General features: G+C 37.9%; 1 pseudogene across 1 annotated transcript; it reads left to right on the top strand.

Annotated features, from left to right (window-relative positions):
• Positions 1 to 70,969: 70,969 nt before the first annotated feature.
• LOC308244064 (phosphoglycerate kinase 1-like) lies at positions 70,970 to 222,656 on the top strand (annotated as a pseudogene). The gene is made up of 2 exons: positions 70,970 to 71,059; positions 221,454 to 222,656. The product of its transcript is annotated as a phosphoglycerate kinase 1-like (transcript).
• The last annotated feature ends 65,702 nt before the right edge of the window (positions 222,657 to 288,358 follow it).

Raw genomic sequence — 288,358 nt, 5'->3', positions numbered from 1 at the left:
TTGAAATAGCCGAAATAGCCAACATCCTGTTGACAATGGTCATGATGCATGGTAATTCCTTTCATCTTCTATACACCACTTGAGAACAGAAACCCCCTATTAGAGCTGTATATGGGACAGCCTGCCCAGATACAGGTACATTCATTTTCTCCAAAGTCCATGACATCTCTCAGGTAGTATTGACAGGCAGTCTAAAAGCACCCCATCCTTTTCACTTTTCTCCTCTCTCTCCTACTCAGTCAGGAGAGTTATTTTATGGTAATGAGGGTAGTGGTGTCACATCCACACACTGCTTCTGCCAAAGACTTTTGTCATATACCCTGAATCATTTTCTTTAACCTATTCTACAATAAAACATTAGACTTATCTGAAAGTTCAGGCATTTAAAATGGAAAGCGAGAAGATATTAAGACTCTTTTTTAATTTCTTTTTCACTCTTTCCTTTCAAGGGCAAAGAAAACTGTTGATAATTGAACAGGAAAAAAGGAAAAATTAAATGAGTAATCAAAATAATATTCTGCTGGAGCTGACCATCAGCCCCTGAACGACGGATGAACAGATTAGTCAGACACAGTTTGACTGTGAAAGAGAGGGCTAAGGGGTCCCCGGCTCTAGTGACCAGAGCAGCCTCAATTGCCTACCTCGTTAGGCGTTTATTGGAATTTTTATCTTTAGAAACAATCAGTAGGGTGAACAATCTTGGGAGGACACACATGTTTACATTGTCCTCTAGACAAGGGCATCCAGGGATTAAGCATAGGGATTCCAGTAAACACCCAGGGGTCTGCACATACACAGACTTGTTTGGAAAGGTCAAGGATTAATCAGGGGCACCACCTTCGACACTCCCTAAGTCAGAATTCCTATATACAGGGCTGGCGGCCTTCCACACACTTCCCTTTTACCAGAATGTCCTCCTTACAACTTTCCAACCAAGCCTCCTGTTCCTCAACAATATTCGATAAGCGTATCAAAATATTACATCGACATGCCATAAATTGTCTGCATTTCTCACTAACTCAAAACTCAGTGAAAGCAGGAACCACACATACTGATTTGTTTTATAATCTATTGGTGCCAATGTCAGAGGTATTTGGCATGAACACATTTATGGCTAATATAAATGAATACATGTTATAGAACACCCTTATCTGTCTTCTTCATATGCAGACACTGTTCCCATGAGTTGTAGCAAAATTGCTTATCCCTATAGCCAAATAGAAAACAGAATTCAGATTAAAAATGAAGAAGAGCATTACTCTGATTCAGATCTCTTTATGAAGAATATCAAATCCCTTGGAGTTATTTAAAAATAACAGTATTATTCAGAGTTCAGAGTTATATCCAAATGAGAATTTTTAGGAAACTAACAATCAAAAACCAAGTAGGCAGCTCTCTTATTATCCTTTGGAAGCCTTTGACTTGTTTTATTACAGATTTAATCTTTTGGATGTGTTATCGGTCATGAATCAAAGCCAAACATGTTTTGCTAGTAAAGCTTTGCAGTTATTTCTGAATTGCTCAATGGAATGTGTTATTACAGTAAGAAAATGATGTTTAAATATGTTACAGCTAGCACATTTTTCTTATAAATCATATATGTATTTACAATTATAAATCACAGTATTTAGTTGAATAAAGAAATTAGGTTGCTAGATCTAGCTAGTTAAAACATCAGTTCATAGGATTTTATATTTTCATTTGTTTCATGGGTCAGTTCATAATTAAAAAACACTTGAAAGCTAAATTCTTTGATTTATATTTTTGGTGGATAGTACACTGAAATGCTTCCATTGAAAATTTTACTGATTTGCCAAAACCGGTTTGGCTCAGTGGATAGAGCGTCGGCCTGCGGACTGAAGGGTCCCGGGTTCAATTCCGGTCAAGGACATGTACATTAGTTGCGGGTACATCCCCAGTGGGAGGTGTGCAGGAGGCAGCTGATTGATGTTTCTCTCTCATCGATGTTTCTAGCTCTCTATCCCTCTTCCTTCCTCTCTGTAAAATATCAATAAAATATATTTTTTAAAAAAGAAAATTTTACTGATTTATTTATAATTTTAACTACTAATTATATACTCCTAAGACTGATATTATGTCTTTTAGTGATATGTGATGGGCTTCAATAAATAGCTATCAAATGTGGAGTCTGTGTTATGAATCTTTGGATAAAAAAAAAATTACTGCACCTGCTTGTAATATCTATGGAGTTATTAACTAGCCTGTCTCCCATTTGTTTTCTTACATGTGAAAGGCTAAACTAATTAAAATAAGCTGATACTGGCTGAGACTTTTTTTCTTGGCTTGCTCTCTGCAGGAAACTGAATAGGAATAATGCAAGACTGGACATACTACAGCCTATAAACAAAGTATAGCCTTCACCTGTATTTTTTAAAGTAATTTTATTTTTTTTTATTTTTTGAAATATAATTTATATGTAATACTGTAAGGTTGACATGTTCAGCATTTATATATTGATACATTTATATATTGTAATATGATTACTATAGAAGCATTAGCTAACCCCTTTATTGTGCCACATAATTACATTTCTTTGTTGTGTTGAGAAGAGTTAAGATCTAGTCTCTTAGCAGCTTTGAAGATTATGATATAGTAGTAGAGGCCCAGTGCACGAAATTCATGCACTGGGGTGGGAAAGTCTCTCTCCCTGCAACCAAGGTACATTCCCTTGACCAGAATCAAACCTGGACCCTGCGGTCGGCAGGCCGAGGCTCTACCCACTGAGCAAACCGGCTAGGGCAGGATATGACATTTCTTAGCCCCTCCAGCAGTGGACCTTCATTTTTTTCTCTAGGAGTGAGATGGAAAAACCCTACATCACCTTCTTGGATTCTTATTACCCAAGTTATCAAGAACACTGTGAGTGGTGTACCAGGAGCTTAGCCAATGAGTGGTCAGAAAAGGTGTTTCCTCTGCAGCTTGCACGCAGAGGTGGGCCTGCTGGGGCCTGGCTTCGTTGGCGGTTTGGGCACACCCCCCTGCCTCCACTCCTGGGCTGCACCATCTGTGGCTTGCCTCAGTGCAAGCAGTCCCATCCCGTCCATCTGTGCACACAACCTCCTCCTGAGCTAGTCGTGACTGTTGCAGCATCTTGGCTAATTTGCATATTACCTCTTTATATATATAGATTGTTGACTGTAATCACTATGTTGCTCTTTAGATCCCCAGAACTGATTTATCTACTAGTGGCAAGTTTACATCCTTAAATTACATCTCCCCAATTTCCCCACCACCTAGCCCTGGCTAACTGTCATTATACTCTGCTTTTGCAAGATTCCATTTAAGAGATATCATACAGCATTTGTCTTTCTATGTGTGACTTATCTCACTCAGCATAATGCCCTCAAGGTTCATCTATATTGTTGCAAATGGCAGGATGTTCTTTTTCATGGCTGAATAATATTCATATATATATATGCACTATATATATATGTATATATATATCCTACCTAATAAAGAGGGGATATATTAATTGACCCTCACACTGTCACAAAGATGGTGGCACCCACAGCCAATAAAGAGGGAATATGCTAATTGACTGCCAAGCCCTCAATGGTGGCAGCGCCCATAACCAATAAGGAGGGAATATGCTAATTGACTGTCATTCCCACAAGATGGCGGCGCCCAGCCCCCTCAGCCCTGCCTGGGCAGCAGGCGCACCGAGTCCCTCAAGGCTGGCCGGAGCTGCAGGCAAGCCTCAGATGGCGGCTGCCCAGCCGCCCAGGGCTGGCCGAGGCTCAGGTAACCAGGGCTGGCTGAGGCTTGCACTGCCAGCAGTGGCAGCAGCAGAGGTGTGATGGGGCATCGCCTTCCCCTGATCACTGGGTCGCGTCCCGCCCCTGAGGGATCCCAGACTGTGAGTGGGGGCAGGCCAGACTGAGGGACCCACCCCGCTCCAGTGCATGAATTTTCATGCACCAGGCCTCTAGTATCTATATATATTCCTGTAAATACACATATGTGTATTTTCTCCATGTATTCATTTATGCATTGATGATCCCTCAGGTTGTTTCCATATCTTGCTTATTGTGAATAATGCTGCAATACACATAGATGTGCAGATATATCTTAGAGATATTGATATCAATTCCTTCAGATATATACCAAGTGGAATTGCTGAATCATACAGCACTTCCATTCTTAATTTGTATTGGAATAAAGCCAATCCTCCTTTTTTATGTGTTGCCTATGAAAGTTTTTGTGTAACAATTGTAGAATTGAATAGTTGTGAAAAATATGATATAGCTCTTGAGCATAAAATCTTCACTAAGTAGACTTCGCAATGTTTGCCAATCTCTGCTCTCATAGAATAATTAATTTTAAAATGTAAATCCATATGTTCCTGTGTAACTGAAAAGTACAGGGGGGAAAAGTGGACTATTATATGTTAGGGTCAGATTGTGTGGCTGCGAGTTGCTTGTTTCAAACATGCTTCTATTTGAGTGTAAAATTGGATGGTTGTTTGAGTGAAATTTTGTAGCTGGCTCTAAGTATTTTTTAAAGTAATTGCAAACCTGTTTTTGTTTCATTTTCACAGCAATTTTTCTGTCATAATAAATGCTATTTTGAAACCACTTTGTTCATCACTTCAGCAAGGAGAAAGCAAGGATAGCGTCATAACCTTGTGGTTACATGTTGACACTGTTAAATCATAAAATCAGGATAAAAAAAACTTCAACAACAACAACAAATTTTCAAGCACTGTATCAGTTACAACACTCAAATAGACACTAAAAAAAGTCTTCACATGAATGCCCTGCTGTTTCCAGATGGAAACATGATAAATATCTTCCACGTTCCTACACTTTAATTTGTGATTTGAAATATGCATCTAACAACACTACACTTGACATTTACAAACATGCCTCACTTGCTGCTACTGGTTATAAAAATGATAATAATAATAGAGTGACTAGGAACACTCCAACCAAATGTTGACCTCCAGGCTCACAAAAATGAAGCTACGGAGATTCTCAATATTAAATCACCACAATGAATTTTCTGGTACATACTTTCAGAAAACAAACCTACACACCTGGTTTCAAGAGAAAAATACACTAAAATTTGAAGCAGTTTAAAAGTTCTATGAAATTCTTTTAATTTATCTATTTCCAGATATTCTGTGTATCTCATCTTTTCATTATTTATTCCAATTTCATTCTTTTCTTGTGAATTGGAAATTATTTTTGTTTTAATAAAGTTTTTAAACTTTCTATAAGAGTTTATTTGAGCTAAACTGAGGACATACTAGTATGTGGGGAGCAAGATCTCAAATGCTCTGGAGAGTAGCAGTGTTGCAGCTTTTTTAATGCATTTGAAATTAAGGAGGGAATTTACAGATTACATGGAGGTGAGAGAAACCTGACAGAGATTGAATTATAGGATAGATAACAAGATTATGTGCTCCCTTAAGGGTGATTACTTCAAAGGTGTTTTAGCTCAGAAGTACAGAAACAATGGATAGGGCTTGCTTAAGGCAAAGATAAAGCTTTTACTAAAAGGTTATATGCCTAGGGCAAGACTACACCCCCCACTGCCCTATTAGGAATTAATGATGAGATCACTCTGTGATGTTACTTTCCACAGAACTTCTTTGTTCATCCATGGTTTCCCCTTTTGGTTATAAATAAGTTGAAAGAATGCATTGAAGACCAACCTTTGGTTCGGATAATATGGTCTCATAATGCTAGGAAGGCTCATTCTTAGGATAAAGTATTGAGGACAGCTTTGTGTCCATTGGGGATGGGTAATACTGTAACCATGGCATCTGAGTTGAGGCCAAAATTTTTCCCAAAAAGGAAAGTGTTGTAGGCAGTGGGAACAGCACCAGGTGTCAGACCGGATATGGGTTCAGCAACCTTGGTACTTGAGTTCTGGCTAGGAAAGAATTCAGAGCCAAGACTCAAACTATAAGAGAACATTTTTTAGAAAATCACAAAGGTAGAAGAAGTAATTTGTAGAAGAAATGGGCTTAGGAAACAAGTTAAAGAGGTAAAGGAAGGGCCCTTGGAGCTTGGGAGTGAGGAAGGTAATGGTAACCAGCAGGGGATGGGAGGAATGGGAAGGGAAAGGCGCAGGCATGTTCCCTAAGAGTTTTAAGGGAGGTCCTAGGGCAGTGGTCGGTAAACTCAATAGTCAACAGAGCCAAATATCAACAGTACAACGATTGAAATTTCTTTTGAGAGCCAAATTTTTTAAACTTAAACTTCTTCTAACGCCACTTCTTCAAAATAGACTCGCCCAGGCCATGGTATTTTGTGGAAGAGCCACACTCAAGGGGCCAAAGAGCCGCATGTGGCTCGCGAGCCGCAGTTTGCTGACCATGGTAGGGGAAGATCTCTATTGAATATTCAGCAGTTTTCCAGGTGTGTCCTTGTAGGATTGTGGTCTCCATTGATTGATTGGCAGGTATCAGGGCAGTGGGTCATTATTCAATGCAGCTGGTCCTGAGGTCAGCTGTGTCTGGTTTTGTTGCTTTTCTGAGCCTGGAGCTGAAATACAATAGAGGCCTAGATGTTATCTCTAGGGAGGAAAGGTCAGAGAGCCAAACCTCATAATCAGCCATATTAGGGGAGAAAAAGTCACCCTGGGGTGGGATTCCACCCTACAATTGTCCTTTGCTAGGCACCCTGGGCTTTCAACCCTGGTGACCTTTTGTACCTGGCCCATCATCCTCGCTCTGTTCATGTCTGCTAACTGCCTACCAAAGAAGGGCAGATAAATGAAAGGCAATCATGTCTCATGGCTTTTGTTGCAAAATAAAAAACAATAGTGATTAGGGTTGTTTTATTGAGCAGGGTACAAAGGTGATTTCTTTCCCAGGTTCTTGTCCAGAAGGATTCGAAGAATGAAGCCACAGGCAAAAGGTGGTAGGTGAGAAGTACAGAAGCTTTATTGCAAGCAGATACTATCTCTAAAACTATAATCCTAAATTCCTAAAACTCTGTCCCTCCTGGCAAGGAAGGACAGAGGGGTCCCTTAGGAAGGGTGGCACACCTTTCTTTGTCTTGAGGCATTATAAAGGCTGTAGCTCTTTGTCTGAACATGACCCTTTCTAATTGGACTCTTCCCCAATTTAGGATACCCGAGCTTTCCTCATTGGTTTCTCTGCAAAGACCAACCTCCTTCTTTCTCCTTATTTGGCAATATTCCTCTATCCTCTGTGAAAATATGTTTTTTTCCTACCATATCCTGTGTCTTTTCTTTGTCCTTCACATATCCATCTTATCTTGTCAAGTTGGAGTTATTTGATCTACCTTATGGTACCTGGCAACCTTATCCTGCCAAGGCTGAACCCACTGGCTTCTCTGCTCAAAAGATGAAAGTGGCTCTGTTTTTTTCTTTTTTCTCTTGGCCAGAGATTTATTACATTTATTATCTCTTGGCCAGAGATTTATGGCTTTCCCATCAGCTCAGGCCAGAGATATCTCTATCCTTGGTTTATGGCTGTTTTAATTGCTCAGACCAAGATGCCTCCATCCTCTCTGGACCCCCTCCCTTCCTGACTTAAGCTAGCTAGTTAACCCTTTTCAATAATAAAAACAAACAAAAAGCACTCTAGACCATTGCTATGCTGTGAACTATCATGATTTGAGTTTTGCCTTCTGTCTAATTTTTTTTTTATTTGGTATCTAGTAAAATATAAGCCATAAAATAGTTCTAATAGTCTTCATAAATATACTTCATTATAGAGGTCTATCTACCTTCTCTACACATTAAAGTAATATACTGCCATAAAAATTATAAAACAAAAAATAGTTTTAAAATATTTTTAAGAGAAAATACTTTAAAAATAAATATTTCATTTTTCACAAAATTTATCAAATTTTTAGGTTAACCATAATTTCCATCATCCTATATGTCTTAATGTAATATAATGTAAAAACCACTGGTAGAAATACATTCTAATATACAAAAGTATTTTGCTTATTGTTAATAACAGTGAATAATTTTGTCCCTTTGCTTTTTATCAGAAAAAAAAATATATTTACAACAAGTTCTCTTGATCATATTGCAGTCAGAACAAAAAGTATGATATTATTTAAAATTTCTGAATGAATAAATAAATTCATCCACTTATCTTTACCTTAATGCTTTTGGTTAATATATAGAAATAATCAAATGTCACTGGCCATGGATTTCAGCTATGGTTTTTCTCGCTCCATTTGCTCTGTATAATATGTGGTTGCATGTGAGTGTGATGCAAGTGGTTTTTGTTTTGTCTCATAAAAAAGGTAGCATACTCCTAAAACAAGGCAAAATTCCACAGCTGATATAGAAAATTCTGTCTTAATACATGAAAACCATACCTCATATCTGTTCAAGTTACAGCATTCATCTTCATGCATGGGTGCATTTAAGAGTAAATGAATATAAAGGTGAAATTCTTATTAAAGAAATATCACTGTGTGACCAGAGTGTATTAGGAAGGAATTAGAGTTCTAGAAGCATTTCAATAGTATCTGTGCTACATGAATATTCATTACACCATATACTTTACAAGCCATTGACTTTGTAACTATTGCAGCAATAATGAGATTATATAGGACTATTACTACAGCTGGATGTTAAAAGTTTTGGTATTGGAAACTTTCTCCTGTTATTGTGCATCTCAATATAAAATAACTATTAGGGTGCTAGAAATTCACAGGTGATCTTTGAATCAAGTTTCAATGATTTAAACTTAGTTAATAAGTTTTGTTTATTCACAAGTGGTTTTAAGGTGGGCTACACATTTTATTTTTTCACTAGAGGCTTGGTGCACAGATTCCTGCACCAGTGGGCTCCCTCTGCCTGGCCTGCGGGGATTGTGCCAAAACCAGCTATCCAAAATCCCAAGGGGTCCCAGGTTGTGAGAAGGCGCAGGCCAAGCCAAGGGACCCCACCAGTTTATGATTGAGCCCAGGGAGAAACTGTGGGAGGGCTCCAGGGCGTGTCCGACCCATCTCACCCAGTCCCAATCTGCCGGACCCCAGCAGCAAGCTAACCTACTGGTCAGAGCATCTGCCCCCTGGTGGTCAGTGCACATCAGAACAACTGGTCGAAAGGTCAAACAAATGGTTGGACACTTAGCATATTAAGTTTTTATTATATAGGATATTGTACAATTTGTAAATCATGTATACAATATGCACTATGTAGATACTCTGGATACAAAATAACATGGTAAACTTAACTTTTTTCATAATATTTACAGTTTTGGAGAGGACAAGAGCAAGTTAAAAAATCAGTTGAGTGTACTAAATCTTATGTTGTGGGAATTACGTAATTAGTTGAAAGAAAGGAACACTGAAAATAGGCTGTTATAGAGTTACTAAATATAGCATACTGCCACTTGCCCCTCAAGTATTCTTGCCAGGCATTGCTAATTGATTATAGCATTCTGCTAAGATCTCAGGCATGACCCTGTGACTTTCAGCATAGTAATCTATGTAATACTTGTCAATCAAAAAGAGTTCACTGGCATGTCTTCACACTCTGGCCAAATATTTTCACCCAGTGTCCAAATGTGATATTATGCTATTATTATTCTTTTAAATTAAGAGAAAAAAAAAAAAGAAAGAAAGAGTTCAATGGTCTCCCCTTTATGTTTCAGGCATATATATGTCCCGCTCTGTAATTTGACTCCAATTTGTAGGCATACTAATTTTAAGTGGTTACAATTATGTTAGTTTGATTTAATATTTTAACCTGTTTTATTTATAATATGCAGATAAGAATAGCCCCCACCTGACAGGGTTGCTGTGAAGAATAAATGAAATAAAGTATGTATTAAGAGCTCAAAGTCTGGCTCATAGTAATTGCATTCTATCAGATGCTCTTTTTAAAAATAGAAAATAACTCAAGTTTTGCTTAATATATATTTATAGCTGGATAGATAAAAAATAATTATAGCAATATGAATATAATATAAATGTGTTAGTATGCATTAAATATTACCTAGTGCTGCCCTCTGGAAGGTCTAGAAGAAATGACACCTCAAGAACATTGAGCACATTCAGTAGATGGACTTGGTTTCTAAATATAATTTTCTTATAAGAGGAACAAGATATGTTAGAGAAATAGCTTATTGTAGACCTTGAGCAAGAAAAATATAAGATAAGCCTGCAATATCAGGTAGTTCCAGGAAGTAACTTACAGGTGAAAGGAGTTTAGAGACAGGAAAGACTGTGTTAGGGAAATGGGGTCCATGGGAGAGAAAGACATGCATAATGGGTGGAGATAGCACCAAGCTGCCAGATTGCTCATTTTTCATTCACAGAGGACAGAGGAATGTTACAAGATAAGGGGAAGAGGAAGAGGGGGGCACTGGGTGAGCTTTCAAACTTAGAAACTGATATTATGCAGGAATAAGGGGTAAAGTAACCAATTAGGAAAGCACGGGGGACATAAATTAAGGAAAGGTCCAAGTATCATGTTCAGACAAAGAAGCTATCAGCATATAGAAACCCATAGACTCACAGAGCTGATTGTTCCCATTAGAGAGAGAGAGAGAGCATGTTTTTCCCTATTTGTTTATTGTATATGCTTACAATAAACTTCTACATTTTTGCCTAAAATCTTCTAATTCATGAATTTTATTCTTCAAACTTCATAGGACAAGAACCCACAATGTGAGTCCAAGAGCTTGCCTTTCCAAGTAACACAGGCATTCAAAGAAGAGACCACCTATAGGCTTGGGATTTTAGAGTAAAATAGATTGAGTTGGACCACTCTATGCTGGAGAGGAGCTGAAAATTATTGAGTGATCAGAATGGTTTGTATGAAGTAATAAAATGTAGAAAGTGACTGGATATAACAAATATATTTCTGAATATGGAACCTTATTTATATAAGGAAAACGTGGAAAATATACTGAGAAAAACAGCTCTTTCTCTTCTTATTACTATTTTTAATTAGCTTTATGTAGTATTACTTTAGAATACACAACTTAATTTTGTGAATATTGTTTTTTCAAAGTTGAAAAAGTATGTAAGAAAATGATTTAGAGTAATTATTTTAGAAATAAATACTATACACAAAAATAACTTTTAATAAATTGGGCAAAGAAATATAATTTATAGAAGTTTTAGGTGAGATTCAGGCTCAAGTCTTCAGTGTCATGATTTACATTAAGAGAATATCTGATAAAGTTTAGGTTAGAAAAAGATTTGAACAGAGAATTTTGTTGTTTTCCTATGGGAAGTTAGATTTTATTCATCTGTATTATATGGTTGTATTTGGAGAGAAATCTGGAATATGGAATTTCAAAAGTCAGTCAGTTCAAGCTCTTCTCTGTCTATTAATAAAATCTCAGAAATAAGTTCTAGATAAGCATAGGTGGTAGAAAAGAAATAAAAAAGTTGTTAGAATATTGAGTATAATTAATTAGAGGAAAATAATTTTGATTTAAAGAAAAGATCAAAGGTTTTACAAAGCTTGAATGTTTTGGAGAATTGTGACATTAACAGAAATAGATTTGTCAAATATCTTAGAATTACGCAGCCATAATTTTGGAATTTTGCATGAGAGCAACAGGTGCTTCTTAGTAGCCACAATTATTTTCCATAGGGCATATTAGGACACATTTGGGATGAGTCCAGATATGGAGGACCATTTAAAATAAAATCCTAGTGGGGGAGGCTAGATGGCGACCGGCAGGAAGGTAGGGAGGGAGAGTGTGTGAGAGAGTGAGAGAGAGCAATAGAGGTGTGTGTGGATGTGTGTGTGTGTGTGTGTGTGTGTGAGTGAAATATGGACAGTTAGAACCTGCAGTTCTTCCAGGGGGTTGCCAATCCAGGCAGTCTTAGACGGCAAAACCCCGCTGCTGCCTCAAACACTCCAGGGAGGACACCGGAGGCACAGAGACCACGCCATCTTGAAAAACAGAACTGCTTGAGACTAGGATCCTAGTCTTGCCACCACCCAGTCTGGTCTCAGAAGCAAACCAGGACCCTACAGCTGCTCTGGTAGAAGACCTGCCACCACAGCTGCAGACCCAGGGACACCAAGACTCCAGGCATCTGGCCACAGATTTCTGTGAGTCACAAAGCCAATCCCCCTCCCCCACTGCCCCTGTGGCAGTGACATAGAAACTACCAGACCCCAGCCGCACAATAAGGCTTTCTGCACAAAGCAGTGGCGACTCTGCCTGACTTTGAGCCTTGGTGTCGGACATGGGAAGTTTGTTTCCACGACTAGTCTCCTCGCCCAGGCAGGGAGACTGAGTGGAATTCGAGCCTAGCTGCTCATCCCTAGGGTGGTAGTTTCTGCGACCAGATCCCATGCCCACGCAGGGCAGGGAGACAGTGCTGAACCTGAGCCCGGACTTGTGAACTCGGGGAATTTGTTTCCCTTGACTCGTCTCTGCGCCCAGGCAGGGAGACCAAGCAGAATTTGAGCCTAGCTGCTCATCCCTAGAAAGGTAGTTTCTGCAACCAGATCACGCGCCCACGCAGAGCAGAGAGACAGCGCTGAACTTGAGCCCAGACTTGTGAACTTGGGTAATTTGTTTCCCGTGACTCATCTCCATGGCCAGGCAGGGAGGCAGTCCTGAATTTGAGCATAGGTGCATGACCTTGGGGAGATTGTTTTCTGTGACCAGATCCTACTCCCACGCAGGGAGACAGCTCTGAATTTGAGCCTAGGGGTGCAAACCCGGGGAGTTTGTTTCCCATAACCAGACCCTGCACCTTAGCAGAGAAGCTGTGGTGAATTTGGACCTGGATGTGCGGTCTTGGGGAGTTTGTTCCCCACGACCAGACCCTGTGCCCACACAGGAAGGAAGCGCTGAATTTGAGCCTGGGTACATGGACATGGGGAGTTTGTTTTCCACAGTGCACACCCATGTGACCAGACCCCACACCCACACTAAGGGGCAGAGCCACCTGACTTTGATTCAGGGCAAGTGCACACAGAAGGCTGTTTACCGCAGGGCAGAAGTGGACCTCCTGCCAAACCAGTGCTACTGAGCAACTCAGTCTCCCAGGCAGTTCGGGGACCCTGAATCTCCACACAAGAGGCAGCATTGGCCACCAGTGACTAGACTCCGTTCCTCATTACGTGCGCCTGAGATCCCTGATTCCCAGTACATTCACACTAAGAACCAGCGACTCCAATTCTTGGTGCATGTGCACACAGGGATCTGATTCTCAGTGCGAGGTAGCACCAAGAAACAGAGACTCTGATACTCGATTCTCAGCATAGACACAGGGAGCCTCTGACTCCTGACACGCAATAGGGGCCTTTGGTTTTTGGAACACACCAGTGGGTTCTCTGTTTCAACGTGGCGCAGGCAGGATCCCTGATTCTAGGTGCACACACGAGGCCACACTAAGCGCCTGTTACTCTGACTCAGGGCAAGCGTGGCTCCCACCAACCCACAGCAACCGCATGTCTTTGTATCAGAGCTCTTCAGTGACACTTGGGGGGTGCAAAACTCCCACTGCACATGGTCCAGGCCCCCACAACTAGACATCTGAACCTTCTGGTGATAGTCAGAATGGGGAGACAACAAAGAAATCCCCAGAGGAAAGAAAAGGAGGAATTGCCAAGTAAGGAAATAAGTGAAACAGAAGCATGCAACTTGACAGAAAAAGAATTCAGAGTAATGGTCATACAGTTCATACACCGGATGGACAAGAAAATTAACAACCTATGCAAAAATCAGGAAGAAATGAAAAATGATATAACTACAATCAAAAACACCATGGAAGGCTTCAACAGTAGACTAGAAGAAGCAGAGGACCGAATTGGCGAGTTAGAAGATCAGGTACAGAAACAAGCCCAATCTGAACAGCAACTAGAGAAAAAAATTAAAAAGCAGAAGGAGAGCCAAAGGGAGCTCTAGGACAATGCAAAATGAAATAACTTACGTATAATAGGGCTGCCAGAAGGACAAGAAGAGCAGCAAGGATTAGAAAATTTATTTGAAGCAATAATGGCAGAAAACTTCCCTGATATGGGGAAGAAAAAAGTTACTCAAGGACAAAGAGTCCCAAATAAGATGAATCCCAAAAAACTCACACCAAGACACACCATAATTACAATGGCAAATGCTATTGACAAAGAGAGAATCTTAAAAGCTGCAAGAGAGAGACAGAGAGTACAAAGGATCCCCCATCAGATTATCAAATGATTTCTCAACAGAAACACATCAAGCTAGAAGGAAATGGAAGGAGATATACAAAGTGATGCAAAGCAAGGGACTCAATCCAAGAATACTCTATCCAGCAAGACTATCAATCAAAATTGAAGGGGAAATCAGGAGCTTCACAGACAAAAAAAGGCTAAGGGAGTTTATAACTACCAAACCAGCAATGCAAGAAATGCTAAAGGGAATGCTGTAAAAAGAAGAAACAAAAAGGTAAGAAGGAACACAGCCTCAAAAAATAAAAATGGCTACAAACAAGTACCTTTCAATAATAACTTTAAATGTAAATGGACTAAATGCTCCAATCAAAAGACATCGAGTGGCTGAATGGATAAAAAAAACAACAACAACATGACCCATATATATGCTGTCAACAAGAGACCCACCTCAGGACAAGGGACTCACACAGACTGAAAGTGAAGGGACGGAAAAATATCTTGCCAGCAAAGGGAAATGAAAAAAAAAAAAAAAAAAAAAAAAAAAAAAAGCTGGGGCAGCAATACTTTTATGTGACAAAATAGACCTCAAAGTGAAGGCCATAACAAGAGATAAGAAAGGCCACTTCATAATACTAAAGGGATTGATGCAATAAGAGGATAACCTTGGTAAACATATATGCATCCAATGCAGGAGCACTCAAATACATAAAAAATCTCCTGGAAGATATCAAGAGAGAGATAGACAACAATACAATCATAGTAGGGGACTTTAATATACCACTGGCATCACTGGATAAATTCTCTAGACAAAAAAATCAGCAAGGAAACAACAACCCTAAATGACTACTAGATCAGATGGAGTTAATTGACATCTTCAGAACATTTCACCCCAAAGCTGCAGAATATACATTCTTCTCAAGTGCACATGGGACATTTTCAAAAATAAACCACATACTGGGTCACAAGCAAAGTCTCCCAAAATTAAAGAAGATTGAATTCATACCAAGCATCTTTTCAGACCACAATGGCATAATATTAGAAATAAACTATAATAAAAACAATCCAAAACACTCAAACACTTGGAAGCTGAATAGCATGTTATTAAATATTGATTGGGTTACCAATGAGATTAAAGAAGAAATTAAAAACATTCTGGAAACTAATGACAATAAAAACACAACAATCCAAAACCTATGGGACACAATGAAAGCAGTCCTGAGAGGGAAGTTTATAGCTCTACAGGCCTAGCTCAAAAAACAAGAAAAAATGGTAGTAAATCATCTAATGCTACAACTCAAAGAATTAGAAAGAGAGCAACAAGAAAAGCTCAGAGTGAGCAGAAGGAAGGAGATAATAAAGATTAGAGCAGAAATAAATGACATAGAGACCAAAAAATCAATACAAAAGATCAATGAAACCAAGAGCTGGTTCTTTGAAAGGATAAAGAAGATTGATGAACCACTAGCCAGGCTTACCAAGAAGCAAAGAGAGAGGACTCAAATAAACAAAATCAGAAATGAAAGAGGAGAAATAACAAGACCCCACAGAAATACAAAGGATTGTTAAAAAATATTATGAACAACTCTATTCCAACAAACTAGACAACCTGGAGGAAATGGACATATCCCTAGAAAAATACAACCTTCCAAAACTAAACCAGGAAGATTCTAAAAATTTCAATAGGCCAATAACTATAGAAGAAATTGAAGCAGTCATCAAAAAGCTTCCAGCAAACAAAAGCCCAGGCCCAAACGGCTTCACAGGAGAGTTATACCAAACATTCAAGGAAGAACTAAAACATATCCTCCTCAGACTATTCCAAAAAATTCAAGAGGAAGGAACACTTCCAAGCTCATTCTATGAAACCGGCATCATCCTAATACCAAAACCAGATAAAGACAATGCAATGAAAGAGAAATACAGGCCAATATCCCTCATGAACATAGATGCCAAAATCCTCAACAAAATCCTAGCAAATCGGATCCAGCAGTACATCAGAAAAATCATACACCATGACCAAGTAGGGTTTATCCCAGGAATGCAGGATGGTACAATATCCGAAAATCAATAAATGTGATACATCACATAAACAAATTGAAAGATAAAAATCACATAGTCATATCAATTGATGCAGAAAAAGCATTTGACAAAATCCAACACCCTTTCTTGATAAAAACTCTCAACAAGGTGAGAATAGAAGGATCATACCTCAACATAATAAAAACTATATATGATAAACCCACAGCTAACATCATACTCAATGGGCAAAAACTAAAACCATTTCCCCTAAGAACAGGAACAAGACAAGGATGCCCACTCTCACCACTCCTGTTTGACATAGTACTGGAAGTATTAGCCATTGCAATTAGACAAGAAAAAGAAATAAAAGGCATCCAAATTGGAAAAGAAGAAGTAAAGCTGTCCTTATTTGCAGATGACATGATATTGTACATAAAAAACCCGAAAGACTCCATCAAAAAACTAACAGACTTAATAAATGAATTTGGCAATGTAGCAGGATACAAAATTAATGCCAAGAAATCTATGGCATTTCTATACACCAACAGTGAACTTATGGAAAGAGAGACTAAAAAAGCAATCCCATTTTCCATCGCACCAAAAAAATTGAGATACTTAGGAATAAACCTAACCAAGGAGGTGAAAGACCTATATGCGAAAACTACAGGACACTGAATAAAGAGATAGAGGAAGATGTAAACAGATGGAAGAACATACCATGTTTATGGATTGGTAGAATCAACATCATCAAAATGTCCATACTACCCAAAGCAATCTATAGATTCAATGCACTCCCCATTAAAATACCAACAGCATATTTCACAGACCTAGAAAGAACTCTCCAAAAATTCATCTGGAATAAAAAAAGACTCCGAATAGCCACAGCAATCCTGAGAAAGAAGAATAAAGTAGGAGGGATCTCAATACCAGATTTCAACCTGTATTACAAAGCCACTGTCCTCAAAACAGCCTGGTACTGGCACAAGAACAGACATATAGATCAATGGAATAGAATAGAGAATCCAGATATCGACCCTAACCAATATGCACAATTAATATTTGACAAAGGAGGCATGAGCATACAATGGAGTCAAGACAGTCTCTTCAATAAATGGTGTTGGGAAAATTGGACAGATACATGCAAAAAAATGAAACTAGATCACCAACTTACACCATACACAAAAATAAACTCAAAATGGATACAGGACTTAAATATAAGACGGCAAACCATAAAAATACTAGAGGAATCCACAGGCAGCAAAATCTCAGACATATGCCAAAAGAACTTTTTCAGTGATACTGCCCCTAGGGCAATGGAAGCCAAAGAGAAAATAAACAAATGGGACTACATCAAAATAAAAAGCTTTTGCACAGCAAAAGAAACCATCAACAAAACAACAAGAAACCCCACTGTATGGGAGAACATATTTGCAAATGGTATCACTGATAAAGGTTTAATTTCCAACATCTACAGTCAGCTTATACAACTTAATAAAAGGAAGATAAATGATCCAATAAAAAAATGGGCAACAGACCTAAATAGAATCTTTTTGAAAGAAGACAGAAGGAAGGCAAAGAGACACATGAAAACATGCTCAAAGTCACTAATTATCCGAGAGATGCAAATCAAAACGACAATGTGATACCATCTCACACCTGTCAGAATGGCTATCATCAACAAATCAACAAACAAGAAGTGTTGGTGAGGATGCGAAGAAAAAGGAACTCTCGTGCACTGCTAGTGGGAATGCAGACTGGTGCAGCCACTGTGGAGAACAGTATGGAGTTTCCTCAAAAAACTGAAAATGGAACTCCCATTTGACCCAGTAATCCCACTCCTAGGAATATATCCTAAGAAACCAGAAACACCAATCAGAAAGGATATATGCACCCCTATGTTCATAGCAGCACAATTTACAATAGCTAAGATTTGGAAACAGCCTAGGTGCCCGTCAGCAGATGACTGGATTAGAAAACTATGGTACATGTACACAATGGAATACTATGCTGACATAAAAAAGAAGGAATTACTACCATTTGTAGGCACCTGGATGGAATTAGAGAACATTATGCTAAGTGAAATAAGCCAGTCAATGAAAGAAAAATACCACATGATCTCACTCATTTGGGGATAATGAAAAACATTATAAACTGATGAACCAAAAGATAGTTACAGAGGCAGTAAAGCATCAAACAGACTGTCTAATTACAGCGGTAAGGTTAGGGAGAGGTGGGGGAAATAAGAGATCAATTGAAGGACTTGTATGCATGCATATAAGAGTAACCAATGGATGCAAAACATTGGGGGGTGAGGGCATGTATGGGAGTGGGTGGGGGGCAATGGTAAGATATGTACACATATAATACCTTAATAAAAATTTGAAATAAAAAAAATATTCTGGATAATATTAATGACAAAGCAGAAATTGAAGAAAAACATGATGACCTTTAAAACATAGCAATTAAATAATCTATATATATAAAAGCCCAGCAACCAAAACAACCAGAATGATGGGAACAACCAGTGACTATGACGCGCACTGCGGCAGCCAAGCAGCCTGATCTGGGCCCCGATCTCCCCCCACCTAGCCAGCCTGGCCCCTGATCGGCTCCCAACACCCCAATTGGGGGCAGAACCAGCTGGCCAAACTCCTGCAGCCCCTCCCCACCACTGGCCCAGCCCAATGGGGCAGGCCAGTCGGACCCCACTGATGCATGAATATGTGCACTGGGTCTCTAGTATAAAATAAAACAAGGAAAATGACACTAGTTGACACAAAGAAATAATAATAATAAAAAACAAATTGTAACTATGTAGGTTAAACTTAAAAACAATATTATTTTTATTATGTATATATAGAACATTTAAAAGATCAATGATGGATAGAAAAACAAAAAGACTGTAATACAAGTGTTTTTTATCATATATGTAACATAAATGTATGACAATAATAACATTAAGACTGGGAAGGGAGAAATATAGGTATAGTATTGCAAGATTTTTATAGTAAATGTGAAGTGGTATCTCATTTGAAGTTAGTCTCAGAAGTATATGATAAATCCCAAAGTAACCACCATATTAACAAAATAGTAATAGCTATCAACCCAACAAAAATACAAATTGTTGCTATAAAAATTATTGAATTCAACTAATAAAAGAGGAAATTGGAACAAAGATAAAGCAAATAGAAAATGCACAGCTCAATTATAGTCTGAAAGCTCACTATACCGCAATTACATTAAAAGTAACTGTTCTGACCCTAACTGGTTTGGCTCAATGTATAGAGCGTCGGCCTGTGGACTCAAGGGTCCCAGGTTCAATTCCAGTCAAGGGCATGTACCTTGGTTGCGGGCACAACCCCAGTAGGGGGTATGCAGGAGGCAGCTGATTGATGTTTCTCTCTCATCAATGTTTCTATCTCTCTCTCTCTCCTCCTTCCTCTCTGTAAAAAGTCAATTATATATATATATATATATATATATATATATATATATATATATATATAAAAGTAACTGTTCTGTACAGCCATAATTAAAAGTAGAGATTATCAGATTGTATAAAAAATCAGATGCAATTATATTTTGTTTACAAAAACTATAGTTTAAATTTAAACACAAATATTAGTTGATAGGAAGAGGATGAAAATATATATAAAATTCTGAGATTAATCAAAATAAAGTTGAGATGGATGTATTAATACCAGAGAAAGTATATCTCAGAGCAAAATATATCATTGTGATAAAGAGCATATATGAAAAACCTACAGCTAACATCATATTTTTGAAAAGCTAAATGTGTTTTCTCTAAGATTTGGAACAAAATGAGGATGTCCTCTCTTACCACTTTTAATCAACATTGTACTAGAGATCCTAATCTGTTCAATAAAACAAACAAACGAAAGGCATATGTGTTGGAATGGAAGAAATAAAGCAGTTTTCTCTTACACAATAATCGATCACCTATGTATAAACAAAGAAGTTACATGGTCTTTATTTTTAGTCATAATTGCTTATTAGAACAAAATTTGTGGTATCTATTAAAAATACACTGAGTGGCCAGATTATTATGATCTCTGGATGCATAATAATATAACCACTCAGTGTATATCCTATATAATAAAAGGCTAATATGCAAATTGTCCCTTTGACCAGGAGTTCGACCAGCAGGCAGGCTGGCCAACTGCCCATGTCCCCTCCCCCTGGCCAGATTGGCCGGACCCCACCCATGCACTAATTCATGCACTGGGCCTCTAATATATATATATATATATATATATATATATATATATATATACACACACACACACACACACACACACACACACATATATACTGAGTAACCAGATTATTATATATTCAGTGATCATAATAATCTGGCCACTCAGTGTGTAATGAGTCTTTTTAGCAGGATATGGAAAAATCATACAAAACCAGTTATATTTTTATATGTTATCAAGGAACAAATTGAAATAATACATTTCATAGTAATATCAGTAAGGTATGAAATGCCTAATAATAACCATGACAAAATATGTGAAAGACCCATACTCTGAAAAAAAATAAAATAATGCTGATAGAAATCAAAGACATAAGTAATGGAAAGATATACTATGTTCATGGATCAAAAGACTTACTATTATTAAGATATCTATTCTTCCACAATTGATCTATAAATTATACACATCATCCAAGAAAAATCTTTTCTTTTTTTTTAATTAAAAATTGACAGGATTACCCTGGCTGGGTTGTTCAGCTGGTTGATGCATCATCCTGTTCACCAAAGGGTTTTGAGTGGGATTCCTGGTCAGGGCACTAACTAGATTGTGGGTTCAGTTCAGGTCAAGGCGTGTATGGGAGGCAACCAATTGATATTTCTCTCTCTTTCTCTATTGACAATTCTTCTCTCTCTATTGACAATTATTCTAAAAATTCCTTGAAAATTTTAATGGATCTAAACTAAACAAAACAACTTTGAAACAATGAACAAATTTTGAAATAACACTGCTTGACTTTATGACTTATTTTGAAGCTCTATTAATTATGATAGTGTGTTATCAGCATCACAATATATACGTAGAGTACATACATACTTTTTATAATAGCCATATAATTATATATATATATATATATATACTATAAAAATAAAACAAACTAGCCTTCCAACACTGTGATTAAATGAAAAAATGGTGTGATGAGCCAAAGAAACTCACTGTATGATATATTTCTCCTTAACATTTATCTATCTAAGTCAGATGAACTTGTCCATTCTATTGATTATTTAATACTTTGAATAGACATTTGATGCTAACTTGTCTTGAATCACATATTGAAGTCAAACATCTCTTTAGTTTGATATATAACATTTGCCTTCTAGAACTTAATAGTAAAATATTCACATGGAGTCTTTTACTGCCTTTCTTTTCTCAAAAGATAAGAGAAACAAACACACATACAAACAAGGAAGACAATTGTTTCACAGAAAGATTTAAAAGAAGACTGAATAATTTTACAGTAAGGATTTCTATAAAGAAAGCTCAAAAGTCTTATCACTTTAACCATGAGACAGTGGGAATCATCTCCATTGCCAATACTAGAGAAGAAGCAATATGACTCATGAGTTTTACCTTAATGACACAGAAAGGAATGAGCTACTATGCTGTCTTCTTCTCTTTTTTTTTTCACTTGCATTTTACAAATAACTTGGAAGCACCACTAACCATATTGCCCCCACAGGAAAGAAAGCTCTATCTATCTTATTGTCCTAACAGATGTAAAATATTTGCATATAATAATTCTCCCTAAACAACAGCTTGTGACTTGTAAATAGATTTCTTATCAGAAGAATATGCTTTCAATTGTATAGCGACATTGTATTATTATAGAGTTTCTCAAAGGACAGACCTTAAAATCTTTTCTGAATGTAAGTTTACTTTTTATTTTCCTAAATTGACAATCTAAGTTGAAGACTCACTTGTATCTGTTCTTTTTCATATATTATCTCTTATTATTTTATTTGTCTCATACTAAATTTTCATCTACATATAGTAAAAATTGAAATTCTTATTCATCAGTAAACTCCAGAAAAAATAATTACAGAAACTGAAAATATGTATTATGTCAGTAATGGAATATAACTAGTCTTAGAATAAAAATACTGCTAGCTTATGCATTTCTCTAAGTTAATATTGTTTGCCTTATTTTAACATATTGGCATCCAAGGTTGCATGCAACAATGTAAAGAAAACTAGAATCAGCATCAGAAAACCTAAGCTTTTGGGTAAACTCTACCTGTATAGGAAAATGTTACCATTGTTGTTTAAATTACTCTTTACCTCATTTTCTCATTGGAAGATGATGTGAGAGGGCAAGAAATACATTATAGCTAAGAATTCAGGCCTTGCCACTGCAAAAGAAGACTGTGGATCTTTTCCTGTAGTTGGATTAGCTTGACTCTCAGAATAGCAACATGAATTAGACTGCACTTCTACTTAAGATATGAATTGAGCTCTATTTCAAACCCTTAAGGTTTACTCTGAGCCAAATGTACCCCTTGTAAAAATTATTCCTTCACTCAGTGATAACTATTTTAAATCAGTTACTTTTTCTCCAGACAATATGACAGTTTCCCGAGATAAAAAGAGGTATAGAAACCTCCCTTTCTTCACAGAATAAAAAAATAGTAATAAAATTTAACAAATGAGTAACTATCAAAATTTAACTTGTGTTATACAAATTATGTACATATTAAAAGGGATTTTTAAAGGTACAAAAAAGAAAGGATCCTGATAAAGACCAGCATTAGTATATTCAGTTTCTAATTAGAAAAAAAAAAAAAAAAAAGCAAGTAAATTAGCATGAGTATGCCAGGATAAAATATCAGGTTTTTTGACTGGGGCTATAGATCATAGTCAGACAACCAGTCCTTTTAGATCATTTTAAAGACTGGATTTACTTATGGTGGTGGGAAAACAATGAATCTAGCAGTCAGGAGTCCTCAAACTTTTTAAACAGGGGGCCATTTCACTGTCCCTCAGACCGTTGGAGGGCTGGACTATAGTTTAAAAAAAAACTATGAACAAATTCCTATGCGCACTGCGGGCCTGGGACCAGTCGGCTGCTAAGCAGGACAGGCAGCGGCACCCGGCGGGCCGGATAAATGTCCTCAGCAGGCCTCATGTGGCCCGCGGGCCGTAGTTTGAGGATGCCTGAAGCTGATGAGATTAAAACACTAGATTTATTTTTCCTCTTAAAGTATGTAAGTTGGACTACAGAAAAGAGGGGTACAACTGAAAATAGAAAGACATGTTAAAAGGCTAAAACAACAGTCCTAGTGAGGAACTATTACTAAGAAAAGAGACAGAAGGAAAGAAAAAATTTGGAAAATAAAATGCCCCAACTGCCAATTAATTGAATGTTTAATGTAAAAGAGGTGGACAGGTAAGAAGAGTCCTAAAAATTTCGATGAGCAAATTGATGGATATTTTGTTGTTGTTGTTCTATAACAGGGGTGGGCAAACTTTTTGACTCGAGGGCAACAATGGGTTCTTAAACTGGACCGGAGGGCCGGAACAAAAGCATGGATGGAGTGTTTGTGTGAACTAATATAAATTCAAAGTAAACATTACATAAAAGGGCACGGTCTTTTTTTTATTATTTCAATAGTTTTATTCATTTCAAACATTTTAACAAGAAGAATGTAAACACTAATTATTATAATTTGAAACTTCAAAAAATGGAGGAATCATAGCACAATAACATACCTTATATTGAAGATGGCAAAGGCAAAATAAAATTGCCTAACAAAGGAAAGGTACAAAAGCCTTTCAAATTAAACTTAAATATAATAAAATAATTTAAAACTAAAACAAATAGGAAAGAACAAAATGTGTAAACAGTAAATTAAACATTTTCTTTAGTGCAACTTCCAAATTATGCCCGGGATGTAGATGTAGATGGCAATGTAGACTGGGTTGAAAGGTTTTTGGTCTTTAAAACATCAACTTCAGTGGGAACAGTGTTGTTGGTCTCCTTTTTTAGCTAATGCATCAAAGTCTGGAGTTAGTTTTGTGGTGGCTATTCTCAGGATAGATCTGAGGTGTTCGTCAGCTAAGCTGGATCTGTGAGGGGCTTTGCTGATGTTCATGACGCTAAATGTCTGCTCACAAACATAGGTTGACCCAAACAGCACCAGTATCTTCTGTGCCATCCTCCGGATGTTTGGAAAAGTAGCTTCATTAAGTGAAGCATAAAAGTCTCTTAGTTCAAGAGACCTGAATTTCTCCTTTAGGACAAAGTCAGACTGAAGATCGATGAGTTCCAGTTGCACCTCTTCTGGTGCTGTTTCAGGGTTTTGTGACAAAGGACAGGCCACCAGTTGAAGTGACTGGTCAATTTTTTCAACATCAGAAAACCGACAACAGAATTCTGCATGCAGGTCATCCAGTGATTTGCTGTATTTCTTCACGTTTTGGATGGTCTCCTTCTGTGTGGCTAGTGTGGCAAAATGAGTGAAGACTTTGTCTGGAAAAAAAAATCAGCTTCGATTTAAAGGCTTTCACATTAGTGTACATGCCATGTACATACTGATCTTTTCCCTGTAGCTTCACATCTAGCTCATTCAAATGTGAAAATATATCTACATCAAATGCAAAGGCACACAGCCAATTCTTGTCACTCAGCTCAGTAAATTCGTCAGACTTCCCCTTTAATTTCAAAAATGCACCAATCTCTTCTTTGAGCTCCCACACTCGTTGGGAAACTTTGCCCAAACTCAACCAGCAGACACGAGAGTGGTAAAGTAAGTTGTGGTGATCCGCATCAGTTTCCTCCAGAAACTTAATAAACTGACGGTGCTGAAGTCCCTTTGATTGAATGAAATAAACAAGCTTTACGACTGGATTAACAACATGATTAAGTTGTAATATAGACTTGCATAATGATTCATGGTGAATAATACAGTGAAGAAAAATAACATCTTGGTTAGGGTTCTCCTCTTTCACTTTATCCTGAATTCTTTTTAGCAGTCCAACATTTTTTCCAGTTAAATTTGGAGATCCATCTGTCGTGACATTAGCAAGTTTACTCCATGGTAGCTTCATTTTCTCGATGACAGTAGACACCCGCTCATACAAGTCCTCTCCCTGTGTTTTTCCTTTCAGTGGCTCCATGGCTAAAAACTCCTCCATAATTTCAAAATTGTCACTAATCCCTCGGATAAAAATTAAGAGCTGAGCAGTGTCCTTTACGTCATTACTTTCATCCAATGCTAGTGAATAAAACTTAAAGAACTCTGCCTTACTATTTAACTTGCTGGCCAAGTCTTCATCAATCAGTTCCACTCAACGAGTCACTGTCCTGCGCAATAAGCTGAGTTTTTCAAACTTGCCTTTGCTCTCTGGACACAAGAGACCTGCTGCCTCTATCATACATTCTTTCAAAAACTTGCCTTCAGAGAGAGGTTTGCTAGCTTTTGCTAATTTGAATGATAGCATAAAACTTGCTTTGGTAGTTGTCTCTTGAATTGCAGTTTGTCTGTGAAAGACATTTTGCTGAGCCTGTAATTTAGCCATCAACCTCTGTGCAGTAGCCTCCCGTTCTTGAGGTGACTGCTTGCTAGCATAGTTGCCATGCTTTGTGGCAAAGTGACGGCTGAGATTGTACTCTTTGAAGACTGCAAGTGTTTCCTGGCATATCAGACATACCGGCATTGATCGGACTTCGGTGAAAAAATATTTTGTTGTCCACTTCCTCTTAAACACTCGGCATTCACTGTCCACTTTCCTTTTCTTTGGTCCACTCATGTTTAATATTGGGCTAAAACCAACAGTACCATTCTCTTATTAAATTCTTTACTAAAATAAGACAGTAAAGTATAAAAACAAGTGATTAAATTTGCTCTACTATAACATTTTTGGTCTTCTAAAAATTTATATATATAACAAAATCATCTGAAAGAGTTCAGACATGGGACAGAGGCACACCCTGACCGTAGAGAGCAACCCCTTTCCTCCATAGGAAACCTGTGTATCTTTCACACAGGACCTTTGTTTATGGTAACACACATAGCTGCACATTGCTGTGTCTTCCAGACACACTTGTATGGGAGGTGCTAGGGCAGTGCAAAACATGGATAACCAGTAGTTACCACTAGCACTTCCGTTACTGGCAAAAAACAGCCGCAGTGCACATAGTGTGAAAGAGCCCATTATCAATGTCAGATTGCATCCACTGGACTCTATAAAAACAACCAAGTGCCACTTTTAAATGCCCATTGCAACAGTTTTTCTTATTAAAAGCTGGAAATGGCAGGATATTTATATATATACCCCTACTGTGACAGCCTGGCAGAGCATTACAAAGGAGAAAACCCAGCATCTGGTGATGTCCATAAGTACAAGACTTCAGGCTGTCATTACCAGGAAAGGGTTTCATCCAAGTATTAGATATGAACATTTGATTTTCAGTTTTTAATTGTCCAATTACTTCTGAAACCCTGAAATTAAGTGATTTTGTAATAAAATCTTTAGTTCATCACATTTCTATACAATCTTTTTGTTCAACCCACTGGATTAGGGTTCGTTCACACTAGCCGTGCTGCCGTTGCAGTGTGGTGCAGTACTGCAATGCAGCGCAGCTAGGGTTAATGCAGGGTACACAGATTTCCATCATGTTTGCGTTGATGCTAATGTGCAGTGGTGCATGTTAACACAAATGCCCTGTAGCATGCATTTTTACAGGCACAAGGGGGAGAAGCAAACGCAGCGCAAAATGCGTTTGTTTTGCCGCTAACACATGTGGTTAGTGGCCATGGTAGCGTTATTGATACCACATCCGTATCAGCAAAAAAATGCAACCGCAGCATGGCTAGTGTGACATGTCCTCTGTGTGTCTTTTTCCCTGCTGCATGCGTCCGCAGTGGGAAAAAAAACTGCAGTGGATACAAGCCCTAAAACTGAAAGTCTTTGTTGTTTTTATTAACAAGTCATTGTGATGTACAGAATGTGGGAACAGGAAAAAATTGTGTTTGAGTAGAGCTCTTAATCTTACCTCAGAAAGGCTCTGATACTGTGCTCTCCAGGGGCGTGTCTCCCTACATCACCATGATAACATGTCTACGCATTCCCAGGGCGATGTCGGGAGACACGTCCGCGGGCATTACAGGGAGACTCTGGAAGATTGAGAGGTTGTTCCTTCTACTGAATGGGCAGATATAAATCCACCCACTCAGAAGAAGGAGCTGTGGCCGTGTTTCCCATTGTTGCCATGTTAACACTGCTGCTGGTGAAGGAGCGGAGGGGAGAGCAAGAGAACCCTCCGCTCTTTCAGCTCCGCTGGCCTGATAGAACAGCCTAACGGGCCGGATCCAGCCCGTGGGCCATAGTTTGCCCACAGCTGTCCTAGGGTGAGCCCTGCCAGGTGCAGGTGTGCACCTGTGGGACTTTGGCGGGTCCTGCACACTGTTCTTACAGAGGAGGGGCTTTCTCCTTCTCCTTGGGGACCTGTTGGGGCCTCTGCTGCCTCACTTTCTCCCTAGGGCTGGTCTCCACCAGACCAGAAACCTGCCAGTCTGATGGCGACAGTGCTCTCTCCCTAGTGTTGACAGTGCGTGTGTCCTCATAGGAATATTCAGACAACTCTGGCATATCCTGGCCTATGAAAAATCTTTTGAGATTTTTCTCCAGCACAGGGATGTTAAACCTTTTCCTTGGTTTGTGAGGAGTGCTTTCCAGCTTGTGGTTTCTTTTAAGATTTCTGCATTTTTCTCCTTGTTGCTTTGGGCACTGGAAGAGCCAGGCAGTGCCTGACTGGCTTCTGGCCCTGGGGTCACATTTAGCACAGAGGTCTCAACCCTGAAATCATAGATCATGCACAAACTTACTAAAAGGGCTTATTTTATTTTATTTTTTACATTTGATCTCTGGTATTTTCCTTTTCAATAACAAAAATGCTATTTCAGATAAAAAAACAAAAATATTTGAGCAATCACAAAACAGTATCTATTGTAAGATTCCTAGGAAATGTCTGGAGTAGGAAAAGGGGCAGAGACAGAAAGTAGATCAGGGGCTGCCAGGGGCAGGATGTGTGGGAGTGAGTACTGTTAGTGCAGGGTTTCCTTTTGGGGTGATGGAACATCCTACAACTAGACAGTGGTGGTGTTTGCACAGTATCATAAATGCATTTCACACTCAGAAATGACACAATATAAAATACAAAAAATAACATTTATTTATTACTTAACATGGATTTCACAATGGAAAAATGACTAAAAAGAGAGAAAAGAAAATAATAATAGCAAAAACTGCCCTAAACCCCCAAATAACAAAAATCAAAAGATAAAAAATGGAATCATACCATGGAGAACATAAAAACAAAATAAAAAGAGAAATTAAAAGGAAAAGATCAATGAGTGGGGGTAAAACAAGGTTGTCCCTTGGGACAGGGTGAGCACGTTCAACCAGCGGCCCTTGATCTGGCCCCTCCATAGGCAGCTCCTCCTCTGAGGCAGGAACCAGCATGGGCTCCAGGGAGGGTTCTTCATCCGTCGCTGCTGGGGCCTCAGTTTCCTCTGGGGCCGGCCCTGGCTCCACAGCTGCAGCTGGAGAGGCTGTTGGAGGTGGCAGGAGCTCTGGAGGTGGACATGCCTCCAGCTCTACCTCAGGATGGACTTCAGGTTTTATAGGAGGGGCCGCTTCCACCTCCTGGGCTGGTGCTGGAGTTGGGAGAGGAGAAAAGATCACACAGGTGCCTGTATTTCCATCTGTCCCCAAAGACAGAACACAGCTAGCGCCTAGGACCCACCACAGGATGAATTCCCTGCCCCGCAGTCCAGTAGATGGGTGGTCTGAGGCTGATCTTTGCTCCTGGCCAGGCTCTGAGGTGCTCCCTGTGTGTCTGGCAACAATTCCTCACCCAGAACTCACATGGACCTCCCCTACCCATTCTGCCCCACAACCCCACTTTCTCACTCTTAGGCTCTACGTCCTTCGGCTCTGCCTCCTTGGACTCTGCCTCCGTGGGCTCCAGGTCCTCTAGCCTGGTGAGATTAATACAGGCATAGCGCTCCAAAACAGAGTTGAAAATTGCCTTCCGCCTCTTGGAACTGCGCGGCTTCAAGTTTGTAGACTTTTGAGGTCTGGTTGGCTTTGGTGGAGGAGTCCCATGTCCATCCACAGGACCTGGTTCCCCCGACCCCCAGGTGACCACACTCACTTCAGGCCTGCCCTGGCCCTTAGTGGTGTGGCTCACCGGCCCCTCACTGGGACGGGGGTCTTCCTCCACCTGCTGGTGCTCCTCCTTGACCCGGGTTGAGTTCTGCAATACAGTGATGGCAGCCAGTCAGGAGGACTCAAGCCTGGCCCTAGTTACTGCTGCTTCTGCCCCCTGGACCTTCTGCCCCCGGATCAGGCCCAGCCCTGTGTCTGCACAGACCTCCACCCAGCCAACCTTGACCTGGGGTGCAAACATGACTGGTCCTGACCCCCCAACCCAATCTGTTCCTGTTCCAGGCAGGCTCTCCCACCTGAACACCCCCATCACACACACACACACACACACACACACGCACACGCACACGCACATGCACACATACACACGGTGAGGGACACAGGGCTGCTCAGGTGGGATCAGAGTGGCGGCCTGCCCAGAATAAACCGCTCTGGGCCTCCCTGTGTTACCTCCGCGTCCCGCCGAGCAAAGGGCAACAGGCGTCGTCTGGACTGAGTCCGGATCCAGCGGCGGGCACGTCGGAATACACTCTCATCGCTGCCTCTCTTGAGGCCTCGGCCTCGGCACACGGGGAGACAACACGAAAACATGGTGTCCTCTCCAATGCCTCTATCCGAGTGAGATGGGAAGGGCAGTTATAGAATGGGGCTGCCTGGTTACCGGGGTTCCAGGTTCTGTTGGGCTCCATCGTCAGGAAGTGAGGTCACTGCTCTTGTCTGAGGAGGTGCTGGGGGTAGGGGACCCAGGGGTGACCTCACTTCCTGACGATGGAGCCTAACAGAACCTGGAACCCCGGTAACCATTTTACCCCCACTCCTTGATCTTTTCCTTTTAATATCTTTTTATTTTGTTTTTATGTTCTCCCTGGTGTGATTTGGTTTTTATCTTTTGATTTTTATTGTTTAAGGGTTTTTTTTTTGGGGGGGTTGCTTTTATTATTTTCTTTTTTATATTCTTAGCCTTCATTTTTCCATTGTATAATCTATGTTAAGTAATAAAGAAATGCTGTTGTTGGTATTTTGTATGGTGTCATTCCTGAGCATGAAGTACACTCATGATGTTGTGTAGGCAACACCACTGTCTAGTTGTAGGATGTCCCATCACTCCAATAGGAAACCCTTCACCAACAGTACTCACTCCCCACATATCCTGCCCCTGACAGCCCCTGATCTGCTTTCTGTCTCTGCCCCTTTTCCTGCTGCAGACATTTTCTAGAAATGGAATCTTACAATAGTTGCCATTTTGTGTTTGCTCAAATATTTTTTTTATCTGAAATAGCATGTTAGTTATTTGATAGGGATAGAGATCACACGTAAAAATGTTAAAAAATAAAATAAAATAAGCCCTGTAAGTGTTGGCATGATTTTTGATCTCTGGGTTGAGACCTCTGTGGTAAATGTAACCCCACGGTCAGAAGCCAGTCAGGCACTGACTGGCTCTTCCAGTGCCCAAAACAAGAAGAAAAATGCAGAAATCTTAAAGAAACTACAAGTTGGAAAGCATTCCTCAAGAATGCTTTTAAACACAAGAGAGAGGTTTAACATCCCTGTGGTGGAGGAAGATCTCAAAAGTCAGTGTTTTCTAAAGGGACAAAGAGCAAAGACAAGCACTTCCAATGAGAGGCAGTTCATAGGCCAGGATACCCCACAATTGCCTGACTATCCTGATGGGGACACACGCACTGTCAACACTGGGAGAGAGCACTGTCACCAACAGACTGGCAGGCTTCTGGTCTGGTGGGTTCCAGCCCTGGGGACAAAGTGAGGCAGCAGAGGCCCCAACAGGTCCCCTGGGGAGGAGGGGGAAAGGCCTCTCCTCTGTAAGAACAGTGTGCAGGACCTGCCAAAGTCCCACAGGGGCACACCTGCAGCTGGCAGTGCTTATCCTAGGAGGTTACCCCATAGAAATTCTTGCACAGTTTTTCAAAGATGTATTTTCCAGACTACCCATCAGAGCACTGACGAAATAGCTAGGAATTAGATAAAATACTAATGTCCATAGAAAGGGGTTGGGATCTACCAATCCTGGTCCACATGGATGAGGGAAGCTGAGCAGCTGCTAAAGTGGGTGCAGGAATCTCTACATGCTGACAGTAAAGGCCTTAGGGGTCCTCTCATGTGAGACAGGTGGAAAAACTATCTACATCCAGGATCCCATCAGTTAGACGACATAAATGTGATGTCAAGAGGCAGACATGCATATGTGTGAATGAGTCTGCCTGTGACAGACAGACAAACAGAATGACAGGCAGAGCATAAGAGATCCCCACCAAGCCACTTATGACATTCACCGCTGGGGTGGGACTTGCAAATTTCTTACCTTCTCTTTGAATTGATGTCTATACTTTTTAAATGCATGTATGACTTTGATAGTTCTAAAAATATTGAATTTATTTTTTCAATCTTATCCATTTATAATTCATCTATGGAGTAACATAATTATTTAGTTTTTATTATGAAAGGATTTAGGGCAAAAAAATAAATGTTTATTATAGTGCAATGATGAATTCTAAAGCAATTCTGAATCGAGTAAAGAACAAAATCCTTCCAGGGAGGAGAGCCCTGACAGGGTGCTCACCGTTCCAGTCCTTTCCCTGTGTGTGCACATTGTGTCGGCATGTGTACATGTGTGTATCTATGTTCCAATACTCATGTGTGCATGTATGGGTATACACCATGACCAAGCATGATTTATACCAGGTATGCAAGGATGGTACAATATCCACAAATCAATAAACATGATACATCACATAAACAAATTGAGGTAGAAAAATCACATAGTCATATCAATTGATGCAGAAAAAGCATTTGACAAAATCCAACACCATTTCTTGATAAAAACTCTCAGCAATGTGGGAATAGAAGTATCATACCTCAACATCATAAAAGCCATATATGATAAACCCACTGCCAGCATCACACTCAATGGACAAAAACTAAAACCATTTCCCCTAAGAACAGGAACAAGAAAGGGATGTCCTCTCTCACCACTCCTGTTCGACATAGTACTGGAATTACTAGCCATTGCTATCAGACAAGAAGAAGAAATAAAAGGCATCCAAATTGGAAAAGAAGTAAAACTGTCCTTATTCGCAGACGACATGATACTGTACATAGAAAACCCTAAAGACTCCATCAAAAAATTATTAGACTTAATAAATGAATTCGGCAAGGTAGCCGGATACAAAATTAATTCCAAGAAATCTATGGTATTTCTATACTCCAATAGTGAACTTACAGAAAGAGAGACAAAGAAAGCAATTCCATTTACCATCGTACCAAAAAAATTAAGATACCTAGGAATAAACTTAACTAAAGAGGTAAAAGACCTATATGCAAAAAACTACAGGACACTGAAAAAAGAGATAGAGGAAGATACAAACAGATGGAAGAACATACCGTGTTCATGGATTGGTAGAATCAACATCATCAAAATGTCCATACCCAAAGCAATCTATAGATTCAATGCAATCCCCATTAAAATACCAACGGCATATTTCACCGACCTAGAACGAACTCTCCAAAAATTCATCTGCAATAAAAAAAGACCCTGAATAGCTGCAGCAATCCTGAGAAAGAAGAACAAAGTAGTTGGGATCTCAATACCAGATATCAAGAGTGGTTATAAAACCACTCTTCTCAAAACTGCCTGGTACTGGCACAAGAACAGACATATAGACCAATGGAATAGAATAGAGAATCCAGATATCAACCCAAACCACTATGCTCAATTAATATTTGACAAAGGAGGCATGAACATACAATGGAGTCAAGACAGTCTCTTCAATAAATGGTGTTGGGAAAATTGAACAGATACATGCAAAAAAATGAAACTAGATCACCAACTTGCACCACACACAACAATAAACTCAAAATGGATAAAGGACTTAAACGTAAGACGGGAAACCATAAAAATACTAGAGGAATCAACAGGCAGCAAAATCTCTGACATGTGCCAAAGGAACTTCTTTACTGATACTGCTCCTAGGACAATGGAAACTATAGAGAAAATAAACAAATGGGACTACATCAAAATAAAAAGCTTTTGCACAGCAAAGGAAACCATCAACAAAACAACAAGAAAGCCCACTGCATGGGAGAACATATTTGCTAATCTTATCACTGATAAGGGTATAATCTCCAACATTTACTGGGAACTCATACAACTTAAAAAAAAGTAAGATAAACAATCCAATCAAAAAATGGGCAACAGACTTAAATAGAAACTTTTCGAAAGAAGACAGAAGGAAGGCCAAGAGACATTTGAAAACATGCTCAAAGTCACTAATTATCCAAGAGATGAAAATCAAAACAATGCAGTACCATCTCACACCTGTCAGAATGGCTATCATCAACAAATCAATAAATGACAAATGTTGGCAAGGATGCAGATGGAAAGGAACCCTGGTGCACTGCTGGTGGGAATGCAGATTGGTGCAGCCACTGTGGAGAACAGTATGGAGTTTCCTCAAAAAACTAAAAATGGAACTCCTATTTGACCCAGTGATCCCACTTCTAGGAATATATCCCAAGAAGCTAGAAACATCAGTCAGAAAGGATATATGCACCCCTATGATCATAGTAGCACAATTCACCATAACTAAGATTTGGAAACAGCCTAAGTGCCCATCAGCAGATGAGTGGATTAAAATACTGTGGTACATCTACACAATGGAATACTACGCTGCACTAAAAAAAGAAATAATTCTTACCATTTGCAAGAGCATGGATGGAACTGGAGAGCATTATGCTAAGTGAAATAAGCCAGTCAGAGAAAGATAAGTATCACATGATCTCACTCATTTGTGAACTATAATGAACAACATAAACCGATGAACAAAAACAGTTCCAGAGACAGAGAAACATCGATCAGACCATCAAACCTCAGAGGGAAGGTAGGGAAGGGTGGGGGTAAAGGGGAGAGATCAACCAAAGGACTTGTATGCATGCATATAAGCCTAACCAATGGACACAGACACCAGGGGGTGAGGGCATGAGTGGGGGGGATGGCGGGGTAATGGGGGAATAAGGACACATATGTAACACTTTAATCAATAAATAAATTTAAAAAAATAAATAAAAACATGTAAAAATAAATAAATAAATAAATAAATATCGTAATAGAGCATTTTATATGAATTTTAGAAAGTTAAATATGTTTGACAAAGCAGCAGCTGTACTGTGCTCTAGGTTAGAAAAGGAAAAAAAGTGCAGACTAGACAGGAAAAAAGCACAATGAGGACACACTGAAGCAAAATTTCAGGTATAAGATGTCATAGTGGACACCTGAGCATCTGGTTCTTAAGAAACTTATTTTGCTTAGTATGCATTTTGTTATTTTTATGGTCAAAGGTCAAGAACCTTATGTATGCAATGAAAAGTTTCTGCCACCAAGAGACATTCATTTTAAAATTGATATATTTTAAACACTAGAGGGGAAAAATGGGGGTTATGTTAGCAGCATTAAAGATTAAACATGAAATAACAAAATCTATGGTTTATGATTTTATGTAAATTTTGCTTCTAATGTTCATTACACATCTGTAGATATAGGGGTTGATATAGAAAAAATTTACTTTGAATTCCAATTTGAACCTGAGAATTAATATGTAATCTACTATACAATTTAGTTATGTTTTTGGTTAGTTTTATTGTTGTTAATTCTCACCTGAGGATACTTTTTCCATTGATTTTTAGGGGGAGTGGAAGAGAGAGGGAAAGACAGCGAGAAAGTTCAATGTGAGAGAAACACATCAATTGGTTGCCTCCTGCATGAGCCCTGGGGAGAAGCCTGCAACCAAGGTATGTGCTCTTGACCAGAATCGAACCCAGCATCCTTTGGTCCGCAGGCTGATGCTCTATCCACTGAGCCAAACTGGCTACGGCCAACTTAGTTATTTTAAAAAAGACTTCATTTGTTATAGAGAATTATTAATCAAGTCAGAAAACATGTTAACCTTTGTTTTAATTAGCTGCACTATAACAAAGCCATTTTTAATAGAGAATCACGACACCACCATCTATCTGGTGGCTGCTTATTAAAGATACAAGCATGAGAGAACCCCAAACAGCCTCTAGAGCCCTGGTGTTGCAAACCCACATCGACAAACAGATAACTCAATTGCAACCAGAACAAATTGTATTATCATTATTAATGAATCTGAATGTATCTTTAAACAAAGTGAAGAGGCATCAGGATTCAATTATATGTATAAACAATGCACATATGATGCGGAAAAACAGTGTTTATGCAATACTGTGTAACAAATATATATTAAGCATAGTTCCTCACACAAAACAGGATAAACTACTGAATGCACACATAAAATGTGATACAAATATGATCCATGCCAAGACAGAGCACAAATAAAGTGCCATAAGAGTGAGGGACAAAGTTCTATGCTAGGGCAGTGTTTCTCAGTTGCACACAAATACACTACCCTACACGATGAACATTTGGCAATGTCTGGAGACATTTTTAGTTTTCACAGCGGGACTATATTATGACATATAAAAGGTAGAAGCTAAGGATGCTGGTAAGTGTGCAAGACAGTCCTCATGACAAAGAATCATCTGGCTCACAATAGAAATACTTGCAAGCTTGAGAAATCCTGTTGTAGGAAACTGAAAGGCTTCCTCAAAGAGGCCACATGTAAGTTTACCATTGAAAAATAGGTACAGTTTCAAAAGGCAGAATCAGGATGCAAATATAATAAAAAGTGAGTTGTCAGTGGGGGAGAAAATCCATTGTTTGTAAAGTAAAGGTTATATCCAAGGAATGAAGGATGAGTATTTGATTAATGGCTGGAATGTAATGGAAATCCCAGACACAGGGTTTTAGACAAAAGAGAGAAGGTTGAAAAATGGAGTTGAAGGACAATAAATGACAGGCCAAGACTTTGTATATGCGCCAGTTTAACTTGGGATACATTTTGAGAATTGCATTCTTAGGTAATTACTTGAAAATGCATCCTTAGGCAAAATCACATCCCTGTGCGAATATCATGGAGTGCACTTAGACAAACCTAGATGGTTAGCCTATTACTGTGATTGTGTTTGCTATACTTTTATACCCCTGGCAGCTGCAGGTTTGTTACACCAACATCATCACAAACACAATTAGCTTTTCTTATTGTAATGCAAGTGCCTAACTTAAGCTCTGGTTGCCCAGACATCTACTTCAAACAGGCATTTCAAAGAAGCATCCAGGTTCAACTACTGCTAATTCATATTGCCAGGCACAGGACTAGATAAAGGCCACCTCCCCGAACTGAGGCTCCTTTGTTTTAGATCTTGGTTGATTTCAGTAACTGACCATTTTGGCTACTTGTTTTCTTTTATTCTCTTCCCTTGCTTTAAATTCCAACCTTATGTTTTTAAATTAACCAATAAAGATTGAGTTCATGAAACCCCAGGCACCCACCCTCAACCCTAAGACCAGATACCCAGGCCTCAGTGTTTCTCTCTCTCTCTCTCTCTCTCTCTCTCTCTCTCTCTCTCTCTCTCTCTCTCTCTCTCTCTCTATTTCTCTATCTCTATCTCTATCTCTTTCTCTATCTCTATCTCTCCCTCTCTCATTTATCTATCTATTTCTCTATCTATACCTCTCTTTCCCTGTACCTTGACCTCACTGTGTGTCCCCTTATAAGCTCCAGGGCCTGTAAGTAATAAACTTTTTTATCTTCATAATTTCCTAATGGTTATTGCTGAAGGGCATCTTGCAATTGTAATAAGAACCACGAGGTTTGGTCCAGTTGTACATTGGTGTAGAAAGGGGAGATGTCTGTGAAAAGCTCACTGAAGCCCAGGGGAGTGCCCGCAACATGTTTAGCCAATAGTATTACTATCCAGAGACTGAGACAGCATGAACGAGTAATGTCTTGGGCTATGATGTTACAATGGCTGACATCTAGGAGTCACTAGAGGATAAGAATTTTCCCAACATTCTAATCTGATAGTATCATCATGACATATGCAATTTGTTCTTGACCAAAAAGTCACTGGGCAGTGCATGACTGTTAAAAAGTCATTGGGCAGTGAATTACTGTTTGTATAAAGTAACTCAAAAATAATGTTTCATCTACACTAATAAAAGAGAAAGATGCAAATTGACCATCACTCCACTATGCTACCAGCCAATAGGAGTGAGTATGCAAATTACCCAACAAAGATGGCGACACCCATAGCAGTCAGGGAGCTGGCACCCAGCAGCCCCAAGCCTGGGACCGGGGACACAAATCCACAGGGAGGCCAGCACCCTGCAGCCCAAAGCCCCGCCATGGCGGCACTGGGGCTGAGGGGGGCCGGATCAGGGACACAAACCCACAGGGAGGCCGGCACCCAGAAGCCCCAAGCCCCTCCATGGCAGCGCTGGGGCTGCATGGGGCCAGATGGGGGACACAAACCTGCAGGGAGGCTGGGACCCAGCAGCCCCAAGGCCAGCAGCCGAGGTGCTGGGGCTGCTGGGGAGGTGTGGCGGGGGGGCAGTGGAGACACAAACCTGCAAGAAACCTGTGGAAAGGGAGACAAACTATCATAACTTTATCTCCCTTTCCACAAGATGAGAAAACTGCCCCTGGATTATTTAGTGATGTGCCCCACACATTGATACAGCACAGGGTATGTTATGAACACTCCCAGGAAGGTCTGATCAGAATACTGTCTCCAGGGAATAATGCTACTGTGGCAAATCATCTAAGAGAGGAAACATGCTTTTGTTGGGTTTATTCTGAAGGTCAGAGAACATGCCACCCCAACATATGCTGTGTTGTTATATTGATCATCTTGAGCTGCAGATGCTTGAAAAACAGCAAATGCATGCAGAGGCTTTCAATGAATTCTCCTGATCTGCCTAAAATCGGACCCCCCAAAAGGAGCTTAAATGTCATAGGTCCCCTTGACGGGAGACATGTCATCAAGCAGAGAAGACTGACTCCTGTCACAGGACAGGAGAGTAGAAGTTGACATCACACCCAAACTTTGTTACAAACTATTTCCCCCAACCCCCATTCATCTTTCCTAAAAATCATTTACTGTCCTCTAAGAGGCCTATATCTCCTGTCCCCTTTCCCTAGGAAGAAGGTATTTAAATCTGCATTCTAAGCCACCTTGAGGAGTTACTCATTTTTCCCTGGGATCTCCCACAGATACACGAGGTACACATGTTAATGAACTTTTGTTTTTCTCTTGGTGATCTGTCTTTCATTACAAGGGCCTCCACTAAGAACTCAGAAAGGTAGAGGAAAACTATTTTTCCTCCTCCATAATTCTATCTCAGGAAATCAAGTCCTCAGCTGAACAATGAGGTTGGCTCAAGTACCAAACAGTCCTGGCTGATGGGAGGGAAGCTTCTAGGGAGAAATCAATGATATTGGCATCAAAGTGGGACGGAGGGCACACGCATGGTTGTTGGTGGGAGTTTAAAGTGGTTCAACATTTTTGGAGGATGATTTGGCAAATTTGAGAGAAATGTTCAAGATATATCCAAGAACCTTCTATTAGGAATCGCATCTGCTGAGATAAAGCACAAGTGCATAAGCCCTGGTCAGAACCCAGGATGCTACTGCGGGCTCCCCTTCCATGATAGGAAAACCTGGGAACAACCTGCATTTTTAGGACAAGGTGGCATCTATACTAATAAAAGGGTAATATGCTAATTAGACTGAACATCTTCTGAACGACCTTCCAGATGTCCTTCAGGATGTCCTTCCTGACAAAGCCATGTTGGCAGGGCCAAGGCAGAGGAGGTTAGAGGCAATCAGGCAGGCAGGGGAGAGCAGTTAGGGGGATCAGGCCAGCAGGGGAGAGCAGTTAGGGTGAACAGGCTGTCACGGGAGAGCAATTAGGGGGATCAGGCCAGCAAGGGAGAGCAGTTAGGGGGATCAAGCTGGCAGGCAGGTGAGCAGTTAGGAGACAGTGGTCCTGAGGGGTCCCAGATTGGAGAGAGTTCAGGCCGAGCTGAGGGGAACCCCTGCCCATGCATGAATTTCGTGCACCAGGCCTCTAGTTTTATAATAAATGGGATGAATCTATACTTCTATATAGTAATGAGTTCTTCTAATCATTGTTATTTTGTTTTACTTATCTGGCATTTTCATATCAGTCTGCCAGTTTTTCTCAGAATGAGTGAATTTATTCCACTTTATAGGTGTATCAGAAATTATACAACCAGTCCACCATCAATGGGAATTTACACTTCTTTACAATATTCTAACAACAATACAATTGCTATCTCTGTTCATATTTTCATATGTTTCCAATGATATATATTCTAAAGCGCTTTAATAGCAATACAATATTTTATAGAATATATTTCAAAGTTATTTTTGCAAAGCTGAAGCAGGTTACAAGAATTATAAATAGGAAAGAGGCAGTAGTAATGTAAATAAGTAGGCCTATTTAATAATTATTCTACAGACAGATTTGATATATTTGGTGAGTGTGTGAAATTTGAAAGATAATCCAAATTTTCTAGGATGAGTGCTTTACAGTGATATAGTAGCATGATGATGAATATTTTGTGTCAGCTTGACTGGGCCAGGGAGTTCCCAGACCTTGATTGATCAAACATTATCCCCGATGTGTCTGTGAGAAAGCTCTGTACGAGGCTAAGATATAAATTGGTAGATTGAGTAAAGCAGATTGCTTTCCCGATTCTGAGTGAGCCCCATCCAAAAAGATGAAGGCCTGAATAAAGCAAAAGGCTGATTTTCCTCTGAGTAAGAAGACATTTCTCCTGCCTGACTGACTACCTTTCTGCTGGGACATCAGATTCTTCCTGCCTTTGGACATGATCTGAAACATCAGCTTCTCCTCTAGGTTTTAAGCCTATGGGCCTTTGGACTGAAACTACATCATTAGTTCTCCTGGATCTTCAGTTTGCCAGCAGATCTCAGAACTGTGCAGCCTCCATAAATATGTGAGACAATGCCTTATAATAAGTCTTTTAAAAGAAAGACATACATATATAAAATTAATAATATTAATTAATTAATGTTAATCTACATTAATAATATATATAATAAAAGCGTAATATGCTAATTAGACTAGACGTCCTTCCAGATGACCTTGTGGACGAAGCTGGGGCTGTGAGGGAAGCCTGGGTCCCAGGTGTCAGAGGGAAGCCGGTGCTGGCAGCAAGGCCTACTCTTGCATGAATTACATGCATGTGGGTGTGTGTATCTCTAGTATGTATGCGGGTGTGTGTCCCTCAGCCCAGCCTGCACCCTCTCCAATCTGGGACCCCTAGAGGGATGTCCAACTGCCCATTTGGGCCTAAATGGGCAGTCGGACATCCTTCTCACAATCCAGGACTGCTGGCTCCCAACTGCTTGCCTGTCTGCCTTCCTGATTACCCCTAACCACTTCTGCCTGCCAACCTGATCATCCCCTAACCACTCCCCTGCCAGCCTGATTGATGCCTAACTGCTCCCCTGCCAGCCTATTTGCCCCTAACTGCCTTCCCCTGCAGGCCTGGTCGTCCCCAACTTCCCTCCCTTGCAGGCCTGGTCCCTCCCAACTGCCCTCCCCTGCTGGCCATCTTGTGGCAGCCATCTTGTGTCCACATAGGGGCAGCCAATTTGTGTGTTGGAGTGACAGTCAATTTGCATATTACTCTTTTATTAGATAGGATAGGGGCCTGGTGCTCGAGTGGGGGCTGGCTGGTTTGCCCTGAAGGGTGTCCCAGATCAGGGTGGGGGTTCCCTTGGGGCATGGGGCAGCCTTGGCGAGGGGCCTATGGTGGTTTTCAGGCGAGCCAAGCCCCCCGGTGACCCAAGCGGAGGCCCTGATATCTGGGATTTATTTATCTTCTATAGTTGAAACTTTGTAGTCTTGAACGGAGGCCAGGGCAGGCAAGGGCAGCAGGAAACTTGGCTTCCTCCATTGCCAGGGGCAACCCAAGCCTCCTGCTTGCTCCAGCTCCGTGGCCACCGCCATCTTGGTTGGGTTAATTTGCATACTCACTCCTGATTGGCTGGTGACCATGGCTTGTGGGTGTAGCAGATATACGGTCAATTTGCATGTTTCTCTTTTATTAGATAGGATGTTCTCCTATTTGGTTCTATTTCTCTGGATAAGCCTGATTCATGCAGGTAGTAATTGTGATAAATTTCTCTTAACATACTGCTTTTACTTTCCTTTGTTTGATGTTGTTTATCTTAAAAAATGAGTTTGGGACACTGACTCAATTCAAGATAACTAAAAGCTAGCTCATGTTAACCTGGTTGTCATGGCTCAGTGGTTGAACATGGACCTATGAACCAGGAGGTCATGGTTTGATTCCCAGTCAGGGCACACGCCTGTGTTGCAGGCTCAATCCCCAGTGTGGGGCGTGCAGGAGACAGCTTATCAATAATTCTCTCTCATCATTGATGTTTCTATCTTGTTCTCCCTTTCTTTCTGAAATCAATAAAAAATAAAAAGCTAGCTCATGTTATATTATTACCTTAGCATAGAGGGTGGGGCAAAAGTAGGTTTATAATTATGAGTACAGAGTTTATTCTTGTATTACAGCATTATTTACTAATAATTATATTATTTTCCATATGAACAATTGCAAACCTACTTTTGCTCCACCCTGTATATAGAAAACAATTGATTTGATCAAAGCTTTGAATGACTCTCTGGTACAGTGGTAATTTCCATCTTTACTCTGCCCTTGAAATCTCTTGAAAATTAATAAATCCCTTTTTTTCTGATGAATTCTCAACTCCTGTTCTCACTGTTGGATCTACCTTCTGTTCTTTTTGTGAAATATAAATAATCAGTGGTGTCAAAAATGCTACTATGAACATGCCAATTCTACCAGTTTTCCCTGCTTATATATTTTTCTTTTTCTAAATATATTTTTATTGATTTCAGAGAGGATGGGAGAGAGATAGAAACATCAATAATGAAAGACAATCTCTCCCTACTGGGTATCAAATCTGTAACCTGGGCATGTGCCCTGACCAGGAATTGAATGTGACTTCTTGGTTCACAGGTCCACGCTCAACCACTGAGCCACACTCAACCACTGAGCCACACTCAACCACTGAGCCACTGGGCACCCAGCTTTAGCTTCTGATCACCTGCCCTATCTCTGTTTATCTCTCTCTCTTTCAACAGTGGCCTTTGTCTCAGAGGATAACTTCCATCAGAGTTCAAACTCCACCTGTAGAATCGCAAGCAACTCTCTGTGTTCGGACCAGGAAGCACTGCTTGAGAAGCTGCTTGGACTGCTCACCACCCAGCCTGCCGAGGCCCAAGGATCACTTCAACGGTGCCTACCTCACTTTCTTCAGCCTGGGCATTGGCGGCCTTCTGCCATGGAACTTCTTTGTCACTGCTAAGAACTACTGGATATTCAAACTCAGCAACTGCTCCGCCCAGCCCCAGGGGAGAAACCTGAGGACTCAGACATCCTGGTCAGTGCATGTTCCTCCTGGGAGGTGGGGGTGCACTCTGCCTGGATGAGGTGAAGATCAGCTTTCCTTGGTGCACCATGCCAGGGAGGTTTGTGGCCTGCTGAGGATATACGAATTAGGAAGTCATGTGGAGTATAGTACAAAGAATTCAATTCAGTCTTCAGACATGCTTTGTGTTGTGTATGAGGTCTCCTGCTTCATGGGACAGGAGAAGATGGAAATGGTTAAGACACAGTCCCAGTCTTCATATTTCTTACTATTTAATTTGGGAAGAGGATGCAAATGATGATTCTCTGTAGTATAGTGTGGTAAATCCAAGAATCCAGAGTCCATACCTCCAGAGCTTTGGAAGGGTGGATCTAGTAGCATTAAGTTCAGCTGTGAGTTATAGAAAATTCCAGAAGTGCAGTGGTTAAACAAGATGGAAGATAATTTTTCTTTCATGTTCAAGTCCGGAGGGGCCAGCTCAACCCTCGTATGATATCCCATGTTGTCAGAAACCTAGTTGTTTCACCATTTGTAGCTTCTGTGTTCAATATCACTTCACAGTCCGGGATGGCTGTTGTAATTCAACATTACATCAAATAGGAAGAGGAGAAGGAGAGGCATAAGGAAACTCCTGCAAGGAACACACTTGCTTTTGCTCACATTGAACTCATTGGTCAGATCTTGGTCATGTGACCACATGAGCTGCAAAGGAGGCTGGGAGAAATATTTTTTTCTGTATTGTGTTATTGGAACTATGCAGAACCTTGAACTCTTTTTCTCAGTGATAGCATTTATTTTTTATTTAAATTCAGTTTTATAGATTTACAACCAGAAAATTTATTTATTTTTTATTTTTTTAATATATTTTTTTTATTGATTTTCACAGAGATAAAGTGAGAGGGATAAAGAGCTAGAAACATCGATCAGCTGCCTCCTGCACACCCCCCACTGGGGATGTGCCCACAACCAAGGTACATGCCCTTGACGGGAATCGAACCTGGGACCCCTCAGTCCACAGGCCGACGCTCTATCCACTGAGCCAAACCGGTCAGGGTGGAAAATTTATATTTTCACAAGATCAAATATTTATTTAAAAAAAATATCAAAGAAAATACCATCACTGATTTTTGGCTGTTAAAATATTAACATCACAGACACTTTGGACAAAAAGTAATAAAGCTTTTAATTTTATTTCTTACAATTGTAATAATGCTGGGAAAATTTCTATATTTATTTACATAGCTCATGAATATAAGATCAGTTTCTAAAACTCCAAAAGCAAGAGCGACTTGAGATAGGATCACTATTTCTATTTATACGTAAACACGATTTCTGCTTACTCAGTGGTGTTTCTTTCACTGCGGATTCAATCATGAGTGATGTTGGATTCCAGCTGCCCTCACTTACCAAAGACATGCAGAGAAGCGCCTCCTGATCTGTTTGTGATGGGTTGGTGCGCATCCTTTGTGTGACTCAGCCTCACCTCTACATCCATCTCAAAGATCACAAAATCTTTTTGAAATTAAAGGGAAAAAAAGTTTGAGTTTAAACTCTGTCTACAACTTTCTACCTTTTTTTTTTTTTCTGGGAATGATACTTAAACTCTATAAAACTCAATTGTCCCATTTTAAATTGTAATTAAAAATAATTACTCCATGGGATTTGGCAAAGCTTTTAAGAGCTGATGTCAGTGAAGCAGTCTCAGTACCATGTTCTCCCTTAAACATAGATGGAAAGGAATCACTATCCAACCAAGTCCTTTCTCATGACTTCCTGGTTTTCTCAACCAGGATAAAGAGAATATGAATCTCCAGGGCATTTCTGTGAAGCCCTTTCGTGTTTATTATCTCCCCTCACTGCTTCCTTTCTTCTCAGAGCTCCAAGATCCACTCAAGATTCCACACTTTCTATCAGCCCATTCAGGTCCTGGAGGACTTTCATTGTTGGTCTCACTGACAAACAGCGAGAGAAATTTTTCAGATCTGTTTCTACTAAAATACTTAATATGGCAGATCTTCAAATAATGTCCTTTCATTGTGACCTTGATGAGAAAATTAAATCTATCCTCAGGTGAAGGTTCTGTCTGTGTGGAGTTTGTACGTTCTCCCCACATCTGTGTGAGTTTTCTCCCTGTATGCCACTTTCCTCCCACATCCCAAATAAGTGCACAGCTAGGGGAATTGGTGTGTATAACGTGTCCCAGTCTGAATGAGTGTGGGTCTGTGTGGAAGTGCACTCTGTAGTGGAACCGTGTCCTGTCCAGGGCTGGTTTTCATCTTGAGCCCTGAACTGCCAGGTGAGGCTCTAGCTACCCAAGACCCTGAACTGAAATAAGTGAGTTGGAAAATAAGGATCTTACTTGCTTTTATTAAACATACTAGAGGCCCGGTGCATGAAATTCAGGGGGTGTCCCTCAGCCCAGCCTGCACCCTCTCTAATCTGGGACATCCTTCTCACAATCCGGTACTGCTGGCTCCTAACCTCTTGCCTGCCTGCCAGCCTGATCCCCCTAACTGCTCTCCCCTACCTGCCTGATCCCCCTAACTGCCTCTACCTTGGCCCTGCCACCATGATTTTGTCAGGAAGGCCGTCTGGTCTAATTAGCATATTACTCTTTTATTAGTATAGATTTCTTAAATGTCTGTATAGCTCACGTTAATTTCAATGTTTAATATTAGAAATGTTTTGGGTCTTTAATTAAAATTGTGTTGATAGTTTTGTGACCAAAAATATGCGGTAAGAACTTAACTCTTCCTTATATCAACATCCTTTGGGTAAAATTGGTTGCATTGTATGTCATTTGCTTAAAGTTGTGTTTTCCAAGAATCTATTCATATTGATAAGAGAAGACTTATGTATAATAAAATCTTTATTAAAAAGGCAAATGATCTAGTTTTCTTAAAGCATATAAAATATGCTATGGGTAATTTCATTTCAAGTCTCACCCCCACCATTAACCCTACTTACATGTGTCTCAGAGTTCTTGAGAAATTCTTCTCTTTGCCAAATGAACAATAACAAGAATATTGTTAGGTGTAGCCAATTATTATATAATACCACCATTTGCCATTTATACTGCAAAGGACATAGATGAATGTGGAGATGTGTCATCCCTGCCCACAGTTGGCTTACCTAACTAACATCCATAGCATTTTTGAGGGCCCTTATAATGTATTAGTCCAAGGTCATAAAGGATAAAGTTGGCCAAGAAGTGCATCAATTACCCTTCATGTACTTTTTTTTTTTTTTTGCATATGATTATATGCACTCCCTAGAATGGACCTCTCTTATTCCTGTAGATCCTACATCTCTACACCTGCAGCCAGAGGGTTAGTAAGAAAGGTTAGAAAGATTAAAGTAAAACCTGGATGATTAACCATCCTACCTCTAAAGAAGAGCACAGTATGTGGTAATTGTAGTCCCATGGCATGTTTCTCTTTGTGAAAGCTGATGTTGATTGTAATGGTCCATACTGATTTAAAATTTATCTTCTTTCTTTTGTGTGTCTGTTACTATGACAAAGGTTTAATAATGCCCTCCCATGCCATTTAACTAAATAGACTAGAAGGCAATTCTTTAAAGGAGTAATGTTAACAAGCACTACTGCACTGTTAGAATGACTCAGGATTTTCTCTCCTACACTCTGCAGTCACCTTTAATAGATGTTTCATAAAGAGAAGTGGCAGACCATAATCTTAAGGTGTTTTTTTGTTTTGATTAGTTTTCACTTTTCAGAATTTTCTCACCAGGAGATATTTGAAATAAAGTAGAGCTAACACTGGTGGGTAGTGAAAAAAGCCTTTGACTCAATGTTCAGAAGCCGTTTCTTTCCTCAAGATATATTCTGTATTCCATTCAAAGCAGATAGCTGGAGTTTCATGCAGTGAGGAAAATACTTCGAAGACCTCTATCCCAGCATGCCAGATGTGAAGTTTGAGATTGTTTAAAATAGTGAAAAAAAATTTAAATTATATTTCATTGACCTACTGAATTTTGCTGATTGGTAATAAACACCTGAGATTTTGAGTTTTATCTACCAACTGAAGCCAATATATAATATTTTCAGCTTTATTTTCCCACCTATCACACTGGAATAATGTTCTTTATCCTCTCAGTGATATGCTAGTGGCATCATGGGAAACATTATAAAGGAGATAAAAGTACTATGTCTCAGGTACCATGGCTGTGGCAAGAGTTAATTGTAGAGAAAGGCCATGATAAAATGTTCGAATTCAGGCCCAGATAAAGGTGGAAATTAATAGGAAGAGGAAAAAAAATTTCCCAAATGAAATTATCTATATATAGATTATTAAAAATAGTGTTGTCTACTGGGGAGAGTTAGTTGCTGCAAAGTGCCCTGGTTTTGCACTCCATTTACTCTTGGTGACTCAGGTAAGTATTGTGAGAGCACTGTGGAATGCACTGCAAAATGTCACCAGCATTGCTACAAAGACCAATGTTTTCTGAAGCCAGACATACACATTCTTTTGTTACTGTCTTCTTCCTCTGTTGAATAGTTGCTTACTGCATACAGCTAAAATGAATGCTAAGAAGAGTCAACAGTTCCATTCAAACCATAGAAACAGAGTTTTGATGTTATATAGGTCTACTAGAAATGACATTTTGCTCTTTAAAGATGAAAGGTGAAGACTGTTAGGAAGATCTTGATATAAGATTTAAGCAAGCAATAGAAAGCATACAGAGCAAAGCAATGTCTGAGACAAAACTTACAAGCTTTTAACTAGAAAGACAAGTGTAATATGATTTCACTCACCTATGAAATTTAATGAAAATATTGAAGTACCAAGCAAAATAGAAACAGACTCATGGAGACCAGGCAGGCAGCTCTGGTTGTGTGGGAGGGGTGGTGGAGGAGGGATTGAATAAAAAGGGGAAAAAAAGGAGAACTCAGGGACATGGACAACAGTATGGTGATTGCTGGGGTAGGGGTGGAGGGTGTGGGTGGAAGTGGAAGAGGGGATAGAAGGCATAAATGGTGATAGGAAAAATCCAATATTTTTAAGTTTACTGACCAGTAAAATTAGCAAACAGTTATTTCCAAGACACCTGAATCAGTATATATATATTCATATGTATATGAGAGAGAGCAAGAAAGAGAGAGAGAGAAGAATGTAATCTTTATTTTCCCTTTCTGGACAGGGCTACACAGTACACATTAACTTTGTTTATATTTTTATTTAAAACTAGTAGCCCTGCGCATGAATCTGTGCACCAGTAGCTCACTGTCACCCTCCAGTAGCTCTCTGCCCGCTGCCCCGCCCTCCTGTAGCTCCCCCCACCCCCCTTCCTCCTGTGCAACCCCCATAGCTTGCTGCTCTGCCTCCTCCTATAGCTCTCCACTGCCCGCTTGTAGCCAGCAGCTCGCTGCCACCCTCCTGTAGCTCTTGGCCCACTGTCCGCTTGTAGCCAGCAGCTCGCTGCCACCCTCCTGTAGCTCTTGGCCCACTGCCTCACCCTCCTGTAGCTCCCTCCACCCTCCCTACCCCCCCGCATAGCTTGCTGCCCTGCCCCCTCCTGCAGCTCTCTGCCACCCACTTGTAGCTTGCTGGGTCACCCTCCTATGAGCCGTGACCCAGTCATTACGAGGTCAGTCGTTATGCTTCACTGTGTAACAACCATTTGCATATTACATCTTTATTAATAAGATGCTGAATCTGCCCTGGCTAGTGTCGCTCAGTTGATTGAATGTTCTCTCATGAAGGTCTCTAGTTCAATTTCCAGTCAGGGAACATGTCCAGGTTAGGTAGCTGATGAATGTTTATCTCTCCCTTTCTCTCTAAAAATCAATAAAAACACATTCTAAAAAAATAAAAATACTGAATCTGCTTACTTATCTATGTAAAACATTTTGAAAGTTTGACTTTACCTATCTTGATTATAAAAATCTGTCTTCAAATATATAAATTTAATGAAAATATTTTAATTTCAATATCCTATAGAAAGTATTTTATATAAATTTAATGTACAGCTATATCCTATTCACTTGTATAGTTATAATGCATGCAGATATCCAAGGTAATTTTTATTAATGACAATAGTTGCTTGTACATTCTTTCCATTGCGATGATATCAAGGTCTGCAATGTGTTTTTATGTATATTTTGTTTTATAATTATTTAGAAATTAGTACTACATTAGATTTCTCTCAATATCATAATAGTAAATTATATATTCATTTTCAGGTACTACATATTTTTTGAAATATATATTACTATTGACCGATTTTACATAGTTTAAGCCAGGAGATAGTATGCTAGGAAGCTGTTAATCAGTCCAGAGAACAATAGGAACAGAAAATGAACATATTCTCCAAGGACAAAGTATTTATTAAAAGACTAGATTCATTTATCTGTAAAATCACAACTGATAAAATTCCTGGTAAGGAATAATACTCTATACATAGCACTCAAATTGATGTGTCATATGAATTATTTAACTAACATCATTTGTATTAATAATTAATATTTTACTATAATTTTGATAGAAGATAATGAGAGATTAAATTACTTGCTATGTAATTTATAGTTTATTTTGGTATTTTGAGAAAGGTTTTAAATATTAATAATATTTATTTTATTATATTAGACAAGTGAAAAAATAAAAATCTTCAGAAAAAGATGACAGAAGTCCCATTAAGTATTCTGCTACATATAATAATAATAATAATAATAATAATAATAAACACATGCATGACCTTTATAATCAGTTAAAATGCATTAATAAAACAATCCTTTTTTCAAGTTGCTTATTATCCTTCCATACACATAATTGGTGATTTTATATAAAATGATATTTAACAAGATACATATTTTATAAAACTATACCACTCAAATATAATACAAAATAATACATATTTTTTAAAATATATTTTTATTGATTTCAGAGAGGAAGAGAGAGAGAGAGAGGATAGAAACATCAATGCTGAGAGAGAATCATTGATTGGCTGCCTCCTGCACATCCCACTGGGGATCAAGCCTACAACCCAGGTGTGTGCCCTTGACCAGAATTGAACCCAGGACCTTTCAGTTCTCAGACCAACGTTCTATCCACTGAGCCAAACCGGCTAGGGCAATAATACATATTTTAAAAAAATCATTTGCCTAGGCAGTTTTTAAGTCATTGTTTCTTAGAACAAAATTCAGTTAACTAAATATAGTTAATTTTAGTAAAATTTACTTTTCAACTCAGATATGTTTATTTAAACAAAAATGATTATGCTTCCAAATTCTGGTAGTACTAATGAAGTGAATTGCTATTATAATGTGTTGTATTGCTCAATGAGAAGAATTGCTTAAATACTAAGATAATAAACAAATCCATAATTCTCTCCCCTGGTTTTGAATGTGCTGTTATTTGAAAATTCTTAGTTTTAAGTTATCAATTCTCCCCTTAAGATCCAAATACATAGGGTTCTTAAGTACTGGCTAGATATTTTATTCTTCTTTGCTTCCTATATCCTGTGTATCCTGGGCTTAGGATACACAGTATCTCATAAGAAAGGTAATTAAAAATCAATTAATGAATGGCACCAGTTAGAAGTGGCCATGATTTGGGGGGAATGTAGGCTACTGCGACAGGGTAAATTTAGTCGGTCCATTCTATCTAGTGTATTCTGGTTTGCCAATATTTTGGTGGAGGGGAAACAAAAATCTAAAATATACCCTCAGGAGAGTTATATGCCATCATACATCAATAAGATATATGTGAGGTTTTCACTGTATGTAAGAAAATTAGAGGATGGATGGAAATTAAGGTGTACTGGCTTAAAGCAAACAATAAATCACTGTATAGTCTCAATACTACAAACATTCTATGAAGGGGACATATTTAAAAAAAATAATCAAAAGTACCCTTGAAAAATAACAAGAGACAATACCATCCTATTATAGGGAAAGCCTTTTGGCATGAGAGCATACACTGGGGTGTCTATATGCCTATGGACCTTCTGTCCATGACACAGTGCAATTTTTAAAACGAGATGGTCATAATCCTTTTAATTCCTAGTTAATTTTTATGAATAGCTTATATGTAAAATTAGTTGAAGAATCCCCATAAAGTAAGAGTTAGTGGTTTGCTATACACTTAAGGCCATGGTACTTAAACTTCTTTTTTTTAGAAAGTTTGTATTTTTAACAAGCTCCCAGGTTGTTTCCAATATACTTCAAGTGTAAAAGATCACTGCTCTTGGGGAAACTTTGAATACCGCTGCCTGACTATAAACATCCATACAGTAGGAGATAAATAGGAACTACATCTTATATATAAAACAGAAAATAAATTTTATATGAAAAATGGTGTGTTATGTGGATATGACTTCTATAGCTTCATTTAGTATTAGATTGTGTTTTCAAAGGTTTTTATCAAAGTATTTCATCTTCATTATCTCAGTGAGAAGTCTTCTCCCTTTCCAACTGAAGTTAATTTTTTTTTAAATCTGGGCATTGGCTAATGTTTCCTTTTTCTTTAATGAAAATTTTGTATTCATAATTATTTCCTAAATTTTCTTATATTAAAACCCTAGATTTTTCCTCTTAATATATAGAAATCATTTACAATCAGTCTGACCCTCTGTCTCATGACACTTTCTTCATCATTCAAGTTTTAATAAATTATCTTCCATTTAGTTAATACTGTATCTAGTGAGTTTAAAAAATATTGGATTATTCTATCTGGATTATTTCCTAGCACAGTTATAAAAAAAAGTCATCAAGCCCATTTTAGCTATGAAAATGAAGAATCCCTTGCAGACCTAATGAAATATTATTATTTACTCAAACTCTGCATGCTTTTTCTCATTGTCAGGACTTACTTGGACTATTCATGGTACCCAAAACCTATAACTAAATCTCATCACTGTTTCTTCTTCAAATCTTTTTTTTTTCTTTCCTGCCTATTTATTTAACTAAAACACATTTACTTTTTAGTTATCCACATAAATATTATTTTCTCTAAAAAGTCTTCCCTCTCCCAGCAGACTTGGTTAGCTGATCCTCCAGCACCATGTACTTAGCTTGGCAAAGTATTTATACCTCTTTGGAAATTGTTTGCTTGTTATCTTTCCTACCAGGTTGCCAGCTCCCATAGAGTAGGTTCCAGATCTTTCTGGATAGGAGGTAGTCAGTAAATATTGTTTGAAAGAATGAAATGCTTTCCCTAATGTTTGCCTTTAATGGCAAGCTTTTTCTTAAAATAATGCCCACACTTTTCATTTCCACTATTGTCATTCTTCCTTTTAGGGGATCCTAAGCATTGTTTGAATGCCCTGATTCTATCGTGCCAATTTTCTATCATCTGCAGCCTGTCATTCCAGTGTAGAGGATATAGATTTGACTCTCTTTCACAAGGACATGGCTTTTGTGACCTAGGCTTCACCAATTAGGTGTGTTTGAACATGATTTAGATTCAGCACCGGCAGTGTGATAAAATGGGCACCACGTAAAATCCAGTTTGTAGGTAAGGTTTTGTGAGCAACAATGACGAGATTCTAGCATCTAATTCCCAATGCAAGCAGTGTCCACTGGAATGTTTGTGCCTAGCTGTGACAGGGGAGTTTGTAGAGGAGGATCATTATGGTATGTTGTATCATTCATGACTTGACTCTGAGCTTAACTCTCTGACCTTCCCAGAGAACCATTGAGCTACTGATAGCATTAAATAAGCTCCATTCCTGCCTAAGCAAGTTAAAGTGTATGTATTTTTTGTTCAACTATGTGCTCTGATAGTTATCTCCTGTTATTTTGAGTTGTTCCTTTTCAGTCAACTTTGTAGATTCTTCTTCTTATGCTTAGACCTTTATTGTGTTTATTTAGTCATGCAGGAAATATCAGTTATGTACTTATAGGTGTCAGGTATTGCTATAGATAGCTGAAATTCTACAGAGAACAGAACAAAATATTTCCTGCTCCGTGTTGCTCATATTCTGGGCTGAGAAAAAATATAATTTTTCCTCAGTAATAATTTTATTGAAAAATGAAGTAACATAAATAATTAATGACTGATGGCATATGCAATTTATTTAAGATATAATACGCAGGGATGTCTAATGAGAAACCTAAGGCTCCAAATCAGCCTTTGGCTTTCTGGAGAAAGCATATTCTAGGCAGAGCAAACAGTAAGTAATCAGGCCCTGGAGTGAAAGTGTGAATCATGTGCTTGGGGGAAAAAAAAAGTTCAATATGGCTGAAGACAGTGAGTGAGGGAAAGATAATGAAGATGCGACTAGAAAGTTAGCTGAAGGAAAAGCAGGAAGAACTTCATAGGACATTGTAAAAACTTGAATTTTACTATGAATGAGTTGGAAGCCATTGGAGATTTTTAAACAGAAGAATGATATCATCTGGCTTTTCATTTAAAATATCTCTCCATGGGAAACAGACTGAGAGAGCATGGATTCTGGTAGAAATAGAGAGAACAAAGAGCTTCACTAGAGGTCAGAGCACTGAGCCTTCAGCTTTTCAGTCCCAGTAAGAGGAGGGAGATCTACCAAATTGACTGAACTGTGATAAAAGGGGAAAAAGAAAGTGTGCCACAAAAGTGATTTGAAGAAAAAATTCCAAGGAAGGGGATGGGAACGATTTCAACTGATAAGTTGACAAGATAAGGACTGAGTTTGGCAATATGGATGTTATGGATAGTATTAGAATTCTTTCATTTTTATTACTGACTTTATTATTTTCATCACCCAGATCCTTCCAACCCAGATTGTTTTAATGAATTTCAGACAACTTTTCTAAATTCTATTGGATATTTCCACTTGAATCTCAATACATTCCACTTAATAAATTGTCCCCTTTATTTTCACCTAGATTTTTACTTAAAGTCTTCTTTTCAGTGTGGGAGATAATTTAGATTCAATGAAGTTGTATGATTTACAAGTTATCTTTAGTGTGTGTGTGTGTATGTATATATATATATATATATATATATATATATATATATATATATATATATATGGCTAATATGCTAAGTGTCCCTCCAACTGTCTGACCAGTTGCTATGACATGTACTGACCACCAGAGGGCAGACGCTCAACGCAGGAGCTGCCATGACATGCACTGGCCATTTACAAAGAAACAGTACCATGGACCTGGCACCAACAAAGCAACAGTCAGCTTTCCCCAAGGGGGACACAGGCTCTGCCACCACCCCAGAGCGACAGCCCACTAAATTGCAGCCAACACTGCCAAGACCCCATGGTGCAAAATGTAACCAACAGCCCAGCCCAGCCTGAAAATGGTCACTTTGGGCCCCAGGTAATGATGTCACATAGCAACTCCCTGCTTCCTCTCCCTAGCGACTAGCCTCCTTGCAGTTTCTCCAGCCCAGGAACATTTAGAGCCAGGTGCAAACATTTTACACGTTAACCAAATGTTTGTGAAGCGTTTTTCCATGCCTCATCTCATTTGATCCTCACTGAAGTCCTGGAGTAGGTAGATAGGAGATTCAGTATAATCCTATTTTCTGTTCATTAGCTAGAAAATGGAGATTTAGAAAGTTTAGAAACTTGACCTGACTGAAAAGAAGTAAGAAATGGTGGACTTTGAAAATGATTTCAGGTTTTCTCACTGCACAGAATATAGTCAAACACTGCTGCAGTTAAATATTTTACCCTTTGTTCTCCCTGCGTGATTTATAATAATAATCTTCTTCATGTTGATATTTACTGCTGTGTTGCTGACAATTACCTGAAAGAGAAGGTGAGGTGCTTCACTGGGCTGGAAAAAGTTTAGCTAAATCAGAAAGCAGGTCTAATTAAGCAAGTTTATTCTCTATATATAAAAGGCTAAGTTGACTCATGCATGTGCGATAAATAAAAAGCTCTCACTGGCGCCAATCACACGCATGTGTTTCATTCTGTCATTGTCGATCATGAATTTGAATGACACTTTTATTATAGAGAAAGGGCGAATAGCAATATTAAAATATTTCTTCTAATTAATTTCTCTTCAATGTGCATGAATCCATGTACCAGGCCACTAGTTTCTTAAATATCTGTCAAAAAAGTTCCTCCCATTTATCCCATTGCCACCCCATAGTTTATACCCATATCATCTCTTGCTTGGATTACTGCTATATCCTCCTTGTCAGCATTTTATTTATTTTTATGTTTTAAAATATATTTTACTGATTTCAGAGAGGAAGGAGAGGGAAAGAGAGATAGAAACATCAATGATGAGAGAGAATCATTGATCAGCTCCTCCTGCACATCCCCCACTGGGGATCTAGCCCACAACCTGGGCATGTGCCCTGACCAGGAATTGAACCATGACATCCTGGTTCATAGGTCGATGCTCAAGCAATGAGCCCCACCCACCTAGCTTCCTTGTCAGCACTTTAGTCTTATTTCTCTTGTGATAATTTCCAAACTCCTGCCATACTAATTATTCTACATGTCAAGTGTGATAGTGGGATATTCCTGCTCACAGTCATTCAGTGATTTCCATTACATTGGGATGAAAATCTGCATGGTACTCCTGATCTGCTTTTGTGTACTACCTAAGTTAACTCATCTGATTGTATTTCTGGACCTTTGTGTTCTAGGAATTCCCAGCTATTTTTCTTTCCCTGAAATTAGCATGAAAATTCTCTCATTTTCAATACTTTTTTTCATCCAATTTTCTCTCACTGGAATCTTTATTTATTAGTCCAAAAGGCGCCGAGGCACTGTATTGGCACTCTTAATGAATTTGAAAGTATTGTAGAAACAATAACTTAACTCATTTATAAAACATTAGATTGAAAATTGGCAGGTTATTGGAATCTAACAGTGTTTCTAACATGTAGGCCCTTGAAAGTGCCTTTCCCTGCATGAATGAGAGCTGAACAAAGAGTATTTATATGGTCTTTCTGCAGTTCCCAGAAAAGACTTAATTGATTTTAGCTCACTGTAGGAAACATAATTTGACTTACTAAATCTTTCATTCTGGAATCGGAAAAGAGAATGTCAGATGGATTTATATATGCAGAATAAATTTTATTCTTTCAAATGCATGGCCATAAATAAATACATATGCCTTTATATATGTTACTGCAGTATATCCTTCAGGACCTTAATAGTATGTTAAAGAAAGAACACATACAAAGTAAATTCCTTTACTAGGAAAAGCACTGTTTAAACAGTATTTGTGATAAACATTTATTATCATTGAGTAGCAGAGTATAACAGATTTTTTTAGAGTGCCTTATACTCCTGAGAATATGAGCATTCAGCAACAGAAATTATTTTACATAATTGAGGAATAAAGAGATTCAGACCATGAATTATGAATTCTTGATGGTTTACTTTTTAGAATCAATCAAAGTTAATTATTATTTTAAGTAGTAATCATACCTCCCTAATGACATCCCAAATACTTATGATATAAAAAATATGAATCAAGCAATATTGCAGGTTCTGTGAGCAAACATTCTGGTAAAAGCGCTATGCTCTAACATGAAAGTAAACACTAACACCTGGGAAAACATAGCATACAAGGTCATGGAGACTTACCTTTTGTTTCTAACCGCATCATGTTAAAAAAAAAGTATCAGTTGTTTATTCAGGAAAGTGAGTTTGCAAAATCATTTTTAATATAAAATAATTAAATCATTTTAGAAAGTACATAACAGTTTTCTCTATATAATAAAGCTCTAAAATAAATTTAGATTGATTTTAATCTAGTCACTTCATATCATACTTATTAATGTCAATACTTTTTGTAAAATTTGGGTTGGTTTTATCAAAACCCCATTTAAGGTTTTTAGAAACATCTTTGGAATTATTTATAAAATAATTGTATATGTAAAACTGTATATTAAATAAGTGAAATATTATCTCAAATTATTTTTTAAAATGCTATACATATTAACTAATTTAATCATTTTTATGTGGAAGCCATTGTGTTCAGCTTGGAATTATGGATTAACTGTTTTCATCTCTTGGTGAATAAGAAATTTATTTTATTTTTAAAATATATTTTTATTTATTTCATAGAGGAAGGGAGAGTGAGAGAGAGATAGAAACATCAATGATGAGAGTGAATCATCGATTGGCTGCCTCCAGCATGTCCCCTACTGGGGATGGACCCTGCAACCCTGTCATGTGCCCTGACTGGGAATAAAACTATGACCTGGTTCATAGGTTGACGCTCAACCACTGAGCAACACTGGCCAGGCAAGAAATTAATTTTTTATGTTTTGAAAAACTACAGTTTCTTCAAGCATGATAAAGGAGTGATAGTTATAACTTCAGAATTATGTTGTCCATTAACAAATGTAACAAGTTTATTGTGATATAATTCAAATTCATTAATTCACTCATTAATGTGTATAATTCATTGTTTTTTATTATACAAAATGAACATTATATTTTTACTTTATTTTTATTGTTAAAATCATTACAATTGTTCTCATTTTCTGACCCTGAACCCACCTCCACCCAGTCCCTGTTACCCCTTCCTCATGCCATCACCACACTGTGTCTATGGGTTATGCATATATGTTCTTCGTATCTAATCCCTTCACCTGATTTTATCCAGCCACCTCCCCAGCCCAGCCTGCCTCCCCACTGAGAACTGTCAGTCTGTTCCATGTATCCATGCCTCTGGTTCTATTTTGTTCATCAGTTTATTCAGTTCATTAGCTTCTACATATAAGTGAGATCATGTGAAACTTGTCTTTTGATGACTGGCTCATTTTGCCTAGCATAATAATCTCCAAGTTCATCCATTTCTTTTTTTATAGCTGCATATTATTCCATTGTGTAAATAGCTTTTGCATCTACTCATCTCCTGATGGGCACTTGGGCTGTTTCTTGATCTTGGCTGCGTAAATAACACTGCTATAAATATAGGGGTGCATAATATTATTTTGAGTTGAGTTGTATACTAATCACTGCAATCTAATTTTAAAACATTATCATTATCCCAAAAGACTGTTAGCATTCATTCATCATCCTTCTCTCACTCCTCACAGTCTAGGCCTAGGCAGAAACCAGTATACTTTTATTTCTACCGATTTTTCTATTCTGGACATTTCAAATAAGTGTATTCATATAATATGTGGCTTTTTGTATCTAAATTCTTTCATATGGCATAATGTTTTAAAGGTTTCTCTATGTTTTAAAATGTGTCAGTACTTTATTCATTTTTATGATTAAACAATTTATTGTATAAGTGTATATTTAGCTTTTCCATTTATCAATTGATGGACATTGAGTTATTTCCACTTTTTGCCCATTTTATTTCTTTTTTTGTTTTGTTTTCTTGCTTAATTGTCTTGGCTAGAACTGCCAGTAAAATGTTGAATAGAAATGAAAAGAATGAAAATCTTTGTCTTGATCTTAGAACAAATTCAGCTTTTCACCATTAAGTACGATGTTAGCTGTGAGTGAAAAAATATGTACAACAAATTAGATAATTTATATGAAATGTTCAAATTCCTAAAATAAAACAAATGACAAAAACTGCCTTAAGAAGTAAAAAGCAAACAAACAAAAATATATAAATAGACTTATAAATACTAAAGGGATTGCGCCCCGGCTGAGTGGCTAAGTTATTGTAGTGTCGTCCCATACACCAAAAGGTTGTGGGTATGATGCTAGTCAGGGCACCTACCTGGTTATGGATTCGATACAAAGTCAGGACGCATATAAGAGGCAGTCAATTGATGTTTCTCTCTCCTGCTCTTCTTCTCTCTCTAAAGACCAATAACAACATGTCCTTGGGTGAGGATTAAATAATATAATAATTAATAAATTAAAGAGATTGAACTGTTAATTAAAATTTTTCAAAAAATTAAAGCACAAACCTAGGTAAGTTCATTAATGAATTCTATCAAACATGGGAAGAATGATTCATATGAGTTGGTTTAACATTTTGATAATTCATTAATGTATTATACCATATTAATGGAATAAAATAGAAAACATATAAACATTTTGATTGATAAGAAAAACACTCGAAAAAATACAGTGTGCTTTTATGATAAAAATACTTAAAAATTAAATAATAAAGAAATCTTTAATATGTTAAAAGACATCAAAAACTCCACAGCTACCATCATACCACAGTTTTATGCAAAAACTGAATTTGTCCATCTAGAGTCAGAAACAAGACATGGTGTCCAGTGAATTGTGTGCACTTAAATTATGTTAATGAAATCAAGGTTATGATAATTAGATTATTTTTACCATTTAAATAAATAACAAATTAAAATAAATACTTCATTGTCTATTAGACTATGATCTTTAATGGGTAATATTATGAAAGAAAAAAGTCCATGAATAAAATTATTGAATTAATTTATCTGTAGAAAGTTTGTTTCTCCAAGAGGGCTTTCAAACATATCAACAGTTTAGTTTTTATACCAATTTATTTTGTCAAGCAAAATTTGAAGTTTATGGTTCATTGCTTTGTTTTATTTAAGACTGAATCATTCTTCTCTGAGAAAATAAGAGTAATCATTTGAGTTTCATGTTCAATGGTTTTAAGTTTTCAGAACATGTTTACAGAGGTAGATTTATTATGTTGTTATTAGATACCTTGCCAATAAGTATCCACCTTTAGGCATTTATACTAGTTATTAGAGGCCTGGTGCATGAATTTCATTCACGGGGGGTGGGGGTGTCCCTCAGCCCTGCCTGCACCCTCTCCAATCTGGGACCCCTCGAGGGATATCCGACTGCCTGTTTAGGCCCGATTCTGGTAGGATCGGGCCTAAATGGGCAATCGGACATCCCTCTCACAATCCAGGACTGCTGGTTCCCAACTACTCGCCTGCCTGCCTTCCTGATTGCCCCTAACCGCTTCTGCCTGCCAGCCTGATCACCCCCTAACCACTCCCCTGCCAGCCTATTTGCCCCTAACTGCCCTCCCATGCAGGCCTGGTCACCCTTAACTGCCCTCCCCTGCAGGCCTGGTCCCCCCCAACTGCTCTCCCCAGCAGGCCTGGGTCCCCCATAACTGCCCTTCCTTGCAGGCCTGGTCGCCCCCAACTTCCCTCCTCTGCAGACCTGGTCACCCCTAACTGCCCTCCCCTGCAGGCTTGATCACTCCCAATTGCCCTCCCTTGCAGGCCTGGTCCTTCCCAACTGCCCTCCCCTGTTGGGTATGATCTTGTGGCAGCCATCTTGTGTCCACATGGGGGCAGCCATCTTGTGTGTTGCAGTGATGGTCAATTTGCATATTACTCTTTTATTAGATAGGATAGAGGCCTGGCAGCCATCTTGTGTCCACATGGGGGCAGCCATCTTGTGTGCTGCAGTGATGGTCAATTTGCATATTACTCTTTTATTAGATAGGATAGAGGCCTGGTGCATGGGTGGGGGCCAGCTGGTTTGCCCTGAAGGGTGTCCCAGATGAGGGTGGGGGGATAGGGGGTCCCTTGGGGCATGGGGTGACCTGGGTGAGGGGCCTGTGGTGGTTTGCAGGCTGGCCATGTCCCCTGGTGACCCAAGTGGAGGCCCTGGTATCTGGGATTTATTTATCTTCTATAATTGAAACTTTGTATCCTTGAGCAGAGCCAAGCCTCCTGCTTACTCCATGGCCAGAGCCATTTTTGTTGGGATTCATTTATCTTCTATAATTGAAACTTTGTAGCTTTGAGTGGAGGCCTGGGCCTGACAGGGTATGTGGAAAGCTTGGCTTCCTCCATTGCTGGGGAAACCCAAGCCTCCTGCTCACTCCGTGGCTGCAGCCATCTTGGTTGGGTTAATTTGCATACTTGCTCCTGATTGGCTGGTGGGCATGGCTTATGGGTGTAGCAGAGTGATGGTTAATTTGCATATTACTCTTTTATTAGGTAGGATGAGATCAGAGAAACTTAATTTTAATTAAGTCACATTGTCTTTGCCAAATTTATTTCATGCAAATAAAGAATGCAAAATAATATTTATAAAGCTCACCCATGTACCATTTTGTATTAATCAGTTCCATGTCTAATAGAATAGATTACTTAAACTTCACATTGAAATGCTTTCACACAATGTTTAAGCAGGTTACTTTTATGAACAATACCTCACGATCTTCTAAGTGACTCATATGCAAAATATATACCAATTAGTCTCTTTGACACTGTCATCATAAAAATCCAAAATGAAAATGAAAAAAGGAGAGTTCAGTTTTTACAAAGCAATAAAGAACTGAACTTAGACCAATTTATTTATTTATTTATTTATGTATGTATGTATTTAATATATTTTATTGATTTTTTTTTTTTTCAGAGAGGAAGGGAGAGGGATAGAGAGTGAGAAACATTGATCAGCTGCCTCCTGCACACCCCCTTCTGGGGATGTGCTCACAACCAAGGTATATGCCCTTGACTGGAATGGAACCTGGGACCTTCAGTCCGCAGGCCAATGCTCTATCCACTGAGCCAAACCGGTTAGGGTTAGACCCATTTATTTGCAACTGTCTGTGTAAGGAAATCAAGGACCAAGAGGCAAAAGGCTATTATACTTTGTGCCATATCTCAAGCCTTTTTTTTTTGTGATTTAGGGCCACAGTACTGTTTATAAAATCTTTGACATAAAAATAGGCACAAGAAATTTGTTTTAATAAAATTTCTGTAATGTCTAAGTCATATCACTAATTGTGTCTTACAATAGATTTCCAAATTAGTCCAATATTTTTAATCCATTTTTAGACATTTAAAAATATTTTAAATCTTCTGTTTCCACTCTCTGACTTCTTGGCCAGAAGAAGAAAACATATTAATACACTAAGACACTCATGGAAGGACAAATACTATATGATTCCTCTAATGTGAGGTATCTAAGTAGTCAAACCCATAGAAGCAGAAAGTAGAATGGTAGTTGCCAGGGCTGAGGGGAGTGGAAAATGGAGAATTGCTGATCAATGCATATAAAAGTTTCAGTTGAGCAAGGTAAAAATTTTCTAGAGATCTGTTGTACAACATTGTACTTCTAGTTAGCAATATTATACAAAACACATCAAATTTTAAGAAGATAGTTCTCATATTATATTTTTCCTTTTTGAAGGAAGGAAGGAAGGAAGGAAGGAAGGAAGGAAGGAAGGAAGGAAGGAAGGAAGGAAGGAAGGAAAGAAGGAAGGAAGGAAGGAAGGGAGTTTTCCCAAAGTATATCCAACAGAAATGTGTTAAAGCAATCATACCATTACTAATGAAAGGTTTCTTAACTCAACAATTGTGAGAAAATAAACAAAACTTATTCTAAGTTAGAATCAGCATCCTTAAGATTCTTATATATCATGGACCATTGGTTTATTTTGTATTGCTATTGGCAGATTCAAATTTTTATATAGTGAAATACAAACTTCCAATTATAAAAGGCCTTCTGAATTCTGTATAATTATATGTTTTTTAAAAACAGACACCATCGGAAGAGCTAGAGAGAGACCATGCAGGCTTTGAGACATATTTCTTTACAACAAAATGCAGGATATGAGGATGTGAAGGGTGTGTAAATGCAAGATTAAACATATTTTCCCTATGTTCCTAAATAATTGTTTTTCTTAAAATGAAATCTGTAAGCATCAGATTAAATTCTGTGGACCCATAAAACACATATCAATATGTCATTTGAAGTCTTTGCACATTAGACTGTTACACTTCCTGTTGAGAATAATCAATAACTTGTCATACTAGTAATTATGTCAGGTACATTTGAAAAATGCAAGTGGACTGTATCCAAAATTTCTCATTACCAAAAGAATTTGCAAAGTCAATATAATGTGACTCAATAGCATGCAAATTTCATAGCCTAAAGCTAGATATGCTCAATTATTTAGTCATTAACCAATCAAACAAGTCACTTAACCTCATATTCCACAATTTTTATATGATAATAATGTCTGACTCAAATCAAATGACAAATGAGAGACAATTAAAACTGTAAAATGAATATACAAATATAGTTATTAACATACTTATACATAAGTGAATTATAGGTAAATCAGAAAATACTGAAGCTGTAATCAATCATGAACTGCATCTTATGTTTGTATGCTATCTTGCTGGTGTTATGGCAGGCTGTAAAGAAAAAAAAGGTAGAAATATCCAGACAGATTGAAAATTTTAATTTTTTGTCCATAATAAATTGCCACTGAGAAACTACTCCTAGAAGTCTAGGCTTCTTGTTGTTTTCTATATTTGGAACTTTGTAGGAGAGAAAGTAATTCTCCTATTTTAGTGTTGCTTCTGTTGTCATAACAGTCTTCTCAGAGCTCCGCCCTATTTCAGCTGCAGAAGGAGAAGTCAGAAATGAATTCCCCAGTAGTCTATTTCCACTGTTACCTTTTCCAGGCAACATCAACGAAATATAAACAGCAACAGGTAGAAGGGGGTTAATATGAAGATCAATGGGGGCAAAATGTAATGAGTAAATTCTGTTAAAACAAGATTCAAAAAGAACTATTCAGTTATGCTCAATATGGTGACTATGTCTTTAGGGAACAGATAGCAGACTGCCGTTTTGAAAAATGAATCAGAATAATACAAGTGCACTCAAAAGCTTCTAGGCATTCTGGTTAATTTCTTTTAGGCTATCTCTCATTTCTTTTCAAGCATTAGATGCATGACCACATAGCTGAGTCCTGGGGTATACTGAGTTGTTAATTGGAATGCTTGGGATGTGAAGGGTTAGTGGTAACTCACTGAAGAACTTCAATATTGTGGAGTTGCCAGAGGCTTACAGAAGCAGACTGTCGATTACCCAGATATGAATGATTTTAATAATAAAGATTGTGAAGTACAAAATGCTAACTAAGTTCCCAGAACACTGCACTGAGAAATGGAGATAGAGGAACATTTGGTCATTAAGTCCCCCATAGCAAAAAAAAAAAAAAAAAAGGCTTTGAAAGAATTAGGTATTTTAAAAACTACAGATGATAAATCTATCACATGAAAGTCAGGCTCTAAGAATACTTGGTTATGAAATACTCAATGTGATAGCTCCATTGTAGATCCAACAGAAATGTATTAAAGCAATCATACCATTACTAATGAAAGGTTTCTTAACTCAACAATTGTGAGAAAATAAACAAAACTTATTCTAAGTTAGAATCAGCATCCTTAAGATTCTTATATATCATGGACCATTAGTTTATTTGGTATTGCTATTGGCAGATTCAAATTTAAAAAATATATTTAAATGTTGAGTAGACCCTGAAACAGTGTCCAGAAAACATCCTAATATATAAAAACCCAGGGTCCGTAACGTCCAAAACAACCGAAGATTTGACTGACCGGGAGTCAGTCCTGCAGTCAGTGTTGGGTTGCCTTGGTGACCCAGCACTGACTGCCACCGGTGTGGGTGCAGCAACCCAGCAATGACTGCTGAGGGGGATGCGGATCAGGCCTGGAGAGAAGCCCGAAGAGAGAGGCAGGGTCTGATCCACAGCCTCCATGGCAGCTGTTGATCAGCCGTTGCCTCTCTCTTTCTCTCTGGGCTTCGCCAGCAACCACACCTCTGTTTCTCTCTGGGCCTCCACAGGGGCTGCTGCTCAGCCCCTCCTCTCTGATCAGGCCCAGAGATGGCCCAGAGACGCACACTGGCATAGAAACCGACCAATCAGAACCAAATCTGGGTGAACTGTGAGGAGCCAATGGCTGCCTAGGAGGCAGAGTTTTGATGCTGACTGGCATAGAAACCAACCAATCAGAACCAAATTGGCCGGCAGGGAAGGGCAGTTGGGGGTGAGATCAGGCTGGTAGGAGAGGGCAGTTAGGGGCGATCAGGCAGGCAGAGGCAGTTAGGGGTGATCACGCCGGCAGGGGAGGACCATTGGGGGCAAGATCAGGCCAGCAGGGGAGGGCAGTTGGGGGCAAGATCACGCCAGCAATGGAAGGGTAGTTATGGGTGATCAGGCAGCCAGGCAGAGAGGTTAGGGGTGATCAGGCAGGCAGGCAGAGTGGTTAGGGGCAATTGTGAGAGGGATTGTGAGAGGGATGTCCCCCAAGGGGTCCCTGATTGGAGAGGGTGCAGGCTGGGCTGAGGGAACCCCCCCTCCATACATGAATTCTGTGCACCAGGCCACTAGTGTATAAAATAATTGATTAGTTCTAAATGTGGGAAGGGGGCCCACTGGAAAGAGAAGTCATATTATATTTTTCAATTTGCAAGAATAAAATATAAGAATACATAAAAATAACCTAAGAACTTAGCTTTTTAATGGTAATAACATGTTAGTATGCTGCTGTTTATTTATGAAATATTAATGATCAATAATCTTGTTGATAATTATTAAAACTACTTATACAACCCCAATTGTAACTGAGGTTATTCATTTGAAGTCTAAAAAATATTGGTCTTTCTAAATGCAATATAGAGCACAATATATATTGCTTATTTTAAAAATATTTCTATCCTTTCTGAAAAAAAATGTACTTTGATCTTTGAATAAAAGATATCTGAATATATTTATGATGAATATAACTTCAAAAACTTTTAAAAAATCATAACATAGTACATACAACATAACTCTAACAATAATGCCTGATATTGGGGGGCTGCTCAAAATTATGTGATCATTTCCTTATGGACAGTTGTCATGGATCTAATTTGTGAAAACAATGTTTAGAAAACCATTAAGTAGTAATTAGTTCTTTAGATCATATGTAAAATCAGGTGAATTACTGTGGTAATCTTTGGAAAAGCCACCTGCCATTTCAAGTGAAACAGAATCTAAAACTAAAGTTAGTCACATTGTGTAAGCCAGTTATGTTTGTGTGCTTTGATTAACTTTCACAAGAATCAGATTATTTTCCCCAAAATAACTTTAATTGTACCTTTATTAATTTGAATTTTAAATGTCTATGGATGATTTCCATGGTGTTCTTCCTGACAAAATTGATGGTTTCTCTTTATAATACTAAAAGACAAAATGTCTACTTTTTTAAGTCAACACTTAAATAAAAATTAATTACAAATAACTCACTAACTTACTTATACATGTTGAGCTGAGAAATGATGTATTGGGTTAAAATCATAAGAAAATATAGTATTTTTGTTTGATACCAAAGCATTTATTCCTTATGTGCACTCTAAATATAAAACCATCACCAGCAGTAATTATGAATAAAGAATTAAATTGCAGGGTGCCATATGTAGTGACTTTTATAAATGCATTCATATTGATTACATGTAATTTCTAGAGCAGACCTCTTTTAATTTTGTAGAAGAATATGGCAATTAGATGCCTTTACTTTTCTATATAATGCATTATCTAATAGAAGTGCTGTTGCAAAGCTGCCTGAATTTGAATGTCTATTTGCACTACATTTAAAAAGATTTTACTTAGTATTTTGAGGATTGTAGACTAGATAGTTTAATACTGTTATTAGTTTTTATGATTATCCCTTTTTCTGTGAAAAAAAGTGCAACGTGATTAAATGGCAAAATTTAAGGTATGAAATTAAGAAATTTCTACCAAATATCTACTTATATTATGATTACTAATCTTTTTAAATTTTAAATATAATATCTATATTAATGAAGATTAGCATTAACAGCTTTTCAATAAAATATGATTTTTTGTGTGTATCTCTATCAATCACTTTTATGTCATTTTGTTAAATCTTACTCTTGCTATTTTATAATATAAAAATGATAGGTATTATAAATCTCCCAATTGAAAGATACTCAATTTTTAACCCAAAATGTGTGTCTATAAGATCCTTATACTGCCACCATAATATCCATGTACTTACTAGTGTGATACTAATCAATTTCCTAAAATGTTAGGGGAAGAAAAAGAAATATGTAAGGTTTTTTTTAAAAGCAATTTACAGTTTTCTAAGATAATCTTTATAATTTGTTTAGAATGTAAATTTTCTTTATGGGTAAACTTAGAGTCATTTTTTCCTATGCAACTTTTTTCTTTTCTTTCTGGATCATCAAGTTTATTACAAAATTTGGGAAAAAAAACAAGTACTTTAATAAGAAGCACCAGAAACATGGGAGCAAATGAGAGCAGGGAAGGGAAGGGTCCAAAAAAAAGTTCAGTCTCTAAAGTTTCTTTCAGGTGGGGCCCAGGGGTGGCCCTGCAGTGAGGGCACCCTCTCCTCTTGACCCCTAGGGGGGTCCAGGTCGTCCTCCAAGCTCAGCAGGTATTTTGGATTAGTTGTTTCTGAAGATCATGGAGCTGCTGGATACCCTCCTGATGTGAATCCCATGCAGAGAACGAACGCCGCTACAGTTTGCAGACCTCCATGGTCCACTGGAACAAGTCTTCTCACCTTGCACACAGCATGTATTTCTGGCACTGTTCTCACCTGCAGCTGTTTGCATTCAGCCTCTGGCTTATTTCCTGTACCAACTGGCTGGCCTTCTTGGAGCTCAGCATCTTCAAGTTGACTGTGGCCCTGCCTTGGCTGTCTACAAGTTAAAAGATTATATTGGCTTGACTTTTGTCCTTTTGAGATGCTTCTGGTTAGTGAACAACCTATAACATGTGAATCTTAAGAAAAACCTGAAGACCCTCCTAGCCACCCCCTGCCAGTCCTGGCTGGGGCCAGAGGGGATCTGGGTTTCCACCATCAGGCTGCCCAGATTAGAGGCAGTTTTCTTTGTGATTGCTTCTGGGGCTCTACCTCCACTGATAATGCTACTGCTGCTGTGGGTGGTAAGGGAGCCCCCAGGGTCATGCTGAAGGTCTGGGTTAGGGTGGTGGTCCGAAATTCAGGGTCCAATAGGGGAGTGGTGGTCATGGATTCCAGGCTGAGTAGATAATGGTCACTTTCAATTACAGGCACCTTGGGGGAATGTCAAGCTCTTTGGTCTTCTCACCAGATCACTGAACCTCTAGGTTTGAGGAAACACTGATTGCTATTGGTGTCAGGGGAGGGGCAGGGCCTTACCCCAATGGTGCAGCCTTTCATCTTGGTTTTCATCATTCTTAGGATCAGGTATGTTCCTATCACCCTGTTTACAGTATGTTGTGTGTGTTACTGACTCTTGGTTCTTGTGCTGTTTAAATCTGATGTTCTTCACTATTTCTGTACCTGGGGATCTATGTCACCCCAGGGTAGCTCACTATATGGCCTCATTTCTCATCCTGGCCCATGTTGAGCCAGGGGTCCTTCATTATATCTCCCAGCATTGGTCTTTGGCCAGGGTCAAGGGTCATTACTTTTTTTTAAAGTTTTTGACCTTTCATTGACATAAATTATGGTATGTGGAACTGTCCGCACAGTATCTACTTCTTCAATTCCAAAAATTGTCCCCAAAATGGCACAACCCCCATCACCATCCTGTACAAAAGTAACCTCCAACCTCCATATGTCAACCATGAGGCTGTCGTAGGTTTGATGCTGTAAGATCTCTGGGGCCATAGAGGAGATGGTGCCATAGAAGGTGCTTAGTTTATGGTCATTAAATTCCCTACTGAAGCCAAAGTCCACTACTTTAATATTCATTTCACTGTCGATAAGTGTGTTGTTTTGCCTCCTGGCCCTGTGGACGCTGCCCTCTGGTGACAGTGTTGTACCACTGATATCATCTGCTGGAACGTGGTTCAGGCATCCTCCCGGTCATGGGGCCATGGGGCCATAGTTCTCAAAGTAATCAATTAAGTCCCCTCCACTCACATGCTCCAGGAAGAAATGCAGTTTGTTCTGAATGGCAATCACTTCAAATAACTTTGTGATATTGAGGTGATTTAAGCCCTTAAAGCAATAGACTTCTTGAAAAAAATATAGAGAAGCCCCAATGTCTAATGGCTTTGACAACCACCTCTGTTTCAGTCAGCATGTGCCAGGCCAACCACACCTCAGCAAAGGATCCCTTGCCAATGGTGTTCAGGAGTAAGTAATCGCCAATAAGACATCCCTCATTGGCAAAGATTGTTGCAAGGTCATTAGACATGGTGACTTCAAAGTAAGAACAACAATGAAAAGAGATTTTTAAAAATAAAAATGAATAGCAAAACAAAAAAAAAAAGATAAGACAAATAAAAATTTTTAAAAGGAAAAATAATAAAGAAAAATGAGGGGAAAAAAGTAAAAATCAGAGGAAAGAAATCCCACAAAACCCAAAATGGAAATAAAGTGACAAATACAAGCTAACTAGTCCAAGTCCAAGAGGTCACCACAAATCAGCTTCCTGGATGATAAGGGACAAAAACCTCTGCCCAGCCAGGGCCTTTTATGGGAGTGGCACCTTATGTGGTCAAAGGAGGAAATTGGCCAATCATGGCTGGGACAAACCACAGTAGTTTTGTCACTTTTTGGTCTCATGACCCTTATACTCTGGGGAAAACAAAAAGATGGCCAAGAGCTTGTTGTTTATGTGGAATATAAAAGAATAATATTTACTGTGTTAGAAATGAAAATCTATAAGATAAAATAAAATTAAAATGCTATACAACATTTTTGAAAGAGCATTTTTTACTGTGCTTTCTATTTTCCCCCAATGTTTTTCTCTCAACAAATTTACATTTTGTTCTGTAAAGTTTTCAAACTAATTAATATATACATTCTCATTATAGATGGCTATTTTATTTTATTATGCATAAAAACAAAATATGTTGTTCCTGATCAATAACATTTATTATCTACATAAATATTTCCATTCTGTTATATTTGAAAATTAACATTTTAATTTTCTTATTTATGCTCCATTTGCTAGCACACGCTCCAGAGATATTATGGTACCAACTTGAAGAGATGATTGAAAAGCCTTTCAAATCTACATGTCTAAATCCCCATATTACAATGGTTCAACATTCAAAATACTTCAATTGTCCTTCAGTCACTGCATAATAACATTTCCATGGTATTTCTTTAATATAAAAGCAATTTATTCTAAACTCAATTTATTTCCAGAGCCAAACACTTGCTATAAGAGAGATCTTTTTTTAAAATGTCTATATAAGAAAGTCACTCTAAAGAGAATTAAATAAACCATACCACCAGCAGCTATAGAACAATGTATAGTTAACGGGGCCCCATAAGGATAAAGCTTCTGATGTTGGCCACAGTAGCACATAGACAAAGAACAAAAATTCCCTCAGATGCTTGAACTCAGGATATGCCCATGGTGAGCTCTGCTTTTTGCCTTCCCCACTAAAGCAGCACAAGTCTGGTGTTTTGTTTTTTTCACAGATTCAGTAGAAAATGCTAGTATGTGATATAGATTTGGCACTTTTATTCTTAAGCTCCTAAAAGTAGAAAGTTGCTTCACATGGCTACCACAGATGAACATACAAACTAGCAACACATGGCATATTAGGAAAGACTGTGACTGTGGAATACTAGAAAGAATAAATTGCTTGGATATCTGTCTTATTTCCAATTCTGCTACCATCTGGCTATATATTGGTGGCCTTTGATTGTTTTCTAAAATAACAGTGTTGAACTGCATAATCATTAATATTCCTTCTTGATGATTTTACTCTCATATAAATTATATATTAATTTCTATCCACTTTAATTGTATAAAAATAATTCCTATATGTACACAATCATCAAATATAAGTAATTTGTGAATAAGTATTACAAATATAAAATGTTTATATGGGATAACATATAAATACATTAATATGTTTATAGGTTGTTAGTAATCACAACTAAACATTTTAATATTGTTTAGTAAATAAAGGGGATAATAATATTTATACCATCCAAGTTCCTGTGAGACTGAAATGAACTAATGTAAGTAATCCATGTTGTAACAACTTAAATCACAATTTGATAATTTGATAAGATAAGGATGATCACTTCTTATTAAATCTAGCGGCATCTGAAAAATAAAGGGTTAGCAAAACCTTGGGTCTACCCTAGTTTCTATTTTATAATATCAGTAATGAAGCACACAAAAGCAGCAGCAGCAACAACAAAATATTATGTATCGGAATCACTCCAGGAAAAGGTTAGGGGTAAGTTATTATTGGAATTTCTTTCTCCACATTAATGTATTCACTCAAAAAATGTTTGTTGAATACCCACACTGTTATAGTTCAGGTGGAACAGTGTGAACAAGACAGAGAATCCACTTCATTCTTGGAGTTTACAGGCCAGTTAAGATCAGCCATTGGATAAAGAATCATAACCCGATGTTTCTAAGCCTCCACTAATAGCTACTTTTAGAACAATAGGAAAGAAAACTGCTTCCCAATAAAAACTTAGTGTAATGTTTGAGTGCTGGCAGTCATTGAGGGAGCCAGATAAGGTCAGAAATATTAGTTGACTGTAGAGGTTAGTTGTGGATCTGTACGGAAAGACACAGATCAAGATAGGTGACTGTTTTGTTTGGATAATAAAAGTCACAATGACTAAAGGAGTCATTGCAGGACAGATTTATGAGAGTTTGCTCCAGAGAAGCCTGGAGGCAGAGATATTTTGGCAGAACCCCAGAAAGGCAAGTTGTTCTAAGAAATCTGAGGCATATCTGCTTGATGGAATTCAATGGTAGTTAAATAATACAACATATACATACCCCTAGGGATGAGAAGATAATTCTTATAACTGGCCAAAGAACTGAAAGATTTCATTCAGGTGGAAAGATCATGTTTAATTTCCTGACATAGAAACTCCTTCGGTGATTTCTCTATTCTCAAAGAATATAAAACATTCACCATGTGGATGGAAGGTGGAATTACCCTCTTTCTCATTGACTTACTACTTTTACATAATGCAAGTGTATTTTAGGCCAAGATAGGGAATTGAAATGTTGCTGAAATATTGATATATTTTAACTATAACTCTAAAGAGGTTGTTAGGCATTCAATACCCATTCATGATTTAGAACTAAAATGGATAGAAGTTTAGATATATTATGCTATATTCTCTCATTTAACAAGTGACAAAAAATTTAAAATACCAATTAAGTCATTTTTTGCCCAAGGTCACACAGCTACCTCATCAGTCAAGAACAGATATTTGAACTCAATTTGGGACTATTATTTCATGATACTAAATCTTATTAACATCTTTCTGAGAATCTGCTTCTCAGGATTAATTTCCGAACATTAATTTATGAAGCATCTGTGGAAATTTTCACTTAAACAAGGAAATACGTGACAAAAATTATAAAATTATTAAAATATTTTAATTTGTCTGACATAAATTATAACATTAAATAAAACAATTAATAGAAAATTTCTTGTATTGTAAATTTAATAGTGAAATTACACTTAACATAATAATGATGTCTTAATAGCATTTTATCTAATAAAATACCTCTCAAATACCTAAGTATACATTCCTAATTATAAAGGTAGAAATATGTGCAGATCTATAGAGTAACAACAATATATTTTTCTCTCTTAGAAAACCTACCTGTTTCAAAATGGCAAAAAAAACCCCACATTATTTATATAAATAATTTATATAATTAATTTATAAAATAATTAATATTTATATAAATATTTTATATAAAATATTCCAAGTACCTTTGCAGTTTTATATATGTACTAGAGGCCCGATGCATGAAATTCCTGCAAGAGTAGGCCTTTCTTCCCCTAGCTGCTGGTACTGGCTTCACTCTGGCACTCGGGACCCAGGCTTCCCTCCAGCACCCAGGACCTGGGCTTCCCTTGCAGCCCTGGCTTCGTCTGAAAGGTAATCCAGAAGGACATCCATTCTAATTAGCATATCACACTTTTATTATTATAGATTAGTAGCCCTGCTCATGAATCCGTGCACCAGTAGCTCTCTGCGGGGCCTGGCCGCTCCGTGCCCACTGCCCAGAGGCTCTCCGCGGCCCAGAGGCCCATCTGCACTGGGCATGGAATGCTTGCTTCATCGCTGTGGTGACGAAGCAAGCATTCTGCCAGGCCGCTTACACTGCCCGCTCTCAGCGGCCACTCCCCCCACTGGACTGGGGCACTCCCGCAGGGCTGAGAGGACTGGGTGCTGCCATCTTGTGTCTATGGGCACTACCATCTTTGTAACAAAGATTATTACCCTTTTATTAGATAGGATACCTGAGTCCTTCTGATGGTCACCTGAATTTACCTGCACTCTGAGTATAAGAACTCTGCATAAGAGCTTGGTTGATGATTTACACATTTTCATATGATCTGCTACATAACAGAATAACAGAAACTAACATTTATTCTAGGCCTGATTAAAAATATGTTAATATGTTATTGATTTTATATGATACTAATATCAGTTTTATGCTATTTATTAAAATGTATTTTTTCAAAGCAAATAATTAAAATTTCTGAACTGTACACTATCACAACTTTTTTGATATAAATTTTAAAAATATTTAGGGCTTTATAAAGTTCTATAACAAAACTCTTTTCCATTTCTACCTACTGTGAATTATTTTCAGGCCTGTTTGTCTTAAGGTTAAATTGAAAATACAGTTTTATGTTTTGGTACTTTACTTTGTCTAAATGACTGTTTTATTATGCAGATATTACAGCAGCATGAAAACTGTGATTAGAATGCATCCAATTATTTGCTGTAAAATCACACTTGCACACAATTTCCAATAAGACACGTGAGCAAGTAAGTAACTATCTAAGGCAGAATAAAATCCATCTAAGAAGGAATCATACTCTGGTCATACTAGATTGTTAGTAAAAATTAAAATAGCATCTGAAATGTTATTTTCCTGTATCATCAAGCTTCTAAATTTCAGTGCTATCAAATAATGCATTATCTCAATGATATTTTGTCATGAATATTTGTGGGATGTTAAAAATAGCTTCCATCTGATTGATTTTTAAAATTCATCAGTGAAGCAAATAATCACTCCCAGTTACTAGAAGATGGTGTCTACATAAATGAACATTTTCTCGCCCTACTGAATCCCTATGAGCTAGTGCTCACTAGTACAGCTGGCATGCTTTTCATAGCTCATGTCTATTCTGAGTGATTAGTGTGCCCATTCTCAATGCTCCCTGTTTTACAGTACTGTTTTTAAAATATGTTTGATATAATACCTAAATATATGATATAAAATTGTTACATTTAATATAATTAAATATTTGTAATCATGACCACTGAAATATTTTAAGGAAAATATAGAATTCCTCAATAAAGTTTTGAATATCTATTTGAATCCAACTTCTATATGGTCACCCTGCTTCAAGGCAATATTTTCATCAATTATGTGTCTTCCCCAAAGAGTAGTTTGTAAAATTGTCAATAATATCCTTACTCCAAGTAAGCTAGTTCCTTGGCACAAAGAGAGAGGTGAATACTAAAACTTAAGAAGAAAGCCCCTTGGATTTTTAAGATGAATTCTGATGATGTATTGAATTTATACAGCTGGTTTCTTCTGAAACCCTAGAAAGTATGCAGCTTGGCCTAATTCTACTGTTTTGTGCTCTGTTGATAGTAGTTTTAATTAAACACTGCATAAGAGAAACTTAATGCTTTTGTCCCTGCCTTTGTCAATTAGCCAGCCAGAATAGTCTATATAGTTTATACTTATATAAAAATTCACTAGGAACCAAGATGGTCTAGAAATGGGGGTTGGATATTGTTAGGAGATGATTCTACATAGGTTTTTTTCACTATTCTGTCTTGTGAATAAGGAATGGACTGTCCTTTCCTAAGGAGTGTCATTTTATGAATGTTTTTAGACAACAATGTTGGAAATCAGAGGTATCATCCTATCTAATAAAAGAGTAATATACAAATTGACTGTACCTCCGCTACACCCACAAGCCACGCCCACCAGCCATTCAGGAGCGAGATGCAAATTAACCGAACCAAGATGGATGAGGCCACGGAACTGCAGCAAGCAGGAGGCTTGGGTTTCCCCAGCAATGGAGGAAGCCAAGCTTCCCTGCCGCCCTGGCCAGCCCAGGCCTACACTCAAGGCTACAAAGATTCAATTATAGAAGATAAATAAATCCCAACAGAAATGGTGGCAGCCATGGAGCTGGAGAGAGCAGGAGGCTTGAGTTGCCCCCAGTGATGGAGGAAGCCAAGCTCCTGCAGCCCTGGCCTGCCTTGGCCTCCACTACAAAATTTCAATTATAGAAGATAAATAAATCCCAGCAAAAATGGCTGTGGCCACAGAGTGAGCAGGAGGCTTGGCTCCGTTGAAGGCTACAAAGTCTCAATTATAGAAGATAAATAAACCCCAGATACCAGGGCCTCTGCTTGGGTTGCCCAGGGGTGAGGCCAGCCTGCAAACCACCACAGGCCCCTCACCCAGGCCGCCCCATGCCCCAAGGGAGCCCCACCCTGATCTGGGACACCCTTCAGGGCAAACCAGCTGGCCCCCACCCATGCACCAGGCCTCTATCCTATCTAATAAAAGAGTAATATGCAAATTGACCATCACTCCAACACACAAGATGGCTGCCCCCATGTGGTCAAAGATCCTGCCCCCATGTGGACACAAGATGGCCGTGAGAAGATGGCCAATAGGGGATAGCAATTGGGAGGGACCAGATCTGCATGGGAGGGCAGTTGTTAGCAATCAGGCCAGCAGGGGAGGTCAGTTGGGAAGGACCAGGCCTGCAAGGGAGGGAGGTTGGGGGCAATCAAGCCTGCAGGGGAGGGCACTTAGGGGTGACCAGGCCAGCAGAGGAGAGAACTTGGGGGCCACCGGGCCTGCAGGGAAGGGCACTTGGGGGGTACCAGGCCTGCAGGGGAAAGCAGTTAGGGGTGACCAGGCCTTCAGGGGAGGGCAGTTAGGGGCAAACAGGCTAGCAGGGGAGCACTTAGGCATCAATCAGGCTGGCAGGGGAGTGGTTAGGGGGTGATCAGGCTGACAGGCAGAAGGGGTTAGGGGCAATCAGGCAGGCAAACAGGCAAGCAGTTGGGAGCCAGCAGTCCTGGATTGTGAGAGGGATGTCCGACTGCCTGTTTAGGCCCGATCCCTAAACGGGCAGTCAGACATTCCTCGAGGGGTCCCAGATTGGAGAGGGTGCAGGCTGGGCTGAGGGACCCACACCCCTGTGCACGAATTTCGTGCACCGGGCCTCTAGTATATTTTAATAAAGCAACAAGCAGATTCACTTATACCCTTGGGAGTTAGATTAGGACAGGTTTATTTATTGTCATTATAAAATACAGTTTCCTTAAGTCCAAGTTTCTTCTTCTTTACACAATCCAGTGTGTGTCAAATGTCATCTGGTCCTTTTTGCATCCACCAGTGAAAACTGAAATCCAGAGAACCAGAACAAAAAATATTGATTGGCTATTACAAAAGGTGTGAGTAATAATATGTCATTTTATCTTTGACACATGAGTCTCAAGTCTTCAACCACCATCCATGAAAGTGAGCCAAGCTAAATGGTGAGTTCTCAACTCAGTTAAAATGTCAGACCTTTCACAGACTTGATAGTAGATCTTTACCATAGAAATATTCTATTACTAAAGGGAAGTGTTTTGTTCCTGTTGAAATAAACACTCTCAATTTGAATATAATTTCCATGTGTTCAATGCTTTGGCCAAATCTGCCATTTTTTGATTAAAATTTTATCTTATTTACCATTATGCCATGATGGAATTTCTTTGCTAGTTTCTCACTAAATTATGTAAACTTTTTTTTTTTATCAGTCTCATATGTAAGAGCACACACAGAGACTTGCTTACTAGCTTATTCTCCAACTGGTACATTACCCAACATCTACCATTTATTTTCTTCTTACTGAGTTTCTTCAGACATCAATCAGGCTGTAATATGTCTATAAAGAAAGAGTTCTCTTATGCCAGGATCCGTAGGAGAAACCTTAAAAAAAATTAAAGAATTAAAAGAAAACCATTCCTCTTTGACTATAATTGGAGTAGGGCTGGACATATGACTCAGTTCTCATTAATCACATATAGGAAGTCTTTTGAGAGATTACTGAGTAATATAATTTTCCATAATACAAATGGGAAGAAAGAAGAGAAAAAATTCTGTCTTTTCTCAAGACTTTTAATGACATTCTGAGAGCATATGATGCCTCCAGCTCTGCAGCCTTCTTGTGATGATGAGGAAATAAGACTGAGCACAAAACAAATATGGCAGAGATGGCTACATAGAAGAAGTGAGAGGCTATGTTTTCATGCTATTTTTGAGTGCTATACTATTTCTCCTGGAAGTCTGGTCAAGTACATATAAAAATATTCCAATTTTGCTTGTTGAGTCACATTTAGTTAAACATCCTATTACTTAGAGGATTAAAATATCTCCAATGAACAATATAAAGAAAAGAGGTATTATTATTATTAGTGGTACCAATTTACTTATTATATTATTTTGCAAATATCCAATTTGAGATACCAACATTTTACTTCTGTTCATATAAATGTGGTATGTGTGTCACTGTATATGTGTGTACCTGAACGTATAATGGATTGTGGCATTGCATCAGTTTATCCATTCATGTTTCTCTATCTCATTCAATATAAAATATTGCATCAATATCATATCAATATTATGATGCTTAAAACTTAACAACTTTAGTTACAATTAAGCCTTGTTATAAAATGTATTCCTCTGAACACGGGGCTTCAAATAATACATAATTAAATATCAGCATGAATATTATTAGAACCTAGTTTGTATTTATGTTGACTGTAACCTAATTCTATGCCCTAACTAAAATTTTAGACAACTTATGTGAGAATATTCTAAATTATTACATGATTAAAAGTAATTTAGTGAGGTATGCTCTCACAGCAAAGAAGTGTTTTATCATGAGCAGAGTGCCACTATAGCAAAAGTGTATGTGACAAACATGTTTAAAAGTAATGTTAAATTTCTTGATTAATCTGTTTATTTTCACATATAAATTTAATGCTCACATTAAAAGACAAAATTTATTTTTATTTTACACACCATAATTTATTTTAATTTCACTTGTTCAGGTCTTTAGATGACATCATAATATTAGCCATAGTTAAATTATTTATCCCTTGCAGTATGGTAATTTGTGTTTAGACTGAATTTCCTATAGCTGAATATAAATTGCAAACTTTATTTGCCTTCATGGCTTATTTAGTGATGTTCTTAAAGCACTGCACTGTTACTTGATGTTTTAGATTGCATAGCCAATGTTTATTCATAATTTTAGTGTTGTGAGCCAAAATATTCTTGATTTTATGACTAAGCCACATTAATTAATTGATTAAATATTAATGATAGAAAAGTCATTTCAATAAACAACAAGCTTTGCTGAGCCTGCCACCTGCCACCATTCCTGCTCCCAAGTCATGCAGAAATATAAAAGTCCCATGAAGAATTATCTCCCAACACCATTCTTTGTGTTAAGAAAATAAATCAAGAAAGTATATCTTAATATTTTCCACTTAAAATAGTCTCCTTTGGATGATTCATTCTTAGATGGACAAGTGCAAAGTGCTTAGACTTTAAGATTTTGTGCACTTTAATCTAATTCTCTGTATATTGGGTTCTCTGTATATTGGAGTTGCAAATGGCTTAAATAAAATTGTTGGAATAGGATTCTTCTGATTCCAATAGTTGCATCACTCTGAGGTTTAATCTCCAGTTGCTTTGATGTTATCTAGTGTAGAAATGTGTGGCTAATCCATTTGTGCCTTGTTCTTTTCCCTTGGAAAGGGCTTGGGCATCTCTTTTGCTGGATTGATTTGACATTGGCTCATATGGGTCCTGTAGATAACCCTACATGTCAAGTTGTTTCTTTGGTTCTTCAATGCAATAGTGCAGCAACTATAACAGAGCATCCTTCTGCCTCTTCTTTGAGGATCCCTTTAGCCACCTTACCGGCTACATGATTGATTATCTCCTGAATTCTCAATGTGTTTCCTAAATTCCTTCTGTTAAAAAGAAAAAAAGAAAAAAAGGAAGCTGTGAGAGGATTAAGTGCTATCTGGGGATCTTTGTTATAACACCCAGTTGCCAGTTTTATTCCCCTGAATCCATTCCTAGTAGTACTGGATAATGCCTCTCAGTTCTTTCACTCAACAAACTGCAAATCCACTAAAATTCCTAAAACTCTTTCATACAACTTCTTTTTCTTATATTCTCCATAGGTGAGAAGAGGCAGGCTTTTCTATCTCCCTGCCTGAACAATTTTTGCATCTATTTCTCCTGCTTAGAGAATATAGCTTTATTGCCTAGTTATTATGGTTAAAATATGTATCATTTTCCAGAAAAAAAAAGGAAAAAAAGGCAAAACGTTGCTTTGTGTTATCAAGTCTTGGCTCTTAATCTGGGAATTATGTGAAAGCTATAAAAATAGGAACAAAATATGATATTAATATTATGTAAATAGTATAGCTATTACCCAATATTTAGTTGGTAAATATTGGGTAATAGCTATATTACCACCTCAGGTGGTTAAGGTTTGAGAAACAATAATTAATGTGTGAAGTATAAATAAAACAAGACTATTGACTTTTATGTCAAGGATGTGGAGGATAAACAAAAGAAAAAACACACAATAAAAGAGCCATAAAGTCAGGATAAGAGTTTATCAGAAATGTAAATAAATTAATGTAAAGAAAGTGAAAAATCAAAACAACAATTACTGAACTAGTGAGCAATGAGTCCATAAGAAATTGATATATGCAAACTTTTATAATTATTGTTGTTTATGAGGAAGAAGTAAGGTATAGTAAAATATGTTATTTAAAAATATTTATTGTAACGAACTATATGTGAGTCATTTATATGAATATCAATAAAAATGTTCTCATTTAGGTATTTCAGTTGTCTCAAAATATGTTCTATCATTTATTCATTCAAAAATGATTTATTTAATACATACTGAATGGAATTTTAAAATCCAAAATCAGAAGTTAAAATGAAGTTTTTTGAGGAAGGAAAGTAAAAGTGGGCTTAAAATAGCTAAAGATAGGTAAAGGTATTAGATTGACTTCCATTATTTTTTTTTGTTTTTTTTTTTTATGTTTTGTTTTCCTTTAGAGAGAGAAAGGGAGAGGGAGAGAGAGAAACATTGATGTGAGAGCAGAATATCAATTGGCTACTTTCTGCATGCCACTTACCAGGGATCAGGGGTTGAGCCCACAAACTGGGCATGTGCCCCATACAGGAATCTAACTGGCAATCTTTTGGTGCCCAACCAACTGAGCCACACTAGCCAGGGCTTGAATTCTGTTCTTAGGCAAGTCTCCTGACACTTGACAATACACAAATGTACTGCTCTGCTCCATCTTCAACCACATAGTAGCAGTACAGATTTCTTACACATCGCAATGCTCATCACCAGTGTTCATTGGAATAATAACACTCTAAGAAACTTGCAACTTAGTAAAGTAGTGCAGTTTCTTTTGAATAGTAACAAAACTGACTTTAGTGGGATTTTTTTGTTTGTTTTGTTTTCTCTTAAAAATCTGTAGACACAATGAAAAGTAATCATATGCTTGTATTTCAGATTCAGTGAAAAGAAAAATATTTTCCATGAAACATTTATTTTCAATTGGAGGCCATAAAGTATCCATTTGTTTTATTGTGCTATAGAACTAATACCATGTGAAGTTTCATAGCAGATAAAGATAGATGAGTGAAGCTGCAAGCTCACTAATAAAGTTATGCTGACAGATTGATACACAAGTATTATATATTGTAGTTGACAAATGTGTCCTGTAACAGTAGTTTTTATAGAGTAAGCGTGATATCTCATCTACCCATTTTCCAAATGGGATTGTAAATGGCCCTACTCAATCTTCCTAGATAGTGTGTATGAAAGAGTGTACTGAAAGTAAAATCATAAGAGAAGTGCTATGTTTAGTCTCCATATAACTCTATGTGATTGACATCGTTAGTTAAATGCATGTTACTCTACAATCTCCCCATCCATCTGTTTCTTTGGAGGAAATTAGGACATATGCAAATGTATTTATATCTCCTTCAACAGTGGGAACTTTAATTTCAGTAAATATGAATTGTCAGTCAACTTTTGGAATAGGAACTGGGTTAAGAGTAGAAATAGAAAATAAGGCATAAGGCTGAAAAAGAGAAGAAATGTTTCCTACTTAAGTTTAGGAAAACAAAGGAGAGATTAGGAATAAAGTCCATATAGAAAATAATATCAATATTCATAGTATTCAATAAAAATATATACAATATATTGAACATGGTGGAAAATTGAGACAACATGGAACACAATAGTTTTAGCTACAACACCTTTAAAAAATGTTAGTTAAATAAAAATCACACTGCAAGTGCAGGTTGTATTTCAGCCAAACAATAGTATCCACTATATTTAATGAACATTGTATATATAAATGATGTAAGATTTAAAGAGATGCTTATATTTAAGGTATACATTCTTTGTAAGTTTAAGTAATAATGTGATCAAAGTAATATTACTAATTACTTAATATCCATCAATTAGTTATGTTTGAGAAGCAGACTTAATCATAGTGACTAGAACATAGCAAAAATGTAAGCTCTGGTCCAAAATATTGCCAATGAAACATGTGGTTGTATAAAATTGCATGACATTTAAGAAAAACAACTTAAAATTAAAATTGCTTTTCAATGTCAAATAATATTAGCTATAAGTAAAAGTGTCTTTTATAACCTATAATTGAATATAAGTTCTCTAAAACTAAAGAATAAGAGAGTCATGTTATATTTATTTTTACAGCTCAATTTTGTACTGAAAGATGACAATATACAAAAATCCACAAATATTTACTCATCTTTATCAGTTATACTATTCAGGTCAATAGATGTATTAATATCAGTGTTTTCCATGCAAGACATACATCATTAAAAGGAAGTTTTCTAGGGAGAAGAAAGTTTGGAAACCTAATTACAGAGGGCTCTGCCAGACTTCAAAATGAAGGGGAGATTCTGCTTATTCCAAATATCCTATTGCACTTTTAAAGAGAGCTTAACCAGGAAACTGAGACTAACAATTAGGAGTCAGAGGGAAGCAGGGAGAACTTATTAAGAAACTACGTTTTTGGTGAAGTGAAGTGGTGTGAGTGCTGCTGATTGGTTCAAACACAGCTTAGACGCCCCCTACTCAGGCTCCATTGGAGAACTTTCTATACAAACAAGTAACTTGAACTAAATATTCCTTAAGAACTTCTAAAGTTCTACATACTGAATCTCTCTATGGGGATGTGAGCTTCAGATCAAATAGCAAGAGAAATAATAGTATAGTGAATTAAGTTAACTGACAGCAAAATGTCATAGTGCTGTTGAGTGAACTAAGGATAGACTACTTGTCTTATTGTAGGTTGGTACTATTTTTTGACCCTTATATATGCTCTTAATGATTTAATATCAAACTTAACCCTGTTTTGATATTATTGGCATTTAAAACTTAATTCTATAGCTCCTGTAAATTAATATTTTAAAAGCCTTTGTTAAAGCATGTCATTACTTGCCATGAATTCTGCATCTTTTCTAAGACACTTTTTCAACTCAACTGCATCCTTTATACACTTTATCATTCATGTGTCCTTTATACACTATATCATTATTTTGTAACTAAAGGCCCAGTGTACAAAATTCATGCACAGGTAGGGTCCCTAGGCCTGGCCAGCAATCGGGGCCTTCCAGCTGCCGGCTAGGGCCTTCCTTCATTCCACACCGCCCCCTACTGGTCAGTGCACATCATAGAGAGCAATCGAACTCTTGGTCTCACGGTTGAACTCCCGAGGGGACATTTTGCATATTAGCTTTTTATATAGAGAGATTTATACTCCAATTGTTTTTCTCATGTATCTGCTTTTGTTTTGGACTTTTCTTGTTCTATTTACTATGACTATCTTACATTTTATTTCATTTGGAAAATCACCTCTGACATTTTTTTCTTATTCATTAATGTTTAATTTTATTTATTACTAGAGGCCCAGTGCATGAAATTCACGCACAAGTAGGGTCACTAGGCCTGGCCGGCAATCAGGGCCGAACTGTGGGGCAACTGGTGGGGTGATTGGGGGGCCCCTGCTAGCAACCCCCTTGGCTGACCTGGGGCCTATGGGCTGGGGGCAGCTCCTGCATTGAGCATCTGCCCCTGGTGGTCAGTGAGCATCATAGAGACCAGTCATTCCATCGTTCAGTCAATTTGCATATTAGGCTTTTATTATATAGGCTACTTGAAATATCCAGTAATGTGAGAAAAGGTAAATGGGATACTACACATACATAAAAATGATGACATTTAAGTAACAAAATAAATATCAATCACAATAGAAATAAAATATCATAATAAATATTTGTGTTTGAGCTATGATTACACTAGGTAAACTAACGTAGCCAATTGAGTGCTGTCAACTCCACATCTCTCCATTCACACTCTCTTGTAGAAAGAAATCTAAAACACCTTTTGTTCTCTGTGAGCAGCTGTGGACAGTCAGCTGGGATCACCTATGGCAGCTTCCAGGGAGGGTTACTAGATTTCACAAGTAAAAGTACACAACAAGCAGGTAAATTTGAATTTCAGACAAAAATGAATACTTTTTCTAAAATATATTTTTGTTGATTTCATAGAGGAAGGGGGAGAGAGAGAGAGAGAGAGAGAGAGAGAAAGAGAGAAACATCAATGATGAGAGAGAATAATTGGTTGGCTGCCTCCAGTATGTCCCCTACTAGGGATTGAGCCTGCAACCCGGGCATGTGCCCTGACCAGGAATTAAACCATGACCTCCTGGTTCATGGGTAGATGCTTAACCACTGAGCCATGCTGGTTGGGCATTAATTTTTATTTTGGATATGTTCTATGCAATATTTGGGACGTAATTATTCTTTTAAAAAGTTGTATATTTGAAATTCAAGTTTAACTTGGCATACTGTAGTTTATCTGGCATACTACTGGGGGCTCTGCATGTACTCCTGAAATAATTCATTTTGGTTCCCAGAGGAAGGTGGCATCATGGTGGCTGCTTCCTTCAATCCTAGATCCCAGAACTCTCCCATTTCCTCAAAACAGTCTTCCTCAATGCCTTTCAGTTTATCTGTGATAAACTAGCAAATGTCTTTCTTTTTAAAGTAGTCCAATAATTTCTGTTTCTTAACCAAATGAAGATAAATATATATAAGAAAATATATGGATTTAGGTATTGTTTATGGATCATTTATTTTTCAAAATTGTCTAGTTTTTTTTGTTTCTATATTACTAAAGCATACCAAAACCTCCTTAAATATGTGGCTTGAAGATACTAACCTCATGTCATTTACAGAACTTCCTCTCTGTAGAAAAAAAAATGTTTGACTCAGATAGCCTGCAAGATCTCATCTTTCCTTTGTTTCAGCTTCCAATTCTGTTGTACGAAGTAAACCTATAAAGATTTTATAGAAAGAAGCAATCATAGGATAAAAGATCTTGGTAGCACATTGAACTTTTATAGATCCCCTACTGACAGTTAAAGTCCACCAAAGAGAAATTCCCAATAAACTTGGTAGTTTGATTAAAATGAGTGGATCACAATAGGAAATATAATTATGGGTTGATATATAAAGCTAATGCTTAATGAAATTAATCCCTCTCTTCATATGCTATTGGGCTTTTTTTCTTATAAAATATTTCAAATAAAACACAATATATGATGTGTGCATTGTTCTTATAACTACCTTGGAACAATAATCCAAATAACTTAATAAATCACTTTTCTCAAGCAATTGACAGTTTTGGATATAATATTTTAAGTAACATGATAGCTATAACACAAATAGTGTAGTGCATATGTTTTTAAGCTGACATTTTGGGAGCCATTTTGCCATTCTTGGTTCTACACTTACTAGCTGAATGATGTTGAAAACTATTATCTGTATCTCATTTTTTTTCTCTGTAAAATAAATACACTAGTACCTATATATCTCAGTGTTATTGTGAACTGTAAATGAGATTATACACATATATATGTACAAGTAGGTACATAGTCTCTAAAGCAAAGAATTGTGTTTTTTTTAAAATAACTGATAGTTTGTTGTAGCAGTTGACATTATATATTTTTACTATAGTCAGTTATAGGTGGGAAAACCTATTCACCTATTAGCCTAACTAGTTTTACATGCAGTAACAATCAGCATCTAACTTTGTTCAAAAATAGCTACTTTATCTCTGACTGTTCTGTCCACTTTCCCAGCATTCCATAGCATCCTACATTCAAAAGTACTTCAAGGTATTTTTAAAGATCAATATACTGTTATTGTTGTTCTACAAGTAATACATTAGTATTAAAAAATTAAAGGGAAATTTTACTTATAATCATATTATGTTCAATAAAATCAATATGCATTCATTCCCCACATAATTCTTCTTTATAACACTATATCATTTTATTAGTAATATTTAAATTTTATTACATGCTCCCATCATCTAACACATTATTCATATTTTCTGACTTCCAAGAAGTCAGTGCTATAGTGAAAAGGACACAAACGCTGGCTCCCAACCCACAAACATGGGTTCAAGTATGAGTTATAATTCTTATTAGACTTTTGATTTGAAGTAAACAACTCAATCTCTCTCAAGTTCAGTTTTGTTCTTTATAAAACATGGACTCTAACAATAACAACCTTAAAGGATTAAAATGAAGGTTAAATGTCAAACGCTTTTACATGTTTTAATATTTTGAGCCCTCACTACAACTCAGCTATGTCTTCTTTTGCATGGTTTACCATTTTTAAAAGTAAATAAATAACTAATGGCAATGATCCAAAATGACTTCTAACATTATAAAAAAAAAAAACAGATGGTCCCAGATATTATGTTAATTCTCATGAAAATATAGAGGATAATTTATGTAGTTATGTTGAAAAAAAATGAGCCTGAAACTTTCTATAAAAGGAACTACTAATGTACATAAGTACAGAGGACAGTAAGTTCAATGATATCACAGGGGTGCAATCATCACAATCCACAGAGTGAGGCACCACAGTACTAAAAGCCAAATTCCCTTACCACACATAGCAAGTACGCAAAGTGAGAGATAAGGAGAGGTAGAGAGCATATTAGTTTTCTAGCATTTGCATAACAAAATACCACATTCTGGGTAGCATAAACCGTGGAAATCAATTTCCTTACAGAGGCAGACATACTGAATGAGGGCACTCCCATATTATCTCATTTTATTTTAACTACCTCTGTAAAGACCCTGTCTCAATATATTTACCCTCTGAGGTGCTGGGGGTTAGAGTTTCAGCTTACAAAAAAAGAAAAATACTGCATGGTATGTCTTATATGTGGAATATTTTCTGGAGGTGGGAAGGGGGGAGTCAATTTCATTGACACAGAGAATAGAATAGTGGTTAGCAGGGCTAGAAGGAGGAAAGTGGGGAGATATAGGTTAAAGAATACAATTTTCAGTTACAAGAAAGTAAGTTCTGAGGGATCCAATATGGCAGCGTAGTAGGTAGATGTTACACACATTTCATGCCAGGATCAAACTGGAATTACAACTAAAATATAAACAATCAACCTGAATAACCAACTGAAGACTAGTTGAACAGGAGTCTTATAACCAAGGCTTTACAGAAGAAGCCATATCAAGACTGGTAGGAAAGGTGTAGATGCAAAAAGGGCTAGCCCTGCCTCAAAGGGAGAAGACTGGGATTCTGGAGGGATGTCTCAGATGCAAAGGTTCCCATGGGTCTCAACCCCATGCTGGTCTCTCTAGCCCAGAGCACCAGAGCAGGGAAGAGGTGCCCATATAACATATGGCTGTGAAAATCAGTAGGGATTCTGTCCACCAGGAAGAGACAAGAGTCTGCTAGAGATACAGGCATCCTCATAAAGGGCCAATGCACTAAATCCCATTCTCAGCCACTCACCTTGAGCTCTGCTAGAAGGAGGGCAGAAGGAACTAGATACTTGTGAGGAGAGACTAGGGTTTGTGGCTCTGGGGAGAAAGCTACAGGGTCAGCTCTCTGTGCTGAGTTCCTCTCACATACTGCAGACACCATCTTTTTGGGGTGGAGCACTCCCTTCCATATGGCATCAGCCATATGGGGAAATGCAGTAGCCCACCCTCTGGACTCCCTCTCTCCCCACCATGTGAAGCTCACCCCCTGCTGAGGAGTCATATGCCTGGACCAGTGTGCAGAGGTACCAGCAGACTCAGGGGTTATCAGTTGCAGAGTTGTGTGGCTTTAGGGTGGGGGCCATCCCTCCGACATTCCTGTGAACCTCATATATGCCTCCCCCTCATGGGATATCCAGTGGCCCCACACTCCAGGCTCCAAGTGTCCCCACCCACTCTCCCAATTTGAGGTGATACCACCCTGCAGAGCTCAAGCTCTTGGCAGAATCTGAAACAGACTGAGTTGTGTGGCTCTTGGAAGGGATAATTTTTCCCTTACAAGCCTGACCAGTGCAGAGCTCTCCTTTCACGGGGCCAAATCTTGGCTGGTTTGGGCCTGATATACTTTACTGGCCTCACCCAGAGGACTCCCTGAGATCCCTCCCACCAAAAAGTTCTTTTCAGCTACTTATGTGTAAGGTGCCAAATTTCTTTATATAGTTTCAGTATAACAACAAATAGCAACATATTGGATGCAAAACAAATATGAGAACCTAGCAGTCTTCTGTTAAGCAACTCCCTCTGCTCACTTTTAAAGAGGAAATCATTTATTTTGCATTAAAGATGTGAAATTTTTGTTAAAATGGCATTGATTTTTGTTATTTTTAAGTAAGTGAATGACAAAATTAAAATGTAACTTTAATTTATAATAATAAAAATAAATATTAATAGATATCATTCCTTAAGGCAAAAGTTGTTTGGAGATTTCAATAATCTTTAAGAGTATAAAGATTTCCTATGGCTAAGTTATCTAAGAACTACTGTGGTATACAACCAAAGATATGAAAAAACTGACTGGATATTGATCCATTATTGAAAAGTTTTTGTGAAATATTTTAGGGGAAAAATGTTATGAGTTTTAAGTTTGGAGACCCAATCATTTAAACATATATATTAAGATATTCAGATAAAATAATTTGATATCTGAATTTGAGTAAAAATAATCTGGGGGAGTAATGAGTGGTACAGTGGATGGCATATAGATGAAATAAGATTGTATGTAAGTTTTTAAATATTGAAGTTGTGTGATGTATACTTGACACTTAATACAACACTCCTTGCTTTTTATAATAAAACTAGAGGCCCAGTGCATGAAATTCGTGCACAGGGGTGTGTCTCTCAGCCCAGCTTGCACCCTCTCCAATCTGGGATCCCTCTCACAATCCAGGACTGCTGACTCCCAACTGCTTGCCTGCCTGCCTTCCTGATTGCCCCTAACTGCTTCTGCCTGCCAGCCTGATCACCCCCTAACCACTCCCCTGCCAGCCTAATTGATGCCTAACTGCTCCCCTGCTGGCCTGATCACCCCCAACTGCCCTCCCCTGCAGGCCTGGGTCCCCCCCAACTGCCCTCCCCTGCCAGCCATCTTCTGACCACATGGGGGCGGCCATCTTGTGTGAGGTTGTGATGGTCAATTTGCATATCACCTCTTTATTATATAGTATGTTGCATATTTTATTTTATTTTTATTTTTTTGATTTTGCTGTCCTTCCTTGGACTACTGGAAGTTGGTATTTTATTTATTTATTTATTTATTTATTTATTTATTTATTTATTTATTTTTATTTTTAAAGTATTACAAATACTGGTACATATGTCTCCTTTTTTCTCCATTGACCTCCTCCTGGCCTCCCCTACCCCAAGGCACATGCCCTCCCCCCCGACAGTGTCTATGTCCATTGGTTATGCTTATATGCATGCATACGAGTCCTTTGGTTGATCTCTTACCCACCGAGCCCTCCCCTGCCTTCACACTGTAGTTTGACAGTCTGTTCAATGCTTCTTAGTCTCTGTATCTATTTTTGCTCATCAGTTTATGATGTTCTTTATATTCCACAAATGAGTGAGATCATGTTATATTTATCTTTCTCTGACTGGCTTACTTTGCTTAGCATAATGCTCTCCAGTTCCACCCATGCTGTTGCAAATGGTAAGAATTTCTTCTTTTTTACATCAGCATAGTATTCCATTGTGTAGATATACCAGTTTTCTAATCCACTCATCTGCTGATGGGCATTTAGGCTGTTTCCAAATCTTAGCTATTGTAAATTATGCTGCTATGAACAACGGGTGCATATATCCTTTCTGATTGGTGTTTTTGTTTTCTTGGGATATATACCTAGAAGTGGTATTACAGGGTCAAATGGAAGTTCGATATTTATTTTTTGAGGAAACACCATACTGTTTCCACAATAGTGACACTGATTACCTCTGCTTTTTATTGCCTTGTGACTTCTCTGACGTAGGGCTTGTGTTAATTGACTTTTTTCTTGTTGATGTCTACTCCCTAGCACAGTTCTCAACCTATTCTTAAGAAATGTCTGCTGAATGTGAAATAAATTAATATCTCTTCCAGACTGTAAGCAGTATGTGTATCTCTCTGCCTCACTGCTTGCCCTCACTCCTTATCCATGTCTTGTGTATAAAATCTCTGAGAAGAAAAATCTTGGTTTCCTAATTACAACTCAGTAAACAGTTTACCTAATGGAAATTTATTTCATTTGTAACTATGTCAGACAATTCAAGTTGTTTTCTAATAAGTTGCCCAAGCAGATCCAACCAGCTATGGGCCGTGGTGACAGAATGACCCAAACACCAAAAATATCTCCAGAGTAAACTGTTAAATGACAGAAATACTGAGCTTTCTTCAATGATGTGCTATGTAATCTGGCAGAACCTTTGCTTATTAGTAAACTAGATTTAAACTTTTTGTTTAGAAAGGCAAAGGTGGGCTTATATGTCTTCAGAATCCATAAGAAGGACTTCCCAACTCCAAAACCTGATGTCTCAGTTTATTTTATCAAGAATTTTCCATTCTGCAATTAAAGATACGGCTTACCATCTAAACATCCCTTGGAGCAGTTAAATAGGAGTTTATATTAAAGAATAAATACGTATTTGACTCTATTCTGGAGGAAGATCTGACCAAGGAAAAGAGTAGTAAAAAGGTATTAGATAATTGTAACTATGAGACAATGGAAATAATTTTAAAAGACAAGAAGTACAAGAACACCTTCACCTTTGACTCAGCATAAAGTTTGCTCCTAAAAACAAAGGTGATAGAAATCTATAAATATTACATTTAATAAAATATCTCTGAGAAAGATGTTTATAACATTTTGGCATTCTATTGTTGTTGTTTTTTCTGATAACACTTAGATTTATTTCTATAAAATATCTCAGAAAAAAGAAATATTCTGATATCACTGACTGTGGGCCCCATCATTCAAAGATCCCATGGACACAGCCGTATCATCATTTATCAAGAGCTGTGCTAGCTCATAGACTTCATCTTTAGCAGTGTCAACAGCACAGAGTACATCATCAATCTTTCTTTTTTATATTACTTTTTTTTTTGTAAAGCTGGTTCTGTACCATTTTTGAATGGAAAGAATTACTTTCTTATTTAGTTGTGATGAAGAGTAAAAGAACATTTTTGGGGGTAGCTCAGACACGAGCATTGTGGAATGAATGTTATGCTATTAGATTTTGCTTTTGTTTTTTCATGAATTCATGTATTCATTAAATCTATATTGTGAATTAATTATTTTGTAACATAATGCTTGTATTAGTTTCCAGAACTGTCAGAACAGAGTACCACTGACTAGGTGCCTTAACTCACAGGTATTCACCTTCTCACCATTTTGGGGACTAGAAGTCCAAGATCAAGGTGTTGGCAAGTTTGGTTTCTTCTGAGGCATCTCTTCCTGGCTTGCAGATGGCTGCCTTCTTGCTGTGTGCTCACGAAGTCTTTTCTGTGCATGTGCATCCCTGGTGTCTCCCTTTGTATCCAAAATTTCTTCTTTTAATAAGGACATCAGCCATACTATCAACTTTTTTTGTAATTTAATCACTTTTTTAAAGGCCCTGTCTTTAAATATAGTCACATTCTGAGATACTGGGACTTTGGGTTTCAACATATACATTTGGGGAAGGACACAATTCATCTTACAGGGATGATCATCTCTAGGGATACAACTTGGAGTAAAACAATTATGGTACCAGTTCACAGTGTGTTTATACTTAAACTAGGGGCTCAGTGCATGAATTCGTGTACCTTGAAAGGAACTGTGTGCCACAAGACTGCAGTGAGCACAAGGGTGGGTCTCTGCCCATCCTCTGTGCCCCCGCCCAGCCCCTCCCACAGCAGCCCCACAGACCCCTGCCTGCTGGCAGCCCTGCTCCTGCCACTGCTCTCACCAGCACCGCTTGCACAAGCTGAAGGCATGGAGCAATTAGGGATTGGGGCTGGCTCCAGCAGCGATTGCAAGTGGGGCTGGCACTGTCAGTGAGTGCTAGTGGCTGCTGCCTGATCGCCCCTCAAGAGCAGGAGGAGGTGGAGAAGCCCTCAGGGGCAATCGGGGCTGGCAGCTGCTGCTTGCACCCACTGAAGATGCCAAGTGATCAGGGCTGGCACTGGGCACCAGCAGCAGGTGTGAGCAGCGGCTCTGGCATCAGTAGTAGTGGGTGTGAGCACAGGGCAGGACCACAGTGCACCACAGCGCACGGGAGCAAAGAATTTTCAGTAACCACCAGAGGTTTGCCCTGATGACAGCAACCAAAGCCATGCCTTGGTCTGGCACCCCCGCTCACCTGCTCCACCATCTCGCCATAACTGACGCCCACCAAGTTCCACATGCACCCCCTGGTGGTCAGTGCACATCATAGCAACCGGTTGTTCAGTTCGGTTGTTCTGCCGTTCCATCTTTTATTATATAGGATTATATAGGGTGGGGATAGGGTTTAATATGTGGATTAACATATAAAAAGATTACTCTTTATGATAAAAATTAATTTTTTAAAAAATAATAAGAACAAGAAGCTGTATGCTCCACTGTGTGTTTAGTTCATGCCTCTTCAAGGAGATGAGCCCTTGGAGATGAGCTAGGATGAGTCTTCCTGCTGAGGGGACCTGAGAAATTCTTGCTGTCAGGTGTAATAGTTCATTTGATAAGGCTCTTGGAAGGAAAAAAGTATGTGTATTCAAGGCCATTGTCATAGGCTGATGGTGCTGGAATATAGAAAACAAAGATTGATGTTGTTAGAATATAGTAAACAAAAAGAAGAGAGCTATTAGGTAATTTGGAAAGACTGGCAGAAGCCAAATGGCACAGGACCTCGTAAGCCATAGCAAGTGGAAGTGTTAACAATAAAAAAAAAAATCATCAAAGAGGTTAACAAAAGGAAAACATAAGTGATTTATGTTTTTTTTAATCTTTATTGTTGAAAGTATTACATATGTCCCCTTTTTTTCCCCATTCACCTATTCTAGACTGTCCCCTCCCCCCATCCCAGGCTTCATCAGCCTATTGTCTGTGTCTATGGGTTATGCATATAGGCATACAAGTTCTTTGGTTGATCACTTTTTTTTTAATTGCTCTATTGAGTATAAGTGAGTAGCATAAAAGGATAAATAAATAAAGGTTTTTATAGTAATTCAGAAATGACATGGTGATTTGGAATAGGAAGCAGTAGCAGAAAGGAAAGCAGTGAATAGAATTAAAACATATTTTGGAAGAAGATAGTGGGCTTACAGTTTGTCATCAGTTCCTGTAAAAAACTGTGAAGGATCTAAGATTCATATTTCTACCTTCAATCTAAAAGGCTAGCTTGTCACAGTTTCACTGATGCTGGCAGAAAATATGTGGCTCCTTGATCCACTCTAAGAAGTTAGCCTCTTACAGCTAATGGGTACTGGCAGAAGACACAGGGGTCCTAGGTCAGAGAAAAAGAGCATTAGGACTCCTAACATAAGCAGTAATCAGAGTATCAGCATTTTCTGAACCTGCTTACTGACCTTGGATTCCTGCAGGTTAATGTGAAGAGGGCCAGGAGACACTTGGGCAGGTAATGAGAGTTAGCAAAGGATTACTGAGATTAGGGAACTCAAAACATTTATAATGATCAGTAAGCAAGCATGCCTTTGTCTCTGGAGGAAAACACTATGTATGTTGTCAAAGACTAGAAGCAAATTTATCCTTTGTTCTCTTGGAGATGTTATCTCTGTTTTCTAAGACTGTACATATTATAAACATCCTTGCAAAGGTACCTTAGAAAACAAGGGCAGTCAGTGCCACTGCTCACAAAATGTGCAGAAACATGACACACGTACAAAAAATTATTTGCCAACAATATCTAACCTTTATTTCTACTCTGTCTCAGCTTCTGGCAAAAATTCCCAGGAGTACACTGTTCCATCAGCCACTATGATTGATCTGACAGGTTGGGAACAAATCTGTTCAATTTATCTTGTACAGCATTTAATTAGGGCTACTATCAATAGGACTCCAAAGAGCAGGATGAGACCAACTTGCAGTACTCACTTCACCCACATCCCTCAGGGCCCAGACGCAAAAAACTGAAAAATAAAATAAGCCATTACATTATTCTTTAGAAAACCAAGTTGCTTTCTACTTAAATGTCTGTCTGCGGTGCCATTGTGTCCTTGCCTGAGGCATTAATCGAGGTGGAACAGGATCTAATAGCACTTGCTCAGACTTCTTACCATGGCTTGCAAGGAGGGACTCTATGGCATATCTATCATCCATAATGATGCTGGCCAGTGAATTGAGGCTGACCTGAATGCCTTCTAGGTGCTGAAGTGGTATCATTGATCATTTCAGCTAAAGTCAGGGACAAATTTTGTATCACCCTCTCTAATTGCATCAAGTATATTGTAGGGATAACAGTCCTCGGGTGGCATAAGTGTGTAAAGTTTCTCTCCAGGAAACTCCCAAGAGTAAGCAAGTTGATGACACTTTAGAGAGGTCTCCATAGTTGTGTTAGAGTTCATTGACCTTTTGGAGGCATTTTCTTAAACACATGAAGGTCTCTAATGTACACCTCTAATGTGCAAGCACCATGAAAGAGTCAATGTAATGCCTGAACTTCTACACAGAAGTTCAACCAAGAGAGTGCACGTGGCAGCCCTATAACATGGTTAACATTGTTGAAGGTCCCCAAGTGGGATCTGCATGAGCCAGGGCCTCCAACATAACCTCCCAACTGGTAGATATGTCTAAGAATTTCCAATGCATTTCAAATTGTTTTTGTTTTTGGAGAAATTACTGAGAAAAATCAGTCCAAACTATTTTCTTTGTCCATGCCTTCCAACCCATGGGCTGACTGAGTGATGGGTAGAGGAATGGCAGTGGGGAAGATCCAGAAGTGATGGCAGGTGTTTTTGAGAGACATTTTGGAAGTGAGGGCATACTCGGCTATATCTGATACAATTCTCCAAAAAATTAAGGGGAATGACAAGGAAATGATAATCAAAGCCATCTCAGAGGTGATGGCCAGCCCAACAGTTACATAAATTTAAAGCAACAGCAAGATTTTTTGAAAACCTGCCCCAAAACATTTTCTTTATGAGACACACTCCAGAGATGACTTTTAAATAAAAAGATTTTAATGTCCTACTTCCAAGAATCTAAGATATACCTTTCAGAGGTGTTGGAGTTTTTACTCATATTCCACCACAAAAAAATCAGTACATCCCATGCCAATATCTATAATTTCCCCTACTTCTCAGTCATCTCTTACTCATATCCAAACTTAGTTCGAAGTGGCTATATGCCTGAAGAAAACAGTATTTTTATAAATTTACATAGAATCGTATATTCCTACTTTGGCCTGTGAGAGTTACTGTGGGAGGTTTGGGCAAGCAGTGGGTCAACCAAGTGGTCATTTTACTTATGACTAGGACCACATCAATCCAGCAAGATAATCCAGGTTGTTGAAGTAGAATTATGTTTGAATCTCCTGGGTTCCCTTTGGGAAGACTGCCCCCTGGAGAATGTAATAACTGGAGTGACATAGAGAAAGAGAGAAAGCTATTAAGAGAAAGAAAGAAGCATCATGTATAGCAGGGTTGAATCCTAATTTTTTTAATTAGCCCTCTATCAATTTCATACTGACCATGACTTAGAAAGTGGCCACGAGTAGATGATCCCTTACTCAGAACAGCTACATTCAGTATGTTTCTTTTTATTTATTTATTTAATTGTGTGTGTGTGTGTGTGTGTGTGTGTGTGTGTGTTTCTTTTCTTGATGACTTCCATAGCAATGAATGAGATGGCCTCAGTGGGAGATTATTTTATAAGAGAAGCATGAAGTCAATGCAATGGTCATTTGTAAGTCAGGGGCTGATTCCATTTGAAAACATAGTATTTGATCTACTCCTGTGAAGGGTCAGAGCACCTCAGGGAAGGATTTTGAAAGATCCCATAACATTTTCAAGTCTTCTGGAAATAGGTCATTTACAGAGGAGTCATTGAGGAATGGGCCATGGGGATAATCTGTGCTAGCATATAAAATGTAAATCTACATCTAGCAGATGAATAAATAATCTGGTTGTGAATCTGGTTGTGAATAAGGCAGTAGGATGTGGAAACCCTGCCTTCAAACAATATAACAATATATCTCATGTACAGCTACAATTTAATAAATATTTATTATTATTATTTTTAAATATTTTTATTGATTTCAAAGAGGAAGGGAGAGGGAGAGAGAGATAGAAACATCAATGATGAGAGAGCATCATTGTTTTGCTGTCTCCTGCACACCCCCCACTGGGTTCGAGCCCACAACCCCAACATGTGCCCTTGACTAGAATCGAAACTCAGACCCTTCAGTCCACAGTCCGACACTCTATCCACTGACCCAAACCAGCTAGGGCTATTTATTAATTTTTAAAGAAACATTTAATATGTATGTGGAGATTCAAGGACAAATACTGTTACACCGTTGATTATTTATGGATGAAAATCTGATTTCCAAGTAGGATAAGTACTGAATACTCTATGTAGTATTAGATAAGGTAAATTATAATATTAAGTAGTAGTGCCATGTTTAAGAGAGAAAAATCATTGACATTTCATTAATATGTTTGTAGTATTAAGTAATCAATTAACAAAAATTTACTATGGTTGGTTTTATTTGTGTGTAAAAAACTGAAACTGTCCAGGGATATAGAAAACACGATAACATGTATATGACAGGATTCTTGGAGAATTGTTAGGCCAGCTTTTGTGAGTTGTGTTCTGTACTAGTATATTGACACACAATGTGCTAGTGGAAGCGTAGTGGATGGGTAAGACAAATATGTTTTCACCTCTTTGGTTCTCACTAAACCAGAAATAATAAGCACTTAATTACTAGAGTGGCAACTCCCAACTGAGATGTGATGTTTTAAAATACACTTTAGTGATTTCACAAAATTGGGCACAATAATATAATATGTTTATCTCCAAACACAATAATTTTATAGAGTTAAAAATCTAGATAAATTAATTCACAAGGCCAGCTCTAATCAAAGGAAAACAAAACACATGTGGACCCAAAGGTGTCAATCAAAGAGACAGAGGGAAAGGAAAGGGAAATGAGATAAGAAATGAGACATTGAAATAGAAGAGCGTCTGTGTGGGTTTAGGGAAAGGAAAGGGAGGTTGTCTGTAAAATTTGTTAGACATGGTGAACAAAGAGGAAAATATATACCTGCGGACTATGCAATATCCTGAGAGATTAGTAACAGGCAATGGAGGTACTTAAAGGATCTCTGAGGGGATTGGCAAAAAGTAGCACTTAGTCCCTGGAGAGTTAAATAAAAGGAAAAGGTAAACTTTAAGGTAATTATTTTGCCAGATAATTATTTTCCTATGAAACAAATATGATCCTTTATATCTTTATACATAATGTTTTGTTTGTTTTTCTTATAAAGAACATCTCCACTTGAAAATCAATTTCATGGAAAAGTCTTTGAACTATTTCAATCATGGTTCATTCTTTTTTAGTCCTCTTAGTAATGTCTAAATGAGGAGCACTAACCACCTGGTACTGTTAAGAGACAGTGTATGGAACAATATAACGTAACATTATTGGGCATTCTGAAATTGCACTGTGATATAACTAGAGGTAGAGAAGGAGATCACTCTATCTCTTAACCCAGTCTACTTACTAATTATACTGTCATTGCAGTAGGAGTACTTGGTTTACACATAAACATAATTGTTAATCAGAGCCAGTGGCTGGGTTTGGGGTTCCCCCTGCTGGACTTGTCCTTTCATCCCAGATATCAAGAAACCTCAGCCACCCAATTGAATCTTGCAGGTACATAGGGCTCTCCAGTTCGTGAATCAATATTCCTAATTTGCTGATTGTTAAGAATTGTTCAATATGTTACTATTGATTATGTCCCACACTTGGAAATGTAGAAATTGTATAGATGGACATTATTGGGAGTATAAAATATTTAATAACAACTTTGAGTGAAAATGACTTACCGGATTTCTTGTTTTGACAGAAATTTGCACTGCACCTGTGAACCTCAGTAGGTCTATTGACAAATGTATTCTATTCTCCTCTTTTTGAGCGTGTGGGTGTAGGAATGGACTTTCTTGTTTCTATGAAGTTACACATGGCTGTTTTACTTACTTTAGTAAATGAAATGGAGGGTACTGGTCATTTCGGGTTGGGCACCTTTGAATTCCAGTGTATGATTTGCTATCTTCTCTCCCTTTACTCTGTTGAGGCCAAGGAATGTTCCTTATGAAAGCTAAGTCAGTCTGGATCACAGAATGAGAATTATGCCTCCAAACCCCCTACATATCAACCTGAAATGGATATAAATTGTGAGCAAAAAATAAACCTATCTATCTATCTATCTATCTATCTATCTATCTATCTATCATCTATCTATCTCCTATCTAATAAAAGAGTAATATGCAGATTGACCATCACTCCAACACACAAGATTGCTGCCCCCATTGGTCAAAGATCCTGCCCCCATGTGAACGCAAGATGGCCACCACAAGATGGCCAGCAGGGGAGGGCAGTTGGGAGGGACCAGGCCTGCAAGGGAGGGCAGTTGGGGGTGATCAGGCCTGCAGGGGAGGGAAGTTGGGAGGGACCAGGCCTGCAAGGGAGGGCAGTTGGGGACGATCAATCCTGCAGGGGAGGGCAGTTAGGGGTGACCAGGCCTGCAGGGAAGGGCAGTTAGGGGAAAACAGGTTGTCAGGGGAGCAATTAGGCATCAATCAGGCTGGCAGGGGAGTGGTTAGGGGGTGATCAGGCTGGCAGGCAGAAGCGGTTAGAGGCAATCAGGAAGGCAGGCAGGCGAGCAGTTGGGAGCCAGCAGTCCTGGATTGTGAGAGGGATGTCCGACTGCCAGTTTAAGCCCGGTCCCAGTGGGATCGGGCCTAAATGGGCAGTAGGACATCCTTCGAGGGGTCCTAGATTGGATAGGGTGCAGGCTGGGCTGAGGGACACACACCCCAATGCACAAATTTCGTGCACCGGGCCTCTAGTATATATATATATATATAAAAGCCTAAACGACCGTCGCAACCGAAACAACCGGATGACTGAATAGGCTGCATGGGGCTGTCACGCCAGTAGTGGGTTTAGTGAGGGACCAAACGACTGAGCAGCAAGCTGCATGAGCTGCATGGGATGACCAGGCCAGCAGGGGCGTTAGTGAGGACCAACCAAATGACTGAGCAGTGGACTGCGTGGGGCAATCAGGCGGGTGGGGGGGGCAGTGAGGGGTGACCAAACGACCAAAGAGCAGGCTGCATGGGGTGACCAGGCTGGCAGGGGGCGAAGTTGTGGGTGATCAGGCCAGCGGGGGGGGGCAGTGAGGGGCGACCAGACTGGCGGGGGGCAGTTGGGGCAACCAGGCTGTCAGGGGGGTGCAGTAAGAGGTGACCATGCTGGTGGGGGAGGCAGTTAGGGGTGACCAGGCAGGCAGGCAGGTGAGCAGTTAGGAGCCAGTGGTCCTGGATTGTGTGGGGCCAGGCCTAAACTGTCAGTTAGACATACCCCAAGGGGTCCCAGATTGGAGATGGTGCAGGCTGGGCTGAGGGAAATCCTCCCCCCCCCCACCATGTACAAATTCTGTGCACCGGGCCTCTAGTATTGTATAAAGTCCTGAGTGGTGTTTTTTGTTTTTGTTTTTGTTTTTTTTTTTTTTGAGGGGGGTGTTGTTTGTTTTTTATCTTTGCAACTCAACCTAGGTTATCTCAACCTGCACAGTACCAAATATGAAAATGAAAATAACTGCTTTATCGGCATTAAATTCCACTCATTTATTGCAATGACATAATATTATGAAGAGTAAATGAGGTTACTAGTCCCAAGAAATTTGAGTGCTATTAGTTTTCATTCCCTCTGACTTTGTCAAATAATGACTAAACATTATGTCCACCAAGGGAAAAATAATTGGATCTGCACTAATAAAAAATATTAGTTTATAACACCTTCAGGGGAGAATTAAATGAATTTAGAAGCATATTTTGCTTATATCTATTATTCAAATGACCCCCTCAAGCATCCTGATGAATTTAGGTAGAAACTGTGCATGTGTAAAATGACATTGTTTGCACTGTCCCAATGTTCTTTCTATTTATTGTTTCCTAAACCTGCTGCCAGGAGTTCTTGTCCCAAATTTTCAAGATGTTTGTTTTACTTGATTTTGCTGATGATGTCAGGTGAAAAACAAACAATAATCAAATGAAATAAAATAATAAGGATTTCTGAATATAACACAATTTGAGCAACTACTAGTACCTAAGGAAACTGTCAAAAATAAACAGCACAATGGTCAGTCAGAGGAGAAATGTAAGAATGATAAAAATGAGGGTCACATTGTAAATAGAAAATATTCCACCACTGGTGATTGCAAAGAAAGAAAGCAATGTTGTGGTAAGCAATGATTTTTTCTGATTATCCATAACCAGTAAGGTTACAGTTTATTGCTATTCTCTGCTTCCAAAAAGCACTACTATCTTGTGATGCCAAGCTAAATGGTACCCGTGTGTTCCCTAGAAGTACAGGTCCTAAGAAAGAGAGCCATGGCTAGCCAACATCTGATGAGAGAAAAAAGTAATATTCCCAAAATTCATGTCTATTGCCAAAATAACCTTTCATTTATGATATGGTTATTTAAAATGTCCTTATCTTTCCAAGATTCATTTTAGTAACCTTACAGAAAAGTGATATGCTGATGAGGAAAGAGAAACACATTATCCTTTTTGGCCTTTCTATTTTTGTTACAAAACAATCCTATGGTAAACCATATTTTAATGGTTAATTGTCATTTTGCCCACAACACATTCCATTACATTCAAGCACAGGAAGCTGAATTCACTACTTAACGGATTCACCAGTGTAACACACAAACATACACACACACACACACACACACACACACACACGTCTGTTTAGGAAAATATCTATATATATAAAAGCATAAGTGACTGTCTGACCATCCGAACAGTAGCTATGATGTGCAAGACCATCAGGGGGCAGATGTTCAATGCAGGAGCTGCCTAGCTGTGGTGACTTGGCAGCTGTGGTTCTTGGGTGACACACCCAGAACCAGAGAGGAAGGATTCCAATTCCAGGGTGAGACACCCGAAAACCACCCTCTCACAATCTGGAACCCCTCAGGGGATGTCGGAGAGCCAGTTTCAGCCCAATCCCCTCAGGCCAGGCCGAGGTACCCCACCAGTGCACGAATCCGTGCACCGGGCCTCTAGTATAAATACAAAGGGTTCTTGACTCAGCTTCACTCTTAAATGTTCGAATATACATATATATTGGTAAATGGAGAGTTAAATGTAACCTTTTCATCCATTCATATGTTCCACCCATACATTTACAGAGAAGCAGAGTGGTTTCTAGAGGAATATTAATATGACATCTTTTAACATGACAATTATTCATTGGATTGAGGTGGTCTTGCCCAAAGATAGAATTTGAGGCTAAGCTAATATAGAACTCACAATGAGCAGTGTAGGAGACAGGAACCCTGGCCTCTGCCTTATTATGCCAACAGCACAGGTCATTGATTCTGGCTCAGTAAAGCAGTTGGTGCTCCAATTTGTCCCACATCTGGCACCTGAAGGAAGGCTCATTCTTTAAGTAATTTGGCTGTAAGAGATGTAGCCAGAAATGTAATGCTTGGTGTCTAGGTCATTAGCTTATAAGATTTTAAAAATACTTTCTTATACTCTCTGAGGATCTATGAAGATCAGATGTTAGCAAAAAATCTGCTAACAAATTATTGGAAAACATTTAGGAAGATAAAAAATTTGCAGACCTTAAAATGTATTTTACCTAGAATCTAATCTGATTATAATTTTAAAAAGACAGGCTTCCAACGCCTTGAATCATGGATCACACTAAGAAATGAGACCTACAACCACACAGACACATTTTTTTTTTTCAGTTCTACAATGCACTTTTGTCTTTGAGTGATTTATTTGATCAAATCTTCAGTGTCCTATTATAAAGGATATATACACCATCTCTATCTCAACATGAGCTCCTGGATTTATTTAATAATTAATTTACAGTATATATTTTCATATTACAATGATTAATTATATATAGGATAATCATAATTATTCTAACTGTTAATAATAATAAGCAGTTCAGGCATTTAAAAGTAGTGACTGCAGTATAGTAGGTCTATTGATGTAAACCTTTGCATCTGGCTTGAGTAATAGGTAATCTTTCCTTGTTTCCATTATTGTGTTAAATTTAAGTATGGAATTCCTGAACATTATATAAATACAAAAGAGCATTACTAATCCATACTAACTCCTTGTACACAAAAAGATGAGGTAACCTTCAAATTATCTTCTAAGTAAGTTATGTGTTTTTCATGTGCATGTCAGTCACACTAATATCTAATTAATGTATTTTTCATATACCCGATCTGTAATGTATGCTGTGCTTTGTGCAAAGACAGCAGGAAGGAATATTTACCATCAAGTTAATAGAGTTAATTTAGCTGGCCATGATACAGAGGTGTTTTCCATTTGTTATCAACACACACTGGAACGCATCAGGTGTGAAATCCATAATTTAAAGCTCAAGAGTAATTTCAGATAGACATCCATCACACACATTTAATTGTCAGTTTAATATTACATTTCCATAAAAATGAATTATTAATATTCAGTAAAAAAACAAATTGCAGTCACCATCAAAATGACCTCATATTAGTGAAAAAACAAATTAATGTTGATCTCTCAATATTTCAATGATAAACAATAATGCAGTTATTAAATACATTAATTAACAATAATACTAAACATATGCAATAGAATTTTGTAGTTTTTATATGTAGAATATCTGTATTTTAAGTGATGATTTAGGATTTTTAAAATAAACTTTTTTTGTTGTTTTGAAAGTTTTTGATTTACATAAAACTTACATATCACATACCTAGCGTCCTGATTATTAACATTTTACACTGGTAATTGGTATGGTAATTGTCACAATGAATGAATCAATATTGATAATTACTACCAACTGAAGTCCACAGTTTATTCATATTTCTTTAATTTTTACCTGACATCTTTTTTATGTTGGGCGATCCTATCCAGGATACCATACTCCATTTATTCATCATGACTTTTTTCTCTAGGCTATGACAGCTTCTCAGGATTCCCTTGTTTTTGGTAACCTTGGTAGTTTTGAGGACTACTGGTCATGTATTTTATAAAATATCCCTAGATTGAAATTTCTCTTGTTTTTCTCATCACTAGACTATGTCAATGAGTTCTGAGGAGGAAGATCATAGAGACAAAATGCTATCATCATCACCTGAAATCAAGTGTACACACTATTAACATGACTCCCACTGTTTGATCATCTGTCTGAAGGAGTGTTCATCAGGTTTCTCTATTGTAAAGTTATTCCCTGCCCCCTTCATAATGTGCCTTTGGAAAGAAGTGTATAACCTACACTTAAAGAGGGAAGAATTATGCTCCATATCCTGGAGGACACAGTATTTAGAATTCTGTACGTGAGATGTATATTTTTCTCTAGTTCTTTCTTTATTTAATCATTTATTTATATGACTATGGACTCAGAGATTTTATTGAATACTTGGACTTATCCCATTTTAATTTGCTTAATTGATTGTTTAAATTGTCCCAGCTTTGGACATTCATCCTGTTGGCTCCTTTGTCTCTTTAACGTACCTCAATCATTATGATTTTTTTTTAACAGTTTCTACTTTCTAATACTGTAAGAGGCTCATCTGGACTATCTCCTGCCCCAGCTGAATTGAGACATTTTTACAAAAGCCAGTGTTTCCTGTGATGGAGAATAGTATTAGAAACCAAGATCTGGATTCTGGGTGTGCTTATCAATACTAGGGTGTCATTGCCTCTAGGACCTCTCAATTGACATTATGAGGAAATATATGTGTATACTAATCTGTTTATATACACATAACTGTAAATATGTCAACTGTAAATATGTCAATGTGTAACTATATCCTATCTAATAAAGAGGAGATATGCAAATTGACCATCACACCCTCACAAAGATGGTGGCACCCACAGCCAATAAAGAGGAAATATGCTAATTGACTGCCACACCCTCAAAGATGGTGGCATCCACAGCTACAAGATGGTGGCTCCCAGTCCCCTCAGCCCCGCCAGGGCGGCACGGGAGCAGCATGACCAGGCCCGCCCCCAGGCGGGTCCGACCACTCCGTGCGCCTGCCTCTGGAGTCCCCCAGTCCCCTTAGCTCCATAGCCGCCCAGAGCCTGCCTGAGGCGCAGGCAAGTATTGGATGTCAGCTGCCTGGCCGATGCCTGAGGCACAGGCAAGCCTCGGATGTCTGCTGCCCAGCAACCCAGGGCCGGCCCCAGGGACAACCAAACAACTGAACAAGTAGGCTGCGTGGGGTGACCAGGCTGCTGGGGGGGCCGTGAAGGGTGACAAGTCTGGCATGGGGGGCAATTGGGGGTACCAGGCTGGCAGGGGACGCAGTTAGGAGCAACCAGGCTGGCAGGGAGTGTAAGTTGTGGGAGATTAGGCCAGCATGCAGAGGCAGTGAGGGGCGATCAGGCCAACAGGAGGGGCAGTTAGGGATGACCAGGCAGGCAGGCAGGTCAGTGATTAAGAGTCAGCTGTCCAGGATTGTGAGAGGGATGTATGAATGCCAGTCTAGACCAGCAGTTGGACATCCTCCAAGGGGTCCCAGATTGGAGAGGGTGAAGGCTGGGCTGAGGGGACCCCCCATGCATGAATTTTGTGCACCAGGCCTCTAGTACATCTATATTAATTATGAGTTCTTACTAATGTCTCCTCTATTTCTAATTCATTTCACATGTATTATTCTAGCTTCTTCCCCTTTCGTGTCTATGAGTTCCCTAGAAATAATGACAAACCTGTTTCCCACCACTCATCATCTATGGCATAATTGTTCAATTTCATTATAATGTATAGTGGAATTAGAATTATTAACCTGTACCCTAGTGGGAAACAAATTTGCCTACTAGAGTACAAGTGCTCATGCACAGATAAGTCGCCTTTAGTATAAAATATTTTATTCATTTACCCAGGCACGTAGGTCAGCACCCATCCCCCATTTGCTGTAGTGAGATTATTTCATTCACTTGTCATATACAGGGTGTAGCAAAAGTAGGTTCACAGTTGATCATATATAAAATCTATATATATATAAAAGCCTAAGCGACCGAACAACCGAATGACCAAACAACCAGTCAATCGGTCACTATGATGCGCACTGACCACCAGGGGGCAGATGCTCAATGCAGGAGCTTCCCTTTTGGTCAGTGCTGACTAACAGGCACCAGAGGCAGGGCTTATGGCTGGCGAGCACTGCTGTGGCAGCATGAGCCTCTCCCTATCAGGAATGACTGGGCGCGAGCTGGTGGCAGGCACAGTGTGGCCGGGATGAGTGGAGTGGCAGGCAGGAGCAGCAGGTGGCATTGAACTGTCAGTTTTGGCACAATCCCCACAAGCCTCCAGTAATATAATAATTATTCTATATAATAAAGAGCTAATATGCTAATTAGACCGAACAGCAGAACGACCATCTAGACGACTGTCTGGACAACCATCCAGACAACCTTCTGAATGAAGGTGAGGCTGCAAAAGCTGAGACCCTTGTACGAATTTTGTGCATTGGGCCTCTAGTAAATAATAATACAAGAATCAATTCTGTTTCCTGTACTCACAAATGTAAACCTACTTTTGCCCCACCCTGTAGTTTGTTTCTTGTCTTGATCTGCATTCCTTCCAAAGATCACCAAATTTCTAAATTATTTTTAAATGTATACATTAAAACTTAATTTTTGTGTTTTAACATTCTATTGGTTTAGAAAAATTAGTAGAATAATGTATCTACTTTTACAGTATTATACATTATTTCAATGCCCTAAATAATCCTCTGCACTTGATTTATATAGTTCTTTTGCCTCCTCTAAACCCATAGAAATTGCTGATTAGTTTATCATCTCTCTATTTTGCATTTTACAGAACCTCACATAATTGGAATTATATGATCTATAATCTTTTTGAAATAAGCTTTTTCCCTTGCCAACATGCATATAAGCTTCCTTTGTCTCTTTATTTGGCTTGATAGCTAATTTTTGAATTATCCAATTGGTTGGTTAATATTCCACCATACCAACATTTTTTTATTCATTTACCTATTGAAAAACATTTTTGTTCTTTCCAGTTTGGCTGATTATTAATTAAGCTGCTATAAATACTTATTTGCAGGTATTTGTGAATACATACATCTGCAAATCAGTAGGAATCATCAAAGAGTACAATTGCTGGATTGTATATGTCTAGCTTTGTAAGAACTGTTATGCTGTCTTCCAAAATGGTTGTAACATTTTGCATCAGTAATGAATGAGAATTCCTGTTGCTCTGCAACAAACCCAATAATTGGTATTGTAATTTTTTGAGACTTGAGCCAGTCTAAAATGGGCATATGTTCATATACTTACTTGGTATCTATATACTGAAGTGTCTATTTTGAACACTTGCTTATTTTTATTATTTTATTTTATTTTTTAAATTTTAAGTTTTTTTAAAAAAAATTTGGTACAGTACTTTATCAAATGTGTTTTGCAAATGATTTCACCCAGTCTTTTCATTGTACTTTGTTCTTTTAACAGTATACTAGATAATGCAGAAATATTTAATTTTAATGAATTTCAATTTACCATTTGTTTTTCTAATCACAGGTCTGAAATGTATCTCAAACTCATCAACAAATTTAATCTCACATACATTTTCTCCTAGAAGTTCTGTAGATTTGTATTTTATATTTAAGTCTATAATCCATTTTGAGTAAAATTTTTGTGAAATGCTTACATCTTGTGTCTAGGTCAGTTAATTGCATATACAAATCCAACTATACCAGTACTATTTGTTGAAAAGACTACCCTTTATCCATGGAATATTTTTTGCTCTTTTGTCAAAGATCTGTTCATTATGTTTCTAAACACTCTACTCTAGTCCATTAATCTATGTGTCTATTCTTTCAACATTACATTCACTTATGTCTATTGTTGTCTTGAAATTAGAATGTATGAGTTCTCTAAATTCATTCTTATTTTAAAATACCGTGTTGCCCATTATAGGTCTTTTGCTATTCCATATAAACTTTAGAATTTTTGTCCACAAAGTAGCTTCCTGTGATTTTGATTGGCACTGTGTTTACTCTATAAAGTTGGGAAGAATGACAATATTGTTTCTTGCAATTCATTAACATGGATATTTCCCCATTTATAGAAAACTTTGATTTCTTTCATCAGTAGTTAGTAGTCTTCCACATATAGATCCTTTATATTATTTTGCTAAATATATTTTACTAGATTTTAACTTAATTATTGCATATTTTGGTACACTGTAAATGGATTTTTTATTTCAAGTTCTAATTATTCATTACTTGTATATAGAAAAAAATACCAATTGATTGGTGTATTTTTTAAGAAACTGTTTTTATCTATTTTTTTTTTTTTTTAGAAAAATAGGAAGGGAGAGGGAGAAGGATCGAGAGAGATATACATCAGCTGCCTCCTGCACGCTTCCTACTGGGACCAAGCTTGCAACCCTAGCATGTTCCAGAGTGGAAATTGAACCCAGGACCTCTTGGTTCATGGGACAAGGTTCAACCAACTGAACCACACTGGCCAGGGCAACTTTTGTATTTTAACTTTGCATCCTGCCATCTTGCTGTACTAGCTTACTAGTTTCTAGAGGAATTTTTGTTGTTGTTGTTAATTCTTGATATTTTCTATGTAATAATGTAATCTGTAAATAAGGCAGCTTTATTTATTCCTTTTCAATTTGTATACATTTTTATTTTAGTTTATTATTTTATTTCACTAATCATGGCTTCTAGCAAAATGATGAATAGGTGTTATGAGAAAAGATATCCTTGCCTTTTCCTGATCTTAAGGAATCAACCAGTTTCTCATTATTACATATGCTATTAGCTGTAATTTATTATAGATGTTATTTATCAAGTTTCAAATAGAGGGAGTCAGCCTCCATTCCTGATTTACTATTACTTGGCTTCTTTTAACTATGAATATGAAATGTGTTGGATTTTGTCAAATAATTTTCTGCATCAATTGGTGTGATTATATGAATGTGTTCTTTAGTCTGCTAATGTGGTAGAATACACTGATTTATTTTTGAATATCAAACCAGCATTGCATTTCTAAACTAAATCCCACTTGGTTTGGGAGTATAATTGTTTTTATATATTAGTAGATTTAATTTGCTATTATTTTGTTGAGGTGTTTTGCATCTATGTTCTTGAGAAAATTTTTCTGTAGTTTGCCTCTCTTGGAATGTTTTATATGATTTTAATATTAAAGTAATGCAATCCTCATAGAATTTTTATGTGTTATGAAGTGATACTTCTGTTTATATTTTCAGGAAGAGATTTAGTAGAATTGTTAATATTTCTTCCTTAAATGTGTGGTGAAATTTATCAGTAAAACCATCTTCAGCTTGGTACTTTCTCTTTAGGAGGTAATTAATTACTGTCTTAATTTCTATTAATAAATATAGGCCTACTTAGATGACTATTTCTCCTATGTACATTGTCATTGTTTGTTGTTGTTTTTTTGTCCTTCAAAGAATTAATTCATTCATCAAAGGTATCAATTTGCAGGCATAGAGTTCATAGTATTCTTGATTATACTCTTAATATCGATAGCATCAACAGTGATGACTCCTTTATTTTTGGGATTGGCAATTTACATATTCTCTCTATTTTCTTGGTTAACCTCATTAGGGGTTTATCAAATTTATTGATCTTATAAAGCCAGATGTTAGTTTTATTAATTCTCTCCTTTGTATTAGTGTTTTCAATTTCATTAATTTCTGCTCTCATTTTTTTTCCTGCTTGCTTTAGGATTAAAGTTGTATTTTGTTTTGTTTTTATAGCTCCCTGAGATAAAAGTTTAGGTTATTGATTTTAGATATATCTTCTTTACTATTATTTATGTAAAAGGTCATATGTTATATAGTATGTACCAAAAATATATATACACTTTGGCTGCCATTATGAATTCCAATGGGTGAAATCTGAAAAGAAAGAAACTTCAATTGAGCTATCAGCTGTTAAAATGTGTATGCATTTTTTGGGGGAACACTTGTATATTTCAGATTTTATTGCCACAACTCTTTGCTGTATTAACTCTGATATTGTAGCACAAAAGCAATCATAGATGAAACATAAATGAATGAGTGTTTTGTGTTCCAATAAAATTTTATTTATGGACACTTGAAATACATATGATTTTTATGTGTCATAAAATGTTATTCTTATTTTAACTTCTGTCTAAACATGTAAAAATGCAAAAACCATTTTTAACTCCTGAGACATATAAAAACAGGCAGTAAACCAAATTTGACAACATTTATTATTGAGGATCACAAAAATATCAGTTAAGGTAGTTTATACAAAATTCTGATTCAGTTTTTCCTGATTTATGTGATATCAGTATTGGTACACATTGGTATAAATCCTCAAATATTGTGTTGTTATTTTACAGGCTTTTAAAAAGAGATTTACCTATAATTTCACTCTATTTTCTTATTGAGATAACTCTGATAATTTCTTTCTGGGAACACTTTCCTTTTTAATTTCCCTTTAGGGAGGATCTGGTGCTTAAAAAAAACACCTGTTAGTTTTAATTAAACTGAAAATCTTGACCATTTTTCTTAAAGATTTTTCTGTACACACACACAAAAAATTGATAGTTTCGTGTTCACAGGACTTTGAAGAAATTATTACCCTGTCTTCTGGTTAAAGTAAGTTTTGACATTTACATAGAATCCTATATAATAAAACCCTAAGATGAAAATTGACTGAACAGCGGAACGACTGGTTGCTATGATGCACACTGACCACCAGGGGCAGATACTCAATGCAGGAGTTGCCCCCCGGTGGTCAGTGTGCTCCCACAGGGGCCTCTAATATAAAATAAGCACCTTCTTCTGCCACCCTCCTTGGACATATATCACATTAATTCAAAAGCTGTGGTCATATGAGATCATGCAAGAGTCTTCTAAGCAGCCAAGTGTGGAAAGGGGTTCTGTTGTCTGGCAAAATGGTGTGTGGTATGAGATCTTAGAAGATAAACATAATGTTTTAGAAATCCTTAAGCTATAGGGTGTTTAGTGCTAATTATTAACAAGTATAGGTTTCCTAAGGCCTTTTTAGAATCTTCTTAAAAACGTAGTTTTAAACAAAATATAAAATTCTGCAGGTTTTCTCTTGGTAATAATATGAGAATAATTATTTCCCATGTAAGTAAGTGGTAACAACAAAAAACATTTGATTCTTAGAATCAGAAAGAAATCCTCTGGGAGTTTGCACTGGATTTGTACAAAGCCTGGATGTCATTATCCCTTGACTCATCCTGCTGCACTGGAGAAAACATCCTATCTAATAAAAGAATAATATGCAAATCGACCATCACTCCAACACACAAAGATGGCTGCCCCCATGTGGACACAAGATGGCTGCCACAGGATGGCCAGCAGGGAAGGGCAGTTGGGAGGGACCAAGCCTGCAAGGGAGGGCAGTTGTGGGTGATCAGGCCAGCAGGGGAGAGCAGTTAGGGGCAAATAGGCTGGCAGGGGAGCATTTAGGCATCAATCAGGCTGGCAGGCAGAAGCGGTTAGAGGCAATCAGGAAGGCAGGCAGGCGAGCATTTGGGAGCCAGCAGTCCTGGATTGTGAGAGGGATGTCTGACTGCCCGATCCTTCCGGGATCAGGCCTAAACGGGCAGTCAGACATCCCTCTAGGGGTCCCAGATTGGAGAGGGTGCAGGCTGGGCTGAGGGACACCCCCCCCCCATGCACGAATTTTGTGCACCGGGCCTCTAATTTTGAAATAAAAGAGTATGTCTTGTTAAGGAGTAAAACTAGCTATTGTGTTTTATGGTCTCATAATCCTGTCTGCTTGTAGTGAGGATTTGTATATGAGACATTCAAATATTAAAATGTTCCATAAATTTGAGAACAATGTTCATCAGAATACAGGCACGTAGGAGGACAAGTCTATTCATGTTGGTCATTAAAAGGCAAATCTCTGAAGTGTGTGCCACATACACATATCCTAATGCCACTCAAGGGTTAGAGAAAATAAATAATCAGCTTAACAATGAAAGATGCTTACTATATGGAATCTGCATTTTAATTACCAACTTGCTCTCGAGAGATGAATAAATGTTATTTCAAAAAAATCACTTTATGCTACTTGATAAAAATATTCTTTTGAAACAAATTATTTCTTCATTTTTATCATATTATTTGTACTCATTTTCTTACTTTTCCAAATTCATACATATTTAAATTCAGTTGTTAAATATTCATATTTTAACTGATATTTTAATCTACTATTTCCATTTATTTATTTTTTGTCTTTATTTTTGAAAATATTACAGATGTCCTGTTTTACCTCCTCCCCCTTGTCCCCTTCTAGCCTGCATGCACCCTACCCCCAACCCAAGCCTTCACCACACTATTGTCTGTGTACATGGGTTATGCATATATGTATACAACTTCTTTGGTTCATCTCTTCCCACCCACCTACCCCCACCCCCACCAGCCCCGCCACTTTCCCTCTGAGAGTCAATTGATCTACCATTTCCACCTGGAAACTTTACTGCTACAATTTTACTTCTAAGACCTGGCAAAGATAATATGACAATATAGTAAACAATTTGTGAATGGGCTATCGAGGCTTCCAGGTGGTGACATTTTCTAGACTTGCCCACCCCCATTTCTCATTGTAATACCTTGAAAGTCTACAAAACCAGCCTAGTTAACAACAATACAGGAACTTAAAATATTATTATATCAGCTCAATACTAGAAGGGAATACCATTGTGGAATAAATAAATAAATGTGAGAAATAATCAATGCCCAGTCTAAGTTAATGAAACAAACAAAAAAATTATTAACATAAAGGAGATAAGAAATGTCTTCTAAGCCATTCCCCACCTATCTTGCTGCCCTTATGACTTTGTACCTACCCTTTTATCATAAACTTTTGTTCTTTCCACTGTCCAAAAAACCTGACAGCTGTTCTCCTGAACTGGAATACAAATTTCTCAGTCTCAGAGTAATAACTTCAACTCAGAACTTCATCAGGACCTAGAATTCAACAGATTCTGTTTTAGAAAGTAAAGTCTGTTTGTTTTTTAGTCTGTTCTTGAACTGTTCTGATTGCTCTATATTATGTAGGTGTAAAGATGAGTTTAAAATTGGATAAAATTGTTTATTTTTGTTTCATTAAATTTTAATAATGGTCTAAGGCAGAGTTCCTCAAACTACAGCCCATGGGCCACATGCAGCCCGCCGAGGACATTTATCCGGCCCGCCAGGTGCCGCTGCCTGTCCTGCTTAGCAGCCGACTCGTCCCGGGCCCGCAGTGTGCATAGGAATTTGTTCATAGTTTTTTTTTTTTTAAACTATAGTCCAGCCCTCCAACGGTCTGAGGGACAGTGAACTGGCCCTCTGTTTAAAAAGATTGAGGACCCCTGATCTAAGGAGAAACCAAGATGGCGTCACAGGTAAATACCTGAACTTGCTGCCTCGCACAACCACTTCAAAACTACAACTAAAAGACAAAACGGACATTACTCAGAACCACAGGAAGGCTGGCTAAGTGGAAATTCTACAACTAGAAGAGAAGACAAAAGCACACTGAGACTTAGAGGAGCTGCGGAAGTAAAGTGCAGAGGCACGCGTGGAAAGGGCTGGCAACTGAGTATGCGGCTATCTTTTTCAATCTGCAGCAAGACACAAGCTCCTGACTGCACTGAACTCTAGTTCCAGGCAAGACTCTGGGGATCCAGACTCATACTGGGAGAAACTGGACTGTCTGGCAGCAGGCGGAACTCTAGGGCAGCTTTCTCTCAGAGGTCCTTGCAGCCATTACCGAGGGACACTGAGACCCGGGGCCTCTTAGGGCAGGGCTGACGGGAAGCCATTGCTGTTTGCTCCGCCCTGAGACTCCACCCCACCCCAGCTGTGCGCAGAGGCTTTTCCATATGAATGGCCTGGTTCTTTGAAATCTAAACTTACCTAACAAACTGCAGCTAAGTCAGAGAAACCCAGAACATCCAAAAGAAGGCCCAAGGCCCCACAGCAGCTTGCATTGCTTCACACTGGGCCTCATCTGGGCACCTCCAAAACCCAAACAAAGAAGAGGAATCTTAAGATCTCTCTGTAGCTCCTGCTGGGTGGCCTCAGACAGAGGCTAAATTAGCACCTCCTTGGAGATCCAAGAGCCAGTGTACCCAGGGGTTAGAGTAGGACCATCCAGATTACAACTCCTCAGATCCATAAGGGACACGCTCAGGGGGCAGACTCAGTGAGCACCAAAGACCCACTGAAGCAAGTCTTGCCTCATAAGGGTGTCTCCAGCACAGAAGTTCTTCCACCATGACACAGCTGATCCTCACAGCCAATTGGCCTGGAGGTCAATTCCTCCCAGTGATACCAACAACAATCAAGGCTTAACTATAACAAGACTGTGCACACAGCCCACAAAGGGGTGCACCAAGAGTGTCCACCTCAGGTAACTGGGGAGGCTGAGCCACTGGGCCCTATAGGACACCTAGCACACAAAGCTACTCTATCAACACAGGGAAGCAGCCAAAATGCAGAGACAAAGAAACAGGTCACAAATGAAAGAAATGGAGGAAAACAAACTACTGGATATAGAGTTCAAAACCACGGTTATAAGGTTTTTCAAGAATTTTCTAGGAAAGGCCGATAAATTTAGCAATACTCTTGAGGATATGAAAAAGGACCAACTAGAAAATAAGCATACATTGACTAAAATAAAGAATAATATACAGAGATCCAACAGCAGACTAGAGGATCACAAGAATCAAGTCAAAGATTTGAAATACAAAGAAGCAAAAAACACCCAACCGGAAAAGCAAAAAGCAAAAAGAATCCAAAAATATGAAGATAGTGTAAGGAGCCTCTGGGACAACTTCAAGCGTACCAACATCCGAATTATGGGGGTGCCAGAAGAAGAGAGAGAGCAAGATACTGAAAACCTATTTGAAGAAATAATGACAGAAAACTTCCCCCACCTGGTGAAAGAAATAGACTTATAAGTCCAGGAAGTGTAGAGAACCCCAAACAAAAGGAATCCAAAGAGGACCACACCAAGACACATCATAATGAAAATGCCAAGAACAAAGACAAAGAGAAAATATTAAAAGCAGCAAGAGAAAAACAGTTAGTTAACTACAAGGGAGTACCCATACGACTGTCAGCTGATTTCTCAACAGAAACTATGCAGGCCAGACGGGAGTGGCAAGAAATATTCAAAGTGATGAATAGTAAGAACCTACAACCAAGATTACTCTACCCAGCAAAGCTATCATTCAGAATTGAAGGTCAGATAAAGAGCTTCATAGTTAAGAAAAAGCTAAAGGAGTTCAACACCACCAAACCAGTATTATATGAAATGCTGAAAGGTATTCTTTAAGAAGGGGAAGAAGAAGAAAAGGTAAAGATAAAAATTATGAACAACAAATACATGTCTATCAACAAGTGAATCTAAAAATCAAGTGAATAAAAAATCTGATGAACAGAATAATCTGGTGAATGTAATAGAATCAGGGGCATAGAAAGGGAGTGGACTGACAATTCTTGGGGGGAAAGGGGTGTTGGGGGTGTGGAAAAAGACTGGACAAAAATCATACACCTATGGATGTGGACAGTGTGGGGGAGGGTAAGGGCATGGGGTGGGGAGGGAACTGGGTGGAGGGGAGCTATGGGGGAAAAAAGAGGAACAACTTTAATAATCTGAACAATAAAGATTTAACAAAATACAAAAATATAAAAAATAAAAATAAAATAAGTGTTGATGTAGAAGAAAATAGTTATTTTAAATTTCCCATGCTCCAGTTTTCAGTTGTAGCTGAAAAAAAGAAACACTGATTATTTTGGTTAATTGTGGTAATTAATATAAATTGTTAATTATACTAAGTGTATTAATTTCAGAAAAAAATCTAAAAATAATAAATTTACATATTTCATGTCTGTTTATTAAAACTGCCATTATAGATTATTCAGATGGAAATTTTAATATAAAATGTACATGGTTTTGTTTAGTATACTAAGTTAATTATATTTTAAAGTTTTATTTTGAAAGCTTTACATTATTACAATTTGTATAGCTATGTATCTGACTGAGTCTGCCTAAACCTACACATAAAGTCATAATAATAAATTCTTCATGGAAAATTGTTACATGAATAATGTACTAAGGAATTAGATTAGACTCTGTGGTCTTTTTTCTCTGTAAAATTACTAGGTTATTTTATTCTCAGATTTGTAGAGCATTCTTTTGTCACCAAATTATTGGTAACTCTTAATTTTTTCTAATATACTTTTAAAAAATTTAAAAATATTTCTTGCATTATAAAGGGTAAATTTTCTAATAACCATTGTTTTCACATGCTGTTTATTTTTATTGTAATCTGTAATTATTTATGTCTCCAGACACTTCTGAATTATATTTTATTTTCTCTAATACCTATACTTTATTTTGACTTTCCCACATTCCAAATAATAAAACTGTAATGGTATTTTATGCCAGATTTATCTTTGGTTTTCTTAAAATGGTCATTAAGTAACACAAAGATTTACTTTATCATTACATTAAAATAAAAGACATTATAAATAATTATCTAAATTAAGTGCAAAAGTGTTGTAAAAATGTTTACCTACCAAACTTGTCATAAAGAACAAAAAAGAATTTATTTTTCTAGATTAATGATTAGTATAGTATAATATCCTAATGTAAACATCTTTCAACAATTTGCATACTTTTAATGTACCCACATACTCATGTATGAGTACAAAGAATATTATAGTATCTGTCTAATAAATGTTATTTTTCCAACATTTGAAATTAAGACATCATAGAAACAAAGGCCAAATCAAGGACATGACACTTAGGTCTTTAAAAACAAAACAAAAAAAAAAGCACTGATATGAATAAAGGGATCCTAATTCATCTTTTCAGTTAAATAAAATGGTCCAAGTCAAATAATTAAGTTCATCCCAATGAAAGGCTGATAAATTCAGAGTATCTCTACTAAGTTGAGAAAGATAGAGCTGCAAATGAATTATATATGGCTATTTGCATATGATGGACTAAAATAAACACCAATGCGTTTTAAAAGGCTCTTTCATTAAAAATGCCTTTGCTTTGGGTTAAAATAGACTTTGAGTCAATGAGATGTAAAATGACCCTAGAGACCTCAAACATCTTGGCAGCAAGCAGGCAGAAGCAGCAACACAGCTGCCAAGGTAGGTCTATTCCCCAGCTCCCCTTTCACATGGTCAGAGAGGAGAATGGAAAAGATTTAGATGTGGAGCCAAAAACCGTGAAGAATAAAGGACAGAATACCTAACCTCAGGGAGCAGAACCAAGGACCAATCAAAAACTATATTCTAACCGAAGAATACAACGACCTTGCAAAATTTGTCCTCCTGGCTGGATGTCAAAATTTTTATGGGCCAGACACTCTCTATGTGTTTCCTATTATGCACCTTTTTTAATGTAATAATGTTTGTAGTCATCCTGTCTCTCTTCTTCATTGTCGAGTGTTGCATGTGTGTGTATGAATCAGATGATCTGTTTTTGTTTTAGTTCATGATTTTCTGAATCAAGAGATACCAGTTTCAGAAATTAGTGTGATCCAGACTTAATTTTAGACCAAACCTTAATTTTAAGCTTGGTACTGTGATTGGGTAAGAACGTGGTGGGGTGTTTTGAAATGGGCTAAGTATATTTTGTTTGCAGGAGGAAGGTAAATATTTGAGACCAGCAGACTATGGTGGATTTTAAAATTTGCTTATAATTTTCATTTCCTTCCTTTTCTTGCCATGCTTCTCTTACTCGCCACACTGTGCTGGGACATCTGGCCTGCTTAGAATGTAAGCTTAAGTGAACCTGAGGGTTCTAAGCAGAAGCTGTGAGAGACATCCTGTGTATATATGTGTGAGCCACTCCTTCCCTGCTCCTTCTCTTCACGGTAAGTTCAGTGGCTACCGGTAACTTTTTAGTGTGTGAGTGTATACATATTCCTAAAGGAAACACAATGTTCCTGGAATAAGGATCCATTATTTATACTTAACAGCAATAACTACTACGGCTCTTCACACTCAATTCCTCTCTGTTCTGGGGCAATGTGATAAGAGCCAGGCTAGCATGTATACATGGGTTTCTTGAACCACAGGTGTGAAATACTAAAATTATGAATATAGCAGTTTACACAGTAGTAAGACAGCTGTCCCCTCTCCCCTTCTGATAGAGGGAGACAAACCTTGGCTCCCTAGACATTTATAATCCTTTGGAATATAAACAACTGGCCTCATGACTCTGGCCAGAAATTACGGAGATTTCTCTTCCTGTTTTTATATCTCCCTCTCTCTCCCTATATATCACATCTAGGATGGTGTGGGATGAGGAATTTGGTCAGATATTGAGAGTGATAAGATATTGAGAGTGGGAAATTTTGGCTGAAACAACTTAACAGGATTCTTGCTGAAACTGGGCAATGTGAAGACTGACAAGGAAATCCGAAAGTCAAGGCCTAGTGTGGAAGAATATTCAGAGGAGACAGACTAAAGTTTGGTCAAAGAGAGACTTTATCAATTGCAGAGATAGTTCCATGAATAGAGTCTCTTTCCTCTAGTATTGATTTAGGAAAATTTAGTGCTTGAAGCAGATTGCATCAAAAGTTATGTCAAAATATCTAATTTCACTGAGTGAACAAACATTTAACTGAGTCCAAAATTAGGCTATAACCAAGCTTTAGATAGAAATGTTAATAAAAGGTAAGCATTTTTCATTTTACTGTCAAAAACAGTCTTTTTAATTCTTAAAAATTTTTAATATTCTTGCTTAAGACCTTAAAACAAAGACTGCTGTTTAGGAAGTAAAAAATAACTGATGAGGGAAAGGTAAGAGTTCTCTGTATATTTTCTGCTTGACAGTCCCCTCCCACATGATGAATCCATTTCATTTTTTCCTACAGAAAGATCTGCTGTCTCTTGAGATAATATTTCCTGGGAAAGATCAGTCAGGAAGAGGACACCTTGAAGTCTCCTGGCCTTATAGTGTGAGTGGGTGGATGATGAAAATACTTAATTTAAGCTTTAAAATAAGAAAAAAAAAACAAATTAGAAAAGATTGTTCTGATCAAAATAGGAGTAAAAGGGAGGGGATTAGTTAATCTCCCATCCACCTATAATGAGAAACATTAGGAACAAAAACTACAAAAACCTGGAGAGTATTATGCTAAGTGAAATAAGCCAGTCAGAGAAAGATAAAAATCACATGATCTCACTCATATGTGGAATGTAATGAATAAAATAAACTGATGAACAAAATAGATCTAGAGACCTAGAAGCATGAACAGACTGTTGAACCTCAGAGGGAAGGCAGGGGAAGGTGGGTGGGTGGGAAGTGATCAACCAAAGAACTTGTATGCATATATACACTGAGTGGCCAGATTATTATGATCTCTGGCCACATAATAATCTGGCCACTCATTGTATATCCTATATAATAAAAGGCTAATATGAAAATTGTCCCCTTGACCAAGAGTTTGACCAGCAGGCAGGCCAGCCAACTGCCCATGTCCCCTCCCCCTGGCCAGGCTGGCTGGACCCCACCCATGCACGGATTCATGCACCGGGGCCTCTAATATATATATATACACACACACACACACACACACACACACACACACACACACTGAGTGGCCAGATTATTATGCATTCAGAGATCATAATAATCTGGCCACTCAGCGTATATAACCCATGTTCACTGACAATAGGGTGGTGAAGGTCTTGGGTCGGGGGTTCAGGTGGGCCAGAAGAGTTCAATGGGGAGAAAAAAAGGGACATATGTAATACTTTCAACAATAAAGATTTGAAAAATAACAATAATAATCTCAATTGTTCACAGTCACAATTTATGAGTTCAAATGATCACTTACTGCTATTGCGCTAAAAATTATGTACCTATTCTAAACAATTCTGTATTTCTAAAAATGGGGGTGATAATTATTTTTTATGATTTTTTTGAAATTATATGAGACTATCCATTTGAAAATGTCTTGCATAAGGTGCCAAATAAGTATTTGCTTTTATATTTTATTGGCCAATTATCACTTTCAACATTTTCTAATGTGTTTCCTCAGCCAATGGTAATTTAGTTCAAATTGTGCCTTATTACCTAAAGTCATGTAGTTTTGTATCAACTGGAAGAACAGTATGTAATGGAGTGATGTTCCATGGAGTGACCAGATTTCTAGGCCCAATGTTAGCATTTTCCTTGTATATTTTTGAGTCATTCAGTCAAATTATCCAAAGTTTAGTTTCCTTAAACCATAGGATATTGAAGTGCCAGGAAACAATCTCACAAAATAATGAGCACTAATATGGGTACAGTATAAACAAAGTAGGAAAATAATAACCTAAATAACCAAAAATTGCAAAACTTTAAAATCGAGAGAAAAGTTGATATAATAACAATTTAGAAAAGCGGATGGGAAAAAAAATAAACACTGTTATTTGTAAAATACAATATAAAATTTTCAGTTAATTCTGAATACAATATATTCCAAACTCAGATAAAAATCCTAATGGGTTCTGGTTAAGGTGGCAGCCTGAGTAAATGCCATCCTGGAATCCTCTGACAACTACATCAAAACTGCAACTAAATTAAAGAACAACCCTCCCTGAGAACAGCCTGAAGACTAGCTAAACAGAAGTCCTCTATAATTAAGGGTATTCAGAAGAAGTAACATCAATACTGATAGGAAGGTTGGAGATGCAGAAGGTGCAGGCACCACACTCAAAGTGCTGCTGCTAAGAAATGGTGTGTGTGTGGGGCAGGGTGGGTATCCAGGCTGAGGAGGTCCGCTCTCTATGAGTGAAGAGTCTCAGACTCACTTGAGCTCCTCAGCTCAGGGTCCAAGTGCCAGAAAGAGAATCCCCATAATTCCTGGCTGTGAAAACGGTGAAAGAGAGGGCTGCTTGCTAATGTCCCAGGTTCCCCTTCAGGGGCAGGTACTCGGATTTCTTCACTGACAGACTCATTTGCTTTGAGCTCTAGCATTGGGATAGGAGCTTGAAAGCACCAGGGATATACAGGTAGGAACTGCACTGTCTAACTTCAGAGCAAGGGTGAAGGGGAAGTTTACTCCCAGACAGAAGTGAGACAGAAGCCACTGTTTTTTCATTGTCCCTCTCCCTACCCAGCTTTCATACCTTCAATAATTCATTTAAATGTAAATGGTTTAAATGCTCCAATCAAAAGGTTAGTTTCCACTGATATACAGATAAAGAAAAACTGTTATATGTGTCCATATTACCCTGCCATAAAAAAAAAAAGAACAAAATTGTGACATTTGCGACATCACTAGGAAGTAACCGAATACATGCAGGTCCAAAAGGTATTTAACATTTGGAATACAGAAGTAATATTAAGTTAATTTCCTATTTTCATAGCACCTAGTCTGAGAGCTGGCTCCAGTCTATAGTCTACATTGTGCCACATGGTTAAAAATTCAATAAGAACTCCACAGTGTTTCTTCTCTGAAGAACGAGAGCTATAGGAAGTCACTCAAGGCTATATAAAAATCTGTCCAAATCCAAAACCTGAGTGACCTCTGAGCAGTCTACTGATGGATCCAAGAACTGAACTAAGATTTGGCAGTCAGTCTTACCAGTAAATCTGATCGCCTGCTAAAACAAAAAAGGAGAGAGAGGGTGGAGGGTGTGGGGGAGAAGGAGAAATAAAGGAAGGAAAGGTTCTGTGAAAGTCTACTAACAGAATTCGGAGTCTCCAAATATAATCTCACAATGTCCAGGATATAATTCAAAATTACTCAACATCTGAAGAAAAAGAAAAATGTGACAGATTCTCAAGAAAAAAGACAATCTATAAAAACTAATCTTGTAATTACCTCATGTTGGATTTTATAGCTATTATCCTTATACTTAAGGAAAAAGGAAAATAAGATATAGTAAAAGAAAAGATAATAAATACCAGCAGAGAAATAGAAACTCTTGAAATAGAGAAATCTGGGGGAGCAGGGTTGGAGGGCTGGGTGAAAAGAGTGAAGGGATTAAGAAAAAAAAAAAAAAAACAGCCCTAATTGGTTTGGCTCAGTGGATAGAGCATTGGCCTGCGGACTCAAGGGTCCAAGGTTCGATTCTGGTCAAGGGCATGTACCTTGGTTGCGGGCACATACCCAGTAGGGAGTGTGCAGGAGGCAGCTGACCTATGTTTCTCTCTCATCGATGTTTCTAATTCTCTATCCCTCTCCCTTTCTCTCTGTAAAAAAATTAATAAAATATATTTTAAAAAAAGAAAAGAAACACCCTCATAGACACAGACAACAGTATGGCAATAACCAGAGGGAAGAGGGTAGGGGAAGGAAAAAGAAGGTAAAGGGGAATAAATGGTGATGGAAAGAGATCAACTTTAGGTGGTGAACACAAAATACAATATATACATGATATATTATAGAATTTTACACTTAAAACCTATATAATTTTATTAATCAGTGTCACCCCAATAAATTTAATAAAATAAAAAATATTTTTAAAATGTAAATCTAGAAGGAAAACTCCAATTTCTGTTATAGTACAGCAGAATAAAGATGGGAGTAAAGGGAAAAACTAATAAACGTAGTTATATTAATAAAGTAATGAAAAATGTAAGGAGCCTCAGGAACTTATGAAAACTATCAAAGGTATATATGTATATAGACAGCTGAGAGGGATGTTGAGGGAAATACTTTTTTTAAATATAGGTGAGAACTTTGCAACATATTAGAGACATAAATTAGCAGATTTTTGAAGGTTAGTGAATCCTAGATGAATAATACAAAGAAAACCACTCTTAGGCTCATCATGCTCAAACTGTTGAAAAACAAAGATTAAAAGAAAATGTTGAAATGAGCCAGAGAAAACCCAATTACATGCAAGACAATAATACACATACCCAACTATTGTTGACAATTTCAGAAATGTGAAGGACATAAGACAGTGGAACAACTTAAGGGACTGAAAGGAAAAAAGAAAAACACTCTGCCAATCCAGTATTTTTATTCAGGAAAAAAATATTTTAGAATGACTATAAAATAAAAAAAAATTCAAGTAAAATAAGGCAAAGAAAATTTACCTCTCGCTATCAGACTTTCAGCAGAGAAATGACTGAAAGACGTTCTCCAAACTGTGGTGTCATTCAGGTGAGTTATTTCAATGGCTCTTTGTCCAGCATTTATCACATTATATTAAAGGTATGACCACTCTCTTTCTCACTGGTATTTAAAGCTACCTGAAAGAAACAACTATTTTAAATATAATTCTGTGTTTCCCAGCATGTTTCACACTTTCTGGTACATAGCTTGCATTTAATAAATGCTTATTAAATTTTTGACATTTCAGTCTCTAATATTTTAACACAAACTCTCTCATTTTGTTATTACAGTAATTAATCCAGATCTGTATTACTTCCCATATTTTAGAGATTAATAAATCAAGACCCATAAAAAGTGTCATACACAAACTCACTCCATATAAATGCATAAAATGCTTGAATCTGAATTAGTCTAGTGATTGTTTCAATCTCCCTGTGATAAAGAGGTGAGAAAATACATATTTTGGATGCATTTCTTGTTCTAAAAATCAGTGCACAGCTAAAGCATTAATTATGACTATTTGAACTAACAGATTTAGATTTTCAATAATTTTAAATGAAATTTAATTTAATAATTAATGGCTTTGCATAATATATTTTACTGAAGTAACTACCATAATTTTATAGTAGTGATTATGCATCATGGCTAAAAAAATTTTGACTACTTTCAATTTGGTCTGCTTCCCCAAAATATATAAAAAATGACCCTCACCATTTTGTACCCTCATGCTTTTCTTTATGTTGTTTTCATTCAATAGTTAAATATATAATAAATGCAATTAAATTGCTTTTAATAATACTTTTCTTCATATATTAATCCAGATTTATTATTAATAGGGAAGAAAATATTATTTTTTTATATTTGCGGTCTCATTTTAAAATTAAATATCTTAGTTTAAAGAGGTTCTAGGTAACATGCACAGTTCACCATAATGATTAGTTTGGTGTCACTATGTTTTTGTCTATTTAGTGGAATTATGGCTGTAGTTATCCTTTCACTCAAAATCTGGTTCAAGTAGGTAATATGAAAAAAAGTAGAGGCCCAGTGCACGAATTCGTGTGCGGGTGGGGTCTGGCCAGGTCCATCCCGATCAGGTCAAGCCGGCCAGGGGGAGGGGCCATGGGTGGTTGGCCAGCTGGCCCCGCCCCCTGGTCAAACTCCTGGTCAAACTCCTAGTTGAGGGGACAGTTTGCATATTAGCCTTTTATTATATAGGATAAGAAAACTAAAAGAATTGACCGGTAAAACTTCTTTATTTAGAGCATGGATTACCAGCCTTTATCATCATTTAATACCCTATCACACAGGTTAAAACCCAGTTGTTAATAATTAATGGGGATCCAAGAAGTCTCTAATATTTCCTGTGCTAATTGCTAGCTGGGAGCCATTTTTCTCATGTCACCTGACATTCTTCAATATCCATTTGCATATTCCAGAAGACTATCCTCACTTAATGGGATGCTTGCCATCTATTTTGAAGCTAAATTTCATGATCACAAAACAATCCCAAATCAAGAAATTTCTATACATGAAAGCAGAATAGTTTTACTTTCAATGACCTGAGTGACAGTTTATAATTATATTGTCTAATCCTATTTAATCTGAAGTGAAACGTCAATGTGTCTTTCTCTGCAGTGAATGTGTTTGCTCATCAAGAAAGGAGAAATGCACTGGTGGTAACCTCAAGAGATAAATGACTTTGCTGTCATCTGGGTTGCCTTGCTTATCAACTAAAAAACTAGACAGATAATAATGTATTAAAGATGAACCCCCAGGCAGAAGTTTAGTCTGATTGTTCATTCTCTCTGATATCTTTTTAAAGGATTTGTAAAATGTTTTTAAAGAGAAGAAAACTGAAGCCTTTTAGGCAAACCATAAAAAAAACTATACAAACTTAGTATATCAAATAATGCTTTTATATCAGTTGGCATATTGTAGACAGCAGTAATGTCCTTAGAAAATATGTGAAAGTATTGTAATGGTTATATTTCCACCTGGATCCCACTACACATGTGTGAGAAAGTGTAAATAAAGTCAATTTGTATCTTTCCTCTGAACCCTTCAAAGTCATGCAGTTAGTATTTTTATGCAGGGGCAATAAAGTATTTTATGTATGAAATAATGTATAGTAATAATAGTTAAATATCAACTGTGACATTCTGCATTACTATTTCTGGAAAAAATTGACAGCACATAGCTACTATAAATATATGGTTTTAAAATAAACTGCATGCTGGTTGCCAGATCTATGTGATTTTAGCATGCATATCCTGAACTAATCAATGTGCCTTTGACTCATACACAATATATATTATGTATTTTACAACTTCATAACAGAAAAAGTATGCACATTTGCATCTTTTATATAATGAACAGAAAATATTTTGAAGAATTATAGCAGTGTATCTAGCAGTTAAAAGTGAGAAGTCGCTTTTTTTTCATATTTCATATCAGTTTACTTTGACAGCTGTGGTAACAGAGTCAAAGGTTTGATCACAGCTGTCTGGGTTGCATCCTCATCAAATCCACAGTTTCTACTTCCCAGTGGATTTAGTGTCATTTCAATCAGAAAAGTGCCCCTAGACAGATGCAGTCATAAGTTGGTGATATCATTTTCAGCTTTTTCTTCTGCCAGGATGAGCCTGAAAAAGCTGGAAAGAACATAGAAATCAGAATAAAATGTGAGTCATTAGATCAGCTAACTAGTGCATAACTTATGATGTGGCTGAAAGGAGAAATTTCCTGGAAATAAGTAGATGTAATTAGGAAACAGCAGGACTTTTAATACTAGAAGCCTTTCATGGGCTATACATGAGAGAAGATATAAATAAAAGATAATTTAACATTTTGATCTATTTAATATGCTATAGCCAATATACACAGATTTCAAATCTAAAATGGATTCAATTGTCTATGTATTATTAAAGGAAATAATCATAAATCTACTATTTCCATAGAAGCTTGTCATCTTAAATTGGCATTACATTCTTAGTAGATGGTACGTGGTATGTCAGGTAGCAAGAGATTCTCAGGAGTGCTGGGTACCAATGATGCAAAGGAATGGATGAGATAGCCTCTGGTTTTGTTTATGACATGAAGCATAAAATTGCATAAAAGGTTATTGATTCCTTACTCTTTGCAAATTTTATGACAGTCTTGTAAAAGTCACCACCCCACCCCCACCACCCCGAACACACACACCTAGTGTTTCTCAAGCTCAGCACTATTGGCATCCTGCTCTGTGCAGGGTAATGCTTTGTTATGCGTGGTTGCATTACGCGATGTAAGCAGCATCTGGTAGGTCACTGGCCTCTGGCTGGAAATCAGCAGCGCACCTCCCCTTCAGTGTGACAACCAAAAAATAAATCCAGATATTACCAAATGTCCTCTGGGAGGCAATATCATCCCTGACTGAGAACCATTGACATGGCTATACTCCTCATATATACACCTACTTATATACACAATGGTATACTTACTTCCATACACCCCCCAATACCCACAAACACATGTCTACACCACCACGTTCATATTCACACAAACACACACACACACGTGAGAACACCTATACTCACATCCCCACACATACACCCCCTACTCATATATATACATTATATTCCACATTTATACAGCCTCACTCATAAACACATATCTGCATGCACATAATATACATTAAAAAGTTGTGCATTAGTATATTTATAGTTACTAAGAAATACTGTCTCATGCTTCGAATAATTTATTGCCATAAACACAGGTTTCACTTTTTGTTTTCTCTTGTGATTTGGGTATGCAGTTTCTTAAACAACAAGAGTAGCTTCAATACATATTTGTTGAAAAATTATGGACTATTTTTCCTGATGTTGACATAAGCTAGAGCTTATTTTTTATATCTCCTAGTCTTTTATTACTGAAGGCACACATAGGGCATTTTAGAGTTTTATTTTCACCATGACTTGGATGCTATTCTTCTATTTGTCTTTAAATGAATACAGTACTAGGATGTTGATTGAACCAATATGTACAAAGATGATGCTTCAAAAGACATTACTATCAATTTAAATTTGAACAGAGGTGAATAATACATGGTGTCCTTATTGAAATAAATTGCATATATGTTCAGCATTTATTTTGTTATGACTATAAAAGATTCAAAAACTTGTATTGTTAAGGACACATTATTGAAATTGAATTGCTGGTATGATAGAATTTTAAAAGGGTATATTTTCTTTTCCTCAGGCTTAGAAATTTATTGAACAACTTTTTACTCCAACAAAGACATTCTCTTCATTTTTATTCTGTGGAGATTTGTCAACTTTGGAACTCAGAAAAGTTGACAATTTTTTTTTTTTTTTTTACAAATTTTTAAGACATTTGATTTTTATGAAAAAAATCTAAGTTAATTTTATGATTTAAAATCACTTTTTCAATTCATTAGACATTGACTGTTGCTTTGGTAAAAATACCATGCAATCTCGATATTTATGTCCTGGGGAGCTTACAATTTACATTGCATTGAGAGAACATGTGGCACTATAAGATATAAGGCATATGCTGAGTATATACAAATGTAATTTGCTACAAAATAACAATGATTAAGTTAATAAATTATATAGAATAACATTTTTGGAATAATATTATGGTTTACAAAAATATTCTGTGGAAGATATTAAATGTATTATGAATTGGTTGAAGATGTCATACAGGAGAAAAAGATTATGAAGGCCTGTTCTTCCCTGTCTTTATTTTGAACTTGAGATTTTTACCCTCTAATTATGCTAATATTGTAACTTTGAATATACATTTTTCAAATAAGATTGTTCTTTATATTATAACTTCTTTATCACATTAATACTTCACCAATTTAAATGTTGGAATGCAGACTAATCAATCACTTGGGTGAGAATTTTGACAAAGGAATTAAATCTATTTATGTAGACATTCAATACTCTCAGTCATTAAATAATTAAATCACTACGCACTTCCTTTGGAGGATATGCATTTATATTACTTCTGAAGCTTGTATTTTATTGTGTCTATGTCTCATATTTCTAATCATTACATTTATATTTCCCTCATGCATGAATATGTACCATACTGGCATATTACTGAATAGGATTTTTATAATTATTTTAGTTGCTAATTTTATACATGTTTGATAATGACTTTCTAACAGCAAATTTAAAGGCTATACACTAAAAAAATAACTATGACTATTTTTTCATGTGATCATCTATTTGCTTATTTTGCATAATGGCCATCAAAATATAAAATAAATGTATTTTATTCTCATTCTTTTTAATATATTGTTTATTACTGTGTTAATTTGTGCTTATTAAAATGTTGTAAATAATATAAATATTTAGAGAAGTAAAATAAAAATCTCCTTTAAAAGAAAAAACACACACGTAGAGGGTAAATAATAACTTTCATTTGCATTCAAATGCCCTTTGGTATATCTAAGTACTTTCTTAATGATCTTTAGAGATATTTAAAGCTAATAAGTCAGAAACTAGTTAAGTTTGAAACATTTTTCTAAATTATGCCTAATATTTCATCATAGGCTAAATAATGGCCCCTGATATGTCCAGCTACTAACATCCAGAATTCCAGAATGTTTCCTTGTATGACAAAAAGGAAGTTGCAGATGTGATTGAGTTAAGAATCTTGAGATGGACAATTATCCTGGATGATCTAGGTGGTCCAGTTGTAATCACAAGGATTTTTATAAATAAAAGCCAATTTGAAGACAGAAGCAGAGAGGAATTTGAAGATGCTGTGCTATTGGTTTTGAAGATGCAGGAAGAGGGCATAAGCTAAGGAACACAAGGAATACAGCTCTAGAAGCTGGAAAAGCAAGAAAATAAATTGTCTCCTATTTCTTTTAAAGGAGCATGGCCTTGCTGACACCTTGGCTCTAACTTGGGATAACTCATTTGGACTTCTTCCAAAACTGCAATATAATGAGTGTGTATTGTCTTAAGAAACTATGTGCTAATTTCCTACAGTGGCAACAGAAAATGAATACACACTATTTCACATTACTTAAAATCAAATACATAGAATTTATTTCTTTTGAATGCTTTCTTAAAAAGTAAGCCTAAACAACACTTCCTATAATGTGGATTTTTATAATAGGCAACTTTACTTGCTTCATTTTACAGTTTTGCCGTCTTATATAATAAAGAGGTAATATGCAAATTAGCCCTCACAAGATGGCTGCCTACAACCAGGCTAGCAGGGGGGTTAGTGAGGGAAGACCAAGTGACTGAACAGCAGGCTGCATGGGGCGACCAGGCTGGCAGGGGGTCTGTGAGGGGTGACCAGGCCGTCAGGTGGGTAGTTGGGGGCAACCATGCCAGCAAGAGGGGGCAGTTAGGGGTGATCAGGCTGGCTGGGGGGGCAGTAAGAGGTGACTAGGCCGGCAAGGGAGGGCAGTTAGGAATGAACAGGCCAGCAGAAGGGGGCAGTTGAGGGTAAACAGGCCAGCAGGGGGAGCAGTAAGAGGTGACCAGGCTGTCAGGGGGGAAAGTTAGGAGTGGCCAGGCTGGCAGGGAGGGGGCATTTGGGGGCAACATGGCTTGCAGCGGGGGGCAGTGAGGGGCAACTAGGCCAGTGGGGAGGGGCAGTTAGGGGTGACCAAGCAGGCAGGCAGGTGAGCGATTAGGAGCCAGCGGTCCAGGATTGTGAGAGGGATGTCTGACTACTGGTTTAGGCCGGGATCTGGCATAAACCAGCAGTCAATCATCCCCCAAGGGGTCCCGAGTTGGAGAGAGTGCAGGCTGGGCTGAGGGAACCACCCCCCCCCACCCCATGGATGAATTTTGTGCACCAGGCCTCTAGTTATAGATAAAATGGTTGCGTTTCTTTTAATAATTTAAGAAGAACAAAAGTAAACATTTTAATTGAACAGAATTTTCCTTTATACACTTTTGTGTGTTTTTTTAATGAGGCTATTGCCACTTAGTGATATTCTCTCTCTCAGGTCCACACTTTCATCTGAGACATGTCTGTATCCAGAGCTTGTGGCATGGGTTTTCACTAGCCTGTCAATTTGAAATACTGCACTCTACTTCCATGGCCATCACCTTTTAAAACTGAATGAGTTTCCAGTTTTATTAGCCTCAGTTCTTTCTTGGGTCACATGAATCCATTGAACTCTAGACAGTTGATGAATATATATGAAAAAGTACTACAATTTTCAGTTTACAAAAAAATTGAGGTTATAAATTATGGATTATTTTATAGGGGAAATAAGTTTAATTTAATAGGACAATGGGAGCTTTCGATTTGTTACATATATGCATATCTTTCATTTAATATGCATATGTATGCATATATTTATAGGCACACACTTTTTTTTCTTCCTTTATAAAATTTTTGGGTATACATATGTGTTCAATGGCCTCTTATTTTCTGAAAATAATGCAAAATCATTTTTACTTTATATATCCTCCAAATAATATTCTGTGGTTGTAGATAAATTTCTCAACAGTTTTCTAGATGATTTCCTATTAATAATTATTTATCTCTGAAATAATATATACTAACAATTTTTAAAGCTAACTAATCTATTACCCATAATTTTTAAACATTGTATGATTGTATGTCAATTTTTCATTTGTTTTAGTTGGTCAATTTCAGTTAAAAACCTTCAGGCACAAACTGAAATATTATTCTTCTCTTAAGCCCAACTTCTAAGATGAGGATTAAAGTTATTATAATAATGTACCACACTCTAATTTAATGTTAAATAAGATATATGCAGAATCAACTAATAAAAGAAAATTTTAAATTCCAGCCTTTCTTGATTTCCATTACATTGTATCAGGAATACAAAAATATGTGTCTGGCTGAAACCAGTTTGGCTCAGTGGATAGAGCGTCGGCCTGCGGACTGAAGGGTCTCGGGTTCGATTCCGGTCAAGGGCATGTACCTTGGTTGGGGGCACATCCCCAGTGGGAGGTGTGCAGGAGGCAGCTGATCTCTCATCGATGTTTCTAGCTCTCTATCCCTCTCCCTTCCTCTCTGTAAAATACCAATAAAATATATTAAAAAAATATATGTGTCTGCATGTGTGTGTTTGTGTATAAAATGGAATAATAGATTTAAATTAATTGTAAATGTGGCCACTAATTGATGGCCTAACTACTAGCTATTGGTGACACTAAATACTACGTACTGATAGTAAAGGACTTAAAATAGTCACTAATCACTTACAATTTTTTTTTCTTGTGCTGAACAGTATTAGGAATACATACTTTCCTAAAGTCAGACCAGACATGGTGGCAGGGGGAGAGGGTGTGTTATAGGTGCTGGCCCCATATAGTTGAAAACCTACGTATACATTTTCACTCCCCCAAAACAGTTCTCCCTAGAAATCTGCAGGGGATTGGTTCCAGGATCCCAGGTGAGTATCCATATTCTCTGGTGCTTAAGCTCCTTATATAATATTACATAGATCAATGCATACCATCTACTCTCCACATCCATAGACTTTCAACCACAGATGGAAAATAGTAAAGGTATTTATTAAAGAAAATCTGCAACAACAACAAAAAATGGACCTATGCAACTCAGCTTTATGTTGTTGAAGGTTCAACTACTTAATTCTCTGAACTTGTTTCTATAGAAATAAAATGGACATATTAACAGAACCTAACTCATAAGTTTGTTGCAAAAATTGAGTTATTATATGTGATGCATCTAGAACAATGACCAGTAATTAATAAGAAAAAAACCTTACCACTATTTTCTATTACTATGAAAGGCAGGCATCAATAAAGCTTCAATGACCTTATGTGTTTACATGTATTATTTGAATATAGAGTCTGAATACTAAATGTTTAATTCACTACATGATTTAGATGTCAAAAGTAAAATCAATTTGTTATATTACATTTTAATGCTCATCTAAAGCAACTCTTTACTTATATAAGATATTTTAAAATCTCTTCTAGGGGATTATTTTTTTATTTTTTATCCCTGAGAAGAAACCAGGAGGAAACATCTAGTAATAGAAGCTGAAAATTTAAAGATATTTTAAAATGAATTATATTTGAAGGATCTTAAATGTTTAAAGTATGTCATCAATATGCAACTCAATATATTAGAATATTGTTTTAAATATATCTCCATATTATACAGTGCCAGGCTTACAAAATTATCCAGAAAAACAGAAAGTACTTATATCAGTGGTCAAATACATCAGAGATTCCCTTTACAGATTATGTCTATAAAGATGATAACATATTTATTGTCTTTAGAATTGACACATTGTTGTTTCCAGTTTTATTAGGATACTAGTGGCCTAGTACACAAAATTCATGCACTGGGGTGGGAGGGATGGGTTCTTCAGCCAAGCCTGCACCCTCTCCAATCGGGGACTGTTGGGGGATGTCCAACTGCCAGTTTCAGTCCAATGGTATCAGGCCTAAACTGGCAGTTGGACATCCCTCCTACAATCTGGGACTGTTGGCTCCTAACCGCTCACCTGCCTGACTGCCTGATTGCCCCTAACTACCCTCCCCTGCTGGCCTGATCTCGCCCATAACTGCTCACCCCTGCTAGCCTGATCACCCCTAACTGCCTCGGCCTGATTGCCCCCAACTGCCCTCCCTTGCTGGCCTGATTACCCCTAACTGTCTCTGCCTAAGCCGCCACCACCATGGCTTTGTCAAGAAGGAAGTTGACATCTGGAAGATGGCCAGTTAACCTGGTCTAATTAGCATATTACCCTTTTATTAGTATAGACTAAAGGCCTGGTGCACGAAATTCGTGCATGGGGGGAGGGATGTCCCTCAGCCCAGCCTGCACCCTCTCCAATCTGGGACCCCTCGAGGAATGTCCGGCTGCCCATTTAGGCCCGATCCCACTGGGCCTCACAATCCAGGACTGCTGGGTCCCAACTGCTCGCCTGCTTGCCTTCCTGATTGCCCCTAACCACTTCTGCCTGCCAGCCTAATCACCCCCTAACCACTCCCCTGCAAGCCTGATTGATGCCTAACTGCTCCCCTGCCAGCCTGTTTTCCCCTAACTTCCCTCCCCTACAGGTCTGGTCACCCATAACTGACTTCCCCTGCAGGTCTGGTAACCCCTAACTGCCCTCCACTGCAGGCCTGGGTCCCTCCCAACAGCCCTACCCTGCTGGCCTGATCACCCACAACTGCCCTCCCTTGAAGGCCTGGTCCCTTCCAACTGCCCTCCCTTGCTGGCCATCTTGTGGTGGCCATCTTGTGTCCACATGGGGGCAGGATCTTTGACCACATGGGGGCAGCCATCTTGTGTGTTGGAGTGATGGTCAATCTGCATATAACTCTTTTATTAGATAGGAAAGAGGCCTGGTGCACGGGTGGGGGCCAGCTGGTTTGCCCTGAAGGATGTCCAGGATCAGGGTGGGGGTTCCCTTGGGGCATGGGGCGGCCTGGGCGAGGGGCCTGTGGTGGTTTGCAGGCCAGCCATGCCCCCCAGCAACCCAAGTGGAGGCCCTGGTATCTGGGGTTTATTTATCTTCTACAATTGAAACTTTGTAGCCTGGAGCAGAGCCAAGCCTTCTGCTTGCTCCGTGGTGGCAGCCATTTCTACTGGAATTCATGTATCTTCTATAATTGAAACCTTGTAGCCTTAAGTGGAGGCCTGGGCTGGCCAGGGTGTGTGGAAAGCTTGGCTTCCTCCATCACCGCTGGCAACCCTAGCCTCCTGCTCTTTCCAGCTCCATGGCTGCCGCCATTTCTGTTTGGGTTTATGTATCTTCTGTCATTGAAACTTTGTAGCATTGAGTGGAGGCCTAGGCCGGCAAGGGCAGGCGGAAAGCTTGGCTTCCTCCATTGCTGGGGAAACCCAAGCCTCCCTCCTGCTCTCTGTGGCCGTAGCCATCTTGGTTGGGTTTATTTGCATATTCGCTCCTGATTGGAAGGTGGGCGTGGCTTGTGGGCATGGCCTGTGGGTGTAGCAGAGTGATGGTTAATTTGCATATTACTCTTTTATTAGATAGGATACACACACACACAAACACACACACAGACACACCCACACACACACACACACACACACACACACACACATATATATATATATATATATATATATATATATATATATATATATACTAGAGGCCCGGTGCACAAAATTTGTGCACTGGGGGGGCATCCCTCAGCCAAGCCTGCCCTCTCTCAAAGACTTGGAGCCCTCAGGAGATGTCCTACTGATGGGGAGTGGGCCTAAGCCGCAGTCTGGCCTTCCTCTGCAGGAGGTGACTGGGCTAATCAGGAGAAGGTGCAAGCCCCATCACCCTGCTGCTGCTGCCACTATCGCAGCCAAGGTGTTTTCATCAACACAGACTCCAGTCCCTGCATTATGAAAAAATGACAACTTTCTTTAGGCATTTTCAAGATGTGTCTTTCATAGGATATGAGATTTCTTTTTTTTCTTTCTTTTTTATCCTCACCGGAGGATATGTTTCCATTGATTTTTAGAGAGCTTGGAAGAGAGAGGGAAAGACAGAGAGAAACATCAATGTGAGAGAGACATTTCGATTGGTTGCCTCCTGCATGAGCCCTGACCTGGGCCCTGGCCAGGTACATGCCCTTGATCAGAAGTGAACCTGGACCCTGTGGTTGGGAGGCTGAGGCTCTATCCACTGAGCCAAACTGGCTAGGGCAGGATATGACATTTCTTAGCCCCTCCAGCAGCAGATTTTTGTTATTTCCTCCAGGAATGTGGTGGAAAAACCCTAGATCACCTTCTGGGAATCTTATTACCCAAGTTACCAAGAACACTGTGAGAGGCAGCTTACAGGCAGCTTAGCCAATGAGCCTTCAGAAAAGGTGTTTCCCCTGCAGCTCATGCACAGAGGACCCCCTGCATTGTGTCCATAGGGCTTCTGTCCAGTGGGCTGCGGGCATGCCCCAAGCCACACTGCGGGGGCCGCTGGGGACACGCCCCCAGCCCAGCGGCCCCGCATTCTGTCTGCTGGGCTTCTGTCCCCTTGGCTTGGGGCGTGTCCCAAGCTGTGTAGCTGCAGCTCAGAGCACGCCCCCAGCCCAGCACCTGCTTTTTGTCAGCTGAGCTTCTGTCCACTGGGCCAGGGGCGTGCCCTAAGCCTCACGGCGGTGGCTCTGAGCTCACCCCCGGCCCAGTGGCCCCACGTTCTGTCTGCTGGGCTTCTGTCCCCTTGGCTTGGGGCGTATCCCAAGCTGCGCAGCGCCATTTTGGAGCTCGCCCCTGGCCCAGCTCCCGCTTTGTGTCAGCTGGGCTTCTGTCCACTGGGCCGGGGGCATGCCCTGAGCTGCGCGGCAGCTCGGGGCATGCCCCCATCCCAGTGGCCCAGTGTTCTGTCGGCAGCCCTTCCTCCCTCTGCAGCCTGGGCGTGGGATGCTAATGTCATCACCAGGGCGACGACACCAGTATCCCGCCCTGGCACTATGGGTGCCGCCATTTTTGTCATGGAGTGATGGTTAATTTGCATATTACTCTTTTATTAGATAGGATGTGTATATATATATTTGACATATAAAATTGTATTAGTTTAAGGTATACAACATAGGATTTGATATATGTATATATTGTAAAGTGATTACTATAGTAAGTTTAGTTAACATCCAACATCTCTCATAGTTTTATATGTGTTTTTTTCTTTTTTATTGTTTTTTATATATTTTTCTTGATGAAAATTTTTAAGATCCACTCTCTTAGCAACTTTCAGATATACAATATAGTATTGTTCACTAGAGTCATTATACTGTACATTTTATGCCCAGAACTTATCTAAAACTTGTACCTTTTAATCACCTTCACCCATTTTGCCCAACTCTTGCCTCTGGCAACCACCAATCTGTTTTCTGTATATATGAATTTGAATTTGTAGGGATTTTTGTTATGTTTTATTTTCTCTGTTTTGTTTTTAAGATTTCATATGAAAGTGAAGTTATAATTGGTCTTTCTCTATTTTATTTTACTTAGCATAATGCCCTCAAAGTCCATCCATATTGCACAAAAGGCAGGATTTTCTCCCTTTTTATGGATGAATAATATTCTATTGTAAATATATATACCATATTTTGTTTATTCATTCACTTGTCAATGGACACTGGTTGTTTCCATGTCTTAGTTATTGTAAATAATGCTGAAATAAACATGTGGATATATATAGCTATTCCAGATAGTGATTTATTTTTTGGGGGGTGAATCATATGGTGGTTCTATATTCTGAGAAAGCTTCATATTGTTTTCTATAGTGACTGCACTATTATATTCCCACCAACAGTGCATGAGGGTTTACTTTCCTTCATATTCTCACCAACATTCTCTCTTATCTTTTCAATGACAGCCATTCTCATAATATTTTCCAACTTTTAAAAATCAACTCTATTCATTCAGTAAAGTAACACAGGGGAAAAAAAGCTGGGAGTCATTATTCACTTTGAACTTGCTCTTATGTTTCACATCCTGTCCATCAACAAAACCTGTGGATTTTAAAATGTACCCAGAAGCAGTAAAATTTGCTCTACCTAGCTTCAACTCTGTGTCTTAAGTCTGAGTAAATGTCTATACCACATGACTTTCCTCATGAAGTTTAAATGGAGAATGGATACCAAACTCACTCCTTACTCATCCCCCCCCCCCCCGCCCCATTTTCTCTTTCTCTATCCCCTCCCAGTCCTGGCTGTGAATGAATGTTTAGAATGGTAGCAGTAAAAGTTGTGATTAAAATAAACCATCAAACTGATGTTTTGAATTTTGTTCACTCCCCTCTGGATGGGAAAATGAAGAGAAGTTATCATGACAATGGGACAGCAATCCCTACTCCCCAGCTGACAGGCAGTATGTCTGTGGCTAATGAGGAGCTCTCTACAGAAGTAGTTGAAAGCAAGAAGCAACAGAGGTGGGAGCAAATGAACCTGTAGTTTCTGAGTGCTGGCAGAAACCCCCAGAGGAAGCAGTGCTATTTCTGAAGCAAGAACCCAAAAGAAGATAAAAACCTCCCTGAGTATTCCTCACAGGCTAGATAGACTCACCTGCCTTCCTGGTTGTTTTGCACTCCTCTTAAGAGGAGGGACAGACTTCGTTGTCTGTGGTACTGTAGAAGAAAACACACACAGGCATAAGCATGCAGAAGCATGAGCACACACACACACACACACACAAATTGAACGCATACAGAAATTCAACTCATATGGCTTACAAATCAAAAGTGATTCATCGGTGCCAAATTGATGTACTACTGTTGATGTGAAAATGTATAATTGACACTCAGGTGTTGTTTTTTTTTAGTTTTTACTTGTTTGTTTTTATACACGTATGCTTTAAGTGCTCATAAAGTGTCAAAGGAGAATCTCCATTTAAGGACTGCTGCAGGTCTCCACTGCACCCCAGGGAGAGGTGATTCTGTCCCCCGCCCACCTGCCCATATGCTCCAACAGAAACTACTTAGAATTCCCAGAGATGAAGGAAAATCTCAGCCCCGAATAAGGAAGTAAAGGCAGCAGAAATGATGAAAGATGCACTATCGCAATACAGCTGCCTCTCATGGCCAGCTGAAAGGCTAACTAGAGCAGGAGACAGAGTGGAATACTAGTACCGTCAACTGATTCACTGTTGGCACATGTAGCTCCAGCTGTTCCGAACAATGTGACTACAACCATATCTATTCCTGCGATGGATGACACATGATATGCTGTTGTAAACATGAGCACATTTTTCTATTTCCCTGGTACTTAAGGACTAAGACTACAGCACATTTATTTGAACAGGCCCCCAATATACATCCGCAGTGCTCCCACCGGGATATCTAATCTTCCCTGCCTTTCACCACTGCCAGGGTTCGTGACATGGCACAGAAGTCTTTTCCCTCTGAGTCCACAGCTTTTAAAACCTAGATCAGGTCCAATTGGTTGCCAAGTCCACAGCCTCAGTCTGAGATCAGAACGCAGTGTTATCACAACTCCAACAAAAGGGCTACCTGAGAAACCCTGACGAAAGTCAGGACCAAGTACAGATTTTTGGGAATATGTTACAATTCTTCTATTATGTCATTGGACATCCACTACCAAAAAAAGAAGAAAGAAAAGCATCATTAAAAAATCTTTGACTATTGAAGACAGTGTGTGCCTCACTTAGGAGTTTTACTTGGTCTTTTCTATTTTCTACATGGAAATCTGCATTTTTTATTTGGGGCCTGGATCAACAGACTGTGAAGGAACCTGACCTTCACACTGTGACTCTTTTGACCTTTGGGGCCTCACGTTCTTGGTGTTCTCTTTGACTGATGCTGCTGATTGGAGCCTCTGGCAAAAGTAGGCCACTCCCTCCCAGAGGCATGCCTTGGGGTTTGTACACATTGCTTCCCCAACAGGGCTACCAGGCAAAGAAATGCCTTTTACAAAGCAGCTGTTGGCCTGCTACTGGTCTCGCTGAAACTGAACATCTGACCCATGAAGACCTTGTGACTCACCTGATATTACATTTTTTGAGATGTGCCAACTCTGACTTAAAGATAAGATTTGAAAGATCCAGCAAACTTCTCTTGTCAGATGAAAATTCAAGAGTATACATGACCTGTCCTGCTGACATCTTAATTTTGCAGGATGGCGTGGCAGCTATCCCTTCGCAGGGAACCTTATGTAGCATTCCACCACCTGAAGCAAAGGCTTTGGCTTTCTGTGGGCCTTTGCTGGCAGATTTCCCTAAATCCCTGGCCCTGATTCACTTTCTGTTTGGCTAAGTTAAAAATTGGGAGTGGCTATTGTGATTCTATTATTGTTCAATCTCAGTGTCAACTATGTAAAACTAAAATGAAATATGGTCATTCTGATCACTAGTCAGAAGTAAAGGACCTTTTCATAGGTCTTAATAAATTTTCTTATATTTTTACCCATTCTTAACTTATTGACAATGGCCTAGCTGACTGTTCTGCCACTTAAAGAATTATAGACTGGCAGATTAAAGGCACCACAGTAGAGGCCACAAACTGTTAAAAACATTGAGTCTACAGGTTGTATAGTCATATAAAGAACCATCCTCTGGGTAAGGGCTCATCATCTGATGAGAACAAATAGAATCAAGCTGAGACTTTGTATACTCTTGGGGAAAATTCACTTCAATCATATTTTTCTTGATACAATCATTCCTTGAAATCAGAAGACTGATGTCTGTCTCCTTGTTGTCAGTGGAAGCATCTCTCAGCTCCTAGATGCCACCTGTATTTCTTGATTCATGCCCCCCTCCAACTTCAAGCCAACAAGGACATGTAAAATCCTTTTCAGACTTAGAATTTCCAGCTTCCTTTTCTGCACCATCCAGGGAAATCTCTGCTTTTAAAGGCATCATGCGATTAGCTTGGACTTACTGGGATAATATTTCTATTTCAAATTGAATTTGGCCACACAACATAACATAACCTTGAGAGTAAAACCCATCCAGTTACAGTGCCAGGAATTAGGCAGAAGGGGGAGAGTAAAACCCATCCAGTTACAGTGCCAGGAATTAGAATTTTGCCTAGCACAGCTATTACTAATCTAGTTCAATCAGTTTATTCTTGAAACACCATTATGGCCCCTGAGATTAATTTGTGTTATGTATTCATCTTTATTGACCATTAACAGACTGACACTAAAGGTTATTTTGCTGCAAATACTAGAAAACATTTTACTAGTAATCAAGATATTTGATGGTTATTCCATAATGCCTACCTTCCGTAGGCATCTGTTATTTTTCACTTGATATGAACTTTTCAAAAACTAACTTGAATTCACAGAACTAGAAAGTAAAATAGTGGTTGCCAGGAACTGGGTGGAGGGAGTAATGGGACATTATTGTTTAATGGGTACAGTTTTAGTCTAAGATGATGAAAATGTTCTGGTCATGAATATTGGTGATAGTTTCATAAAATGTGAATGCACTTAATTCCAGGGAATTGAATTATACACTTAAAATTGATAAAATGATAAATTGTATGTTATATATATTTTATAGCAATAAAATAATCAACTCAAAAATATTCTTACTCTGCTTCTCCCACTTCTTCCCAGACTATAACTGGGTAAGGCAGTTCAATTAATAAATGTGGCCATCCCACAAAGAAATCATCTCCTCTTGGCCACCCCCTGGGAAATGGGTCGTATGGGAAAAATGGCAGGTTGAATGAAATAGAATAAATCATGATCAATTGGTTGAGTACAGAAATCGGAAAGAACATACTTTGAATTTTAGGATTAAATATAAGAAAATATACATATGTTCATATGCAAATATTCCACTCAATAATTATAATTTACCTAGGTTTATTGTGATCCTCAAAATAAATAAGTAAATTTTTTAATCCTGGAATATTATCAATTAGAGAATATTTGGAAAAAGTGGTTTTTGAATCATTCATTACATAATTGCAAGCAAATCATGAGTTTTAGTTGCAAATATGAATGTATCATAGCAAGTATTAATCATAAGGAAATTTATATTTTTCTTTCTGAATGCACATTTAGAATAAATATATTGTTTTTAAATAACTCACATGCAAAGAGTCTAATAACTTAGGTTCTTACAGATTACTAGAGGCCCGGCGCATGAAATTCGTGCGTGGATACAGTCCCTAGGCCTGGCCTGTGATCAGGGCCATCTTCCCCCACTACCCACAGCTGGCCCGGCCCCCCACTGCCACCCACCCCCAGTTCCCCATTCGTCATTGTGTGATCAGAGCCTGATGGCTGGGGGAAGGGACCAAAAGGTTGGCCATTCCCACCCGATGCACCCGCCCTTGCCAAGGGTTGCCTTCTGTGTGTGGGGTGAGTGGCTGGGCAGGGGCCTTGGCCTGGTGCCTGCCACCCACATGCCCTGCCACCCACCCTCGGTTCCCCGTTCGCCATCGGGCAATTAGACCCTGCCAGCTGGGGAAAGGGACCGAGAGGTGGTCAGTGCGCCTCATAGTGACTGGTCGAGCAGTCGTTCTGCTGTTAGTGTCAATTTGCATATTACCCTTTTATTATATAGGATAGAGGCCCAGTGCATGGGTGGAGGCCAGCTGGTCTGCCCTGATGGGGGCCCCGGATCAGGGTGGGGGTTGCCTCTGGGGGTTGGGGCCAGCCTGGGCGAGGGGCCACAGTGGTTTTCAGGCTGGCCACTCTCCCAATAGGGGTGCGGGTCCCCGCTGGGGGGCAGGGCCAACCTGGGAGAGGGGCTGCAGTGGTTTGCAGGCTGACCATGCCCCTGATCAGGGTGGGGGTTCCTGCTGGGGGCGGAGCCAGCCGGGGACAGGGGCTGCAATCTTTCTGGTCTCTGGTCGTTCTGGTTGTTCCAGTATTTTGGTCACTGGGCTTTTATTATATAGGATTTTTTATTTCCAATGAGGTACTTGGACAGGTGATTTATGTATCTTTTAGAATATTAGCTTTATGTATACCTTAATCATATATACTTAAAATTAGTTTTCTAGCCCTGGCCAGTGTTGCAAAGTGGTTAGAGTATTTAATTCTAAAGAGAAAAACACAGGATATTTCCTCAGTGGTTCAGTGCATTAATAGGACATGGCTTTTCAGGGGATAGATGATTGGTATGAAAAACATATGTTTTATTGAATTTATTGGGGTAACATTGGTTAATATAATTATATCGGTTTCAGGTATACAGTTCTATAACACATCATCTGTATAGTGTATTGTGTGTTCACTACCCCCAAATAATCTCTAAATGCAATGCACCAATTAAGAACCCTGTCTTCCAGTCTAAAATAATACTTTGATGTTATTTCTTTGCTTGATCTTTTACAACCCACCATCAAAAATGTGCTTAGCCCTCAAAACAATCTCAATAATACCATTTTGCACTCTTCAACATTGTTCCACAAGTAATATGGCCTTTTAGTCAATAGCAAAACTTCTTACCTCCTTGAACCCTTTCATTCTTATACTGTGTGTTAGGGAGAATAGTGCTCCTTTCCCAAAGATGTCTATGCCCTTATTTCTGGAACTTGTGAATAATCATCGTAGGGCAAAAGGGATCTTCTGAGAATTTGAGATAGAAAGGTTATCCTACATTATCCAGGTGGGTTCAATGTAATCTCAAGGTTCTCAAAGATAAAATAGGGAGGCAGGAAAACCAGAGTGTGTGGCAGAGAAGATGTGATAACTGAACCAGAGGAAGGAATGTTTCAGTTGCTGGAAGGGGGGCAACAGCCAAGAAATATGGTCAACCTGGAGAAGCCAGAAAAGGCAGAGTATTGAATTCCTTCCTAGAGTCTCTAGAAGAAACACAGCCATGTGGACACCTTAATCTTCCACCCCATTTCAGACTTCTGACATCCAGAACTACAATACATTTACACTTTTTAAAAATATATGTTTTTATTGATTTTAGAGAGAGGAAGGGAGAAGAAGAGAGAGATAGAAACATCGATGGGAGAGAAACATCAATCAGCTGCCTCCTGAATGCCCCCCACCGGGGATGGAGCCCACAACCCTGTTATGTGCCCTGACCTGTGCAGTGACCTCCCGGTGCATGGGCCGACACTCAACCATTAAGCTACACCAGCTGGGCCATTTACATTGTTTTTAGCCACTAAGGTTGTGGTAATTTGTTACAGCAGAATTAGGAAACTAATACACACTGCGTACAAACATTTAAATATGTATTAATTCATTTAAAACAGCAATAGATATTATCCATTAATAGAAATAAGATATTTTAATGAAAAGTGTCTATATTTCCATAAAATAGTTAGAAGACTGGCCTTGTCTTTTGTTTTGGAAAACCTTCCAATATCAGGCTTAGTAGAAGACAGATGAATTTTCATATCTGCTTACATTCACTCCATTATGATATGTAATTTGGGTTGGAATGCATAAAGAAAAAATCAATTTTATATATAATTTGGAAATGGGAACATCCCAGGTAGTAGAGGCAAACATAGAGTGAAAGATATTTATTGCAAGAGATGTTTTTAAAAGATGAAGAGGGAAGGGAGCAATATTATTCAGGGAAAGCTTTCTAACTGGAATACTGGTCTGACAATCAAACAAGGAAGAAGGAGAAAGGGAACAAAGAAATATCTGGGAGGAAGATCTCAGCTGTCAGCCTTTAAAGAATCTTGGCTATCAAGATATGGAAGCAACCCAAGTGCCCACCAATAGAAAGTGGATAAAACAGTGGATAATATATACAATAGAATATTACTTCACCATAAAAAGAATGAAATCTTACCATTTACTTCAGCATGGATGGACCTAGAGGCCATTATGTTAGGTGAGATAAGTCAGTCAGAGAAGACAATACTATATGATTTCATTTATATGTGGAATCTAAATAACAAAAAACAAAATGTTGAAACAGACTCATAGATACAGAGAGAACAGACTGATGGTTGTCAGGTGGGAGGGGGTTTGGGGAATGGTGAAAAGGGAAAGGTATTAAGTACAAATAGTTGGTTACAAAATAGTCACAAGGATGTAACAGATAACATAAGTCAATAATATTGCCAATAATATAGTCAATAATATTGTAATGACTATGTATGATGTCAGGTGGGTACTGGATATATCAAGGAAGCACTTTGTAAAGTATATGATTGTCTAGCCACTATGCTGTACACCTGAAACTAATACAAAATAACATTGAATGTAAACCATAATTGAAAATATATTTTAAAAAATCTTGGCTAAACCCAATAGCAAAACACTAAAGATGGACAATTAGTGGAGTTCCACCTCAGACAGAATGGCCAGCTCCAGAACCCACACTGGTAATCACCACTGGCAGGGAGCAGCTGGCAGAGAGCAAGGCCCACGCCTGTTTGCCACAGTGGAGCTCGCTGTTACCACATCTGAAGGCTCCTCAAATTCCCACACTCTTCACTGCAGGTGTTCTTCTTGAAGATAGATCTGAGTGATGCATCTCTATGACCTTCCCACTTTTCTCAGATGACTGAGGATACTGTTCTCTGATACTCTGCTAAAACTCAACGAGCGGTAGTTTCTTAAAGTTAATTTGTAATGTGGTATATGAAACCCTACATTTTTTCTTATACTCTGCTCCATTAAAATCCATTGGTCTATCTTGTACTTGGAATGGAAGTTTTACTCATGCATGATTTTGTAACATCAGGCATTTGGTCATTTGGAAAATATTGGTTCACTGAATTATGCATATCTGACCAAGGTTGACACATTTTACTATAAAATATATATAAAGAAGGTCATAAATATTAATATCACCATCAATCTCATCAGAAAACTCTTAAGTATTGAAAGGCTGCCAAAGTCACAATGCTGAATATAAGCTTTCTAAAGTTCTACTTTTATAGAAAGACAATGAACTGATGGCATCTAGCTATACAGATTAACTATGAAGATCATGATAAAAAATGATTGTCACTAACATCAAATCGTTTAATTTTTTTCTCTCCTTAAAGTGAAAGGTTTACTTCATTTCTTTTTGAAAAACTGTGTGCCAGATGTCCAGGTTTGAATAATCATAGCTTGTCTCAATTGTTTTTTTTAAGAAAAAATGATGTTTTCTGCAAAAAAACAAAGAAAGAAAAAAACAAGTGAGATTGCAACTCAAACAATAGTACAAGCATGCTTCCTAGAAAAAGTCATGGTACTGACATGTATATGACAAACTGTAATATGCAGACTTCTGATTGTGGCACACAGAATATTAAAACAATGGCATTTGGGTCAATGTTTAATAAAATTAATGACTTTTACTGATGCTTTATAAGAACTATCTTACATAAAAGGTTTGTTTTAGTTTTTTGTTTGTTTGATTGATTGATTTTTTTTTTACCTTGACGATAAAAAATCCAACATGGCTATGAGTATGATTTGGTGCCACATTTTGATTCTTGCTATGGCACATTGTTTTACCCACCTTTGCTCTTGTTCCATGAGTTAAAATGTCAATACAGTAAAAAAGCAAATAACGTCTTAATATTTTTCTTGAAATAAACCTTGCAGATTCCCTAAAAAAAAAAAAACACCTCTCAGGGACCTCTAGGTGTCTGTGGACTATATTTTGAAAGCCAATGACCTCAGACCCATTTTTATCACATCCAAGTCTACATTTCATGCCTCCAAGACATACCCCAGAGCTGGGTTCCATTGAATAAAATCCCTCACTCTCTCTGAATCTTCTTTCCTTTCTTTTGGAACTCCCATTATTACATGTTCTCCTTTCCTTGTAATTTATGAGTTTCATTAAAACTCTACCTGAATTGGCCAGCTTCCCTCTGGATGTGTAAAGTATTTGAGATTATAAATTCAATTTTCTCTAGCCAGAGCCTGACTTTCATAATCATTATATTCTGTATGCTTGAAATTTTTATTTTTCATGTCCAAAGCTGAGAATTTATTTTATCTTTTGCTTTTAATTCCTATCATAAGAATCTGAGCTTCCCTAAAGCAAAAAGTTGGCTCTGCCAGACTGGGAAGAGATTACATAAGGGTACACCCAAATAGATAAGCCCAATGTTATATCTGTGAATAATTGAACGCCTGGCTTATAGCCTTTGGACCACACAAGCAAATCCCATAACAGAGTACAGGAAAAGGCAAGAAACTCTTCTCTTAGTCCTTAAACCATTTCTCATGCTAAATAAACAGCTGCTTTCCACTCTTGCTTTCAGATAACATTTTCATGTTGTGTCTTAACAATCCTGATCATTTTTTAACTCAAACGTGTGTTTTTTTCCCCAAAAAAAAGATTTCTGTGGCATTATTATAAGTCTTTTTCCTCTATGTTAACTTTTCTGTCCCTATTAAACTTGCTGTAAAGTTTTCTTTACAATTCCCCAATCTAGGACAGCATTTTAAACAGACTGTGGAATCTCAGAGAGAAGGCAGGGACAGGTGGGTGTGTGGAAAGAGATTAACCAAAGAATTTATATGCCTATATCCATAACCTGTGCACACAGAAATAGTGTGATGAAGGCCTGGGGCAGGGGGTGGGTCAGGCTAGAAGGGGTCAATGGGGGAAAAAATGGAACATCTGTAATACTTTCAATAACAAAGATTTTTTTAAAAGTGAGATAGGGGTATGGAGTATTTTTTCAGAATATTTTGAGGATGATTTTTTTAAAATTGATTTCAGAGAGGAAGGGAGAGGGAGAGAGAAACATCAATGATGAGAGAGACCATTGATTGGCTGACTCCTACACATCCTCCACTGGGGATCGAACCCACAACCTGAGCATGTGCCCTTGACCAGAAAAGAACCAGGGATGCTTCAGTCCACAGGCCGATGCTCTATCCACTGAGCCAAACAGCTAGGGCCTGAGGATCATTTTTAAAATATGTATTCCAAGTAATATTCTCCCTCACTAGTCCTTTTACTCTCAGGGATAACTTTTAAGACTCCTAAATTTAGATATCAAAATATGATTAAAGATTAAAAAAATTCTGCAGCTATATTCTTAAAGAGATAAACTCAAAGTATAGGCCATGTTCAATTTTTCTTTCAAAAGGTAAAGTGCCAATCACTCAAACAGCATTTATATTAGAGCTGTCAGAAAAGTGCACTAAGTATAGTGCCAAATTCCTTTGAAAACTCAGATATCTTACACCATCATTTCCCAATGAAATTCAGTGGGGTATAGACACACAGCTTAATGATGTATTTATGCTGCACTTTCAACTTCTGGACATTTTCATCCGGAATAATAAAAATGCAGTTGAAGAAACTTTTATTGATTTTTCATTGGCTTTTGATTCTGTGGGTAGAAACTGGTTACTACCTAATCTATACTAACTTAGTTTAAAATGCTGGGTAATAAAGCATGCCTCAGTCCTGAATTTTAATAATTCTTTGCAATTCAGGGGTGTTGAAACAACTGATCCTCCTTGGGGCAAAGAGAGATATGCCTGACTCCTACCAATCTATTCATCTCCTGTCTATATCATTTAGAATCCCTTTTGATTCCATAACTAATGTAAGTTCTTAAATTATGAAATGCAAATACCCTCAACATAAAATGCATGGCAACTGCAGGTGGTAATGCAGAAGGAATTATAGTACTATATCCTATAACTTAAAAAATGAAATTATCCTTAATAATATACTTCAAAATATGATTCAAGTCTGATTACCCCATATAGTGAGATTTTTTTTCTTTTTTAGTTATTTGACACTAATTTTCAAAAAATACATATTAGAATCAGTAGAATTGGCTAGAAAGTTCTTTCTCAGAACTTTACCTTTAAATATTAACTTATTAATAAGTAAATAGCTAGAGAGCTAATGCCAGCTAGAATAAAGGAAGGCAAACTAAAATTATCTTGGCTCTAGGCTCTCATGTAAAGTTGGGGACATTATATAACGATTTTCATTTTTTGTTGATGTGAATCATGACTTTTCTTCTTGAATAAAAATGCTGCTTTATTCACATTTATATGGGTATAAGGAGTTACTTCTGGGATTGTATAGAGATAAGGAAGTTAATAACCTGATCAAAATTTCTTGGTTGATACCTTTTACTTGGAAAAACATTCATAGGCACTCAAACTGATACAAATTTGCATTATAAGTTTTCTAAAGTATAGTTATCCACAATCACTGAGTAACGAAGAATCCCAGTATTTGGAACTCTTATTAGAGAATCAGTCTTAAATTGTCTGCTAAATAGTTGTTGTCTAAAAACTCCTGAGAAAAAAATGATACTTAAGATAGCTAGAAAAAGGTATGTAAATCATTCAGAAGAAGAGAGGATGAACTATACTGGCATGTATTAATTTAAATACTTGTGCTGCATTTACACATTGTTACTTTAACCTTTATGAAAAGAAACTTTGGGAATCACCACGTGAAAAATTAGTGCCATAAATTAACCCCCCAAACCCATAAGAAATTAAAACAAAAATATAAAAAATATTTGGTAACTTCAAGTTTTTACACATTTATTTATAATAATGAGAAATTATAATAATAATATATCAAAGTTAATAAATACTACATATATTTTACACATTATATATAAATTTAGACATTTAATAATTCTTACAATAATTCTGTGGGTTAGGAAAAGATAATTTTATAAATTGTTTAAAATATTAAAGTTATTTCCACTTTTATTATGAGAGAGAGTTGTGCTATATTTAAACTCAATTATAGCAACCATTGTTGCTTTGTTCCTGCATATCTATAATAATAAAAGCATAATATACTAATTAGACTGGACGTCCTTCTGGATGTCCTTCTGGACGACCTTCCAGATGAAGCCAGGGCTGCAAGGGAAGCACAGGTCCTGGGTGCCAGAGGGAAGCCGGTACCGGCAGCCAGGGGAAGGAAGGCTTACTCTTGCACATATTTCATGCATCTGGCCTCTTGTTTTATAATAATAAGCATGCTGCTTTTATTATATGATAGGTGTTGTTCTAAGCTCTTTGCATAGATTAACTTATTTAATCCTCACTACAAGCTCTAAATGAGGAAATAGCTGTCAAACTTGCCAAGTCACAAAAATATCCAGCTATAGAATTGGAATTCAATCCCAAGCTATCAGTCTTGAGTCTTTGCTCTTAATCATTAGCAATACTGTTTTTTTGTTATTTATAGTTTTTATTTGTAGTTTTCTTTATTTTTTCTTCATGTGGTATTCTAATTTATATTTTCCCAGGTCAAATTCCTTATTTGCTTATTATTTACACTAGAGGCCTGGTGCACAAATTTGTGCACTGGTGGGGTCCCTCTGGGTGGCCTGCAGGGATCAGGCCAAAACCTGCAGTCCAACACTGCCAGAAGCTCCTACCTACCTCTCCCACTCATCCTGGCCCCACTGTGCCTGCCACAGGCTTGAGCCAATCAGTCCTGATTGGAAGAGGCTTGCGCTGCCACAGCAGTGCTTGTCAGCCATGAGCCCTAAGTCTGGAGCCCTCCCAAGGGGAGTGGCCTGCAGGATCGGGGTGAAACTGGCTCTCCAACATCCCCCAAGAGGTCCTGGATTGTGAAAGGGCACAGGCCAGGCTGAGGGACCCCACCAGTCCTCAGGAAGGGACCACGGGAGGGCTCCAGGGCATGTCCAGCCCATCTCACTCAGTCCTGATCGACCAGATATCAGCAGCAAGCTAACCTACTGGTCGGAGCATCTGCCCCCTGGTGGTTAGTGCATGTCATACTGACTGGTTGACCAGTTGACTTTCTGCCCCATGGTGGTCAATGCATGTCATAGTGAGCGGTTGAGCAGCCTTAGCATATCATTAGCATATTATGCTTTGATTGGTTGTTAGGTTGTTCTGTCGTTCGGTCTATTTGCATATTACCCTTTTATTATATAGGATTTTCTTGTGTATTTTGCCCTTGGAATCCACTTCATATCTACATCTATATATATAAAAGCCTAGTGACCTGAACAACGGAATGACCAGTCGCTATGATGCATATTGTGGTGGCCAACTGGCCTGATTGGGGCCCCGATCAGCCCCCCTAACCTCCTGCAGCCCCCCTGCAAGCCCCTCCCCCAATCAGCCCCCATTGGGGCAGGCCAGCTGGACCCCACCCTTGCACAAATTAGTGCATGGGGCCTCTAGTTGAATTATAAATACTATGTTAAATCTAGATTAATAATTGATAAATTGTTAAACAGGTGGATGAATTTAAATCTGTATATTTTATAATATAACATGATGTCATTAAGCCCTCATAACACTCCAAATATTTATAATTTACATATACATTTTACATATCCTCCAAGAATATAAACTTTGTATAGTTAGAGGACAAATCATTTTTGTTGTTGTGTTCCTCATAATATATATTAGATGATTCACTACATTTATCTAATAAGTGGGTAATGGATAAATTAGACATATGTGTGCAAACTACTCTGCTCCTATTCTTTTTTATAAGAAGCTCAACATTGCAATACTTAAGGAAACCATTCTACCAACTAGCATAGCTTTTGCCACTGACAGCTTTCAGAAGATATTATAGTGTTGATGTAAAATTTGGGAGTGGATGGATGTTATCCAAATCTGTCACTGTGTCATATTACTTTATTGATTACAGTTCATGAAGCAGAAGTTTGAAGAGAAAAACAAGGAAATGATTTTTCTAATTCTCTTCCAAAGCACTCACTTGAAAAACCTGAAGAAAACTAAAATCCATCTAACAGTGCAGTCATTTTTAAAATTAGGTGACTCATTCTAGCTGATGTTAAAAGATTTAAAAGTACCAGGTAACCCTATCCTGTATAATAAAAGCCTGATATGCTAAGTGTCTGGTCGTCTGGTTGGCTGTTCAACCAATCAAAGCGTAATATGCTAATGATATGCTAAGGCCACTCAACCGCTTGCTATGATGTGCACTGACCACCAGGGGGAAGATGCTCTGACCAGTAGGTGAGCTTGCTGCTGGGGTCCGGCTGATCGGGACTGAGCGAGATGTGCAGCCAGTGGGGTCCCTCGGCCTGGCCTGCACCCTCTCACAATCCAGGACCCCTCAGGGGATGTCAGAGAGCCGGTTTCCACCTGATCCTGCAGGCCAGGCTGAGGGACCCCACTGGTGCACGTCTCTAGTTATAGATAAAGAAATTTTCTGCTGAAGAGGGTTAGCTGTCCCTCTGCCCAACCAAGGAATTAAATTGCAGGCCTTGGTCAGTTTAATTCTCTATTTAACCATTTTTATAATGGACAACTCATTGGACCATTCATCTACACCCACACAATTCAAGTTTCCTAACTATCAAATTTATCTGACTTTAAACAATACTGCCTATTCTGAGAAAATGTCTTTGATAAGGACTGATTGCAATAAAGGTGAACATAGAAGGGCAAGAACTTAGATCTTTGGATTTGCTCTATTAATAATACCTAGTTGTTAAAACATGTATGTCTGCCTTTTATTTTTACACAGCATATATAAAATGTATGTGTGATCTAGGTTATAGCACTCGAGAGAAATAGAGAAGGATAACTGCTTATTCTCTGAATTCAGTTCTTCATAACCTCATTGTTCTGCCACTAAAACATTTAAATTTCTCAAATTTGATATTTACCTAGGTAAGTTTCAGAGATCACATCAAAATCACATACCTAAGCAACTAATTTTCATTCTTTCAACCCAAAATATCTGAAAAGTCTAAAATGACATAGTTCTTAAAGAGAAGTATAAAATGCAAAGATTCTTATGTGGTACTTGATTAATTTCTAATTATTTCCACTCATTTTTAAATTTTCAATACGGACAGGTCAAGTACAAATCTGTTTGAGTTCCACAAACTAGGATATAACTTTAGCAGTGCATTAGTAATAAAAAAAATTATCATGTTTCTGTGGACCTTGTAGTAATGGTATTTTAGGTTTATTGCTTGAACTATAAAAACTAGAGCATCACTTGAGAAATGGGGTCAATTATATTCTTCTATGCCAACTAAAAATGAAATGTTGGTAGAAATAAAAATACTTGCAGTGCTAAAATTTTTTTTATTAATCAATGACCATGTTGTGTGTTGATCCTGACAGCTATTCACATGAATACTTGGCTCCTGCTCATGATCTCACCCTTATAACAAACTATTTCATTACCAGTACTTGCACAATATCCTCTACAAGCTTTATTCAGATGATTTGTTACATTTTATTTCTTTACTTAGATCTCCCCATGGCTAGGAATAAAGCCCCAGGATAGAGACCATGAATAAATAATCTAGTAGATGGCCTGGCATATGATAGTTGCAAAAGTTACCAGTTAAATGTATAAATTAGTTAATCATGTAAATGCATTATCATGTTTTTATAGTATACTAGAGGCCCAGTGCATGACGTTCATGCACTCGGTGGGGAGGGAGGGGTCCCACCCCAGCCAAGGGAGGGGTCCCTCCCCAGCCAGCCTGTGCCCTTTCACAGTCCGGGAGCCCTCAGGGATGTCTGACTAATGGCTTAGGATGTCCACAGTCGGACACCTTTAGCGCTGCTGCAGAAGCAGGCTGCTGTGCTCACCAGCCTTCAGCCCAGCTTGTGGCTGAGCGACGCTCCCCCTGTGGGAGTGCACTGACCACCAGGGGGCAACTCCTGCATTGAGCGTCTGTCCCTTGGTGGTCAGTGCGCATCATGAAGACCGGTTGTTCCACCATTCGGTCGATATGCATATTACGCTTTTATTATATAGGTGTGAGAATTAAATGTGTTAAGTAAAGCAGCAGGTTATTTGACATGCAGGAGGAATTTAAAGAGAGTTGTTCAATATTCAAAAATATTGAAATGTTTTTTCATCTTGAAAGAATGTATAAAATACTTTTACTTTGGGAATACACAAAAGGAAGTTAATTTTTTAGAGTACATATCACAGGACAGATACTATCCTCAACAATTTTACATATTAAACTTATGTGAGCAAGTTAATAAATAGAATAAAATAAATGGTGATAAAACCTTCTGATTGGCAAATTAGGCATATATATGGCCAGTGGTAATAGGAGAGAAATGGTTTGCAGGTGATTTATGCTAGATGATAAATTGAGTGTACTAAAGGCTTTTCTAACTTTACATTAATTTATATAAAGCAAATATTCCAATGTATTATTTATTTTTAAATATTAATTTCATATAGACAGATTTTCTTTTTATTACATTTATTGGGGTAACATTGTTTAGTAAAGTTATATAGGTTTCAAGTAGACAATTCTATGATACATCATATGTGCATTGCATTGTGTGTCTACCACCCAGAGTCAAATCATTTTCTGCCACCATATACTTGACCCCCTTTATCCTTTACTATCCCCATCCGCCTTCCCTCTGGTAACCACCATACTGTTGTCTGTGTCTGTGAATTTTTGTTTCTTATCTATTAATTTTTTGCTTTCATCTTTTACAATGACATATTTTCAAAAGAAAACACTTTTCACACTCCTCAATTTTCAGCAAAATAAGAAATAGCATGAGTAAAAGGACAGATACAAATGGACTAAAATTACACAAAAAATATCAGCTATATAATAATTAGGAAAATGTATGTTGTTAGTTACCAAAACAAGTATAGTTTTGTGTGCGAAGGTTTTTCTAAATCTTGTCTTGAATTAGGTTGACATATTTTTAAGATTCTGAACAAAAACAGGATGGAAAAAATCTGTGTTGTGTGTTTTTGCAAAACTGCTAAAAACTATCCCTAGTTAGAAAGTCTGCTCACTCAGCCATTAAGTAGTGGTGTGACAATCAATAGGAGGTATTACAGAACCAACATGGTGAATAGTGCCACATAACATGCCGAGGGCATAGGAAATTAGAAAATGCAAAGTGGGGTCTGGTCAGTTCTAGATTAAATAAAAGGACTGGAGCAAACACTTGGAGCCAAAAAAAAAAAAAAAAAAGTGAAGAGCCGAGTATGGGGAGGTGGCAGCAAAGAAGGGAACTGGTAATTACCAAAGTTTATTTCCCAATAAATCTATAATATCTTTGCCTTTCCTCTGAGTCTCTGCCAAGCTCTTAATTTAAAATATCAATCAATATGTGTGTTTTTTTAGAAAACATCTTTAAAACGCTCAGTGAGATGTCAGAATTATGTCAAAGTGGTGTAATGGGATCACACCAGATTTGGCCAGGATAGGCCCAGGAGGCCCTGGATAGTATTCCCATTTACCAACTACTACCATGCAATTTCCAGAAATCAAAGAACCTCTTTAAAGTGTGTGTGTGTGTGTAAAATAATGACATTCATCCCTTTGTCACAGGATTCTATAATGTATACCAGCTCAAGAAATATTTGTTTCTGAACAACGATGTAAATTACTAAAGAATATGCTAAATTCACTATTTCACTTCTGCTTCTGAAACATGAAGAAGTCAGTTCTTAACCTTAAAAACAGTGCTTAAAAAAGTTTGTTTTATCAAAAAAGTAAGCATGCTTCTTAAAATAAATACCAGAGTGCTTGTATTTAAATTCAATTGTATTTCTCAAATCACAGATTCAAGAGGAGAGAAATTTGCATTAATCATATTTAACTGTTTTGAATTTAAATACAGGCTTATGCAAAGTCATGAGCTGAAGGTTGGTTAAAATAACTAATTTGATGTTATTAATGTTTACTTCCTAGACATTTTGTGACACTTCTGTTCCAAGAACACATATACCTTAAAATTTATTTGTGCATATTTTTAACTCTAGTTTATTGAAGTGACTATGCTAAATTATGTTATTTGCATCCTAAGTGTTGCTCTGTGAAATGAATATGATGCATAATTATGGAAATTATACTGATAATTAGCTCAGAGCAGCAGCCGAGTCTGCATAAGTTAATTTTTAATATATGACATGATTCAATTCAAAGAATGCTTTCAGCAACACTTTGATATGTATTTCCTATTTATTATATTACTTAAGTAGACAAAATATACCTTATAATCACTACATTTAAGATTAACTTAGTGATCCTAAAAATAGATAAGCAAAGTAAAAATTTATCTTAAAAATCTTTATAAGCAACACTTTTTGAAATGTTACAACTTTAAAAACATTACTCAAAGCCTACTTGTGTATAATTGGTTTTACTACGTAGTACATTTTTGTTGGGTGATAAACTCAACCCAAATCAGATAAAACTAAATGTGGAAAGATGATATCAAAATATCTTAATCTAATAATTTATTTTTTTTCCATTGGGGAAACTATATTTTCTTTAATAAGGTTTTAATGTACTTTTGCTCTTTCCTATCTTGTTCTTTAAATCTGTCACAGTGGAATTTATTTGCTAATTAGAATGAATGCAGACTCAATAGTATTATCTAATATTTCTTTGTGAAGAGTATTATTTTGTGTTGGGCTAACCATTAGTCTGGATTAATTAATACAAAGATAATAAAAGAAAAGCCACTTCATATTTAGAATTCACATATTTGAATTACAACTACATAGCATACACTTTTTTCCAGCAAGTAAATAAGGGTGTCCAAGTAGAGTTCTTAGATCTTATTACCTTTTTATATTTCTCTTCAAAAATAATTAAGTAACAAAAACAATATTAAAAAAACTACTTTATTGAAAAATCACATACTAAAATTGGCACAGTAGTTGTTGCAAATTGTTTTAAAATGACAGTATCTTCTGCAAATATTTAGTGACTAGGGGCCAGTGCATGAATTCGTGCACCTTGAAAGGAACTGTGGGCTACAAGGCTACTGTAGGCACAGGGGTGGGTGTTGGCCCATCCTCTATGCCCCCACCTGGCCCCACTCCCACCACCACAGCTCCCACGTGCTGACGGCGCCTGCCTCCCTCGCACCCACTGAAGGCACCGAGCGATTGGGGCCAATGCCAGCAGCCAGTACCAGCAGGGCTGGCACTGTCAGTGACTGCAAGCAGCAGCTGCTGTCCTGATGGCCCCTCAGGAGCAGGGGGAGGTGGAGAAGCCCTCAGAAGCAATCAGGGCCAGAAGCCCCTGTGCGCACCTGCTGATGGCGCCGAGTGATTGGGACTGGCACTGGGCACCAGCAGCGTGTGCGAGCAGTGGCTCTGGGGCTGGCTTTGGGTGCAAGCGGGTTCAGCGCTGGCAGTAAGTGTGAGTGGCAGCTCCGGCACCAGCAGCGGGTGAGAGCAGGGCCATCACCAGCAGCAGGTGCGACAGGTGGCTGCCAGCCCCGATCTCCCCTCAGGAGCAGGGGGAGGTGAAGAAGCCCTGAGGAGCAATTGGGGTCGGGAGCCACCACTCACACCCACTGATGGCACCCAGAAATCAGGGCCAGTGCCGGGTGCTGGTAGAGGGTGTGAGTGGCAGCTCCGGTGCCGGCAGCAGGTGCAAGCGCCAAGCGGGATCGAGGCACACGGGAGCAAGGAATTTTCAGTAACCACCAAAGGCTCACCCCAATGGCAGGAACTGGCACCCTGCCTTGGTCTGGTGCCCCCGCTCACCTGCTCCACCATCCCACTGCGGCCGGCGCCCGCCATGTTTCGTGCACACTTCCTGGTGGTAGTGCACATCATAGTGACCAGTTGTTCGGTTGTTCTGGTTGTTCTGCCGTTTGTTCTATTTGCATATTAGCCTTTTATTATATAGGGTTGGGTTACAGCTTCTCGGGAAGTCTTATTAATGCATTTGATTGGTTCAGTTTTTTGTTTAATGTATATATAAGTCCCATAATTAGTGCAGGTATACAGGTTGGCTTTAGGGAGTCCATGGAATTCCTTAATATTTTTCCAAAATTTTGTTGTAATGTGCACATATGGATTTTTTAGGAAAAAGATTTCATAGTTTTTTGGGGTGGTTTATGACCTATGAAAGGAAAGATCTTTGAAATATACAGGCTGCTTCTAAATCTAAATAACTGTAACTATCTTAGTTTTTGCTTTAGGTACATAACATATTTTACTCTCCTATTTTTATTTTAGAATAGCAATACATTCAAATTAAAGATATCAACACATTCCTGAATGGAAATAACATCCAAGGGACAAATTCACAAAAATTTCTCATTTTGTCATTTTTATAGGATATAAATTGATGCGAGTTTTCCATCTTGCAATTGTCATAGAAGATAAAATGAGCTGCAGAAAATATATTACAAAAATATTCATTTTCATTAACATTGTGATATTTCCATATTAGTTAATACTAGTAGCAACAAAAGTTGTATTTGAGCTAAATCCATAAACTTTCTCACGTCTCTCTCAAATTTGTCTTTTCTTCTTCCTTATGAGAGTTGAATCATATAAGGGAGTAATATACACATCAATGTCAAGGCTTCTACTATTGATCATCAAGATAAACCAATATCATTTAAATCTCTGTCAATCATTAGGAATCCAAAAATTATTTCTTATATTATACCTATATTTTTTAGTAGCCTTAAAGCTTTAGGGATCTTAAGTGTAGTTACCCTAAATACTAGATTTCCTACTACAATTATATTTTATGTAACTTTATTTTATTCTTTACTAAAGTGGTCATTTTATATTTATATTTTTTTAATGTAGATGCATTTACAAATAAGAAAAATATTCTTTAACCCTGTGTATAAAAAGTAGTAGCACACGTGGTCCCTATATTTTACTACACACAAACCAAATATTTATTTATGTAGATTATATACACTTGTAAAAATAAATGAAAAAGAGTTTTAAAAATAACTTATATTGCTAATCATATCATTGACTTATTAGACAACTATTAGACTGTTCTCAGGTATAACATCATTCTGTAATATTACTACCTAGATTGAGCTGTCACATTATGTTTCACTTCAAAGATTATAGCAAGCACAAATCAGCATAGAATAAATTATAAAAGAATCACTATCCAGCACACACATTCACATTCATTCATTAATCAAAGACTACTTACTTCAGGGTTCTTTGTTAAGTATAGGTACTTAACATAAAATTAATCTAATATATATATATATATATATATATATATAAATTAATCTAATATATATATATATATATATATATATATATATATATATATATATAACACACTGAGAGCAATTCGTAGCATATAGATTAAAATATCATTAGACAATAAATTATGTGTTTTATTTTCAGTCAATCTGATGTCATCCTTTACAATACGGTCCTAATAAACTTTTTTTTGGAAATGTAAATGGGGGTTATTATTATTTCAAACACTAACGTTGTGATTTTCCTGATCAAGAAAAAAGCTTGCATCAGTAGAAATATAAGTAGATTCTAGGTTCCAAGGTCATTTCAGAAATATCAGTTGAGACCAAAGAGTAAGGTTCTTGTATTTTACCCTGGTCAATGACGTGATTGGAAAAATGGCCATAAGGTGTTTCCATTCCTCCCCCCAAAATAAGGATAAAGGGGAGTTTAAGTCCTCACCCTTGACTGGCCATGTGACTTGTTTTGAGCATTAGAATGTGGTGAAAGTAACTTTAAGAAAGTTCCCAACCTAAGCCTGCAGAGTCTTACAGATTCCTCTACTGCTGTTTTTGGATCCCATTTACCATATAAAATTCTTGAACTGGTCAGGGTAATGAGCATAAGGGTAACACTGTTGTCATCTCCCCAGCCAACTTCCTCACCTGTAAGTGAGACCATCTGGAAATAGGCACTCCCAGCTGATCTGACAACCATCAGCAGACACCAGTCAGTTCAGATCAGGGAACTTCGTCCAGACACTGTATCACAGTAATAGCAGGATTATGATCTCAATAAATGACCATTGTTTTAAGCTATTCAGATTTGGGATGGTTGATGATTGGTTCCTAGAAGTGGGATGCTGCCAAAAAAATAAAATTAAACATGTGTCCTTGCCTTTGGGAGAAGGCGGCAGGCTCCCCATTTTCCATTCCATACTACTAACTTCACTGCTTTTTCAGCCTCTGCTAGACATTGGCTTGCTATCAGCCTTTGCTAATGGTCCTCTGCATGCTTTTCCACTCTCTGCCTACCCATGCTATGTTGTAGTGAAAATATAAATGGCTAAACTCTTGTGTGTGGTAACCAGAAAAATAAGTATATCCAATGAGTGTTTGAATATGGCCAAGAAGATCATCAGACCAAATATTGCAAATAACAATTTGGTTTTATTAACCCAATGTGAATGATAAATAGCTGCAAGAAAGAGATGAGATAAGGAAAGGATCCTTCAGTTTTGCCAGCAGATTTGAGAGGCAACATAGAGGAGAGGAGACAGGACTAGGTTGGAAAAATGAAACTGTCTCCCATCACCAGTCTTCTCAGGTTGTCAAGTATTCTCAATGTGACTGAGGCCTGCGGACAAGGATCAAATCAAGAGTGTGCATATGCATCCCTATGTTCATAGCACCACAATTCACCATAGCTAAGATTTGGAAACAGCCTAAATGCACATCAGAAGATGAGTGGATTAGAAAACTGTGGTACATCTACACAATGGAATACTATGCTTCTATAAAAAAGAAGGAATTCTTACCATTTACAACAGCATGGATGGAACTAGAGAGCATTATGTTAAGTGAAATAAGCCAGTCAGTGAAAAAAAAATGCCTCATGATCTCACTCATTTATGGATAATAAAGATCATTATAACCTGATGAACAAAAATAGATACAGAAGCAGAGAAGCATCGAACAGACTGTCAAACTGCAGCAGGAATGCTGGGAGGGTTGGGGAAGGAGGTAAGAGATCAACTGAAGGACTTGTATGCATGCATATAAGCATAACCAATGGATACCAGACACTGGGTGGGGGTGGGTGAGGGCATGTGCCAGCGGGTAAAGGAGGCTGGGGGAAGGTCAATGGGGAAAAAAGGAGACATATGTACTACTATTTGTAATACTTTAAACAATAAAATAAAAAAGAATATGATAAAAATCACAGAAGTCAAATTGTAAGCCAAATTATCATCTATGAGACTAAATATATAATGATGTTTTTAAAAGCAAAAAAAAAAAAAAAAAAAAAAGAGTATGATTGTAAAACCCTTAAGAACTCTGAAAGGCTTAAGCAGGATTTAGGAGATGAGGACCTAAACACAAAGCAAAAAGCCTAGGTAAAAGTGACTCAAACAATAGTTTGGGGGTTGTTTTCCATTTAAAAGTGAGCAAAGTCTGCCTGGCAAAGAATTATGGGTGTGGCTTTTGTCACATGAAGTGATAAAACTTCTGATACATATACATTCCAAAAAAATTGTATGAAATTTATACCAACAAGGAAGACACCAGCTTTGTCTAAGATAAGTTGTGATTGCTCAAATTTCTAAAAGGCCTCTGAGTTCCTAATTTTCTACAGGCTAAGCAAGGTACATAACTGTGGCAAATATGAGCCATTTATATATATACTAGAGGCCTGGTGCACGAGATTAATGCACTCTGGGGGTGTTTCTCAGCCCTGCCTGCACCCTCGCACAGTCCCGGAGCCCTGTGATGTCCGACTGCTGGCTACAGGGAGTGGGCCTAAGCCAGTAGTCGGACATCCTTAGCACTGGCTGAGTGGTGCTCCCCCTGTGGGAGCACACTAACCACCAGGGGCCGCTCCTACATTGAGCATCTGCCCCCTGTTGGTTAGTATGCGTCACAGCGACCGGTCATTCCACCGTTTGGTCGATTTGCATATTAGCCTTTTATTATGTATATGAGGCCTGATGCAAGAAAATTCATGCAAGAGCAGGCCTTCCTCCTTCCCCTGGCTGCTGGCACTGGCTTCCCTCCACCCCGGCATCGTCAGGGCTAATCAGAATATTATTTTATTATTATAGATATTTTTAAAAAATTCTCACAAGAGGTTATGTTTTTATTGCTTTGTAGAGAGAGGAAGGGAGGGAGAGCGAGAGAAACATCAATCAGTTGCCTCCCATATGCAACCTGACCTGCGATCAAGCCTGCAGTTCAGGTATGTGCCCTGGCCAGGAATTGAACGTGCAACCTGTTTTTTGGTGTATAGGACAGTACTCCAACAAACTGAGCCACCTGGCCAGGGCTGGGCCTTTTCTTATAGAAAAGAAAAGGATGTTTCAGAGAGTAGACCAAGCTTTGAGGGAACTGAGCCCATATTAAGAGAGAACAATGTAATGGGTAAGGACTCTCAGGAAGCATTCCTCCCTAGCAAGGTCACATTTCCTTTCTCAAAGTGGACCTGGAAGCATTTGCTTTGCTGCACCAGTAGCTGTGATGAGCCTACCATTGTGTTTGAGTCCAAGAGCACAGGGTTGACATGCATCTAGTAGCTCCAGAGTGATATCCAGAAATGTCTTTGGTGCTTACCTTTGGCCTAAGATGGAGTTGAGATCTACAAGAGAATGCCTTATTATAAGGTGCTGTTGGAAGTCTAAAAATTTCCTGTCTTAGAGGCAAGGCTTGCCAACTTTATAATTGAAAATTTACTATTAACACCCGGCTTAGCTGGTTATAGAGCTGGAATTTGGCTGTCTTATCAGTAGGTTATAAAATATTCTTCAGTACCTCTGAGCTTTGGCTTCCAGGACTAATGTATCTCAGATGTACCCTGGCAGTTCATTAACCAAAGACAAAGCACATTTATACAACCAACAAAGAGCTCTAGGAACTGGGCTGGGGCCATGGGACCTTTCTGTGTTTCCCTGAAATGCCTTTCTCCTGCTACCATATTATTTTCCTTTATTAGAACCATATGTAAATATACACTGTAAAATTTCAGGTGTCATTGGAATTGTGTCTGGTGTAATTGCTCCAATGTTTTATATACAGATTACCCTATCATTGTCTTACCACCATATTTGGGGGTGGGGACGCATAACTTGTCCTTTTTAGTTTATAGGTCTCTAGATAAAGAGGAGCCACATCGAAAAGCTCAACCACTCCCAGATTCATCATTCAAATGTAAGGCCTTAATGAACATCAATAAGAGCCTCTTCTTAGGATAGTATCTGAATGCTTCCTGCCTTCTCCACACTTAGAAAGGAATAAGTCAGGATCTCAACATCCTCAGAAGATAACTGCACCAGATAAAGGGAACATCTGTAGAAAGGATTGTGCTCTGTTGCAATTTAAAGGCATTAACTTATTTCTATTTTTTCTTAAAATAATACAATTTCCATGTGTTTGGTCTGTATAATAGGTGCATTCCTGAAATGCTGGGACAGAATAAAATGTTTAATGCTTTTTAAAAATACAATAAAACTATTTAAAAGGATTATTTGTTATTTAGTTTGTACCTAATGTTTGGCCACATTGATTAGTACTATTTGAAAACACTGGCATTTATTAAGATGTTACTGTATTAAGAAACTTCTGACTTTGTCTTCCTGGGTAGTAAACTAAATCTAAAGATTATTTCTGGCTTAAAAACTATAAGTATAAAAAGACTAATAAATTTGCTATTTTAGAGCCAGAATCAAGCCAATCCACATCAGCTGAACGGTAGGTTAGACAGAAGTCATCAGCTGAACGGTAGGTTAGACAGAAGTTAACGCAGGGACTCCTGGCCAAATCGACCCGCTGAGAGAAGCTGTTTCTGAGTGCCAGATAAGACTTTGGGAGTGCATTGCCACATATACCTTTAATCCAACACTTTACTGCTGTCAGTCAGGGCGGAAGACAACAAGATGAACCACTCAGCAACCAGAGGTTGAATACTGGAGGATAGTAAAGGTATTTTTTTGAAGGTTAAAAAATCTGTAGCACCCAATGCAGAATCTGGATTAAAATGTAGAACCATGTTATAATGGCAAATATGAAACTAAGGAATTAGGGATAATGAGGACCCAGAAACAGCTGTGAGCTGCAAGCTGAAAAGAGTATGCCGACATCAAAGCATATCTGCATGTTAGTAATGATTTCTAGAGAATTTGATTTATCTCATCATCACTTCACTCAGCTTTATAATGTCACTAATCTCAAAAACTTACTCACAATTTTGATTCAAAGAGAACACATCTATATCTATACTAATAAGAGAGAAATTTGGTAATTGACCATCACTCTGCGATGCCCACCAGCCAATCAGGAGGGAATATTCAAATTAGTGAGACAAAAATGGCAGTGGCCACGGAGCCAGCTGGAGTGGGCAGGAGGCTTGGGTAGCCCCTGGTGATGGAGGAAACCAAGCTTCCCTCCTGCCTGGGCAGGCCGCCTAAGGAGGAGCCTGTGGGTGGCCGCCACGGAGCCGGCTGGAGCGAGCAGGAGGCTTGGGTTGCCTGGGCAGGCTGGCAAAGGAGGGGCCTGCAAACAGCCCCAGCCCCTTGCCCAGGCTGGCACTGTCCCCAGTGGGGATCCCCACTTCAATGGGGGCGTGGTCAGCCTGCAAACCACCACAGGCCCCTCTCCCAGACCGCCCCGCTCCCTAAGGGAACCCCCACCATGATCCGGGAGAACCTTCAGGGCAAACCAGCCGGCCTCCACCCATGCACCAGGCCTCTATCTATGCTAATAAAAGTGGGCTATGCTAATTAGACTGGAAGACCTTCCAGGAGACCTTCTGTACGTTCTTTTGGACAAAGCCATGGTGGCGAGGCCGAGGTAGAGGTGGTTAGGGGCCAAGAGGGGAGGACAGTTGTGGGTGATCAGGCCATTGGGGGGGCATTGGGGGTGATCAGGCCAGTGGGGGGCCAGTTAGAGGTGAGCAGGCTGGCAGTTGGGGGCAAGCAGGCTGGTAGGGGGTCAGTTGGGGGTGAGCAGGCTGGCAGGGGGCATTTGGGGGTGATCAGGCTGGTGTGGGGGGCAGTTGGGGGTGAGCAGGCTGGCAGGCAGAGTGGTTAGGGGCAATCAAGCAGGAAGGCAGAGTGGTTAGCGGCAATCAGGCAGGCAGGCAGGTGAGCGGTTAGGAGCCAGCAGTCCTGGATCGCGAGAGGGATGTCTGACTGCCAGACATCCCTTGAGGGATCCTAGGTTGGAGAGGGTGCAGGCCGGGCTGAGGGACAACCCCACCCCCCCAGTGCATGAATTTTGTGCACTGGGCCACTAGTATATATATAAAAGGCTAAGTGACTGACTATCTGTCCATTTGACCCTTGGACGGACCAGCCGGTACATATGACATGTACTAGCAATTTAAAAATAAACATTGACTCACACATGCACAATACATATAAAGCTCTCACGGGTGCCAACACAAGAAAGTATCTGAAGACCAACTATTTGCACAACGTACCTCTGAAGCTGAATGAAAGCGACATGTAATTTTTTGCAGTAACGTAATTATCGCATGAATCTTTCTTCTAATTAATTTCCTTTCAATGTGCATGAATATGTGAACTGGGCCACTAGTTTCAATATAAAAATGAACAGTAGAGGACACATTGCCAATACTATCCTATATAATATAGAGATAATATGCAAATTAATCCTCACACCCTCACAAGATGGTTGCCTATGACCAGGCCCGCAGGGGGTTAGTGAGGGATGACCAAACAGCTGAACAAGCTGGCTGTGTGGTACAACCAGGCCAGTGGGGGGCTGTGAGGGGCAACCAGGATGGCAGGGGGGCAGTTGGGGGTGACCAGGCTAGCATGGGGGCAGTTGGGGTAATTAGGCTGGAGGGGGGGGGCAGTGAGGGTCGACTAGGCAGGCAGGGGGACAGTTGGGGGCAACCAGGCTGGCATGGGGGGCAGTTAGGGCTGATCAGGCCGGAAGAGGGGGGCAGTTGTGGGTGACCTGGCCAGCAGCGGGGGAAGTTAGGAGCAACCAGGTTAGCAGGGCGCCAGTTAGAGGCTATCAGGCCAGCATGCAGAGGCCGTGAGGGGTGATCAGATCCGCTGGGGGGGCAGTTAGGAGTAACGAGGCAGGGAGGCAGGTGAGCAATTAGGAGCCAGCGGTCCAGGATTGTGAGAGGGATGTCCAACTGCTGGTTTAGGCGTGATCTCAGTCAGACATCCCATGAGGGGTCCTGGATTGGAGAGGGTGCAGGCTGGGCTGAGGGGACTACCCCACCCCCCACCCCCATGCACAAATTTCATGCACCGGGCCTCTAGTTATTAATAAGCATTTAGCCACTAGTTGCAATGGTATTTAAAATCCTGTGGAGAAATTATTGGGGCCCACGTTAAAAAACGTCTCCATAATGTTAGGTCAGATGCACTGGTATGACCAGAGTATCCAGGTTCTGTGTTCTGGTTAAATGCCTGTGAGGGCTTCTTACAGGATACTTGATTGATTCACTGGAAAATTCCCATATCAAGCAAGATTAAGATTCCAGAACTTTGCCTAATGCAGAAACCTGAATTCATAGACTTCAGAAAATAGAAATGTTGAAGCAAAGGTATCACTTTGCCACCTCTTTAATACTGGGAAGGCATGAAGACACTCTCTTTACCAAAGTATAAAAATACATTGATGGGGAAGTATATAAATCCTCGAAAATTTCAGTAATAGCTGCCAATGAGAGATGCTACCATTAAAAAAACAACCTGATTTAAATATTATTCATGTTACCAGAGAAGCAGAACTCTGGTGGTAGAACTAAATTGCTCAAGACAAGGTAGAGGTTGTAATGAACTGCATGGATAAAGCAGTACCCAGATTGATTTTACTTTCAGAGACATCTGCAGGAAGGAATTTATTATGATAACCATAGGACTGAAATAGAAAATAAGTCTGCCATAGTTGTTTTTTAATTAATTTATTTTTTGAAAGAGAGAGAGAAACATCGATTTGTTTCTCTACTTATTTATGCATTCATTGATTGATTCTTGTATGTGCTCTGTCTGGGGATTGAACCCACAATCTTGGTGTACGGGGGTGATGCTCTAACCAACTGAGCTATCTGGCAAGGGCTATAGTTCTTTTTTGTACTGCAATACTGGGAGAACAAAACCCTACTGACATTAGAAAATAAAGATACTAAATTTATTAAAAGTATAATAATGCAATATTGTAAAATATTTTATATCAATATGATTTTGAAACAGTTTAAAGACTTTAAAAATTATAGTTATTGAAATAAAATACAGAATTTTTATGGCCTTAGGGTATGGTAGGGCTCCCTAAACAATACATTTCTTTGAGGGATTTCTAATAGCCAATAGATATACAAAACTATTTCAACCCAGGAGTAAATAAATCCAAAAAACAACAAATATACTTTTGTTATATATACATTTGTATAAGTATGTGTATAAATAGCACATTACATACATTTGCACATGCACAGACATAGAAAAGTTACATTGTAAATATTCAATATAAAGTAGTTAGGAAAGATTTAAACAAATACATAATTTTAGCATTGAGATCTTTCTTCATGTCTAGTAAATATAAAATTGACAACAAAAATATGAACTAGAATACCTTTAATCTTCCTGAAAAAAAAAATCACACATTTAGCTGTCATCTCATATATTTACTCATTGATTACTTTGCATATTAAAAGTAAAGCTAGTCAGATATTAGCAGGTACTTTTTTGTTTAAAAATTATGATTCTTACTTGCCTGGTGAGCTCAGTGGTTGAGCATTGACCTATGAACCAGGGGGTCAAGGTTCCATTCCAGGTCACAGCACATGGCTGGGCTGCAGGCTCGATCACCAGTAGGGTTCAAGCACTCCAGCCAATCAATGATTCTCTCTCATCATTGATGTTTCTCTCTCTCAGTCTCCCTTCCTCTCTGAAATCAATAAAAAAATATTTTTTAAAAACCCAGCTGATTCTATTTACTTAGGCTTCATGACCCAGAAGAGAGATGTCTAAGATATCTAAATATAATTGAAGACATGTTTTCCCGATTTATTCTTTCTCTTAAGTTTAAATTTTTGCCCAATTACATTAACTTATAAAGAACAAATCTGTTTTTTTTTTCTATAGAGTAATATGACTTATAAATCTGGCTTAAATGCATATATTTATGTCTTTCACTATGTGCATATCTAAATTTGATTAAGTAGGAATGCAAATTTGATTAAACACTGTGATAGAATTAAATGACTGTTCAGAAATGAGTTTATTTATTCCGAAGCACTCATGTATTACTGTGATGAAATCTAAGCTAAAAATCACAACATAAAGTTATCTTATAAACATTCTATACAGCCATAACCGGTTTGGCTCAGTGGATAGAGCGTCGGCCTGCGGACTGAAGGGTCCCAGGTTCGATTCCGGTCAAGGGCATGTACCTGGGTTGCGAGCACATCCCCAGTAGGGGGTGTGCAGGAGGCAGCTGATCGATGTCTCTCTCTCATCAATGTTTCTAACTCTCTATCCCTCTCTCTTCCTCTCTGTAAAAAAAAAATCAATAAAATATATTTAAAAAAAAAAAAAACATTCTATACATTTGAATTGTGGCTATGTGAGTGTAATGCCTAAAGTTTAAAATGTGATCTATCATACATTTTCTAAAGTAATACTTAAGATTTCAGTCAAAGATACACTACTTGTAAGTATAATCTTTAAATAAAAAATAAAATTTATATCATAATTAAAAATGTTCTTTAATTTACATAGACAAATATGTATTCTTATCCAAATGTGTTTTAGAGCTAGACAGAAATGTTCAAATCAATCCAAAAGCAAAATTTTTAAAAGCTACTCTAAATAGAGATAAGCAGAAATACAAACTTCTATGACACTTTTTTAAGAACCTAAGAAGACCATTCATTAAATATAATTTAACAACAGTTTTTGAGGCTGGAAAATTTAATGAGCGTCATCTAGAGGTAGCCATTATACTTCATAAAATTACGAACTAGAGGTTAGACTATTAATCTGGTTACAGAAGTAAATTTAGTTGTATATAGTTGAAAAATATAGACCTTGGTGATTTGCAAATATTAATAAGATAATGAAGGAATTGTTGGTATAGGCTAGTTAAAGATTATATTTTTAGATTTATTGAATGCAGTGGTTATAAGATAAATACTATAAATATATTTTAGAAAATTATACTTACCAATTTGGAATTTGCAAAGCAGTTTACATACATCTACTACAAAATTGATACACAAACATGGAAGTGTTTCTAAAGGAAGAAATATAAACATATTATATGTATAAGAAATTTAATCCTCCTAACACTAGGAAGTGTTTGCAAGAGAAATGAAGCTGTGATTCTTCTATTTGTTATTCCCAACATTAAAATGTATTCGCTTCAGGACACGAATAATTATTCCGCTAAATATATAAATTACCATATTTTATTTATAATAGTAGGTATGCACAGGTGTAGAATAAACAGAATTTTCCCTGTTAATTTATTTCTAACTCATTAGTATCGATATTTTCCTATCTTCAGAGTTCATATAGATATGAAAAAAAAAAAACTTGGTATGATGGGTTGTTTTTATTTTTAGACTGTTAGCTGCATTTGGAAAAACCCACTTTTGCCTGTTTCTCATTCCTGGGGAATAATTTGGTTCCTACCCCATTAATTTGGCATTTGTCAGAGAACTCCCAAGATCACTTAACATACAAAATAACTTTCCTATTTGAACTTGAGAATTCTTTAGCCCTCAAAAAATTAATTCTAACTGGTAACTGCAATAAATAATAGAGTAACAATTATGTTTAACTCAAATAATGCCAGATGATGTCACTGCTCTATTCAAAACTTTCTAAAAAGTTTGAATCTCACTCAAAGTAAATTCTGAAGCGCTAGATATGTCTTTAAGAAATTTCATGGGCTAGAAACTGCTATCTCCTTAACCTTCTTTCTCACTACATTTAAGGCACTGGTCTCTTTGTAACCCCATGAATTAAACAAGAATGCTTCATCTTAGGACATTTTCTTTTCTTTTTTTTTTTTAATATATTTTATTGATTTTTTACAGAGAGGAAGGGAGAAGGATAGAGAGTTAGAAACATCGATGAGAGAGAAACATCGATCAGCTGCCTCCTGCACACCTCCCACTGGAGATGTGCCCGCAACCAAGGTACATGCCCTTGACCGGAATCGAACCCGGGACCCTTCAGTCCGCAGGCTGACGCTCTATCCACTGAGCCAAACCGGTTTCGGCCATCTTAGGACATTTTCAATTGCTCTTCGTTCAACTAGAAGGTTCTGTATCTAGATATTTGCATAGCTCAATGCTATTCATCTTTCAGAATCTATTCAAATGTCACGTTATTGTAGGAGTCTGTATTGAGTACCCTGTTTAAATAAGCAATATGCTTATTATCATCCTCATTATCCTTGTCTAATTTTAAAAACAATAATCACTAGTGTAACCTATGTATAAATGTGCCTATTTTTTGTCTTCTCTCATTTAGAATGTAAATTTCAATGGATCATAGGTTGTCTCTAATACTGTATTGCCTATAATAGGAACTCAACTACTAATCCTATATAATAAAAGGGTAATATGCAAATTGACCCTAATGGCTGAATGATGCACTATGATGTGCACTGACCACCAGGGAGCAGATGCTCAACGCACGAGCTGCCCCCTGGTGGTCAGTGCACTCCCACAGGGAGAGCATCGCTCAGCCACAAGCTGGGCTGATGATTGCGAGTGCAGCGGTGGTGGTTGGAGCCTCTCTCGCCTATTCGGCAGTGCTAAGAATGTCCAACTGACGGCTTAGGCCCGCTCCCCGTGAGGAGCTCCTCAGACATCCCCTGAGAGCTCCTGGACTGCGCAGGTTGGGCTGAGGGACAACCCCCCTCCCGCTCAGTGCATGAATTTTCATGCACCGGGCCTCTAGTAGTTAAATAAAGTAAATTTAGAGATATAAAAATACATGCTACACAGTCCCTGTTGTCAACAAAATGACATGACATTTAGAAAAGTATTTCCCCTTCCATTACTCTTCTCCAATTTTTTCATTTTAATAAGTGAGCCAATGAAAAAATGTACTTACAGAGAAAACTACAATTCACTCAATAATTTTATTTTAAGGAAGTGTTTATCATTATGCGTCATGTAATAAACACCATGGTAAGACACCAATATTAAAAATATCTTAAATATTTTAGCATTTCCAATGAGAAAGGGTGGCTCAAATACAAATAAGTACCTTTGTTCCTTCAATAAACTCTATTTTAAAGAAGGTAAGTTAAGCATGAGTCTACATCAGTAAAGCAAATTGGAAAGAAGAAAAGAGATAACCAAAATCAAACTATTGGGTAGTAGTGGTGTGCCCAGGCCCTACAGAGCAGCTATGACAACAAACAACCATTATCAATAAAAACAGGTATGTGTGGAACTGAAATCAAAACATCAAAATGATCACTCTTCTCTGAACATATTGAACTAGTTAACTAAATTTAACATATTTTTTTGCTAATGTATTGAACTAATATAAAAAAATCAAATGAATTCTACACTGTTGGTAGTGAAATCCCAGTTCCCTATCACAACTCAAATGCAAGAATGGTGACCAGACTTATTTACCTACTTGCAAAATATAAGAAGGTTCCCTCTTTGGTGAAAATTGAACAACTCAAAGGGAAAAAAAAAAATGTAGTTATTCACCAGGAATAGTCTATGAGTGAAAGTATTTAACTCAACTCACAGTGAAGTTTATCAGCAATAATAATCAAGAGTTTCAATTAGTCTTATACTAAGTCCCTCTTACATATAAGAAAAATGTCAAAAATCATCTGACATTTTAGGAAAGTTTCCATATTAAAAGGTAGGGATCAAACAAACAAATAAAGTAAACAAGAGAAAAGTGAATTGAAGGCAGAAGCGGAAGACATTTTTAAAAACAAAGAGTAAAATGCAAAAATAATGAATGTACTCAGAATTGAAAGACGATATTAAGTCCATTAAGTATATAGCAATAAGCTTATAAAGGGTTGCACTCTTAAAACAAGAAATGGCTCTTGTAAATTAAAGAAATTATAATAAATTATAATAAAATATCCCAGGAAATAGAACAATAATTAAACATATGAAATAGAAGAGAGTGTGTGAGTGAGGAAGAGTGAAAACAGGAGGAGAGAGAGAGGAGAGCAAATTAAAGAAGTGGAAAAGGGAAGAGAAAGCAAGACAAGAGAAAATTAATGGTTCTAGTTGGTCCATCAAAGTCAAATCCCCAAGAAAGAGATTAGAAAGGTACATATTATTTTGGTGTTTTACTTATCACCATGAGGAAAAGGAGTGGGGATTAAAGTATCAGGACCTCTTAGTGAGGGACCTAAGTGATTTAGTGGTTTCCAAGTCAAAATTTCTAAAGAGAAAAAAATACTTACACTCTGCCATCAGATGTTTAATGCAATATGATCTACCTTTCAATAATTTAAATGGTCATAATCTTACTTAAGAAAACAAAAATTTTACTTTTTTGTTAAGAAATAGAAGTTTAGCTTGGCAATTTAAAAACAACATGATGACAAACCATGCCACCCCGCCCTATATAGGTTATAAATGTAAAGTACATACATATACATTGTGTTATAAATGAATATATATCATATAATAAGTTAAATTTAAACATTCTAAAATTTGAACATGACAGATAGTTCCTCAAGATTCATTTATTAGTAGTTTTCTCTGATTCTATTTTCCCCATTTTATAAATTTTACTGATAGTTTTCTTTTTAAAGAAAGAGAAGGGTGGTCATTTTGATGTTTGGATTTCAGTTCCACACATACCTGTTTTTATTGATAATGGTTGTGTTTGTTGTCATAGCTGCTGTGTGAGGTCTGGGCATACAACTACTACCCAGTAATTTGCTTTTAGTTATCTCTTTTCTTCTTTCTATAGTTGTGGAAAGAAGCTGAGACCAAGGCCTCCATAATTATGCAGTTTGTGCTTTATAGGGAAGCTCCTCACTCATGGATTCTGTGTGACTGAAATCCACCTCACTTCCCTTCCCCAGGAGCTTCTCATTGGCTTGGAGCTGCGTACATTCAGATCAGGGCCTGTTTTCTGGCTAAAGGCAATTCATTCAGAGGAGACATTTTTGTTTTTAACCTATATTATCAAAGCAACCCTGGCTGAGACATTAGTCAAATAGCTTCTTCAAAATCTTTGAAATTATTTTTTATCATAAAACAATATTGTAGTTTAGTTACCACTAATAAATGTCTTTACACTTATACCATTATTAGTCAATTATAAAATTATTAGGTATCTGAGGTTCCATAACTTCTATTCTGGATGATAATTGCAACAGGCAAGAAGAGACATAGATATGTAACATAAAAGAGAATGGATAGGCAAGTTATTGGAATTGGTAATTAATATTCATTGAGAAATCTTAGTTATCGTAAATACTTTAATATAATGAAAAGAGGGAAATTTACAATTTGACAAGTAATGTTACAAATTCATCCAGGAATATAGTAACAGAATGTAAAAATACAAAATTAAACTGATTTTAAAGAACAATTGATTATGAATATGTGTAAGGTAAATAATCAGAAAAATATTAGGATAAAATAAGTTTTAAGATCTTCTCTAAAGAGAAGAGATTAGATGAGTCATTCCCTATAAATTCACTCCTTTCCTTTTTCAGCACTTCATAAAATCTCCAGAATTATCTATTCAAATACATTTTCTATAAAGAGAAGCAGAAATATCAATATCATCACTTAAAATAAACATATCTCAATCTTGAAGAGTTTTTAAAAGTGGTTTATGATAGCCTGGCCTTTGTGGTTCAGGGGTAGAGCATCCAACTATAAACCAGGAGGTCATGGTTCAATTCATGGTCAGGACACATGCCTGCTTTGAAGGCTTGATCCCCAATAGGGGGTGTGCAGGAGGCAGCTGATCAATGATTCTCTCTTATCATTGATGTTTCTAACTCTCTCTCTCCGTCTCCCTTCCTCTCTGAAATTAATATATAATAATAAAAGCATAATATGCTAATTAGACCAGACAGCCAAACGACCTTCTGAACATCATTCTGGATGTCCTTCCAGATGAAGCATCAGCAGCAGGGGCCAAGGAAGAGGTGGTTAGGAGCATCAGGCAGGCAGGCAGAGTGGTTAGGGGCAATCAGACAGGCAGGCTAGCAGTTAGGGGTGATCAGGCAGGCAGGCCAGGCGAGCTGTTAGGAGCCAGAGGTCCCAGATTGCGAGAGGGTGCAGACAGGGCTTGAGGGACCCCCCATGCACGAATTTCATGCACCGGGCCTCTAGTAAAAATATATATTTTTAAAAATGGTTTATGATAAATTAGAGACAAATAATGAAGAAAAAATTTTAGACATGATAGTTCATAAATAAGCTCAAGAAATCAATATGCTGTTATAACCAGTCATATACTGGTTTTCCCTATATATACTTTAATATTGTTAGTAATAAGTTATATTTGAGAACTTATAATAGACTTTCCATCAGTGTTTGAAGATAATGCTTATGTCCTATAAATGTAACTGCAAAATGTGAGTCATATTCTAATTTCAAAATTAGAATGAATTACATGTTGATTCTAAAACTTAGTTTTTATTAAACAGTGTATTTACTATGATAATATTTTAATAATAATGATCATTTTTGTTTTGATAGTTGGAGTCCTGGTACTATATCCAGATTCAGATAAATCTGGTACTAGTTGATTCATTCAATTCTCTTTGTGCTCCAGGATAAGTATCAAGAACACCATTTGTTAGTCTACAAATTTACATCCTGTTTTTGTGTTCTTAATATATATTAAAATTATAAATAATAAAAGTATCTACTAATAGTGTTCCTATTATTTGGCATGCTCAGTACTTTATATAAATTATGTTTAAATCTTGAAACAACCGTAACAATAATACAGAACCCCCCCATTGGGATACTTGCAGGGGCTATATTCCAAGACCCCCCCACTGGATACAGGAAACCATGAATAATATCAAACCCTCTATAATCTATGTTTTTCCTATACATACATATCTGTGATGAAGTTCAATTTATAAATCAGGCATAGTAAGATATTAATAGCATTAACTAATAACAAAATGGAACAACTGTAACAATACACTGTAATAAAAGTTATATGAATGTAGTCTCTCTCTCTCTCTCTCTCTCTCTCTCTCTCTCTCTCTCAAAATATTATTGTACCATACTCACATTTCTTCAATTTGAAGCTAACTGAAACCATAGAAAGTAAAATCACAGATAAGAGGGAACTAGTGTATTTAGTCTCTCTACTTACAATGAGAAAGCTGAATTTTGGGTTGTTTATGTAACTTGTTAGACTTTAGTCATCTGATAACAGGCAAAATCAGTATTTGAATACAAAATTAATATTGATAACTTTTGTGTCTTCTCCCCCTAAAATTTAAATATATATTTGTATTACATTCCAATGATCCTAACTATGTATAACTTAGCATAGGTTACATAAACTTCCTGATTCCTGGCCTATTTCCAAATAAGGCTGTAGATTCAAGAATTATGCATTTGCACTACCTTTACCCTTAACATGAAGCCCAAATGTTTGTTTTTCAAAAATAAATCATACTTAATAATTATTACTACACTAAATATACCAGTACGAACAGCTGTTTTCCATGGGTTATATATTCATTGATACATTTAATTTTCAAAACACTCTTAGAGAGAAGCTGCTATTATTATCAACCACATTTTATAGATGATGGAACAGAGGGATGGAGAGTTTGAAAAAATTTCTCAAGGTCATATACATACCAAATCATAGGGTTGTGATTTTAATGTAGCTGCTCTTGATTATACACATACAGAGAATAATTTTTTAAAAACAATAAGTATTTAATAACAGAATTAACATGGTATAGGAATGCCCTTTGCAGGAATATTTGTATTGAAATTTTAGATATCATTTTACATTTTTTACCATAAATTTCAAGAAAACATCATTCCCTCCCTAGTGTCCTCCATGCTTATTCAACATATTTATGCCTTAATATATATAGATGATGACTGAAATAGTGAGTATGGATAGGCCATAGAATAGTCACAGAGCAAATAAAATAGGCATTATTAGAAAATATGAAATAAAAAGTTTTAGTGTAAAGGCCAATGGCACATAATAATATAAAGAGTTGGAACTAAAGAGAAAAAGAAAGTTACATTACAGTCATTGACATATAAAATAAATTATAACTTCAGAAAATTGTGGAATAGTGGAATATCTTCAATTATATGTGACAGACAATAAATAATTTTTAGTAGCAACTTTTGGATTTAGTAGAACATTGGAAAATAGAAGTGTGCATGGTAAATAATTTCCTGACTTACTAGAATGTAAGCCAATGTAAGAAAATAAATTAGACTTTGTAATAGCAGAATGAAAGGGGTTAGTGTTTAAAATTCAAAAAGTAAAGTTTGCTAGCACTTACCAATTGTATTAATGCAGAACTAAATGAAGGATAATTATGAAAATGCCTAAATAACCTATTTTCTTCCTAGGTAAAAAGATTGTTGTACAGAGGTGGCTAGGTGGTCTGCTATAAATAAGTGCATGCTATCTGCCAAGCTTTCTACTAGGTAATGTAGCATTAAGGCAAACACTAATGATGCTTTCCACTTTCAAGTTCTTGATACCTCCATAGAGACACAAAATAGACTAGCAAAATTACACACAAGGATATATATAATTGGGTCAAATGAAAGCATTTAGGAATTATGACAGTATTCAGAGGAAGATAACAAGAGGCATGCTTTATACTTTTCAGAGCTACTGAATAAAACTACCCTTTTAAAAATATTTTAAAACCTTACTTTGAGAACTATTAAGACATTATTTGCAAGGAAAAAAAAAAGAAACTCTATATATCCCATAGTTTCTTTTTTTTCCCTTGCAAATAGTATAGATATATAGGTATTGAGCACCTACATTGTTCTAAGCACTTTATAAGAAGTACTTTATTTCACCTATTCATTTAATCTCCACAAAATCCCTGGATATCATTACCGATTTCTACAATTGTGGATAGTACAATTAGGAGAACTTTAAGATCAGATTGCCAGAAAATAAATGGTAGTGCCAAGGTTTGAACTCTGATATAAGTAAGTTAAAAAATGTTATTTTCACTACAACACTCATAGAAAAATTAGCCTTTACTTATGTTCTGAAGTATGAGAAAATAATTTAGAACAACTGCATATTTTAAACTAACAGAGAGTAGTTTTGAGGCCAATAAGCTATTTTTGTCTTTACTTCTCATGAAAGATGGACCACATTCTAAGAAGGAAGGTATGGTTGTTGTAAAAGTAGTAGGGAGATTTTTAAAGCTAATTTTGGAAATGATTACAAGAGGATGAGAGACACTCTAGGCACGTGGTTCTCATAATTTAGCTGCATCATAATAACTTGGGGGCTAAAAATTGCATTTCTAACCAGTTCCAGGGGCTCTGATATTGCTGGCTTAGGGACCTCACTTTGAGAACCATCACCACTCTAGGCAACAAGTCAAGACACATCACAATAATAGTCATCTGGGCTTTATATTGCCTTGGGACTTCTTAGGCAAGGAAGTAGGATTTGGGGTGATATTTTCTTACTAGAGGCCCGGTGAATGAAATTTGTGCACAGATGGGGTCCCTAGGCCTGGCCGGTGATCAGGGCCTATCAGGGCTATCTGACCCAGTCCTGATTGGGGCTGGGCCAGCTGGGGCCTGCCAGCTCCTGGCCAGAGCCTGCCAGCTGGGGCCTGGGGGCCTGCTGGCTGCCAACCAGGGCCTGCTGTCCAGGGCCTAGGGGGCTGCCAGCCACCGGCCAGGGCCTATCAGACGAGGAGAGGGATGGGGAAGGACTGCAGGAGGTTGGCTGGCTGTGGGAGGTTGACTGTAGGATGCAATGACTACCAGGGGACAGCTCCTGCATTGAGCATCTGTCCCCTGGTGGTCAGTGCACATCATAGTGACTGGTCAACCGATTGTTCCAGTCATCCCGGTCATAAAGGTTGCTTAGGCTTTTATATATAGAGATTGATTATAACAAAATATTACTACATTTCAATCCTAAATTTTAAATTAAATTAAATTATAAAGTTGGGAATCTAATCTACTATAAAAGATCTGAATTACTATATAAGTACTATTTTAATTCCTGAGACATTAAGAATAAAATAAATATATTACTAGTCAGCAGAAGAAAATGTCCTGTCTTTAAAACTGCATGTCACTACTGTGCAAAGTACTCTCATTCTCTTCAGGGAAAGATAAACATTGCATGTCTAATTTTTAAAAAGTTCATGTTTTGATTTTGAATATACTCTTTATTTCATTTGAATACATTCAGTAATTCCAAATAAAATGGATTCAGTAATTCTCATAAATATAGCCACACATCTTACTTTAATCTGCATTCCCTTAGACAGATCTCCGACATTTATGCAGTATAGGAAAAAATATGAGGCAGATGTGAGAAAGCCTTCCTTTATTAATTTCCTCTCCATTACATTTTATATTTTCTCAATAAAGCATGGATATGATTTCAGATTGCTTAACAAACTAAGTATCTTTAGGAAATTAAAGCAATTCATTTTATTTATTGAGCATGATATAACACATCCTATAAAATTAGATTATTTAAAGAAATTTTAAACAGAAATTATAACAGCATTTACTGTTGTACATTAAAATATGTGATATTATCTAATATAATCAAATGCTGTCAAAAATAGGTTTCTTTAATTTTGAGAGTATTGAATGACTATCTAAAATGTGCATACTCTTAAAGAACTGAGTAAATCTAAAACATGCACATAACTATAGCTTCAAATTGGCTTGGAAAAAAATAGGAATATCTTTGCAAGTATTGTGTTAACATAAATGAAATGGTTTATTGTGTTGAACCATAATAAGTGTGTATTTAAATAATTCTCTAAGTAAATTATGTTTTCCTAGTGTGTTAGTTCATTCTTTTAGAAAACGGAATGGGATTAAAAAACGTAAATGTTGCTTTCTGATATGATTTTCTAAATAAACTGTTTAATGCTTACAAAGATGTTAGGGTTGGAGATTTCCAGCCAGAAAATGTAATTCTGAATGCTAAGTTCATGGCATGTAAGCTCTTCTGCTTTAAATGTCAGGGCTGTTCACCTGTATCAAGCACTGGACTGATAAAAGCAGACAGGGAAAACAGAAATGAAATCAAATATGACATATGAAAGAACAGAGCAGAGTACTGTGAAAACTTACATCCTTTGTGGAAAAGAAGTACTTAAATTTCTGAAAATGGGTTAAAGTATTTTTACATTTTATATTCTTCAGGTCATAAAATTATGGAATTGTAATAATAAAGTAGATTTGTACAAAACATGATTTTTTTTAAAATGAAATTTAATTATTTTCATTGTGCAATTAAAAGTTAAAAACAAGTTTTCCAGGAAAGAAATATATAATAAGTTTTTTGTTTTTCAATTAACTATGATTTTTCTTTCTTGCCCTTTTGTCCTCTTTCTTTGAACATGAGAAATAACACTTATTTTATCAAATTTTTATGAGAGGAGTACTTATTTGGCATGCTGCTGATTGGCAACATATTTCCCTTTAGTAAAAAAGATCAGAGAACATTTACTCATTATATAGCACTGCTTCAAGTGGGATGTAAATCTTGTGATATAAACTATAACCTAGCCACTCAATATTTTTTATACATAAATTACAACTTTACGTGTTGGATCACAAAGCTTATTTTTAATATTTTTGTGTTTTTTTGTATGTGTTCCTGACAATATAACATGTGAAAGAATACTGAAGGAGAAGAAATGAAAGACACATTTAAAAGAGTGGTGTAATCCACTCTATGAACATGAGGGTGATAAAACCATAAAGAAAAGGGAACACTTTCATTCACTTAGAAAAACATAAAAATTCAAATATACATTTCCATCCTAACTATATCTCTTATATAAGAAGATATATTATCCTCACCTATATTATCCTCACCTATATATAGAAAAGGCTAATATGCAAAGTGTCTACTCGGGAGTTTGACTGGGAGACCAGGAGTTTGATCACTCGCCATAATATGCGCTGACCACCAGGTGGTGGTGCGGAATGAAGGAAGGCCCCGGCTGGCAGCCGGAAGGCCCCAATAAGCCATGATTGCCAGCCAGGCCTAGGGACCCTACCTGTGCACAAATTTCATGCACTAGACCTCTAGTTTTATATATAATGCCTTTAATGTTTAGGCATTTCCAATAATGCACTTTAATTTTACAGAACAAATTGTGCTTAATTTTTTAAAAAACATCTTATTATAGTGGCTAGATAATGAAACTTGCTTAATATATTTAATATATTAATAATGTTTCTTAAACATATGAAAGGTTAGTTTAAATAAAAATTCCTTGGCTTCTCTATTGTAAGGTAAACTAGAGGTCCGGTGCATGAAATTCGTACATGGGGTGATGTCCCTCAGCCCAGCCTGCACCCTCTCCAATCTGGGACCCCTCGAGGGATGTCCCAGTGGGATCGGGCCTAAACGGGCAGTCGGACATCCCTCACACAATCCAGGACTGCTGGCTCCCAACTGTCCGCCTGCCTGCCTTCCTGATTGCCCCTAACTGCTTCTGCCTGCCAGCCTGATCACCCCATAACCACTCCCCTGTCAGCCTGATTGATGCCTAACTGCTTCCCTGTCATCCTGTTTGCCCCTAACTGCCCTCCCCTGCAGGCCTGGTCACCCCTAAATGCCCTCCCCTGTAGACCTGGTCCCACCCAACTGCTCTCCCCTGCAGGCCTGGGTCCCCCCCAACTGCCCTTCTCTGCAGGCCCAGTCACCCTTAACTGCTTCTGCCTGCCAGCCTGATTGATGCTTAACTGCTCCCCTGCCAGCCTGTTTGCCCCTAACTGTCCTCCCCTGCAGGCCTGGTCACCCCTAACTGCCCTCCCCTTCAGGCCTGGTCACCCCTAACTGTCCTCCCCTGCAGGCATGGTCACCCCTAACAGCCCTCCCCTACAGGCCTGGTGACCCCCAACTGCTCTTCCCTGCAGGCTTGGGTCCCCCCCACTGCCCTTCCCTGCAGGCCCGGTCACCCCAAACTTCCCTCCTCTGCCAGCCTGGTCACTCCTAACTTCCCTCCCCTGCAGGCTTTATTGCCCCAAACTGCTCTCCCCTGCTGGCCTGATTGCCCACAACTACCCTCCCTTGCAGGCCTGGTCCCTTCCAACTGCCCTCCCCTGCTGGCCATCTTGTGGTGGCCATTTTGTGTCCCCTTGGGGGCAACCATCTTTGACCACATGGGACAGCCATCTTGTGTATTGGAGTGATGGTCAATTTGCATATAACCCTTTTATTAGATAGAGGCCTGGTGCACTGGTGGGGGCCAGCTGGTTTGCCCTGAAGGGTGTCCCAAATCAGGGTGGGAGTTCCCTTGGGGTGTGGGGCGGCCTGGGCGAGGAGCCTGAGGTGGTTTGCAGGCCAGCCACGGCCCCCGGTGACCCAAGCAGAAGCCTTGGTATCTAGGATTTATTTATCTTCTACAATTGAAACTTTGTAGCCTTAAGCAGAGGCCAAGGCAGGCCAGGGCTGCCGAAGCTTGGCTTCCTCCATCACGGGGGGCAACTCAAGCCTTCTGCTCTCTTCAGCTCTGTGGCTGCTGCCATTTTGTTAGGGTTTATTTATTTTCTATAATTGAAACTTTGTAGCCTTGAGTGGAGGCCTGGGCTGGCCAGGGTGTGTGGAAAGCTTGGCTTCCTCAATTGCCGGGGAAACCCAAGCCTTCTGCTCGCTCTGTGGCTGTAGCAGGGCTTCTGCTTGGGTTGCCGTGGGGCGTGGCCAGCCTGCAAACCACCACAGACCCCTTACCCAGGCTGCCCCATGCCCCAAGGGAACCCCCACCCTGATCCAGGACACCCTTCAGGACAAACCATCTGGCCCCCACCCGTGCACCAGGCCACTATCCTATCTAATAAAGAGGTAATATGCAAATTGACCATCACTCCAACACACAAGATGGCTGCCCCTATGTGGACACAAGATGGCCCCCACAAGATGGCCAACAGGGGAGGGCAGTTGGGAAGGACCAGGTCTGCAAAGGAGGGCAGTTAGGGGTGACCAGGCCTGCAGGGAAGGGCAGTTGTGAGGGACCAGGTCTGCAATGGAGGGAAGTTGGGAGGGACAAGACCTGCAGGGAAGGGAAGTTGTGGGGGACCCAGGCCTGCAGGGGAGAGCAGTTGGGGGAACCCAGGCCTGCAGGGGATGGCAGTTAGGGGTGCCCTGGCCTACAGGGGAGCAGTTAGGCTTCAATCAGGCTGGCAGGGGAGTGGTTAGGGGGTGATCAGGCTGGCAGCCAGAAGTGGTTAGGGGCAATCAGGAAGGCAGACAGGTGAGCAGTTGGGAGCCAGCAGTCCTGAAACGGGCAGTCTGAGATCCCTTGAGGGGTCCCAGATTGGAGAGGGTGCAGGCTGGGCTGAGGTACACCTCCCCCCCCCCGGTGCATGAATTTTGTGCACCTGGCCTCTAGTATATATATATATATATATATATATATATATATATATATATGCATATATATATATATATATATATATGCATATATATATATATATATATATATATATATATATCTCAAATCTAATGAAAACCAAGCAAAATTGACATGTGAAGAATTAAGATTAGTAATAAGACCTTTAAAAGACTGACTGAAGGGTAAAGTTGTGTTTGAGCTGTGCTGATTGTGTATGTGCTCCTGCTCAAATGTTCTACAGTAATTTATAGAAAAGTTTCCACGAAAATGATAAAGTGGTTATCAAACTAAATATCACATTGTGCGAAGGGTGTCTAGCTCCTGCATTTTATTTGTGAGCCAGTTCCAGTGTATAGCCCAACAGAAACATGCTGTCTTTTTCTAATATTTGTTTATTCTGCCATTTAGTTCCATTTAGTGTCAGGTTGTGTTAGAATTGTTAGAGTACACACAAGCCAGTTCAAGGAAAGAATGGTCATTCCTTAGAAACAATTGACAAAAAAATAAATCTTCTCCACTTTGCAGGAAGTCAAAACACGTCAATAGTTATGTCACTTTTGCAGTGCTTCTGAAATTCTTATGGAATACTGTAAATGAATAGGAGGCTTATCATATTCATTGAAAGAAAAGTAAAATACTTTTAAAAGCTGAATGTAAATGTATTCTTTATTGTAAAGGTAAATTTAGCAGATTTTTCTTTTTCTTACATAGTTCTTTCAATTCAACAAATTAAATAGTTAAACATGTTTTAAATATTTATTTGGAGTAAGGTATCTGTTGGGAGCTGATAAGAATATATATAATATAATAACGGCTACTTTATCAAAAAACTAACACATTGGTAAGAGAATATGAGGTATCAACATGAGAAAGTTCAATGCAAAGTAAAGCAAGTGCCATTAAAGAATATTGATGGGGCCCTGACTGGTTTGGCTCAGCGGATAGAGCGTCGGCCTGCAGACTCAAGGGTCCCAGGTTCGATTCCCGTCAAGGGCATGTACCTTGGTTGTGGGCACATCCCCAGTAGGGGGTGTGCAGGAGGCAGCTGATCGATGTTTCTCTCTCATCGATGTTTCTAACTCTCTATCCCTCTCCCTTCCTCTCTGTAAAAAAATCAATAAAATAAAAAAAAAAGAATATTGATGGGATTAAAAAAGATAGCATCATTTAGCCTTTTTAAAAAAATATTTATTTTTATTGATTTCAGAAAGGAAGGGAGAGGGAGAGAGAGATAGAAACATCAGTGATGAGAGAGAATCATTGATTGGCTGCCTCCTGCATGCCCCCGACTTCATTTAGCCTTAACATTAAAAAGAAATTCATGGAGAAATGCTAAAATGTGACCATGTGCTAATGATACCGGGTTGGAATTCCTGGTAGAGAGCATGACATTTGGAAAAGTCTAATGGCAGGAAACCACAGAAATGCTTTACCTGGATGATTATATAAGAAGTAAAGGGAAGAAAAATTTCAAATGATATATTGGGTAGGGCTATGTTGGGGAAGGGAGAATTTGTATGCAATGTCATTGGAAAGTTTTTGACCAAGGGAGGGACAAAAGCAGTGACCTGTTCAGTAAGCTAAAACATTATACAGGATGATTAAAGGAATATACAGGATGAGTTAAAGAAATATGGAGATATTTAGAAGGTCTACAGTAATCTTTGTACGATAATAATTAAAATAGAAAGGAAGAATTATGTATGAGAGCTATAGTAAAGGTATATGCTACACCAATTTAAAAGTAATTGGATAGAGAGATATTCTTAAAGCATCAAATGTCATTCAAAGGAATCTAGTTGTTTTTTTTAAGAGACAGTTTCAATTGTAGATATTGGAAAGTAAAGAAGAACTGATTGCATTGGCAAAGAAGCTTGGGGCATGCTGAATTATGGTGCTGCTGGAAAATCTAGTGGGAAATTTATAACAAGCAGGTGAAATGTATGTCTAGATTTAACAGTGAAAATTAAAGATGTGTCAATTTAATTTGGCTTACTTCTGTAATGTGCAAAGTATGTATGTACATAGAAGAGATAATAGTTAAATGTTGGTGTCCCTCGTTAGGGCATCATAATGCCGGGTTTCTTTTCCCAGCCTTACAAAGGGTTCAGCATTCTGGAAAAAGGGGCTGCACGTAGATGATTAAAGAGGAGTCCAAGGACCAAAGATATTTTTGAAAGCCATTAGGGGTCAGAGGAGCTTCAGCTAAAGGGAACTGAAGACTCTTCCTTGACCAACGACCCTTGCTATTGTTCAACAAGATTTATCCTAAGGCAAGTTGGGAATATACACTTCAAAGGGTACAGTATCAAAGGGTTTACAGAATCATTGTCAGTTTGGGGAATAGCCTACAGCTGTTTAGGTGTTTGGCCAACAGGAGGCAATAAAATGCCCTGAGCTGTCTGGCAGCTAACAATCTTATTCAGCCATTTCCAACAGGTATACTACATATGACTCAACCCTGTTGATCTCCCCAAGTCCCATCAACCTTTTGATGGAACTCTTGTAATTATTACATGCTGGAATTGGTTCTCGGCAGTTAAAGACATGGAATTGCATGAAACCAAGGAAATGTATGAGAGATAAAGGGGGCAAAATAAGAAGAAAATTATAAAGCATAGTTTTAAAAAGAGAGAGGTGTAAAGAATAGAAGGTAGTAAGGGAAAAAAGTGTGTTCTAAAAGATAGAAAAGGGTCAGGAAAAAAAGCAATGAAACAAAGAAAGAATTGCAATATGTATTAATAGTTTCAAGTATTTCAAAATGATCAAGGAGAACTAGATAAAAGAGATTATTATTGAATATAGACAAGTATCAGGTGTGTGTTTGGACGTTCCGGATAGTATCTCTGAGATAAAATTCCTAGCATTCAGGATAATCTCCCACTTTATGGTCAGATTATCTCATTAATAACCTTATTTCTCTGTGAAAAGTTTGGTTCTAGCAGCACCAAGATTTATGTTTCAGTGAATAACACAGGTGTGGGAATCTAAGGGAAATTATCCTTAGAATTCTGCCTACCACAATTTAAATATTTTTCTTTCAGGTTTATATAACTTTTTGTGTACATATTGTGTTTCATATTCCATCTCCAGTATTGGGCAATCAATTTCTTATTTCAGATACATCATTTTCAATATCAAAGTGAACATTTGTTCATGAGGTCTTTCTAAGTAATACCTAGTACTGAAGGGTTAAGGAGGACAGCTACTTCCAATAAGTTTACAAAATGCTCTCTGCTTCAAGTTGTAAACTTAAGATTGACTTTCTTAGTATAAGGAGTTCAAAGACTTAACTTTAGTTTTCCACCCCAAACTAGGTATCCTTTCTCGGTAACCTGTTCAGTAAACTATGGACTTATTAACACTGGGCAAAGAGAATTGCCCGAATGACTTCTTAGGAAGTAAACAAAATCAAGTAAAAAAATTATTTCAAATGGATTAAGAAAGACTCCATGATTGATGTTACCCTTCTCCCCCAAAACAAAGAAAGAAAGAAAACCTTTTGTGAAAACAGTGTTTTTCTCTAATTGGACCACCTTGAATACTATAGCGCTATGTGAGTTAGGCCTTTACATCCCCACATCCCTCTCTGAAGCCTCACTGCAGTGAGTGTTCCTGCTTAACCAGGTCTGTTTCTTATGGAGGAAATGTATTTTAAATTAGGGTCTGAGAGATTCAAGGAGAATGATGTGGGAAATATAAGGTATGCCTTACTGATATAAAAATATCCACATTCTCAGAAAGTTCAGCATAGAAGAAATAACATTTCATCATGGGGAAAGTGTAGCATCTTGTATGATAGGAACAGTAGCAGTTCTACTTTATTCCCTTGCACAGTGAGAGTAGAAAACCAAGGTTAAGAACATTCAAAATCCATAGAATATCCCCAAAATGAAGCTGAAGTCATAGACCATGAAAAAAAGTGGGGAAAAATATTTATTAATAAGTCAGGTACTTTATCTGGCATCTGTGAGCTAGAACTAAAACAATGAAGATGTATGGAAAGTATTTTATTTAATGCAACAGTTATTTTTGAGTACTTATTATGTCTAGACACTGCTGTGTACTTAGATGAAGAAAGTTACTCTTTCCAACATGTAGTTTATAATCTAGCTGCTGAGAAAAGAAGATAATTCATAACTATAAATGAGGAGCCAAATAAGGAAAGGAGAAAAGAGTCAAATAATAGTACAATTTGTTGGGAATGACAAGGAGATAAGATGGTTCCAGGATATTTAGAACTGATTCTTCCAAAAATATACCTTTGAGGGTTCCTGCTAAGTGGCCAACATCCATCCTTGCCACCTGCTCCTGCAAGTCCTTTTGCAACAATAGAAATTAGAGAAGTGCAGCTCTGATTAAAATAGAAAGGAATATTGAATACACCCACGCAGAATGCAGAACTTTTCAGAGAAGAAAAGAGAGGTTTCAGAGGCTGGCAAAGACATTTAAAACTTTCAATGGATGTTGTTCATTTTATTTGTCCCAATATCAAGATATTTTCCAATCTAAATTATTGGTCTGTGGTGAAGATCAAAATAAAAAACACAGCCCTGGCCTGTGTACCCAGTGGTTAGAGCATCAGCCCACACACAGAAGGGCCTCCAGTTTGAGTCCCAGAAAAGAGCATGTACCTTGGTTGCAGGTTCCATCCCTGACCCCTATTGGGACCATTGCGGGAAGTAATCAATTGATGTGTCCATCTCTCTTTCTCTCCCTCCCTCCCTTCCACTCTTTAAAAACCAATGGAAAAAATATCCTTGGTTGAGGATTAACTATATACATCTTACAAGGTGCAATGTGATGTCCAGATAGTCTTATTAAGGCATTTCTCTTTGTTGCTGAACCTGTAAAGCCTTTAAAAATAAATTTAAATTGGCAAACTTAAAATAGAGTATTAATTACATATTAAGTAAAATGGCTATGATATAATTCTGGCACACCAGTTTATAAAATTAGGTCTCTTGATAATTTGATGGATGTAATTTTGTTCTCTACATATTATGATTTATAGAAAGCTGACTTAAAAATTATTGGATGCAACTGATTGATGTAATTAGACCATGAAAAAGAATGAAATCTTCTGATATATTAGGCAGTAACTCACTTAAATGAGGTGCCTAATTTGTTAGCTTCCAGAGTCAGATCAATTTTAGATAAGTAATTTATATTACTGAATTATATTCCAATTTATGAGGACAAAAATATTAAGCGCTATGTAGTCTGTTGAGGGACTGCCAAAGAATCATGGATTTTAGCGCTGAGGTTAAGTTCATAAATGTTTAATGACCTATACCAACAAGCCAAGAATTTTTAATGCAATAAAAATAAATGATATAGGTCAAAGCAGTGACAATTGCTAATTTATGAACTATTAAACCCCACCAGTGGGGCTAGGTATTGCCAGGTATATTCTTCTAATGAAGGCAGTCTTTTGCAAGTCAATAATATAGTTGGAAGCTACTTTTAGTGATGTATTCTAATAGAATTTGTACCAGGAATTCAAAATGTCATTTTCATTGGTAATGAAAAGAATATTGGTCTATAACTGAGCTACAGGGATCTATCTATAACAACTTTACTCACTGAGGCTTGTGGATGTGTATATAATATATTTATACAAAAATAAAGATACTCCCAGGGAGAATGATTTGTCATTTAGTCAAGACATTGTCTACCTGTACACAGTTCGGAGCACGTATCTCTCATTGTTCACCAAGAGGGAAGCCAGCACTTACTTTGTATGCAGTACCATTCTCAGTTGGAATAAAGTCCCTGTGCAGCCTATGAAACAAAGTGACAATTGCATATAGCTGTAAACTATGCCATCAAAGAATCTAACACTAAACCAAATGATAGCCAGAGTCTACAGCGAGAACTGCTGATCACCAAGCTTACCTCTCAATCACACATGCATGGGGGTGAGGAGCCCACTATCAGCTTATTTATTTATTTATTTATTTATTTATTTATTTATTTATTTATTGAAAGGAGAGAGAGAGAGAGAGAGAGAGAGAGAGAGAGAGAGAGAGAGAGAGAGAGACATCAATGATGAGAGAATCGTTGATCAGCTGACTCCTGCACGACCCCACTGGGAATGGAGCCCACAGCCTGGGCATGTGCCCTGACCGGGAGTTGAACCATGACCTCCCGGTTCGTAGATCGACAACTCAACCACTGAGCCATGTCAGCCAGGCCACTATCAGCTTTTGGTTGGAACGTCAATGATTATTTAAAAACGTGTAACTGTCCTGCTGAGACATCTAACAGAGACTACACGTATTTCTGTTTATGTTTTGAAATAATTTTTTAAACTACAGAAACTTCAATTATTAATAAGCAGTTTTCTTGTTATTTAATAGACACTTGGGCTTCTGGACACTTTGAGATAAATATTTTAATGATTCTACAAAATTTCACATTTCAACAAACATAAAAATGCCTTTATATCTTAAACACTAATTGCTAATTGTTGTTGTTATGTACATTAATTATTGTATGTATGTAGTAGACATTAAAACTAAGAGTGATATGTATTGTTTGAATATTAAAAATACTTTTGCTTAGAATCTATTAATATTTTTAATATAAAAATATGTTTTACCATGTTATCAGAGCGTGCATATCTTTTGGGAGGAGTAATATATAAATTAAACATTTTGTAGATCTTTTAAACTAATAAATTTATGTGTCCAAAGCATGTATATGATTTTCTCATATTATCTGGAAATCATTTAAAGTGAAGATTTGTTTCATATGCTTACTCTCATTCTTTTTAGGGACAGCTATTTCATATGCATTATTTTTTCAAACTCTCAAGTCCTTCCATACATGACAGGAAACACTCCAGTTTACAACAAGAGGCAATTGTCCACCAAGGGCAGAATACTATTGAGTCACCCAGGGCCAAGTCCAGAATACTTGCTTTCTAAAGAAGCTGTATTTTATTTTTATATTTTCACTGAAATGACATATTTGCAATTTCAAAGAACTATAATAGTTCAAAGAAAATGTTTTGGGGGTAGGTATATGACAATGTTAAATTCTTTTTAAAGGAAAGAGTTTTCATTTTGTTTTGTTTTTTTGTTTTAGATTTGGGAAAGTAGGGTAGTAATAAGAGTGAGATTGAAGTCTTAAAAAAACCACAAGATAATAGTTGCTATATATATATTTTTAACAGGTACCATGAACAGTATGTTTTAGCTGTCAGACTTGGTAAGATAGGAAATGTTTCCAAAATTTGAAGCCAATAAGTGCCAAGATGATTTCTGACTCTGAGGCTGGTCTTTAGAGACATTTTGTTTTCTCTTTTGTATGTTTTTATAGAATTGCACAGAAAGACTCACAAAACATAAACACATCTCAAAATGAGGGACTAAAGATTTTTGAAGAATACAATTGGATATTGGTTTTATAATAGAAAAAAATAGATTATTAGTTTAGATCAGTATCAAACTGAGTTTAAATTTCCTGTTATTTAAATTACTTTATGGAAAGCATCATTTAAGTACTTGTAAAAGCATAATATCCTATCTAACAAAAGAGTAATATGCAAATTGACCATCACTCCGAGACACAAGGTGGCTGCCCCCATGTGGTCAAAGATGGCTGCCCCCAGGTGGAAACAAGATAGCTGCCACAAGATGGCCAGCAGGGGAGGGCAGTTGTGGGCGATCAGGCCAGCAGGGAGGGCAGTTAGGGGTGACCGGGCCAGCAGAGGAAGGCAGTTTGGGGGGACCCATGCCTGCAGGGGAGGGCAGTTTGGGAGACCAGGCCTGCAGGGGAAGGCAGTTGCAGGAGAGGAGGCCTGCAGGGGAGGGCAGTTGTGGGCGATCAGGCCAGCAGGGGAGGGCAGTTTTAAGTGACCGGGCTGGCAAAAGAGGGCAGTTGGGGGAGACCAGGTCTGCAGGGGAGGGCAGTAGTGGGTGATCAGGCCATCAGGGAGGGCAGTTAAGGGTGACCAGGCCAGCAGAGGAGGGCAGTTAGGGGTAATCAGGCCGGCCGGTGAGCAGTTAGGCGTCGATCAGGCTGGCAAGGGAGTGGTTAGGGGTGATCAGGCTGGCAGGCAGAAGTGGTTAGGGGCAATCAGACAGAGGCAGATGAGCAGTTGGGAGCCAACAATCCTGTATTGTGAGAGGAATGTCCAACCGCCCGTTTAGGCCCGATCCCACTGGCGGTTGGACATCTCTCAAGGGGTCCCAGATTGGAGAGGGTGCAGGCTGGGCTGAGGGACACCTCCCCCCATGCATGAATTTTTTGCACCGGGCCTCTAGTATATCCATATTGATATCTATATATCCACCCTTATTGGAGATTAAATACCGACTACTTCATTTATCTCAAATATTGTCCTATGTATTAAAATGTTCTAGTTTATAACTATTTGTAGAGGGCCGTCTGGGAAGGCACATGGATACTTTTTTAATTCTTATTCAGCTGAGCCCAAGGGCACTGGCAGAATCCTGTTATCAGTACTGATTCCATGTACTTGGAATGAGGAACAAAAAGGACCTTGACCCACCCAAAATAAGGAGCTTACTCAGATCCTGATGAATAGGATTTGGGCACACCTGAAACTCCTTTTTATCATAAAATCCCTTTTGGAAACCAATAAATATGCTGTGTTGTTTGAGGTGAGTGTGACTGTCTCTCTATCAGAGGACAGGAAGCCACCCGGCACCCAGCTTGAATCTATTTCTGTCTCTTGCCTCTTTCTTTTTCTAATTTCTTAACCCCCAGCTCCTCCACTCAGGAACCTGTCTTTCTCCCTTTCCGTGCGGGACGCGGAAAAGGAAGAAATACCACACCACATTTGGCGCCTGAAACAGGGACCTGAGTACGGAGGGAAAATAGGCGAGGGGGTCACTTCCACAACGTGCGCGCAGAATAAGGTAAGTTTTTGGGAAGTGTATTGTGTGTTGTGAATTGTGAATTCACTTGAATAACCGGGTATAAACATGGGTAATTCAGAGTCTCGGAAAGGAGACTCTTCCTCCTCCTCCTCCTCCTCCTTCTCCTTACCCCCACCTTCCCCCCCTTCACCCGCTGCCGCTCCTGCCGCTGCTCTTAAGAGTCGGCCTAACAAGTATTTACCTCCTAAATATGAGCGGAAGCCAGAGATTGAGAAAAGGAGATACAAACATTACCATGAGCGAGATGATTTAGATGATGAGGAAGATCTTGCTCACAGTTTTGAAAAAACGACCCTAACCCCCCGGCCTTTACGGCCAGAAGCTGGCACACAGCCAAATATGAAAGTAACTACAACTGCTGTGCCGCCGGTACTATCCCCTTTACAGCTGACCTTACAGGAGGCAAGACGAGCTGGAGAGGATATTACAGGATTTTCAATGTATCCGATCCTAGAAAGGCCAGACCCTACCAACCCAGGGCAGATACTGAGAGTGCACGAGGCCATTCCTTTTAAAACCCTCAAGGAGTTTAAAACCTCTGTCTCCACGTATGGCCCCACTTCTCCATTTGTCTTGAGCTTAATTGACACTGTAATTAGTGAAGCTCTGCCTCCTCAAGACTGGCAAACATTGGCTAAGGCATGTCTTTCCTCTGGAGATTATTTACTGTGGAAATCCAATTGGACTGAAATTAGTGAAAAACAGGCAGCTAAAAATCAACAACAAGGTGTGCCTATCACTCTTGAAATGTTAACAGGAACTGGAACATGTAGCAGCTTACAGGCTCAGATGATGTTCCCTTTGCAAGCTTATCAGCAGATAAATATTTGTGGTACTAAGGCTTGGAGGGAGTTGCCCACTAAGGGAGAAAAAAGCATGGATGTTACAAAAATTATACAGGGGCCAGAGGAGCCCTATCAGGACTTTGTGGCACGGTTGCTTCAGGCAGTAGACAGAGTGGTTGGAGATTCCAATAAGGGATCCCTGTTAGTGAAGCAACTGGCTTTTGAGAATGCCAATAGAACATGTCAGGAGGCTCTACGCCCCTTCAGAAAAAGGGGGTCAATTTCTGAGTTCATCCGTATTTGTGCTGATATTGGGCCATCCTATGTTCAGGGAGTGACTTTGGCTGCTGCATTGAAGGAGTCTCTGCAAAGGGACCATTCAGGGAGCAAAGAAAAATGGACTTGTTTCACTTGCAGAAGGCCAGGCCATATTGCAAAGAATTGCTGGCAACAGGATGCCTCAAGGGGACAAGGAAGTTCAGCTCCTAGTCTCCCTGCTCCGCAGTTGGGGTTTTGTCCTCCCTGCGGCAGGGGAAGACACTGGGCCAATAACTGCCGCTCCCAGAGAGGCATTGATGGCCAGCCTCTTGACCCACATCAGGGAAACGGCAAATGGGGCCGGCCCCGGCCCCGCCAAACAGTAGAGACACTGTCGTACCATACCGGCCTGCCTACAACCGGTCCACTATCAGGGAACTCTACCGTGCCACCCCAGGAAGTGCAGGATTGGACCTCTGTCCCACCGCCAAATATGTACTGACTCCCGATATGGGTCCACAAGCAATCCCTACAGGGATTTATGGACCATTACCTAAGGGCACCATGGGACTTATTTTAGAAAGAAGTAGTTTATCTATGAAAGGATTAGAAGAATATCACTACTTGCTCCTGGGAGAGGTGCAGAGAATGTACAGTTTGAATTTGAATTGCCATTGGCTTAGAGCAAAGAATATCCTTACATGGTATTTTTCCTGGTTTGTATGCTTAAAGAATGTGGTTTCTTGTTCAAATTAAAATCTTAGTTTGTATTTGGAATTTAAAATCTGTAATAAGAAATGAAACTCCACTCCTGAAACAGCCTCTGGTGTGGAGAAATTCAATGGTGACAGGAGAGGGCAAAGCTATCTGCTCTCCTGCAATGAGATTACTTAAAAGTTTTCTTTAAAATTCATAAAATAATCCACAGGAAGATTCTGATCTTGGCCAAATTGGGTGTTAGTTATAAAGAAAAAATTTGAGATCTGTCTTTTAAGCATGAAAAAATGTGTCCAGATCTGTTGCAAAAACTTCCCCTAAAGTAAGCAGGATGTAGGGGAAGGGAGAGACACGTGGCGATCCAATATAGACACCACTCCCCAAGAAAGCCACCATAAGAGGCCTCATATTCGCCATCTTTCCTTTTTCCAGCTAATGAATTAAAGTTTTTACAAATTCATAAATGCATCGGGGATTTCTGTGCTCATGTAAAGCAAAAAGGCCAGTTTAAAAACGAGTGCGCATAGTTTTTTGAGCTGGGCTTGACACTTTTCTGTGTACAGAATAAAAACCCTAGAGATTTTAGCTTTAAAGATGGTGAAGATGAACTGGGAGACAAATTAAAGCTAGTTTCCCAAGGCATTTTAAGCAGCCCCTTTTGAAATTCCCACCCTGAGGCAAGTAACCAGCAGGAAGTAAATAACAAGTTTGCATATGAATGGAGGATGCAAAAACTAGTAAATCATATATGAATATAAATATTTGTTTGAGGTTTTTTTTTTCCATGTTAAAATTTCAAGGCCTTAACAGAGATGATTCTTGTAAAGCTCCAAGGGCCCAGAGTAATACAAGAAAATTATTCTCTCTTCTTAAAGGAAATCCTTTTAAAACATCTAATATACTTGAAATTGCATGGTATTATTCTACAATGTCATTATAATTTTTGATATTTTACAAACAACATATTGTACAATTAATCCAAACAAACTTAAAAATCTAATTTTTTTTTTTTTAATGTTTGGCAGCAATTTAAAAGGGACATGAAAGGATTCAATTCCTTCCACTGTGTGAAAGGCCCCTTGGGAAGGTACTTGAGCATTCTATATTGGCCCTTTTTGTCAAAAGGAACCCTCTTCTCACAATTCAATTGCCCACAGCTGTTGCTTGAGTTTTCAGTTCATTTTGAGGTTGAAACCTCATGTTGGATGGTACCATAGATCTGTCTCTCGCACAATGGCGTGAGCTGGGCCCTCCCTGGAGAAGAAACCTGGGTTCCCCAAGATATATGATCAATGCCGGGGCCCCCCACCAGTGGGGGGATCCCAAGGCAGGTGCTGGGCATGGAGGCCATAGGGGCATAGGCTACCAAGGAGACAGAACTGAACCTTACATCACCCTGCTTGGCCCCGGAGGATGGCTGGTTAGTCAATGACGGGTAAGACTCCTCAAGGGAGGGGCAACCTAAGACAGGCACAGTCGCAGGGGGCCATCAGGAGAGAACTTGGGGGTCAACAGAGGTGTGGCACAGATCCTCACCCCCCAACATTACAGGGGCTTGAACACTCGCCCCTTCTGAGGGAGGTCTCCTGCCCCATGGCTGCTTCGTGCTTCCCATGCCCAGCTCAGATTGGGACCCAGGCAACAAACAGATTTGGCCCAGCTAAAGACTGAGACCCAGGCAACAGAGAAGTGGTTGATGGCAGCTGCCCTATACCTAAATCTAGCCTAAATCCAGGAGTGCTCAGGGCTTTCTCAAGGATGCATATAATCCTTTCCATTAACTAAAATTGTTGTTAAAGTATTAAATTTGATAGTAAAATAGTCAAGTTTTCAGATTAATTTAAATTGGCTAAATGAAATAAGGGAATATTCAAGAAAATCTAATTGTACAAAAGGCTGTTCCTAAAGTATTAACCAAAATTTCTATTTGTAGTTCATTTCATGGTAAAATTGCTTAACATGCAATGAACCTAAAGCAGTCATATTTTTGTGCAAAAAATTAAAATTTAAAGTTATCAAGACTGCATTATATATTTTCCAAAAGCTTCCTAATAATTAAATTAAAAAAAGGGGGGATAGTGGAGTAATATTATGTAAGGAAAAATACTTTGCAAGTAAATTACATCTAGAAAAATTTTTACTTTGAAAATTAATTTTCATTTGTTACGCTAACAGCAAGACACCCATGAAAAACACACATGGTGTCAAAATAAGCCAAAGGAAAATTATTTGGGCAAAAATAAAAAGGATCCCAAGTCAAATTTATAGAAAAGACACCTTTATTAACTTTTGGTCGAGAATATGTTTGTATATTTTCAGAAAAAAACTCCAGGACCATGTGGATTCCTGCAACAGAGAGGAATTAGCAGGAAATAATTCAACCATGAAGACAAGAGGAGAGGCGGTCCAGATATGGAGGACGCTGACGATGCCTTTCCATGCTAGCAGTCAGCAGCTGTCGCTGCAGGTTGCCCAGGACCAAACCAGAGGTCAAACCTGCATTGCCACCATTTGACCACCATCCAGATGTCATTGCTGACGTGTACACTTGGAACTTTTGGACATTGATACTTGGACTCAGAACTGTTGGACATTAAAATTTGGACTCGGAACTTTTGAACATTGAAATTGGGACCTAAACATTTCTTGTTCTTATATGTTTATAAATGCAAGATTTCTTTTAAAAAATTAAAATGGGGGAGATGTAGAGGGCCGTCTGGGAAGGCACATGGATACTTTTTTAATTCTTATTCAGCTGAGCCCAAGGGCACTGGCAGAATCCTGTTATCAGTACTGATTCCATGTACTTGGAATGAGGAACAAAAAGGACCTTGACCCACCCAAAATAAGGAGCTTACTCAGATCCTGATGAATAGGATTTGGGCACACCTGAAACTCCTTTTTATCATAAAATCCCTTTTGGAAACCAATAAATATGCTGTGTTGTTTGAGGTGAGTGTGACTGTCTCTCTATCAGAGGACAGGAAGCCACCCGGCACCCAGCTTGAATCTATTTCTGTCTCTTGCCTCTTTCTTTTTCTAATTTCTTAACCCCCAGCTCCTCCACTCAGGAACCTGTCTTTCTCCCTTTCCGTGCGGGACGCGGAAAAGGAAGAAATACCACACCACAACTATTAAATTAGATGTTTCTAATTTAGGAATAGTAAAAGGTAAAGGGGTCAAATATATAGTGATAGAAGATGATCTGACTTTGGATGGTGGTCATAATGCAATATACAGATCATGTATCATAGAAATGTACACTTGAAATCTATACAATCTTATTAACCAACTAGAGGCCTGGTGCTCTAATTTGTGCACCAGTGGGGTCCCTCGACCTGGCTTGTGGGATCAGGCTGAAACCAGCTCTATGACATCCCCAGAGGGGTCCCGGATTTCAGGAGGGCACAGGCCAGGCTGAGGGACACCACTGGTGCACAATCGGAGCTGGGGAGGGACGTGGGAGTTTGGCCAGCCATGGAGGAATCACAGGAGGGTTCCAGGGCATATCCGGCCCATCTCAGTTCTGATTGGCCAGACACCAGCAGCAAGCTAACCTACTGGTTGGAGCATATGCCCCCTGGTGGTCAGTGCATGTTATAGTGAGCAGTTGACTGGCCTTAGCATATCATTAGCATATTATGCTTTGATTGATTGAATGGACGACTGGACACTTAGCATATTAAGCTTTTATTACATAGAATATAACCCAAATAAATGTAATAAATTAGTTACGTTTTTCACTGAATACCAGAATGGAAATAAATTCCTTAGTAATAATTGTTTGTAGGAAAAATCATCGGTAATAGCAGGATTACACTGAAAAAAATTCTAATTTTACACAGTAACAAATACAAAACTGCAAATGTGTATTTATGGAGATCATGATCTATCAACCACTGTAAATGACTTTAAAAACACAAAACATCATCAAACCATGCAAGCACTATTAGATTTCTGTCAAGAACATAAAATATTTAAAGAAAAATAATAGGAGATCATAGGAAGGGGCAGAATATTAAGTAAGAACATTTGGCATATCTTAGATTTATAAAAGCACAGTTTCATCTGTATGAGCATAAACTAGTCAAATTGGCCAATAACCGGTATCATAACCATTTTCCAGGAAATTTAAATAAGAATGTGCAACAAGGACTGATTTTACCTAAGGAAAGTTGTAAGTAAGAAGGAGATATTTCAAGACACAGAATAAAGGCTATTTAGTCTGTCAAATGCAGTTTTGTTCCTCTACTTTAATTTTTATTGTTCCACCTAATGATTATTTTGGGAGATATTTAAAAAAACCAAACTTTCCTTGAACAACCTTGACTAATAACAAAGTGGATATATTTAGCATATTCAAGAGAACATTTATTTTTATAGGGATAGAGAATAGGCTTCATTTTCTAAATCACTATTTAATTTATGATTGTTGCAAAAAATTAATACTAAATTTTGTAGTATTGATTTAACTACTTATAACATATATACCAAAAGAAAATCATTAATAAAGGGTGTTTATTTGATCTGGGAGGGGTATTGTTTACGAATGGGTGTGAATGTTCTAAGAGTGTTAATGAGAAACTTAATTGAAAACCCAACTTGGGGTAAGAGGGTGAAGAAATTTTTGTTGTATTATTTTCCAAAATTTTCTAATAAAAGTTCGCTATGCACAGCTACTCCATATGAGTATTTGTTTGGGCAAAGGAAGGATAAATGGGGACAGAAAGAGACTTTGCTTTGGGTGATGGGTGCACAATGCAGTGTGCAGAGGATATTTTGTTTTGTTGTACACCTGGAACCTGTATGGTTTTTTGAACATATGTCACCCTGATACATTTAATAATAAAAAAATTAAGTTAATAAGTAATTATGTTTTAGAAAACAAATTTTCTTTGTGAGAACTGATATGTTGGAAGACATTTATTTAACTTCTCACAAAAAAATAAAGTACAAATAAACTCACCCTATATAATAAAAGCCTAATATGCTAAGTGTCCAGTCAACCAGTCGGCCATTCAACCAATCAAAGCGTAACATGCTAATGATATGCTAAGGCTGCTCAACTGCTCGCTATGACGTGCACTGACCACCAGGGGGCAGATGCTCCAACTGGTAAGTTAGCTTGCTACTGGGGTCTGGCCAATTGGGACTGAGATGGGCCAGATATGCCCTAGAGCCTCCTGAGGTGGCTCCCTGGCTGGCCAACTTCCTGCATCTCTCCCAGGCCCTATTGTGTACCTAATTTTATCAGTTGCAATCCAGAACCCCTCTGGGGATGTCAGAGAGCTGGTTTCGGCCCGATCCTGCAGGCAAGGCCAAGGGACCCCACTGGTGCATGTATTTGTGCACCGGGCCTCTAGTAAATATATAACATCTTAAATAAATTGATTTTACAATGTGTTTAAAAATATCAAGGGGGAAAAACTGAGATCCATAAAGAAAGATAGAGAAAGAGATAGTATTTAGAAATGTAATGGGACATATAATAAAGCTCATAGAATCCTAACAGTTTAGTCTTACAGTAATTGTGTTTTTACTTATTTTATTCTTTCTAAAATTTTGTCCTTAGGGAATTAATCAATTATGTTAAGTAATGGGTATGTGTATGTTTTATAATATAGCATACATTGCTGATGCCATTTGTGTATGCCATCCTATACACCTACTTTCCTCTTCTATTTTCCTGTCATTAAATCTTTTAATAAATATTATCTCAATAAGACATATCACATACACCTCATAAAGTACTTAACTTTTCTAATTTTGCTAGACATTAGTCTTATTTCAACTGGTGGACTGTGGAAAAATTTATGAAATTTATGCAGTTTTTTGCATTGATGTTATATCCTTAAAATAGACTTATTATCTAAATAGCCAATTTCTAAATATTTTTCAGCATATTAATTTATAGTGTTAAAATACTTTTAAAAAAGTATTTTATCAGGTTTTCATTTGAATTAACAATACAAATGAGTATATCATTCAGAGAATACTATCAGCAGTATCATCTATAAATTTCTTTCAAAAGAGCCAGTGAATAAATAGTATTATTGTTGACTTTATTTGCTAATATAATTGAAACATTTTCCTGTAGATTTATTAGCCATTTATCTTTAATCCATCGGTTATGTCTTAATTCCCTTGCCTTAAAATACTTGTTGGTATTATTATTATAAATATTTTGCTTTTTTGCGTCATAGCTGTTATTTACCTACAAAATTTTGTCAACCTGATTTTACATTCTGTCCTTATGTATATTGTTTATTAATCACAGAAGCTCTTTTAAAAATGTCTATGAGAACAAATTAATCTGTTTCATCCCGCCAGGTCTTCAGAAGTTGCAGGTGTCAAATATATGACAGCCTAAAATGTCATTAGGCAACTGATGCATGCAATAATAAAAACACATTAGAAAAGTAATTTTAGGTACTGGTATAGAATTTTAAACTATTTCACCAAAACTCAAGAATTTAAAAGATTTCAAAATTGTAAAACTAATAATACTAAAATTTTCAAAAATACCATAAAGCTCTGAAAGATATAGAGAAGTAAGATTGTCTAGAAAATTTGGGACCCAAGAAACAACACAAAAAATTGTGGCTTTTTTCCCCTTCATATACCTTAGACTTAAATCTAAACAAGCTAGTAACCTGAAAAAGCCCAGGCCACGCCCCCGCCAAAAAAAAAGCAAAAAAAAAAAAGCTATTCTCTGTAGCTGAAGGACCAGGACAGAGATAGCCTAGCAAGACATATTACTTAATAACAAATGTTCTAATCTAGTTAAGAAGCACAGAAAAAAAAAATTGTTTCTATCCTCATTCACACAAGCAAAGGGCAAATAGGGAGTCTAGACTTCCACACTTAAAAAGCTATAACAAAATTCCTCAATTGAAATTTTTCAAAATACATGAAGCAGAATGAAAATGAATATACATTTAAAAACTTTGGGGCAGAACAAAAAGCAGTATTAACAGGGAAAATAATTATAGTAAATCTACACTAATAAAAGAGAAATATGCAAAATTGACCATACTTCCGCAATGCCCATGAGCCAATCAGAAGTGAGTATGCAAATTAACCCAACAAAGATGGCAGGTTAATTGGCATACACAGGCGCGGAGCCGCTGGGAGGGGCAGGATGCCTGCTATGAGGGAGAGGGCAGGGGGTGGAGGGAGCTACAGGAATGGCGCTTCGGCCAGAGTGAAGGCTCTGGCCGGAGCGAAGGCAGAAGACGGCGGCTGGAGTGAAGGGTTTCAGGTGCAGGAGGAAAACCTGTGCCGGCAGCCAGGGGAAGGAAGGCCTATTCTTCCATAAATCTTCGTGCTACAGGCCTCTAGTATATATATAAGAAAGTAGGAAATGTCTTAAAACAATTACTAAAGTTCCCACCTCAAGTAACTAGAAAAAGAAGAACACACACACAAAAAAAAACTAAATAAAGCAGTATAAATAATAAAGATAATAGCAAAAATCATTGAAATTTAAAATTGATAAAGTTAATGAAAGAGTTAGTTCTTTGAAAAGATCATTACAATTGACAACTCTCTGGTAAGAATGATAGGAAAAGAGAAAAACAAATTACCAATATCAGAATTAAAGAAGTGAATTCACTGTAAACTTTGCAGACCTCAAAGAATACTAGTGGAGTACTATAAACAACATTACAAACATAAAATGGACAACTTATACAAAATGGTCTAATTCTTTGAAAAAGACAAATTCTATAACTCTCCCAATATGAAATAGGTTATCTGAATAGCCTCCTAACACCATGAAAGGGAATTGAATTCATAATTTTAAAATTCCCCTAAAATAAATCCCCAGTCCCACATGGTCTTATTGGTGAATTATCTCTAATCCTATATAATAAAAGACTAATATGCAAATTAACCGAACAGTGGAACAACTGGTTGCTATGACACGCACTGACCACCAGGGTCCAGACACTCAACGCAGGAACTGTCCCCTGGTGGTCAGTGCGCTTCCACAGGGGGAGTGCTACTGAGCCAGAAGCCCTGAGCCGGGCTCATGGCTGGCGAGCACAGCAGCATTGGCGGGAGCCTCTCCTGCCTCCAGGGCAGCTCTAAGGATGTCTGACTCCCGACTTAGGCCCACTCCCCATGGGGAGCAGTCTTAAGCTATCAATCAGACATCCCCCTAGGGCTCCTGGACTGCAAGAGGGTGCAGGCTGAGCTGAGGGACCCCACAAGTGCACAAATTTTGTGCACAGGCCTCTAGTGTTTAAATAAGAATTAATACATATTATACATTATTTCTTCCAAAAAGTATATAAAGACTCTCCAATTCACTTTATAAAGCCATTATTACCTGATACCAAAACAAGATAAAGATAGTAAAAAAAACAAAAAGTGCAGATTAATATTCCTCATGAATATAGACATAAAATTCCTTTAAAAATATTAGGTCAAGTGTGTTTATACTGCTGTTTAACTTTTCTAATCCTTATTAATTTTCTGTTCACTTATTTTATCAATTATTTAGAGGAGTAGCAAAATCTCTAATTATAGGTGTGGATTTGTGTATTTCTCCTTCAGTTCTTTTGGATTTTGTTCCATGTATTTTACAGCTCTGTAATAGGTGCAAGAATCTTGTGGATTATTATTTTATCCTAATGAGCATCCTTTATGCTCCATGAATTCCAGGGCTTTCCACTCTGGCTCGTGGTAGCACAGATAATTGTCAGTCCTCTCCGTGCTCAGAGGGATTTTTCTTTGCTCTTTTTGGATGATTCATTTTGCCACATCTGGTAGCTTTCTTATATACAGATACCAATCAGTACCTCACTGAAGACTCCAGGGAAACCCTTTGTAAATATCCAGTGCAACTTTCCTTCTCCTATCTTCTTTTTCTTGTAAATTCCAGCCACTTCGGCTTTCTGGTTCTCCTAGTTTCATCTCTTCATCTCAGAGAGCTGACTGGGCTCCACCAGGATCCCTTAAGACTTAGGTCTTCCTTTAAGACAGTGAATTTTAAACCTTTTTTTTTTTTTATCTCAGGGCACACATAAACTAATTACTAAAATACTGTGGCACACCAAAGAAAATACCTTAATTTTTGCGATCTGACAAAAAAAAAATAGGTATACTTTTGATTCATTCACACCAAATAGCTATTGTTGGGTTGCTTGCTCTCAATTTATTTTTTTTTTATTTGATAATCTAAGAAAAAAGATGTCAGTGCCCCTGACTAAATAGTCAGGTCGTAAAAATTCTGTGGCACACAGGTTGAAAATTGCTGTTTTAGGCAGTAAAATTATGCAAACACTGGGCTTATATTATTATACTAGAGGACAAATGCAAGAAATTAGTGCAAGAGGCCCAGCTTCGCAGCCGTGGCAGCTTGCCTCAGCCCTCGCAGCCCTGGCTTTGTCCGGAAGGTCGTCCAGAAGGACATCCAGAAGTTCGTTTGGCTGTCTGTTCTAATTAGCATATTACGTTTTTATTATCATAGATGTTTCTTTTCTCTGAGGCACTATTTTGCTATGCTGCTTGATATCCAATAGCAGCAAATCATTGTTTCATATATTTTTTGTCCATTTATTTTTCAATTGTTATGCTCACCTCTCCTTCTTGGATGGAAGGTAAATCTGTACCTTGTCTTTTCCAAATCTTCAAATAAGGCATAAATGTATAACCAGCATAAAGTAAACTCTATGAAAACATTAGTTTATAAAGAAGATATGGAATGGTAGATGAAGAAAATCAGACCAGGTTTTAGATGGAGGAAACATCTTTCCCTTAAAACAACAAAAAGCCCTGGCCAGTGTGTCTCAGTCAGTTGGACATAATCCTATGCACCAAAGAGCTGCTGGTTTCATTCCTGGTTGGGGCACACGGTTGGGTTTTGAGCTCAATCCCTGGTGGGGGATGTTCATGAGACAGCCAACCAATATTTCACTCTCACACCAATGTTTCTGTCTCTCACTCTTCCTACCTCTCTCTAAAAATCAATGAAACTGTTTTTTTAATAGGCTTTAAGAATGAGCAACAAAAAAGACTTAAGAAGATGTGAGTTAGTTGTTCATTAACTGAGATGATTGGTGATTGAAAGCCTGTTTTCCCCAATTAAAAGTCATAATCTCTGTACCTCTCTCAAGTTTGCTGTGAAAATAAAGCTGCCCTAAAAAGTATCAAGAGGGAAAAATATAGATCCAAACACATGGAAACATGGAACAGACTGACGAGTCTCAGACTGGAAGAGGGTGAGGGGGAGCGGGTAGAGATTAACCAAAGAATTTATATGCATACTAGAGACCAGATGCATGAAATTCATGCAAGAGTAGGCCTTCCTTCCCCTGGCAGCCAGCACAAGCTTCCCTCTGTCACCCGGGGCCTGGGCTTCCCTCCAGCCATCAGCACCCAGGACCCGCCACAGCCCCCCGGTGGGTGGCCTGGGCCTCCCTCTTTAGAGCAATCATGGAGCTCCCCGAATGATTGCCCTGCTGGCTGGTGGCCTGGGCCTCCCTCTGCGGGATGATCATGGGGCGATAGCCAGCCCCCAACCAATTGCAACCTTGGCTGGCCTGGTGCCAGTAGGTGTCATAGCATGGTCCTGGATAGTCGTCCAGATGGTCATCCGGACGGTTGTTCTGCTGTTTGGCCATTCGGTTGATTTGCATATTAGGCTTTTATTATATAGGATATGCATAAACCAAGGACACAGACAATAGTGTGATTGGCTGGGCATGGGGTGGGAGGGGTTAGTGGGGGGGGATGGGACATCTGTAATACTATCAACAATGAAGATAATTTTTTTTAAAAAGTGAACTTTAATGAATACAACCAAGTGAAAGGAACTAATCTGAAAAGACTACATATGGTATAACTCCAGCGACATTCTGGATAAAGCAACCTGTGGAGATAGTAAAAATCTCAGTGCTTACCAGAGGTTGAGGATGGGGAGATGGATAAATAAGTGGAGTAGAGGGGATTTTTTAGGGCCTTGAGAATCTTTGTGACACCATAATGATGGATATGTGTCATGGTACATATGTTCAAACCTATAGAATGTACACATAAAGAGTGAATCCTTATTGAACTATAGAATTTGCTTGATTATGGTTTTTAGTGTTGGTTCCTCACTTATAATTTTACATGTGAACCCTTACATGTAAAATGTTCCCTGAGTCATTCACAAATAATATTTATTTTTTCATAAGCACCATAGTGAGTGGGACAACCAAGAAGGAGCCATGAGAGACTCAATTTTTTAAGGAACAAAAGAGCAATATGCCTCTTCCTTCCTCCTCTCATTTTCATAATTGGTAGCAGGGAATGCCTACATATTGAGATAATTTGGAGAAACTGTACTCTAGAGTCTGGATTATCACATTTTTATATAAAGATAATTATTAATTTAACTTCATATTTAGAACCTTATAAAAAGAAAATATATGTTTGTTTACTTTTGAATTACTCACACACACACACACACACACACACACACACACACACAAACACAATGACCTTACTGGTTGTCTTCATTTGTATTGTGCTCACTCTTTAAATGATCAGTTAAGTATTTAAGTTTGTTATGCAGTTTTATATTTTTCAATATTTGATTACATATGACAGAAAATATATTTAACCACATTTTACTCTGCTAGGAAAATTAATAAATATAAAAGCATTTTTAAAGCCCCTGTAGCTTTAGAGCAGAATCAGATTTATCCAAATATATAAAACTCTAAAATGCAAATAGACCAAATGGCAGAACAATCGAACAACAGAACAGCTGAACAACCGGTCGCTATAACGTGTGCTGACCACCAGGGCACGCATGCAGAACATGGCAGGCAGGCTTCAGCAGCAGGCAGCAGAGCGTGGAACGTGGCAGGTGTCAGCCGCGGCGGGATGGTAGAGCAGGTGAGCGGGGGCACCAGTCGCTGTCATTGGGGCAAGCCTCTGGTGGTTACTGAAAAATTCTTTGCTCCCATGTGCCGTGGTCCTGCCTGGCACTCGCACCCGCTGCCGGTGCCTGGCACCATCAGCATGTGGGAGTGGCAGCAGCAGGAGTGAGCTGCTGGCAGAGAGGGGCTGCTGGTGGAGAGGGGACTGGGGGCTGCGGCAGGAGGGGCCAGGCAGGGGTGCAGGGGATGGACCGAGACCTGCCCCTGTGCCCACTGCAGCCTTGTGGCCCACAGTTCCTTTCAAAGTGCACTAATTTGTGCACTGGGCCCCTAGTATTTCTACAAAATCCTAGATATTGACTGAACCATTAAAATATTAATGATATGTAAATGTGGTCACCTTATTGGACATATTTGCATGTTGTTTCAGACTCAAAGGGTCATTTATTACTAGTGAATTGTTGACTGCTGAGACATATTAACTATTTTATTACCTTAAGGTTCTGATTTTTAACTTACTACAAGTAAATGGTAAGTTTATTAAATGCCATAGCACTTAAGATTTTAGTCTTACAATAAATGAAATGGGAGAGTCAAAGAATGAGAAATTTAATACTTCAATTAGGAAAATAAGACCTTGAAATTTTTAGTAAATATTCCTTAGAATAAAACTCCAATTTTTAAAAAGTAAATCACAGTATCTTTTATTTTTAAACAACTGCCTAGAATTCTTTTTCCTGAGCCTTTATTTTATTTCTTTTCTTTATAATCTATGAAATATTCACTGGATTATATCCTTCATATATCCTTTACAGTTTTACAAAACAAAAATGTCTTTTAAAATAAGTTTTTATTGATATTTAGAGAGAGAGAAGAAGGGAGCAGGAGAAAGAGACAGAAACATTTATGACAAACATCATTGATCTGCTACATCTTGCATGCCCCCTACTAAGGACTGGGCCCACAACCTGGATATTTGCCCTGACCAGGAATCAAACCAGTGACCTCTTGGTGCATGGGCCAATGCTCAACCACTGAGCCATACCAGTGGGCAGGAATGTCTTTCTCAAGGACCTAAAGCTAGCTCGTTTGAATGTAATCATCAAGGAAGATAGTACCCTTATGTTCCAGTCTCAATGGGAGGGTAGGAGCTTAACATTGGTGGGTGCCTTGCTTCAAGTTGCAAAACTATTTTTTTGTTTGAATATGAGAAAGTTTTTTTTCTTTTTTCTTGGCAAGGTCAAAAAGCAAAAACAGATGTTCTACAACTTCTCCCAATTTAGCTTTTCAATATTCTCTTGATTTTTGTTTTGGTGAAGTTGAGTTCAATCTCTTTCCCCTTGTATAATAGCTTTGAATAAAGTCTTCCTTAACTATTAAACTTTGTAAGGTGCAATATTATTTTCCTTTATTTTTTAGATTTAATTAAATTTATTGGGGTGACATTTTAATAAATTTATATAACTTTCAAGTGTACAATTCTATGATACATCATCTGTACATTGCATTGTGTAGTCACCACCCAAAGTCAAATCTTCTTCCTTCATCATATATTTGACCCCCTTTATAACACCCCAACACCCTTCCCTCTGGTCGATCAGGCCGGCGGGGGGTCAAGGTAGGGGCGATCAGGCCGGCAGGCAGAGGCAGTTAGCCTAAACTGGAAGTCGGTCATCCCCTGAGGGGTCCCAGATTGGAGAGGGTGCAAGTCGGGCTGAGGGACCCCCATGTGCATGAATTTTGTGCATCGGGCCTCTAGTATATAATGAATAGATTAATTCAGATAGTTTGCACCCAGTTACTACTTTGCCTCTTGGGTATGAAAACTTTATGAGGACCAAATGGCTAAACTACTTTTGAAGACTGTCAACTCTAAAACACTATAAAAGCACAGGTGATGCTGCTGATGAATGACTAAAAGGGTAACTAAATAATTTAACCTATTGGGGGGGATGGGGGCATAACTTTTTACCATTGCTCATGTATGAAAAACAAATCAGTCCTAGCCAGTGTGGCTCAGTTGGTTGGAATGTCTTTCTGTGCAGGAAAGGGTGGCAGATGATCAGGGCATATACCCAGGTTTGCGGTTTGGTCTGGGTCTGGGCACCTATGGGAGGCATCCAATGGATGTTTCTCTCTCACATCAATGTTTCTCTCTCTCTCCTCTCTCTCCCTCTCTCTCACTCTGTCTCTTCCCCTCTCTCTCTAAAATCAATAAAAACATATCCTCAGGTCAGGATTAAAAGGATAAATACATAAATAACTATAGGTGCGTCACATCTTCCATTATGATCATTCAACTAATTAATAATTTCCAATTATAGAAGTAAAGCCATTGCATGGCATTTAATTAATGGAGAATTCTTTAGTGCAATAAATGTATTTAATTCCATACAAATCAGTTATAATCCAGAGGAATGGCCTCTAACAACTATAATGAAATACATACAGAACATTGCAGTTACATAAAAGTGATCCTGTGATGTGTGTGTTCCTATACAGCCAAACACTATAATGTGACATTGCTAAAACAATGAATCTGACAGTATGAATTAGTGGCTATCAATAGTTTAGCAGAAAGATAGGTAGAACAAAGTTAGAACATTGTTACATAGAAAAGAACCATTCATTCCATGCTAACAGATTTGTTTCTCCCATTATGACAAATTTAAAAAGATCACTATAAGCACAAAAGCATTAACATTCTGGCATGGAAGTTTAGAACATTGGAACATTGCCAAACAGATTAATACATTGTTTGCCAAGTTTTGTACATTATTATGACAATTATAACTCATTATATTAAGAAGTTCTTGACATAGGAAAGAAAAATAAACTCCCAATCTTAAAAATTAATGGATTTGAAATTTCATATAGGTCTATCTCTTATTGAAAATAAATGCATAAATAAATTCAGGAAAATGCAAGTGTCCATATGAGTCTTATGAATATAATTTAAAATTTTGGTTTTTGTTATCTTATTGATTTTATAAGGTAAAGACACTTTAAATAATAAAAATCCTGCTTTCAAAATAAATTACAGGCTCCAGATGATGTAAACCTTATTAAAATAAGTTAACTTTAAAAACTCTTAGAAATAATTCCTCTTAGATTTAATTATGTTTATTACAATTAATTAGTATAAACTTTTTAGAGTGTAACATGAAATTGAAAGCTTATTAAGGTGGCATCTCTGCAGTAGTAAGGTGATGATGATAAAAAGGAGGAGGATAAATTATTAAGAACTTTGGCACTAGGAGGTTAAAAAAATGTCTTTGTTTTCAAGCCAAATGGGAAGCTGTTGTTGGCAAGTAAACTAATGACCATACTGGCTGGCTTTGAGTCTGATTCAATGTCATCTTGTCAGCATTCTCCTCTCCTGCCAATACAAGAAACAGAGCAATTCTCTAAAGAAGCAATACAAATGAACAAATTGTTTTCTTGGTCAAATGAAACGTTGTCATCAGGTATCCATGGTCAAAGAAAAATGGACAGTTGATACAAAGCTGTGACCGACAAAAGCGATTTTCTAATAGCTCTTGCCAGTGACATGGATGGCAGAGATTGCAGCTGTAAAAGATATTGGAGTTTACAAACAAAGTTAAGTGTTTGCTATACGCATTGTTTGAGTAATAAACCAGCTCCCCAAAACAAGCCAGGATATTAAATCTTTCTCCTTCAAAGTAATAAGAAACAATAATAGATATTTTAAAATCATTCTGTAAGTAAAAATATGACAAGAGAAGGAATGTTCTTTGAATTAGAAATATTCTGCATGTGAATACCACCAAGGTAATATACCACTTTAAGTAAAGTTTCCCATGTCTGAACTATTCAAAGATTAATTTATTAAGCTATCTAGCTTCATATAACTTCAGCAAGACTGTTACCTAGTACTCTCTCCTTAAAGAACATCCTTAGAATTGATATGGGCAAATACAAGTCAAAACAAAATGTCTGCTTTACCTAGAAATGCTTAGAAATAAGAGGATTTTTAAAATATTCCAGGTAGTTAGGAAAGTTTTTCTGGCCTTCTTCCACCTTCTTTATAGATAAAATGACAGGCTTTGAATCCATGCCTAGCCCTAAATTACTTTTCACATTTTTATCATGTTCCAGCTGTAGGCTCAGAATAAGTTATTTTCTTTTAATATTTGTTTTTTTTCTTTTAAATTATAGAAAAGTTGTGAAGAGAGTTACAGTTTCCATATACCCACACTTAATTTCTCATTATTAATATTTTACATTGATATGATACAGTTGTCACAACTAATAAACAAATATTGATGCATGCTTATTAACTAAAGCCCATCCTTTATTTAGGTTCCTTTAGTTATTTTAGTTTTACCTAATGTGTTTTTGTTTTTTGTTTTTTTTATTGCTTCAGGATCTCATCTAGGATACCACATTACATTTAGCCATTGTGTCTCCTTAGCCTCCTTTGTACCTTGGCCCTTTCTCAGACTTTTGTTGTTTTTGGTGACAAGTTTTGAGGAGTACTGGTCAGATATTTTGTAGATATTTCCTCTCTATTTTATGTTTCTGTCATGAGTAGGCTGAGGTTATGGGTTTGGGGAAAGTCCCAGAGATAAAGTTCCATTCTCATCACATCGCATTAAGGGTACATACTAGTAACATTGATGTTGACCTAATTTCTTGGCTAGTGTTTGTCAGGTCTTTCCACTATAAAGTTATTCTCTCCCCCATCTTTTTATCCTATACTCTTTGGAAAGAAATCCCTGTGGACAGTCTATACTTAAGGAGTAGAGAGTTATGCTCCTTGAAAGCAGAGTAAATGCAGAAATGTCTTGAAATTCTTCTGCACAGGAGATTGTCTCCTCTTCCCCATTTATTCAATCATGTTGAACTCAAGTATATTTATTTTATACTTTTAGTTATAATACAATTCTACTTATTTTGTTTGGTTGCAAACATTTTTCCAGCTTTGGCCATTCAGGGTATATTGGTGGGCCCCATTGACATATTCCTATTGTCACGGGACTTTTTCATGGAACATTTTCTTGCTTTCTGATCTTACAAGATGCTGCAGGAACATCTCTTTACTCCCTGCCTCACTCCTAGGTTCAGTCATTTTAAAAAGAGATCCAGTTTCTTTTATTGGAGAATGATATTAGTAACCAAGATGTGGCTGCCTGGTGTCAGCATAGTTTTTAAGATTTTGGATGATTCAAAAGAGATATATGAGATTTCCATAAAATAAGATAAAAAGAGCAGATTATAAAGGATCTTGTATATTTGGTAAAAGATATTGGACAGGATATTATGGCCTATTCAGGTTCCTTTTTAAAGAAACAATGATATCGTAAAAATAATATGGACTAATACAGCATGAACATTATAAACATATCAATAAAACTTTATGCATAGATGTATATTTAATAGACTCAAACATAGAACTTGGAAGTTTGCTCTTCCTTGGTATAGCTTATTGCCTGGAAAAGAGAATGACTGCTTGCACAACCTGATTCTTTAAATTTAATCATTCAAGCAGCATTATTTCATTAATGTATTTATTCATATTTTAAAAAATTCTTTATTGTTTAAAGTATTACATATGAATCCTTTTCCCCCATTGACCTCTCCCCGCTCATTCCCACCCTCCCAGAACATGCCCTCACCCCCCTACTGACTGTGTCCATGGGTTACAAGTACTTTGGCTGATCTCTCACATCCCCTGCTCCACACACACACACACACACACACACACACACACACACACACCCCTTTCCCCTGAGGTTGGATGGTCTGTTCAATGCTTCTATGTCTCTGGATATATTTTAGTTCATCAGTTTAAATTGTTCATCATATTCCACATTATTCAGATTTCAAAGAACAATTTGTTGGACATTTATTTATTTATTTAACAGTATTCACTAAGAACCTTACGGTTGCTTGGAAATTGCACATGAATTATAACGAAAAAATGCCCATACCCTTAAAAGCTTATATTCTATTGAAAAGAAACAAAACAAAACAATAAATAATGGCAGAGAGGATAAAGTTGCATAAAATAAAAACAAAAGAAGCATTCTATATGCCAATAACAGCTCAATAAAGCTGGGAAACAATGATTGTGCAAAGAAACTCTTTTGGAAAAGGTGGAGAATTAAGACTTCTCTGATGATGTTATGCTGAAACAGAGGTCTAATGTGCACACAAGTCATGGTTCATAGCACCTGAAACAATAACTGCAAAGGCCCTGATGTAGGTGTCTGTTGGTCGGTTCAAGGACCTTACTGGCATTGTAAGACATGAACCAGATCACTGAGAGCTTTATTTATCTTTGAAGTGTGATTAGAGCACACTAAAAGGTGAGAAACAGAGGAGACACATGTTTGGGCCTAATTCTCTGTCCTAAATTGTGGAGAATTGGACACAGAGCAGGTGTTGAGGGTAGCATATTCTATGTGCCAGCAATTTTATTAGCTCCAATTGCACTAACCACACAAAATGGGTAATCAAGCACATGATAATTTTATCAGGATGAAACTCACCATCTGCAGCCTTGGGCAAACTACGGCCCGCGGGCCGGATCCGGCTGTTCTATCCGGTTCTCTTGCTTTCCCCTCCGCTCCTTTACTTTGAACTTATATTAGTTCACACAAACACTCCATCCATGCTTTTGTTCCGGCCCTCCAGTCCAGTTTAAGAACCCATTGTGGTCCTCGAGTCAAAAAGTTTGCCCACCCCTGGGTTAGAGAGTAAGATGCAGTTTAACAATAGGCAGATGGAATAAGTAATGGGCAACTATGATAAGAAGGAGGAGGGAAGTTACATAATATAAATCAGAAAGTCAGATGCTGCCTGTCAGGAAATGACTTTGTAATGAGCACTAGAAAGGGAAAGATTGGGAAAAGACTATGAGTGAAGGTTGTGAGGCAGTAAGGGCATGGCTAGATGTTGACAAGCATGGAGGATGAGGCTGAAGTGCACTTTCAGTGAAATAAAATAAAAAACTCATTATATGTGTTTTTATGTGGGTACGTTTAAGATAGAATGTGTGTATGAATATATGTGTTATCAATGTAATTGAAATCTTGAAGGAAGTAGTGAATCTTTTTTTTTTCAAAATAACTTTAACAGGGCCTTTGAAAATTAATTTATTCACTTTCCTTATTTAAAACTCAACATTTTTTCTTTCCTTTTTCTATTAGCAACTAGCTAATTGTATACTAATTAAAATAATAAATGATTATTATCATGATAATTTTTGTGCTCTAAAAGAAAAAAAACCAGCATGAAAGACTAAATAAATACCCTCATGTGGGCTTCTCTAAACTATCTCCAAACAACCAAACATGAACAAAGGTAACCTAACCTGAAAAACAATAAATGGTTATTTATGTATTTTTAGCTCTGTGTATATGCTTCTGAAGTAGGTGTTTTTCACCATGAATGAAAACTAATCCATTAAGCCACTTTATTTATTACTTCTAATATCTCAAATCTAAAGATGTAAAATTTTGCTATGCTTTCTGTAGTGAACAGAAAGATCTGAGCAGATAAAAGTGACATGGATCAATTTTTAAAGTCCTCTGCTAAATATGCTTTTAAAATGGATGTGTAAGAAAAGTCATCCCTTATGTTAACACCTTTCAATTGCTGACACCTTACGCCCATTTTGCTCAATATATCTTACCTGAATGACCTGTAAGAAAACTCAAATTATAGAAAAGTGTCAGGCAAGTTCCTAATAACTAAAAATATTCCACAGTTTCAAGGTATTATTGAGACTGTAGTTGGGATTGGTTAGGAGTAAAGGGATGATGAAAGCTCCTGAAAAGATGAACTATTTTCTTCTTATAGGTTTTCCCAATAATTTTCTTGTTTTACTCCACTCCTCGCCTCAGATTATGGAGATTGTGACTTCTGCAGTTTCATAAATAACATTTGTTTCGCAGAAACAGAAAGCAGATTCTTGCTGTTATTCAGGTTCTACATAGAGGTGAGTTATTACTACTGTAATGATTCTTGGAAAGCAATGGTAATTCAAATTTCCACCTTCATCAGGGTCTGGATAGGGAGAAATACAAGTATAATATATTATATTTATATCTTATTGTAGTATATATATTATATCTGTATGTCTATTTTTTTCAAGCAGAGCTCACCTCCTCATCAAAGATTCTATGAAAAAGTTACCATAAAATTCTGAGGAGCTTATACTATAGGAATATCAACCAAACCTAATTTCTGGTAGATTCCAATAGAAGTTAGATTCTAATAGGAAAGTTGTCTTCAAAGATATATCTTCAGATTTTCCTTTGTGCTCAGAGGATTCTTTTGATTCTGTAATGCAAAACTTCTGAGTTCAGGCCATCAGATACATAACAAAAATAACTAAACATATCCCTTTTTTTGTGACAACTTTGTTTAGGTAAATCTCTGGGCATTGATTTTGTTAATCTAAACACTGAACTATTCTTATATTCATTTTTTCTGTAAATAGAGGTAGATTGATTTTTTCATTTCTAATTGGTATGCTCTACCTATTACTTATCTTGCTTAATTACAGTGATTAAGAATTCCAGTGTGATGTTGAATCCATGATGAGGAAGGGCATTATTATCCTGTTTCCTATCTTATTGAGAAAGCATCCCATTTTTTCCGTTAAGTATTATATTAAATGGAGATTCCCTTCTATTCCAAATTTGTTCAGAATTTCTACCATTGAAAAGATGTTCAGTTTTAACAAATAATTTTGATTATATCTTTTTGTTGTTATTTCTCATCTAAGGATATTTTCCCATTGACTTTTAGAGTGGAAGGAAGGGGGGAAAGAGAGAGAGAGAGAGACATCAATGTGAGAGAGACACATCATTGATTGCCTCCTGCACGTGCCCTGAACGTGGCCAGGGATCAAACCTGCAAACCAGGTATATGCCCTGATGGGAATAGAACCCAAGACCTTTCGGTACTCCAGCTGACACTCTAAACACTGAGCAAACATTGCCCAGGACTATTACACCTTTTGAGATGATCAGAAATTTTTATCTTTTCTCATCTCAGCATTTATGTGATAAATTTATATGTGACCACTGTTATAGATGCATCCTACCAATTTTGATATGGTTTATTTTTATTTTCAATTAGTTCAAAATGGTGTGTGTGTGTGTTTTTTTGTTTGTTTGTTTGTTTTTTGGTAGTTAGTTAGTTTATTTTTTAATTTCCCTTGTCACTCCCTTTTTGGCCCATGGATTATTTAGAAGTGTGAAGTTGAATTTCCAAATATTTTAGGATTTTCCATGTATCTGTTATAAATTCCTAGCTTAATTTCATTATTTTTAGAAAATATATTTTGTATACATCTTATTCTTTAATATTATTAAGTATTTTGTTCTTAAAATATGGTATATCTCAGTGCATGCTTATGCGTCTTTAGAAATGTGTATTCAATGTGTTCTTGATAATAATGCTGTTGTTGGGTGAAGTCCTCTGTGTATATTAGTTAGGCTATATTGCCTGATGGTGTTGTCTATGTGTTTCATATGTATACCAATTTTCTGTCTTCTATTCAATCAACATCTGAAAGAAAAATGTTAAAGTCTAGCTAAAACTGTGTATTTGGCTATTTTTGCCTTTCAGTTCTAGTAGTTCTTGCTTCATGTTATGTGATATTATGTGATGTTATGGCCTCTCATGTCATGTTATCCCATGATATATTAAAGTTCTATAGTTCTGTTGTTAGGTAAATAAATGTTTAGGATTTCTATATCTTCTTTGAAATTTGGCCCCCCTAAATTGTTGCTTTTTGTTTTTAATCCTCACCTGAGGATATGTTTTTCATTAATTTTAGGGAGACATCAGTAAAGAAAGAGAAACATCAATGTGAGAAATATTGATTGGTTGCCTCCAGCACATGCCCTGACTGGGATTGAACCCACACCCTGGGTATGTACCCTGACCAGAAATTGAATCCAAGACCCTTTGGCGCACAGGACAATGCTCCAACCACTAGGCAACACTGGCCAGGGTTGGCCCCTATGTTGTTATTTAATATGTCTTTTCATTCTTAATCCTAATTATTTTTCAGTCAAATATTAACGCAGATACTCTACCCTTTCTTTTGGTTAATGTTAGAATGGTATATATTTATCTTTTTTTTTCTTTTCATTTTATTGTGGTAATTATATATAACAAAATTTACCATCTTTACCATTTTTAGTAAACAATTCATTGATATTAAATACATTTATAATGTACACCATATCGTCACCATCCACATCTATAATTCTTTTCATCTTATAAAGTGGATTACACAACGACTCCCATTTCCCTTCTCCCAGCTTCTTGCAACCAGCATTCTACTTTATGTTTCTATGATGTTGAATACTTTAATACCTCATTCCATCTTTTTTCTTTGACTTGTTTTTATATTTAAATCAGGTTTATTTTAGACACCATATAATTCAGCCTTTCTTTTTCTTTTTCATTTTAAATCAAATCTTACAAAACTGTTTTTAATTGATGGATTTCTAATTAAATATACATATTGATATGATTTCATTGAAATCAACTATCTTGTTAGTTGTTTTCCTTTGTTCCCATATTTTATTTTCTATTTATGAATTTTTATAGTTTGTGCATTTTCTACAATTCAATTTTATCTCCACTATAGACTTGTTATTTATACTCTTTTTAAGAAATATTTTCGATTCTAATTTGCTGAGCATTCAGAATATGTGTTTTCATTTAATCAATATTTATCTTAAAATATCATACCTCTTGACATGAAGTTAAAGACTATATACTGTATATTGCATAAAGACAACACTACATTCCTAATTCCTATCTCCCATGTATTATGCCATTTTTATCATATATTTTCATTTTCACAAATGCTACAAGCTTACAATAAATTTGTAATGATTTTGTAAAGTCACTTATCTTTAAGAGTGATTTAAAATTTTTAAATTATTTTTATTTCCAGTGTTTTAATCTCTTCACATGGATCAAAGATTCTGTTTTGGTTTCATATTGCCTTTTCATGAAAAGCTTTTCTATAAACATTCTTGTAGTAGATACTTGCTAGCAATGAGTTCTCTCAAATGTTGTTGGTATAGGACAGTATGAATTTCTCCTTACATTTTGATATATTTTTGCTGGATATTCTGGGATGACAGTTTTTGTTTTGTTTTGTTTTTGTCCCCACCTCCCCAGCAATTTAAATATATCATGCCACAGTTTCATGACTTGCATGTATTTTGATGAGAAGTACATTTATCATTATTACTAGAGGCCCAGTACACAAAATGTGTGCACTCAGAGGGTCCCTCAGCCTGGCCTGCACCCTCTCACAGTCTGGGAGCCCTCAGGGGATGTCCACCATCAGTTAGACATCCTTAGTGTTGCCGCAGAGGTGGGAGAGGCTCCCCCCACCGTCCCTGTGCTCACCAGCCATGAGCCCGGTTTCTGGCTGAGCAGCGCTCCCCCTGTGGGAGTGCACTGACCACTAGAGGGTAGCTCCTGCGTTGAGCGTCTGCTCCCTGGTGGTCAGTGTGAGTCATAGTGACCGGTCGTTCTGCTGTTCGATGGATTTGCACATAGCCTTTTATTATATAGGATCTTTTCCTATTTGTCATGTGAGATTTTTTCCCCTGTGCACCTTCAAGGTTTGTTTTTTTTAATATGTATTTTTTATTGAGAGGGAGATAGAGATATAACACTTTCTTGGTGTTCTTGAGCTTATTTGATTTGTGAGAATTCTCTGTCATTAATTTTGGCAAATACTTAACTACTATAATTCAAATATCTTTGCCTCATTCTCCCTCTCTTATCCTTCTGGGATCTTTCTTAGACTTGACTGATTCTTTTCTAGGCTAGATCAAGCCAACTACAGAGTCATTGAAGGCTTCTTTACCTCTGTTTCTGTGGTTTTTATTTTTTGCATTTGTTAGGATTATTCTTAAAGTTTTCATCTCTCTGCCTAAATTATCCATCTGATCTTTCATGCTGCCTGCCATTTCTATTTGAGCCTTTAACATGTTATTCTCACAGATATTTAAAATTCTGTTAGTTCCAAAATGTGTTTCATATATAAGTTGTGCTGACTGAGCACTTTGTTTCTTGAAAATGTGTTTTCTTGCTTTTGAATATCTTTTGTTTGTTTGTTTTTTAAAGCTGGACATCTTGTGTAGGGGGAAAAGAGACTAAGGCAAATAGATTGTATGCTTTAAAAAGGGCACATCATTCCTTCATCAAATCTTACATTGTGAAGGTTGGAATTAATCTAGTGAGAAATGTGGTCGGGTTTGTTGGGTTTTAGGTTTATGGCTACTATTGTTACCCTCGGGTCAGCCCAGGCTTTAAGTTCCTCTGTTTACCATTAATACAGGGTATGGGTACATTTTCCAGTTTTTCTCAATCATCTCCTTCTCCCGCTGGAAGTCTTTGCCTTGTTCTGTGTGTCAGGGAGGTTTCTTCATGCACTTCAACTCTCCTGGCAGTACTGCGTGCTCACCTGTGATTTGGTGCTTGTGAGCTTAGACAGGGGAGTGACTCTCTGCTGTTTTGATTAAGCCTCAGACTTCCACAGGCACTATAATCTTAGGTATGAGGACTGTGGCCTTCTCAGTAGCCCAGAGTCTTCCTGAGCGCAAGTTCTAGGCCCAACAGATATTCCTGATCTTCCTGCAGGCCTAAAAGTTTCTTTCATTTACTTCTCTCAGCTGTGATATGTTTTTTACCAGACTCCTTAGAGAAACGAGGTATGTTTCCATTACTCTATAGACTACTGATTTTGTTTCTGGGAGATGCATCAAAAACGGAAAAATCTGTGTGAAACCCGGGGTCAAAGGCAGAAGACTTTTTGACTCACAAAGGAGCAAGCAGCATGACCTTCAGGTTCACACTGGCTCCCTTTGCTCCACTCCCCTCCCCCCCAATCCCACTCCCCCAGTCCCATGGGACAACACAGTGTTAGGCTAGGGGTCACAGGTAAGGAGCTTGAAACCTGGGAAGCTATAGTTATATGAGGGTCTGCAAGCAACCATTCTAATCTTTGCCCCAGTAGGATCCTCGGCTTCAAATCCTCAGGGAGACACTATATCTTCTAAGGCTGTTCACTATTGATTTTACTGGAAAGTAGCCCAGAATGAAAGGATATTTGTTATTTGTGCCTCTACTTGCAAAATGTGTAGAAACAGAGAGATTCATGAAAAACTTTTCCCAGTAATAGGAAGATGAAAGAGAATGGTTTAGACATAATTTAGTTTCTCTTCCCCAGCAGCTGCTGTTCTCTTAATCCAAGCACCAGGAAGGGACTTTCTTAAGGAATCTTGCCAAGGGAGATTTAGGGTAAATAAAGCTCGCAAAAAAGACACTTTGTATTTGCAGGCCTCACAGTCTCCGCAATCTTCCACTAGTCCACAATCAGTTTCCATCAACTTGTGAGCTATTATTCTTGCTGAATTTTCCTTACAGGGCCCAGACTGACTATTTCTGTCCCAAGTAAGAAAATGCTCACACCCTGTATCTCTCTTCCGGTGGCTGTCTCTTAGATTATACGCTAGTTGGTTGCCCTGCAATCTTAGCTCTAGTGAGCTCCAGAAAAATCTGTAGACTTGCAGATTATATTGCTGTTTTGTTGTGACTATAAGGGTGACAACACACTCTTTCTAGCTCTCTTCATTGATGAGCAAAAACTTCAAGTCTTGTTAGTTCCGATTGTTTTAAAAGCAATTGTTTGATTTAAATCTACATCTATTCTCTTGACCACACTGGCAGAATGAGTTTAAAGAACATTAAAAATGAAAATCTACCATTAAGTTTGAACTTTTAAAAAAATGTCATTTGCCTCCCAGCATAACCATTATTGCTTGTCTCATTTTCGGTTCTTATAAGTGCATTTCTAGTATCACACAATCTCACTCATCTAGGGGAAATAATGAACAACATAAACTGATGAACAAAAACAGACCTGGAGACAGGAAGGCATCGATCAGACTGTCAAACCTCAGAGGGAAGGTAGGGGAGGGTGGGGGTAAAGGGGAGAGATCAACCAAAGGACTTATATGCATGCATATAAGCCTAACCAGTGGTCACGGACAACAGGGGGGTGGGGGCATGCGTTGGGATGGGAATGGGGTGATGAGGACAAATATGTGATACCTTAATCAATGTAATGTGTGCTCATATTCTATTACTGGTATATTTTCAGGAGCTTTTAAAACCTGTTATCATACCTAGACATTACCACATTTGCTTATTATTTAGTAGTAGACAATAATAATCAGTTGCTTATAACCCAAGCTATATTTTCTCATTTGAACAATTCTATATTATGAAATAAGTCAACAGAGCCTATTATTTTATTTTCATATCTAGTTAGGGACTAACATTCTGCCTCTCTAGTCAGCTACCTCACATACCAAAGGTTTATACAGATTTTTATCTTCTACTTCTTCAACTGTTTTCTCAAAGCCTCATTGTTTTCACACACACACACACAAAAAATAAAAATAAAAAGCAGTATCTGGGATTCTAGCCAGAGGAATCAGACTGAGCACAGAGTCTTGGTCCTCTGCCCACCAGGAATGCTTGGTGAGACCAGCTTAATTTTGCCTGTGACAGCCCATGCTCAAAACCTGGATGTACCAGTAGTTGCTTTAAAATACATGTCAGGTGTATAATCTTTTGTTGTATAGCCATAGACAAATGATTTAATAAGTCACTATATAAAGAATGAAATGTAAATGTATAGAGAAAAAAATTAGCCTACTTAATTTGTAGCATTTAAATAGTAATCATTTTAAATATGGAAAAATAAACTTGCATATAAAAAGCATAAAGAATATACCATAGCAAAAGACCTAGAATCAGCCCTAGTATTTTCTTTGCATCTTTCTTAGCTTAGAAATGATTTTTTTTTGTTTTATTTGAAGCAACCTATTTCCTATTACTTTTAGAAGGGAAGTACAGTCCTTTAGATTGTCAAATTTTTATGGATTATGTATTATTGAAGTAGCAATTTATGAGTACCTAGTTTCTAGTTTCTGAACTTTGACAGCAGCTATTTCCTGTCTTAGGAATACACTTTTTAAATGATTTTCATTAATTTTCTTTGTGAGTAGTTTATTATATCTACTTTGATGAGCAAAGGAAAAGAAACTTGTAATTTTCAGAAGTGATAATGTACAAGTCATCACCAAGGAGGGCTGAGAGAAAAGGAGAAAAGAGGAGGGGGGGGAGGAGAGGGGAGGGGAGGGGAAGGGAGGGGAGGGATGGAGAGGTTTCCTTAAACTGTTGTCACAAACTGGGAAGTTCTACAGAATCCTGTGAGGGACAAAGGTTACTCAGAGTGTTAGCACTCTGTCATAGCTGATATTCATTGAGGGTAGAAATTTAAAAATCAAATATAATTCTTCCCAACATTGCAATGCTGCCTTTTGTGGTGACTATGGTAAATATACCAGTAAATGTTATATCCATTTCACTATATGAGTACAAGATTTATTTGACAATGATAATATTGATTCTTTTAATGAGAATTTAGTTATCTATTTTGCTTGATAAAAGTGCCAAAATCTTGTTTTAGAATAATTTGGACTATTCTGGGCATATTAACAAACATAATGGGTGGTGTTATCGATAAAACCATTAGGATTGTTTTAAATGAGAAATTTATTTCAAGAAATATTAATTGAATTGTTAGCAAGAATCTCTGGAAGGCAGAACTGCAGATTTAAAGGGCATTTAGGTAATTCTGCATATGATAAGTGCACAATGAGCATACATGTTAATATTAAAAGTAAATATTGTCCTGATACAAAGTAGGCATTTAATGATTATTTGTTTGATTAGTGTATGCATTTTTTATAAAACAGAGAAAAATACCACAGGGTTTAAGAGTTGAAATTCAACCACTTTTTATGGAAAGGGAGTAACTTAGATGAACTTTGAAGGATTAAACAAAAGATGATATTCTAAAGAAGGATTCGGATAGTGGGAATGAGAAATAAAAGTGGAATGAAATGTCAAGAGAATGATTAGTCTTGAAGTGATCAAGGAAGCTGGGAACCAGGATTACAGAAGACACTTAAAAGTGAATGAGGAATCTTCCAAGAATAGTGACAAGGAACAGGGTGAAGGCTAAAATCTTGAAAACAGAAACTGTGTATCAGTGAATGCTTTATTATTAGTATTTGGCCCTGTGCCTAGGACACAATAATAATTCAGAATAATTGTAAGGGCAGACGGAAGGAAGGAAGGAAGGAAGGAAGGAAGGAAGGAAGGAAGGAAGGAAGGAAGGAAGGAAGGAAGGAAGGAAGGAAGGAAAGAAGGAAAGCAGGAAAGCAGGCAGGCTATAAAATTCCTTGTGATGTTACAGGTTGTCATGTCATGAAAGATCTTCAAAAGAGAGGCTATTTGTGAGGAGAGAAGTGGCAGAACAATTATTGAGATTGAGGAAGTGTGGGTGGCATGGAAAACACTAATGTTTCCCTTTGGCAGGAACATTTGAAAAGAATGACAGAATAGCCTACATTAGAGAATGTACAAAGAGACATTCATTAATGCAATTAAGGTTCAGTTATTGAAATGAAGTGAAATAATGTACAACAATGAAATACTAAACATAGAGTAATTAACTGTGTCTCATCTCCACTTGAGCACTCATTCAGCAAAACTATTAGTTACAACTTTCCTAGCTTGGCAGCTTTCTTTGAATCCATACTCAGCACATTATTAGATCAGTCTTATCTCTGACCAACAAGATAAACGTTTAAACATCACTATATCCTAATTGATCCTAAGCTGACATTACTGGCTCAGCTGAAAATGCAACTTTTTTAAGCACACTCTTGGGGAGGTCCCATATAAGTTAGGCCAATGATTTAACTCATTCAATCATGTGCCTGTGAATTCTTTCCCAAATCCCACGATGACTTTATTATCAATTCACAGGTGCTACAACATTTGTTATAAGAACAGTATTTGCAAGTTAAAGAAAATGCTTTGACATTTGGGTACTTTGACATTTAGCACTGATATTAATGATGCTATAAAATTGTCATGCAGAATACTAGTTACTCATGGAGTGATGCTTGTTAATTACAAACATTATGTAATCTGTTTTAGATGTAAAAGGTTATGTGTTCTCTTTATTTTCCATTCTTATGAAATATAAATCAGCACAGAAACAGAACTATTATAACTCAAATGTGAACTTTAAATAGGATTTTAACCTCAGGGATTTGCATGTCAGAATGAATTTCAAACCATTGAGAGAATCAGGAATGAGATATATTTTCTGTAAGCAACAGCACTGCTTTTGCAAATCTCATATCTCCCCACATATACTAAAGAAAATACAAAGGTGAAAACCTTCAGATTACTGGCATAGGGGATTTTACCTGGATATGTGATTTAATTAAATGCAAATAGAAAAAAAAAATCCTCTGGTGTAAGAATATGAATATTTAACGAGACATTTTTAAAGGAGAATTATTGACACAATGTATTTCAACAGCAGCTGACAAAGGGGCTTCAGATGCAAAATGATTCCAATCCAAAGTGGACAGAGTCTCAAGACTTGGAAAATACTACTCTACAAGCACTTTGAATTTATGCAAATGAGAACATTATTATGTTTATATTTTCTTTAATGCTCTGTTCTCTGTTATACATAAACATAAAGATATATTTATACCCAGTGATTTCCTCACATATAACGTATCAGCATTTATTCTGGATTAGTAGACATCACTATCTGACATGATAAGAGTTTCATCATAAGGTTGAATAGCATACAGCCTCACATATAGACCCCAGACTTGGAGCTTGGTTTTTTGCGAGCACATACTCATTATATTTAAAAATCCTTGTTTATTTTTATACAGGGGAGTCAATGTTCTGGTCTCCTTCCTATGTTTTCCATAAAATAAATAGTGAAATGTGATTGTAAAATTATTTTTTATCATTCTGCTTTTGGTATTATTAAAACATAAAATCGCTCTGTGTTTAATTCTAGTAAATGTTATATTTAACCTGAAACATCCCACATACATGGAGTTATAGAACAGTGGCTTATGAAGGAAATTTAAAAACAACTCATTTTCCTTTTCTCAACTAAAAGGAAAATGAGGCCCAAATGTGTTAATTGAAATTTAAAAAATACAATTTTAATATTCACAGTAACTAGTGATTTGACTGAAGAATGACATGATATGACCTATATTAGATGTTACCTTTCATGCTGATGAATTAGACTATTCCATAGAATTAATTACTAATTTACTTGCTTACTTTGTTTCCTCCCATCAATATTGTTGAATGTTCTTTTTCATGGTTATGTTAAAAGCAAAATAAATTGCATACATTACCTCATTTCATCAATTAGAGGGAAAACTAGAGAATCAAAAGAATGTTTCCAAAAGTCGGGGCCATTTACTGTTGCTATTTAATAAAGGGGTGGTGAAAATGATAAGGTTCTGTATGTATTTCAAAAATACAACTATCTGGTTTGATGATGAGTTTGGAGTTGGCACAAAAGAGAGAAAGTAAACAAAGTCAGTATGAAGTACTGTGATGAAGAAACTCAGTCAATAGAGATATAAGTGTTGTGTGCTGGAGCAGCTTCCATTTACCAATATGAAGAAAGACAATTTCTACACATCGAGAAACATTAAGTATAAAGGGATTTGTAATAAGCAAAATTATTTAAAGCAAAAATATTTGTATTTGAGAAATTATTAATGCAGAAATTCTCTAGTTTGTATATATCAAAAGTCTATCAGCTGGTTAGGTAGATGTGTGAAAGCTAAGAAGGCTATTATGTGGAGATTAAATATAATTTCTAATGATGATGTTAGGTTCATGGAAAAATATAAACACAATTATAACATAAATAGAATAAATGTGTGTTTCAAAAAGTACTGATAACTTTGCATATGTCACCATACATTGTGATATTGTGACTGAGATTTTTATAAATTATACTTCTTTTCCAACATTCCAACTTAAAAACCCCATTTGTAGAATATCTCCAAAGTTTAATTATTATTGTAATTAAACATAGAAACTGGCCCAGACTGGATAGACTGTTAAACAAATGTTTTATTTTTTTACAGTAAATCTTATTGCATAATTATTGCATTGGGTTATTTGTATATGTAAAAATGGAGAAAGATGGGATTAACAATTACTGAGCAACTAATACATAATAAAGGTTTTAATATGTGACATTTTAGTTTTCATAATAACCCTATGTCTATATTTGATAATATCTCCATATTAAGATGAGAAAATTATATAGGGAGTTCAGAAAGATTTAAGTAACTTGCTTTTAGTTTTCTCTTATAATAAATGGTGGAATTAATAGGTAAAGCCAATTTAGATCCACTATGAAGCCTCCTTTGAGTAATCTTGGCTAATTAAACAAATTAATTTTCCAGACATGGAAGTATTCTGCCATTATAGATAACCAGAAAAAATGCTATTTTGATATTATTTTTGTTGTTATATCATTCTTAGAAAGAACAGGTAGCTAACTATTTAATTAAAAATGAAAATTATCAGTATTTGCTGAATAATTATGTTCTCTTATTTTGCTCCTTATCCTCTGTTTATGCAGTTTGAAAAAATTAATTTATCCTTATGTATTTTCTCATATTCTGAATCATGTGTCAAGCTGAATGATTTCACCAAGCTGTTGATAACACTATATGCCACCTTACACTTGGGAACTTACTATTGTCTACAATTTAATTACTGAGTTATCACATATTTTCCATGCATATGTTCATAAATTGAATCTATTGTCAATCATTTATTTTTGTGCCAAAAAAAATCTATTTCTACCAAACGTTGCTGAAATAATTCTTCTTTGTTGCCTTTAGGATGATTACAGAATGTTGTCTTTATTGTTTGTCATTGTTTTCAAACACATTTGGAAACATTGTTGTCACTTGCATAAGACATCAGGAAAGCTTTACTGGTTTGATAAGTCTCATTCTGCTGGGAAACAATGATTTAAAATGATGAGGGAAGCTAAAATTAACTTTAACTTAGTTTTCTTGTTCAATGATTTTCATTCATGTCTTTATTAAAGGCTTATATTACATTCAATTTAAACCACATTCAATAAGACACTGGCTGCTGTCTCATCCCCCTCCCCCAGTATAGCTGATGCTGCATTGCCAAGATACTGCTTTCTAACAAGCAGACTCTGGTTAAACTGGATGCAAAGGGGAAGTGGGTCATCATGAGAGTGGAGTTTAATATGCCTATGAAGAGCAACCAGATAACATAACCAGAAGATCAAGGCTGCCATCGTGAGCATCAAATTCTGCTTGGACCATGGAGCCAAGTCCTTTCTTATGAGCCACCTGGGCGGGCCTGACGTTGTCCCCATACCTGACACGTACTCCTTGGAGTCGGTGCTGTAGAACTCAAATCTCTGCTGGGCAAGGATGTTAGTTCGTGAAGGACTGTGTGGGCCCCAAAGTGGAGAAAGCTTGAGCTGACCCAGCTGCTGGATCTGTCACCCTGCTAGGGAACATTTGCTTTCATGTGGAGGACGAAGGGAAGGGAAAGGATGCTTCTGGGAACAAGGTTACAGCCCAGCCAGCTTAATGAGAAGCCTCTGAGGTGGCTATGGGGTGGCTATGTCAAGGATGCTTTTGGCACTGCTCACGAAGCCCACAGCTCCATGGTGGGAGTTAGTCTGGAGACATTTTTTGTGAAGAAGGAGCTGAACTACTTTGCCAAGGCCTGGGAGAGCCTTCCCTGGCTCTTCTGGGTGGAGCTACAGTTACAGACTAGATCCAGCTGAGACCACTCATACACTGGACAAAGTCAATGAGATGATTTTTGGAATGGCTTCTACCTTCCTTAAGGTGCTCAACAACATGAAAATTGGCACTTCTCTGATGAAGAAGGAGCCAAGGTCATAAAAGACCTGATGTCCAAAGCTGTGAAGAACGCTGTGAAGATTACCCTGCCTGTTGACTTTGTCACTGATGACAAGTTTGATGAGAATGCCAAGACTGGCCAAAGGACTGAGACTTTTGACACACCTGCTGGCTGGCTGGGCTTGGACTGTGGTCCTTAGAGCAGCAAGAAATATGCTGAGGCTGTCGCTAGAGCCAAACAGATAATATGAACTGGACCTGTGGGTTTATTTGAATGGGAAGCTTTGCCTAAGGGACCACACCCTCGTGAATGAGGTGGTGAAAGCCACTTCCAGGGGCTGCATCACCATCATAGGTGCTGGAGACACTGCCACTTGCTGTGCCAAATGGGACATGGAGGGTAAAGTCAGCCATGTGAGCACTGGGGATGGTGCCAATGTAAAGCTTCTGGAGGTGAAGTCCTTCCTGGAGCAGGTGCTCTCAGCAATGTTTAGTGCTTTCCTGCTTTTGGTTCCTGTACACATCCCCTAAGTTAACCTAGTGCTTTCCACATCTCCGCTTGGTATGAGCTAAAATCTTCCTCCACGTCAACATTCACCTAGTGACCAAGAGATGCAGCCTCAGAAACAGCATCTCGGCTCATCTTTACTGCACCCTGCATTTGCCTACATTCTTCAAGATCTCACTTGAATCTCTTAGTGCATTCCAAAGTGCATGTATTTATATTTTGTCAGTTAAGAGAAAGTGAGCTGTTAACTTAATTCTTTTTTTGGAGTAGCTTATTCTGATGAACTTTGTCATTGTTTTACTACTCAGCATGGAAACAAGATGATATTCTAATTGCAGGGAGGTGAAGTTTGTGATTGTTAAATAAATAATAAAACTGTCCATTGAAATTGGGGGAAAATAAACCACATTCAATCCACTGTGACAAGGTCTGGCCAAGTTTTCTAAAAATATAAAACCATCTTTACCAGAAACAGCTTTCACTCTATATTATAATAGTTGAGAGATGTTTTTATTTTATTCAAACCAAAACACCTCATATTTTAGCAATCTGAGGTAATATATAAAAGTAAAGTAGATTTTTGTATCAATCTGAATTTGGGAACATAAATTAGAGTTTTTAACTTTTCTCATCAATGACTAACTACCTAATAATATAATATAGTGTTGCAGGTGATAGAATTGTAAAGAACTATTCTCCCTTTCTCTTTTTGTCTCCTTCTAGATACACAGGAGAACATTAGCCTCTGAGTCCTTGATACAAGACTAATGAAGCTGCTCAGTCATTTAATTTATAGCTTTTTCAGATAGTGCATGATGTCATCTTATATTATCTACTAAATTCTCTAATCAGGGTTTCTCAGGTTAGTCATTTAATAAAGTTGTATTTTACTTGAAAGTGAGTTTATGAATTCAGTTGCTATTATAAATTGTGGTGCTTTCCTAACAAAATTTGAGAATTCAGGATAAATGAGACTACGTTGTTTCAGGTTAAATACAGTAGTTTTGACCTTACAATAAAACTTTCCTCCTGAAAACCAAATGGTCATCACATATAACACAAGATTAATGTTAAATGAAACTACTAGTATTTCAAGTAGCCTTTTAGAATTGTAGTTTATCTGAAATAAGTTAAATATGACAGGTTATATCTAAGGGTAAAACCACCAGTGAAAGAATTCTTTCAACATCTTAAAACTGAAGAAGGAGCTATGGCATGACCGGTTCTGTGATAATCTTGTATTTGTCATATGAACCTCCTCAGGGAAATGTGGTCTTCTTATTGCTGTTCTTGTCTCTCACTATATTATATACAAGGAGGAGGGGCATTAACTTGAAAGCAGAAATAACTATTTAACTTGAATACTTGAGATTTCTTCTCAGAAAAGATACCTATTGCTTGGGATAATGTAGTTGCAAAGATCACCATATCTTTATGTCTAACCCTCCATTCTAGGTTTGTTCAAATAAGATAATTTAACTAAAACACCAGTGGTGGCTCAGCATCAGAGAGTTTATTGAGACTACATTATTTTTGTTCCACATAGAACTAATTTTGCTTCCATTCCATCAGCCTATATTGACAGACATTGAATACACATCCCCATGAAACTCATTATTGAATTTCCTGTAGAACTGTTGTTGATGATGTCAGTCTCTGTGGTGACTGAGGAGAGACAGTTCTCTCATAATACATTGATGTATTTCTTGTGAATTCTATTTTAATCTGCAAGTCACTTCTAGTATGCATTTTTCACATTAAAATTGATATTTATTCAAAAAATATCTTGTTAGCCTATTTTCCATATTCTTATTTTCTTGACACAATTATATAAACTGAAATATTTTGTATACTTTCAACAATATAATTAAATATAATTATGAAGCAGATAGCAGGATAATTAATAAATAAATAGCAAAACGATAAAGAGTTTTTTAAAAAGTTAGTTTTTATGCCACTCATAATAAAAATTGAAACCTATAATTCTTAAAAATATAATGATTTTTATGGACAACTCCAATTTAATAGTTTTTCACAAGATTTCAAATAAATCTCACTAATATTAGTTGGAAATTGAATTTAAATACATTTTACCAACGGAATTTATATTACTTGGGGATTTAGAATGATTTTTAATATTCAGATTTTTTTATCTGCAACATATAAATAATAATAACTTGCTATTCATGATTGCTATAAGGCAACTTAAGGTAATAATTTAAAATAAATTTACTAACAGTAAAAAAATATTCAATCAGTAAGTCAACGGTAATATTTTGAGTGACAATAGACCAATCAGTAAGCTAGAATATGCTGGATATACATCAGTGGACAAACAGACATAGTTCTTGTCAACCAGGATATTAGTATAGCCTGGTTGACAAATCACTAAAATATGTAATTACAAATGTGATAAGTCATATGTAAGAAAAAGAAGGTGTTATAGACTGAATAGTTACAATATGCCTCTCTGAGAAAAATTATGCAAATATTGATACCTGGTAAAGGAGAAACAGGTAAAGAGGTGGATATTCTAACCATATGCAAAACATTCACAGAGAGAAAAAGAACTTGGTCCATGTGAAACATTGCTAAAGTGACTATAGTAAGAGGCAAAAGGCGGAGTAAGGTGAAATTAGATACACGGGTAGAATTCTGTTCCTCAAAGGCCTTACAGTTCATGCTAATTATTTCAGATTTACCTCTGAGAGAATGTAAAGCATTTGAGACTGTTTGTTGTTGACTTCTTTTTAAGAGAAGTTTTAGATTCACAACAGATTGAGAGGAAGGTACAGAGATTTTTCATATACACCCTTCTCCTACTCACGCATAGCCTCCCTCCATGATCAACATTCCCCACCAGAATGGTACATTTGTCATGATTGATTATCCTAATTGACACATCACTCAGAATCTACAGTTTACATTACTGTTCACTCTTGGTGTTGTACATTCATGGGTTTGGACAAATGTATAATAATGTGTATTATTATGTAATTACAAATTGTGGTATCATACAAAGTATTTGCACTGCCTTAAACATCCTCTGTGTTCCCCCTGTTCACCTCTCCACCCCACCAACTCCCAACAATCGCTGGCTTTTTTCCTGTCTCCATAGTTTTGCCTTTTTCAGAGCATCATAGGGTTATAATCACAGTATGTAACCTTTTCAGATTGGCTTCTTTCACTAAGAAATATACACTTCGGTTTCTGCCATCATTTTATGGTTTGATAGCTCACTTCATTTTAACACTGAATAATATTCCATTGTCTGGATGTACTACAATTTATTTGCCCACTCACCCACTGAAGGACATCTTGGTTGCTTTCAAGTTTTGGTTGTTATGAATAAAGCTGCTATATACATTAACATGCAGGTTTTTGTGGGGACACAAGTTTCAACTCCTTTGGTTACTCAATTACCAAGATGCATGATTGCTGGATCATATGGGAAGTGAGTGTTTAGTTTTACAAGAAACATATAAACTATCTACCAAAGTGCCTGAATCATTTGCATTCCCACCAGCAATGAATGAGTTCCTGTTGCTCCACACACTCACCAGCATTTGGTGTTGTCAGTGTTTCCGATTTTGGCCATTCTAATAGGTGTGTACTGGTATCTCATTGTTGCTTTAATTTGCACTTCCTTGATGACATAGAGCATGGAGCATCTTTTCAAATGCTCACTTGCTATCTGTATATCTCCTTTGGTGAGGTATCTGTCAAGGTCTTTGGCCCTTTTAATCAGGATGTTTGTTTTCTTAAACTGGAGTTTTAAGAGCTCTTTGAATATTTTGGATAACAGTTCTTCTTCAGATACATCTTCTGCAAATATTTTTTCCCAGTCTGCAGTCTGTCTTCTCATTATCTTGATATTGTGTGTTGCAGAGCAAAAGTTATTAATTTTAATGAAGTCTAGTTTATAAGTTATGCCTTTCATGGATTATGCCTCTTATGTTGTTTCTAAAAAGTCATGGTCATGCCCAATATCATCTAAGGAAACTCTAAGAAGTTTTCTATAGAAACACATAGATAAATTTATCAAAAAGCAACCCCCTCCAAAAAAATAATTTTATAGCTAAACATTGCCAAATTTAAAACTCAAATAATCTAAAGGATACAGAAAAGGACAGAGAAAGCAAGTACAACTTTCTTACTGACATCGTATAAATATTGTACAAAGAAACATCCTTGGCATACATTTCACTTATGGTAAAACTCTAAAAAGATACTAGCAAGCAGAAGACAATACCACACCAACAAAAATGTATTGTGATTGATTCCAGTAATGAAATGATGTTTAAACATTAATTATGCAAGTGGAGTGCTAAATTATATGTCCAAGTTCACATTAAGTTCCAGAATAAAAATAAAAGTTTAATTTTTCCATATTTAAAAAATAAACATTAAAACATTAATTATAGTGACTACTATATACATTTTCATTTAAACATAGACATTTTAAAAATGAAAGTTATCCTTTCATTTATATATTAAATATATATATATATATATATATATATCAGCTATATATATATATATATATATATATATATATATATATATATCAGCACAAGAGGAATAAATCATTCTATTTGAAAAAACTGGTAGTTTTACTTTATGATATTTATCATGTATCAAAATGTGTAATTTTGTTTATATTGGTACAATTTTTCTTTCACCTTTTCCTTCTAATTTTTCTTCAGATAGCAAGGACTGCATCTCATTCACTCTTATGATCTCTGGAACTGGCATATAATAGTACTAAACTAGAATTTGTTTGATGGATACAATAATTTAATATTGATATATTGTTATCTCCCAAGTTATCAATCTAATCATAACATAAGTGATATCCATTCCTTGATATATGCATATAGACTCAAAGCACATGGAAATTACTGTTTTATTTTAAATACATTAAATTTAATAACACATTTCATGATTGAGGACCAAATGTATTTGTATCTGAGAATAGAGAAAAATAGCATGCAGAAATACAGGTTGTTTCCCCTTCAAAGTATACACACTCTGAATGATTATAAAGTCAGTGTTTATTAACATACAGTTTATTTTCAAAGTTTAAAAGAATCTCCAGAATGAATACTTGTTTTTGTCAATGCCTGTTTTCAAATGGATGACCCTCTGGTCCAGGCAGCACTGCTAATAATGCGAAGCAATGGAATCGCAAACACCAAGAGTCATTTCATTCAATTTTGTGTGCCCTCAATTTGTGCACAGTTGCCTGTTTTGTACTGTAAACTTTATCTTATATGTATTTCCATTAAAATAAATGTCTAGTGCAGTGCTTCTCAACCTATTAATACAGTTCCTCATGTTGTAGTGACCCCCAACCATAAAATTATTTTCATTGCTACTTCATAACTGTAATTTTGCTACTGTTATGAATTGTAATGTAAATATATGGGTTTCCGATGATCTTAAGCTCTACAGCAGTGGTTCTCAACCTGTGGGTCGAGGCCCACAGGTTGAGAACCGCTAGCAGGGTTGCCTAAGACCATCGGAAAACACAGATATTTACATTACATTACATTAATGAAAGGCTGCTAATTAATTTATAAATGATAGTATCCAAGTGAAGTAATCTTTATTTTTAAATATGATTTTATTTATTCCAGACCTGATGGGAGAGGGAGAGGGAGATAGAAACATCAATGATGAGAAAGAATCATTGATTGGCTGCCTCCTGTATGCCCCACACGGGGGATGGAGCCCACAACTTGGGCATGTGCCCTGACCGAGAATCAAACTGTGACCTACTGGTCCATAGGTCAACACTCATCCACTGAGCCACACCAGCCAGGCAAGTAAAGTAATCTTAAAACATGAGTGAGAGTTAGTTATATTATAATTTTTTTTAAATATATTTTATTGATATTTTACAGAGCGGAAAGGAGAGGGATAGAGAGCTAGAAACATCGATGAGAGAGAAACATCGATCAGCTGCCTCCTGCACACCTCCCACTGGGGATGTGCCCCCAACCAAGGTACATGCCCTTGACCGGAATCGAACCCGGGACCCTTCAGTCCGCAGGCCGACGCTCTATCCACTGAACCAAACCGGTTTCGGCTATATTATAATTTTTAAAATCACATGTTTGGTCTTCCACAAGTGTTTAAAAATTTAGTTAATTCATATTTAAAAAAAACAACTTATAATGATGTGAAAATAAATACATAATATTATTAAGGCAATTTCATCCACATTAATTTCACTGAAAGAATTATCTTCTATAATTACTGACATTTACTTTAGTGTTACTTTCAGAAATAAACAATACTAATGAGGCAAGCCATCCCCTCCCCACCATACACACGGTGGTGAAACATATTGGCTTCACAGAAAACTTGGTTGTACCACAAACCAATTTTATGAAGCAAGACACGCTTGTGATTTCACTATCTGAAATATTATTATGAAGCTTTGCAGGATTATTGTAAAGTAAGTACATATTATTACTGTGGGAAATAGGGTTGCTAAGAAGATGATGTAATATAATTGAAAATGCCCAGCAGAAGCAACAAAATACTCCTACATGTCAATTTCCTTTCCTTCTTTCTTCCTGCCCTTCCTTTCTTTGAGTGGCAAACTTATATGTACAGGTTAATAATAAGAAGGTATTTTTTTTTTGGTGCTTCCTTAGGATGCATCTTCAAACTGAATCCACCTTTTCTAATTACAATGATGTCAGTATTAATATTATTAGAAAAAGGATGAAATTGATACAGCATCATCACATAAACGTAATGATCAGGTTTACCAGTGAGTGACCGAAACATATTTATATTAACTTGGTAAGATTATAGAAACTTGCCTCCTTCCAGAGTCCCAAGTTATCATTAAGAGTCTCCGATATTTGTTGGGTTCATGGGTCCTTAGTGTGGGTTTTTCAGTTTTCTGCTTCAAGACAATTCAGAACTATAATGTTACTGTCTTTTTTGTTGTAATTGATCCTAATGATATAACTTGTTCATTGACTGAGGAATAATTCTAATGAGAACACCGTTAAATCTTAAAGTGACTAATAGTAATAATAGGTACATTTTGTGGCAGAATTCTAAGGTACCTTACACACTGTCATTATTTAATTTGCTATGCTGACCTATAAAGGAAGATTTTGTGAAATTCCCAAAGCCTGTAAGTCGTTAATTTCATATAATGATAAGTGACAGGAACAAAATTAAACAGATTTTTCTAATACTAAAGTGCTTATTAAAATCAACCAACAAAAGGTCAAAACAAAACAATAACAAAACAAAATAACCTGAAACTTCAGGATAACCTTGGAGAATACGAAAGGCTGCTCTAAACATTAGTAACTTGTTTTCATTATGATTCAGAGAGGAAAGACTGCTAGAATAAAACAAAACAAACAAAAAAGAAAAGAAAAGGGAAAAGAGAAGCTACAAAGTCAGTATAGACTAAAAGAAAGACATAGATTCTCTCTTATAGAAAGGAATTGGTAACTACTTTAAACAGTCAGTAAATATGTAGACTCAAGATATGAGAAAGAGAATTTAAGTGGCAAGATCTGGAAACAAATTAATAAGGCATACTGAAAAAGGTCAAAGTCTGTGAAATATCAAGGTCTTTTGCATTTTTCATGCATATTTATGCTAACCTTGAAAAAACAAGTTAAGTCTTTTGGATTAAAAGTAGGTTTAAAGTTAGAGTGGGTCAAAATGGCTTTGTCATATTTTTTCTTGATTTAGATATAGTCTTGTATTTAAAAAATTAAAAAGCCTTTTTATTTAGAACTAGAGGCCCAGTACATGAAATTCACCATGGACAGGATTCCTAGGCCTGGCCGGCAATCAGGGCAGATCTGTGGAGCGACTGGTGGGGTGATCGGGGGACCCCTGCTGACACCCGCCTTGGCTGGCCTGGGGCCTGGGTTGAACATCTGCTGTCTGGTGGTCAGTGAGCGTCATAGCCACCTTTCATTCCACTGGTCGTTCTGCCGTTAGGTCGATTTGCATATTAGGCTTTTATTATATAGGATTTCTCTGGAATTTTTCTTTTAATTTGCTTAGGGTTTTCAGAAAATACCTGGTTATATAGTATTTCACCCACTTTTGTTGACTTTGGCATGATTTAAAATGTCAGTATCCAGAGTTATATTTATTTAAGTGTTTATTACCAAGAGCTATCATTGAACATTGAACTCCACACAAAAGATGCTGAAAAATAATGCTCAGACTCTATGCATAGTCACAGATGATGTTACTTGCAGTTTTAAAAATCTTATGAGCTTATCTTTAAAAGTCTCACATCTAGTTTCCTTTTTTTAAAAATATCCTTAAAAAATTTAACTTCATTGTGTACATTATTACCTTGAAAATAGTCATTTCAAAATATTCTTTTCTCCCCTGGTCAGTGTGGCTCAGTTGGTTGGGTATTGTCCCATGTACCCAGAGGTCACTGGTTAGATTCCTCTTTGGGGCACATGCCAGTATTTGGGGATCAATCCCTGGTAGGGGGCATGCAGGAGGCAGCTGATCAATGTTATATACATATATTTTTTAATGTATTTTATTGATTTTTTACAGAGAGAAAGGGAGAGGGATAGAGAGTTAGAAACATCGATGAGAGAGAAACATCTATCAGCTGTCTCCTGCACACCTCCTCCTGGGGATGTGCCCGCAACCCAGGTACATGCCCTTGACCAGAATCGAACCTGGGACGTTTCAGTCCACAGGCCGATGCTCTATCTACTGAGCCAAACCGGTCAGGGCTGATCAATGTTATATTGATGTTTCTCTCTCTCACACACACTTTCCCTTCCTCTCTCTAAATATATACATACATATATATATATATATATATATATATATATATATATATATATATATATTAGAGGCCCAGTGCACATAATTCGTGCACCGGGGGGGGAGTGTCCCTCAGCCCAGCCTGCACCCTCTCCAATCTGGGATCCCTCTCACAATCCAGGACTGCTGTCTCCCAACTGCTCGCCTGCCTGCCATCCTGATTGTCCCTAACAGCTTCTGCCTGCCAGCCTGATCACCCCCTAACCACTCCCCTGCCAGCCTGATTGATGCCTAACTGCTCCCCTGCCAGCCTGTTTGCCCCTAACTGCCCTCCCCTGCAGGCCTGGTACCCCCCAACTGCTCTCCCCTGCAGGCCTGGGTCCTCCCCAACTGCCCTTCACTGCAGGCCTGGTCACCCCCACCTTCCCTCCTATGCCAGCCTGGTCACCCCTAACTGCCCTCCCCTGCAGGCTTGATCACACCCACTGCCCTCCCTTGCAGGCCTGGTCCCTCCCAACTTCCCTCCCCTGCTGGCCATCTTGTGGTGGCTATCTTGTGTCCACATGGGGGCAGGATCTTTGACCACATGGGGGCAGCCATCTTGTGTGTTGAAGTGATAGTCAATCTGCATATTACTCTTTTATTAGATAGGATAGAGGCCTGGTGCATGGGTGGGGACCAGCTGGTTTGTTCTGAAGGGTGTCCTGGATCAGGGTGGGGGTTCCCTTGGGGCGTGGGGCAGCCTGGGCGAGGGGCCTGTGGTGGTTTGCAGGCCAGCCATGCCCCCTGGAGACCCAAGTGAAGGCCCTGGGATCTGGGGTTTATTTATCTTCTATAATTGAAACTTTGTAGCCTTAAGTGGAGGCCAAAGTAGGCCAGGGCTGCAGAATCTTGGCTTCCTCCATCGCTGGGAGCTACCCTAGCCTCCTATTCTCTCCAGCTCTGTGGCTGCCGCCATTTCTGTTTGGATTTATTTATCTTCTATAATTGAAACTTTGTAGCCTGGATTGGAGGCCTGGGTCAGCAAGGGCAGGCGGAAAGCTTGGCTTCCTCTATTGCCGGGGAAAGCCAAGCCTCCCTCCTGCTCTCTATGGCTGCAGCCATCTTGGTTGGGTTTATTTGCATATTTGCTCCTGATTGGCTGATGGGCATGGCTTGTGGGCATGGCCTGTGGGTATAGTGAAGGTATGGTCAATTTGCATATTACTCTTTTATTAGATAGGATATATAATTAGAGGCCCAGTGAATGAAATTCATGCAGGGGAGGGGTGTCCCTCAGCCCAGCCTGCACCCTCTCCAGTCTGGGACATCCCTCTCACAATCCAGTACTGCTAGCTCCCAACTGCTCACCTGCCTGCCTGCCTGATTGCCCCTAACCACTCCCCTGCCAGCCTGATCGACACCTAATTGCTACCCTGCTGGCCCGATTGCCTCTAACTGCCCTCCCCTGCAGGCCTGGTCCCCCCCAACTGTCCTCCTTTGCAGGCCTGACCCCTCCCAACTGCCCTCACCTGCTGGCCATCTTGTGGTGGCCATCTTGTGTCCACATGGAGGCAGCCATCTTTGACCACATGGGGGCAGCCATCTTGTGTGTTGGAGTGATGGTCAATTTGCATATTACTCTATTAGATAGGATACACATTTCTCTTTCCAATTGCTGATAAATGTTAAAGAGAGAAAGGGATAAAAGCTAACTCTTGACAAACAGTAAATTTTTTTAAGATTTATTCATTTATTTTTCTTAATAAAGTTAAGTTCAGAGCCCTGGCTGGTGTGGCTCAGTTGGCTAAGCATCTTCTTATGTACCAAAAGTTCACAGGGTTACATTCCAGGTCAGGGCACATGACTGGGTTGCAGGCTTGATCCCCAGTAGGGGGCATTCAGGAGCCAGCTGATTGATGTTACATCGACGGTTCTCTCTCCCTCTCCCTTCCTCTCTCTCTAAAATCAATAAAATATATTAAAAATAAAATATAATAAAACATCACTGAAATCTTTAAAAAATAGTTCAAAATCATAAAGCTTTAGAACTGCAAGAGAGTCTTTAGAAAGAGGAGGTCCATGTGGATTAAAAGTACAATCCTATATAATAAAAGCCTAGTGTGCTAAGTGTTCGGTCAACCAGTCGACCGTTCAACCAAAGTGTAATATGCTAATGATATACTAAGGCCACTCATCCGCTCATTATAACGTGTACTGACCACCAGGGGGCAGACAGTCGACTGGTCAGTTGCTATGATGTGCACTGACCACCAGGGAGCAGACTCTCTGACCGGTAGGTTAGCTTGCTGATGGGGTCCAGCCAATCTGGACTGAGCGAGATGGGCCAGACATGCCCTGGAGCCCTCCCGTTCTCCCTCCCTGGCTGGCCAACCTCCCCATGCACTGGTGGGGTCCTTTTGCCTGGCCTGCACCCTCTCGCAATCTGGGACCCCTCAGGGGATGTCGGAGAGCCGGTTTTGGCCCAATCCTGCAGGCCAGGCCAAGGGACCCCACTGGTGCAAGGATCCATGCACCGGGCCGCTAGTTGATAAGATAAAAGAACATATTTTTAGCAAGTAAAAGAAAAACTGTTTGACACTTTGTGGCCATTTTTCTCCCTTGATTTGAACTTTTATATCTTTCCCTTTTTAAAAATGAAGTTCTATTACAGTTAGTGATATGAGGGTAAGCAAGTTTTTGATATAAACTCTTTACTACTTGTTCATTGCTATTTTAGGAAATAACTCCAAAGTCAAATAATAGTAAACAAAAAGGAGATTACACCTCTCTCTCACTTGAGTTTTTTCTCCCTTTTATTTTTCACATTTTCTACCCCCAAACACAATTTTTTTAGGTCCATGGATGTATTTTTGGTTCTTTTTTTCTAAGAATAAAGAACCAAAGTAAAATGTTAAGCTTCATCTATTTCAATAAATTTTCTTATTTTGTGAATTATTTCCAAGTCTTTCTGGCTTCTGTAATACCACAGCAGATGCTGCAGGCTAATATTTAAGTGAAATCAACCAGAGCTCATTTTTCTCAAAGTGTTCTATTTTTTTTCACCTTTCTATTTAAGGTACTAATGGACACTATATTAATTATCTTAAGGGGAAAAATGTGTTCATTAAAAAGAAAAAGAAGGAAGGAAGGAAGGAAGGAAGGAAGGAAGGAAGGAAGGAAGGAAGGAAGGAAAGAAGGGAGGAAAAGAGGGAGGGAGGAATGGAGGGAGGATGAAAGACAGAGAGGGAGGATGAGAAACAGGGAAGGAGGAAGACAGGGAAATAGGGAGGAAAATGAGGGGAGGGGAAGAAAGGAGATTAACGCAGAAATGAGGAAGAGGAGATCTTTAAGGCTATTATGATAGATATTCAATGTCAGGAGAGATGGAAATGAGAAGATAACAACAAAATTCGTTGATTTCCATAAGATTTTCTTCTTCTTGGAAAAATTCTGTAAAAGCAGCAAGCCACCCTCTACACCCTCCCCAGCCCCTCACAAAAAAATAAATAAATAAATCTTTGTAATGACACCATCTACAAGACTCTGTCAATTGGCCAGAAAGGTCTCTTGCAAATGAGCCACTCTTTTACTTAAAGATTTATCACATCTGGACAGTTAACAGAGTTTTAATAATGAAAAAGTTCCAAAGTGGCCCAGGAAAAGAATAACAACACTGTTTAATCATGAATATTATAGTACTATGTTAGACTATAAATCAGTTTTCATAGTCAGGACATTGATTGACCTTGAAGCCCTGAATGTCACAAAGAGATATCTGCAGATGCATGGCTCACTTTAGGGAATTCATTGCACTTTACTCTGAGTGCTCTGATTTTGACTAATTCTTAGATATGTCATATGGTAGGTTACACAAATGTACATCTTTGGTGCTAACAATTTTTATAAGAAAGATTACTATTAGAAATTATATTTTTCAATTAAGGAGACAATCTGTCTTGGCAAAATGGTTGTCTTTCAAGTAAAAAAGAATTCCTAACTTGCAAACTGTCTAATCCTCTGTTGCAATTTCTGAACTAAATGACAATTTTAAAAAAGAATGTTTTCATGTTTAGCTTTTGGAAGAAAGAACATAAAATGTGTGTTGTTACAAGAAGTGAGATTTGTTTATATGATTAAAGCCTTCAGTTGTTTAAAAATAAAAAAGAGAGAATTTTTTAAAAAATACCTAATCCAATGTCAAATATAAAATGCTGAAAATTATTTTCAGCTTCTTGAGCTATAATTGACAAATAAAATTTAAGGTTTTAAAAATGTATGTGTAACATGATGATTTGATATATGTATATCTCTGATAGTAAAATCTTGCAGACTGAGTCAGTAAATATTATGTTATATTTCTCTGATCCTATGTCACATGTCTTTTTTTTTCATAATTTAAGATCACAATCAGTTGCACCAGTCAATGGCATATTTGAATGTTTTTTGTCTCAAGCCTAAGTCATGAAATAATTATCGGTTATTGCATACATTCTCATAGCAGCTAGCATCAAGACTTACACAATAAATGTCAGTGGTTTTGAGCAAAATGTTAAAGATAATAGGGAAAAAATAGTATGAAGAGAAAGGGTTGGAAGTGGTGATTTAGAAATGAGTTTAGAAATATTCCTAAAGCAGAACTCAAGTTATCTTGCTTATAAGTGCAAATGAGGTAAGAACTTAGAATCAATGGCTACAAGTTTTTTATGGATTCCTTAAAATGTTGTAACATCAATGTTTTGATGGTACAGTCTTATGTGGGGGAAAAAATAACATCAATAACTCTGAGTAGTAAAGTATTTCAGAAACATTTGATTCTAAATGTGAAAAGGTTTTGGAAATATCTTATTCAATTTATTATGCTTGTGTTGACTTATTTTTATGTTTGTATTAAAGTGATATAAGAGAAAATCTGCATTTATGTAAATATAGCATAGCTTATTTTGATAAGTATAAAATAAAATTATAAGCAATTAAAAAGCATTGCATCTATTTATTTTCCCATTCTTAATAATATCAGTTATGTAGCTTCCTAGAACTAATTGTGCCTTAAATTTGATAAAATATTATATGTATTTCTATGTAAGACAGAGATGTACCAATATAAGCATGCCTCTGTGAACAATTATACTATTTGATAATATATAAGTAGTCAATATATTTTAATAAAGTAGCCTTGCTAGTCTTCTTTAATTTTTTGTTCTAGTGATACTACACATGAAATACTTTAATCCTTACTATTTTTAAGTAAACCTGCAGCTACTGAAAACTAAGCATATTTTATCAGTTTAACCAGAGCTTCTTTTGCCTAACTACATATTGATTTATTAGCAAATATTGATGCAAAAAACAATCCATTAAAATATGTATCAAGTAAGTACTTGCTATACTTGGCATTGTGCTAAGGGTTAAGAATACACAGATGATTAGGTAACACGTAGGTCCTGATTTATTAAAAAAAAAACAAATTAAAAATGGAAGTAGTGTGAATCTCTGATATTTTAGGGTCATTGAATGATGTAATAACTAGTCGTGAATAAGATGCAGTTCAATATCAGAGACGGAATGATAACATTTGCCTCAGAAAGAGAATTAGTGAGAACCCTGAAGGGAATGTTACAATAAAGTTGAATGTCACTAGGTAGTGACACGAAAAATGCCAATCCTGCAAGGAACATGATTCTAGGCAAGCCTGTGTGTTGAAGGACCAATTCATGTAACTGGTTCACAGGATACAAATCAAGGATTTTGTACCTGAAGCTGGACAAATACTCATGTTTTTAAGGGACCGGAATTATTTTCCTCAAGTCCTTAGTGGAAATTTTTATTAAACAAGCAGTTTTTAGATTATTTAAATTTTTAAAAAAATATATTTTCCCAAATTGGAATTCTTTGTATTTCTACTTATCAGGCACTTTATATTAAAATTATAAAACTTCATTGTACATTAATGAAATCAAATATTAAACAGTCTATAATACTTGATACAGTGAAGTATGTGGAACACAGAAATATGCAAGCACTGCCACTGGTTAGGTAAGTAGCTACTCTGTAATTTTTTTGAAGTAAGATGGTGAAATTAAAGGTACATGTATTTTCTAAATTATTGTTGTTTAAGAGCACTTTCTAAATAATGGCATTTTACACATACTCTGAGGATGAATAAGAAGAGAACTGGTCCAGAGTTTGGAAGTCCAGTTAGAAGTTTTGAAGCAGTCCACATAAGAGAAACTTGGGCCAGCAATCAGAGAATTACAATGAATTTGGAGAAGGGTTATGTTAGATATTAGAATCAACAGAAATTTAGAAGATTGAAAACAAATGATGATTGATGGCTTATGCAAGATTAAGACAAATTCCCCCACAATAAATGTTGAAAACCATATTTCTAATTCCATATATTTCCATATCTATAGCAATATGTAAAAACAGATTAGGGAAACAGGAAGTAATAGATAATTGCCAGTTAAAAATCCATTGATTTCATAGTTCTTTAACGAATTCAGAAGTTATATTTTAATATGAATCACCTGAATGATTATCAGTAGTCTCAATTTCATTTTCCATGTCTATAAGACATCTTGGAGTGTTTTCAATTTATTTAATTGATTTTACAAAATAAATTTATAGAGTAGGGAATGACATTTTATGTATGGTTCCATTGTCTGTATTATGGGGGGCGGGTAGAATTAGGCAATGCATAATCTAATTTTAGTTATAAGTGTACATAGGCAGTAGCTGAATTTTTATAGAACTTTTCTTTTTCCAGGTACCAACATCGCTATATTTTCAGGTAAGGCAGCTGTTACTACACTATTTTTTAGTGGCTAAGGAACATAATTGCCCTAGAGTAAATCAATGAACAATGGTCTCAGAGAGTCAGTAAGTGATAGATCTTAGAACTAGAATTTAGTTTTAAAAGCTACTATAACTCATATATACAGTAACGTTAACAGAACATATCTTTCCTTTAGGACCACAACCAACTTTCATAAAGGCTCTGAAAATATGTATGAAAGATAGCTCTCTCTCTCTCTCTCTCTCTCTCTCTTTCCCTCTCTCTCTCTCTTTCTCTCTCTCTCTATATATATATACACACACACATATATATACATATATATATAAAATATATGTGTGTGTATTGCTATTTTATGAATAAATAAATGCATATATTTCATTTTCCATATGAATAATAAAGGTCATATATTAGGCCTTGGCCAATAAGATGTGTCATTTTGAGATGCATTCACATATAGCAGTTATTATTATATTTCATGTTTAAAACATAATTTTATTTTAATGTGTTTTCATAAAACTGCTATTGCAAGATACCAAATTTTCTTGAACAAAAGCTAATTAAAAGTATGTGTAATATAGTATTCAGTTTTTAGTGTATTTATTTCTGAATCCCTTGGAGCTTCTACTTTCATTTAAGATATACTATTTTCATCATACATGGACATTTTATTTGATGCAGCGAAGTGTGTCTTTACTACAGTTACTGTTTTGCCATTGGTGATCCTGGTCTAGTATCATGGAGCCTGTGATTGTTTTTGTCCCTCTGAGTAAATAAGGAAAGCACTACATCTCAAGAAAACTCATAAACCTGACTCCTTTTAAAGTGAGCTCATCCTATAAATCTCTTCTAGTCCATTGCAATTTTCTACACTGTTCTTTTAGATTGATAACTTTACATCCTCAACATGGGGGGTGGGGTGGAAATTGCAATGTGTTCTTCTAAGAAAGGATGTTTATGAGAAATTTAGTTCTAAATTTGTATTCATCTCATATTGTACAAAACATAAATGCCATGAGAAGTATCATTTCTATCATTACAAGCACACTGGAGAGTCCTTAATAAAGTCAAAGTAACTACAGGAAATGCTTTGTCCTCTATGGTTTTGCTAGAGGAAAAATGCTTTAAACTGTTTTCCTCCACCCTTATATTTAGATTAAATAACAGTTAAATAGATTTTACAGGCTATGAGCTACAACAATCCTTATGAATGAAAGTTGGTTGTGAACTAAATCTATGCTGGAGGCGAGCTGTGACTCACATGGATTAGTGATCCCAGGAAAACAACCTTGGCTCAACTGGTGCAGACACTTCCAACATTAGTGTGCTAATGAGATTACCTCTATTGCCTGTGGGCATATGGATCTGGATTTTCAATTATAATGACAACATGAAAGAAATTATTGGGTCAGGTAGACCCTGAAATCTATAGTCATTGCTCAAACTGATTACTAGTAGAAGAAAAAATGTATAGTCCTTTCTGGGGATTCTAAAGCATCGCAGTTAGTGATTTAAGACATGTGCAACTTACCCAAGACATAGGAGAGATTCTCAAGGAGTCTAATAGAAGTTGGTGCTACCATCGATCTGAAACTAGTATAGGAATTATTCCCAAACAAATAACTTACTCTCAGGTAAGGCGCCGCAACTTGATTTCCTCCCTTTAAAACTGAAATATGAATCTTCACTAAGACTTGTCTTATATTTCTTTATTGCAATGTAAGAGGTAGAAATTTTAATATTATTTAAAAGTTAACCTGAGAATATTGCTCAAATCTTTTATTAATGTATTATTGAATGAATGAATTAATGAAAAATGAATTAATTAATTAATGTGTGTATGTGGTTTTGTAAGGTAATTAACCTGAATCTTTGGATATCCACTTTTTGGAGTCCTCTATATTCTCTCCCTACATATTCTTTTTAAATTATGTTTATAAATCTATTCCAGTTAAATGATGTCTCCTAAATATAAGAATATAAATAGATATATATATTGACATATGTATATATCTATATATATATTTAATTTTTGTAGCACTAGCACTTGGAATTGTTTGTTGCAAATTTCAGAAACTTCAAAATGTTGATCAGGATTAATAAATTATATCCAATTATATTATGTATGTACTAGAGGCCCGGGGCACAAAATTCATGCACGCGGAGTGAAGGTCCCTCAGCCCGGCCTGCATCCTCTCCAATCCAGGCCCCTTTGGGGGATGTCTGACCCCTCAGGGGATGCCCACAGGGATCAGGCCTAAAACGCCAGTTGGACATCCCTCTCATAATCTGGGACCACTGGCTCCTATCCGCTCACTTGCCTGCCTGATTGCCCCTAACCACTCTGCATGCCTGCCTGATCACCTCTAACCCCTCTGCCTGCCTGCCTGATCACCCTTAACCACCTCTGCCTGCCTGCCCAATCGCTCCCAACGGCCCTCCCCTGCCTGCCTGATCGCCCACAACTACCCTACCCTGCTGAGACCCACCTCCTCTGCCAAAACCCGCCTCCTCTACACTGCGCAGAGCCGCAGGACCCCCAGGCCTCACCACTCAGAGCGGCCGCTGGGCCCTGCCTCCACTGTACATGCAGCCATCTTGTGGCGGCCATCTTGTGGTGGCCATCTTGTGGCAACATCATGCACAAGAGCAGGAGGACCACCTAGGCTTTTATTAGTATAGATGTTTTGAAAAGTTTCTTATACATGAAAAGTTTTGGGAAAGAAAGCAGTCCTTACTTACAGACTTAAAAGAATTGAGGCAAATTCCAAACAGATGTGAGATCACTGCTTCTGAGTGGCCTTTGAGTCTTTGTAAGTCACCTCCTGGAGCAATAAATTTCATCACATCTCTTTATTTTAGATATAAAATTTATGCACTAAAATTTTTGCTTGATGGTCTGATAATCTTTTCACTGATTTGCAAAATTTTTAAAGTATACAAATAAATTATTCTTTTTTATTGAAAAAAACACAAAGATTTAAATAAAATCAATTGGCAAAACCAAAAATATTTGGAGAGTATAGCTAGTGCGTAATGGACAATTACCCAGCAATAAATGATTGGCAAATGTTTTCTGAGTTCTTATACTTTAGGTACTCAGAGGATATGACTTTCGTTGTCCATTTTAGCAAGTATCACAAATATATTACAATTGTCATATAATATCACCATCAAGGTCCATTGTGAAAAACATATTTCTTTGCTCCAGAAAATTTAATTCAATATTTCTTTTTAAAGTTTATTATTCCCACAGTCTGTTCTACTCTTCTGATCTATGTTGTGGATCTCAGAGGGAAGGCAGGGGAGGGTGGGTGGGTGACAAGTGATAAACTAAAGAACTAACAAATCATTACCTAAATAATATCTATTATTCAAAAGGTGTGACCTAAATAATAAATATATAATGTATTTTATAATTATTTTTACCCATTTTTCCCAAAAAATTAAAAGCCTTAATCTATAATTTGCAAAAATGATGAGATGAGATAGGTTCCTCTGGACAATCTGCTGCATAGCACAGTTACCATGCCAACAGACACTTTCATTTTTGACATAATATGGAAGAGTGGGTGTGATTTGGCAATCTAAAATGTGATAATTAGAGAAGCACTAGGGATTCAATTTTATATTTATTAATTTAAAAATTAAAGATGTAATAAATATATTTCATCTTAATGGTTAGAGGGTGTGACTTCCTTGGGAAGTTTTAAAGTTATATTCCTAAAGTGTGTTTAGGGAGGGAAAGCCAGGAAGATTCATGGTTCATTGTCCACAAAGTATATACTTGGTAATTTGCTATTATTTTTTATTTCCTCATTCCCACTAGTAATCTATTAAAAAGAATAAAGTATGGCCCAGTCGGCATAGCTCAGCAGTTGAATGTCTAACTATGAACCAGGAGGTCATGGTTGGATTCCCAGTCAGGGCACATGCAGGGGTTGTGGGCTCGATTCCCAATAGGGGGCCTGCAGGAGGCAGCCAATTAGTGAATGATTCTCTCTCATCATTGATGTTTCTATCTCTCTCTCCCACTCACTTCCTCTCTGAAATCAACAAATACACACACACACACACACACACACACACACACACACACACACACTAGAGGCCCGGTGCATGAAATTCATGCACAGGGGCGTGTGTCCCTCAGCCCAGCCTGCACCCTCTACAATCTGGGATACCTCGAGGGATGTCCGACCTCCCTACTGGGATCGGGCCTAAACGGGGAGTCGGACATCCCTTTCACAATCCAGGACTACTGCCTTCTTCTGATTGCCCCTAACCGCTTCTGCCTGCCAGCCTGATCACCCCCTAACCACTCCCGTGCCAGCTTGATTGATGCCTAACTGCTCCCCTGCCAGCCTGTTTGCCCCTAACTGCCCTCCCCTGCAGGCCTGGTCCCGCCCCCAACTGCTCTCCCTGGCAGGCCTGGGTCCCCTGCAACTGCCCTTCCCTGCAGTCCCAGTTGCCCCAACTTCCTTCCTCTGCCAGCCTGGTGCCTCCCAATTGCCTTCCCCAGCTGGCCATCTTGTGGCATCCATCTTGTGTCCACATGGGGGCAGGATCTTTGACCACATGGGGGCAGCCATCTTGTGTGTTGGAGTGATGGTCAATTTGCACATTACTCTTTTATTAGATAGGATAGAGGCCTGCTGCACAGGTGGGAGCCAGCTGGTTTGCCCTGAAGGGTGTCCTGGATCAGAGTGGGGGTTCCCTTGGGGCTTGGGGATGCCTGGGCGAGGGGCCTGTGGTGGTTTGCAGGCCGGCCATGCCCCCCAGCGACCCAAGTGGAGGCCTTGGTATCTGGGATTTATTAATCTTCTATAATTGAAATTTTGTAGCCTTGAGTGGAAGCCAAGGCAGGCCAGGGCTGCAGGAGCTTGGCTTCCTCTATTACCGGGGGCAACTCAAGCCTCCTGCTCTCTCCAGCTCCATGGTTTCAGCCATTTTTGTTGGGATTTATTTATCTTCTATAATTGAATCTTTGTAGCCTTGAGCGGAGGCCTGAGCCTCCCCGGGTGTGCAGAAAGCTTGGGTTCCTCATTTGCTGGGAAAACCCAAGCATCCTGCTAGCTCCATGGCTGCAGCCATCTTGGTTGGGTTAATTTGCATACTCGCTCCTGATTGGCTGGTAGGTGTGGTTTGTGGGTGTAGCGGAGTGATGGTGAATTTGCATATTACTCTTTTATTAGATAGGATATATAAAAGAATAAAGTATGGAACCAAAAATTCTAACAAAATATTAGTTATCTGTAAATATTTCTCAGTATTTTCAGCAGAAGTAGACCCCTGGGTGCACACCTTGGTACTTTGTTTTTCTTAAGAATGAAAGGAGCATATCATTTTCCCTTCATGCTTGAGAATAAAGCTTTGATGCTTATTTTATTTTGACTGCATATTCATAAAATAATCCAAGGACTGTAGAGTAAGCCAGGAAAAATCCACATGCAAAATTTTCCAGATATTACTAGCAGGTCTTTCCACATTGTAGGAGAACCATGCGCATTGTTCTCTCTAATTGACTCATTGACTAAATAACCAGGTGTTAAACTTATAGTTCTAGTTGAGTGTGTCTCTTTCCCCCTCTGGGTTAAGTGAATGTGATCATAACTAATTACATAACTCAGGTGAGAAATATGGTCTCAAATTTATTAGCCCTATATAAGTAAATATGACATTTTCAGGTGACAAACAAGGTGGAGACTGCTGGTGGCATAGAGAGATGATGAGCAACTATAATCAGTATTTGTACATCAATAGCAATGCTGTAACTATCACAGCAAGCTGAGCTGTAAAGTACAACCCATTTTAGTATTGATTTTCCATTGTCTATAATGAGTTTGTTTGGGGAAAGCAATTTTTCTTCTGTTAGTTTTAATCTTAATGTTATGTACCCCTAGCTTTAAAAGATGTACTTGAGAGGCATATAGCTACAATAAACACAAAGTATCATAAAGTTCTTTATACAAGTAGGACAAATAGTAAGTATAACAAGGTCAATATCTTCACTTCTTTCTACTTTCTGGTAGAATTATGCACCTTTGAAATGTTAAATATCTAGGCTTCAGATTTGCATTTGCAATAGCATATACATTTCATTTAAGCCTTACCCTAGTCAACTAAAAAAACATGCCTGCCAAATCTCATTGCCTCCTGTTTTGCATTTTAAAAGGCTCATATTCAGAGATGGACATACGACCAAGAGCGTGTTTGTTTTGTAATACTACTATTTAAATTTTTTACCTCAAAGAAATGGATAATATATATATTTTAGAGAGAGAGGAATTGAGAGGGAGAAAGAGATACAAACATAAATGAGAAAGAAACATCAATCAATTGGCTGCCTCCTGCATGTCCCCTGCTGGGGATCGCCTCCCCCCACCCCACAACCTGGGAATTGAATTGGTGACTTCCTGGTGCATGGGTTCATGCTCAACCACTGAGCCACACCAGCTGGACAGATGTACATATTTTTAATTCAGGCTTTTAAAATTTTTAAAAGTCACTTACGACTACATATTAGAACTTGAATTTCCTTTGATAAATGAATACATTCATATAAAAAGTTAGAATATTATTACTGAACTAGAGGCCTGGTGCATGAATTTGTGAAGCAGTGGGGTCCCTTGGCCTGGCCTGTGGGATTGAGCTGAAACCAACATCCCCTGAGGTGTCCCGGATTGCAGAGGGTGCAGACCAGGCCAAGGGACCCCACTAGTGCACAATCAGGGCTGGAGGGGGTTCCAGGGCATGTCCAGCCCATCTCACTCAGTCCGGATCAGCCGGACCCCAGCAGCAAACTAACCTACCTGTAAGAGCGTCTGCCCCCTGGTGATCAGTGTACATCATAGCAAGTGGTTGAGTCGCCTTAACATATCATTAGCATATTACACTTTGATTGATTGAACAGTTGACTGGTTGACCAGACACTTAGCATATTAGGCTTTTATTATATAGGACTAGTGGCCTGGTGCACAAAATTCATGCACAGAGGGGGGTGTCCCTCAGCCCGGTCTGCACCCTCTCCAATCTAGGACCCCTCAAAGGATGTCCTACTGCTGGTTTACAGGGATCGGGCCTAAACCGGCAGTTGGACATCCCTCTTGCAATCTGGGACTGCTGGCTCCTAACTGCTCACCTGCCTGCCTGCCTGATTGCCCATAACCACTCTACCTGCCTGCTTGATTGCCCCTAACCACTCTGCCTGCCAGCCTGCTCACCCCCAACTGCCCCCCATACCAGCCTGATCACCCCCAACTGTCCCCCATGCCAGTGTGCTCGCCCCCAACTGCCTCCCCTGCTGGCCTGCTCGCCCTCACCTTCCCTCCCCACTGGCCTGCTCACCCCCAACTGCTTCCTCTGCCGGCCTGCTCGCCCCAACTGCCTCCCCTGCTGGACTGCTCGCCCCCACCTGCCCTCCCCACTGGCCTGCTCGCCCCCAACTGCCTCCTGCTGGCCTGCTCACTCCAAACTGCCCCCTCTGATGTCCCGATCACCTCCAACTGACACCTACTGATGGCCTGCTCACCCTCAACTGTCCCTCTGCTGACCTGCTCACCCCAAACTTCCCCCACCCACTGTTCTGATCACCCCCAACTGACCTCCACTGATGGCCTGCTTGCCCCCAACTGGCCCCCCTGCTGGTCTGCTCACCCCCGACTCTCCACCCCCAACAGCCTGATCACCCACAACTGCTGTCCCCTCTTGGCCTCTAACCACCTCTACCTCGGCCCCGCCACCATGGCTTTGTCCAGAATAATGTCCAGAAGGTCTCATGGAAGGTTTCCCAGTCTAATTAGCATATTAACCTTTTATTAGTATAGATAGAGGCCTGGTGCATGAGTGGGGGCCGGCTGGATTGCCCTGAAGGGTGACCTAGATCAGGGTGGGGGTTCCTTTGGGGCATGGGGCTGCCTGGCCAAGGGGCCTATGGTGGTTTGCAGGCCAGCCACACCCCCTTCAGGGTGGGGATTCCTGCTGGGGTGCCTGGGTGAGGGGCTGAGGGCTGTTTTCAGGCTGCCCACACCCTCTTCAGGGTGGGGGTCCCCACTGGGGTGCCTGGCCAGCCTGGGTGAGGGGATGATGGCTGTTTGCAGGTTGACCAAGCCCCCCAGTGGAGACCCTCACCCCATGGGTGTGTGGCCAACCTGGGTAAGGGGCTGAGGGCCATTTTCAGGCTAGCCACACCCTCCAGTGACCCAGGATCCCAGCCCCTCTTTCAGTGGCGGCCAGGGCGGGAGGGAAGCTTGGCTTCCTCCATCGCCAGGGGTAACCCAAGCCTCCTGCACGCTGCAGCTCTGAGGCCACCACCCTCTTTGTTGGGTTACTTTGCATACTCACTCCTGATTGGCTGGTGGGCATAGCGGAGTGATGGTCAATTTGCATGTTCCTCTTTTATTAGTGTAGATAATTTGTTTCCTCCTGTCTAGAATGAAAGCTGCTTTCTGCAATGTCTTACTTATCTACTTTTTTTCTGGCAGTGTGGTTTTAACCATCCTTTGAGAACTATACAGTGTTGAGTATTTAGCACTATCTGACTACCTAGTGATGGATTAAAGCAGACGTCCTCAAACTACGGCCCGCGGGCCACATACAGCCCACCGAGGACATTTATCCCACCCGCCGGGTGCCGCTGCCTGTCCTGCTTAGCAGCCGACTCGTCCCGACCCCGCAGTGCACATAGGAATTTGTTCATAGTTTTTTTTTTCAAACTATAGTCAGGCCCTCCAACGATCTGAGGGACAGTGAACTGGCCCCCTGTTTAAAAAGTTTGAGGACCCCTGGATTAAAGGTATGCAGTTATTTAGGAAAAAAGTGAATAAAATAACCCTGGCCAGGTGGCTCAATTGGTTGGAGTGTCATTCTGTACACCAAAAGGCTCTGGGTTCAGTTCCCAGTCAGGGCACAGACCTAGGTTATGGCTTCATTCCATGGTTAGTGTGTATGTTGGAAGCACCCATCAATATTTCTCTCTCACGTCAATTTTTCTGCCTCTCTCTCTCTTCCTCTCTCTAAAAATAAAAATAAAAGCATATTGTCACATGAGGTTTTTTAAAAAGTGAATAAAATAATTAGGACTTTCTTTATAAATAGGTGCATTGGAAGGGTCTCCCTGCCAAGATGCCTATAATTTCACTGTCTTCAGTACTTGAAATCTTAATAGGAATAACCCATGTGTCTCAAACCAGGACATGAATCCCACCAGAATAGGAGGGGTATGATGGTAATCTACATATATAAAAAGAAGTAATATGCAAATTAGGCCAGGACGCTGTTACGGTCATGACCAGTTCAAAAGGAGGGGCCAGGCGTGGCCCAGAGCCTGAGAGAACAACATGCAGGGGGTCCAGCCCCTACCCCAGCCCCGTGGCCACGGTGCTACATTGCTGGGGCCCGAGCGAGTGAACACACAAACCCGTGGGGGGCCGGCCCCTAGCCTCAGCCCCGCGGCCACATTGCTGGGTAGCTGGGGCTGGAGTGGAGACACAAACCCACAGGGGGTCCGGGTTCAAATCTGATCAAGGGCATGTACCTAGGTTGCAGGCTTCTCCCAGGCTGGGTCCCAGGTCAGGGCTCATGTAGGAGGTAACCAATCAAAGTGTTCCTCTCACACTGATGTTTCTCTCTGTCTCTCCCTTAAGATTTTTGACACACAGTGAACTGAGAAATTAAGGCAAGAGGCAGAATCATATATGCTGAAGGAAAATAAGAATGAGGGGTGATATGCAAAGATAATACTTGAGTAGGAAAGCTTATGAATCTCAAAATGAAAATAAACAACATGTTTGTGGTTGGCTGCTTGCCTTCAGTTAAACAAAAGCTAATTGTGCAACTATGGCTGTATATCTAAGAGGAAGGGTGCCTTTAAACTCTAAGTCAGTGAAGTCTAACATATAAACTAGTAACAGTGCAAAATAATCACCATCATAGGTCTCTTCTTCAGTAACTTTTATCTGTTTCTAAATGGCAATTGACAAAGTACATTTTAGCAAAATCTACTTTTGGTTATTACTAAAGATAAAGACTAAAAATCATTAGAAAAATTTAAAGTGCACCTTCTTTCCACTAAATTTCCTCTCAGACATTATCAAGTTAATCTCTTCAACCAACTTTGTCACCAATTTCACAATGATATATTAATAATAATTACTTAAATAGTTATATCATTGGCAGTTGATCAAATAGCCTTTTATTTATTCTTAGAAATAAAATTGTATAGATGGTTCAAATAATCAGTAAAAAACATCCTTTATCCTCTTCACATTCATTTATGAAGAAATCTTAAATATGTCTTCCTTTCTTGTATTTATTGTACTCTTTGTTTTCATAGTCACTGTAATTCATCTGAAATCATCCAGTCTGTCTGTAGTATTATTTCTATGCTGGTTGCATTGATAATTATTATGATATTTAATTCTTATAATATTTTGATATCCTTTACTGTTCATAAGTAATAATAATTATTAGTATTTTTTTCTGTAACTAATGCACAATAGATCATACACATAATCCAACAAATCAAATGTTCTTAACCTGATGTAACATTTTCACACTTTTAATCAAATTCCCCTCAGGTTTTCAAATTAAAAACATGAGATCAAATGTAATTCCCTAAATGTTCAAAAACTTAAGAAACAAAAGCACACGAATGATCACAATTAAGATATAATCTCTAAAACTTGCACATTTTAAATATGGATTTAATTAAGTCCTTCATTTCAAGTTTAGCTATGTACTTACCCCAAAAAAGTGAGAAAATTTTCCATTTCAACTCCCAGATTTCAATATTATCAGAGATTTGTATTCAGGATATGGTTCGAAGTGTGACTTAATCAGAAACTGACTTAATCAATGATTTGAATATAGTCAGTAATTATCAAATATAGTCAGTAATTATCAGAGTGGCTCTATCAGGGTCACACTTTGCCACACAATGGCACAAATGTACCCCAAGTTTCACATATAGGGGTCCCCTACACTCATATTTCTTGAAATCTACTGTATCATGTGTCTATTAGGCATCCTTAAGTTTTGTTCTGTCTATTTTATTTTTATTTTGTTCACCACTTTTTAATTCAAGTCCTTGTAACAGCCTCTTTTCTATAATTTTTATAGTAATCTTTGCATCACTTTAACTACTTTTTTTAATGGATTGAATTCAAAATATTCTGCATTTCACTGTAACTCACATAATTTTTAATAGAAGTCTTCCTATCATTGCATTTTCTTATTTAAAAATTCAAAAATTATCTGACATTTTATTGACAGTTTCTAAAAGCTACTATATTTTCTATAAGGTTACACTTCATATTTTTCTAATTTTATTATTTCAGTTAGCAACTATTTCTAGTGGTACATATAGTCATCCCACAAACAAATTTTCTTAGATTCAAACTCTATAATTCAAAACTACAGAATTTTTAGCATTAGATATATATTGTTCCATAAATGTCATTTTATGGATGAGGAAATAGATTAAGAAATTTAATTATATACTTCAAATCACAGAACTAATTAATAATTGAACCAGGACTAAAGGTCAACTCCCTTACCTTCTATTAGACGGGTTTTTGAGACTCCCATCCAAGATGATTGTGGCACACAGACATGAGCCCAGCAAGGACAACAGGCCAGGTATGAAGGTCACAAGGGTGGAAAGCCTGAGGTGCCCAGCAATGGGCAAAATTGGGAAAACAAGGACCTTGCCTGTAAGGTAACCTTTCCTCCCCTAGCATTTCATCAGTCATGCAGTTTAGACACCCTGACCTTTCCTCCCTAGAGATAACATCTAGATCCAGAAAAGCAGAATACCAGATCAGTGATGCTATGGCTGACATTAGGATCAGTTGCATTGACTAATGACTTCTGCCCTGATGCCACCCAATCAGTGGAGCCCATGACGCTGAAAGAGCATACCTCTGATGAGTATTATATTGGGATCCTCTCCTTAGACGACCCCTAAAGTCCCTACCTTTAAAAGCCCTTAAGATGGAGGACCCAGAGTATTCTTTTTCAAGGGAGCATGCAGGTGCCATTTCCCTCTTACTCCTCTTTCCCCACAGACAAATTACTCGAATCCTTCTCTCTCCTAAGCTTCAAGGCCCCTTCTTTTGCCTCTGTAATATGTTTCCTGAGCACATTTCTTCTACAGCTCACTGCTACCTCTGCAACTTTCTAAATAAACTTTCTCTTATAGCTTGAGTCTTGATTCTGAATTCTTTCCTAGACAGAACTCAAGTACCAAGGTTGCTGAATGAAGGTCCTGTCTGACTCCATCAGGTCTAACACCTGGTCCAACATGGTGACATAGAAGACTCCTGAACTCACCTTTCTCCACAGACACATTGAATAGACAGCCAAGAAGTGAACAATTCCCTCTGAAAGAAATCCAGAAACTAGCTAACTGATTTCTATACAAAAGACAAATGAGAGGAAAAAACACACACAAAACATCAAAACAGGTAGGAAAGATTGAGACACTCATCATAAACCCCATGGTGAGCACACTGCCATAGTATCAGAACAGAACTTACAACTCCCAGCTTCTCCTTGAAAAGCAAAGGGTTAGGAACTCACATCTGGCTCCCCAACTATTAAGACTTTCATCTGAGAGTCAGGTCCCCAAAACATTTGCTTCTAAAAGCCAACATGCCTTGCAGCCTTGCAACCAAGAAATTCACAAGGCTATTTATGGAACTAAGAAACCCTTTATAATGGGTTTGCTGGGATTCAAAGATTCACCCCCAGTTTCCTTTCCAGGCTCAGTACAAAGGCAACAAACTGAAACACCCAGTCTTTCAATGAAAGTGGCCTATTTGCATAAGAGTTTAACAAGATTGCAATATTTATTATCAATACACTGAAGTCATTTGTATTCATAAATATAAAATAGTTTTTTAACAAAGATATGTGTAGTATCTCGTTGTGGCTTTAATTTTTATTTCCCTAATTACCAATGATATTGAATGTGTTTTTTTTTTAATATGTTTGCTCCTTTAGCATAACTTTTTTGTTGAATTTTCTATTCAGATTCCTGGAATATTTTTAGTTGAAATGTTTGTTTTCTCACTCAGCCAGAGTGGCTCAGTGGTTGAGTATCGACTTATGAACCAGGAGGTCATGGGTTTGATTCATGGTCAGGGCATGTGCCCAGGTAGAGGTCTTCCATGAGGCAGCTGATCAATAATTCTCTTCATCATTGATGTTTCTATATATATATATATATATATATATATATCTCCCCTCCTCTCTGAAATAAATAAAAATATTTTTTAAAATTTTCTATTAATTCTTAAAAAAAGAAAAAAGAAATGTTTGTTTTCTCAACATGGAGTTTAAAGACAAAAACAAAAAAAAAACAAGCAAACAAAAACCTCTCCATGACTAGCTTCAAATTGGAACCAAGTTAGATGTTCATTAAAAATGTAGGAATAAGTGAACCATGGAATACCCATATAGAAGGATATTATCCAGTAACAAAAAAGAACAAACCGCTCAGGCCACAACATGGATGAATCTTAAATGCATTGTGATAAGTGAAAGCAAGCAAATCTATAAGCTACGTATTTTATGATTCCATTCATATGACAATCTACAAAAGGCAAACCTAACAGAACAGAACACAGGGCATTTGTTGCTATATGACATTAATTTGAATAGGGTATAATGAATAATAGGAAGAGAGTAATAGGAGACTTGGGGGACAATAGAACAGTGTGAAGAAATGACTAAATGCAAGGTGTTGCCTTAAATTGGATAAAATTAGTAGAGAGACTGGGGAAATTCAAGTGAAGTCTGTAACTTACTGTTGTTAATTACTTAGTTTTGATACCATGATTATGAAATATGTTAATACTAGGGGCCCAGTGCATGAATTCGTGCACCTTGAAAGGAACTGTGGGCCCTTAGGTAGTGGTGGGCACATGGGCCTCCGCGCCCCCACCCGGCTCCTCCCACTGTGGCCCCTGGTCTCCTCTCTGCCAATAGCCCCCCTCCTGCTGCCACTCCAATGCGCTGATGGTGCCAGTCCTGCTCGCACCTGCTGACAGTACAGAGTGATTGGGACCAGCTCCAGCAATGGTTGCGAGCAGGGCTGGTGCAGTCAGTGGGTGCACGCGGTGGCGGCTGCTGTCCCAATGTCCCCTCAGGAGCAGGGGGAGGTGGAGAAGCCCTCAGGGGCAATAGGGGCCAGCAGCTGCCACTCGCACCCACTGATGGTGCCAAGCAATTGGGACCAGTGCCGGGCAGCAGGTCCAAGCAGTGGCTCCGGAGCCAGCTATGGGTGCAAGCGGGGCCATTGCTGGCAGCAAGTGCGAGAGGTGGCTGCTGGCCCCGATTGCCCCTCAGGAGCAGGGGGAGGTGGAGAAGCCCTCAGGGGCAATTGGGGCCAGCAGCCTCCGCTCACACCCTCTGATGGTACCAAGCGATCGGGGCCGGTGCTGGGCACTGGCAGCGGGTGTGAGCAGGGCTGGCACTGTCAGCAGGTGCAAGCGCCGGGCAGGACCACAGCTCACGGGAGCAAAGAATTTTCAGTAACCACCAGAGGCTTGCCCCAATGACAGTAACCAGCACCCTGCCTTAATCAGGTGCCCCCACTCACCTGTCCAGCATCCTGCCGCAGCCAACATCCACCATGTTCTGTGCTCTGCCTCCTGCTGCCAATGCCCACCATGTTGCTTATGCCCCCTGGTGGTCCGCACACGTCATAGTGACTGGTTGTTTGGTTGTTCCATTGTTCAGTTGTTCTGCTGCTTGGTCTATTTGCATATTAGGGTTTTATAGATATATAGATTAGGGGAAGCTTGATGAAAAGCATATTTAAACTCTTGGTAGTATCTTTATATCTCTTTTGTAGGTAAAATTAATTAAAGTAAACATTAACAAATATTCAACTTTCCTGATAAGATATGATTCTATACAATCTTTTCAAAACAAAATTACATAAATTATTTTTGAACAAACAATTGTTTTGATAGTGCTATGAGGCACTGTTTAGAGTGTACATATCCATAAATGTATTTAATTACTTGTAAATAGCCACAAAATATTGAAAAATAGTTATTTTTTTCACTTAAAACTGCCATAATTTATGGTAAAAACATGATATATGTATAGGGTGAAGCAAAAGTAGGTTTGTAGTCATGAGAATGGGAAACATAGAGTATATTTTTGTATTAATATTTATTAACTATTGTATTATCTTCCATATGAACAACTGTAAACCTACTTTTGCTATACCCTGTATATGTATGTATATATGTTGTTAATTTAAAGGGTTTTCATAATATTTAAAATATTTCCTATGCTACTGCAAAAATACTTAAACATATATTTCAGATAAAATAAAGAAACTCATTCTTTTTAAGGATTGAAGAGAGAGATTGATTTGTTATTCCACTTATTTATGCATTCATTGGTTTTACGTGTATGTACCCTGACCAGAGGTCACACCCTCAACCTCAGCATATCCGAATGATACCCCAACCAACTGAACTATCAGGCCAGAGCTTGCAGCTCACTCTGATACTTTGAGTTTTGCAATCACCACATTCACTCCTCCTCATGTATATAATCTTGGCATGAATTTGCTGTGTGAGAAAAAATTTGGTTGGTTCAAATAACATGTGTTAATTTGCAAAGCAAGCCCTAATTATGTGAGCTATATCATAGGGTGAATATTTTATCTTGAAAGATGAACTTCTTTCTACAACTTAAATGGACAAGTGAGAGTGTTTCTGTATGAAAGCCAACAACTTTCATAATGAAAGTGAAGTTGTGTGTAAAAATGATTTCTTTTCATCAAACTGAAGTCTAGTCACAATCTACTGCCCTAGCCCTAACATAATTGACAATTATAGCAGCATTATTAATTATTTCTCTTGAATTCATGTGATGGTGTGAAAATTGTTTTGTTTTTTTTTTCTACATACCTAAAGGAATTATTTTTGTTCATATTTGTTATCATTTGGATTTTAAAATCTTATTTTTTCAGCATTGGTTCAAGATGGTTCAATAAAAGAAAAAGCAGGAGAAAACAAGAATACAAAAAAACATTCTCATTCAAAATTATGGATTCTTATTAATAATAACAATACTAATAATTGACATTAATATTAACTGAATTTTAAATTGCTAGGCAGCATGCTAATCTATAAACAATATATCAATCATAACTCATAGCAAGTGTCTCAAGTAGGTTCAGTAATTATTTTCATCTTACAAATTGCAATTTGAAGTAGAGATATTAGATAATTTAGCAAAGAGTATATAAACAAAAGAGGTATAACTTCGTTTTAAAACCAGCGATTGGTGTTCTCACATATTCTACTATAAATTTTGCCTTGAATACTAGTGTCAACTACTAGAAGCAATAAATTGATAACCTACTAAGAAAAAATGTGATGATGTGCACAGAATCGAGTATTAATTTATTATATTAAAATGACATATTATAATACAAAGAATAATTAATATGATATATTACATTAATATGTCTAAAAGTGTGTGCTCATCAACTATATTGTTATTTTATATATCACCAGAAGTTTGCATAAAACCATTAGGAAATACATTTTTAGTTACTGGGTGGCAATGGAAGTATCTGAGTAAGATGTGACAGGATTAAAGTTATTTTGTGGAAAATAAGTTGATGGTATTTTACAGAATTAAAAGAGAGAAAGGGTAGAAAAAGACTGCCAATAAGGATTCCAACACATATTGACAAATCCTTGAATTAGAAAGTCATCAGGCAGAATGAAAAGGCTGAATAAAAGCTGAAAACCTGGGTAATAAACATGCATATAATTTGGATTAGAGTATGATGGTAAAGGGTGGTAAAATTATGATGTCCAGATTGATAATAAAATTTTTAACCTAGAATAATAAAAAGATGATATCTCTAGCAAAAATAGTTTATTTGAGAGATCCAAGCATATATAGAGAAATGTTTGATGATTGGTTGAGATAATATATAAGAGAAAGAAAGCAGGTAATAATGTAGGCCTGGGATAGTGATTTGGTAGCAATTCACATGGAGGTGAAATTGTACTTAAAAAGATTATTCTGATGCTTGTTAAAAAATATAAGATAGACTTTATTCAAAACTATTGCAATAAGGAGAGAAATATGACTCTCTTCTCAATACAAAAAAGGTAACTAGGGATTTATAGCCAATGAGCAGAATGAGTGAATCAGTGGATAGAAAATTACTAAGTGGAACATAATGAATGACATATCAAGGATAGGTTGATTCTTCCTAAACTTAGCAGGATTCTTTGCTAAGACCAGGCCAAAGGGCAGGAAGGCAGGCCAAGGCCAGGAGGCAGTCCAATGTAAAGGCCTAGTTGACAAGACAGTTCAAAGGAGCCTGACAAAATATGGTAAAAATAGGAGTCTTTGTCAATATCTGAAGCCTTTGGAATTAATGAGTCTGCTAAGGGAGATCATGTGCCGGCAAAAATTAAAATGTTGAAATAAAGGAATGCACATACATGGACTATAAAGCTTACACACATTAGTTAAAGAGTAGGCATAAACTATTATATTTGGGAGTAAAATGAGGGATTGATATAGAAGGAGAAATTATACCGAAAGAGAAATAAGAGGATGTAATTTAATACAAATTAATAAAAAAATGAGAACATCCCAAATAAAACATGAAGAAAAATAAGAAGTCAAATTCCATCTAAGATCTTAAATTTCAAGAGAAATGATTCTGTTTTAACAATTGAAAGCAGATGCTCAATTGAGAAACTGATTTGTGTACATCTCAATGCCATATATACCAATACTGTTATTGTTATAACTGAGGCCCGTGGAAATCTTCTATCTTACACTTATTTCTTCTTTCCTTCTCCTTTTCCTTTTACATCCTAATTGTAGAGACAATTTCCATTTTTATGCTATTTTCTCTGCCAGAACCATTGCAGGTTCCTACCCTCACCCATATCCTCCCAATGAGCTTTATTAATTCTCTGAGATGCAAGTCAAATATTAGCTTTCCTGTGACAGTTTTCTTATCTATACTAATAAAAGAGAAACATGCAAATTAACCATCATTCCGCTACACCAAGCCATGCCCACCAGCCAATCAGGAGTGAGTATGCAAATTAACCCAACCAAGATGGCCACGAAGCTGGAGCAAGCAGGAGGCTTGGGTTGCCCTGGCGGTGGAGGAAGCCAAGCTTCCCACCCACCCTGGCTGGCCCTGGCCTCTGCTCAAGGCTACAAAATTTCAATTATAGAAGGTAAATAAATCCTAGATACTTGTTTCCAGCTGGCCCTGGCCTCTGCTCAAGGAGGTGCAGAAAAAAAAAAAAAAAAAGAAAAAAAGGAGGGGCTGGGCCTTGGGTCACCAGTGGGGGTGGGGGTGTGATCAGGCCAGGATGGGATGGTAGGGGCCGTTGGGGATAAGCAGATCAGCAGGGGGTCAGTTGGAGGTGATCAGGACAGCGAGGGGGGGGGGCGCAGTTTGGAGTGAGCAGGCCAGCAGGAGGGCAATTGCGGGTGAGCTGGCCAGTGCGGAAGGGACGTGGGGGCGAGCAGTCTAGCAGGGGGGGCAGTTGGGGGTGAGCAGGCTGGCACGGGGGGCAGTTGGGGGTGATCAGGCTGGCAGGGGGGTGGGCATTTGGGGACAAGCAGGCTGGCAGGCAGAGTGGTTAGGTGCAATCAGGCAGGCAGGGAGGCAGGTGAGCAGCTGGAGCCAGTAATCCCAGATTGTGAGAGGGATGTCTGAATGCCGGTTTAGGACCGATCCCTGTAAACCGGCAGTAGGACATCCTTCGAGGGGTCCCAGATTGGAGAGGGTGCAGGCTGGGCTGAGGAACAGCCCCCCTGTGCATGAATTTCATGCACCGGGCTACTAGTTCTCTTATATAATATTAGCCTTTAATCACCTCTGCTATAGCACATGGTTCACATTCCAAATGTAATATTTTATTGACTCTCCTAAATCTCCTACTATTGTGAATTCTTCAGGGACTCCAAAACATGCTTTATTTGCAATTCTACCCGAAATACAGAAGGCAGAGTTGGAATGAATCACGTCCTCACTGAGTGTTTGTTGAATAAGTGATACTGAAGAGCAAGGTATGAAGCAGAGGTGATGGGCATTCCCCTCTGCAATGGGAAAGAAGAGATGTTGACCATCTGTGTTTCCCTTAGAAGCACAAAACTTTCTTAAACCATCAAGTTGCTGAATAAATAGTAAAGCTGAATAACTAAAGCAGGCTTGGGGAATGTCTTTCCCCCTGGGCCATATAAAGCCAGGGAAATCATTTGGTCTGGCCCTGCCAAGGCATTAGATGTGATTAATTAAATGTTTGACCAAATATAGCAGGCTAATTTTTAAGTTAATTTTGTATGACCCATGAATGATATTATAAATATCCAAATGGTCCTTGACAGAAAAAAAGTCCCTACACCTTAAATAAAGGAATAGGAATTTAGAACAGATAATCATTAAATAATGAATTCTAATTATCCACAGATCACTAACTTTAACTTGCAGATGCTAACTTATTCACAACATATACTTAGCCATATCTCTTCTTACACACATAGGTCATATTTAGCATATATATTCAGAATTGACAACTCAAGAAATAAAATATTTGGAGAAAATCTGTATCTTATGAAGCTGTTTTATACATAAGTTGTTTTATAATACAAAACTTTGGGAAACTTAAAACTTAGATTTATAATAATTTTAATTGTATGGTTCAAATTTTATTATGGAAGAGAAATTCATCCAAAAACAACCAAGATCTATTCAGACATTATTTTATAGGAGGTAGTGACAATTCAGTCTTTCCTGGCTTTAGAATCTAAACATCAAATAAAGGTGGGCAGGCGTGGTCTGCTACATCTTTTTATTACCTGGAAACTTTACTATCTTAAGATATTACAAATCTCATTAGAGATGATTTAAAGTTAATTAACCAGTTTTAATTAAATACCTTTGGTTTCATTAAATTGTATATAGATACACAAATTATAAATTACACATTTATAGCAATAACGTTATTTTCTGGCAATCTCTCCTCCTGATATCAGACCCTTAACTGAGAATGACTCCTTTTTCTTTTTCCAAACTTGCTTCTCACTGACCACTGCTACACTATGAATCTCATAAAATCATTGCCCAATACCTTCCCTCATTTATATTTCCTAAATAGAGAGGTTTGCATGATTCTGTACACTTCTATATCCCTTGCTCTGCCAATATTAGTTTCTCAATAAATATATATTGTGATTTATATCTGATGTATATTTAGGCTGTTGATCAGTTTACACTGACCATTCCTTTGCATCAGTGTTGTTAAAATATTTAGAGTTTCTTTCCTTTCAAATTATTCAATAAGAAATATTTAAAATAATATGCCTGGTACCTGTTGTTCCACTTCTCTTCCTTTTTACCAGTGTATGTACTGATGAAAATTCAGGAACTTTCTTAGGTGATGTTGAAGTGAGAACAAACCCTATCAAACCAAGGAAGAATGCCTTCCCTGGGGTCTTCTTCAGAGTACCGATTTTACGTGTGATGCAGCTTTTGGGTGAAGACAAAAAAATTCTGTATGAAGGAATGGTTTGACAATCATACCCTACTCCTTAGTAGTCTTTTTATTAGACTACTAGAGGCCTGGGGCATGAAATTCGTGCACTGGGGGGCGGGGGTCCCCCAGCCCGGCCTGCACTCTCTCCAATATGGGACCCTTAGGGGATGTCCGACTGCTGGTTTAGGCCCCATCCACTGAGAAAAACACCACTGAGAAAAACATTAGATATTTCTCTTGTTTTGGTGGGAAAAGGTAGCCCATTCAAGTGATAGGAGAAAGGCTCAGATGTCCAGAGAAGACATAAATAAACTTCACAAAAAGATGAGCTTCCCTGAGAATTGGCCATGATGTTGGCTTGTAAGGTGCAAAGTTCATAAGAATGATAGAGATATTAACTCTTCATGTAGTTCTGCTACTTGTGTATGCTTGTGAGGGAGGGTACATGGGGAAGAGGGAGTTTTACCTGATATGGTGAAGTAAAATAAGACCCTAGATACTCTGACTAGAAACCTTGAATAAATTTCCCCTTACCCTAATTTGCCAGGAAGTAAATGATCCATTTCCCTCAAGTTGTTACAAGATAGTGAGAAGCTAAGAAAATCCCTAAGTAAGTGGAACAGGGAAACTGAGTCAAGAAAATTAAACAAACAGTTTGGACAGCTTGTGGCATTATCTTCCCCAAACTAAGAACACTTGAGAGTAATTAATGCTTTCCTAACTAAAGAATGCAAGAAAGGAGGGGGGAAGGGTAAGGGAAAAATAAAAAAAATGAAAGTGCAGTTTTATATCATTCCCTAAACAGAGAAGCCAGCAGTCTCAGGGCTTGGCAACATGAAACTGCCATATGCTTCTCATGAATTCTGGAAAAGCCATAACTAAGTAAAAGGGGAACTTTTTCATCTATAGCAGAATATCTGGCGGAGGAATTTTAAAACCTATAGACAGAAGAGTATATAACCTCTTGAACCCCCATCACACTCGCTTCCCAAATTAGTTGGAAAGTCTACCTACATCTTCTAAGACAGGTGTATTTTGGTAAATTTGCTTACCTTGCTTCTTTAATAAATTTACTTGTTTTACCTTTTTTAAAAATATATATGTTTATTAATTTCAGAGAGGAAGGAAGAGAGAGAGAGAGAAACAAGGATGAGAGAGAATCATTGATCCACTGCCTCCTGCATGCCCCACTGGAGATTGAGCCCACAACCTGGGCATGTGTCCTGACCGGAAATTGAACCATGACCTCCTACTTCAGAGGTCAACTCTCAACCACTGAGCCACTCTGGGTAGGCTTGCTTTACCTTTTAATAAATTAGCTTTATTACAATGTTGCTGTCCTCATATGAATTCATTCCTATGAGTTTGACAAAAACCGAGGAGGGGACAAGTCTTCTCCTTCTGACTCAGGGGGCTGTTCTATAACACTTTTTTCTGGTGTCTGCAGGGTGCCTGCAACAAAATCACCTTCAAACATTGAAATATGGACCAATATAACTCAAAATTGGAGAGCTCTTCACAAATATTAGAGACTGATTAGTCTTTAAGGAACTGGTGTAACTAACTCCAATAAAAATAAAATTGTCACTATCACTTTATCTCTTTCCCAAAGTCTGCAACTGAACTATCTGATACGCTGCCTGAAAACTACAAGCTTAGAGTTATATTTGTTTATTTAGGACAATGTGGCATTTCTGGTGAATGCTTTGGAGCACTTTCATGTCTTTCACACTCATTTTGGGGATTAAACCTCTACTAACTTGCAAATTGTCCTTTTTCATTCTTAGTTATTGAAAGGGTAAAAGAGAATAAAACGGGGCAGAGAAAAACTTATTGTGCTTAGCAGATATCTTGCAGAAAGCTTGCAGCCTTGAGCACAGCACAGCTCAGATAACCAGAAGACACCTGGCATGGGAGGAACCAAGGACGGTCCAGATCCTTATGTCAGCAGAGCAGCTTGCAGCCAGCAAGGATTAATAAAAATCTCTCTGTCCCTGCTCTCTTCACTGACGCCTTTCTCGGTCTCAGCCCACCTACACCCAGGTGGTCGGAGTAAAATCTCTTTTGATACATTATGGCCTCATGTCATAGGTGCGTGACCTTAGCCCACTCTGGACCTTTCAGTTATGTTATTCATTTTTTCATAAGTTCACACACTCACACTTACTTATAGACATGCTCACTGTTTGCCAACCCTTATTCTGATCTGGTTCCTGTGAAACATTAGCACAACTCAATTATTAACAGGTAGGTATCTTAATACTTAATACTAATATCTGTTCTAATATCAGAATAATACGTTACTGCAATCTCTTATTTTAATTTGATTCTGAACTTTAATTTAACCACTATTAAAACTGGATTGTAGCAGATCGCAATTTGGGAATATTACCTATTTCTTTACATCTCTCAGTCTCACTGAGTCATATCTCTTGCCCTCTAGCGTCCAAAAGACAACTCATTGGGACAACTTTGAGAAAGCCCTTTGTTGTGTGTTTGAAGAGAGAAAATAGGGGATTAATAGATAGAAATTTGAAAGGGTAGGAATGGTGTACATATATGGAATTACATGAGTATCAAGGGGAGAAAATATATCTGTTTCAAAGTAATAGGTATTCAAAAAGGTATCCCCATTTTTGGCAGCAGAATGCGGTCAAGAAGCCTTGTTAGGTAGGAAGTTAAACATGGGGGCTGGGGCGAGGTCTGCCCTGGGGTCCTGACAGGGGTCAGACCAGCACTGCCTTCAGACCACATCTCTGTGAGCAGCCCAGCAGCCAGCAGATGACCAGCCAGTTCTGGGTGCAAGCTCAGAGGAAAACGACATGACCTCAATGTGACCTTAGTAGGGTCACTAATTAAATAAAATTAAATAAAATTTGCATTATGGTTTTGACCCCAGTGGGTTTTTAAGTATGCATATAAGTAAGGGGATGCACAGAAGAAAAATATTACATAACCCTTTTCTGTCAATCATCCCTAAATGCAAATGAAAGTGTCCACCCAGAAGATCCCTCATTTAAACCATATAACCCTGGAGTTCTGGGCCATTGTCTTTCTCCACTGGCCTGCTCCTTGCTTGGAGTGTATCTTCAATAAATCCCACTTTGCTTTACTTTCATTTTTGTTTACCTTAAAACCTCTTCTGTGTCAATGAGAAGAACTGAGGTCCGAGAAGGTAACCCCAATTGGTAGCAGCCTCAATTACTACAAAAATAGAAACAGTATTTCAAAATATTTATTGTATGAGGAGCAATGATATGTGAAGTGGATCAAAGACAGCTGTATTGAGTCACTGAATCAAAACCCTGCATGTGTGTAGCTGTGTGTGTGTGTGTATGTGTGTGTATACACGTGTATAGATATTGGAATATATTGGGCACAAAAATATCTTAACCAGAAACAATAAGAAAGTCTGAAAAAAATACTGAAAAAAAAAGTGTTGAAGTAATTAGAACAGAAAAAAGGACATTAATGGAAAACTGGTGAAATCCAAATCCTATGGAGTTTACTTAACACTAATGCAGCAATATTAGATTCTTAACTTTGATAAGTATACTGTTGTATTAAAGATGATAACATTAGAGGAAAAATGTAAATGTATCAATGTATACAGAAACTCTCTGCACTATCTTTGCAACTTTTCCCTAAATCTAAAATTTTTGCAAAATTTAAAAAAGTATTTAAATATAAAATATACACAATGCAATATACAGATGATGCATCATAGAATTGTGCACTTGAAACCTACATAACCTTATTAACCATTTCACCTCAATGATTTTAATTTTAAATTGTACAAACATATAAACGTAAAGAAGAAAGCAAATATATTTTTGCGGCCCTGGTTGATGTAGCTCAGTAAGTTGTTTGTTGTTCCATGTACTGACAGGTTGCTGGATTTCAGTCAGGCTCATGCCCAGGGTTGTGGGCTGGGTCCCTGGTAGGGGGTGTGCAAGAGGCAACTAATCCATGCTTCTCTTTCACATTGAAGTTTCTTTCTCTCCCTCTCTCTCTAAAAATTAATAAAAATATTATATATATTATTTACAGCCATAGAGATATATCTATAGAAAGATAATATATAGATAGGTAGATAGATATAGATACATAGACATAGACATAGACACAGATATAGATATATAGATATAGATATATGAAATAGAATAGGAAAAGGGCTGCAAACCATTCTAAAATTGTAAAAAAAATGATGAGGAAACAATAGGGAGCAGGTGCCACCTCCAGATCCTTTTGTGATGTTTAGTTTCTATAAAGCACAAGACCAGCAAGATTTCATGGGTTAGTAAACATAAAAGTGCTACATTATAGGAAGAAAGAGGGAGAGGGAGGGGAGTGAGTGGGTTGACACTCAGCTTTATTACAGAACAAATTCATGTAAACACTGTCCATGACAGATGGAACCAGTGGGGATGACTGTTAAAGTTCAAAGTTATTTAGACATAAGCTCTGCTGGCAGTAACTGCTTTCTAAAGCCTCATGAAAGCATAGGAGACACTAAACCTGTGCTCCTGTTGTGTATGTGTCTTCACTCTGCTGAATGTGTATCCTTTCCTCCAGTGAAATAGAACTGAAAGTGAAGCAGACCATCTCAATCACCAGTGACATGGTGATTGACATGGTCTGCTTCACCTATGCTCACCTATGCTGGTGAATTAGGATATGTTAACCCACCCACATTTTCATCAGTAGGAGACTGGTTAAATAAAGTATGATATGGTACATCTATAGAGTGAATTCTGTACAACTTACTAAAAACAGAGATTTAAATTGTTATTTGTTGGCAGGAGAAAACATCCATAACATTTTACTATGTGAAAAACATATATTGCAAAAGACTATATATACTACAAAAGTTTAATAGCACTTATTTCCAGAAAAAAAAATGGTTATTTTTAACTTTCTTTATACTTTTAATATTGTATAAGTTTACTAAGGGCATTTTTTCCTTAGTAATTAGGAAAGAGTTCATTTATTTCCATTTTGAAACAAATAGTAGATATGCTTTAGGTTTGGCAAATTTTAAGAAACTTCAGATTCAGGGCTCATGTGATCTGGAAATACTCCTGGTTATATGGGACTTTTCTCTCTGGGTGATCCACGACACATGCAGAATGATGGTCCTTTGATGCCCAGAAAGCTTTGTCTGCCTTTCTGTCAAGACATGGTAAAGAATGGGAATAGGCTGAAAGGATAGGAATGGTGTGTATTCATTTTAACAAAAGAGCCTTCCTCCCTCCCTTCTTCCCTTCTTCCTTCCTTCCTTCCTTCCTTCCTTCCTTCCTTCCTTCCTTCCTTCTTTCCTTCCTTTTTCTTTTCTTTCTTTCTTTCTTTCTTTCTTTCTTTCTTTCTTTCTTTCTTTCTTTCTTTCCTTCTTTCTTTCTTTCTTTCTTTTCTTTCTCTCTCTTTGTTTTTCTGTCCATCCCCTTAGGAAAGGCTCATAATTACAGAGCCAAGACTCCTACGCTTTCATTTTTTTCCAGAACAAGTGAGCCTCCCAATAACAAGTTGGACAAATATATAAGAATACAGACTTATAAGGGAAATATGTACTTCCAGAACCATAAGAAACTGCTGCTGCTCCATGGCTGCCGTATCAGGAATAGATTGGTGCTATGGCCTAGTGATTATTCCAGTTCATTCCCCTGGAGCTATCCTGGATCCTGGATCCCATTCATGGCCATGCTGTGGGCACTGGATGCAGCCCTCAGATTTATATTAGGTCACTATGGCTTTGAGGTAGATTAGATAGTTGGTGATGATAGATAGATGATAGATAGATGATAGATAGATAGATAGATAGATAGATAGATAGATAGATAGATGATAGATAGATAGATAGATAGATAGAACAATGTGGGAATTAGAAAAAAGTAAAACTATTTCTCTTAGGAAAAAGATGATTTATTTTTTTCCAGTCAAAGAAATTAACTACTAGCATTTCAGTTCTGTCTTTGTCAGAGGGAAGTTTTGTGTTCCAAGACCACAACACACTCATGAGACTGCTGATCTGTGTTTAGACACGGGGGAGAGTATACACATAGAAGAAATGCACATAAAATTGGCATGCAAAAGGGAAATTGTAATGTGGGGAGAGTATACATGAGAGTACCTGCTTTTGGGTTACTTACACAAGGAGATAACAGACACTGCTCATTATGGAAAAGAATATAAAACATAAGGTGTAGAGTTCATGCTTTGGAGAGGGCACATGTAGACCATTAGTACTGGCCCTCTCAAGACTACATTTAGAAACAAAGTCCATTATATGTAGGAATTTTCTTGGGTTATGATGTGGTTTATGAAAATGAAGGAAGTATCTGTCCTACCACATGGCGACAAATGGGCATTGATGATACTAAGCACACCAAGATCCTCGAGGAAAGATTTACCACAATGGATACTACTCAAGTCAGGTTCCAAGATCTCTTCTACTCTCTCATTGCTGGGGTCCCAAACACCTCACTGCTACAGAAAATAATGGGGTCATGATCCAGAGGAGAGTTTAAGAGCCGAGGGGAGTCCTGGTGTAGCTTCTTTAACTGTTTTATAAACAAGTATAGTGGCATTCTGGAAGCTGGTTTGCAAAATCATAAAGTCTAAAGTAGACTTTTTCCTTCATTGCACTTTAGCAGCCACCCACACACCGTGCTTCACATAAAACCTTCCTGTTCAGACAATGGTTATTTTCCTACAGCAATAGCAGGGAGAGTGCCAACAAGCACAAAAATTGGTTTACAAGAAGGAACAAAACTAGCAATCAGACCTATTTTAAAATGCTCAATAAAAACACAAGCAAAGTAAGGCATTATCCAGGATGTATTATGAGTTTTGTATATTAAATGTTAAACTGTTGAATGGTGTTCCAAAAAGATGGTGGGAAGACAGCAATGACTTTCGTTCTGCATCCTGCTATTGGTACTGTGAATAACAGCCATTTGATAGCAAATACATCAAACACTTCATATCACAATGCTCATATATTTCAATATATATTTTTCTTTATTTCAGAGAGGGAGGAAGAAGGAGAGAGATAGAAACAATAATGTTGAAAGGGAATCATCAATTGGCTGCCTTCTGTACATCTGCCCTTGGGGATGGAACCCACAAACTAGACACTTGCCTTCACTGATAATTGAACAGTGTCCCTCATGGTTCATAAGTCAACACTCAATCACTGAGCCACACTGGCCAGGAAAAAAGTGCTCAGATTTTTTGTCTAGATAATTGTACTTCTGGAAACATACCCTAAGAAATTGATTAGAAACAGGAATTCTTTATATGCAAAATGTTTTTTTTTTAATTTTAATAAAAAATAGAAACTTCTCTATATCTATAAATAATAGGGGATGTGTACCTTGTGCAATATCTGCTAGGGAAAAATGTAATATAGCCTTTAAAATTATGTTAACAAGGAATATGAAGTATGAAATATGTTTATGATATATATACAATTAAAAAGTAGGTTGCCAAGTTGCATGCACATTATACGTATATGGTGACAGAAGAAGTTTTAACTTTGTGAGGTGGGTACATAATGCTGCATACAGATGAAGTACCATAGAATTATACACTTGAAACCTATATAATTGTATTAACCAATGTCACCCCAATGCATTTAATTTAAAAATTAAATACATAAGATGAAGTCTGAAAAAATTTTAGTATCCATTATGCTAGGAACATGTTTGTGTGCTTTGTTTTCCAACTGAGTAGTATTTTTCTCTATCTGTATATATAAAAGCCTAAGTGACCGGCTGGTAGCTATGACTCACAATGACCACCAGGGGACAGACGTTCAACGCACAGGCATGAAAACATGGAACAGACTGATAAATCTCAGGGGGAAGGGGGAAGGGGGAAGGGGGGAGGGCGGGAAGAGGTTAACCAAAGATCTTATATGCATACCAGAGGCCCAGTGAATGAATTCATGCACCGGTGGGGTCCCTTGGCCTGGCCTGCGGGGATGGGCCAAAACCAGCAGTCCAACATCCCTCAAGGGGTCCCGGATTGCGAGAGCATGCAAATCCGTGCACTGAGACTCTATTAATAATAAAAGCATAATATGCAAATCAATTGAACCACTGAACAGCAGAACGGCTGTCTGAATGACCTTCCGAATGACCACACTATGACATGCACTGGTGCCAGGCCAGCCAAGGTGGGTGCAATGTGATTGGTCTGGGGGGCCCCACCCTCACCCCATGATTGCCCCTCAGAGGGAGCCCCAGGCCACCAGCTGTCAGGGCGATCGATCGGGGAGGGGGTGCTCTGCGATCTCTCCAAAGAGGGAGGCCCAGGCCACCCTCTGTGTGGCAATGGATCACAGAGCCCCGGCTAGGTGGGCGGGGCCTCCCTCTGCTGGGTGATGGAGCCCCGCAATCTATCACCCCAAAGAGGGAGGCCCAGGCTACTCGGCTGGAGGCACTGCTGCAGGTGGGTGGAGCCTCCCTCTGCGGGGCAATCGATCTGGGGGCGCTGCGATCTATCGCCCCACAGAGAAAGGCCCAGGTCAGCCAAGAGATTGCACCCCACACCTGTCACCTACAGAGGGAGGTGACTGGTGGCTGGAGAGGGAGGGGCAGCACTGCACAGATGGCAAACAATGGCGGTAGTGGGGGCTGGGCCAGCTGCTGGCAGCCAGTGGAAGGAAAGATGAGAAAGATGCCTCTTTAGTAATTAGGAGGACAGTCTGTTAAATAGGTATGCTGAGTCAGTTAGCTAAACACATGTGAATCCTAGATCCTGTCTTTTGCCATACAAAAATGTGTATTCCGAATGGAGCAGAATTCTAAATGAAAGAAACAAAATAATACAGCTTTTAGGAGAGCAATAGGAAAACATTACCATGACTCCTGTGTAGACAAAGATTTTTCAAAGACCACTAAGCATAAAAGAAAAAAAAATATATAAGTTAGGCTAGTTTCAATAAATGTTATTCCTTCAAATACCCCAATAAGAATAAAAAGACAAGCCACACATTGGGACCAGATATTTATAATACATATATGTATAAAATGACCCGTATCAATGAAAAATGTCTAAATATCAATTATTAAAGCAAAAAAATGGTTAAAGATTTGAATACACATTTTACAAATGAGGAAATCAAATGTCTAACAAACATAACAACTGCTTCATTACCATTACTCAGGAGGGAAATGCAAATTAAAACCATAATGAAATATGGTTTTTGAGAAGCTGTAATGTTTAAAGTCAGTATTATTATTTTTGACAATCATGTGGAGCAACTATAACTATCACGCAATTCTGTTTTCCAGTTTTATTGAAGCATGACAGACAAAACTTTAAGGTGTACAATGTAATGTTTTGGTATGTAAATACATTGTGAAATTATTACCACAATGAAGCTAATTAAAATATCAATCACTTCACATTTGTTACCATTTTATGTGTCCATGTACTGAGAACACTTGAAATCTAATCTCTTAGCAAGTTTCAAGTATGCAATACATTATCATTAACTATAGCTGCCATACTGCACATTAATGCTCCAGAACTTACTCATCTGACAACGAAAAGTTTGTATCCTTTGACCAACATCTCCCCATTTCCCTCACCACCTACCCTGGTTACCACTTACCTATTCTCTATTTCTGTTTTAGATTTTGACTCTTTAAGACTTTGAATTTTTAAAGCTTTACATATAAGTGAGATCATGCAGTACCTGTCTTTCTGTGTCTGGCTTACTTCACTTAGCATACTGTCCTCCAGGTTCATCCAATGCTGTTGCAAATAGCAGGATTTTTTCTTTATTTTTAAAGCTGGGATTCATTGCATATATATATATATATATGGCATAATTTCCTTATCCATTCATCCATTGACACTTAGGTTGTTTCCATGTCTTGGAAATGAACATGGGGTGCAGATATCTCTTTGAGATAGCAAATTTACTTTTTTTTTTGCATGCATATCCAGAAGTGGGATTGCTGGATTATATGGTAATTTTATTTTTTAATTTTTGAGAAACTATCATACTATTTTTCATATGGCTATACTAATTTACATTCCATTAATACTGAATAAGGGTTCCTTTTTCTTCAGATCTCACCAATAATAGTTATCTTTTGACTTTTTATTAATAGCCCATCCTTACAGTTGTGAGGTGATATCTCATGTAGTTTGGATTTGCATCTGATGGATCTCAATGGGATATACAGTGATATGACTTTTTGGGGAAACAATTTGGCAGTATGTATCTGTTTGGCTTTAAATATCATATTATCCAGAAATCATTCGTAGCAGAAATGTATATGTATATTTACCAGCAGACTTATATGAAAATAATCTAGCAGCATTCTTCATAACAGCCCAAACTAGAAACAACCCACATGTTCAATAGCACTAGGAAGCATCAATACATTTATATATGACCATACATGTTACTCACTAGGGTACCGGTTGGGATCCCGATTCTTTTCATCAATGCAGAAAAGACTTCAAGATCAACAAAAATGAAAGTAAAGTAAACTGGGATTTATTGAAGAGATACTCCAAGCAAAGGGTGTGCCAGTTAAGAGAGACAATGACCCTGAACTCCTAGGTTATATGGTTTTAATAAGGAATTTTCAGGGTAGAGACTTTCATTTGTAATCAAAGATGATTGACAGAAAAGGGATATATGACTACATTTCTTCTGTGCATGCTCTTACCCATATGCATACAGAAAAAACCACTGGGAGCAAAACCGCAATGTAAGTTTTATTTAATTAGTCCTGGGCCCTAGTAAGGTCACATTGAGGTCATGTCATTTTCCTCTGAGCTTGCACCAAGAACTAGCTGGTGGTCTGCTGGCTGTTGGGTCACCCATGGAGAGGCAGCCTGAAGGTAATGTTAGTCTGACCCCTGTAAGGACACCAGGGCAGGTCTCACCCCATCCACTCATGTCTATCTTCTCACCTAACATTTATACATATATAACTGTATAGTCTATATATTTTAGTGATATATAGATATAAAGAAATAGATCATGTTCAATGAATACCATACATCAGTGAGGATAAATAAGATGTTATATACAAAAATAGAAGAATATCAGAAACATCTTGTTAAGTAAAAAGCCAGACATATTAAATTAAAAAATAGATTTATGCTGATAAAAGTCATCATTATATTTAGCTTTATGGTGTAGTGACCAAAACAATAGGAGGGCTTTGGGGGTGTTGGAAATATTCTATGTCTTGATCTGCCTTCTGGTTAAATAAGTTTATTTAATTTGTGAAATTGTGTACCATGCACTCATAATATGCGTATTTTTCTGAAAGCATGATATATTTCAATAAAACATTATTTCAAAATAAACTCTTCACAGTAAATTGCAGAATTCCTGGCTTGATTTTTTTTCAACAGCATAGTCCGTCATGAGTGGTTCTATAAAAAAAATGTTCTAGCCTAGCCAGTGTGGCTCAGTGGCTGATGGTTAACCAGGAGGTCATAGTTCAATTCCTGGTCAGGGAACATGCCCAGGGTTGTGAGCTCAATCCCCAGTGTGGGGCGTGCAGGAGGCAGCCAATCAATGATTCTCTCTCATCATTGATGTTTGTATCTCTCTCTCCCTCTCCCTTCTTCTCTGAAATCAATAAAAAAATATATTTTTAAAAAGTGTTCTAGAGATAATTTGACCAACTATAAAAAGAGAAAAATAAGGCATTGAAAAATTAAGCAACTGGCACAGATTCAGGCAGGGAATATGTCTAAGGCCTAAACACAAATTTAAGCCTCATAATTTCTGAACTTGTTGAACTTAATCAGACATACATTCATTCAATAAATTTTTATTATGTGCCTATGATGTGGTAGACACTCTGTTATATGTTGGGTATAGAATAACAACAAAACAAAAGTCCAGGCTCTGGTAGAGCTTACATTCCAGTTTATATGTTAAAATACTTTTAAAAATTGAGTCCAAAAACCCAATGTGATGTAACAGTGGAACTGATTCCTAGTTGTCTGTCAAAAATCCATTCCCCTCCTTTTTCCTCCTGACATGACTCTATTTTTTAGCTGAATTATGGTCACTCAAAGTAACATCTACATTTCTTAGCCTACCTAGCAGCTAGATGTAACTATGTTTCTTCCCTTTCTCCCTCCTCATTCCTGCTGGCTTGAGCTGAGGTCATGAGGGCTAGAGCTGGGTTAATAATTTCATATGAAGACATAACCAGAGAATAAGATAGAAAGAAAGTCATTCTCTGAATTACACGTGGACTACGTATCTCTTGGCATTTTTTACTTACATGAAAGTGAAATAAAATTACATCTTATATACGACAATGCTCTTTGGATTTTCAGTCATAAATATCTAAAAATGTTCTTACACAAAATCTTAGTGAGAAACGTTGGCATTTTCTATGGCATCCAAGTGCATCCAGAGAACCAGCTGGCCACTTAAAGTCCTATTTCTTATTGTGTAACTCACAAGCATTTACTGGCACCATTCAGCTCATAAACACACGTTTTTATGTAGGTCCATGCAAAGTTCAGTTCAAGGAAATAGAGAGATGAGAGCATGCATCACCTATATCTCAGTTCTAACAAAGAATCAATGTTGCCTTCTTTCCCCATGTATATTGATGCAACAGCAGATATAGAGAAACTGAATCAATCACAGAAAAGGAAATTTCAGTTCTCCAGCATTCATCCTAGTTATTTCTCTTCTTAAACATAATACTGGTAAATGTAATCTGATTCCTTCTGAAATATTTTATGTCACAAGCTATTCATAATGAATATACCAAGACATAATAGTTTAGTTGCTTACCCTTAACCCAATTTAAGACTATGTTGTCAACATAAAGAAAAAGAAACACATACAAATGGCAATATTTCACATTATAAGATGTCCTCGATATTTCTTGGTCTGAGTTTTACAATTAAATAGTAAAAGAATATGAAAAGAAATAACCAGGGAGTCAGCTCACATCTATTTTGAACTCATTTTAGAATAAAGAAGACCATTTTATGCTAGGCTAAAAAAATCAAGATTTGTAATTAACTCTGGTTAGTTTATTACCACTGTTGTGAAATCTCCATTGACTATCTGTCCAAAAACTCATTATATGCTTATCTTAAAGAGGTAATTTGTAAAGCTGTTTCAAGTTTTTCTTTTCAAGAATGCTGTGGTCAAAGATTAACGTCTTATTTCCTCATCAGATATCTTTTCCCCATGTATTTTAATTATATTAAATAACTAGATCCAAATGGTAAAGTGTTAATTTAAGGAGAGCATCAGAAAAAAATCAACAGCGAAAATAGCTTAATTTCTGATTATAAGAAAACATTTATAATACTATGTGTAAAGACAACTTGTCATTTCCTCTTTTTCACTAAGAAAGAACAATAAGCAAATTTGCTGAGTGCAAAAGCTAATAAAGATAAGAATAAATTTTTGTTATAGACACCCATAGCTTTGATCAGTTAAGGGAGAATTCGAATCAGCACAAAGATAAATTTCAGCCATAGAATGAATTCTTCTGGCTGGCTTCCAGGAACTACTGCCCTCCTGCCTTCCTGCTCCCCCCCCCCCCAAAAAAAAAAAAAAAAAAAAACCACAAAAAACAACCACCACAATGCCTGTAGGGCTATTGGATAGGTAATTTAAAAAGAGATGAACTTTTAAATTCATTTTCTAATCTGTAGAATGATGGAGTAAGACAAGATGATTCTAAGATGTCTTTTGGGATTACATTAATATATTTTGTTTAAGACAATAACCTTGGGATAGAATAAATATGCAATGTAGTTTTTATCTAATGGGTAAGAAATCTTGATTTCTTTTTCTTTTTTGTCATAGTACTGCTTAGTTCATTCAAATAATACATAACTGAGAAAATTCCACTTAAAGATGGTGATTTAACATGTTTTAACTTCATTTCTAGACAACAACAAAAAAGTTAAGAGAATCAGCTACGTCTGTAAAGGAACAATGAAATAACCTCAATTCCCAAACAACATAAATGTAAAAAGAGAAACAACTCTTTCTTCAACAAAACAAAGAAACGGCTTCAATTCCCAAGCAATGACACAAAACTCTGATGAATATTTTTTTATTACTTCACAGTGAAATCTAAAAAAAAATAGGAAAAGAAAACCAAAACAAAACACCGAACAACAACACAAATAAACATGTAAAAGCCTTCATATAACTTCTTATACCTTTATAGGAAAAGAGTTCTCTTTAATATCAAGTCCCACATAGCTCTAAAATCTATTAAAATATCTTCAACCAGAGTGATGAGATGTGAGTGTACATAGGCTGTGACCAGGAAGCTATCACATTGGTGATTGAATTCTGGTGGAAAAATATAAAACAAAAAACAAGCTAAAATAAAAAATCAAAAGTATATTAAAACACCATGATACAGATATGTGAGTAATGAATATTTCTAATGAAATATAAACAGCACATGGAATATTTTTACAAATTGATGATATAGAAGATATTGACATACAACAATATTTTTATTCAGAGAATGAAAGAGAATATTGTGCTCTAAAAATAATTCAGTTTTAAAAATATTTAATTTCCTAAAATGAAAAAGCACAAAACATTTGAAGTCAAGACAGGAAAGTCACAAATGGGAAAAAATATAACTTGTCATCAGACTTTTCCATAGCAATATACGTGGCAGGGAATTTTGGCATAATGTCTACAAATTTCTGGGAAATCAATGTCTGATGAATAATTGTATATCAATAAAGTTGTCCTGTAATTAGAAGAAGAGAAAAACATACATCATAAGAAATTAGAGAATAAAGTATCTTTTGGCTTATGTTGAAATTAAAAGTATAACTTAATGATTACTAAATAAGGAAACTGAGCCAACCAAAAGATGAAAGTTTTATAACAATGCATTTATTTAATTGTAAAGCTAAAATTATCCACTTTATGAAATTATAAGATATAAATATCATAAACCTTACAAATAATAATAAATATGCATTTCAAACAATATATCTTGATTATGCATAATAATATTGCATTTTAAAATTTTGATAGAGAAAAAAATTTTAAAGAAAGTAATGATATTAATTTTTAAGCTTTTTATGGAAACTTATTAACATACTAGGGCCCAATGCACGAATTCGTGCACCTTGAATAGAACTGTGGGCTGCAAGGCTGCAGTAGGCAACAGGGTTGGGTCTCGGCCCATCCTCAGCACCCCCCTCCCAGCACCTCCCGGCGTAGCCCCTGGTCCCCTGTCTGCAGGCAACCCCACTCCCACTGCTGCCATTTCCACACGCTGACAGCACCAGCCCTTCTCGGAACCGCTGACGGCGTGGAGTGACTGGGGCCAGCGCCAGCAGCGGGTGCAAATGGGGCCAGAACCATCAGCACGTGCGAGGGGCGGCTGCTGTCCCGATCGCCCCTTAGGAGCAGGGGGAGGTGCAGAAGCCCTCAGGGGTGATCAGGACCAGCACCAGGTACTGGCAGCAGATGTGAGAGGCAGCTTCGGTGCTAGTTGTGGGTGCAAGTGGCAGCTCTGGTGTTAGCAGTGGGTGCGAGCGGGGCCAGCACCGGCAGCAGGTGCGAGCACCGAGCAGGACCACAGTGTGTGGGAGCAAAGAATTTTCAGTAACCACCAGAGGCTCACCCCCATGATAGCAACCAGCACTGAGGTCCAGCTCGCCATGTTCCGCTCATCCCCGGTGGTCAGCGCACATCATAGCGAGCAGTTGTTCAGTTGTTCAGTTGTTGCAGTTGTCCCACCATTCATCTATTTGTATATTAGCCTTTTATTATATAGGATGTCTACCTTTAAATATATAGCTGAAGATACATAATTTAAAATATTTGTATTTTGTAACTAATTTTATTATATGTCTCATTAAAATATTTAAAAATTTATATTTTGCTTTTCTTCTTTGAAAATTTAAATGGAAGTATGTAGTTTTTATTAAATGTTATCATATATATTATGCTTTATGTATCATATAGTATAAATGTGAAATTTGACATTCTTTTTAATAATGGAAGACAGAAAACTATTGCAATAAAATATTCTCAGGGTCCTATGGAAAGGAATAAGAACTTAATACTTGCTGAGCACTTGAAAAAGGTTTCTTGGAAAAGGTAATACCTAATATGAATCTTGATAAATAAAAAAGAGTAATAGTCCAGGGTGTGGGAGCAAGAGAATATTTATAAATTCCCCCCAAGTGTAATATTTATACAGGGTGGGGCAAAAGTATATTCACAGTTGTTTGTATAAAAAGTAATATAGTACTCATTAAATAATAATACAATAATAAACTCCATGTGTCATGTAATCACAACTGTAATCTTACTTTTGGCCCACTCTGTATATTACATAGAGGTTATGAAATGACCATGATGCTCTCATTTGGCCACAACAAACACACACAAAAACAGTTTTCCTAGAGGTGGGACAAGGCCACATCTGCTAGCATCCTATCTCAAGTGGCCATGGGACAGTGGAGGTAATGGTGGATCAGACTGAGCTGCACCCATCTCCCTACCCCTTTGGAGGTTCCCTTCATCTGCTACCCTTACCTAAATTTACACTTCAATTTCACCATCACTGGGAACCTTTGGGACAAAGCTGCCCTCCCTGGCTTGCTGTTCATAGATCTCTCTCTCTCTCTCCTCCTTATTCAACATAGTACTAGAAGTCCTAACCATAGAGATCAGACAAGAAGAATAAATAAAAGTCATCCAAATTGGAAAGGAGGAAGTAAAACTGTCATTATTCGCAGATGACATGATATGGCAAATAGAAAACCCTAAAGACCACCAAAATCTATGAGCTTTAATAAATGAATTTGGAAGCATAGCAGGATACAAAAGTAACACCCAGAAATCTATGGCATTTTTTATACACCAATAATAAACTCTTAGAAAGAGAAACTAAAAAAAATAATAATAATAATGCTATTTATAATTGCAACAACAACAACAAAATAAGGTTCCTAATAATAAATTTAACCAAGGAGATAAAAGACCTGTACTTGGAAAACTACATTGAAAAAAAGAGATAGAGGAAGATATAAACAAGTGGAATAATATACCATGTTCATGGATTAGTATAATAAATATAATTAAAATGTCCATACTACCCAAAGTAATCTACTCAATGCAATCCCTACTAAAATACGAATGGCATATTTCACAAATCTAGAACAAATACTCCAAAAATGTATATGGAACCAAAAAAGACCCTGAATAGATGCAGTAATCTTGAGAAAGAACAAAGTTGGAGGGATCACAATACCAGATACCAAATTATGCTACAAAGCAACTGTAACCAAAGCAACCTGGTACTGGCACAAGAACAGGCATATAGATCAATGGAACAGAACAGAGACACCAGAAATCGACCCAAGCCATTACACTCAATTAATATTTGGCAAAGGAGGCAAGAGCATATAATGGAGTTAATACAATCTCTTCAAAATATGGAATTGGACAGAAACATGCAAAAAAAGAATTTATACCACCAACTTAACACCATACACAAGAATAAATTCAAAGTGGATATAATACTTAAATGTAAGATGGGAAACCATAAAAATCTTAGAAGAAACCATAGGCAGGAAAATCTCAGACATCTCTTGTAGTAATATGCTTGCCAATACATCTCCTTGGGCAAAGGAAATAAAAGAAAAAAAAAAACTAAAAAAATGGGACTACATCAAAATAAAAAGCTTCTGCACAGCAAAGGAAACCATAAACAAAATGAAAAGGGAGCCCACTGCATGGGAAAACAGATTTGCCAATGATACATCTGATAAGGGTTAATGTCCAAAATATATAAGGAACACATAAACTTAACAAAAGGAAGACAAACAATCCAATTAAAAAATGGGTACAGGACCTAAATAGACACTTCTCCAAAGTAGACATACAGATGGCCTAGAGACATATGAAAAAATGCTCAAATCACTGATCATCAGAAAGATGCAAATTAAAACAACAATGAGGTATCAACTCACACCTGTTAGAATGGCTGTCATCAACAAATCATCAAATGACAAGTGCTGGAGAGGATGAGGAGAAAAAGGAATCCTCCTTCACTGCTGGTGGGAATGCAGACTGGTGCAGCCACTGTGGAAAACAGTATGGAGTTTCCTCAAAAAACTAAAAATGGAACTCCCATTTGACCCAGTGATCCCACTTCTAGGAATATATCCCAAGAAACCTGAAACACCAATCAGAAAGAATATGTATATGCACACCTATGTTCATAGCAGCACAATTTATAATAGCTCAGATCTGGAAACAGCTCAAGTGCCCATCAGCAGATGAGTGGATAAAAATGCAGTTTTACATGGACTACTATGCAGCAGTGAAAAAGAATGATCTCTTACTCTTTGAGACAGCATGGAGGGACCTGGAGAGTATTATGCTAAGTGAAATAAGAAAGATAAGTATCACATGATCTCACTCATATGTGGAATCTAATGAACAAAATAACTTGATGAGCAAAATAGATACAGAAACATGTAAGCATGGACCAAGCTGATGAATCTCAGAGGGAAAGTGGGAGTGGGTAGTGGGTGGAGAGAGAGTAACTGAGGAACTTATATGCATACTAGTGGCCTGCTGAACAGATTCATGAACATTGAAAGGTAATTAATTAGAAGGTGATTGGCAGGGTGGGACTGGGCGAGACTGCCAGACATGCCACGGAGGCAACCTCCTGTGGCCCCTCCCCCAGCCCACCCCATCTGTGGTCACCGTAGCTCAGCAGTAAACCAGATTCAGGACCGAAAGTGCCCCACGGCCAAAGGTGGAATTGTGCGGGCCCCATGAGGAATCTGGCTCTCTCCTCTCTGTTTCCGGGGTGCATCACCTGAGAACTACCGCTGTCAAGTTGCTGCAGCTCAGCAGCTCCTGTGTTGAGCGTCTGCCCCCTGGTGGTCAGTGCACATCATACCTACTGGCCAGTCGGACAGTCAGACAGTTGTTAAGCCTTCTATATATATATATATATATATATATATATATATATATATATATATATATATATATATATATAGAAGGTATGCGCAGCCCACAGACAGAAACAATAGTGTATTGAAGGCCTTGAAGGGATTGTGCAGGGTGGAGGGAGTTTGGGGGGAAAAGGGAAACATCTGTAATACTTTCAACAATGAAGATACATTTTTAAAAATTTGCCTAATATGGCAGAGGGGGAGGGCACTGTGTTTATAGAGTGAAACACAATCCCTCTTAATACACCCCTACATTTATAGCCTTAAAATAAACTTCTTTTTGAAATTTCTATTTGAAATTTATTTTGCTAGTCACTATAGAAAACAAACAAGAATAATAATAATAAAAAAAAACACAAGCTTAGAAAACTTATAAATGTTCATGTGTTCTTATGTTATCTAAAACTTTCCTTGGGGTGGCATCCTTGATTTTCTTGATTGATGGTAATTGCAGACTTCATTAACTTCTCATTCTCTACTTTTATTAATGAGATCACCATGCTGCATAGACAGGCTCTGGAGCAAGAGATGCCTGAGAGAAAGAAAGACAGAAAAGCAGCAAGATAGCTGGGGTGTAAAGGAAGAAGCCACCTTTGATTGGCGGTGGATTCTCCAGCCCCAGTTGCCTGCTCATTCCCGTTCGATTAGAGAAGTCCTGCCCACTCAAGACCTTTCCAAACTCCTGACCCACACATTCATAAGGAAAAGAAAATGTTTGTTTTAAGCCATTAGACTTGGGGAGCGATTTTACACAGAAATAGAAAACGAAAAAAAGATGGTTATTTAGTCTCTTGGCACATCAGTTTCCTTTACTGTAATTTGTAGGTTGATAATAATACCTATCTCATAAGGTCACTGTGTTCATTAAATAAGACTTGTAATGTGCACACATATGGGGACAGGGAAATAAAAGTCTGGGAGATTTATAAAACCTATTATATATACCAACTGTATATACATTACATATATATATATATATATATATATATATATATATTCAACTTTGATCATTTTGTTGTTATCATAATGTATATCAATTGAAAAAAAAACTGATTTCCCAAATGATAATAGATCCAGTCATAATATAAACCTATCCACATTGATATTCTACTGTAATTAACTTTGGATTTTGAGGCATTTCCAGACTGGTGAACATAACTCTGTATGGTAATGACTTAAAATTTTTTTGTAATACTTATAAGATAAAAAGATGAATCCAACTTGGTTTTGTAATTAATTATATTTTCAGTATTATCATACTTTTTAAAATATATTTTTATTGATTTCAGAGAGGAAGGGACAGGGAGAGATGGGAACATCAATGATGAGAGAGAATCATTGATGGCTGCCTCCTGTATGCCCCCTTCTGGGGATAGAGCCTGCAGCCCAGGCATGCGCCCTTGGCTGGAATCAAACCTGAGACCCTTCAGTCCGCAGGCCCACACTATCCACTGAGCCAAACCAGCTAGGGCCAGTATTATCATATTTTAAATTTATGAATTGTCTCAATATTTTTAGTTGTTTTATTTTTATCAGGGTTAAAGATCTCTTGAGAAATACTCCTAATTTGTTTGCTATTTCAAGTCATTCATCCCTAATATCATGAGGGCATTAGAGACATAAACAAGAATTTCATACAAATCAACTACCCAACTAAGAAATTAAATAGCCAGTGGGAAGCATGAGACTAAACAAAACCAAAGTAAGAAAATAACTCATTCTAATTGGTAAGAACAAATCACTTTAAAACATTAATAACAAAATATATTTTCATTAGTGCTTTTTTCACTTTATAGAAATAATAGTAATAACATATACAATGTCTTTATGTTTCTTATAAAACATTTAAATATATTATTTTAATTTTTTGTATTTGACATATAAATATAAAAAAGATCTGTTTAAATTGTAGAATTGGTAGAATCAAAAGTTTCTTTTTTTGCAAAGGAATCAGTGTGGTTGGATATGGAATAATTAATAATTCAAAAATTTCAAGTTATTCTATCAACATATTTATCTGAAATTTTTTTTCAGATTTGATTTTTTTTCTAATAAATCTTTATTGTTCAGATTATTACAATTGTTCCTCTTTTTTCCCCCCATAGCTTCCCTCCACCCGGTTCCCACCCCACCCTCTGCCCTTACCCTCCCACCACTGTCCTCATCCATAGGTGTATGATTTTTGTCCAGTCTCTTCCCACACCCCCCACACCTCTTTCCCCCTGAGAATTGTCAGTCCACTCCCTTTCTATGCCCCTGACCCTATTATATTCACCAGTTTATTCTGTTCATCAGATTTTTTATTCACTTGATTTTTAGATTCACTTGTTGATAGATATGTATTTTTGTTCATAATTTTTATCTTTACCTTTTTCTTCTTCTTCCTCTTCTTAAAGAATACCTTTCAGCATTTCATATAATACTGGTTTGGCGGTGATGAACTCCTTTAGCTTTTTCTTATCTGTGAAGATCTTTATCTGCCCTTCAATTCTGAATGATACCGTAGCTTTGCTGAATAGAGTAATATTGGTTGTAGGTTCTTGCTATTCATCACTTTGAATATTTCTTGTCACTCCCGTCTGGCCTGCATAGTTTCTGTTGAGAAATCAGCTGACAATCATATGGGTGCTCCCTTGTAGGTAACTAGCTGTTTTTCTCTTGCTGCTTTTAATATTCTCTCTTTGTCTTTTGCTCTTGGCATTTTAACTATGATGTGTCTTGGTGTGGTCCTCTTTGGATTCCTTTTGTTTGGAGTTCTTTGCGCTTCCTGTATTTGTAAGTCTATTTCTTTCACCAGGTGGGGAAAGTTTTCTGTCATTATTTCTTCCAATAGGTTTTCAGTATCTTGCTCTCTCTCTTCTTCTGGTACCCCCATAATTCAGATATTGGTACACTTGAAGTTGTCCCAGAGGCTCCTTATACTATCTTCATATTTGGCTCTTAAAAGACATTTCAATCGTTGTCCTGTTGATATTCGGCTCTGTTGACTAATGAGTTTGCCAACCACTGGGTTAGGCAAACAAGTATCCTAATAAAAGAGTAATATGCAAATTAACCATTACTCTGCTATACCCACAAGCCACACCCACCAGCCAATCAGGAGTGAGTATGCAAATTAACCTTAACCAAGATGGCTGCGGCCACGGAGTGAGTAGGAGGCTTGGGTTTCCCAGGCAGTGGAGGAAGCCAAGCTTTCCGCACACCCTGGCAAGCCCAGGCCTCCACTCAAGGCTACAAAGTTTCAATTATAGAAGATAAATAAATCCCAACAAAAATGGCGGCAGCCACAGAGCTGCAGAAAGCAGGAGGCTTGAGTTGCCCCCGGTGATGGAGGAAGCCAAGTTTTCCACCTGCCCTGGCCTGCCTTGGCCTCCACTTAAGGCTACAAAGTTTCAATTATAGAAGATAAATAAATCCCAACAAAAATGGCTGCAGCCACGGAGCAAGCAGGAGGCTTGGTTCTGCTCAAGGCTACGAAGTTTCAATTGTAGACGATAAGTAAATCCCAGATACCAGGGCCTCCGCTTGGGTCGCTGGGGGGCATGGCCAGCCTGCAAACCACCACAGGCCCCTCGCCCAGGCCACCTCACGCCCCAAGGGAACCCCCACCCTGATCTGGGACACCCTTCAGGGCAAACCAGCTGGCCCTCACCTGTGCACTAGGCCTCTATCCTATCTAATAAAAGAGTAATATGCAGATTGACCATCACTCCAACACACAAGATGGCTGCCCCCATGTGGTCAAAGATCCTGCCCCCATGTGGACACAAGATGGCCGCCACAAGATGGTCAGCAGGGGAGGGCAGTTGGGAGGGACCATGTCTGCAAGGGAGGGCAGTTGGGGCAATCAAGCCTGCAGGGGAGGGCAGTTAGGGGAAAACAGGCTGGCAGGAGAGCAGTTAGGCATCAATCAGGCTGGCAGGGGAGTGGTTAGGGGGTGATCAGGCTGGCAGGCAGAAACGGTTAGGGGCAATCAGGAAGGCAGGCAGGCGAGCAGTTGGGAGCCAGCAGTCCTGGATTGTGAGAGGGATGTCCGGGCCTATACGGGCAGTTGGACATCCCTTGAGGGGTCCCAGATTGGAGAGGGTACAGGCTGGGCTGAGGGTCACCCTCCACCCGTGCACGAATTTCATGTACCGGGCCTCTAGTTCTAAAATAATGCATCATAATGTCATATACAAATTTTCCAGAAATGCTCTAAATTTCATTAATGTACTGTCTGAGCATTAGCTTAACTAGTTGGTGGCTCTTTTCAATCTTACTATGCATTTTCTCATATTCAAATATTAATTTTTATTAATATCATACTGTATGCTCTTAAGATTTATGTATTTCATTAAAATTTATCCAGCTTTTTAACAGAGAAAAGACTATATAAAATTTATTGTAAAGATAAAAAGTTCTTTAGAGTTGGCCTTGACATTAGGTACTAATTTCTAGCCTATATCAACTCTATAGCATGAATTCTGTAGAAAATGTTTTACTTGCACAAACAGGCATCAAGCAACTCATTTCTCTAGCTGCCTTGACTTCTCCTCTTGCCACAATAAGTATTTGTGTTCTGTAGGGACTCATTTCTCTCTTGCTCTTCCTTATTTATGTCAATATGCTTTCAAATTCATGCCAGCCTGTTCAGAGGCTTATTTTGAGGATGACACATTTCTTATTTTGCTGAGAGAGTGTAAGAAGGATTAATATAGTCCTGCGTTCAAGATTAATGTAGTCACATACCAAAACCTGGCTAGTGGTGTGACTCAGCTTTTCAGCAACCATTTATCATGAAACTTGGACACCATAATATTCACATAAATATTTCTTAGCAACATAATATCCATGGGAGCTCATGAATTTAAAATTTACTCAGCTATTTTCTTTAAAGAACTTATATTTTGTATTTATCTCTCTGACTTTCCTAATAATCATATTTCATAGTTGACAGAAAAACCACCATGTTGCTCTATTTAGCACATTGATTTTCACTTTTACCTATGAAAAGTAATGTACCTGTTTAAGATACTGCAAACCTTACATTATACAGTGAATTTTCCATGGGTAAAATGAAATGTATTGGAAAGTTTTCAACTATTCAAACACATATGAACCTTGCTATTTTTCTTTTCAACAAACATATTTGACAGATACTCACTAAAAAAATATCTTGAAATAAGTGACCACTAAATTGAATTGAATTTATTCATATGGATATATATCAATTTAATTCAACAAATAGTTATTCAATTTTATACTTTTATAACATTTATTATATGTGAACATTTCACATATTACATGGGGTAAAAGTTTGAGTACCTTTACATGACACACAATATTGGTCATAATCTAAAGTTTACCTACCTTTCCACCTTGTTCTCCTACCAGTGACATCATCTGCATACCTGTATCTTGCTGTATTACTCTTTAGAGTTCCCTAAATATTCTGTGCTAAATGTCAAATGATTTTACATAATACTGCCCTCCAAATAGCAAGCTCTTCCTGCATCTTTTTAATCCATCTGATTCTTCTATGCATCCATTCCTCCATGTGCTTAATATACATTTGCTTCTCAGGACCCTGAATGTATATTATTCCATCTCGAAAATTTTTATTCATTGCCTGGACTTACTGTAGTTAAGTGTTTTTCCTCTGTGTTCAACAATCATCTTCTACATATCTTCATAATGGGACTTGTCATATTCCATTGTAATTTGTTTACTTAACTCCCCACCTCAAGAAAATCTTGCCATCCTTGCAAGCAGTTACTATATGTAACTCACTTCTTTATTCAGTACTTTGGGGACTCATATTTTCTATTTGAAGTTCTTGTTAAGTTAATGACAAAGAATAGGAGAATATGTAGACTATTTATCATCTCATTGGTTAAAAAAAAAAGTTGCCTGAACTCAGTAAAGATACAATAACCATGTGGAAATCTGGTGCCATCATTTAAAGTTTTTAAGAAGTTTTGATGGAGGAAGATGTCAATGAAAAACCAAGGATGAAAGGATATAATGGGGGAAAGGACATGATCTTAGTTTTTTACTTGAGACAACTTCTTTACATATTTAGTTAGGTACTATTTAGTTAAGTTTAGTTAAGTACCTGGCTTTTGTAGGGGCCTCCCTCATTAGCAAAAGGAATTGGTTGACAATAAAATTCAAAGTTACAATCTGTATTTTCGTTTGCTTTCTCATGTATTCTAGAGTTTATTAAATTATCTGTAGGTCAGTAATTGGTAATTGAGAATTAGGAAACATTAATAAATTCTAGCCACAGTTTAGTCATTTTAAAATGTTTGCAAAAAGTTTTAGTCCATAAACTGAAAAAAAAAAATGTTTCAAATGACAAACTTTGTTCTTAACTTTTTTGTTGTTGTTGTTAAGAAACATTTATTATACTTTGAGGAGAAAACAAGGCCCAGGGAAGTCTTTGCCCAAGACTAGCCCAGAGCTTATGAGGCTAAGCTTCCACTCAAAGAGAACATCTGAAAACAGTTTTACCTTTAAAAGAAAATTTCTTTTTACCTTTCTTTTTCATGACCTTCTTAGGCAGGGCTCCTTCGGCATCTGAGTGGTGACATAGAACATAGAACACTTCTAAGTGATCTCATATCAGTACCCCAACTCTTTCAGGAACGTTGGGAGAGGCTAGTTCTCTGGACAGTCTCCCTCCCCCTAGTCACAATAGAGTAATTTCCTATGGCTGCTAAAACAAAGTATAACAGTATAATTTCATGATTATAGTTCTAAAGGTCATAAATTCAAAATGGGTCTCACTTAGCTAAATCAAGTGTTGGCAGGCTGCATTCCTTCTGGAGGCAGCAGGGGAGAGTCTGTTTCCCAGCCTTTTCGAATTTATAGAGACCGTCTGCATCCGTGCCTCTTCTTCCATCATCAAAATCAGCAGCTTAGCATCTTCATATCTCCCTGGATACCAACTCTCCTTATAGGACCCTGGTTAATACCTTGTACCCACCCTAATAATCCACAGTTATCTCCCTGTCTCAAGGTCAACTGATTGGCAACCTTAATTCTTACCTTGCCAAATAAAATAGCATGGGACCAATGTATAGTAGATGGCCACTACATTCAAAGTATAACTATCAGTAAGTGGTGACTATTATTGATTGTAGTAATTAATATGTTTGATTTGGGTCCTGTATTTTATTCATCTTGATATTTCTCACAATAATTTTACAGTGATATACTAGAGGCCCGATATCACAGGGCCTCGCCCACCTGCATGCGCCCCGCCCACCCGCCTGCCACCAGCCTTGCTGCGATCAGAGCCTGTGGCTGCAGGGGAGGACCCAAGAGGTGCTCCATGCACCTCATAGTGACCAGTTGTTTGGTAGTTTCAGTTGTGATGCCTCTTGGACTTTTATTATTATGATAGTGGTTAGATATCATTATATACATTTCATATATATTTATAATAATAAAAGCATAATATGCTAATTAGACCAGATGTCCTTCGGGAAGTTCTTCTGGGATGAAGCCAGGGCTGCAGCTGCGGTATCCAGGCAGCCACCCAAGGCTGCGAGGGAGGGATCCAGGCAGCTGCCAAGGCTGCAAAGGCCTACTTTTGTATGAATTTCGTGCATCAGGCCTCTGGTAACATATGTCTGGTATATTGATTAGTTGGGAAAAAGTGATATAAATCTAACACAAATTTTCTTAAATAAAAATAGAAAATATATGCACAGTTCATGGCACAGACAATAGTGTGGTGAAGGTCTGGGAGGGGCTGGTGCAGGGTGGAGGGTGTCAATGAGGAAAAAAAGGGGGATATCTATAATACTTTCAACAATAAAGATAAATTTTAAAAAAGATTTTTTTTTGAAATTATTGGGTGAGATTGGTTAATAAAATTATATAGATTTCAAGTGTACGATTCCATAATACATCATCTGTATAATGTATTGTGTGGTCACCATCCAAAGTCAAGTCTCTTTGTATCACCATTTATCTCCCATCTACCCTCTTGTACCTCCCCCCGTACCCATTCCCCTCTGTTGCCCATGTCTATGAGTTGTTTTTTGTTTTATGTGTTTTTTGTTTAGTCCCTTCGTCTTTTTCAACCAATACCCCAGGCTCCCTACCCTCTGACAGCTGCCAGTATGTTTTCTGTATCTATAAGTCTATTTCTGTTTCCTTTGAGTATTTTGTTCATTAGATTCCACATATAAGTAAAATAATATGGTATTGGCCTTTCTCAGACTAGCTCATTTTACTTAGCATAATAGTCTCCAGGTCCATCCAGGCAGTTGCAAAGGGTAAGATTTCCTTCTTTTTTATGGCTGAGTAGTATTCCATTGTGTAAATGTGCCACAGCTCTTGTATCCACTCATCTACTGCTGACACCTGGGCTGCTTCCAAATCTTGGCTATTGTAAATAATGTTGCAGTGAACATAGGGGTGCTTATATTCTTTCAATTTAGTGTTTTGGGTTTCTTCAGGTATATTCACAGCAGTTGAATTGCTGGGTCATAAGGCAGTTCCTTTTTTTTTTTTTTTTTTTTTTTTTGAGGAAACTCCATACTGTTTTCCACAGGGCTGCATCAATCTATTATGAGATTATATCTTTCTAGACATTCACACTGTAGAAGTTATAGACATCATAGCATTTCAGACATAATGTATTTCCTTTTAGGCTATTTTAATACAAATATAGTCAAATATTAATTTGATAGGAAAAGCCTTCATCACTTTTCATATAAATTATGTTTCTCTTTCCACTAATATAGTTTAAGCAAACCTTATGATATTTGAAGATTAAACTGACAAGACTGGTTTATTGGGAGTGAAATAATTTTGTCCCTTCTGTGAAGTACATGAATTGGGTCTATGAAGACAGACTACCAATGAATGATAAATAGAAATTAGGTAGGTGATAACCAGGATGATTATAACATTCCCCCCATATGACAGGTTTCATCCTGACGGGTTACTTTCAGACTATAAAGATTGACCTCCTTAGAGAATTTACCTAAGAACACTTGCAACTGTAGCCCAGGCTTGTGTGACTCAGTTAGTTAAAGCTTGTCCCATGCATCAAGAGATTACTGGTTAGATTTCCCGTCAGGGCACATGGCCAGGTTTCGAACTCCATCCCCTGTAGGGGGCATGCAGGAGGTGACCCATCGATGTTAAGCTCTCTCATCCATGTTTCTCTCTGTCTTTCTCTCCCTCTCCCTTCCTCTCTCTCTAAAAATTAATTAAAAATATTTTAAAAAAAACACACTTGCAACTGTAAATTCTATCTCTGCTCGGGAAGTACATCTTCTATCAGCCTCTTGCCAGTTTTCAACTAAGGGATGTCTTTATCAAGGACTTGGGAGTCATGTCTTTTTCTTTTTTTTTAATTTTTAGTGTTGACATTATTACAGTTGTCCACATTTCCCCTTCTTTGCCCACCTCCGCCCAGCCGTGCCTCCCTCTCTGTTGTCCTTCACCAAACTATTGTCCATGTCCATAGCGTATACATATACAGTATGTTCTTTAGCTAATCCCTTCACCTTCTTTATCCAATCAACCCCACCCCCTCCCCCTTGGGCACAACCAGTGGCGTTCCATGTGTTTATTCTTCCAGTTCCATTTTGTTCATCAGTTTATTTTGTTCACTAGATTCCACATGTTATTGAGATCAGATGGCATTTGTCTTTCTCTGACTGGCTTATTTCACTTAGCATAATACTCTCCAGGTCCATCCATGCCGTTGCAAAGATAAGAGTTACTTCTTTTTTTACAGCTGTGTAATATTCCATTGTGTAAATGTACCACAGCTTTTTTATCCATTCATTTGCTGATGGGCACTTATACTGTTTTCATATCTTAGCTATTGTAAATAATGCTGCTATAAACATAGGAATGCATATATTCTTTCTGATTGGTATTTCAGGATTTTTAGGATATATTTCCAGAAGTGGATTACTGGGTCAAAGAGCAGATCCATTTTTAATTTTTTGAGGATACACCATACTGTTTTCCAGTCACTGCACCATTTCTGCATTCCTACCAACAGTGCACAAGGGTTATATTTTCTGCACGTCCTGGCTAGCACTTGTTGTTTGCTGATTTATTGATAGTTGCTATTCTGACATGTGTGAGCTGATAGCCATATCTTCGTAATGTAATTATCTAGAAAGCCCTATCTTCCATTAAATCTTTGTGAGAGGGTCGGAACCTAACTTCATTAATCACTGATTAACCAAACAGATGGCCTACTCACTTTGAAAACTCTCCCCCTCAGCTCATTCCAGCACTTAAAAATCCCCCTGATTTTTTCACAGTGGAATGGAGTTCTATATCTCTCCCTTCTTGCAATAGTCTTGAATAGTCTTCCTTGCTTGTTTTAACCTGTTTGGTGAAAATTTTCTTTGCCTGTGTTGATATTCAGATGATAGCTATCCTTTCTATCTTTCAAATACTCTGTTTCCTAGTGAATAAAAATATAAGAATATTATTTGCTAGTTATTTATTTGAAACACAAGGTACAACTATACTAAGCAATCATTTCTAATTTACATAAATTATAAAATTTATAAATTATGTTATTTATGTTAAATCAATTATAAAAGA

The sequence above is a fragment of the Plecotus auritus genome, assembly GCF_963455305.1.
Source record: "Plecotus auritus genome assembly, chromosome: 3".
Taxonomy (NCBI): domain Eukaryota; kingdom Metazoa; phylum Chordata; class Mammalia; order Chiroptera; family Vespertilionidae; genus Plecotus; species Plecotus auritus.
This window is presented reverse-complemented; position numbering and strand designations above follow the sequence as displayed.